This window comes from Leptosomus discolor, chromosome 2, assembly GCF_034619465.1.
Source record: "Leptosomus discolor isolate bLepDis1 chromosome 2, bLepDis1.hap2, whole genome shotgun sequence".
Taxonomy (NCBI): Eukaryota; Metazoa; Chordata; class Aves; order Leptosomiformes; family Leptosomidae; genus Leptosomus; species Leptosomus discolor.
In genome coordinates, this window is record NC_141392.1 from 76376699 (window position 1) to 76665056 (window position 288358).

The window sequence follows — 288358 nt, forward strand, 5'->3', positions numbered from 1 at the left end:
TCCCGGATGACATCCTGGTCTCCAAATTGGAATGTCATGGATTTGATGGATGGATCACTCAGTGGATAAGAAATTGGCTGGAAGGTCACACTCAGAGAGTTGCGATCAATGGCTCGATGTCCGAGTGGAGACCAGTGACAAGTGGGGTTCCTCAGGGATCAGTACTGGGACTGGTACTATTTGTTGGCAACATGGACAGTGGCATTGAGTGCACCCTCAGCAAGTTTGCTGATGACACCAAGGTGTGCGGTGAGGTCGACAAGCTGGAGGGAGGTGAGGCCATCCAGAGGGATCTGGACAGGCTGGTGAGGTGAACCTGTGTGAACGTCATGAAGTTCAACAAGGCCAAGTGCAAGGTCCTGCACCTGGGTCAAGGTAATCCCAAGCACAGAGACAGGCTGGGCGATGAGTGGATCGAGAGCAGCCCTGGGGAGAAGGACTTGGGGGTGTTGGTGGATGAAAAACTGACTATGAGCCAGCAATGTGCACTCGCAGCCCCGAAAGCCAGTCGCATCCTGGGCTGCATGAAAAGAAGTGTGGCCAGAAGGTCAAGGGAGGGGATTCTGCCCCTCTACTCTGCCCTCGTGATACCCCACCTGGAGTGCTGTGTCCAGCTCTGGAGCCCCCAACACAAGAAGGACGTGGACCTATTGGAGTGTGTCTAGAGGAGGGCCACAAAAATAATCAGAGGGCTGGAGCACCTCTCCTATGAGGACAAGATGAGAGAGTTGGGCTTGTTCAGCCTGGAGAAGAGAAGGTTCCGGGGAGACCTTATAGCGGCCTCCCAGTGCTTATAGGGGGTCCACAAGAAGTCTGGGGAGGGACTTTTTACAAGGGCCTGCAGTGACAGGATGAGGGGTAATGGTTGGAAGCTGGGAGAGGACGGGTTTAGACTAGATACAAGGAAGATGTTCTTCACCCTGAGGCTGGTGAGACACTGGCACAGGTTGCTTGAGGAAGTTGTGGATGCTCCATCCCTGGCAGTGTTCAAGGCCAGGTTGGATGGAGCCTTGAGCAACCTGGTCTAGCGGGAGGTGTCCTTGCCATGGCAGGGGGGTTGAACTAGATGATCTTTGAGGTCCCTTCCAACCCAACCCATTCTGTGACAATAAGTATCAATCTGAAGAGGGTCACAGAACAGGGCTTAACCTGTTGGACTGGCATCAAAGAACTATCTGCTCAGGAATGACGGAGTCCTAATCTGATTTTTGTGCTTCCTGATTCCACGAGAAAAGAACCCAAAGTCATTATTCCCCAGGTGTACATCTTGGTACTGTATTTCAATGTAAACTTCAAACAGACTGAAACAAACTACATATATTTTAGAGGAAAACGAACACATTTCTCACAAATATTTTGTTTGTCCATATAGTTTAATGTTAAAAATGATCATTAGGACTCAAGAGTAAAAGAGAGCACCATGTTAGTCTTCAGAGGCAACACAACCCATTCTTTTGTGTTTATACTTATTTTACACACTTTTCCCTCAGCTTCTGAAAGGGAAACAGATGCATCTATTCAGAACTTCTAACATGGTTAAGGACTGAACCTTATCATGAGAACAGAATGAAGTAGGTTGATGCAGAGGCAGCATCTCTGGAGTCCCTTTGTAGAACTAAACTTGTTAGATGGGTGATGAGTGTATTTTCTTTTTAAATTAACCCCTCACATGCATTAAGCAGCAGATCTATTCAGACTGTTGAAAGTTTATCATTCAGGCAGTGTTAAGCTGGGAGTCTTAGTTTGTGAGCTGTTTTTTTTTTTTTTTTTAAACAAACCTAGTAAACAGTTGACTTTAGCACCCTGAAGTATGCTTAGCAGCTCCTAAGAGTACACTGGCGGTAGATCATACAAGCTATCATATGCTTAAACCCCTGTAAGCACCTAGGCGAAACAAGCACCAGTTATATATACTAAAAGATTCAGGGGGACACCCCGATGGGACTGTCATGGCACACATTTAGAGAGACACTGAAAAGCCTGGCATTATATTAGAGAATGGACCGAGAGTCATTCATCTCTCAAAAAACTCGTAAAAAACAAAGCCCTTTAATCCTCTTTTTCTAAGGAGCATTTGAATTGCTGAAGTGTGAACATATTTTCAGTTCCTGTATTTTGCAACAACGTAAGATGTTAAAAAAGAAAACATCATCTCTTGCCTTATCTGTGGTTAAGTGGTACACTTTCAAGGGCAACTTTTATGAATTACCAGTATCTATGAACAATAAAAGTATAAGGATGGTGATAGTCTGGAAAACATTCTTTGCACTAGTTTAAGTGCAGTAAGAAAAGCACACATTTGCCTCATTAGGATAAGGACTCCAGCTCTACATTTTTCCAAAGCAAGCATTTATTCCTTCAAATTATTTTTCATACTGGACAAAAGAATTCAGTACAGTTGTTTTTTTTTTTTTTCAGAGCAAAAATTGTTGACAGTTGCAATGAAGTGTTCCCTAAAGTAACATTTAATTCCTGCATCTCCTAAAATACATCCATTTTTCTCAAAATAATATTAATCCATTAACAAAAGAGAATGGACACCAAAATGTTTTGGCTGCTTGAGGCACCACGTTCTCTGACTGCATACAAGTCACTCCCTGAAACACAAAAACTTCTACCACAAGAAACTTCTATCTTTTCCCTTTACCCGTTGCATCTTTTCTTACACTGAATTACTGACGAAAGTGCAACTCACTGCATAAAATATTCAAACACATGCAGAATATGTTTGCAGCATGCAGCCAAGAATCCGCAGTAGCTGCCTACAAGTGATGTACTACAAACCCAAAGATGTTCTCTACACCTAGTACATAGCTGACATCCCTAAAACAGTTATTCAGTTATTCCAGAAAATTCTGAAATACGGTCTGTACAAGCTTGCAGAGGAACACGGTTTGTCAAGGATGCTGCTGATACCGTCAGTATTCTTCAAGGCAAAGGGCTAGAAAGCAATGTTGGGAATTTTAGCTTGTAATTGCAAACAATGGGCTTTTTTTTTTCCCTTTTTTTTTTTTTTTTTTTTAATTTGAGAAATGTTTTAATCACAAGCCCAAATTAAACAACCTATTTCAGATAGCTGCTGCCTCTCCACTTCTTACGTAGCACTGGGCACGATGTTCAGTCTTGCATAACCCAACTACTGCTTCCTCTTGCATGACCACCTCAGCTGATCCAGCCTCTATACATCACTTACCGATACTCATTTCTTGGGAGGCTGTGGGCTTGAACCTGAAAGCATCTCACAGGAGCACAGCGATGGAAAGAGTATGCTGCAAAAAGGATAATGCCTGTCATACAGAAAAATGACAGGATGGTTTTGCGCCCTCTAAGAGTCCAAACTCAGCAAAGTGGAGAGCATTGCTTCATTTACAGACACAGTCAGTAAGTGGTTCACCTCAGATTCCTACTAGAAGCCCACGATAATTAGTCACAGGCTTTTTTCACCCTGCATGTGACACAGATTCTGTAGCTACTAGCACCAGTGAGATTAGTTTTGACACAAATTAGGGTTACAAACTTTATTACTCTTGATGCAAATTTTGATTTTGACATAAGCCACGCATTTTTCACTTTTGCTTTAGAAAGCGGCAAATTACAAGCAGTCATTTTGCTAAATTTAGCACTCAGTTTGCTAAAAATCTCAAGAAACATCAGAAAACATTCTGCTATAAAAAAGACTGTTGTCATGGACAAAGAGGAAGAAAACTATTATCTTCTCATTCTTATGTACAAATCAATTCAGCTTTATTAGCAAACACAAGAATGTAAGAAACTAATATAAAAACCTAAAGATGCAATACTTTCTTTGCCATAAACTGCTACATCCTCTTCAGTGATTGTAGATACTCTGATTATTCACTTAGTCCCTTAAGATACACTTTCTCTTTCAGCTGAAGAGCAGATATCAATTCACTTTTTTCCTGTAAAGCACAATACTGTAAATGGGTGGTAGTAATGAATAATAAATAGAAATCTTAGATAATAAATTTATTACTGCAAAATAACAAAACTAGATTTCCTTTCTAAAATTATTTTTCTGACCTATCAGTACAGTAGACTTGGCAGTAGAATCCAGCTTGTGTTTACATGTATCTGTTTCGAATGTACTCTCTGTACATGAGGAAGTCCTCTCTTCCCAGAGGCTGCATGTTTCCTCTTCCAGCCTGAATGTGCGCATGAAAAATCTCTATTGATTTCCTATCAGCTCTTGGAGGCTGGACTTCATAAATATTGTCTTGAGAAAAGGAGGAGATGGGTATTCTGGAAAAAAACAAACATGCAGAATATTTGAACTTCAGGTAAAAATTTTCCACAGAGGGAAATGAGTATGTCTTTTCCTTGAAATATATATATGAGAGTCAATGAAAGGGCAACTGCCCACTAGATAATTCATTTACCTAGATTTTTATCAGTACTTGCAGACCTGATAAGACCCAGCTTTCCAAGTAGGGTAATTAGGCAAGCTGTCACTAATCACATTACAGAATACTTTCTCACTTCCCTCCACTCTGTCCTCATTTCTTCAACCTTAGAGCTGCTGCAGTCAGGAAGTACCCAAGCTGAAACAGATCTGTGCCGTGCATTATAGCAGGTAATAGAAAAACTTTATTGAGCTATCCACTTAGTAGCAATTATAACAAGCAAGTCATTATACTCTGAACCAGCATATGGAAAGGATTATCAGATAAGAAATTTCCATCTAATTATCAAGAAACAGACATCTTATTACCAGCAACAGCACACTGTACATTGGGACTGCTGATATTTTATGAAAATATTGTTTAAAATAGATTCATATAATAAATACTGTCTTTGAATCCTAATGTTTAAACCTACTCATGAGAAATTCATGAAGTTTGAAAGTTTACAAGAACCTGAGTTTGTCAGACCTTTTCTAAGCACTATTGTCAATCAGACTCACTCATAAGGTAGAAGCTGGTCTTTTAACCGTAACTCTTGAAAACTGCATAGCCAGCAGGTCAAGAAAAGTGGTTGTTTTCCTCTATTCAGGGCTTGAGAGACTGTATCTGGAGCACTGTGCCCACTTTTGGGCTCTTCAGTACAAGACAGACAATACAATATTTGGATGAGTCCAGCAAATGTCACCAAGATGATCAGAGAGCTGGAGCACACGGCATTCAAAGAGAGACGGCAAGCGCTGGGTTTGTCCAGCCTGGAGAAGGGAAGCTAAAGGGGACCTTACTGCTATCTGCAGCTACTTAATGGGAGGGTGTCTGTGTGGAGCCAGACTCTTCTTGGAGTGTGTGATGAAAAGACAAATTTCAAAAAGGGAATGCAAATTGCAACATGGGATATATAGATACAAGGGAACTTTTTTCCGCTGTGAGGGTGGTCAATCACTGTTGTTGCTCAGAGAGGCTGTGGAACCTCCCTCCCTAAGGATATTCAACAATCAAGTGTATGTAGCCTTGAGTAACCTCATCTAATTTGGTCCTCCTCTGAGCAGGGGGCTGGATCATACGACCTCCAGGGTCCTTTCCAGTTTTTAATAGGCTACGGTTGTATGCCAAACCCTTGAGTAGCAATGTGTTCTCCACAACCAACTGCAACGTAGCAATTAAACTATTTATACTCAATACATAATAAATGAATAAACACTAAAAGTATCTGTGTAGTAAGTCATTTCCATTTTGAAGCACTTCAAAGTTATTGTGAAAGCTGTATTCATAAACACACAGCATGTACATTTCCCAGCAATATTTTAGTAATTTATTTATAAAATAGTCCCAGAGTTGAACAGTACAGATGTTTTGCCTGTGTGATAGCAGTTTGGATTCCACAACAGAACCTTCAATGACTAACACGTTGCCGTCTGAAAGTAACCCTTGCACTAACTTTTCCTTCTGCCAATACTATTTGATTTAGAGGAAATCAGTTTGAAATTAACTCCAAGAATAGAAAACTTGACAGAACTATGATTATCTAGAACAGTGGATGCAATGCACATATAAATGCTAAACAGGAGAAATAAATCAGATTCAGATATTAGCATTGTTGCCGTATTCCACAGAAGCCACAGTCATGACTCACTATCTGGGTGCTCTTCAAGACACAAGAAGTTATTTTTATGTGTGTAATCTCCTCTTTTACAGGGAAAAAACAAGGAAGAACTGGAACACTCAAATGATGGCAGAGCCCTTCTATAAATGAAATGCAGTAATAAACTTCTAGTTGGCGTTATGAGCACAAGCTAATGTTTGACACTGTTTCTAAACCTGGATCTCTATTAAAACTGCCAAAAAACTTGCTCCCTTGTTTTGCAGCCTTTTATTTTCATAAAACATGTTGGACTTCGGATGTTTCATCACATGACGGTTCATTAATCTTACAAAATGACCACAATGTGTCATGTAGTATAGTATGCCTAATATTCCAGTACAACTGGAATATGGTATAAAAAATAAAAAGGTTTCCATATTAAAGTAGTATTTTTCAATTTCATATTTAAATTTGTATTTTTCCATTTTACATAGCAATGCATTCAGTTGATTATACTTTGACTGCAATGACAGAATTACTTATACAGGTATACTATTGAATTTGAGAGAATAAAATCACTGGTCACCCACAGCGTTTGGCTGCATACTTAAAACCAAGTTACATTTCACCAGGATGTAGAAAGAATTTGCTAGGTTATGTCATAGAAACATTTGTCCATTCTAGAACTGGAGAAAAAAAGTAAAGCTGAAGAGTTTACAAAAAGTGAAGCCTTACTGCCTATAATGTATTTTTATTTCTCCTTGTTTTAGATTGTATTACAACTCCTATTTAGGCTTCTTAGTCTTAGAATTCTGTGGCACTACAGTGGAACGTAACCAAATACTAAATATATTTTATTTATGCCTGTATGATCAGGATAAAACTACCAAAATGCTTGCCATTTTTATGCTTTTCTTGAACAACACAAAACTCTTATTTCAGAAGAGCTGAAGTTTTTCTGAAGAGTCCAACCTCTGCTATTACATTCTCACTAAATCAGTGTTTTATTTTAGTTTTTGTTGGTAAACTGTATGAATAATCTATGGGAATTCTATCATTCTTAACCTTTTTCTATTTTTTTCCTCAACAGCATGATAGTTTCTTCTCATTATCACTTCTTCTAGTTTATTATAAAACATTAAGGAGGATGTTTTCAGAACTGGTACCAAACATTAGTCTATCTAACCTTATATCTAGATGCTTTACAAGTAGATTGCTTTTCAAATCACCCATAGCTTCCGCAGATACTCATTTATCTAGTTTAAAGCATTTGAGCTGAGACTCTAGCAATGGTATTTGACACTAGCATACTGTACTAACTTACCAATGTCACTATCTAACACCAAAAGATGTCACTTACTCAAATATATCTGAACTGTCTAGTCCACTAGCAAGTGAACAATTAAGTAAAAGAATAAAACAAAGCCATAACACTAATTTGATCCCTCCTCTGTTTATTGATCTTTTTCTAAAGACATGACATTTCTGAAGCACTAATGAGTCAAAAGTAATTTCCTTAGGTACAGTGGCAAAGCGTATTTCGAGTATTTAGTAACTAAATCTCAATTTTCCACCTACTTGCTTCAACATGATAAAAATATATTGAAAGAACTGCATGTTCATGCATGCCAATTTTGATTAATAACCCTGTATTAAGTTGTAACTGTTTGTAGAGGGCTTGTATTATCCAGTCATTTAATTAAAGTCATTTCTCTAACACTTTCACGTAAAAATCTAATCTACTTAATAAGTTTAATATCTTACAATAGAGTCATGAAGGAGTACATTATTTATGACGTGTCTATCAGATCTCCCTAGAGAAGTGTAGCTCTATGGCCTCCCAATGAAAATTACATAGATAGGAACACAACCACCATGTCATGAAGGACAGCATCTTGACATGCAAAGTGCAATTATTTTCCTCCCACTTATGAGCAGGCTTCAGGGTGTTACGGTTTCACCAAGAGTAGCATTGTCTCCGCAGTAAAAGAAGACACAGCTAAAATCTTCAGTTACAGTGAGGATGTTCCATACTTGGAAGGAAAAGTGCACAGTGACGTGCTTAGTTCTCAGAAATACAGCAGTCACCAGAAAGCCACCACAATTCTTTCAATGTTGATTAGTTCTCCTCAAGTCTCTAACATATCTGAAGAAGGAGACAAAATGTCCTCTGGTGCCTTGTTTGAATCCTAAGCAAATATATCTGACCTACTAAACTCTGGCAAATCCAGAGGGTTTGTTTGTTTTTCCCCATAAATGGTATCCCTTTAAATTGCTTGCTATGCTCTTGAGTGAGCCTTGAGCAGAATTTTCCTTCCTTAGACACCAACATCTCCACACAACAAAGTTTCAGTCACATTCTTTGTGAGTGGAGAGGACTGAAAACCAGGAAGCCTTCTCTGTCCAATAATACTGCAACTTGCATCTCACAGAACCAACCAGCAGCAAAACTTCAACTGCATCCGGGTCCCACAACAATCACCTGAAACTCCAACAGCCTGTACAATTTTAAAGGTTAGAGAAAGAAGAGACTCTCTTTACACAGGTATACATCTAAATGAGCATTTTACAATCCAAATTAGAAGCAGCTTCTCTACAGTGCAGACAGAAGGAACATGAGAGACAGTCAGAACATCTGATACAGAAAGGTGATCTCTGAGGAAAGATAAATGTTTTAAGTAGGGATGATTTACACTGACCACAAACTAATTCAAAATTTAAAGATTGAACATGCAAAGGAACCTAGAGGTAGTACAGGGCAAAACAAAACAAGTATCAAAAGAACTCACTAATCAAAAAAGATTAAAAAAAAGAGGAATATTGTGTTTCTTTTTGGAAAGGAAAAGCTTAGGCTTACTTTTTCAAATACGATTGAGAAACTGATTAATAGAAATTTATCACTTCACAGAGAAGACAGAGGGATAGGTTGAAGAGGCGTCCTGGGAATTTTCATTAAAAGGTATAAAAGGAGATTGGCTAAAGTGGCATATAGTTTAGTACTTTCTGTTTTTTGCTAGAGACTGTTAATACTGCAAAACAATGTAGAAATAACTAGATTTACTGTCACATTTCCCAGGAGTTTGTTACAATCACGTTTTTCGAGGATATGATTTCAATGCTGCTGACATTAGGATCAAAAGGAGACTTCACAGGCAAAAGTGAGAGACACAAGCCCACTAACCCCAAAATAAAACAAAAACATAAGCTTCAAAGCCACAGAATTTCTGAAGCATTGTAAGAGTGATCACGGCACTAAAAGATACAATAGTTCTTTATTTAGAATCCGGAAAAAGGCAAAATTAGTAACAGAACAGAATGTATTTTGATATATTAAAAAAAAAAAAAGGATCCAAGACCAGTTCTAAAACTCTAAATGTTTGGGTTTTTTCTAGTCTTGTGAGACTACTGCATTATCTTTTTAATACATGACATACAGAAATGCTAAACCAGGTGGACAGCAGACACAGACAAACTAAATTTTTTATGTGTGTTGCAGTAACAACAAGGTCCCTGTCAAGTGAGAATCGTACTGAACTATGGTTTTATAGCTCAAAAGATTTATTCAGGTTAAAAAAAAGCCCTTGGGTTTTGAAAAACGATGGCTAAATTTCATCACAACTCACGTATCATTCTGAAGGTGTACATGCCACTGTTGCAGGCTTTTCTTTACATCAACAGATGTTAGGAGATTTGATGTGTAGATTTTTTTATTCAGTATTCAATGTAGAAAGGAAGGAAATATGGAGGGCCCAGAGATCAAGTGTGAATATTCAGGTATTAAAATGTTTTGTTGTTGTTGGCTGGTTTGTTTGTTTGTTTTTAATTTGAAACAGACAACAATAAATGAAAATTATGATCTAAATCAGTATGAGGCAGATAAATGCTAATGTTAAAATAATATTCAGCATCTCAGTTGACAACTCTACCAAAAATGCTACGCACATGAGCTTTTTAATCTGAACAGCTCAGAAATCGATATTGACAGAACAGATGAATGGGAAAAAAAGATAGTTCTTCCTACATAGATGGGGATGTGAATGACAAGGAGCTCAATCCATTTTACCCAGATCCCTGGAAAAAGCTCATGCTCTGCTCTCTGATTTGTCATAAGGGTGTCATAACAGACAACTGAGCTAATCTAATGCATTGCCACCAGCTACATAAGAAAGTTCTGCCTGTGTTTGACCCTGTGGCTCTGTCTCTTCTGTGCTGGCCCTTGTGATAACTGGGACCTTCACTGGTCTAAATAATCTCATTAGTCTACCAGGGAACTATTCGCTTTTTCTTCTGAATCAGTTTGCTGCAGACGGATGAGCTGAACTGATTTACGGAGCACTGTAACAAGTAGCAAAGCTTGCACAAGTAACTGAAAAAGTGCATGATAAGGAAGGAGGGAAAGAGCAGGACCACCCCCTTTTGGTGGCAATGAGCTGTTAGAATTGGCTCAGCTATTTTGTTAACTTCTATCAAATCCAGTCATGCTGTGACTTAAATCATAATACCAAACCATTTCACCTGTCAAACTTCAGTAGAGAATTTAATAAACCATCACAACATGGACTTACCTATTTCCTTCAGTCCCCAGCCAGTTCTTTTCTGGAGAGCCCCACAACTCTAATCATACTATAGCTTTACCCCAGACCCTTCCCTGTAGTATTCTTTTTGGGAGGTGTGACTAAAAATGAACAGAGCATTCAAGCCCAAAATGACAAAATTATTCCTTTTATGTGGTGTTGATTCCTGATACTCTTTTGTCTTTTCTAGCCAACATGAAGTACCAAGTACTTTCAGGGAAAATGCCCACAGTGACTTTAAAACCACTTCCCCGAAATATAAAGTGAAGATACTCTCAACAGCAGTCAGCTTAGTCAAGCCATTTTGCAAGAGAAGCACATAGACAGTGCTAAAGCCATTCACAATCCCAATGAAGGGCAATCTTTCATCTTCAGATAGAAGACAAAATCCATGTAATTTATAAACAGCCTGACCAGTAAATTTCAAGAGAATTCTCACAGGCAATAAATGCTCGATAATCACAGAAGTGCTTTGTTTAAAATAATGAGAGTCAGAAAGAGGAAAGACTCAAATTAAGTGAGGAAGACTACTCCTTAAAGCTATTCTTAGAATATTCAGAATAGTGGATATATGTGAACCAAAAGAATAAGAGAAATTAAAGGTATTGTAACATATCTACATTGGATCAGTTAATCCGAAGTGGTTAATTATCCTCATCTCTCCTCTGAATCAAGAGCTAATAGTGAGCTTCACACTTCTATTTTATTTAGAGGTATACAGAGGTTTAGGTATTAAATGCTTCTTAATATACAGTGTTAAAGAATATGAGATCCAGTACGGGACATCTCAAAATAAAACCAATCCAAATAATCAGCAAACAAGAAAGAATTTCATCCATCATAAAGGCAAAGAGTTTTTAGTTAAGGAGGGAAGTAAGGTAGATGACTCCCAACTTAACACAGATATTTACATCTCCAAGGAGTGGAAGCAGCGCTTGTTTTAATTAAGAGGCATAGCTATCCTATTCCCAAGAAAAGGAAGAAATAAAACGAGTTGTAGGTAAAACCAGTAGATAATTCATATCCTCTGGGAGATTTCAAAGGGGAGACTAAGGATTAAAAAAACACTTCGCTGAAGACTAGACGCTGCTCTGACAAAAGGTTATCTAGCAAGAAGATGCTCTTTTGAAGTGCAGAAGATGTTTTTTTCTTAAAAAAACAAACAAAAACAACCCTAACTGCCACCTTATCAGGAGAAGACAGCAATGTATCTTGATTTAAGCTTAGTATAAAAAAGACAACTGAATATAAACAATTTCTTCACCTATAATTTCAATGAATATTCATAACAATTCCCTATTTTTTGAATAAATGCTTTAATTGAAGTTTATCTAACTTTCTGATGTGAAGCAACATATTGGGATGCATATTTAAAGCAGAAACCATGCAAAAAAGCACTGTACTGTGAAACTATCAACACGCTTGAGAATGCAAGATAATTTGTAATTTTCAAAGTTGCTTGTTGACTAATTATGAATGACTTTTGATTCACTGTTTCCACAGCAGTATAAGGAAACTATTTAGATATTTTGCACGGGTTTAATGTAAAAAAATAAATATACTTAACACTCTAAACATCCTTTATTCATTTACTTCTGTCTTTCAACATAAGAAACCCCCAAAGAACTCCTGGAATGTGAATACCCAGGAGCTGACAAGTTCAATACCAATCTTTTCTTTAGTGCAGTTATAAAGCAGTGATGCCATGTTTAAAAATATAAAGCTATTTTTTATCTAATCCTCCAAAAAATAGACCTTATACTAACAAAGTCATATGGAAGTACTGAATAACAAGAGAATTGCTCTAAGCTGAGGTAACAGCTTTCAGAAGTAACCAGGGTTGTAAAACCCTTCATTAACATTATAAAATGTACTGCTCTATTTTTACCCTTATATTTTGAAATGGTATTATAGATTAAAAATACTGTAGTAGAGCATTTAATTAACAAAAGTGGAAAATACAGAGTGCTTTTATCTTTGTGAGAAAATAATGTATATAATGTGCATATACACAGAATCAAAAAGTAAAAATGCCCATTTACTACTTTTATATAGTTAGCTGCTAACTTGTAGATAGTTGCTACTCAGTTTGACTCACATTTGATCAATACTTGGATGACAAGCAGAATCTAGGTAGTCCTGATTTAAAAAAAAAGATTAAAAAAAGTTACACATTTAATGTCAAGGGAACTTTCGAAAATATGGACACTATACGATGTATCTCTGAAGACACGGTATGTTTTTCAAATATATAAGAAGAACATAGCCCTGGACCATGCTGCAGTTACCACTCACTGGAGTGTTCTCCAGCTTGAGCATCGTCAGTGCCCCACAAAACCAAGCAGGAGAGTAGATACCTATGGATGAATTAAAGCTGGTGCACAAGCATTGGTGCTATACTGCACAGGCCACAATGGGCACTGGCACAGCACTCTTCTCCAGAAGTGCTGCAGTGAACCAAAACACTCAATTCCCTCTTTGGGAGGGAATCAAATTTCTCATACTCCTAGATGTAAGAAGTACATCTGGAAAGTGATTGAGAGCGTATTTTTCTACAGTGTTATTTATACCACACTGCAATGAGTCCTAAGGAACTAGGAAGAGGTGCACTGTGTCAGCTGACGGTAGTTATAATACAGAGTCATACGCATACATACATGGTAATAGATTGTGCTAAAATTAGTCCAGCTCTGTTTAGCTCTAATTAAAATTCTACCCATTTTTTCCCTTCATGGAACTGCTATAAACAAAAAGGAACTTCAATATCCTTCTACATTCTCCACTCCTCTTCAGCATTATTTCACTGCATCACTGTAGTCCCTGTTCAAGTATCCGTTTTTTGCATCTATACTTACAGTTTCTAAATTTAAGCCAGAAGCTTCTCTTCAGTATTTCCACAATACATATTTGAGTTCATAAATATCACTGAAGTGACATTGTAAAAATAAGAAGTATTTCTTTTTGTATTGGCTTTATGTATTTGATAAAAATGGCCACAAGGTTTAAGGTTGTGAGGTTGTTTTTTTTAAGATCGAAAAAGGATATTAAAAAGATTTTCTTGAATAGTGTGGAAATGACAGCAACTAACCTAAGCCTAAATTATGTCTCACTGCCGATGAGAAACCAAAGTTTTAGATTTAGTACTTCATTTTACTATGAAAAGGACTGGGGTTTAATTGCATTTGTATCTAGAAAGAACTACTGGAGAATCAAATTTGCCAGGTCTTTTTCAATTTAAAATGCACCTAACATCAAATTAATACAAGTTACCATAATATTTCAATTTCTCCAAGTACTCCTTGAGAAACAAGGAAATACACAGTCCAAGAAGTGCAAGATATGCCTCAGCTGCTATTACTGAAAAACCTCTCTTGACCTAATCTTGAGTGTAGTATGTTCATGCTATTTCAGCTAGCATGAACAGTTAGTATTCTTCAACGAAATTCCTGATTCAGAGCAGCAATTCAAACTCAGTTTGAGAAAGCTTCCCTGTTTCAGAATTTAACACCACCTTTCAAGAATGGCTAGAATTTATGACTTTTCTTGAAAGAACAATCTGTCACCGTCCAAACAGTATTTAAACGCTTTTAAAAAGTTGCAGAACAAAAGCTGAAGAAAATTTTTAAGCTGTATAAAGATATACTTTCACACACACAAAAAAATTACCGACTGTAAGGTACTCTGTCTCCTCTCAGATCTGCAGAGAAGAGTATGTTTGGTAGAGCTGGCAGAGAAAGATGATCTACATGGCTTCAGGAGGAGGAGTGACAGGTGGCACAGATTTGTGTGCTCTATGACTTTGACACTTCCACTATTTGGAAACACATGGAAATTACACTTGGGAAAAGAGAAAAATGAACATCTGACTACCCAAAACGCACCAGAATCATGTGTATTGACTCTCTTTAACATGTTCATTTTACAGCAGTATAGCACAGGGAATAATTTACTCTACTTTAAGGGGGCAAGAAAGGAAAGATTATCTCCTACACTGTCAAACATGCTGGGAGATTTTGCAGTTACACAAAAGGAATTGCCTTCATTCATAGCAAAAATATTCCTATTATTATAAAATAATTTCTTAATAACCATTTCCCTTCAAAACATTCAGAGTTGTTCCTTAATTTTTAAAAACAGTTTTACAGTTTGCCAACCTAACTTGCTATTTTAATACCCATCAGATACATGTTATTATACAACTACAGGCACATTCACCTACAAAGGGTAAGCTTATTAATGATGAACAATGCACAGCGGCATCATCACTTTAAGTGCATATAATACCAAATGACTAAGCACTGATATTAGGCAGCATTGTCTCATAGACAATATTAAATCTGTCTCATGTTATCCTGCTCCCTCAGCCCCACTCTCTATTCCTACTCGGTAAGTGCTATGTTCAAGGCTCCCTCCCTTCATCAGCACAGAGGGAATGGACTAGAGACAGTGCAGGAAACAAAGCTGAGGCTTTGTAAATCAATGGATTGCAGTAAAGGTCTGCAGTTCTATGGAGTGTCTGTGCTTTGGGTAAGAGAACATGTACCCCAGAGATAAAAGTAATTAAACCCTGTCTTGGTGAAACTTTAAGCTGCCTACAGTACTGGAAGATGTCAATTGAGAAGTTAGGAGTTTTTATCATCTAAATTCCAATACGTGCTTCAATAACAGCATATCTGGATAATATTATGACCCTTTTTTATTCTACTATGAAGAAAAGATTTAAATGATCTGGCCTATCACTCGAGGCTATTCTTGTACAGCAATAATCCATAATCACAAACAGTCAAATTCCTTATTTCAGTATAAATTATACATGTGCACCTATTGTAATTTTAATGTTAGAGTTATTTCTCATAGCAATGGAAAGTTACTCTATTCACAACAGAATACACAGAAGTTATTCCACACGTCAGATATCCCTGGAGACCAATCCTCCTACCATCCCACCACAAACGGCTTTGTTGAATATGGCTCCCATACTGATCTTTCAGGACTAAAGTATTCAAGTGTTTCACTGACAGAAAGCACTCAGAGCTCGATCTTCTCTTACAGCCTACCATCAACTACTTACCTGGTTTGAATAAGATGCAAAACGTATCTACTGTAACAAATGAACTGTTTAAAAAAATTTGCCTCATCAGCTCCAAGTATCACTGGCAAATGCATAGAATAAGTACATAACAAAGCTGACAACCAAAACAACCCAAGAAGATACTTCTGAGGAAAATACAGGAGATTAATTGTTAAAATAACATCTATGCAAGACTGAAGATGCTCTTTTCTTCAGTTAAAACACTGCATACCGGTTAAAGCTAGTATAGATGCTCTGACTTCAGTGACACAGATGGACATCAAGTGCACAAAACAAAGCAGGAGTCAATTCCTGCTTTACCCTACTCTCTCCAGCACCTGGCCACTCACCAGAAAAAAAAAGTATAAAAATATCCCATTTGACCTTGCAAGACTCCTCAAATGTCCGCCAAACAAATACAGGGCACTCATAGTTTTCTCAGAACAAATAAATTCAGGTAACTGCACACTGAAGACTGAGTTGCAACTTTGAATGTTTTTTAATGAAGAATATGCAGGTCAACCCATCCCTTTCAAATGACCTCTTTCAAAAGCAATCACAGCAAGAAGAAATTGCCTTTTAAACTCAGCAGCTTCAGCACTTTGTGTTGTGATAACTCTTGACTGCTAAGAATTTTGAACGCAAAAATCTTGGCACTGCAAAAACAAACAAACAAAAACCAAACCAAACCAAATCAAACCATGCCCCCCCCCCCAAACCCTAACCAAAAACCAACTACCCCCCCCCCCAACCAAAAAAACAAACCACAAAAAACAATGCACCTTTTTTTTTTTTTTACATTACAAGGGAGAAGTAGGAACCCAATTCTATGCAGTGAACCCCCTTAGGCAATAAAAGCAACAGAAATATGACTCTCAGAACAATTTAACATCAAATTTATCTGATGATTTTTCAGGTCTAATGACAAAAGCAAAAAGAAACAGGCTAATGGGAAAAAGAAAAAGAGTACTTACAAATTTATAACCCTATCCAAGTGATGCTTTGAGCAAAATTGCTGGCTGCTCTTGTCTTGTTTATGCTGACTCTGTCCCAGCTGAACAAACCTGAGAAAAGCAGTAGACAGGAGAATAAATCAAAGAAAATAAAAGAACTATCCCCCAAAATTCAGCAAATGAAAGAAAATGACACCAAAAAATGAGTCTTTAGGTCATGTTATGCAAGTCACTGATCAAGAACTACTTCTCTGGTAAAAAAGAGAAATTCTTAAAACTTTGCAGGGGGTGCATGTGAGAACTCAGCAGCTTCTTTTAGCTTGAAAAAGATTTGCCTATGAATTGGTGCAACCTAGTATGTCATGGGATAGGAAGAGGCCTCTGCTCCTATGAAACAGGCAGCCCACAACAGTCAACTTCCTATGTCTTTTTCAAAGCAATCCCTCAGGTGAACCCTATGGGAAAAGCCTACAGAAGAGACAGAAAGTGTCTCAAGTTTCAGATTTAAGTCAATCCTCAGCCAAATTCAATCCAGTTTATTCAGTTGAAATGCTATTAGCCCAGCTCACTTATTTACAAGCAGAATCTTTTGGGAGAATTCCCCCATCACCAAATACTTGCTGGAAGACACTGAAGATGGAAAATAACATTACAGCTTTTTTTCTTGGCAATGAATTGGAGCTAAATTTTAAAAAAAAGTTATTCACTAATCTCATTCACTCCGTGTAAGGGGAGAAGTCAGAGGGTTTCAAATATATGTATATGTAGTTATCTTGCACTTGAACTCAATTTTTCACTCTCCAACACTTCTGTGCTACTGAAAACAGAAGCAAATGTTAGTTGTGATTTAATGCTTTAATCTTCTGAGGTGGAGGGTTTCTCTTAATAGTTAGCTTCCATTTAGCTTAAAAATAGTCTTATTGATCTATTTCAGAAACAATTACTATGTTTAACAATTAACAGCCCAAAAGAAATTCCATGGAAAAGTGTGCAGAAGACAAAGGAACAATACATTCCTAAACAACTTCTTGTGGCTTTTCTTTCTGCTCCATTCAGATTCTATGCTGTAGAAACAAAAGACTCAGAAACATGCGACATCACTTTGGATGTTGAAGGAATAAATACTTACATTTCTAAGTAAGAGACTTGTAAGTGTAAATAAAGATAATTAAGATCATCTAGCCCAGGGGCTTGCTATTGAAACAAACTTTAAAAAAAATCCCAATAAAAGCAAACTAAAGGTGTAAGTATTTTTATTAATTGCTTCAAATTATCCAATAATCTGAAACAAACAAGGCCTAAATGAACACAAGCAGGTTACCAGACATCAAAAAGACATCATGCACAGTTATCCGCAGTATAAATCCTCAAATTATTTGAGGGACCTCCTGCCCCTTTCAGTCTCAACCAATCTGTGCTTCTCTGATTTCTATTTTGATGAGAATTAACACAAGTTATCCTAGCCATCAATTCATATGGGCTGAACAGAGTCAAATCACTTTTAATTTGCATTTGCATATAGACTTAATATAGAACAGTTGACGTAAAGTAACTTAATCTGATGTACTTCAAATCTGAGAGTCCATGATGCTGATAAAGAAAAAAATACCTAACATGTCCAGCGGTGTCAAGTCGAGCCAGGATCTTACATCTCCATTTCCCGTATAACAATAATAGAAGAAGACTTGAAGTGAGAACTGTAACCACACTGTGAAATAAATTGCTGCTACTCTCAAATGATGTACATTGTAATAAAGGATGTCAGTAAAATCTATACTTTCCACATAAATCAGCACACCAGACCATAAATAGCACTAGTCTTGTTAGCCAAAAGAGGTAAGAAATTTGTAATAGTTATATTTTTAAAACCTGCATTGCTTGAGGCAAATGAAATAAATGCAAGCTTTCTTTTGGAGTTTACAATGCTACTGTAACAACAGACTGAATGTCAGTCCAGCCTGAAAAATGATAAAATGGGAAGTAGCTGCAATTCTAAATGTTACCACAGAGCTGTTCATCTGCATAAAGTGACTTGTAGTAGACACCAGCTCACACCAGGCCATTTGCAGAGCAACAATAACTACCTGGTATATCAAAGGGTAATTGTCAAATTTGCATCCATTTTCTAGAGGTTACAATAAAGAGCCAAAGTTAGAGGCACAGGTGAAGTTAAAAATTTCAGAGGTAATGAGAAACATCCTCCTCAACCCCATTCAAGTGTACTATCTTGAAATTACACAGCGTGAAGGAAATAGGTAGAAACGGGAATTTCAAAGAACCAAATAGTGCAAGAGAAGTAGCTACCCCTACAGAAAAATTAACAGAAAAAGGCTTTTAAATAAAAAGAAGAAAAAAATGCTTTGAGAGGATTAATGAACTAAGCCAGGATGAACCATCACATACCACCAAGTGAGAAGATATCATAGGGAATTAAAACTTCCCTCACAAGTTGAAAAGGTTTCAAATATAACAAGGTAATCACTGCTATTACACACTAGAAAAACAAACGCACCCGAGCCCACTTCAATGCATGCCTCACAAGTATTCACATCAACATACACACAGTGTTTTCCTGAGATGATGTGTAGTTTTCTTACACCCCTTTTCTCAAACTCCATTAATTGCACATTCTAAGCAGGTGTTTAAAACATTGGTTTATTAAGCAAATGCAATTGACTTGCACTCCTGGTGTCTTGCATAAGCAATCATTCTCTTGGCAACAGCATTATAAGCCTTTAGGAACTAAAAGGATCTTCAATTTGGATCTAAAATTCTCCAACTGATCTCTAGCACTGAATTACCATTATTCTGACTAGTTTTAAAAGAAAAACATTTCAGTTCAGGAAAGAATCTCCTCCACCAGGGAATTGAATAAGTAACTTTTTGGTTCAGTTCTAGTTCATCTATAACTGAAATCATTCTAATTCCGTTTTGGTTTGAGTTAAAAAACTTTCAAAATGTGCAAATTAATTTCTGATTTAAGAATAAAAGAAGATTTGAACCAGTTTCTTTTCATCTTCAGTGTTATTCTGTGATACTGAGGAGAGAATCTGAGAACAGCAGCATAAGTACACACTTTTTTCACAACACAGCCAGCGCTCACATTAAGCCAGCAGTGCCCAGCTCCTGAGGAGAGCCTGCAGGTTCTGTGCAGCATGCTGCCTCCCTTTGTAGCAGTTTACCCCGAAGTGCAGGAACTGAGTGGGAACTTGCTGGACCACCTAAGGAGCTGTATTTTGTCTCGCACTATGCTGTATCTTACTCATTTCCTGTAGGTACGGTTTGTATTCACAAAATCATTTCTTAAGAACAAGTGGCAGTGTGATGCTGCTCAAAATGCAGTGTGTAAGAGCACATTATTACACACACTAGGTTAGTGCTGTGCATATATATACACACACGTAAACCCACACACCACATATATTTGCATGTCATTATTTCATGACACTCCAATAATGGCAAGGGCCAAAGTGACTTCTCCCTCTCCTGAAACTTACAGTGCAAACATCTGTCACTTAGATATCCAGGCTTCTACAGTGTGAGTTACTCTGATCGCTTTTCTCAACTTTTCTCCTCACGCTCTATACCAGATTTAGTAACGGTCTCAAGGTTTCCTTGAACATAAAAAGTCATACAACTATTTAAATTCGAGTAAAAGGTAACAGTTAACACATATCTCTATGAATAAGACATTATGTTAAAAAAAGACTTGACTTCTTCAATGTTTTGCATGCATTTTTACGGAAAAGGCTATTTCACTTACGACTGATTTGACTTAGTGTAATACAGCATTTGAAAAATGCAAAAATTACAGACTACATAGCTTAGAACCATGGAACCACTACTAGTATGGAATTTGCTTACTAATTTCTAGGACTACATTAAGTGACAGGTATTTCTGTTGAAGCATCTTTCCTTTGATTTAAATTCCAAATTTTGCATTCAGAGACATCTGAATAACTTTCACTGAAATCAGAGTCGGAACAGACATCTGAAAACAGTTTGATTTCAAAACCAGAATAGTACTTATATCCAAATATCTCTAGAATTTATAATTTAAATTAAGTTTATTCGAAGGCAGCACTTTGACAAACTGTATTTAAAAAGCTCAAATTATCTTTTACTGATTACCACTGGAAATTTATCTCACCTAGTGTATATTGTGAGATCATCTTCTGAAGGAACATCTGAAAGATTGACTCCATACACATCTTTTGTTGATTGCACTACAGTCTGGAACATAAGAAGAAAGATTCAGACTGAGGATACCATAACAACATCCAAACAAAAGTTCGCTTTCAAGCAAGGAATTCTTTCTAAACTGGAAAAGAATCTCAAGAGTGCAGGGAAAACCAAACAAGTTTCTCATACACATAGCAATTTTAGCTTGTGCATGTTTTTTTTCTTAAAATAAAAAACATTTATTAAAAATATTATTCAAGACATTTGTTCAACAAGTAAAGGAAATGATTGCTGAAAAATAACATCAGATAAAACCACATTAGGAGAATAAATTGTATTTATAGGACATATAATGATGTAGGTATTAAATTCTGGTCTGTGTCGAAACTTAATATAGATCATATTAATTCAGAACATGCTCCCACATTGGCTTTCACATTTCCTGCTGTCAATTCTGAAATAATTACAAACTTCAGGTTGAACAAAACTATTTTTATTTTGTATGTTACACAATCACGTCAGTCAACTATAACAAGGAGCCAATGCACACGCAATACTTCACTATGTCTAACGATTGAGTGTTTAGCTGAGGGGGTTCACTGCCAAGACACATGTGACTGCAAGTCAGTCAACTCCAAAAATAGTTTTCTTTTAGTTCTTAAAGATTCAAAGTCAAAGAAGAACTTTGGAAAGCTATGTCCTGACCAGAAGTACAAAAGCATTTTATTATTAACTTCCCTGAGATGTGAATAGAAAGGAACTAGCTGTTTGGGTTCCCCCTGCCCCCTGTAACGATACGATTTTTCTCTACAATTGATGACGTAAAAAATTCAAATCCCTGAGCAAACATCCAATCATTATGGAATAACCACATTCACTCAAGAATGCACCTAAAAATATAAGCTCACAAATATCAACCCTTTTACACACAAAAATACCCCACACTACTGTTCACCCAAACTTCCAGCATTTTTGAACAATACTGTACACAACCCGCTTTCACAAATAAGAAAACAGAAAAGTGCAGACTGACACTGCAGTGGAGTGCTAGTAAGTTGTCAGTTTAGCTAACAGAGACATAAAGCGCAGTATTTGTAACCTTAGGCTTTTAAGTGTGTTCTTCATTACAGTTTCTTTTTTTAAGGTAAGCTTAACTTGAGAAAAAAAAAAGATTCCGAAACATTTCTGTGGCTTACCAGTTCTAGAAAATACACGCCTATTTAATCAGCTAGGTAGATTATCACCTTTTCCAGTCATAGCTGATTTGTTTCTTGTTACATTATTCAGTTTAGCCATCAAGTTTTGAAACCCTCCATTACAGGTCTTCTTTTTAAATTTTTAACTACATGTGTAGACACAACAAATAATTGCCATTGCCAGAAAAAGAATTCCAAAACATTTTTTTAAAGGCCTATATTTGATGATATGCTTAGCCTGGTAATGGAAAAACAACACTTCACAAGCTTAACTGAAGATCAGCTGCTGAACCTGTTAAAATCTAATGTCTAACACAGTCTTTAACATTACTAATTTTTATGTTTGGTTTCTGAACAGAAAGTTTCTGTAAACATCCTGCCCTCACAAATAACATACCTAAGAGAAGCTTTGGAAGAGAACAAATGAATTTACAATGGCAGGCAGACATTAATGATAACCCAAGTTAATTGCTAATGTAGCAATTCAGCATAACTGAATAGGAAATCCTTTTTCAGCACTGCAACTTCAATAAGCAATGACACAAATTAACAATGCAAATGACAACTAAAATTCATGCATGAAAAGGTGCTAATAAAATGGAAAATATTTCTTCACGTGCATTACTAAAAGAATCAGAATAGCTCACCCAATTGTAAGCCATTAAAATTCAGTACTAACTTAGATCATATTTTGTATTTACATGCATCTTTCATTTAAGCATCTTAAAAATCTAAAAATGATATCTTAGGTCTGAGTGTTGAAGAATGTTCAATACACAGATGGAAAAACTGATGTAAGGTAACTTGTGCAAAGGTAAGAATTAATTATAATGTTTCAGGTTGGATTTCTGTTGTTAAAAAAACACCTAGAAACAATCTGACCTGCTTGAAAACAGGTACTCTATTATTCAGAGATAATGGAAAATTTTCAGAAAAAATATCTTGCATAAACAGAAATAAATGCACTTGTATTGGCACAACAATTAATCAAAATTGTCCAAAATTAATACCACACTAATTCATAGTTATTTTATTGAAAATGCTTCAATAAGGTTAGGAAGAAGACAGTGTTGTACAGAAGGCTGAAAACCCATTATTTGAGAATACACAACCCTAGGCTAAAGACTGATTGGAATGAAAATTTGAATTTTTGTAGGAAAAAAAGGCAGTTTTATTCTCTGTTGCCTATCAGGCATTACATTTTATAATAACTAATGTCATAAATACTGAAGTTTTCTCAAAAATGATAATGTGTACAACAGTATAACCATTTAAATTATCTGTGACTTAAAAAAAAACAAACAACAACCCCCCCCCCAAAACAAACCCCCCAAAACAACATAAGTATTTTCCAAATTTATACAGTCTCCACTAGCATATTCTTTTGCTAAGACATTTTCAGTGGTACCCAAAATGGCTATCTACAAGAATTTGAAGAAATGATACATGAATTAATAAAATAGAGATTTCCGTAATATTTCATACAAATTAATATTTTCATTCAATTAGCACCCAAGGGATTCCAACAGAATTAGAGTTATGATAGCAAAACAAGATCAATAGCCCACAACTGAGAATACACATTCTTTTCATACGATTGTGCATATACGATTTCACTATTTTTATGCCATTATCTTCAGCCTTAGTAGAAGTAATAGCATAGAACCAATGTGACATTATCATGCATTTTTTGAGTTAGTTTAATTTCTTTTTTTTTCTTCTCTTTTTTTCTTTTTTTTTTTTTTAAAAATTTCAGACCATACAGTTATGAAAACAGCAATTAAAATATCTTCACATAAATCAGGCTGAAATTCAGCCAGATTGAACATTAATTTACAGTTATATCCACCTGAACAAGTGGCATCATTCAAAAGGAATAGATTTGTAATGGAAAGAGGTGGTGCTCAGGACCTCAGATCCATACTACATGTCTTTCAGGGGCTTTGGTCCAGATTAGCTCCCATGGACTGAAGTTGATGAGGTAGGTAGATCAGGTACATTCCTGGAGAAGTTTATTTTCATCCAAAAAGGAATCCCATTTGCACGCTCCAAGACCACCTCATGATGTGAGCCGAAGTATGGTAAGGGACAATGATCACAAGTGCACTACTGCCCTGAACTAACATACTAACATAGATATATTTTATGATTTATGTAAGGGACTACACCTGACCTCAGTATCTTTCAAATGCCATAGGTTTCTAATAGTAATTTTCATTTTTTTGAAAAACGTTATTTTCCCCATGTTTCACTATTACACAACAAGAATAATAGTGAAGTTTTATAAGTAGTTGTGCTAATATCTACACAAAGAAATTACCTGGAGACCTTTTTCACCTAATTTCTCAGTGCTTTACTTCTGACTGTTCTGTAACATTTACCCTTTTGTTTAAGGAATGTGAATTTGAAGTCCATGATTAACCTTCTTCCCTGCCACAGTAATTTCTTACCTCCGTGATTTTTGTATTGTCTCCTGTATCAGTCACCTTTACTGGAGTTGAACGTTGAGAAACAGCACCTTCATCTTCTTTGTCTGTCCCAGAATCATCTTCAGAACTACTTGATACTGCTTCCTCGCTTGGGGGTGGAGGAGCACTAGCAGCCGTTTTACGCTGCAGCACAGTTTCTTCTCTATTACTTTTGTTCCTATTATGAAAGGCAGTGTGTATTTATTAAATCAGCAAGATATTAACAACAAGTATTCAAAGTTCCTAATTTTAGTTACAATCTTACTGGAGAAAATGAATTCTATCCTCTGGAACAACTTGCTGCTCATCTTTTGAAACCCCCAATTGATTTACTTTTCTTCAATCTCTTCTTATTCCACAGCATTTAAGAGAGCTCAAAAGATTATGTCAGCTTTTCTCCACCAATGCTCTGATTCTTTACTTAAATCCCTCTCTCAGACTGAATGAATAAAAAGGAATAAATATTCATTGAGACATAACATTTTTGGTTTTGATCTGAAAAAAGGTGTCTCTCACTTTGCGATTAACAACATTATCCACTCCACTAGGTTTCTTATCTTGGGCCCAAAAACCTAAATCATAATGTCGCTTTTTTCCTTCCTTTTCCATACCTCTCCCCTCAATTTAGTTTTTTTATTCAGTAACATTTCTTCATGCAGCATGTATTTCTTACTCTAGAAATTCTAGTCAATATAAAGAGGTTGCCTTCTTTGTAAGAACTCTTCTAGATACAGCATCTATATTTTAGTAGGCTAACACTGAGTTTAACCGTACAAGCTCTGAAAGGTATATGTCACTGTACACATCAGAAATTGTACCACCCTTTCATCTGCTACATCCTTTCCTACTGGCCATAGAAGGGTACTTGGTTGCACATCCCTTTCAGACACTGTCACAATCTTTCAGGGACTCTGGTGGAAGAGAGACTGGAAGGCAGGTAATGAATATGTTTCCCTTTCTGGAAAAAGGGAAGCAACACCTCTTCTGTGCTGAGGTGACTGTCCATATATACACAGACATTGTGTGTGACTTACCCTAAAGGAAGAGCACAGCATGCTAAGAGGCTTTGAAAACAGCATGCAGTTTGGTGCAAATGCTATTTTGAGTTGCAGCTCTGGTGTTCTCATCAGCCAGGGCACAGAGGTCACCACTATCACTTGAGGTCTAGCAAAGCACACCATGACTGTCACAGAGTTCTGCCTTTTGCAGTCAAACTCATATAGCAGTGTAGTGAACTAGCTAAACTTTATATGCTTTAGAAACACATATAAATGAATAGGAGAGTCCTCGCAAAGGTTCTTGATCTGAGAGCGTATCCCACCCCCAAGGACATTAATATATAAGAAGAATTCTTACACCTAGAAAAAATGCCTTTGGGGAAAAAAACACCACAGGTAAGTTTTAATTTCTGACTCAGCAAAACCTGACTCAGACTGAAATTTAGAGAAAGTTATGAAGACATACCACACTCTTTTCAGAGAAGATTAAGGTTATCTTCCCTACTTTTCTAAATGAGGTGAAGGTCATAAGAAAAGCAGCCCCTTCTGAAAGCTGAAGAATGAAGCAAGTAGCCAAACACTGGTGATATCCCCACCCACCCCAACACATACTCAGAAGGTGGCCAAGATCTAATTGTCCAAGGGATCAGAACACTTACAGATGAAAACAGATCACCAAATCCTCCAGCAATGTCACAGTAGATCAAAAGATGATGAGGAATGCGCAAGGCAAAGAAACCACCTCTACCAAGGGCTAAATATGGTAAGGCGGAAGATTGAAGCCACCTTTTACCCTGCTACGCAGAAATCCATGGGAACCCTTATGAGCAATACCCACGGGGTCCTGGAATGTGGCTTTGATCCAGCTGATTCTTTATCTTGTAAAAACCCCTAAAAATTACAGCAGAGAGCCTAAGCAATGTATAATGGTCAAGTACTTAAGTACTTAATAGAATATCTGGAGAGAAATTAATTAGTCCAAAATCTGACATCATACTAAAGTGGAAGAATAAAGCTTATCCTCAAAAGTACCCGTAAACTCACAATTCCTAGCAGAGGTCAATTGTATAATGGTTGAACAGTCTTTCTGCTTATTCCCAGGGAACATCAGTAGCATGAAATCAGGCTCTAGTAGCGATAAGCATAGTTTACCTCACAATTTATTGACAATGAGTCCCTCAGGGTCAAGGCATAATGGACGTTATTTATGAGACAGTGAAATTCTGTAGATTTTAACAGAACGGCAAGCTTTCAAAAGAACTTAACAATGTTGTGAAAGCACATGTTTTGTCATTACTGACAAAAGGTTTCCTTAATACGAGGTATCAAAGACAGAATGAACTGTTTCAGGAAGAGTCCTCATAGCCCTTGTGTGAAACAGCGTATTCACCCAACAGTGGAATAAATTAATAAAGCAAGCCCAGGATGCAAAAGCAGCTAAATGAAACATACATTTGTCCCAATAACTGTTGCTGAATTTTATCTATATATATTTTTACTAACATTTTTATCAAAAACTATGCTGAAATTAGCATTTATTGCTGTTTGAGTATAAGTTCTATTTATTTAAAATTTATACTTTTTTAAAAAAAAGACTAGAATAATATATGCATCTCTAATAGAGAATAGAGTTGCAACTAGTATGAAGAGATGATAAAATTTTAACAACTTCTGTATCTTTATTCTTGATAAAATTTTCTCATGGGTTTCACTTAAAGGAGTACAAGAAAATAGAAAAGATTAAAAAAGTCTGAATAAAGAATTCCCAGTGTCAAATAAAAGTCTCAAATTAGATATGATTTTCAAAGTGTAAAATTCTACAGTGTAACACCAATGATTTGTTTTTGTACTTCCCATGTAACAAAGAATATGCTACACACACACATGGGTTTACATATTTGCATTGCAATTTCACTACTATTAAACCAGAACAAAATCTCATATTTCACACTTACCCCAACACCGATTTTCCAGTTTCATCAGGTTTACGAACAGTAAATGGACTTGGATCAATCCCCACATTCTTAGGCATAAAATCTCTGGCAAAATAGAAAGGAAAAACTGTTCATTAGCGAAGTTCAACACATAGAAATTTTAAATTGTCTGGAAGAACTACCTCTACTATTGACCTATGAATTTTAAAAAAAATCATTATAAAAGAAATACCAAGTTCTAACTTCATCATTACAAGTTAAAGACATGTAAACATAGAAACCCTAGGTATTTAAAAAGCTTTCGATTGCATTATTTAGTCCATGAAGCAGCTGCAAACATCACCACTTGCCAAGGAGGCTAGAGCAATGTGCTCCATTCCTGTGATGAAGCAGCCCTGTAACTCGGCCACAATGTTTTCAAAATGCTGCCAACACTCAAATTGGGTCAAAAAGCTACATGGACCATAATCTGCCTGGAAGTCTCTAGTCAAAGCGTGAGTGAGATTATGCTTAGAATATCCAGCTGATTGCTGCCAACAAACAACACTATCTGGCCAGCTGTGAGAACCTGATGAACTGAAGAAAACAATTGTAAAATGAAAGTAGAACAACTAGAAAACAATTGCTTTGAAGGTAGCCTCTGCGATCTGAGTCCACAGAGAAAAGCTCTTTTTGCAGCCTTCAAGCGCCCTGACGTTTGGCACCCAATAAAGGAAAATAATTGGAAATTTAAGTGCTATCTTAACAGATTTTTTTTAAAGCAGCATTTCCATTTCCGTATTGTTATTCAGTTTCTAGAAGATTGCTAAATTTGAAGCTTAAAAAAACAACAACCAAACAGCCCACAAAACCTATCGTGTTACACAAATTTAAGCAAATAAATCAAATGTACATTTAATTCACACCAAATCAACTTCCAGTTACAGATTTATAGGCACAAAATATCCCAATATACCGTGTGGAATTGGTCATTGCCAAGCAGAAGGTCTCATCAAAACTGCTCAACTCATATGGCCGAAAAAATTCATTGTGGATATCAATTTCCTCCTCATACTTGTGGAACTTCTTCACTGTCAACTTGCGTCTGTTTTCAGCACATGCCACTGGGGAAAAGAAAAACAACAAACCTTTTTTACTAACAATTACTGACTCGGCAAAAATCTAAACAAGCAGTAACCTGCTTACCTAGCCACCCTACTGAGCATTTTTCTACAGCCATATTCCCTCTAAGACAAGAAAATATGACATTAAGACGATGCACAGCACATCTTTAGCGAATATGCATTAGCAACCACCATAATTTGATTACCCTTCATGACAACAATTCCTACTCCAGAGAAATAAGACACGCTAGCTATACACTGTCATCTGCAACGGGACTGTAACCACCAGTGTAGATTATAAATATATGTTAATAGGCAAGGGAAAAAAAATAAAATTATGTGTGCCCTGGCACATACACATGTAGAGGTCAAGTTTTACTCAATTAGGTATCTCTTGCATCCTGCAGCTGAAAAATCATAGCTCATGCTGGGTGAAAAAAAAATAATATTTTTTTAACAATCATTATGGAAGCTTTTTTCTTTCAGATTTGGGATCTAAAACAGTTAAAAAGCATTTGTGATTAAAACTTCTTTCTCAAGATAGTCTGTAAGTAAGGAGCAAATATAGTTCCTACCTTCATCAAAAGGAAGAGGTAAATGCTTTAGCACACCTGTGGTCCACCAGTATGTATAGCTGTGCAGGAAAAACAGACACGAAATTGATACAGAAGATTTGATCTTGTATCCGGCCTAAATGTTTGCACAAAACAGTTACCCAACCATACAGTGTCACTTTAGTAAAAATTTCTGTGTAATTCAGATGTGGAAGAAAGCAAAGAATTATCCTTGGATGGAGGATTTCAGCCAGTCCCTATCCTATTACTTTGCTCTGAGGCCATGAAATTTAAACACATGAAGCTCAATACAGGTATGGAGGGAGGAGTAGCTTAGCACCATTAAACAAAATACATTCCAGGTGCTTATCTCTACAATACTGAAAATTAAGGTCTTAGTACATATAGAAGGCATTTATCTGTTTCTCTTGTTCTGGTCTTTTTTTTTTTTAAAAAAAAAAAAAAAAAAAAGCATCATCCCTCATCCCACCCACCACTTCTTAGTCAGAACCTAAAATTTAGGAAAAGGGTATGAAGAAATGAAGGTCAATGACAATAAAATCAGAAGATTGTCAAAGCAGCTGACTTCTACACATAGAAATACATTTTGATGTGACAGCTGTCCTAAGCATGAGAAGGGTATGTTGGCATAGCTAACAGCAAAACCCAGGCCCTGCTGGTAGCTTATTCAGGATTTCTGAAAAACAATAAAGGAAGTCAAGCAACATTCATAAAATCAAGCATGGTTTATCTGTCATTCATGTTTACATATTTTTATTTTCTCTTCTCAAATATACTTCAATTTCTTCTCTAAATTATTCTGATAGTTTCTTCTATTTCATTACTTGGGCTGAAAAGACATTTATCTTTGTTGATTTTTATTTAAATATCTGTGTATTCACAGTACTGTAAGGGCTGTATATCAGAGTATTAATGTGGTTATCTCCTACTCATGTCAATGTAGCCATCTGGAGCAGAAACAATGGATCTATTCCCATGCCCAGAGATAACACTTGATAGTGAGACCTAGCAAACAGTGCAGAACAGGCAGGGCACCACACTTCAATTCCAAGAGCTGTGTATGTCCTACACAGAAAGGAATGAGTTATGCCTGACAGTCCTGTCTCTTCTTGAAGTACTGTATCAGGTCATGCTAGCAAGCCATTTTCTCCAGTGCCTTCAGAAACTATGCAGACAGACCCAGTTTTGCTGCTTGCATAAATGATGAGTAACGTGGCAACAGAAAGTCTCCTTTTCCATAGTCACTGTGCTTTCATGTGAATCACAAATTATATAAAAGTAATATATGAAACTCATTATGAAATCTCTTCTTTCTGATGGAGAGGCAAATACAACATAGGAAAAGCACAGATAATCAAAAGAAGTTTCAATGACAGGAAATATCATCTTCCTCCTCTTCCTATATCCTTGATTTCAGTATAAGCTTCATTATTTCCTTTACTGCTGTGCCCAAGGAATCCAAAAGAGGCACTGTACAGAGAGGCAGGAAGAAGTTATACAAAGAACTTGTCCAATAGTTTGGTAGAAACAAAAAACTACTTGGAAGACCTTTTTTCACCTAACTACTTATTACATGGAGGTGTCGTTTTGTTCACATGAGAAAACATCTTGGATGTATATTATATGTGCCCAGAAGAAATTCTGGGCAAAATTAAAGGTAAAACTAATTAACAAGCAAATGAAGAACATTAACTTTTTTTTTTTTTTTAAATATTCCACCTCATTTGAGAACAGTATCTGTGACAAATAATTTTTGTTTAACAGAGTAACAGATGAAAGGGAGACTAGGACATCCGTATATTTGTGATGCATTAGCTGAATTCATTGTTGGTATACAATAATGTTCAGAACCAGTAGGCAATAAAATTAATATTGCATGTTTCATGCGTGCCTGAAATAGCACTTGGTTGTACAGCTGACATGAGCTAGCATCAAGAGAATCTTCAGCAAACAGAAAAGGATTAACATTTTAAAAACAGTCATGTCACATGCCAGCTGCCACAATGGGTTAATGGAATAAGCAGCCAACAAGGATTGAACACACTGTTTAAACACTCACAGTTTTCCCCAGACGAAACCCTAAATGCAGACATTCAGATCTACCATTTGCGATACAGAGCTTTAAGACTCACAGAATGAACAAAGATACTAACAGTGACATTCCTAAAAGATGTGATTTAGTTAACGAGTCTAGTACTGTCTTTGTACTTGTATAATTATATTGTAGATGGGTCTCTGGATGAGGGAGCAGCTTGTGGGAGTTACACAGCCAAGGCAGGAACCCAGGATGTTTTCCTGGCCCAGCGCCACTTTGGTATTAACAGCTTGGAGAACAACTGGCTCAAAATGCACTTTTGGTTTTACTGTGCCACCCTATCACCAGGCTTTCAGAGGACTGTGGGAGTAGCAGATTCTAATTACAACTGGTTTTATGGTCCTGAGAGCCAACTGGTTTTCTCGGATAAGTTTATCCTGAAGAATGGAGCTGGCAACTGGCTGGCACAACAGATTAGAAAACGCAGACCCAAGGACAGGTTACAAAGTACAAAATCCTAATATGAATTTATTTTATTTTATTTTACACATAGTTTTCATAATCCTTAACATAATCATTCCACATTGCGAAGCACTCTAAAATTACTTTAAAATTTTTATGCTTTAGCTCTATTACTTCTGTATATTACTGTGGAACTACAATGGAATGCAAATGAAGAAAACGGTCTTCAAAATAGGCTAGACCTGGCTGAAAGAAAGGCAGAAATTCATGGGCTTCTTGGTATGCACAGCTGCAGACTAAGTGCATTACACACAAAAAAAATCAAACAAATGTTATCCTCATCACCTAATCTCAAATCCAACAATGATTAATAAATCTGACCATCAAAAACACACCTGTATACTGCTTAATGAGACAGTGGTAACTACTTCAGTAAAACAGTAAAGCATTTCACACTGCAGGACAGAATTTCATATGAAATGAAACTTCTTTTTTCAGTACAACAGGAAAATAACATTCTAAAGCAAATCCTTCGAAATACCAACATTCAACATTTTGGGTAATCTCTTGAAGATTTTTTTTCAAAGTTTTTGTAAAAACTTAAAAAACAGTAAGCAAGTTTTTGACAGGCTGAGAGAATTATTTAACATGTATTTTAAAAATTTATTAGAGCAATATCAAACAAAAAAACAGAGCAGCAAAATACCTTCGCCTGGTCTGTGACAGACTGAGGGTGTTCTTGTGATGCAAATAAAAATCAGTGGGAAGCTCCCAGAGATGAGGTTTTCCTTCTGTAGGCTTGAATACTCCCAGAAAAAGATTGATAGAATCTTGTCTGTCTGCATCTGTTAGACAAGAGGTACATTCAACACCAGCAACATTGCAGATCTCAGTCCCATTCAGACATTTACTTGTTTGTTATGTTCCCTCCTCACAGACAGTGTGCATGTCCTACAACTTCTACGGGGACCTCTGGGCTTCAACCAGCCTAATGAAACTTCACCTAGACCTGACCTCCTGCCACACCACAGTGCACGTGGGACTGGTACCAGCACTCCCTCTTTCCTTGGCTTCTCTCACAGGAGCCAAGACAGGAGCGCTGCTTAGAGGCTTTGCAGAAGTAAGACCTCATGCTGCAGCTCCGTCTCCCACCTCTACATATATGTGTATGCATGAAGTATGTGCATGTATTTATGCATATTTCAGGGAACCTGACACGTCATGATGAATTTACCGCAGTCTAAATAACAGAATAATGATTTAATGAAATGAAACAGTAGCCATACAATACACAGTTTTCCCACATAACACACAAATTCTGAATTCTTCGAGTTTTTCTAGCCAAAACACTGTCAGTAAAATGACTAATCTTCACAAACACCTTTTAATAACTTGGACTTCTTTTCCTGTTGGTTTAAATCATCAATTTCTCTTGCCATATTCTAAGTTTTGCCAAACTAAATGAGGCAAGTGCTAGAATCCAGTAGTTACACGCCACTGTAGATGAAGCATGACAAGAAACACTGTTCACTCACATCTTTAAAATCTCTCTTGCTACCTAGCTGGAGATAGGATGATTTACAACAGATATGAAGAAAAGCTGGACTGGAATGAGGGTGTGGGGATGGTGAACTGTGACAAAGACAGCTTTGCAAGCAGAGTCATAGGGGCAAAGGAAGGCTTACATGCAAAGGATCTTCAGATATGGGAGAATATGTAGAGAACGGAGCTCTGTGTGTGCCCTGAGGAATTAGCATATGGAAAGCTCTCATCACCACTTGTCTGCACTTCAGTAATCATCAGACAAGCAATAGTTCAGACCAGTTCAATAGATAGTGTAACTCCTTCAGTTCTCTCCACATTTCAGCAAGAGTATTATGAGAGCTGAGTGTCCCTTGAGCAATCACACTGCACCAAAAAGACAAACTGAAGTCTCAGTATACCAGAAAGCAGTTAAATAGGTAGAATCCACCAAGTGGTGGTATGACAGCAAGGACAAAGTTGGTTCCTGGCCACCACCCAAGTTTTAGTCAATAGCTCCTTCTCCCCAGAATTCAAACGTCTCTTCTCTCTGTGCAACATATAGTATTTTTCACAAGGAGTTAAGACACACAAGCAGCTGACAAATGAAGCACTATGTAGAAATTTGGTGACAATAGGATTATAGAAAAGTATTGTATTTTACAGAAGTGTGCATATGTGGAGGTCAATATTTGGAAGTGGGATCTTCAGTATACAGTCACATGGCGTAGCAGCACAAGGCACCAGGAAAAGGAAAAGAAAGGGGAAACCTCTTGATGTTGCTTGGCTCCCCTTCCCTATCAGATGGGCTTTTGATCTGGAATCCAGCTTTTTCCTTCCTTTTCTGTCCACCCATACTCCCTTCAGATACTTTTACTGTCCCTTCAGAGCACTCTTCCAAAATTATACTTATTTTACCTTCTTTCTCACTCCTCACCTTCCCAATTTTCTTAAGAGGATCAACTTATAAACATTAACTCTTCTACACAGTAATACTCAAAAGCATATGTAGGTCCTTATGGTTTGCAGGCAATACTGTTTCTGCAAAATAGTGTCACAGTTTAACCAAGACATACGGAGAGAATAAGGAAGGCCAGGAACAGCGCAAGAAAGCTAAACAAAACTCAGTAAAAAGGTCTGGAAAAAAATAAACAAAAAAAACCCCTTGTTCAGGATACTGAGAATTAAAAAGAAAGGAAAAGTTACAAGCAGTACATGTATTCTTTCTTTGCAATAAATTATTTAGTTAGTGGTTTAAAGAAAGGGCTGAACAAAACACAAGCAAGCTCTCTACATTTAAATATAGAAACTGGAGGAGTCCTAATGACAAAATTAATTTAACATGAGCGAATAGGTGGTAATTTCTGAAAGCTAAATGAAAAGATGAGCCTCCTTTGTCATTTACCATTATTTTACCTGCCAGGAACAGAAGGTATACTGAAATTGTTAAATAAATAATCGCACAACAAATAAGGTAATTCAGTTAACAAACTATGTCACTACTTACATGACAGATGCTAAAATGAAAAAAAAAAAAAACTAAATGAAATTTGTTCTGTGAACAGCTTGAATTTAAACTCATACCAACTGAATTAACCAATTCATTGTCTGAAATGGTCTATAGCAGCAGTTCATTAAAGCATTCTTACCTTTCTTCCATAGCAAAAAAAAGACTGCTGTTAAATGCTTCATTGCAAAAGGACTCAAACTCTCTTTTGCATTTATTGTTTCAGCTGTGCAGTTGTGCTTATACAGGACATTTATCAGAAAATGTCTTTCTACTGTCTTACTTCTCAACTCTTAACTTAAAAGTAGGTAAAAACGCATAACATTAAAGATTCTTTATGCATTAGTCTTTGAGCAGGCACAAACATACATGTGACAGGGGAAGCAGATAGTTAACTTTAAAGGTGACAATCCTCCCCCCGCCTTACTTTAAGGGTTGAACAATTTTATGATTTAATTTTGAACAAAAATAATGAAAGCTTTTGTCTTTCTTTGAATCACTGTGCAGAGAAAACAAGATATTGAGCTTTTCAGATCAATTTTCTTGTCTAGTTAGAAAAATATCTCTTTTCAAAAATAAATAAATAAGAATGTCTCAATGCACTGTGGAGCACAGACAAAAGAGCAAACAGGTTTTCTCCCTTTATTGTTAGCACCGAATGTTATAATTATGTACAAGCAAGCAGAAAGATTGCACTGATTTTTGAAAAGATACTGCAATGTACGTGTATACTACCACATTTTTAAGACCATTTGCGAAAACAGTAACTGAAGGGGCCATTTAATTGAATTAGCCTAAAATAATCTACTGCTCTCAATCTGTTTGCAACTGCACTACATGACAAATCACTAAATCATGAGAGATTCAACATAACTGGGACTGTAACGTCCCATGACTAAAAGGTTACAGTAATTAAGTTTACCTTCATACAACACTATAAGGTAGTTTACTATGTTCAGTCCTGTTTGTGGATAAATAGATTATTCCAGATTCCAGAAGCTTATTACGCATGTTGCAACTCTGACACTGAAGCCTGCAATGTCCCATTACTTTCTAAAAGGCATAAAAGCTCGAAGAATATAATTTGGAATACTATTTCCTAATTTCTCTGACAATCATAAATGAAAGAAAAATGTTAGAATTCAACTAATCGGAATGCCTGCCAGAAAGGGTGTTGAAGGAACATCTAGTTCTTAGCTGGATGATGTTCTTTTACTGGTACAACTCATCTGCTTGCAACCAGAGTACTTCAAATAGTTGACTTCCCAAACTACACTGCATCCTCTACTTTGTTCAAATGCTAGAATTAAAAACATGCATGAAAAAAAAGTCAGAATTTTTGCCTAAATCTGTAAGATCTTTTCAAGTTACCATAAAATTAATTGTCCCATATTTTTAAAAGGAAACCTTGGTTTTCTTCTAGGCTTTATAGAAAAGCTAAGCCACATATCATGAACTAGGGTGAAACTGTATTTGAAGTTACCTTTCTCACAAGTCCAAGTTATCTACTGGATTAGTATCTCCAGGCAAGTCACTTATCTGATACCTGTCTGCTGTACAATTTAATTAGTAGTGATTATCCTAAGGGCTTTGAGGTCAAGAGATGAAACCATTTTTCTTAAAAGTGTGAATTATTTTTAGAATCACGTATTTTTTTTACAATAGACAAACAGAACAAGTGAGGCTAAGTGATTTATTTAGGAGGCGCTATTAGCAGGCCACTTGTAACCTTGTTCTGAGTCTCATATACCGTACAACTTCAGGCAAATCAGTAATTTTTCTGAGTCTGTTTACTACTGGTACATAAAATTCATAAGCATGAAAAAAAAAAAGTTTCTCAGATCAGAAACACAAGGAAACGCTGGCTCATGAACTGGCTAGCCCTCAGATTTTTCTTTGTATTTTGAAGGACATGTGATGGATAGTAACAATAGTAAGTGCAGTACAGCAAATCAGAATCTTGTTCTACAAGTGCTAGTGCTTCCTTTATTTCTGCTTTCTGGGAAAACTTCAAGAATAAAGTGATTTCTCTGAATGTGTCACATTAAGAGGCTTCCAGATGCCACCTGAACAGGCAGTGTTGGGCACTGAACCTTTAAATCTCACTGAAATGAATCTTTTAAAATTTCATACCAAAAATGCCATAAATACAACATTGAATGCTGTGTTTCAACAATGCCATCTTCGAACACAAGGAATGCATAAAGCACCAAAAATATTTGGCTCAAATGGGATCAAATACCAAAACCGTAAGTAAACTGGGGAAAGTGTGCAGCACCTTTATGAAAGTTCCATTCTTCATATTGACTTCAGTAGACTAACATCTTTTTGTGTAGTTGGCTACAAGTTCACCCAGGTGACAAGAGGGACTTCTTTTCATTCTGTGTTCTTTCTTCTTTTTGTAACATTTTTTTCAGGACAAATTCTTTTATTACTAAAGCACATGCATATCGTGACTATCCTTGCAAGCAGACCACAAACCAAACCTGTATTTAGAACTTTGCTCAAGATTCCATCTAACTATTTAAGTGGTTGGCATAAAAATGGAGTCATACCTTATTGCCAAGAGATCATATCACTGAAATAAACATGCTCTCCATTTCTCATTTAATTTGGGCAAATATACACAAATTACATGAATTACATTCAGAAACAGTACTTTAAATGCTGTGCTCTCGCGTTTTGTTACACACACAGAATTGCCACCAAAGAAACCCGAGATTACTGAAGTATTTCTAGGCAGTACCCAACTTACTGTTCTAAAGCTCACATAATTTCTAAACAATTGCAGTCTACTAGGAAAAAAAAAAAAGCTACTTCCTTCCCTGGCTATGCAGCTTTTGTGAAAAAGAGTAACAGAGAAATGACACAGTATTTAGAACACTGCAGCACTCAATGTTTGTCCTCCTGACATGTTTTAGACTGCTTTTTTTGAAGTCCCCAGAAACATCACAAGAAATACCCCACCTGAAGCCTTCTACTTGTGTTTAGATTTAGATTTATCATTTATTGAAGCCATTCTCTCCACCATTTTTACAGCTCTAACAGCTACCTGCTTCCCTGTTGATCTACAAACGTCACTGGCAGTTTCAGTGCTACGTGTGTACATTTTCTAAATACTTCTCACATCAGTTCAATAACCTTTATCAAGTAAGGATGGATGCTACAACATGCATTTGCACAGGATATAAATACTTCATCAAATCAGAAAATCCATTTGATATCTAGCAGATTTTACTGAATTATTTGGAAATTTTAGTACAGAGGATCTGTCATAAGATCATAGTCTGAATTAAAACATCACAAATAAGAGGTTTTTTAAATAATGGCTTAAAAGAAAACACTTAAAATTAAAATTTACCTGAGAAAGCATTGCTATAATATCTTGAGAGTGTTTGCATAATATCTTTGGAATGCTGAGTCCATGGAGCTATCTTTCTATAGGTTTTTACTCTGTGGACAAGCTGAGAACCTCCGTATTGCAGAGAAAGTGTATCTCCATGGTCTTCATATAATTCTTCAAATAATCTGAAGGAAAAGCAAAATGTGTCACCTATCAAACTGCTGAAAAGAGCTTTTGAAGAGAAAAGATAATAAAGTATTGTAATAATAAAGTCTTTCTGTTTAACAAGCAATACATTTTCTTCTAACAGTTTACAAAAACAAGTATTTCATTAAAACATACTAATAACTTAAAACCACTGAAATTTAAAGTGTCTCTATTCTTTATTCAGACAAATATGTGGAAGTTTTATTCAGATATAATAATTACTAAGATGGATTAGACTGTAAGATTTTCACTAATTTATAATATTTCAGAATGCATTCACACTACAGCATGTGCACTTCTGTAGATTCAGGGAGATTAACACACCCTACTGGTCTGCAGGGAGAAAACAAACCATACACCTTCACAAACTAAGGTATTTTAAATACACTAAATGGGACAGAACAAGTCAATATCTCAAGGCTATGTTTTCTGTAAAGTCCACTGGGAATGAAGTTAGCATAACTTTCTAAAAATCTCCCTAGTTACCATAATGATGGCACAAAGGTACAAACCGAATAAACATGACTTGTAAGAAATCTGAATGGCAGTCAGATACCACTTGATGGAGCTGGAAAAACACAATGTATGAAGGTGGCAGAAAGAGTTGGCTGCTAAGACGAACAAGGAGAGCTGGCTAAAAGCAACACAGTCCTCTGGTGTCAAGAAGTTGACTGCAGACTCCAAATTGAGAGCAGTCAAATAGCAAAAATTATCAAGAAGCTCCCCGTCAATGACAAAATCAAGACAAAAGACTCAGAAAACAAGGCTATCCTAAGGAGATGACACCCAGTCTACAAGATAACAGATTGAACAATGCTTCTCAGAAATGGAGACTATTGCCTTGCTTGAGCAAGACAATGACAAGGATGACATCTCGGTAAAAGAGGCTGAAAGTTTAGTTAAGAGGCAAAAAAATCAAAACAGAACAACACCAACCACCAAACCTGTGGAATCATATTTCACATCAGTTTAGCAAGACACAGTAACTCAGGCATCTGCATGTGATACACTGTAGTATCTGAGAAGATGAAAGTTCTTAAATCAAAAGGAGGGCAGAAACAAACAAAACAACAGCAACCCCCCCCAACAAACAACGAAACAAAACAAACAAAAGCAAACAACAAAAGCATTCCCTTCAGAAAGTTTCCAACAAAGGGAAGTACTGCATAAGTAATCCAGTAACCATCTGACTGAAGTCCTCCTCAAAAGGTTCTGCATGAAGAACACTTACCTGAGCATCAAATCAATTTCTGTAAAAACATAATACCTGTCCAGCAAATCTTCCGCCCAAGACCAATTAGGAGGAAACATCTGGTTATTAACTTATTAAAAAAACCCAAACAACAAAACAACCAACAAAAGAAACAAACCAAAACCCATTTGCTTCCTCACAAATTGCTCAGAGCTCGTGATATCATGTATGAGAAACTCCTGTGTGTTTCTTCGGGTATGGTGGGTTGGGTTGGTTTGGTTTGGTTTTGGGGGGTTTATTGTTTTTTTATACAAGGAGAAAGACAGCAATGCTGGTCAACTAAAAGCTAAAAAACTGATCGAAGGCAAAACCAGCAGGTAGAAGGATGATACCTCTCAAAAATTTCCCAGTCAGACATTGGGGATTGATGTACAGAGTTGCAATGACCTTGCAATAAAGGTTCACAGAAAGCAGATTTAACTTTAAATTCATTAAGGACGTTGATCCATTTGATTTGGAAAGGACTTGTAGAATTAAATTACCCTTCCACAGCCTCAAAATATTAAGCCTGCAGTCCAACAAAGACTAGTCTTCCTAAGAGATGAAAGTTAACTACATATGATAAAATAAGCTGCTAAGGTACACTTTGTCTAGGAAACTTGCTAGGTAGGACAAAAATTACACTGAAGGAATCACTAAGAAATATAGCTTGCAGAAATGGCCCTCTGCAACAAAGTTATTAAGAAGATTAATAACACAAAATTGGACTGTTCAAGATGCATCATTTCTTTATCCTTCAGGATGGCCAACTGAAATAAAATGCTGACTTGAGAAATGCAGTTCAACAGAAGTTCTGGATTGTAGCCAGCGAGTGAGACCATATGAGAAAAATCAGAATTATAGGGACAGTCAAAGAGTGTGATGAAAAAATGTTAGTTTTTCAGACACATTAGCTAAATTAAGGAAGACAGACTGCTACAGGTTACCCCCTTCGGCCAGTTAGAAGAGTGTAAATGAAGAGGCAGAGTGCACAGAAAGCAGATACTTGATGTCAGACAACACAGGGAACAAGAATGCAGGAGGCCAAAGTGAAAGACTGCACAACAGAGACAGTGTAGCACATGCCTGTTGCACTATGAAGCAGGATTTTTTAATTATTCTGAGCACAGTAATTCAGATACAAGTCTTAACAGATGACAAAATCGGTTTCAGACAGGCATACATCTAGTGCAATAGAGAAGAAAAAAAATAAGTCAAATGTGGCCTTTTGTAACTTTTTATGCCAGACTAACAGCTACATTTTAGAGAGATAATGAGAAATAAGGTGTCAGGAAAATCAGAGACAAAGCAACTACTAGAATCTTAAAAGATGACGGTAAGAGATGGAAATTTGGGTGGCTGGGGCAGAGAGCAAACAGCAGGGAGAGAAGACAGACAGGAAACCTGGGATTATTGCAGCAGGAGCAACAGAGGAAATTCGGGCTCCCAAAATAGGGGCAGGAAGGGGGGAAGGTAGTGAAGCCTAAGGAAAGATAGTAAAACGCAGCCTGAGCTGAAGTGGTAGCTGTAGAGGATACCACAGAGAGTGAGTAAGAGACCTGTCCACCTCCTGATCCCCGCTAGTTAGAATCCAAGAGTCCCGAGGAAGTCAGCCTGTGGATGCTCTCCCTGGCCATCAGGCAGGGGCCAGGAGCCACCGCTTGCACAGTGAGCCACCGCTTGCACAGCGAGCCAAAGTGCTGCAAGTGAGGTTGTTTCTGTGGCACATATCAGCTCCTGGCACCAGGCAAGTGCTGGAAGACCAAGTACTTTGTCTTTTCTGAAATAAGAGTTACGCCTCCATTTCTAAAACTATCAAACCACTAATCAAAACCAGCAATGAAGCCATAAGTTTCACAGTCATGACAACAGCTTTAAGGAACAAAACCACATCACCACAAGGACTCTTACATTAAATCCTGAAGCATATTCACAAGTTAAGTAGCTTAGTTCCCCCTGACCCCCAAAGCATTTCAATTTAAATCCTAGGTTTTCTTAAATGATTTGAGGATGCTTGAATAAATATCTTTGACAGTTAATCTGAGAGAACAACTTTGCTGAAAACATTTCTTCAATAAATCAAAAAGCACAAAATTTTGTCAAAAGGAAAAGCAGGAAACAGCAAGGTAAGATGTTCTTCTATACAAATATCAGTTTGGCATTCTCCATAAAAGCATGTACTTATTTCAGTTTTCATTTTTTGTCAGCATTTTGCCTCAAACAAGTGAAGTAGAAGACCAGGGTGGGGTTTTCCTACATTTATTTTAAACGAAAACTCATAGCTCTAAGTTTAGGCATATAAAGAGAATTAAGTCAAGCTGTTATCTTGTAAGAAGCCTGATTAACTACTTTTTCAGAAGAGCAAATTTTCAGTGTGACTGGATTTTCTCAAAGAGATTTCAAGTACGGAAGATTAAACTTGGATGAATAAACATTATTAAATCATTCCAATAGAAAGAATTGCACTTCTCTTCTACCTAGACATAATTTTCCTAAATCTCTTGACCTAAAATTAAAAAATAAAGCCATGACACACTTTATTAATGTATCTTACCTAACAGCATCCGTATCAAATTGTAGATTTGGTTTATCAATCAATCCCAATGAATACAGTTGGTACGCCAAAGCACATTTCCCCACCATAAATTGGGCTGTGTTAGTGCGATCTAAACAGTCCACACAATTGGTTCGGAGAACTCCAGTCTGGTAAAGCAATCCAAATAAGAGATTTTTCTTAATTAACAAATTACAACACTCATGATTATTACTTTTTTCCTACTATCCCATACTTGTCAAATCTCAAATTACGTCAGCTCATGAAAATTTGAGGAAAGATATTTCTAAAAAATGTTAAAAATCAATTCATCTCTAGCAAGATACATCAGACTGCTGTAATGCCTTCTTCCTAAATATTCTTGCTTCTATCATCACACAAACTGCATGTCTTCTTCAACTCACAAACAGCCCTAAAGATTTACCTTAAAAAGAAAAGCTATGTTGTTTCAGTGAAGTTCTAATTTTCAAGTATGCTGTAACTACTGCAAAAAATAAAGCACACTTCTAACTTGCTGTGGTTCTGCTGTGATGGTGCTTATATTTTTAGCTTTCTGTATCTGGAGCAACACACTTCAACATTTTGTTGAAGGTCAAAGTCATGTACATATTCTTTTATGCTGCTTGCACCACCATTCTTCAATTCCATGATGCACACGAAGTTATTTTATAATATGAACAGCTGCAAAAAACGTATTTTAATATAACAGCATGGGGGATTCTTCTGCTCAAATCTATATGGCTACATCCAAGCTAGTCAACTACACTTTTATTGCCTTAATAAAGAAGCACTTTTTGGGTGTGACTCACAAGAAACCTATTCCGAGATGAAATGTGATCCAAATGCTTACATGTATGCCAATGGTGACTACCTCAAACAATTAAAGTTGAAAGACAGATAAAACAGTCATTTCCCTAATTCAGGTAAACTTGTAAGACTTACATTAAAAAAATCTAACTTTTACTGCACTGGTAACACTACAGACTAAGTAGTAATGGAAAGTAGTTTAAAGTATGAGCATTTCTCAGACTACCTCCAGAAAAAACACAATTTCAATGGCATGAGGTTTTGCAGCACCACACGATAACTTTAAGCCCTATTTCCCAATTGGATTTCTGGGATGGACAGCAATAGTGCTGTTTACTATAAGTATTAATTTAAGAGCACTCTGTGAATGACCAATCAGGTATTTAAGTGAAATGGCTCACTGGTGCTTTGGGAGTGCTGATCTACACCACTATAACTATAAATTAATAAAGTATATTTCAGTACCTGCAAGCGACCAGTGGAAACAACATAACCTCCCAGTTCATTCCACCTGAAAAAGAAACAAAACAGATTGACTTACAAATAATTTAAAAAAAATAACACATCATGCCATGTATTGATCTGCTCAGTGAAAAAGGGTGACAATTAAAAACCTGCCACAAAGCAAAACTGATATCCCTGAATACCAGAAAGCAGTGAAAGCTCTATGAAGCAAGAAGACATTATAATTAAACCACATTTAAAAAAAAAATAAAAATCTAGCCTTAAAGTAGAAACATTCCAAAGCCATACAAAATATTGCCTTTGCTACCCATAAAAGAGTATGAGCAACACAAGTGTTGCTAGATTGGGTCTTGAGTGCCCAAAAATTGAAGTAGGTACAATGCCAACAACTGGAAGGCAGAGGCAGAACATACACTGTAGCAGAAGCTGGTTGATTTAAGTCTCCCCTTCATACTGATTCTAGGCATACATGCTGGATACACACATACATACATATTCTCCAGGTCTTGCAATTCTGTACAGGCCTTAACTGTACCCCAGCACCAGAAATTGATGACATTTTGAGGAGGAAGAGCAGTTATACCTGGTGTAAGTAACCCATGACATGTAAGTAACCCAAAACTGAATATTTTCAAGTTAGTAGGATTACTTAGCCTGACCAGAGCACTGCTATGGCAAGCCTATATATCACATTTGAGACTTGCCAGAGTACCTCTACAGAACACGGCATCCCATGGGTGTATCGATCTTGTTCCTGCTAGTTTACAGTCGCCATGTTTGCTGCACTGCATGGCAGAGAAAAGCTCTAGGAAAGCCTATGAAAGTTTTAGCTCAGACTGTTTCTAAATGAAGATAGGGTAAAAAGGCAAGGATGCCTTTCATGCAAAATATGAATGCCCATTTGGGTAGTGATGAATTAGATCCCTAACATGAAAACTTGAATCAAAAAATTCTGGAACTTCTAATGTGGAAGTTATTTTACTTCTGGGTTTTCAGGGGCTTGAGACAATTCAAATGATTAAATCACTGTACTTCTGCAGAAGTCTAAGCAAACAGTTCCTATTTTTAAAAAAAGTATTAAATTTTGTATGTATGAATACCATAAAATCCATTGGAAAACACCGGACTCAGTAACATCTAGATGATAGTTATCTTACTAGTATGCCTCAAAAGCAGCCACTTATTAAATTCCAAATGTTGTTTCATTTGTTAAAACTTACACCCAAATTTACGATTCCTTTGGTTAAGGTGAAAAAAAAACCAAAACACCCCACTTTATATAAACACACATGGCACAGATTACAAATTACAAATAATGGTTTGAAGTAAGAACTCGTTATAAATAGAATAGCAGCAACGTAATTGCACTCTTTCAGTGTATAGTATTTCTTAGCATGTGCCTCCAACTGCAATCCTTTTAGTTATAACTTAATAACAAATTATATTTTTTCATATTAATTTAAGCCCTAAACCAAGAAATAATATAATAGACATAAAAATTCCAAACAGCTCTCCAAGGAATAGATGTTATTCATTACACATCAATTAAATTATACGTACTTTTCATCTGGCCGCAAGATACTGCAGTAGGAATCAGGTCGATTTACAAAAAATCCAGTCTTCTTTACTACACTTTCTGCAATCACATTCAGTCTATCAAGGACATTGCAAAGTTTGCTGAGGAAAGGAAAAAAAATATACAGTCAAGATACATGAATACTAAAAAAAAAATATATATTTCACAGCTTGGAAAGTCTTTTAATAACAAAATTTTTTTAAAGGAAGACTCACATCACAGCTTTATTTATCCAACAGTAATTATGTCTATAGTTTCCTTAGATTTTACAGACTTGGGAAACAACCACTGACCATATCTGAGCAATTTTGTTTACTTTTTAATACAACATATTGCATAAACTAGAAGTGGAAGACCTTTGTAAAATTTCCCTTTGTAGAGAATTTTAAAGTTTTCATGCCTTGCTCCACTTTGGTAAGAAACCACAGAAAACATTAAAAATCCTTGAAAAAGCTGAGATTTTATTCTGTCCATAGATCTTACTAAAATTCTCCCATCATTCCTAAGTTACATTCAACTCAAAAGTGAAACACTTGGTAGCATAGAGTTATTTGTATTGTGGCTAAGAGCACTAGTACAAAGAAAGATATTTTCTACCTTTTTGTGTATTTGGCCATATCCCAGGGTATATATATAATCGCATGCTCTGGGGGTAAAAACTGGTTGAGATATGTCACAGCAGCAACAAGTTCTTCACTAAGAATCCTTTCATGCTTCCTTTTTTCACGTTCCTTTAGCAAAAAGAAAAGGAAGTTAACATGACAGTTTTCATTAGCAGATGTATGTAACCCATATCCATACACATATACATGTATGTATAAACAACAGAAATTAAAAGTGGAAGCTGTAACAACAGCGGGCAGCTCTTCATAACTAGTACAATTAGGCTGAGAAGAGAAGACACAGAAAAATCTAAACATTCTGGGTTTTTAACAATCGACGTGTATTAGTAGTAAAAGTCACCCATCTCAACTGTGCGTAATCACTGGCTGAAAAATGGAACTCTATAAAAGCCAAGAAGGGCACACAGAAACAAAAGTGGCAATACAGACAAAGACAAAAGAGAAGGAAAAAGACAGGCAGAAAGGAAAGTATCGCATTCAATTCCAGGGTAAAAAAAGGATCCAGGCAAATTCTTCTTCATTATTGACGGGGGATGGGGAACAACAGCTCCCAGCTCCCACCTCCCAGCTTTGCAATAATTTTAAAAAGTTAGAATTATGTTGCTGTTCTCTGACTATACCACATGTTTTGGCACTCTATATATTAGTATGGCTTTCCTCTCAACTTCATCCAAGCTTAAACCTATACTGAACCCATGTTACAGAAACTGATTGAAATATGTAATAGTCCCAAATAGCAAACCCAAAGGAAGCCTAATACATTCATTACTAGTTAACAAGTTTGCAAGATAGACATACATAGGAGGACAGATTCATATTTCATCAACATTTAAGTAATAAATAAATAATAAAAGTACTGGAGATAGAAGTGCTTAGCATTTGTGTAAAAGCAACAGCAACATCCAAAAAAAGGTGTTCAGATGTGGAGGCTTCCACACCTCGCTTTTCCTCCCGCCCCCAAGTGGTACATAAAGTAATAAAGGAACATGAACTTTAGCATCTTAACATTGAGCATCTACAGAGAGGGAAAGAAAGAGATGCATTTTCAGCCACTGTACCAAAAGCCCTGTGAATAAAAGCATATGCTGATTCACATGTCACAGTCATGTGAGCCTAGACTCACACTATAACAGTGGCTTTTGAAAGCTATGGCTGCAAGAGATAAATCATTTTCTTGTCAACAAATGCTGTCCTAAGTCGATTGCACAGACTCTTGGACCGTCTTAAAAGCACTCCTACACAGCAAAGCTTCTAGAAATAGCAAACAGGTTAACTAGTTGCCATTTATTACAACTTAAGAGTCTTAAAAGACTTCTTTTTGTATTTTCCCTATATTTTTTAATATTAGGAATGGATCCTACACGCACATGAAATATCCTTTTTTCTAATGAATACAATTCTACAACATGATGCATTACATTATTTTTTCTTAAAGGCTAAAAAGAAATAAGATATGATTCAAGCAAAACAAATCAATATATCAAACTCAAATGTGGAAACAGACACCACCAGAGAAAATGGCCGGATCAGAACAGAAAAACCAAAACAATCCCCAACTCAAATACAAGACGTAATAACCAAAATTACACTGCCACCCAGAATCCAGGCTTTGTACCACAGCCTCTCACACAGCAGTGAATTGAATTACTGCAGCAATCATGAAGCTCCCCCCATTAGTCCAGCCCTTCTGCCAGTGGCACTGCCCATTTACTAGCATCAGACGCTTCAGTTTTCTCTCCTGCTCATAATTCCATGGCTCTACCAGATGGAGCAAACAACAGAAGATAAGTCCTTATCATAATATTTCAAATAACTCAGTCATCTGTGTTAAGAAGCCTACAAACCTCACTTTGCATGGAACCATACTATTTTAGTATTTTTTTAGTGCTAAATTAAATTTAGCTGTAAATTTATTTGGACTTACTCACATCTAAGGGGTAACAGCAGAAACCTGAAAACAACAGTGAAAGGTTACTGTAAAAAATCTATAAACATAGGAAACTTTCTTTTTTGAAGGGCGGTAGTGGAAGCAGTTAAGAGTGTTCTATACTGTACTGTGTAGGATGAGATTTATGAAGTAAATATTCTATTTATAAGCGAATATTAGTTCAGAATACAACCAAAATTACAAGAGATTCTAAGAAATAAGCATAATATTAAAAATTAGAAAACATATAAACATATTCAAAATATTGTACCTTCACCAGATTCAAAATAATAATGGGAGAGCCGAACCTCTGAAGCATTTGGTCAAAGTGAAGAGCAGCAACATGTGCAAAAGGATCTGCTTGGTCCACTGCAACAAAAAGATATATTCAGGATGATATTAAGCAAGCTGTAGTCACTTAAATAATTTTCCTTTAAAAGTACTCCTCACAAAATTCATGCTAATTCTCTGATAGTAATGATACAATTACATACTGTACCCTCTTTTCATGCATAAGCAGTTAAAAAAAGAAAAAGTTCCCTTTTCCAAATTGGAAGCGACCTCTTAACCAAAACTGTAATGAGATGCTTACAAAGAGCAATTATTCTGGCCCCATTAAACTTAGTCCAGACGAAAATTTCCACCATTTTCAGTAAGTTCAAAACTTTATCCATAATACTAAGATAAATGTAGCTAACTTTGTACACAAAATAAGCCCAAAGAAAGCTGAAAACGTCAAACAGAAGATTTTTGTGTTCCATTTCTGAACATGAAGTCTAAGATAGAAGGGTTTTTTCTATTCAATTTCATCAAATGCAGATTTTTAGATGGTTGAATGTTCGTATGCCATGCTGTTTATTACAAAGTACATTGATTTACCTTCCCAAAGAACAAATGCATAAGACAGTTCATTCATTTTTGCAAATTGAGTTTTCACTCAGTCTCTCAGGTCTTCCTTTAGGATACAGTGCTAACCATAACCTGTCACAGAGAATAATTTGTACATACATGTTATGGGTGGCTTAGGCATCATAGTCGAAATATCTTGAGACCAGTACAGAGGGACAGATCCTCGAACCTGAACGTAGGAAGAATAACTCCCTGCAGAAAATGACATAACTGAAGCATCATAAAGTATTTGTTCAGTTTCCACTTCATTAGCAACATCTCCCTAAAACAAACAGAAATACACATATGATGTAGACATGACAGTTCAGAGCTGCATGCATTATAGAGAACAGATCAATACAGAGTACAATTAAACAGTAGGACACCAAATCACAGTAGTGAGAACACCACTGAAGGTTAAATTCATTTGTCCCTAAATGTGTATTATCAGATTTTTATTTTCTTTACGCTATGTGGGAAATAACATTATCTCTAAGTGTAAAGAAAAGAATTGTTGGTTAAGACTTATTATTTTAAGAAGAGCTTTATTATCTCAATTAAAAATGTAATGATATCTCTGATAACATTATCTAATAGCATAATTTACAGCCAAGACCCTAACAACTCTCTAAAACATTTCCATTCTACCGTCAGACAAGCTCAAGCTTTCATATTGTTGAGCAGAAGGGAAGCCCTAAAATCCCATTTAATTTACCTCACAGTTTGCTCCTCGTTTCAGAAAACGTGTTCCAGCAAATTTGCTTGATCTTCTGGCTATCAGAGTGACATATACAGGATGACCGTATATTAACAGTTCTTGAAAGAGAAGTTAAGGTTTTCATGTCACATGCAATTTTTTGTTCACTTACTTCATGCAAACAAAAATAAATTCTGAAAAAGGTGTATGAAACCAAAACATCTGATTTACTAAAAGCTCCTTAACAGTGATGAGTATAACCTCCAAATTTCTTTTACAGTTGGGAGAGAGCATTGCCCTTTACAACCATCGTTTTTAAGAACTTCAAAAAGGGAATCTAGATTACAATACATCAACCACTTCACACAACATGCAGAGGAGAAGTATTTCTATTTTATTAAGTGACAACGGAGGTGAAATAGACACAAGATTCACCTCGGGCTGCAAATACTGTTTTTTTGAATACTGGGATTAAAGCCTGGGAGCTTCTATTTTCAGATCAGCTATATCAGTCACCCTCCAATTATTTGTCTGGAAAAGTAGGTAGGTTTGCAACTACTGAAAGCCAGAGGCAAACAGCTACAGATGCGGTGGTGGCTTTCTTTTAGGCTTTTTATTTTTTATTAAGACCTGAAAAAAGATAAAATCAGATGTCTAGCATGACTATCACTACTTCCTTAGCATAAGGGAGGCACAAGAAAGAGGGCAGAAGACATTTGCTCATGAAATACCTACAGCAAAGACTATTGTCACTCACTAGGCAGCTGCAGGCGTAATGCTGGTGGTCAGATCCATAACTACTACTTTGATTAAGTAAGATCACAGATTAAATAGCGGTATATACAAACAGATCTAGCTTCCTGTGTGGGGACTAAGCCAATGATCAGCAGCCTTACAATCGTAAAAAGCAAAATTAAATTTTGCAAAGACACCACTAACTTTAACTTCATAATTGTATTTCCTTCTCCAGATATTTTGTTGATACGCTTTTAAACTAAACGTGGTAGAGTTGATGATTAGACTAGAGTGTCTCTGTAATAATCCAAATTCTTATCAACTAAGATGTTGAGACGGCATTTCTTTGGAATGTGATACGCATTTGGACTTTTTCTCCTCCTATTACAATGTACATAGACCCACCTACACATTTTAAGTAATATATAGCCAGGTAAAAAAAAAGATTTTCAGATGTTCTAATGTTTACTTAACTCTCTTCACACAGTAGGCCTGAAGTTCTGTCATCATCTTCAACAGAGTAAATACAAGAATTTCTGCAAACTGCAGTTACCAAAAAATGTTTTAAAGATTAGTAAAAGAATGTTTCTATGTCAGCAATTCAGTTCTGTTTAGCTTTTCTCCCTTTCCTCAAGTGTCTATGAAAAAATACAGCTGAGCCTTAAAATCCTCTCAAGTTCTAAACTAAAACCCATGCTCACAAGCAGTGCCTCACTGTGAATGAAGTCTACCTGTGTCAGGGCCCTGTTACAAGAACATAACCGTATTTCTTATTTAGCATAAAACCTAGAAAAATACAAAAATAAAAGCCAACCATTCTAAATTTGAGAAGTATTTACATGACGAAGAAATAACACAATGTATTTCACATGTACAAATTTTTTTAAAAAAATCAATAAACCACCATTTGTTACAACCGTAAAAGGATACTTGATTGCCCACAGAATCCGTGAATAATATACAGCAGCCAGTCACGATGAACAGTATTTTTCACTGCCTCCAAGAGCTTGCCATTCCACACATACTTTTCATAAGGCTTACTGCAAATCCCAAAGACACCTACGAAGTTGTTACAATGAAAAATGCATTAGCAATTAAGAAACAAGCTTACCTGCACTGGTCTGTTTTAAAATCCACGTCATTGGGCCTTTATTTTGATTTCCCCTTGACTGCAACTCAGCATGGCATTTACTTGCATCCTTGAAGTTTGCCAGACACAGGTAACTTCAGGCACACGCTGAAGTTCAGCATTTAGGAGGATTTAGAATTTTTCAGTGGTTGCCAATCATTGTAGTATTTGAGGGCCTTCACGCCAAAGTTTCTGATACTTCCAGTACTGAAAAGAGATCTCTGCATGGTAGCAGCAAAGGATCTGATAATAAGGGAAACATATCAAGTTGTGAATTCCAGTTAAGGCAAAAATACTCTTATAGGAGGACTTTATAAGCTTCTAAACTCTGGGTCAGCTCTGGAGTTACCTATTACACTCTGGAAGATCATACACAGCCCTGGCCCCCTTTAAGAAAACCATGTCAATCCCATTCTCACATAATATAGAGTGGTTTTCCTAATTTATACTGGCACCAAGAAATGCAGCTATTGGAGACCTGCAAATTAGAATTCAGTTTCTGATATATTTGAAACCTGAGCCTTTTTCGGTTTCAAAAATCAGGAGCAAGATGACAACTGGCACTAAAAGGTGGTGAAGGGAATTGAATGAGTCTGAATCTTAAAGAGAACGAATAGTACAAGAACTCCATTATCTACATTTTTTGTGTAGTTTTTTCAAATGAAGTTTCTGGCAGAATGAGTTACATCGTAGCACTATGTATGTCAGTTATAGCAGCCAAATGTTCTGCTGGGGGAAAAAGATGAGTCCTCCTAACAGACTGAACGTGAAAATGCAGCTGTTGAACAAACTGTTCCTACCTAGTCACCCAACTTACCATAAGCCCAGGGAAAAGTGATGTAAGCATTTTGGTGAAGGAGTATATACATTGAGCAGAAATCAGCCACAAGCGCTTGGTCATCAATCTGTGCTCCTCATTTCTAGCAACGGTATTTTGGTGAGAATTTGTTCTTGAATGACAGGTGGCTATTTCTTACAACATACTCTATCATACGAACAGGTATGTTACTAATATCTACTGGAAATGCAGCTGTGTGTGCTATCAGTATACTGTTGATGGGGTCAAGGTTATGGCATCTTTTTCTCCCAATGTTTTCACAAAGACATAGAAGAGATGATGCCACTGAATAAATTCCTGAGAGGTTTTGCAGATGAGGAATTACTGCTCCTTCCACTCTTCATGGTTATTTCTGCCATTGTAGTATTTGACAACCCACTCCTCATATTCTGATGTATATCACCATGTTAGCAAAATCTTTTTCTTGGAGGGGAGGGGAATTGCTTTTCTTTAAAAGGAAATACATTATTTGATTATCTTTCAATTTTTCCATCAGATTTAGGGCATACTGTATACAGCATTACTTTTAGACTTTAAAGTGACAGTATGATAGATGTTTGCAACTATTTAAATAGTAAATTCCAGTATCAAAGATGATTAGTTACTTACCTAACTTTCATTATCATTCTTTTGAGTTACAGTCAGTGTAGGTCTATTTTGTGATGAAAGGGTGTCAAAAACAAAAGTGTGGACAAACAGTGTCCAAGTTTGTCTTGCCTAAATTTGGGTCAGGGGTTGTTTCAGGCATTTCTGTGTTTCAACTATGTGCTTGTCAGACCTTCAGAGTACCTTTGGGAGGCACAGAAAGCAGGACCAATAAATTCCTTCTTCAGTGCCTCAGAAGATTCATTTCGGGTTAGAAGAGATGGAAGACGAGTCATGCAATTCACACTATCTCAAAGAACCCAAGTTACTTTAGGACAAGTGGGATTTTTGTATCATATTCCTCTGTGTATTATATTTTCTGTGCAACAGGAGTTACACAGTGGGTGACTACAAATAAGGGTGGTGATGTAGAGAGGCTGTTGATCCTCTTTATAACCAATACAAACGCAGATCCAGATGTTGCATCTAAGCTGGCTTCCACATCAAGTTCATAGTGTTAAGCAAAATAGTAGCAGACTTCCTCTATCCTATTGTTTTGCTTATCAGCGATGTATTTAAAAGGCGTGGTATTCTATTACTACCTAAGGTGGCTAGTTCAATCTCCACAGCTGTTTGAGACCACTTTTATAGCAATGTATTCATTAGAAATCAAAGGTAGCACTGTTATTTCTGATATTTCACAATTAAACAGGGAAAAAAGTGGTGTCACATATACAATACCAAAAAGTAAAAAAAAAATAAAATTAACAAGCTATTTTTTAACAAGCATTCAGATAATTAGCACAAGTCACAGGGCAATAAAACAGAAAAAACATCAACTTCAACAGAATGAAATCCAGTATTAAGAATTTCAGAGGAAATTTTTTTTTGGTGGGGGTGCGTGTGTGTGTGCATGAAGGGAAAGGGAAAGAACGTAGTTTTACTGCCTGGCTGGTCATCTTTACACTTTTATGAATATGGCAGATCCAAATTGAAGGCTGTAGTTTTCAACTGAAATCAGTAATTTTTCTTAGTCTTCCTGATAGTGCTTACTACATCAAGTTGATACTAACTTCATAGAATTCTGTCATCAATATTTTCCAATGTGAAACAAAGTAACATTTATCAGTACTTAATCAGCTATTGCTTCCCACTCTCTTTGTAATTCATTCCTATTGGGAGTCTTACAAGTCCGTTCAATAATCAGTTGCTGAAAACCATCAGCATGCTCAATTATCTCCCTAAGTTGCAATGTAAATTAACAAAACAATGACTAATCACCTCTAGAAATTGCATTGTTCAAATTCAAATGTCTGTAATTGGCACTTTACGTAATCTTTTATTAACTCATGACTGTTATGAGACTACTGATCAATACAGAAGACTCAAATGTTTCTCAAAAGTAAACTTAAGTGGAACATATTCTAAGTGTACACATGACCAACAATATCAGTTTAATTAGTAACATTTGCTTACCGCTTCCACCCTGTGTTGAAAGTCCTTCATCTTCAAATATATCAAAACTCTCTTGTCGGCTCTGGGTTGTTTCAGTTTTTAATGTCTCAAGTGGCATTCTCAGGACAGTAAGATTATACTGAAGGGAGTGAGATAGATCATAGCTGTAACTGATAGATAGTTAACATGTATTAATAATTGTAGATGCACAGTACTTTTCTAAAAGCCCTTACTCTCCATCTGTACTTATATTTAACACAGTATTATTTTAACCATTAAGAAAAAAAAATATTTTTAAACACAATACAGATTCTTATTCTATAAAGGCAAATGACAGAAATTATTTCCAAAAGAAATTTTACAAACATGGAAACTGTTTACAGTACTATAGTTGAAATTGTATTTATATTCTTCTTATAACTGAAAACTGAATATGCCTTTTGAACAAAGCATATCAACAAACTTAATTCGCTATGTCCCAAGAAGCAGCTCTGAAGATCAAAAATAGCTTTTCCACCAGAAATATATATAGACATAGACAACCTCATTTTTCTGAGATTTAAGTATTACTCTCTAACTACTACCTGAACTCAAAACAGCCAAAAATTTGGCCACAAAAACTGTGTCTGTCCTCAAATTTGTGATTGCAGCACAGATGCATCTTAAGACAGTTGCTGCTGAATAAACAAAAGGTTTGGGTTTTTTTATTAGTTCCATAATCGTAACAAATTCTGCATCTCATGTCTTATACTGACAACACTCTACATTAATTGCTGCATTTTATAAGCCACTAGGATTCATTTCTCCAAGGAGAAACTGAATTTACACAACACATGAATCAGAAATACACACAGATTTCCACTTTAGCCTAAGACAGCATCAGTGATTACTGGCCTTCCTGTAAGTTCTAGATACTCATTAACGATAAAAAAAATAATAATTATTTAAACATTGGACATTTAGATTTATCATTAATGATAACAAAGTCTAACCCAATGTATTCACCACATTTCCATAATGATGACCTGGCATGATTAGCCCTTAGGGGAATAATAATAATAATAATAATAATAATAATAATAATAATAATAATAATAATAATAATGTCTGTTACATGCTCAGTTCGCATATAACAGAACCTTTAAACAGTATTCCAGTAAAAGACTTGTTCAGGCTATTCCTCCATTTTCCCCTTAGACCATACGTTTTCTTATAATTAGCTTCTAATTCATTTAATGATTTACAGAAAACCATGCAGAAAAATATGCTACAATTTCAGCCAAGAACAATTTAAATTAAGCTTATAAATGTGTTTATCAGAGTTGTGTAAGAACCTTCTCTTTTCCCCTCTATGCACAACCACAGAAACAGTATACATTCATCACCTTCCAAGCGGGGGGCTGGGGGGGGGGGAAACAAAAAAAGTATGTATAAAAGTTGTATAATGTTAAGGCTGGGAGACAAAGCATGGAAGAAAAACTCAGGCTTTATACTGTGAAAAAGCCTTCCACGCAAAACCACAACACAGACATGAAACTTCGGTAGGTTTTGTCTTCACAAATACAGTGGTGACAAAAAGCCTTTATTTTCCAAGAGGGAGTATCTTCTAGACTGACAAACTTTTTGGTATTTGCAAAAGGATTTTTTCGTTTAGTTTTTTTAAGTCAAAGTCTTTTAACTACTACTGCCCAGTTTACTGCCCTATTTCCCCTGTTTTTCTGCTGTCCCAAAAATCTCATGTATAATAGTAGCTGGGACACGGAAACTTATCTTAGGTATGGGATTTATGAAACAATAAGCAAGAGAATTGGTAACGCCTAGAAGGCCCTATGAAAGATGTACCCTATGCAGGGTACATCTTTGACAAGGACCTATTTCTCTGTCTTTGTTTCTGAATCAAGACAAAGATTTATTTCTGGAAAATGAGATCAAGGAAGCAAAACTGATAGGACAAACAAACCCCCTGAAATATAATACTTTTCCAAAGAGAGAACTTCTGCATAATCTGGCAAGGCTGAACAGTCAGTGGAAACAGTAATTTCAGTGTCTACCTTCTACCATGCCACTAACATTTCTATAGTTTTTAACTTCATTGAGACTACATTCCTAATCAATTTGCTGAAGGAGAAAGCAGGTTCAAAAGACACAGATGAAAATGAACAAGCAGTGTGATCATGTGTCTTATTTTCTCAGAATACAAACCTGAAGCTCTTAAGTATCAAAATCCAAAAGCAGAATCTTACAGCAAGTACACAATTTTTTTAAAGGAATCAGTAACTAATACCTACCTAAAATAGAAGTTGCTAGAAAGGTCCACATTTTGAAAGATTCTCAAATACCTAGCAAAACAATTCAAGTTAAAGGAAAAATTATTAGTTTAACCAGACAGACCCCAAGAAGTCAGTCAGAAGATCTCAGAAATTAAACTCCATATAAATATTGACTCTTGCCATATGCTCCCTTCCTACCTTATCGTAATTGTTTTGATAGGTAATTCCACTAGAATGTCAGCATCTGGATTAAATAAACCAAATAGCTTTTTTTTTTCATAATCCAGTGTCCGCTCATGTGCATACTCTGTTTCTTTAGGCAGCTGTAGATAAAGTTATGGTTTTATTTTCCACATGTGTGGGTCAAATTCTCTAGGATTTATGCAAGCAAACTCCCAACAATACTGCACAAGAATTAAAGATTTTTCAGTTATTCTCAAATAAATGAACAAGAAAATAAATATCTACTTCAACCCATCATACCCTCGTAAATTTTCAGAAGAAACCATAACACTGTCTATGAATGATAAACTGGCTAACACCATGAATATATAGGTTAGATAATATGGTCTTCTGCATTCTAAGAGGGGAGACTAAGGTATGACTGATTGTAAACGTCAAGTGAAAACTTTTTTCACAGTTACCATTGGCTTGATTTATTACCTGACATCAGTTTATCATAGTCTATCACTTTTTGACTATTCACACTTAGTACAAACTACAAAGCAGCTTATTGATACTATTTGCCTGGTATATCATAGAATTAGAGTTATCCCACCCTGACAAAAACACCATCAGGATGTAGTTGTACATTTCGTACAAAGTTCCCTGCTGATTAAAGACTCAAATTTCTTTCTTCAGAAAAAAATCACAGAAAGGAAAAAAAGAAGCTGAACTTACCAGCAGGTCAGTTTATCACCCTTTACAACAGCAACATTCACAAGTTTCTGACACCACACAATCATTAAATAATCTACTTGGCACATTTTGAGGGCACAAAAGATCTCTTCAGGTGATATTAAAACAGTGCTAGAACTACTAAGAAAAGAACAGTACCCCAAACAACATAAATCAGTATTAGCATCACTTTGCCCTTCTAAGAACAATGTTTATATCGGATGCTTCCTGGTGCACATCTGCTAGGATGTAGCTTTGACATGTAGGCAACATGGAGATCTGGACAAAAATCTCTGAAAGACTGTAACAGTTGTACTTACTCTGTACGTTAGAGGCCACAGAACATGTGGCCCATTCTCCATTCTTTCACACTAATTTATCAACTAAGATAAAATGGCTTGAATAACATACTAACAGAAGGAAATCCACAACTGAAATTTCTGGTTGCAGTTCACCATTGCTTAGAAAATATTCCAAAAGTACATACTGTTTACCACCATTACTTACCTGGCTTCATCGGGATGAGTGACTCTTACAGAGTCATTTGGAATGTAGATCATATTTGTATCTTCTATTTTATATATTGCATGACCTCCAATATCTGCCATTTTTCTTCTTTTTGTTATTAACACAATGTAGTAGCCTTCTAAAAACCTGACAAAACCTGTTAAAACAGCATCAAAATGCTGTTAGTTGGATGTTTGCATTGATTTGATCAAACATATTCAGAAAAACAGTATCATAATTGTTTCAAGACTTCATAGAATTTTTGTTATTTCTTCATGTTATATGTATAATGTGCATATATACACACATACAAAAAAAAATATATATATATAGACACAGTCTTACAATTCACCCCCAGCAAGTGTTAATCAATGAAATACATAATTTTTACTTTTTTTTTTCCCTTCTACTGTGTGTATTTTTCATATTAGGTAGCAGAGTTAAGACAGACTCACAGAATGGTAGGGGTTGGAAGGGACCTCTGGAGATCATCCGGTCCAACTCCCCTGTCAAAGCAGGTTAGCCTAGAGCAGGTCAGAACAGGAACACGTCCAGGCGGGTTTTGAACATCTCCAGAGAAGGAGACTTGACAACTTCCCCTGTTCCAGTGCAAGCAAACTCCCAACAAGCTCTGCCACCCTCAGAGTAAAGATTTTCCTCACGTTCAGGCGGAACTTCCCGTGCTCCACCTTGTGCCTGCTGCCTCTTGTCCTGTCACTGGGCACCACTGAGAAGAGCCTGGCTCCATCCTCTTGACTTCCACCCTTTAGATATTTATAAGCATTGGCAAGGTCCCCTCTCAGTCTTCTCTTCTCAGGCTAAAGAACCCCAGGTCTCTCAGCCCTTCCTCGTAGGAGAGATGCTCCAGCCCCCTCATCATCCTCGTAGCCCTCTGCTGGACTCTCTCCAGTAGCTCCCTGTCCCTCTAGAACTGGGAGTCCCAGAACTGGACACAGCACTCCAGGTGTGGCCTCACCAGGGCAGAGTAGAGTGGGAGGATGACCTCCCTCAACTTGCTGGCCACATTCTTCTTAATGCAACCCAGGATGCTGTCGGCCTTCTTGGCCACAAGGACACATTGCTGGCTCGTGGTCATCCCGTTACCCACCAAAACTCCCAGGTCCCTCTCTGCAGAGCTACTCTCAAGCAGGTCAACCCCCAGCCTGTGCTGGTGTATGGGGTTATTCCTCCCCAGGTGCAGGACTCTACACTTGCCCCTGTTAAACCTCATCTGGTTACTCTCTGCCCAGCTCTCCAGCCTGTCCAGATCTCACTGAATGTCCTCATGGGTAAGCTTAGGAAGTGTGGGATAGACGAGTGGACAGCGAGGCGGATTGAGAACTGGCTGAAGGACAGAGCTCAGAGGGTTGTGATCAGTGGTGCCAAGTCCAGCTGGAGGCCTGTAACTAGCGTTGTTCCCCAGCGGTCAGTATTAGAGCCTGTCCTATTCAATATATTCTTCAATGACCTAGATGAAAAGACAGAGTGTACCCTCAGCAAATTTGCTGATGATACGAAGCTGGGAGGAGTGGCAGATAAAGAGTAAGTTGGTGTCTACTTAAGATACTTGTATTTGCTTTTTATAAGACTCTCAATTGTTCAGAGCGAGGCATACCCTATTTACTTCAGAGACCAAACCTTTAATCTTCCAGGGCAGGGAGGAACCCCAATCGCCAATTGTCTTTTCAGGTTTATGTATTATCTACTGGGGAGGGGCACAGAACAGCAAAAGTGGTTGAGGGTACCACAACACCTTTGTGCTCTCTCCTTAATGGCAGGGAATTAAAATCCCTGTCTACAGCAGCATCTCCCCCAGATTAGCCATTCAGAGCATCAGGGATAATCCTTTCTTTCTATTTCTTCTCTCAGATACTATCACTTGGCCCTGCTGAAGTCCAGAGGGCTAAGGAGGTAGAACAGGCAGTGTCTGGCTTTATTGCCTATAAAAAGAAGGGTTCTGAAGCCTCCACCCTCTTCCCTAACACCACAGGGCATAGCCATGCTCCTTCACTGAGTTGCTTCTTTGGAGGTCTCTATTACATATCGTTAGGAAAATGCGTAACAAACCCTCAATACAATACAAATGTATAAAAAAAAATTTTAAATAGAAATATGTAACCATCCCTGAATCCAAATTTGTTTCTAATACAGTACAAGTACTGATACAGCAGTACTAAGTTTTAATAAGTGATAAATCACATGAATTAGCTGTTAGAGGTAGCTGCTTTGATGGGTTGCTACTACTAAAGAGCCTGAAACTCAGTCACTGCTGCACTGTCAACAAATATATTAATTAGGGGGAAAAAAAAACCCTCACAATTCACATTGTTACTTGTATTTATACTCAGTTCTTTTAGCTTTGCATTATAAATTAAAGAAGGATGAGCAAAGCACACATTTTCCTCCCTGTCACTGCTGGAGGCTGCAACGTGATCGAATGAACTGCAGTCTTTCCTTCTGCCTTATTAGCCCCCCTTGGAAAAATGCTCTCACCTGCCCAAGGACAGGAGATCCTGCTGACAACAAGAAACAAAGTCTTCCGTTTGAAGCAGCCAGACTATTGAATATCAGTTGTTAAATAGCAGTCAGAGTTCTTCCTGTATTCTCCAGGTACCAAAAGCACTTACATGAACAGCCTCTATCCTTCAAATTTCACCAAATGTTATACCAAAGTCTGATAAGGAACCCAGCCTTTCCCCTTGGCTTGGTTCTCTCCATTTAAAAGTGATTTCTACTTTTATACACTATACAGTGAGCCAGAACTTAGCCTGTCAGAACCCCTATTCTGAGGTGCACTGTCTGAATGCACTGTCTCTTGTTAACAAAGTAACCAGAGAATAGAATAAAGCCGTCCTTTCCAATTCTACAAAAAATAGCCCTTTCTTCCTGGCCTGAGCCAGGAGGCAGAAATAAATGACCATTGCATTCCCCCAGATAATATGTTCATACAAATATGATTAGACAGGATCAAGATGGAAGACATCTAAAGCACATACTTTAAAAGTGCAAGATAATCTGAAGATCACTAAGAAAGCACGTTACTGCTAAAAAAAAGAAGTGTCTAGAAATAGTACACCATATCTTCTGATAACCAATACATTTGTCCAGCGACAGAACATTTTCATGCAACATTCTAATTGAACACAACCATTTTCCAACTGAATATTATTATTACACATTTAGATAGTGAGCACTAATAGCTTTTGCAAAAAAAGTCGATGCAGCAAGACTGTTAGAAGCTTCTTTAGGTTTACCCATATTATTAATACTCTTAAATTCATAAGGAACATAAACCTCATCTGAGGAATTTCTGAAAGGTGGATCCATTGATAAGTTCCAAAATGCTTCATCAGCAAAACAAATATAGAAGAAAGTTTGCTTAATCTGCCACTTTATATTAGAATACCAGTAATATTTTCTTACGTTTTGGTTGTTTTGCAACATCAGAAGCATCTTTTAAAGTAATCGCATTCTTCACCTTCTCTGCAGCTTTGCATTTAGATGACCAGGTGTATATTGATGCAAATAAAGCACAAAGTATTTTTGGGGGCTGTCAGAGCACACATTAACATTTACATCACCCATCAATATACTGACCTTGATGTCTGACAATAGGGAGGAAAGTAGTGACTTTCAGACTAAGTTAGAAGCTATTAAATTCTTGAAGCAATTCTCTGGGATTATGGACAGCTGATCAGCATTTAAAAATTCCATTCACATACTAGTTGGTTATACTTGTTCAAACATGAAAAAAAATTTAAATACGTCACTGCAAAAAGTTAATCAAAAATAAAATTAAGTCATCTTTCTGAATAGTGTGTGATGAAGAAATAAAACCTAATAAAGGATGTCAACTTCTGTTCTCCTTTAAAACAGCATTCTGTGAGCTCTGGAATTCAGGAGGCCAAGTTTCACGTGATTTGTATCCTACAATCATCTGAGTTTGGCTATTTCCTAGATCTCTCTCTTAGTAACGAAGAAGAGACTAGTTACAGTGCAACTCTCACCCCTGTACTGGCCATCTGTTTCCACAAAATACATAGGAACATATTTATCTTTAAAAATTAAATTTCTCAATCCTCTTCAGTTTAAAAAAAAAAAAATCAAGGGGAGACAGAAAGATACACAGCAAGCCTCGCTTCCTTAAGAAATAAAAGATTTTATAAAACCAAACAAAACACTCAAAACACTTACCTACTACACCAAAAGCAGAGACAGCTCGAGATAACCCAGAAGAGCCCTTTTGCCCAATCTTTGTTCTGTTTCCCAGGTCTAAACGGCCAAGAAGTTCCCTCACCTCTTGTTGTGTATATACATGCTTTAAAATAAAAAGTCATTTAAATTACTGCTTTAGTAGTTAAAGTTATTTCATGCCAGAGAATAGCAGAATTTACTGAATATACAATAAACCAAACACCTGCTCTACCATCCTCTGTCTCCTGTTTCAGTCCTGCCAACAAGTTTCTTATGCACAAAATTCACCATTCACTGCAATAGAAATCGTCATGGTCATATGTGAATTCAAACATTTCTAAATCTTAAGTCTTAAGATTTTAAACCATAAACTTCCTGGAAAGGAATCAAGTCTTATTCTATCATGTACATTAAAAATCTTGTTGCTGCTCTATTTATTATCAGAAACACTAAAAATTTGGCTAGATAGTAATTAAATGTATTTTGCACTTTGAACAGCATAACTGAACATAAGAAAACCATTGGGAGCATATACGTAAGAAACTGAAAAACCTGAGGAAATGTCATTAAAGTGAACATGCTGTCTGGAGATCTTGTGGCCACTCCCATACTGTAACTAGTCATTTTCATGCTAATATTGTATGCATCTGACATACAAGGAGAGGCTGAGAGAGTTGGGATTGATCAGCTTGCAGAAGAGAAAGCTCAGAGGGGATCTTATTAAATTGTATAAATACCTGGTAGAAGGAAGTGAAGAAGTCTGAGGCAGACTCTTCTCAGTAGTATCCAGTCAAAGGACAAGAGGCAATGGGCACAAATTGAAATACGGGAAATTCCATTTGAACACAAGAAAAAGCTTTTTTACGGCGAGGATGGTTGAACACTTAATCAGCAGTGACTTGGCATGGCCCTGAGCAATCTGCTAAATTTTACAATCTAGTTGTAAAACAACAATCTAGTTGACACTGGTCTGAGCATGAGGGTAGGACTGGACAATCTCCAGAGACGCCCTCCAACCTCAGTTGTTACATGACTCTATGATTCTGTAACATATCTTTGTTGAAACAAATTAAATTCAGCTCAATATAGACAGTATTATTTGGAATAACTGAAAAACACCTAAATAGAGAGGCACTCACCTTATCATCAATTATAACCAAATCCTTTGGTTCAGTGCGATCTATTTTCAAAACGCGGTATTTGGTTTCTGCAGGATTACTTCCAACGAGAAAATACCGCTACAGTAAAAAAAAAAAAAAATTAGCTCATACAAGATAAAGCAACCAAAGCCCGCTGTAACATAAGACATCAACAATGCCATTCATATAGTTTCTAGACTACAGCATTTCAATTAACACAAAATATGTAATATTCCATATGGACTGTTTATAAACTGGCTTAGACATAAGTACCTTAGGTACGTACATTTGTATACAATGAACCTTTACGACTTAAAAGACCTCATTCTCTCTACTGTACAAGTATGAAAAAGAATTTTTAAATTGAAGAAGTGTGAAAACCTGTTTAGAGAGGAAAAAACGTAACTTTACACCAGGTACTCTCCAACTATGCCCTGCCCCAGCCATTACTGTCTTTGCATTTGCTTTGTAAAATTTAGCAGAAGCTTATGCACACTTATTTGTAACTTTTCATGATCTAAAACCACTGTTGCTGTATTGTAGTCCATTGCTATTCCTGCCAGCTAGTCTTTCTAGTCCATACTAAACACAGAAAAATTGTAAGTACTTCAGTACTGCATGTTTTCTTCATTTTTTATTTATATTTGCTACGACAGACTTCTTGCAATACTCAAGTTTAATTTGACCAGCCATGCTGGTTAAAAACTACTTTTTTAAAGAAGATGAGCTTTATTTCTCATTTAAAATACGAAAGAAAGACCACAGATAAATATATAATGTGCCCATTTCTTATTTAAGGGAATCAAACTATAAATTAATTTTTACATTTAGAAGAATTAACAGTAAACACAGGTTGCAGGACTGACTTGCTATAGGCAGCTCTCATTTTACTAATTCATTTAATCAGTGTGGTGCTACCACACAGCAAGGTGTAACTCACTAATAATGCTCAGCCTGGTAGGAAAGCATGGCAAATTCATGTGGATCTATGCAGTCAGCTCTTAACTTTAAAAGTCACATGGATTTAAGATGTGGGAGAGGAAATCAATAACAACATTCACAATAACCTCAGAATTTCATACTTTATACCAATTAAATGTTAAGAAACATATTTACTGTCAAAGTATTTAAGGTGAAAGAAGAACTCAAAGCCTTCTTCAGCTTCCTTGAAATCACAAAAGCATCTAGACAGTCAGTAAGCTCTAAAAAAGAAAATACTGGAGAGCTATAAAAGGAAACACCACCAACCCCTGGCTCTGCCTTGTACGCTTACTGAGTGGCAAGTTTTACTCTTAAATGACAGTAAAGAAGGCCCTTCAAAGTCAAATGCCATCACAGCACTCCCTCTCTGAAGCTTCTGTGGCAGCACTTCGACACAGGAAACCATTTCCTACTGGTTTTTTAGCAGCTATGTACTGCTGTGCACGGCCCAGGCTCCCCAGCCTGCTCCCCCTCAGAGCACCCCCCGCAGGACATCCCTTAGTGCCAAGATCCGCGCTTCCCAGGAGGGAAATCGTAACAACAAGGAGTGGGGCGGATCCCCACTAGGTGGCAGTAAATGGCACAAAGGTGGAGGATGGAGCTCTTCCACTGGGATCACCACCCAGCAAGAAACACCAAACCATCAAAACATACACTTGCTTAGACCGTGCTGTCATACCACCTTTTTCTTCATGAGGTAGAAGGTGAATGGGCAGAGGGGAATATCATATTCATTAGTAATACACAGATGATAAGTTACTTTGCATTTTGAGAGTGCTGCTTCTCTATTTGTACAAAATTGTTAATTAAAGCTAAACAATTTTAAGTAGTCCATAATACTGCAATACAGCTCAGTGATCTCCCCCCATGTCCAGCTCATCAAATGAGTGTAATGTCTTCTCAAAGTGACACCTATGGTTACCAATAAATCATCTTAAATAAAAACAGAACAGTACAACTAACTTTAAGATCCTTGTCCAAATAGCAGTTTGGACCAAAGACAACAATTGGAACATGATGTATGACACACAGGGAGAGAGAGGAAAAGAGCAATGGATGGATATAGAGTTGCAAATGCTATTACTAAGGAAGTTCAGCTGGATACTTCTCCATTTCCATTTTAACAGACCGATAAAACATAAGGAAGCGCTATGAGGAATGCATCACTCGCATCACCTTGGCAGCTGCTATAGTGAGCTATGCACAGCTACAGTGCCAGCTGTAAGTGCTGCTGCGGCTTAGAACAGCAGCAGAGTTAGATTAGATGAGAAGTAATTGTGTCTGCAGACCACAGTAGCAACCACCATAATGACTGGTACTTAACAAGCTCTCTTTTAAGTCCTTTAAGGACTAATTTAGGGGGGTTGTTTTATGTTAGAAAGCTAGGCTGTGTAATGTATTAAGGAAGGTCAGTTGAGAACAGTGCCAAAACCCAGCGTCGATGGACTTAAAGAAGCCACCTTCTTAGAAAGCCAGGCAATGGGAAATCTCTATTTAGCAAATGGAAATCTTACCCACTGCATGTTAGAGGGCATTTTTGCGGAAGTAATAAAGAAGGAAACATCCATAAAAACTTTTGAATTTGGACTAGTCCTCAAAACTAGGTACCCAAAATTAGACTTCCACTTGGGAAGTTTTCAGGACTGGCTAACAACCAACAACTCCAGAATTACTTGAAAAACAGCATGATATGCCAGCTCATATTCAACCTTCAAGATTTGAAATGAAAACAAAGATGATATTAAAACTAACACTGCAAAAATTACACATAAAAAAAGACATTTTGGCATTAGCTGCTTCTGCTACCTAATTTATGCATCTAATGAATAAAGAAGTCTGCCTTAGTGGATGATATGGAGCACAAATAAAACCGTATCAGTGACATGTACTGCAATTAAATTTGCCATCACACAAATACTAGGAAAGAATAAAGAAAAATACCAAATCAACACAACACTGAGCATGTATTATCAAATAAATTAATTTCTGAGGTCGTAACAGAATTGTAAAATTAATCAAGGCTAAAATGCACTGTACTGTTTACAACTATTTTGATTAACATAAATCATTACAGTAAAAGAAATGAGAATCCACAAGTAAGCTACACAAACCTTTCTGCGAGTTTCTATCCTTATTCTCTTATTCTATTTCTTACTAAGTTGAACTGAATGAATTGAAGCATTTTCCAAACATCTTAAACAGTTCCACTCCACAGCAAAGTCACTGCATTTAGATAAATGGACAACCTTGACCCACAAAATACTTTCTCACAGAACTGTACACAAGGAGAAACTGTGCAGACTTCCTCATCCTACTCTGCCAAAGTCTTTCAACCATCACCTGAGATGAAACATGCTGTTTTCAGTTTTAGTCTGCCCTTGGTCTTTGCTGAAACTTCCTAATAAGTGCACTTTACCAACCATGGCATTGCACCATGTAGCTATGAGATCTGGACTGAAGCTTAATTTGCTGCACAATCATCACTAAGCAACCACAACATAGGAATAATCATTAGTCACTTCAACCTGGGACTGAGTTTTAATCAAAGCAATCTAATTGAAAGGCTTTACACCCTCTTTTATCAGTCTTTTGATTCAGCCAAACCAATAAAAATAGCTATTTCTAAAAAAAAGTCTAAACAAAATAAAAAACTTCTTACTGCAACTTGTTGTTTATAATGGCAGGATAATAGTCCTGATATCAAACATTCTGCCCAGAACTATTTATTTTTCTCTTTAAGAAGATTACTTCTTAGAACTCCTGGTCTAAAACTACGATTTGCTTCTTTATATAGATTAATTATCATTAAGAAATGTTAGCACTGTAAAGAACTTACTTCACTCATCACTTAAAAAGCAACACACAGCTTAATCAGCAGGGAAAAAAAAGTGAAAATACACTAAAAGTTACTTGAAAAACACAGCAGTGCACTAATACAGCCGGTTTTTAAATCTGCAAATAGCATAAAGAAATCACTTAAGAACTTAACACAAAATACTGGCAAAAGATACTCGTTGAGCCCATGTATATGTCTAAAAACACAAAGCCCTAAGGAAGTGTGGTGGGTTACTACTGGCCGGCTGCCAGACCCCCACCCAGCCACGCTCTCACATCCCCTCCTCCTCAACAGGATAGGGGGAGAACATTAAGACGAAAAAGGTGATGGGTCAAGGTAAGGACAGTGAGACTGCATCACAAGCAAACCAGACCTGACTCGGGGAAAATGAATGTAATTTATTGACAATTAAAACAGGTTCTGACAGTGAGAAACACAGATAAATTAAAACACCTTTCCCCCCCACCCTCCCTTCTTCCCAGGCGCAGCTTCACTCCCCACTCCTCTACCTTCCTCCTGCCCTGAGCAGCACAAGGGGGTGGGAAATGGGAGGGCTGCAGTCAGTTCATAACAGTTCCTCTCTGCTGCTCCTTCCACCTGACTCTTTTCCCTGCTCCGGCGTGGGTCCTCTCCACAGGCTGCAGCTCCTTCAGGAAATATCCCCCTGCTCCAGCGTGGTCATCCCCAGGGGCTGCAGGGGAATCTCCGCTCTGATGCCTGGAGTACCTCCTTCTTCAGTGACTTTGGTGTCTGCATGGCCGTTTCTCGCACCTTTTTCCTCACTCCTCTCTCTCACAGCTGCCACATAGCACTTTTTACTCTCTCAAATACATTATTACAGAGGTGCTGCTATCGTGGCTGTGGGGCTCAGCAGTGCCCTGCGGTGGGTTGGTGGGAGCCAGCTGAACCTGGCCGTGTCCAGCACAGCGCAGCCCTGGCCTCTCCTCACATAGACTGCCCCGCAGCTCCCCAGCACCTGAGCACCTGCACCCAATATGGGAAAGTATTCATGTACTAGTCATGGTTTCTGTCAGACTTAAGAAACACATCAGCTTGCCAGAATAGAAACCTTCATGTGAACACTGACTTTGGACCAGCACGCTGCTAGCTCTCTAATTTATGCAGTGCAATGGCAGATGTCACCTGCCATCAAACCTCCACCCTCCTTCACAACAGGCATAACGCTACGCAAGAAAAAGCCTCTTCCTCAAATTTTTGTGGTAGTTTTAATACGCACTGAACTTGATTGTACATCAGGAATCTTCAAGGCATAAACAAGATACTAAATAGGGTTAAAATATGTACAGGTTCAGCCTTTTTTCTCCACTACACCAATGAAGGGGAGAAAAATCATTACACCTAGATGTAAGGTACAGCAAAACTCAACTATGTTCTTTCTTTCTATGGAAACCTACAGCAATTCAAGGAGTATCTATCTTTCATCTCTTCTAGAAACTGGCTGAATGACACAAAGAAAGGAAGAGATGATAAGGGGCAAAGAGAGGTACCTGAAAATAGCAAAAATTCAGTTGGCATGCTGTCTGCTTCCTGTAATTTGTTGAAATTCTTCAAAAAAAAAGCTCTTTCAAGACGAGAAATTTTAAGAATGCACCCTGCCAAGCACCACTGTCAGGGCACACAGGAATGGCTACCCACTCTGCATCCTACTGCCAAAGCATTTGGCAATTCCTTTTTGTCTCAGGGCAACCAAAGCTTTTTTGTCCCAAACAAGACTTTGATCTTGCTACTCCACTGAGGGGTTCCTCAAGATTCTCCCTTCTAATTTTCAGCTAAATCTATTAATCATCAATCTATACATCTTTTAGCCAAATACTTCTCCCCTTCTTTAGCATCTATTCTGCTGGAATGCTTTCAGAAACATATGTAACTGGATGCCTCTTCAGCACTCACTTCAATAGACTAAAGAAATCTTGCTGTCCCTTTCCTCCTCCCAAGACATTTCTAGCATCTATGTTACCTCACTGGACCTGTTCCTGGTTAAATTCTTGTTTCTTAAATGAATATGGACAGAAAGTGTATACAATATACCACACAAGGTCTCATTATAGAGACATATATTTCTCATTAATGACCATACCATGGAAGACCACACCTGCCTTTTTCAGAGTTGTACTTCATGAGCAGCTCAATCTCCCACCCCTTCTTCAGATAAAACACTCGGATCCTCCTCCTCCCCCTCTACCGCTTCTGAGCTGATAAACTTTCAACAAACTTTCATTGGTGTGTAATCTATCCTAAGGTGCATGAAGTTTCATAGTATACCATTCTATTTCAAATTATTTCTTTTACCTACTCCTGGGGTTCATCATCATTTCTTGCTATCTTGTGCTCTGATTATCCTAATTATTTGCAATATTTCAAAACTCTAATCAGAGCTTACCCACATTTTGGGCTAATAACATTACTGAAAATTCTGAAGTATATCAGTCCTAAAACTGTTACTTGAAAAAAATGAACTCTGTGAGGATTCCTCCTCTACACTATCTTCTCTACTAACCTCCCTCCTTCCATTAGCAAAGCTGGAGATTTTCTTTGTGGCACTGCACCTCCATAGAGGATTTGGTTTAAATACATAAGGCCATCTAATTTTTAGATGAAGATGTGCAAAACAACCAGATGAATCTGATAGCATCTTTGTAAGTCTAGAGTGAGTTCTATGTCATTCACCTCGATTTTCAATTACTTTCCTACAGAAAATTATATGCCAGACTTCAGAATGTATTAAATATTCCATTTGTCATGTTCCAGTCACAGCACCACCCTTGACTTGAACAACTTGAAAATATTTACAGTCATTCCACCGTTCATTATACCTATGTCTTCAACTTTGCACGTTCAATATATTTAATTTTATTTCTACCCCAACACTTGATTGTTCCCTTTTTCATAACCTCATTCTTGTTACTCATTTTATCTTCACCCCTCGTTCAGTACATTCATATTCATAAAGTAAATTCTTACTTTAAACAAGGAAAAATGCTCATTTAGTTTTAGGGCCATAACAAACTCTATTTTCAAAATAAAAACAGCCACAGAAAATAGCTATTTTTCTTCATCTTCCCGTCACCTTTAAATACATCAATTGCTGAGCATTCATCCACAAACCCCTCATCACCATTCCATCCAGACAAGTGGATTCACAACAAAACCTAATCTATAAAAGTATCTCTCTCCTGTTGATCTAGTGACTATATGATGACACCCAGGACAACACAGGACAAAAGAAATAAACCATATGTCACCAAAACAACTTAGGCAGACATTTGAAGGCACACCATGCAGTGTGGTGCTACTACTTTTGAACTTTGGTTTTTTTCTGCCTGAATAGCGTATACCCTTTGAAACTTGTGGTGTTCTCGTCACTGCTATTCCACCAAGTGTCTGACATACTCATAAATGGTCTCAGATCCCACATACACCAGCTGATTAAGTTTCTCTATTTTATTGCCAATGTATCTGTTAGTATATCAAGACATTTAAGACAGAAACAGTGCTTTCCTGAGTTCCACAAAACTCCTTGTGTCCGAACTCCATCCACTGCTCTGTTACATCACGGCCATTCCTGGAACACCATTAAAGAGTGAATACAACAGTCAGCTGAGGGGGGCTGTCTTCTGCTAACGAAACCACTCCAGGCAGACCAAATTTCAAGCCACCTCTAGCTATAAAATTATGATAGCTAATGGTTGCCCAGTAGATCGTCCACTATTTTGAACATTTTAAAATGTGTCAGATAACCATCTATATAAATCAGTGCACTTCATAATTCAGTAAAAATTCTGTAGCTTTTCCTCTGAAATCATCTTAGCTTTTCCTGTGAAATCATCTTCTACATTAAAGTTTCTCCAACTGGACCACAGTCTAACTTCAGCATTAAATAAGCAAACCTTGTTTTTGTTAATATAAAAATGTTCAAATTATTTTTAGAAGAAATGAAATTAAAAAAAAAAAAAACCACAACAGAAAAACCACATAGTTTTCCCTGGGGAAAAGGGCAGAAAAATCTACAGGTAATTATGCTAGTCACATTGCCTAATAAGCTTGTGCAAGTCACTTGGATACTGTGGAGATGCAGACTGTAGAAGAACCTGATTAGAATAAAATAATATCAATTAAGCCTTGTAATACCCTGAAAGATAGGCAAGTGATACGCCTTTATAGAAAAGGCATAAATTGACTTGTTCAATGTCACACTGCTGCAGGGGAATGATAATTTCCAATGAACTAACCTACAGCTTTCAGGTGGGTTTCATTGGGGGATACGCAAAAGTTCCATCTTCTCTGAAGAGAGGAAAATTATCTTTTGTTTCTTATTAGTCATATTGCTGAAATATCTTTACTGCCCTCTGGTGTGCATTTCAGCAGTAAATACATGCATAAAATGAAAGATAATTGGCATTGATCTGAATACAACTGTTTTGGTTCGTTTTTCTGACTACTTCTAAAGAAGCATTCAGCTTCCCAGGACAAACAGGAAATACAGTTCACATCTCCATGGTATTTATTGACCCAAAGCATCAGTTTAGAAGATAGGTCTCAGCAATTACCCTAAATATAAACATTAATAGAATTTTGCTCTCTGTTGCTTCAATTGACACTGAGAAGTCAGTTCTCCTCACCTCTAAAGCTGTTTCTTGTTTGACTCCAACAACACTACCAAAGCCTTTCCCGTTTGACTTAAATAATGCTACCGTATTCTTAACTCAAAAAAAAAAAACCACCAAAACCCAAAAAAACCCCTCCCTAAACCATTTCCACTTTTACCACTTTCTCATCCATGTCATCTCTTCCTGCTTTTAACACAGAGGGGTTTTACAGCTATAAGCAGTATGATCTGTGTAAACTCCACTGTTTCTCCCACTGCTGACAACTTAAGTCACCCCTTCCTTTCCCACTCGAGGTCTCCACATGGAAGCTTAGGATACAGTTTCACGGTACCCTATACCTGACATAACTCCAGGTCCCACATGCTTACATAGTCACTAGCAAGCGTATGGCCTTAGGGAATTCAGAAGAGCAAGCTGAAGCAGGAGAAAGCTATTCAATTTTATGCCTGGGTGATGCTTCCGCCATATCAGTGACTAACTGTCACAGCTGGCGACTGCATGATCATGAAATTTTATGCAAAGGAGGCTGCATAAGGGATACCTCGGGGAGAAGAAGTGGGAACTTTTGTCAGCAGCCCAACGTGACACTGAATCATCTGTAACAGCACATTTCCCTCTATAATTCTCCGTGACCTGATCAAGTCTGAAGTCCAGTTTTGGGTTCCCCAGTACAAGACAAACATTGACATACCAAAGCGAGGCCAGCAGAGAGCTACAAAGATAATCAGGAGGACAGAGCAGATGATGGACTGGGAGAGACTGAGAGAACTGAGTTTGTTCAGCCTTCGGAGAGCTTTGGTAGGATCTCACTGCTGCCTAGAACTATCTAAGGAGAAGGTGTAGATAAGCCAGAGCCAAACTTTTCCATGGGGTGAAGAGTGAATGGACAAGACACAATGGATACAAGTTGAAACATGCAAAATTCCAACTTAATATAAGCAATTTTTCCCCCTTTTATTTTTTTTAAACCATGAGGATGGTCAAGCACTAGAACATGTTGTCTGCAGTGGCTGTAAAATCTACATATTGGGATGTATTCAAGACTCAGCTGCACACAGCCCTGAGGACCATGCTCTTGTTGAAGCTGCTTTGAGCAGTGGGCTGGACTAGATGATCTCCAGAATTCCCTTCTAACCTACATTACTCTGTGAGTTTATTAAGTGCATCCATCCTTTTCAAAAATTACACCAAAATGATTCCTACAGCATTTTTCCTTTTGAAAAAATGGACCAGAATTTGAATATCAAAACTCAAAGTGCTGCAATTTGCATTTTTTTTATTTTTTAAGTAAGAACATAACCACATTCAGGGAAAATACTCCAGTTTCATGACCCACAAGAAGTGACAAGAAACAGCTTTGTGACACCATTACTCAGCTGAGACGTTTCAAGTGGCACATGTTGATCCTCAAATCACTGCCTCTCATGGCTGATCAAAACCATCTTGCCTCCTGGAGCGATCAGGACTGCTGGATCTGCCTCTTACTGAACTCTGAACACAGCAGAGCAGCAGCAAACCCACCTGTCCGGGCAGATGCCGCCAGCTACCACTAGCCAGATGTAAAAGGCTGTGGTGGTTTCTGAACGACCAGGATCAACTTAAAAGGCCCAGAGAATTGTAGCCAGCTGACAGGATCCTAAAGTGTAATGTTGTCCCTGTACACAGCACGTTGTCTCTCAGCAGCTGAGCCTTATAGCACAGAGAGAAGTGAGCCAGATATCCACATGGGCCAGTCACAAAAAGGCAAATCTCAGCTATCTGAAAAGCAGCATGAGTTGTGAGCCAAGAACAACTAAATTCAGTAATCCAGGACCTGATGGAGGAACCGTATTTCCCCATTGCTTTCCTCCCATATAGCAATAATTTAGCTGAAAATAAAACAAGCAGTGTTTTCCAGCAACTCTGAGAAAGATGGGCAGCCGTCAAAATTCCTTTAGACACAGAAAAAGAAAGTGACATTCTGGAAAGCAACGTAATTTTTTTGCATTTACTGGTACCAATAATTCTGCATGCTTCAATCTTCCTCCTCTGTTTCACAGGCTGTTTAATGGGGAATTAGCACAAAAGCACAAACCTACTTCTGACAGAACCAAAGCTGGAAGTCAAATTCTTCTTTATATTGGTACCATTCACGCAGGCCAGACTGCATTATTCCCTTTTCAGCCTCCACATGCCATTTTGGTTAAGTTTTCCAGAGGCTACACTACTTTAAGTGTATAAACTATTTTTCTATTATCGCTACAGGTAAATTCTGAACTTAGAACTAGAGCTAACTGTCTAGAGACTTGCGTACGCTAACAGCACTTAAGTCAGAAAACAAGAATATTAAACCTTTTTTGTGTTATTTGTATGTGTTGCATGTGTGACGAAAACCGAAACCACAACCAAGAAGAGAAGAGAAGGGTAAGGAGCAAGTTTTTGACGAGCTGCAGGCCAGCCCAGGCAGCAGCCCCGGACAGGGCCAAGCCACCCCGGGGGGGGGGGGGGGGGGGGGGGGGGAGCAGGGCCACCCTCCGGCTCTGCCCCACGCGCGGTGCGGCCGCCCCCAGCGCAGGGGCCGTCAGGCGGGGCTCCTCCCCGCTCCCCGGCGGCGGCGGCGGCGGGGCAGACGCTACTTACAGCCCTGGTCTCGTACAGCACCAGCTTCTGCACTGAGCTGATCATGGGGACGGCGGCGGCGGCCGCCGGCATGGCGGCCGCGCAGGGCTGAGGCCTTGCCCCGGCCCCGTAGCACGGCGGGGGCAGGGGTAGGAGGGGCAGGGGTGCCGCCCGCCAGCAGCCGAGGGAAAAACCGAGCTCCTGCCGGAGGCGGGGGACGCGGCGAGGCTGCGGACCGGCCACCAGCCCCGACCGCCCACTGCCGGGACGGGTGGAAGCCGGAAGTGCCGGCACGCCACCGCGCAGGCGCGGCCACAGGCGGGCGAGAGAGCGCCTGCGCTGCCGCCGGCGGGGACCCTCGGCGACGGGGCTCCCGGCGCGGCGGGGGCGGGTCAGGCGGGGCGGCGACCCGTAACGAGCGGGTCTCGCCCGCCCGGTCAGCACCAGGAACAGCTCCGAGGCCCTGCCGCCCGCCGGGGCCCCAGCGGCGCCTCCCTGGGCAGGCTGGGGGGGTCTCCGCCTCCGTCCTCCTTCCGAGGGGGCGGGGCGAAGGGGAAGGGGGCGGTGCTGTTCGGTTGCCCCCGTTACCGAAGTACACAAGCGGGTGGCCGCGGGTTGGGCGCGGCGGCCGTTGCCCCCTCCCCCTGCCCTTCGCTCAGCGTAAGTGACCCCCTCCCCGCTCCCGCCCCATCCCTGAGGGGCGCTGACCGCGGGGATCGGCTTTGCGGGGCCTGTCAGGGGCGTGCGGGAGGGGCGGGGGGTAGCCAGGGCCCGGCAGGCCTTTAGTCGGGGGGGGGGGGGGTCCGCTTAATTCTTTGGCTTGGTTCGGGTGGTTGTTGGAATTAGGAAATTGCCCCTTAATTGTGAAGGTTTGGGAAGGAGTGAAACCGCCGGAAACGTCAGGTGAAGTTCAGCCGGTGAGTTTCCGTGAGAGAAATGGAGAGTTGGTTTGTATATGGCGGGTTTTTTGATATTAAAATACTGTCACTGTCATTCAGAAGGCCTTACTCTGAAAAGAGTCAGAACATTTCAGTTTGATGTTTCAAAACAAACTTTTTCAGATTTTCATCCTGAAGTAGAATTTTTTTAATTTAAAAATGACTGGGATGGGTGGAGGGTTGAGATTTGAGTGGCCTTCTAAAGAAAGCGAGGTTTTGCTTTGCCTTCTTCGAACATGCTTCATCAAGCTCCTCACGTTTTTGGACTCCCATTTGTTTGAAGAGCCCACCCAAATTTTGCTCCAGCTTACCTTCTAATTAGAAGCTTGGTTTTTTACTTTGTTCACAATTTTACTTTGTTGCACAGCACTGGATGTGTGATCTCCTGGAAAAGCTGGGGTTTATGGGAGGATTACAGATCAGATCATGAACTGTGATTGAATTCTGCAAAGCCTTATTCATGTACCTAGCTGTTTGACACAGCGAGTGGTTCCATGGACCGTCATGGGGCTCTTCTCTGTCTGAAGCTCACAAGCGAAGGTCTTTGCAGGGCCATGGTCATTTTCAGGGACCAGAGAGAAGTTACAACTATGTGGTAATCGGACCAGGAAGGAAAAGGCAATGAAAGAACTACAAAGAGCAACAGGCAGTTTGGAATTTGGGAAGAAATCATTATCAACCACCATATAGTTGCAGCTGGGGATCCTGGGTGGCTCCAACAATACCTTATTTTTCAGAAGCAGCTCTTCTCTTAGTAATGGGTGCATTGTGTATGTTCTCTAAATGCTTTTTCTTTTTATAATAGCTTTTGTTACAAAGCAATTCGCCTTGTATCACATTATTATTCAGTTCCATTTTACATGTATGTAAGCTGCTGTATTTTATAACAAGCTTTTATTTTCTCCCACTCTTAGATAATACATGGCTTCACAAGAGGAAAAGCAAGTTCAGCCCTTTGCAGACATCTTCAATGAAGACGAAGCCGAAAAATCCTTTCTGTTGTCCAAGCCCACTTGCTTAATAATCCTTGGAAAGCCAGTAAGATGTCTGACAGAAGGTTTTTCTTCAGATATTCTGCTAACAATTTTACTTCTCCTTTCTAAACAGTAGTTTTGTGACACTGCTAAAAAGATCAAAACCCTACTTTTTTTTATCTTTTCCACTTTACAAATCCTACAGAGTGTGGTAAAGATTCTGCTCTCATTTAATGAGGCCAATTTTTGGCCTGAGTGACCAGTCAATTACAATTAAAAGTGTTATTACTGTACTTAAAAGTCACATATTGCTCAAAAAGTTTTTGTCTCTTTTCACATTGACAGCTGGATTATGTTATTTCAGTATTCTAACTTTTAAAAAACTTGACATTTAGACATAGATTAAAGACATAAATAGGCATAAAAGAACCTTCAGGTTAATGTACTGACTTACAGACATGCAATGAGATATTAAGTATTTTAACTGTAATATTAAAACTTTGATGTAATTATATGGCATATATTTGGGAATAACTGAAATCCACCAAGGTGTCCTGATAAGGAGATTTGTATTATATTTTAGCTATAATTCAAGGTCTCTCTTTTTCTTGAATGATGTGACCTCCTTTACTTAGAAAATTTGATGTTTTGTAATCCTAGACTTCCCAGATTTCTTTTTCCCACATGTAGGACACTCTATGGGTGGTTTTACATTAGTGCTTTAGTTTGCTGAAGGGGTTCTTTTTTGGTGCAAGGTTGTCTTATGTCTATACTGAATCTGGTATGCACTGAAACTCACCACTGGTGCCCTGAAAGCTACTTTCCTCTTGAACATTGTAGTTGCCCATGAAAGGTACCTTCAGAGCACCCAGCTTCCAGTGTGGACACAAGGTCCTCTAGCAGCTTGCCCTCTGTATTTGTGTGTGATTCCATTAGGTACCACAACAGAGCCTGAAATGACCCTCTGGAAATCTGCTTTGCATTGCCTAGCACGTAGAGAGATAAATGGTGTGCACCTAGAACGGGCAATCAACCCAAACTTCAACGCCAGTTGACCCACCAAATCAAGCCCCAGTCCCTCTCTGCACCACCCCACACACTAATGTAGAGCCGCCCTATGCGGTGCAGCGTGCCGGCACACAGTCACGTGACGGTGGCAGATTATATCATGGGGAACGGCCATAGCGCTAAGATGTGGCTACATTTCCTTTCTTCGAAGACTTCCAGCAGGCTGGAAGGCTCCCAGCCCCTGGTGTTTGCACAGGTCTGCATCCTTTCGCCCTCCTTGGCTCCAGTTGCTGGGTAATGCTTGGCTGCAAATCTTTACGTCTGACCAAACTGAGAAAGGAGGCAGGGATGGTGTTCCGCAGGTGGGTGAGATGTGAACATCACAGTGAGACTGTATAAGGTGATACCAAACAAGTGTGCCTTATGGTCACCACGAGACTTGAAAGAGTGCATTCAGCTCCATAGAAAACTACAGTGGACTGGCTCACCTGGTTTTAACAAATGTCAGATTTCTAACTTTACACAAAAAAGGCAACTTTACATTTTTATAGATGAAACCAGCATAAAATACTCATTGAAAGACAATGCAAAAAACATGTAAGAAATTGATATTCTTATCTGAAATCATTGCCTTCAGTAGCTACTTGATATTAATACAAATTTTAACAAAGGGTTGAAAATGCACAGGCCTGGCAAGAAGATAAGGAATTAAATATTCTATTTTTATAATAATAACTTTTATTTATATGGCTGACATGTAGAGCATCTATCTTACTTAAGATATATCTTTTAAGTTAAAAACATAGTGCCAGTAAAGCAAAACCAAATACATATAATCCCATCACACCTGCAAGATGTAACATATGAGTAGGCTGGAGTGTTTGCTGATATGCAGTTAACTGGGAATGCGATTTATTTCTGTTCTATTACTATTTTTTATCACCAAATGTATCTAGAGCAAACAGGCTGTCGAAAAAGTCTTCTTGTACGCCCTTGAAAAAAGGGCATAATCCTAAGGGTGGAAGATGGTGACTTTTGCAAAATCCCATTCAAGTAGCTGTGCTCTTAGAGGCCTCATTACTCTTGGTTATGTTGGTTCCTCAGGATTCATGTAAGTGATAAAATAAACATTTTGTCAGTATCTAAACCAGATTTGTGGACCAACAAGGTCAATTTTTACGTGTTTGTGGTTTTTGTCAAAGAATAGTATCCCTATGTATCTTACTCAGAAATGGCTGAACAGGTTTGCATCATCATTTCCTTTGAGACTGCAGATAATAAATTTCAGTCCTAAAGAGTTTCTCATAGGAATTTATGTGCAAATCATAGCTGAGTTTTAGATAGAGTTACTCAGAAACAAAGTCAGCATAATTGCTTTGTAGATAATTAACTGCAAAGGGCAGTAACAGTATCTTAGTATGATGCTAGGCAGTGTAAAACAGAGGATGGTGTTTAAAAGAGTGATTGAAAGTGTGTGTTTGCCCAGTGCATAACTCAGAGGGCCTAATCCTGGTGCTAGCTTTTAAGTGTTTTTATTGTATGAAAATATATTCTTTAGTGTGTAATATGTTTGGGGTTTTTATCCTTCTGCCCGTTTTTCTTCTAAATGTGTATTTTTCATTTTCAGGGTTCTGGAAAGAAAACATTAGCTAGAAAACTAGCACAAATATGGAAATGCATTTTTGTAGAAGGTAAACATACATTATATTTGGAACACTGCATTGGCTTCATAGTATCTTTTGATTTTCAATATCCTAGCTGTTCCCTGTAGTTCAAAATGGTGCGTTTCTGATTGCAGTAAAGACTAATGATAAGGACCAAGTAGCCATTTTACCAGAAATGAAATTGCTGAAAAATGGCCTTTTAGTTATAGAGAGGCTTAGAAAATAACTTTTTTTTTCCTTATTTTTTCAGAAGGGGATATAGATAACACATAATGATCAAATTCTATTCCCAGTCCTGTAAGGTGATTCATGTGACTGTTCTTCACACAGAGGCAACTCATTCAACTCCAGTGAGCACAGAGATTTTCCAATACAAACCATGAAAAAATAGCAGGACCTTTCCTTTCTATTTGTGCAGTGCCTAATACAAGGCAGGATATACTCCAGGAAACAGAAGTGTAGATTTGAATCAGTATAAGTAATAATGGAAGGAATGGGAGCTGGCACTTTCAAATTTCTAAAATAAAAATATGTGATGGCTTATTTCAGAAAGAAGGTCTAGTTAATTTCTCCCACCATGCATTTACCAGAATACAAGATATCATCTCATTTTTCCAATTTTTTAAGATCTGTAGAGTAAAACCTGTTGCTTATAACATTATCTTATTCCCTATCAACATATCACTAGAGATTTTTTTTTTTCATTTCAAGGCATCTCAGCAATACAGTAGGTTCCCACAAAAATAAGTCTCTGGCAGTTTTGTTTTGTACTCATTTTGTCAGCAATAATTACAAAAAAAATTTAAATCTGTAATTTTTTTTTAAGCCCTGGTAATATTTTTGTATCTGTGACATTATAATTCACATTAAGTTTTATGAAAAAAGAAAACTTTTCCAGCAGATTTCTCCTACCAGTATGAAGACTAATATCTTTTTAAGTAGAAGAAAAGAAAGCACATAATAACTACAAAGCAATTTCGTGACTGCCTCTTTGGGGACACAAAATTATAAATCTGATTTTATGGAATATATGTGTACAGTTGTTCTGATTATGAACTAACTCTTTATATATTGATTTTCATTACATTTTTTCTTTTAAATGTGTCACCCGGTATTTTTTATTGTTCTAATAAAAGCCTTCTAGTGAACAGTGTAACACTTCATATTCCTGTGACTATGTTGAGTTATTTATCAAATGAAGTATCTTTATCTTATTTTGAAGATTTGGAATTATAATATGGTAAAATTCAGTTTTAATAAAGTGCTTTTTTGACTTATGTAAATACAGATTTTTTTTAATTCATAAGATTGTCTAATGAAAAATTAATACCTGGTCCAAAACATAGATCAGACTAAAATTGGAAGGGGCCTTAGGAATATACTTAAGCCAGTCCACATTGTTTGAATGTATTTAAACCATTACTGACAAATGTCTATCAAATTTGTATTTAAAAATCTCTAGGCAGTCTCTCTCTGCAACACAGTCTTTGCCATTAGAAGGTTTTTCGTAATGACTGATGCAAATCTCACTAATTGCATTTTTATGCCTTATTTCTAGCAGACTCAGGGAATTATTCTTTTCTTCTTTTGTTCATATTTCTTTTAATCTTCTTTTGTCTAGTGTACCCACACATGTGTACTCATGTATATCCCTTCAACTTTTGCTAATAAGTTTTTTTTTCATCTTCCACATCAAAAAAGAAAGAAAGAAAGAAATTCAACATACAGAAACATGAATAATTTAGCTCAGAAATGACATCCAGAGGTCATTGAGTGGAACCTTCCACTCAAAGCAGGGTCAACTAGAGAAGGTTGCTCAGGGCTGTGTCCGACTGAGTCTGGAATATCTCCAAGGACAGAGGCTCCACCACCTCTATGGGCAAGACTCACCAGTGTTTGACCACCTTCATGATGAAAAATTGTTTCCTAATTACTGCATTGGAATTTCTCACGTTCCTACTTGTGTCTGTTACTTCCTGTCCTGTCTGAATTCTGTGAAGGCAGTGCTTCTGTCTGTGCCTTCCCAGTAAGTAGTTTTAGACAGCAATAGGAGGTGTCCTGTTTTCTCCAGGCTGAACAAGGTCAGTTCTTTTGGCCTCTCCTAGTACATTCAACACTTCTAATCTTGGTACCCTTCACTGGACTCGCTCCAGTGTACCAGTATCTGTCCTGCACTGTGTTATTTACTTTAAAAAAAAATCCAAAATAGAGAATTATTAAACAGGAAAAGTGTTTACGGTCTTTTTAATTCGACAAAATACTTTCTATCCATTTATCCAATGCATAGGTCAATACTCATAAATAAAACAGGGCCAGGGTACACATACAGTGCTGATTTTCAGTTGTGTGTATTGCTTGTTAGTAGATTCCCTGTCTCAGTTTTGGCCCATGGCAAATACTGCTCTCCCAAACACCCATTCATAGTGTGAAAGATAGTATCACAACAGTCCTCATTACTAGTAGGAATAGTTTGAAAACAGCCACTATGTTTTGGGAAGAAAGATTTTATCTGTATAGGCATGAGCCACCTGGCTTCAGGACCTTTCCCTGACCTGGTTTATTAGTAATATAGATGTAGCCTCAAGGATCATTCTTCAAAATTTTCATTAAGTGTCTGCTTATTTCAACGGTATAGAAGTATGAAAGACTTCAGGATCATTCTGCTAGATGTCACTGTCCACAGAGACAGAGGGCAGGTCTCTGAATTTGATGGGTGTCAAATTTAGTATTTATTTAATTTTAGGTAATTAGACTATATAAGGAGTAGGTTTTTAAGGGCTTTTCTAAAGCAGATGGTTTTGTGTGTCTAAACAATTCTTTTTCTAAAGCTTGCTTTTAAAATTTGGGAAGTGTTTGAGCTCAAATACTCATCTCTGGATTACACAGCAGTAAGGCTAATTTGATATAAATCAGCAGTTAAAATAATCCTGCAAGGCTGCTGTTGTGCATTTGTCTGTAGTATCTATAGGGTTACATTGTGGAGAAAAACATCTATCCAGACATTGCCAGAAGGCACCATGTTCTGGATGGAAAAAATATAATAATGGCCTTAAATATAATGACTGTACATTCAAAGATAGCCTGGTTGCTTGGAGCACACATACATACTCCTATGTGTGTATGTGTGTATGTATCTGCATGTACATGTCTGTATATAAAATATTTTTTATTAATCGTTTTAATTTTATTCTGTCTGATGTGCTTCATCAGCTTTGGAAGTGATTCAGATGAATATTCATGAAGAAACAGAATATGGGCTTAAGGTAAAGGTCTAATCTTCTAGTAAGTTATGTCACATTCTTGACACATACATATTATATAAAACTGTGTTTTGCATTTTACCTTAGTGTCAAGAATTGCTTTTTAAAGGTCAAAGTATTTCTGAAGAACTGGTTACGGAAATGATTCTGAAAAAGATTGAGTCACCAGAAGTTGCTCATTTTGGTAAGTATATTTATAACCTAAACTTAGAATGAGCTAGCTATAGTTTTGACACACTTTGCATGCATTACTGCTTAAAATTAATTTCTGTTGTGTTAGATGGTATCACTTTTTCCTGTGCTCCTCAGGCTGTGGAATATCCATAAACTGAGAGTGTATTTAGTGATTAAATTACCATTATGGGAGACCAGAAAGTGTCATACCAGTCCTATGTTGTGTTAATTCTGAGAAAATTAATTTGCACGAATTTTAAGTGTTGGTATGACTCTCATTTGACAATATTATCTGCTTAGAAAAGTTTTAGGATTTAAAATACAGATTTCTTTTGCTTCTTTCTTCACTTCTATAACAACAACAACAACAACAACAACAAAACCAGCAAAAATATTTTAAACATTTAAAATATTGAAAAAGAAGGAAAACAGATTATTGAAAATGCAAAGTATTACGATTTTATTTTTTCTTACAACATTGTTTATTCCCTTTGCATTTTGTCACTGTGAGTAAGTTAGATGAGACTAGTATTGGTAGTGGTAATAATTCTTCTTTTTGAGGAAAGATTATGTTAATTAAGGCTGTTAAGATTAGTGATGCAGATCTTGCTAGAGTCTACACCTGCTTTCCTGAAAAGAAAATGAATAAACTAAGTATAAAGAAAGTAAAAGAAAATGTAGTTTCTTTTTCTGGTGCTGACTTCCATTTGAAATTTCCATTATAGGAGAGAGAGAAAGGTATAGTGCCAAGAAAATGTTAAGTTTCTACTGCTCTGAAAACTAACATGCTTCTGTAAGATTTCAGTTGGAATGGGTTTTGTTCCTTCTCTACCCCAAGACTCAACAGTTTTGCAAAAGATGTGGCCTTACCTGGTGAAACCAGGCTTTTAAAAGGTTAGACAAAAGACAGAGAAATAAAGAAGAAATTAAAAAAAAGGAGGTGATGAGGAAACAAAAATGTGAGTGAAGAAGTAGCAGCAGAAATGCCAGTCTTTTAATCTATGTCAGGACTTTAATAAAAGTCTGAAGAGATGCCTGTGCCATCTGAGTTCCCCACTTTGAGTCAGTCTGATGATGAGTGTCTAAGATGTGTGTATTGCAGAGGACCACAGAGATCCTAGAGGCTGTAAACATAACTATAAAGTTGATAAAAGTTTGGTTCTTGTAGCCATTTTCTGTATTACAGATGCCCCAAAGCAGAAAGGAATAGAATAACCTACATACTCACTATTTTTCCTACCAACTAGAACTCATCTCCAAAACTAATTTTTGTGAAGTATTTTCTAGTTCTAATAACTTTTTGTATAGCAACTATTATCTTAATATAATGCTTTGGAAAGCTTAAGTAGGCTTTCAGCAGGAACTAATCAGTCAATTTGCTATTAATTATTCATGAAAGATTTTAGAAACAGAGTTGTATGAGAGGCTGACTTTTTAATTTTAAATTTTTTTATTAATATTGTAAAATACAAGTTTCTAAGCAGTACACACAATAAGGAATTATTTTCAGTTATATTCTCCTTACTTAAATAATGAACATATTACATTGGAGACTGATCACAGAATCATAGAATCACAGGATGGTAGGAGTTGGAAGGGACCTCTGGAGATCATCTGGTCCAACTCCCCCGCCAAAGCAGGTTAACCTAGAGCATGTGGTACTTTTGAATATCTCTGACATCAGAGATATTCAAAAGTGCTAAAGCAAATGATAATATTTTAAAATTGTAAGTCACTAATATCAGATTTTTTTTTTTTTTGCTTCTGAAGGAGGTCAGATATGAAGCTTCTAAGCTATTTCTTGAAATAAACAATGTCTCTTTTTAAAATAACATTAGCACTGGAAAGTAACAAGCGTACTTGTATTTTAGGGTATTATAGGTAAGAAAATACAGAATTGTAACCTCTATGTAGCTGATATGCTTGCTAATCTTTTTTTTTAAAATAGAACAAGAAAACAACTAGAAGTTCATATCATGTTAACCTAAATAATATTTGCAAAGGAAAAATCTGTGTCATTATCACAGGGAAAACTGCTCAATTAGCATGATTTATATCAAATCAGGACCAAAGTTGTTTATTGATTCATTAATGGCAAGTAATTAACTGACAATCAGTGAACTAGTGACGAGTGAAGAGGTTCAGTTTCAGCCACACAACAGACAAGCCACAGCACTAGGTCCTTGCCAAATCTTAACACTTACAAGTTTCTGAACACCCTCCTAAAACTAATTCCAAAGAGTATACACGAACTTTGACTCTCTCAAAGATGGGTGGAAGTTACGAGCCCACATTCCCTTTTCTGAGAACGCACGTTCACCCATTTAAGCACACTTTCTGCTGGAGATGTGGGTGCTCTAGCTGTGTCTGTGTGTGCCATTTCCTCCAGTCTACTAAGCCACACACCAGTGAGAAGGCTCCCCATGAGCTCACATACATGCACTCGAGGTGTGTTTAACCCTGTTCTGTCAGTCCAGTAGTTGAAATGCTGGTTACTCACAGCCTCCAACAGGGAGGCCTAGACAGCAGGTTGTAGTGCTGGCACATCAAACCTGGTTAGGCTGCTGGTCTTTTACCTTGCTCTTACTCTATGGTCTCTTCACCTAGTCACAAATTTTAAGGCTTCTTTTCAAGATGAGTCCTTCCCTCCTCAAAACTTTCTTGGTAATCCCCTGGTTGCTGTTTGATCTGGTTGATTGTTGCCTTAGGTAAACTTCATCATTGTTAGTCTCCCCTCAACCTTATCGGTTTGGGGGCAAACACCTTCTCAGAGAAGAAGCAGTATGGGATAATCTTTTCCCATGTTACACTCCCATTCCTTTCACATCAGCTGCTGCTATCTAGGATGTGTTCACAAGCAGAGGCTGTGCAGACTCCCCACATCTCACTACCAGTTAGAGTTCTCTGAAGGTATCAACTGACAATCCAGAATTTTCATTTCCTAGAGGAATGACTACACATTATGCTCTGTCTTGCTTATCCTCTTGTATAAATTTTGCATCTATGGATAGTAGCTCCCCAAAGAATGAAGAGTCTTCAGTCCTAATACCTCTTGCAAAGACTGCTGCTATGTTTTTGTGGTGCATAGACTTGCATTTAAATATTATCACATAAAATTCAAAGCATTTGGAGCATGCACCATATTCCCTCTAAGGGAATATTCTCATTATTAGGCTAAAAAAATCCACCTGATTCTTGTTTAGTCTTTCATTCTGGCCTCATGAATATTGAGTTTCTTGCTATACAGTAGTTCTTACTGCACTGCATGCAGCCATTAGTAGTTACAGTACTCTCCTAGGAACCTGAAGCCATGAGTTCAATTGTGGGGCTGAGCACTCTAATGCTAGGAAAAAGGTATTCGTATCACCATGCTTGTCATACACAGTCAGTGTCTGTTTGCCAAAGAGGACTCAGCATTGTGAATCCTGAGGGAACGGATGCTTACCAAGTTAGGTGCCTCAGCGTGCATTCTGTGTGCATAATGCCTCTTTTTGAGAAGGTGTAACATCCGGGAGCACTACGTATCCCAGAGAGTTGTTCAGGCTCCATTTATTGTCCATAGAAGCGAAGACCTTTGAAGGCTGTATAAAAAGCCTACACTCCTAGTTTAAATGCTGTTATCATAGTGTGTCTGCTTTTTGCAATGCCTTATACAAAGTCTTTTAGTGGCAAAAATGGTCACTAAAATCTTGTTACTTTTTAGGCGCTATGGTGTCTGAGGTAGGCACATGAAACAGGTGGTCTGAGTATGATCTTTCATGTCTTTTATTTCCTAACTGAGTTAGCAAACTTTGAGAGTCCTACATCAAGTTGAAAACAATACACTTTTTTGTTTGTATTTCATCTGAAGTCGACAAGGGTGCACAATATTTTTAATAGTGTTGTGTCATGTACATGGTTTTAAACTGTTCCACTAAATAGATGCATTATTTAAAGGAGATGAGTAGAACTAGTCCTGTATTTGACATACTTTCAAAAAGATATATTTAATAAAATGTATTCGGCAGGTTATGTTCTCAGTGGATTTCCTTCTCTCTCAGAGGAATACATGACTGTTTCACAGCAAATAGAAAAAATAAAGAATCTAAAATTAAAACCAGATTTCCTGATTAACATTAAGGTAATGTCATCTACAGTAACTTGCTAGTAATTTTCCTAATTATTAGTAGACTTATATGCTGCATAAGTCAAAAGATCATATTTTCCCCTGTGCATTTGAGTGTAGTATTTATTTAGGAATAAGAAATTGTTCTCTTTTATATTAGAATGGAATTACACTAGTTTGTTTCCTTGTAAGCATTGCTCCTGTAAAATAATGAACATTTCCTAAAACTTCAGTAGCAGTTACAGTCTTTTCACCTCTACCAATTAAAAGATACAGGTTTTCAAGAAAAGAAAACTTCGGATATCATGATTATTTCAGGATTTTGGATACATGTACATGTGCCATTCATGTATTTCAGGAAGAAACTTTTTACATACGGAATTTAGAAAGCAAATTGTAATATTTTTATATTCACTAATTGTGAAACTGCCTCTTAGTCATTATTAATTAATCTCATTTACAAATCTCAATTTCTTCATGAGTAGTAACGTGACATGCCAGATAACTTTACAAAAGTGACCCGGATATAACCAGAGAAACACAAATCATTGTTAGTGTAGGATTAAGAGGACTTTCTCAATGTAATAACACTAGAAAGAAAACAGAATTATTAACTCCATGTAGTTACATCATCTTCCCCTCTGGAAAGAAGACTGAGACTAATGCTTATTAAAAATCCTTGCCCCAAAGTCAAATGAGTAATTTTGCCTTTTATTTCAGTGGGTTGAAGCTGTTTTCACAGATATGTCAGAATTGTAAACATTTCCATTATATGAAAAAGAAAGGAAGAAGGAATATTCTAGATAACTCTGGGAATAATTAAATACTGTTATTAGCAGACCGGTTTAGAGAAATTTTGTCTCTCCAAGAAAAAGGGCAGAAAATGCACATTTGAAAAAAGAACCATATCTGATAAAATTTCTCCTTCCCTATTTCAGAATATGCTATGTCTTATAGCAGTCATGTCAGCTGTATGACTCACCATAGAAATACAGAAATATCCTGAAGTATTGTAATACTTCAAAGGATACCTCAGGAATTGAGTGTAGTGGGCCTATTGCTAGCAATGCGATCTCAAAAGCTCTGTATTTTCTGTAGAAATCAATTCTCCATTTGTGTAACAACTTGACCTTAACAACTACAATATTTTCTTGTTGTCTCAGGTTTTTCATACATGTTTGAAGGGTAGGTGTTAGTGATTTAGAAAGGAGGAGTGATTGTTTATTTTTTGTTGTGCCCCACCTGCAATTCAACAGTAGAATTTTAAGATACCCATCTTAAGACCTATTGGAGATCTGGGGACTCCAATTGCGTATTCATGCAAGTACAGTTTAGGACAGGTCAGATAGAAGCTTTGTTAACTATGATCATAGCGAGCAAACGTTCAGACAGCACGTCCCCCTCTGCTCTCCTGTTCTCTGCTAAGTGATTGCGGAGACCCAACCAGCTTTTTGTTTCAGAAAAAAAAAGAAAGAGGAGAGGAAAACCAATCCTTTCAGTGTTAACAAAGTCAGGTATCCATCCCTGGAATGGATGGACTCCTTAAGTAGCTTGTTAACAGCCACAAATCTGAGAAAGAATCAAATAGTACACAATGTGTAGAAAGCAGGCTCTTGGTGGGGCCTGTAGGAGTGGCACAATCAGTATTACCTTAGCTCAGAACTGGGGAGGTGGAAAGAGTCATAGACTGTTAGCTTGTAGTTGAAAAGAATATTTTATTTAGGGTAAATGTTTTACTTTTAGGATATTTAATCTTAGGATAAACTTCTTAGGCAGACCTCTCAAATCTTAAATATTAATAATTTTACCACCACAGACCATATCCAGATTTATCTGTATTTAATGTTAAACTAAGTTGGCTACACTCTTGATATGGAATGTAAAATGCTGATGGGGAAAAACTATGAAAGTGTTTCAGTCTTTAATGTTTGCTGCTATTGAAAATTTTGTGTTTACTCAGAATGTTATTGGAGAAGAAGTTTTTGAATCCAAATGTTTGCCAAACAGGCTCCTACCCCCCATTCTGCAGTTTCAGGAAAAATAGTATTATTATAGCAGTACAATAAGCACATGATTTGCCTTTAATTATTCCTTGCTAGTGTTCAGATTATGACTTATGCCAAAGAATATCAGGACAAAGGCAACATCCTGATTCAGGGAAGGTATATCAGAGGAACCAGTGGGATCCTAACGTTATTGAAAAGCACAAGAAAGAGAAAGATCAGCATGAAGAAGAGAATGAAGAACAAGATGAAGAGCAGGAAGAAGAGGTAAATATTGCCAATTTCTAAACAGTGCAAAGTATTGTAACGTACTCTAGACAAAGCAGAACAAATTCTGATATTCTAAAATATCACTATACTACACTATGAATTAATTTTGCTCAACTTTAATCTTAGTTCAGTTTCTGTTTGGCTTTAAGAGATGTGTGATAATACTTAATTGGTAGGTTTAAATGACAGCAAATGGTGATTATTGTGTAGCTTAACCTGGATTCAGTCTCTAACTCAGAAGTCACTGAAGTGTTTCTTGCCATAAGTTAAAAGGGTGTATCAGGAGAATGGTGACTCTATTGTCTGTTTCTTGGTCTAAGCAAATAAAAGGTTTCTTAATTTTTGGTTGTTGTAGCAAGTTTTGCTAGTATTTGCAGGATACTAGCTTGTTTTCTGGTTTTGGTGTTAAACTACTACAAATGGATTTTCTTTTTTTTTCCATAAAGATAATAATTTTTAATTCAGGTTGAATTGTTCTGGTTTATAATGTTGACCAGAGGCTTATCGATGCAAGTTCTAGGCCCATTCCTCTCAATTTGCAAAATTACACTTCATCAGGATCGGATCACAGTGAGCAATCACTGGACTCAATACTTATTGCAATACTCTGGAAAGCTACTTTATTTACCTTTGAGTAAAGACAAAAATTGTTTTAGTATGTTATTTTACTTCTGTGTCTTGAAATAGTTAACTTTCCATTCTGCAGACTGCAGAAGAACTGTCAGAATTTTTGCATCACTTAGTGCAAAGGCCTGAAGATATTCTTGAAAATGCGGAGGAAAGAGTTGGAACGTATAAGGATATAATGCTTCATCCTTTAGAAGTAAGAAAAAGCAAAATAATGATGATTGTGCATAACAAAAGATTTTTTTTTTAATATCTTGCACAGTTGGGGTTTTTTTTTTTAGTTTGAGATTTGTTGTATGGAGGTGGGCACAAGGCATGCTACAATGTATCCTCAAGTTCTGAAATTCATACTGAAATCAATGGCAAAAAGTTGTCATCTGTAGGTGTTGTTTCTACACTGGAGTCAAGATAAAGTAATCCACTTTGAGTTTTTAAAATTAAACCATACCTGCCACCACTGACGCTTCCTAAATCTAGGAAGTGAAGTATTTGAAGTGCCCAGTGTGTTACCACAATTACCAGAGTCCATTCTAGCACGCAATCCCCAAAATCTGCTGTTTGCATCCATTGTCTTCCTCACCTGCTGCATTGCTTGCAGATTCATATACACAATAATTAGGCCATCAGTTTGCGTTATTACCTGTTTCATTTCTGCAGCTGTGACATGGGGTTTTTTTCTTTCCGTGTTGTGTTAAGGGAAGTTGGATTTACCATTTATCTTTTTTTTTTTTTTTAATCCAAAAAACCACAAAATGTCCAAAGCAGGAATTTTTTCCCTTTCCCTTCCCTTCCCTTCCCTTCCCTTCCCTTCCCTTCCCTTCCCTTCCCTTCCCTTCCCTTCCCTTCCCTTCCCTTCCCTTCCCTTCCCTTCCCTTCCCTTCCCTTCCCTTCCCTTCCCTTCCCTTCCCTTCCCTTCCCTTCCCTTCCCTTCCCTTCCCTTCCCTTCCCTTCCCTTCCCTTCCCTTCCCTTCCCTTCCCTTCCCTTCCCTTCCCTTCCCTTCCCTTCCCTTCCCTTCCCTTCCCTTCCCTTCCCTTCCCTTCCCTTCCCTTCCCTTCCCTTCCCTTCCCTTCCCTTCCCTTCCCTTCCCTTCCCTTCCCTTCCCTTCCCTTCCCTTCCCTTCCCTTCCCTTCCCTTCCCTTCCCTTCCCTTCCCTTCCCTTCCCTTCCCTTCCCTTCCCTTCCCTTCCCTTCCCTTCCCTTCCCTTCCCTTCCCTTCCCTTCCCTTCCCTTCCCTTCCCTTCCCTTCCCTTCCCTTCCCTTCCCTTCCCTCCCCTCCCCTCCCCTCCCCTCCCCTCCCCTCCCCTCCCCTCCCCTCTGCCCTCTCCTCGTACAAACCACTAAAAACCCCTCATGTTTGCTGCACACTTGACTTTACTGTTTATTTATGCCCTTCAATTTCCCTATGGATTAGATACAGCTACAGATAAAATCATATAAAACTTTATATAACTTTATAACACACTTGTTATTGCTGTGAAGGGGAAAGCAAAAAATGTGGTATCTTTAATCATTATGTAATCTCACGTGGATTTCTCATAAGCAAACTAATGGAAAGTTGTTTAGATTAAATTACTTTGGGATGAACACCAAACTTTAGCACTTTCAACATGTTGCACTAGTTGGTAGGTCTTACTTAGGCGTCACTAATGATGGATGTGTTAGTGAGCATACTTAGTGGTCCACTAGTACATTAAAAGAACATAGGGGTCTATCATTGGCCCACGTAGAGGTCGAGATGATTAAATTGAAATAAAAGCTTATAAGGTGTGCAGTTTGCACTGAACTGGGATAGGTAGAAAGAACTTTGATTTAGGATGAAATTGAGTAGAAAGAAGTGTGAAATACTATAGTTAAGGAGGAAACTTAATGAACAACTACAGCATGTGAAATAACGGGCTAGACTCAGTACTGCAGACAATCTGCAATCTGTGGGGTTTTAGTTAGTCATAATCTGAGTCAATAAATGTGATGCTGTTGTACAAAAGCAAATATTATGGATGTACTAATAAGACATATAAAATAAACACAGACTGTTATCTGCTCTGTAGAAGAATATTAGAAAGTAATTAGTTATTATATATTTCTAGCAAAGGTAGGACAAATAATTTAATTTGTAGTATAGAAGACTTAGACTAGATGCAAGGAAATGAACTCTGACCATAAGTGTAGTGAAGAACTGGAATAGACTACCTACAAAGTTGTAAAGTCACCTTCACTAGGCTTTTTCAGGGCTGGGGTTAGACCAGCATCTGTCGGGAACAGAATGAGTGTTCCCAGTCCTCAGATAGAGACATTACCAATGGACATGGGATGTCTATTTTAGTCTAATATCTTACTTACTAATGGGAAGATGGAAAATAAGAAAAATCAAATATACTGTTCAAATTTTACAGAAATTTTCAGGATCAAAACATTGGTCTTGTGGGTGGTATTTCCAAGAAATCTGTTAATTGACATTGTCACCATTTTCCAGCAGAGAATTAAGGTTGTTAGATAGTTAGAAGTTGAATTCATACACCAAACATTACAGTATCTTGATTCTTTGTAGCTCTCTTGCATTTGGGCTAGGACATCTAATCTGTTTTCTGAACCCATTGTAACTCCAGTTTTGGAATTCTCTCTGTGTTTATCAATCACCAAATACAAGTTTCTCTCCAGAAGGTTTTATAAGTCATCAGTAGAATGAATCTTGGTTTTGCTGAAGTCCACAGGAGTCCAGCCTTTGATATGTATAAGAACTGAATGAGCTTCAATGTCATTAACTGTTTAACTATACTCAATTGATGAGTATGCCTTTGTTCTTAAACAGGACTTGATGGCTGAACAGGATTGTCAATATCTTATTGAAGTGGACGGAAATCAGCAACCAGATGATCTCTTTGTAGTAAGCTACACACCAACTTAGTTAACCTCCACAAGAAAATAATTTCTCGATTTTATGGATTGTTTTCTTTATTAAGGTGTTGGCAAAATTTTAAGTTGTATGTAAAATTCATTTAATTACTATTAGAAAACATGACCCTTGAAATGCTTGCTTTTGTTTCTCTATTAAAAGAATTATAAGATTCACTGCAGCACCCCCTGGCTTACATATATGTTACATGAGAATATTTTCAGGCAGGCTACAAACTCTTTCGTATTGCATCCGTCTGGTTTTGGTGCTTTATTTTGTGTATTAGTGTAAAATATCATTATTGACATGAGAAATTAAAACATTTTCAGTATGATATATTTACAGAACTGGCTTATTTTGTGCTGGTGTCTAAAATAATGACAGAATTTTTATGAGCTTTGATACTGTTTTACAGTGTAATGGAAGACACTTCATTCTTTTAACAATTCTGCTGAGTGCTTATGTCTAGATTTTTAGCTCGTAACATAGCAACTCATTCTCCCCGTTAAAAACCGAGTGGTAAAATTTGAAGATAAATAATCTTATCCACTGCCTCAGAAATAAGAGTTGCTTCAAATCAGAACCTAAAGTACAGGGTTGAAAATGAAGTGAGAGATTGCCTTTGACAATGTAGGAAGTGAGCTGCTCCTACGGTTTCCCCTCTGGTGTTTGAAACAAATTGAATCAATTATAATTCTGTAAGTATTACTTCAGTTTATGCTTAACTTTACTACCAAGAGCAGTCCTGTGGGAAAAAACCACTAATTTTGCAGAGTTGGAACATAAGATTTCCTCATTTATGATCTGTTTGTGAACATTACAACAGAAAATTTATAGTAAAGGCAATCAAGTTGTGTAATGATTTCAACCATTTTACCTATAAGTAAGGCAAAGACTATTATGAAACTAGTCCAAACATGACAAAATTTGCTTTTTCATTTCAAGAACACTTGCATTCAAGCAAGATGACATTCAGGAGATACTTCAATTAAATTTAATATCATCTGATTCTCATTGGCAGACAGGTGGTTTAAGTATCTTTTTAAATAAATTGCCCAAAGTTGCATTACTTCCAAGTGTGCATAATCTGAGCTCCTGAAGAGACGTTCCTCCTTTTCAGATTGCAGCTTATTTGAATACTTTCCACTGCTTTGTGGGAAAGAATCCTTCACAGCCTGTTCCTTTAGAAGGCTTGGGATTCACAGCATAATGAGTTATAAAGGCTGTGATTCAGCATTTTGCACTGCTTGTATCTACCAAATAGCTTGTTAAAACTATGTCAATAATTAGTATGACTCCAAGCTAGAAATTGGGTCTTGGTGTGTATGTAGCCGTTCTATAAATAATAAGTTACAATGTTAAAAATACTTTGGGGGTCCTTTCAGATCACAAAAGCGGTTTTGTCTGGTGCTAAATAGTTTTCTCTTTAGTCAGTGGTAGTTCGACTTCAGTCTCTGGGTGTTCGAAGTGGAGCTCCTATAACTAGACTTCAAAGTCAGCAAGAAGAAATGCTGGAGGGACTGGAAAAGGTAAGTGTGCTTTTCTAAAATGTGATTGACTGTAAAAATTATAAAAATATTTTTTATTTTCTGCTGTAAGCTTATATTATAACATCGTTGTTTCACAGCAACTAGTTTGTTTTACCATGGAAAACAGGCATTTTTTGAGCCTTGATTTTCCAGAAATGTCAATTTAAGATAATTCTGGGACTGAAATCCATTTAAAAGAATATGAAAAGAAAAAAGCCTGTCAAAAAAAAAAAATTAGGTGATTATAATAAAATTTTGAACATAATTTTTGTTTTAGCTATAGAATAAGAATTGATTCCTTCCAAGAAAATAAAGAAACTTTAGCCAAAGGATAACAATCTCAGCAGCTGACTCTTAGCTCAGTCTTCTTTCCTGAATGAGAAACAGCATGCTAATACAAATTTAGCAACATCCTGCATAGCTGAAATCACATCTTTCCTGTAATTAATTAGAACACGGCAAGTTAATGTTGAATTTTTCTGAATCATGACAACTATAATTTGTGTTCCTTCCAAATAAAACTGAAAAACCCAAGTCTGCATAAATGTCTTCACCTATATTCACTTTCAGTCATCTTTGCTATTTCTTAAACAAAACTTTGAATCTATGAATTGTACTGTAACTGAGAGACCCTGGTATACATTTTCAGAGCAACACCCCTCCTGTCACTCTTCTGTTTTCTCGGTCCCAGACAAATTCAGAATGAAGGACTTTCTGTGTCAGAGATCATCTATATTTATTATTTAGTTTAGTTATTTGTGTTAGTCTGCATGTAAGCATTTAGCATCCGCAGTATTTGAGGCAAGGAGTTCTGCAGCTTAACTGGACATTATACACAGAATTGCTTCCCTTTGTGTTGTACCTGCTGCCTTTTAGCTCAGTGTCCTCTAGTTGTTCATACGCAAAAGTCAGTAAATGTATCTGCACTCTAATAACTCATGATTTCAGACTTCTGTCCCGTTCTTATGTAGCTGAAGAGTTCCAGTCTACTTAATCCTATTTCATCGAATCATAGAATGCATTGGGTTGGAAGGCACCTCTAAAGGCCATCTAGTCCAACCCCCCTACAATAAGCAGGGACATCTCTAACGAGGTCAGGTTGCTCAGAGCCCATCAAGCCTGACCTTGAATGTCTCCAGGGATGGAGCTTCCACTGCCTCCCTGGGCAACCTGCTCCAGTGATCCACCTCCCTCATATTAAAGAAATTTTTCCTAATGTCCAGCCTCAATCTACCCTTTTCTAGCTTAAAACCATTACCCCTCATCCAATCACTGCAAACCCTTGTGAACAGTTCTTCCCCTGCTTTCTTATAGGCCCCTTTCAGGTGTTGGATTGTCTCTATAAGTTCCCCCCAGAGCCTTCTCTTCTCCAGGCTGAACAACCCCAACTCTCTCAGCCTGTCTTCATAGGAGAGGTGCTCCAGCCCTCTCATCGTTTTCGTGGCCCTCCTCTGGACACGCTCCAACAGGTCCATGTCCTTCTTGTGTTGGGGGCTCCAGAGCTGGACACAGCACTCCAGGTGAGGTCTCACCAAGGCAGAGTAGAGGGGTAGAATCACCTCTCTCGACCTGCTGGCCACACTTCTTTTGATGCAGCCCAGGATGCAGTTGGCCTTCTGGGCTGCAGTTGCACATTGGTGGCTCATGTCCAGCTTCTCATCCACCACTACCCCCAAGTCTTTTTCCCCCGGTCTGCTCTCTAGCATGTCTTCTCCCAGCCTGCATTGATACTGGCAGTTGCCCTGGCCCAGGTACAGGACCCTGCACTTGGCCTTATTGAACCTCATGATGCTCACCTGAGCCCACCTCTCCAGCCTGTCCAGGTCCCTCTGGATGGCCTCCCATCCCTCTGGCATATTGACTGCACCACCCAGCTTGGTGTCATCAGCAAACTTGCTGAGGGTGCACTCAATGCCACCGTCAATATCATTAATGGTCCCAGTACAGACCCCTGAGCGACACCACTTGTCACTGTTTTCCATCTAGACTTTGAGCCATTGACCACTACTGTCTGGATGCGACCATCCAGCGAATTCCCTAGCCACTGAACAGTCCACCCATCGAACCCGTATCTCTCCAGCTGAGAGAGAAGGATGTTGTGGGGGACCGTATCAAAGGCCTTGCAGAAGCCCAGATAGATGACATCCGTAGCTCTTCCCTTGTCCACTGATGCAGTCACTCCATTGTAGAAAGCCACTAGGTTGGTCAGGCAGGACTTACCCCTAGCAAAGCTATGCTGACTGTCTTGAATCACCTCCCTGTCCTCCATGTGCCTTAGCATATCTTCTAGGAGGATCTGTTCCATGATCTTCCCAGGCACAGAGGTGAGACTGACAGGTAGGTAGTTCACAGGGTCCTCCTTTCTGCCCTTCTTAAAAATGGGCATGACTTTTCAAATATCATGGAGAGTGGCTTGGCAACTGCATCACCCAATTCCCTCTTCTTACATTAAAATCTTTTTGTGTGATTGATCAGCCATATTACTTTTTTCTGAAACTTTTCCAATTTTACTGCGTACTTTTTGAGGTTATGGTAGCAGAATGCACATAGCAGTAAAGATGAGGGCAGGATTTATATAGTAAAAAAATAAACCTTTATCTTCTATTCTCTCTTTGATAAGCCTTCCTAATATTCAGGTTGGTTTTCTGACTGCTCTTAGTTGTTGACCAAATTTTTTCATGGAAGTATGTATTATAATTCCAAGATCTGTTCCTGAGTAGTGACAGTCAATGAATCAAACTCATCATTTTCTGTGTAAAACTGCTAATTTAATGCCTGGTTTCCTAGATTCTGAAGGTCCTTCTGAAGTTCTTCACAGACAGAACTTGTCTGTACTATTCTGAATTATTTAGTCACCATAAACTTTAGGATTCACTCACTATTCACCTTCTGTAAAATGTCTGTTAAACTTACTCCTATCATGTGATATTTCTTCATGCTAAAAAAGATATTTTGGCCTTGCTATTCCCCCTCAAAGGCTGTGGTCCTTTCTTCATCCCCTTTAGAAGAAATCTTGTCCACTTTCTGTTGTCTTTGGCTGATTTGTACTTCTTTATTGTTTTAAGCTTCTGAAAATAATAAATGAAGCCTACAGGAACTATTTTAAGTACTAATTTCATTAAATAAAATTGAAAAACTAAATATTTTCTCCTTAAAATTGTCCTACAATTCTTAAATATGATTTTTTTTTAATTTTCTGAAAAGTACGATATGGTTTTCTTTTTAGGGTTGCTTATTTTCTAATAAAATACTTCAAAAAAGGCTGAGAACAAGGTATATGTATCTTCAGACAAAAATTACACATGCTGTTATTGCTGTTTTAATGAACAGGATGAACTTTTCCGGGTTCTGTCATCTTACAAACTAATAGCGCCCAGGTATCGATGGCGTAGAAGCAGGTGGGGGCAAGCATGTCCTGTGGCTCTAAAGGAAGGTGATATTGTAATGGGAAACCCAGACTTGGCTGTCAGGTTAGTGGAATTTGACAATTTCTATTCTTATTTCTATTTTATACAATAATTTTCTATACCTATTACCTCTCTTCTGTTTTAAGTTTTCTAGGTAAAATGTACGTACTGTCATCCCCAGAGGCACTGAAAACATTTATGTTAAATCCACGGCCTTACCTATTACCACCCATGCCACTTCCTCCTTGTAAAGTACTAGTATTTGGTCCTCCATTTTCTGGAAGAACAACTATTTGTAACCTAATTGCACACAAATATAAAGGAAAGGTAGGTTTATAAATGTCTTATGTAACAAGGGTATCAGCTGAGGCTTGGGAATCGGTTAAGCACATTCTTATTCCTGTTGTGTAATTAACATACACATTGCAAACGTATGGATTACAGAGGAAAAATAGTAATTTAGTGAAATTCATTTATATAAATGTAGCTGAATTTCAAAAACATTTTTATTTACCCTCTATGTAAGACAAATATTTATGTGTCAGTTATTTGTCTTAGCATACTACAAATAACTTACTTGTATCTAAGATAATTAAATGTAAATGCAAATTGGAAATAATTTTTTCCACAAAAAAAAACCCTGGCACTTGAATTATATGTAAATTTTTCTGAAATTTGCAGAGGTTGTCCAAATTCATTTTATTGTATAGAGGTTGGATCAGATGCTATAATTCTCTTCTGTGATTTTTTTTTTTTTCCAAATAATTTCACTAGGTTCTTGATATGGCCAAACTCATTCAACCCCATATGGAAGAACTGAGAGAAGAAAACATTGAGCAAGTGCGAATGGATACAGTGGAAAAGGCTATAACGGCAGTGAAAAATAGGTTGGAATTAGAAAAACGGTCAAGAGAATCAGGTGAATGAGGTTTTCCGTGGTCTTTGAAGCTATTTTATTTGCTTTAGGTTATTTAACTGAAGCAATTGCTGTCACGTTGACTTATAGAATGTTACATAAGTTGTTATGGTTGTGCATTAAATATGAACTAAAAGAACATGCAGTGAAAGGAAGATGAGTCAAATTCAGTATTTTTGATATTATATAGAAATCTTCTGAAGTTGAGGGCCACAAAAATGTAAGAAAGTTTTCTGAGCTCTTTTTGAAAGAAGAAGTTGGTTCTGACTGATACTGGTTGGAAACCTCCTATTTGAATGACTTTCTGACAAGTTAAATCTCTGCAAAATTGAAATTTTCTTCAAGAAAGGAGCTTGTCAGTTAGGCTGACGTGAACCACAATCTACAGATTTTCCATTTTTGAGGAAGCAGCCTTCAAAATATGCTGTCTCAGATGGCACATTCACAAGACTCTCCAGTTCTGGTCACATTTAGACTTCTTAAGCTGCCTGGGTTTTCTCAGCTTGATGAATTCAGAAAATATTTTGAGAAGGTGAAAATAGCATGGGGTTTAATATCTTTTAAACAAAATTTGGATTTTATTTTTGCAGGAAATTTAGCAGGTTTTTTTTCCAAAATATTTCTTTTGAAATGAAAATTTTCCATTGAATTAGAATTGCCTTTTCCAGTTAGCTCTAGTTATGGTTCAAATGGACAATCAGGCCATTTTGCCTTATTCAACTAAGCAAGGAAGCACTGTATTTGACTTACTCAATGGATTATAACCTAATTAATAACACTGGAGATCTCAAGCAATTTTATTGCAACAGAACTACAAACATATGAAGGATGTAAATTGTCATAGAAAGTAAGACAGCTTCAGAATGGGAAATTAAATATTTTTGAAAGCTGGAATCTAGATCTAGAGGTAACTATCCCAGAAAATATTTTCTATTCCTAATGAAATCATTTAGTTAATTGCCTAGTAAATTCTGCCTTTTGAGAGAATTGCAGAGAATCACTAAAAATTATGCAAGAGACATATATCAGTTTAATTAGTTAAATGGCCCCCTGGCTGTCCTGAATGTTCCCAAGTCCAGTTCAGCGATAGAGGGTGAGGCTATGAAACTGCACTGAAGTCCGCAGTGGTTCCGTCTGCTGTCAGAGTATTTCAGGAGATTGCAGCAGTTGGTGCTAAGGACTCAATATCCATGTCATGCCCAGAGGGCTTTCAGACTAGCTGTATTGTGAACTCATGGGATGAACACTTAATGGTTTCAGCTTAGTAAATACGCATCTGGAAAGAATCAATTACTTTGCATGTTCCGAGACTGCTTTGCCGTGTGCACCAAAGCATGGGAAGGATCAGGAGATTCACTTAGAACATACTCTTCTGATTCAAACTAAAAAAGGTAACATAGACACACTCAGAAGGTCCCAGGCTATTAATGTGCTCAGATGTCATCCAACTCAAACAGAACCATATTGTTCTGCTTGGGGGGGAAACAGGGGAGAGTATCAAATCTGTTGAACTGAAGAAGAGTTCAGGACTTGTGTATTTTTAAACTCTTTTCTGGCTTTTGTCATATTTCTGATCTCTTTTAAGGGAAGAAATAGGCATATAAAAGCTGGTAATGCTTACTGAGAGGCATTTGTGTCTCAGAGGCTGATGGGTACTAGTCTTGCCTTCACTAGGGCTGGAAAAGTGCTTGTGATTCCTAGGAGGTGTACTGGAGATTGCACAGATCGGGAGACTGCAGATGAAGAGAAGGCTGACATGTAGCTGATTTAGTCAGATGGATTTTGTGGTGAAGTATTTGTATAAAAGGGTTTTCTACTGATCTAGTTTTCTATGAATTTAATACAATTTCATAACTATAGGAGACCTGCAAGAACATAGTAGTGTCAAAGAAGCAGGTGACTCTGAGGAACCCACTAAAACCAGAGATGGAATAAACTTGGAAGAGGGGACTACTATAAAATCTGCCATCATCCAAAAAAGTAAAAAGTAAATCTTCGCTATTTTAAGCATGTCGTTCCATGCCTGCAGTGTCTTGCAAATTAAAAAGTGAAAGATTGATTTTTTTTTTCTCACCCTTGTAGGACTATTTTAAATTTTTTCCTGCTGATACTGTAGTTTTGAGAAACATAAATTGAAATGGTTCATTTTGAAAGATACTAACCCATTAATACCACGTTAGTGTACAAGGGAAAAAACCTCCCACTGACCTTTGTAGGAGCTAAGCATGTATTTTTATGAAATAGTTAGTATTTTCACTTACATATCTTTTTATAGCATACGATTGTTTCAGAATTTTTTGATAGATAAAGAGAATAGGTATTAATTCACACACAAACAAAAAAATAAGTGAAGAAAGGATCTGAATTCAGAAGTACTAGTTTTTGCCACTTGAATATGAGAAACTTAAAATATGCTAGGTTTTAAATAACCTGTTGAAATATACTTAAACAAATGAAATATGTTTGTAAGACTGCCATGGTTTACAACTAGTAGTATTTTTTTCGTACAGAACAGACTGATATTTCATCTCAACCAAAAAAGATAGATCACAGAATCACAGAGTGTTAGGGGTTGGAAGGTACCTCAAAAGATCATCTAGTCCAACCACCCCTGCCAGAGCAGGACCACCTAGAGCAGGTCACACAGGAACGCGTCCAGGTGGGTTTTGAGTGTCTTCAGAGAAGGAGACCCCACAACCTCTCTGGGCAGCCTGTTCCAGTGCTCTGTCACCCTCACAGTGAAAAAGTTTTTCCTTATGTTAATATGGAACCTCCTATGCTCCTAGATTAATCCTAGATTATTAGGTAATCCAATTAATGGACATTAATGAAATATATTTATAAGGATCTAAAATGGAAATTAAATAAATGTGGATTCTGAGGTAGTTTTTACAAATTTGTCTTTTTAATGAAAAATATTTGTTCCTTCAATTATATTCTTCCTTTTATGACATTCTATGCCAGCAAAAGATACTAAAGAAAGCACTAAAGAAAGATCTATTTCTTGAACTGGAGAAGTAGAACATAGTATCTTTAGCTATCATAACTGTAAAGTCTGTTTGGTTTTGGTCTGGGTTGGGTTGAGATTTTTTGCAGAACGGGAAACACTTTGTCCCTTCCCCAGGGAGCTTGTAACTTGGCAAAAATAAACTGATAATGTGTAAATTTGTGCATACAACAAGTATCAACACAATCAGTGAAAAATCTTGGCAGATTTACAGAAATTAATATGGCATTTTTTCCGAATTATACACTTCACATAGTAGATATTGCACTTGCTTAAAACAATTCTTCACCAGATTTATAAAATTAGTATGTAAATGGTGAATAACTCTGAGTGTTCCTTAAAAATTTTTTAAACAATTATAGTCTGTTCTGTCAGCAATTAATGACAAAGTATGGATCCAATTTGAACTTTTTGTGCATCTTAGGAAATGCAGGCTTCTTGATTGTTGACAATATGCTGTCTTGTTCTATGATTTGTATTGATTTTTCAATTAATCTGGTCAACCTTTTGATTTAGGAATCAGAAATCAAATCAAAGGAAATTCTCAGATGCTGCAGGTGCCTAATTGTTCTAGTACACAAATGTCATACCATTCATATTGAAACAACATTTCACTTAGTGGTGGAACATACTGTACAGTTAGAAAGGATTTTTTTCGTAATGAGAGAGCAAACCAAGATCTTAAAACTTATCTTTATGAAATACCCTCTAGAACTGCATTCAGAAGAACTGGTATTTGATTCTTTCTCAGTATGACGGTGTAATATTGCTTAATATGACTGCTGCACTGTAATTATGAAGTGGCTGGATTTAATTGCTTAGCAGTTACTCCTGACCAGAGGAAATAAGTATTTCAGAATGTTGTGAAGCACTTTAAAAAATCTGTATTGTTAGGAATGTCAGAGGTAACTGCTGACCACCCAGAAGTTCAAGCGATGGTAGAAGAAGCCATAAAAAGTGCATCAGTCTCTGAAGTTATACTGTCACCTGAAATATATGCTGAAGTACTGGAGAGAGCTATTGCAGAGGTAAAACTACAAGTACTACATAGCAAAGAACATTTTTTTAAGAGCGACCTGTAACAGTTTATACATTATCGATATATGTTCTTAGTTTTTCCATTTGAAAGATCAGTTTAGTTTATATCACATAGTCTGAAAGCTTACATAGGATTGAGCAGAGACTGAGCAAGATCATGAAAGACAAATCTATTGAGAACTAATATATATATGTATATGTACAAATTTTTTCTGTCTTGCAAAGTACCTGGGCTACAAATTGTTAAATGCTGGGAGAATTATCTGAGGGAAGTATCACTGTATGCTTTCCCTATTCTTATACTTTTAGTCACTATTAAAGAGCTCAACACCAGATAGAAGTGTTTGAAAACAATTGTATATGAAGGTTTAACCAAGAATCTTGAATTGTGTCTAATTTGTTCACTGGTTTGTAAGTATTGAAACTTTATAGGCAACCTTAAAAAATCACTGGCACATTAATCTCTTTTTGTTTAAAATGTTTTTATTTTGTGCAGACATGTAAAGTTATAAGTGTCTTACTTTCTATTGACCTGAAATGACAATAGGGAAAAGACATAACATTTATAAAATCATTTTGTATTGTGCAGTCTTTTTGAATAGCTCGCAGACTATCTTAGTTTTTTATGTTACTGAACCTGACATTTTATAACAGCTTATGATGAAGAACAAAGACAGGTTTCCTGGTGCTCCACAAAAAGGAGGATGGGTGGTGGATAACTACCCTCTGTCAGTAGATCACTGGTCAGCTTTATCAGAAAAAGGACTTTTGCCTGACACTGTTGTCTGTCTGAAGAATACAGAACAAGATGGTTAGTAAATGTCCATTAATGAAACTTAATCTTTTCTTTTTCTGTGTTAATGTCTGTACATAAAGCACACTTATAAGAAAAACTAGTAGTTATGTCCCATTTATAAGTTTTCAGTGTTCTAGAGAAGGAAGAATCCAGTGAATCAAAAAGGATACTCCAAATTCCTTACGACTTGGATTAAGGGAATTGCACACAGCTGAAAACAAAAATGCTTTACAAAAGCAGTAAAGAAAATTCATCCTATTTATAATCCTATTTATGATTTCCTGCTATTTGCAATCAGCAGTAAATACCACTGGACTATTGCAGTTTCAAACTTCTGTATTCTGCATCTGGCTGGCCACTAGCTTGCAATGTGGCGCTCAGTCCATTTTCCCTGCCTGCCTTTTGGTTTCCCCACTTGCAAAATCAGGTTATAGATATGAACTTTCTCTGCTTGAGAGAAAAGGAGAGGAAAATACCTGTATGCAGATGTATCCTGTTCCCCATCCTGGGGTCAAAAAAAGTTGAGCAACTTCTTATCCAGATTGTCCCGCTTATTACCCTTGAATTCAGAGGAAGGGATTTTTACTTTATTGTTTCAAGCACCAAAGATTTCAAGCTACACCATTGGTAGCAGGCATGAAAAACTGAACAGATTCTTACACTGTTAAAAGTTTTGCCTACAAAATCATTTCTTAAGGGATTATGCCTGCTTGAGTCACACCACACCACAAGTCTCATTGCCCTGTGGCGATGTTTGATCATTACCTGTTCAACCCAGTCCATTATCAAAAGGCCTTTCAGGAGTAGAAACTTCAAGAAAGCTCAGTATCTGGCTGATACTAGAATCAGTCCAGAGAGCTTTTCAAAGCCTTGTCCCTGAATATAAAAATCAACCTGAGCAAATCAACGTTACACAGTTTACTCAGAACAGATTTCTTACTAAAAAAAAAAAAGGCTTTTCAGAAGCATGTAATCTTATCAGCTACTCGTCCTCGCAACTCAGTGAGGGTACCTAAACTAGTTATTCACATAGCTTTCTGAAATTTTGTAACAACTTAAACATCGTAACTATAAGTCTTCCCATGTGGCTGGAGATGGTATACAGACTAAATACAGGCTGAACATTTCTATGAGAAAGTTCTAGATCCATTGTTTGTGAGAAAATTGTATTTTCCTATCATTCAAGAAGACCTCATCTTAGATACTTCCTGAAAGAACTGAAGGACAAATCGCATTTCCATGCTTCATCTTTGCTTCCCAGATATTTGAAGCACTTGAAATGTTCATAAACCTAGCTTCTGTGACACAGTGCATCGCCCTTTCTTACAACCACAAAAAGTACCTTATTCATGTAGTTGGCATACAGTAATGTAGTGTTAATACAGTGTACTAAATAACAAACAGCAGGAGTCAAGCTCTAGCCTTTTCTGCAGGGAGAGGACTGAGGTGGGAGAGATGCTTTCAGAATTACGTTAACTTTCTCTTCACTTCTCAGAAATTAACTAGTTAGTGAATTAATTGGATAAAAGAAAAGGTTGTCTCATTGTCCCTGAAAGGCTTTATTCTAGATCAGACACTTTGGGAATAGATAATTCTTCAGGGGAATCATGCTGAAAACTGGTTAATAGTAACTGCCCCATTTTTTTCCTTTAGTAAGGGAAGAACTTGAGAGTCCACAGCAGAGGCTTTCAAATGAAGAGTTCTCAGGGCTTTCAAATGATGTGTTTCCTTCCTGCAATGTACACTTTTCTGCCATTCCCACTAGTTCTCAAAAACTAGCTCTCAATTACTTGTTATAATCTGAACAATTTATTTTATACTCTTGGTAGCCATCTCATCTGTGCAATCACCTTCTGTTTCCCTAGTCTGATAGATGGCAGATTCTTTAAAGAATAAGTGTAAGCCTTTTATAGAAGTTAGAGAGTTCGTTCATGAAATTTAAATTTAATGGTACCTTTATTTGAACTAACACTACAGTCTTTATATCACATAGCAAAAAAGACTGCTTTCTTAATTACAACCCATTTGTCCCGATGTATAAGTAGATTTCAGCCTTGGAAGGAAAGCCCCCACTCCCATTTTTAATGTATTTGAGATGATAATGAGTCTATACCCTAATTTTATGCCTGGAGTTGTATCAGGCTTTCGAATGAATCAATGACAACTTATTTCTCTTCAAAGTTTCACTTACTGGTGGAAGGAAATGAATTAACATGCTTTAAATGATAAACCACATATTTTTACATAAAACTTGAAACAAGTCATGTGTAAATTGAATACAATTCATACTATTTGTTGCCTATCATAATAAATTGAAGTGAAATATAATACTGGCATAGAGATTTTCTTAACAGACTTCCAGTTGCATTAAAACAGGACATTGCAGAACGTTGTCCTTTCAGCCAGAATCAGGTGAGCTACCTACAAACCTGCTCCATGAGCAAGCTAGCTTATTTCTGGCTAATACCAGTAGCACATATTCTCAGGTCAGCCGCTTCGGACTTTGGTAATTTATTATCCATTATTCTAAAGGCCTGCAGGTCACTTACTCAATTTGATCAAGTAATACTGAAATCCTTCATCAAATGAAACAATATTGAATCCTTTCTCGTGTACCCAAGGAAGAAAGAATGGTTAGTTATAGTACAATAAATTTGATTCTTCTGGATGTTCTGCATGTGATAATTTTGCAGTTAAAGCTGCTTCACTTCTGTTCAATGAAATTTGGATTCCAAATAGTGAAGTAAATTACTGTTCTTTGGCATTGATGCTTTTCATAATACTGTGAGAAAACACAAAAATGGGTAAGTGCATGCCTGGGCCACCAGGCAAAGCCACTGACACCTCTCACAACTTTTTTGCAGAAGAATACCGAGACAGAATTATCTAAAGATGAGTTTGCCAACTACGTTTTAAAAAGATTCCCTTCACTCACCCTTCCTTTTTCGAAAATACATTTAATTGAAAGTATTGGTTTAAAATATATTTATTCACACAAAATAATCATCTGCTTCAAATCAACAAAGTTCCTAACGGTTAAGTAATATGTTTCTCGCAGTTCAAATTTAGATAAAAGTACATTTTATGTTAGTTGATGACAATTACCACATGCGACATGGGAGAAATAAATGTGAGGAAAGTGAGGTGAAAGAGACAAGATCATAGTGTCTGCTTTAGGGTTTGGCTAAAAGTGTAGCTTTTTGCTTGTGGGTATGGTTCCTTGAATTTAGCTATTTTGTTTCATTTTGGGCAATTGCATTAACTCTATTTGATTCCCACTAATTTCTGTCACTTAAATAATAATGTAGTTGTGGAGTTTACATTTTCACAGTGTTTTGAGTCATTACTTTGTAAACTATTCCCTGAACTAGTCTAAACTGCTGTACTCCACGGATGGAAATGGATTTCAGCCACACAGCCATGTATCATAAACCTATTTACCAAAGTAAGTAAGTCAGCAGAGTTCCTAGTAGGAACAGCATATTATTCATTTTTGTCAGCCAGCTGTAGTAGTATAGGTATGTAATTCTTCATATTTTTATTTCAGTGTTTACCATTTGTTTCTTCATACACATACAAACAAAATAAATGCCAGAGTAATGCATGATATATGGAAATATAAGATAAATCCTTTCAGTGCTGCCTCCCCTTATAGCCTTCATCATAACCTTCCCATATCCCAGACTCAATTTATTAGGTGCTTGAAATTGAAGGCAGAGCTCTAAAACCTTAGAAAGCAACAGGGTAATAACGTTTCAGTGGAATATATGCCTTTTCTTGGCTTTAAAAAGAAGTAGGGAAGTTGTCTATAATTTGTTAAATAACTTCCCTAACTCAAATGACTTTATTTTTATACAGATACATAAAACTCATTACTGTTGTGTAATTGTGCTGCAGGAGTCTGTATACTACGCAGAACATACTCAGCAAATAGGGATGAAATTAATTCTAAGATTTTGAAAAGACTAACAGATGAAGCATTAGAAAAGAAAGAAGAAGAAGTAAGGTAAAATATTCATAGTATCTGAATGTATAAAGTAAGCACAAGAAAATTCTAGTCTTACTTTGTGTCAAAGGTATCAGTGCATTTATGAACACAAATGTACTAAAACAGTACGCTAAGACTGGTTGTGATGTGTAGAAAATAATCCTGTATGTGTTAACTTTGAGGAATATCTGATTTAGATCAGTAAATATGGGGCAGAAGATTTTCTCGCTAAATGCATTTTCATTAGCTTTTCATTAGTCCAGCCTTTTGATGCGACGAGGCAATAATATTTTAGATGATAAAACATACTTTATTTTATTTTGTACGACTCAAATTATGTTTCAGTTCCCAATGGTATATTTCCACATCTTTACTTTACATTTCATCTACCTGCAACATGATTCAGTAGTATTTATATAAGTCTTAAGACGAATAATATTTTACTTACAGAAGAGAAATGCAAGAAATGCTGACATCAGAGGAAGATCAATCTCGAGAGGCTGCTGAGGACAAAGGTAAAAGTGTGTATCATTTGACTTCTGTTTTATCTAATTATGTGTTTTCAAATCATTTAGCAATTTGTTTTTTATGCAGATTTTACAGTTTTGATTTCCTTTTTACTTTCAGCATCTGGAAAAATTACTTTATATTACTGTCTTTGCTTCCTTCACTGATTCAGGCACTCATTTCTTTGTGTCATTCTTAATGGATCTTACAGAATAGAGATGTGTATTAAATCAGCCAGTACAGTTATGGTTTTCAATAAATCCGAAGATCAGGACTCTCTATCTCTTCTAGTAACTTTTCTAAGTGGGTTATTAACTGCATTGGAACTTACTACTCATCAAAAAATCTGTATCCCCTCACAAATTAGAAAACATTGTTAAAACTTAGCCAGTAGCTAATAAGAAAATCACAAAACTCTCTGATTTTCTGTTCTTCCTCCAAGAAGCTCAGCCTGAAGCAATTAAAGGGGTAAGGAAATTATTTCAGGAGTGGCCCTCTTAACATATATTATGAATTGCTGAATCCAGTAGCCCACTAGAGGTGAGGCTGCTGCAGCTCCATGTCCCCAGGACCATGCAGTAATGAGTCTGAGCATGTGTTCCCGTTTCCCCTTTCATCCTCTTCTTACTCTATTTCCCACGCTTGTTCCTCCCCAATCCACTTTGATCCATCCTTCTCCTTGCCTTTGGTCCTTCTCAGAAATGCCTCATAATATTATGTGTCTCTCTCAATCCCAAACTGCTTTTGCTGGCATCCCCTAATGAATCTCATACCCTGTAGGCATTAATCCCCCTCAGCCAGGGACAGCCTTTCTGGTTGACTCATCTCAACAGATCTCACACCCAGACAATGCCTTCATGATCCTGAGGGGAGCCAAGTCAAGGTTATGTTTGTTCTGATTAGGTTATTGGGGTTCCCCCACCTGTCACTGTTTCTCCCCTCCTTTGTGCTTATGGAAATGAGCCTTTAATAACATAACCGAACAACATAAAAAATAATGGAATTGCATGTATTACATGAGGTTTCCCCTTTAATAACGATATTAATAAAACATTTTGGGTAAAGACTTTACTTGGCTTCTTTCTGTATTGACAGAACCACATATTATTTTTGTTTAGCCACTCTTTATTTCCCGTAAAGATCCTACTTTTGTATCAGAATTGTGCTATACTTTGTTTCCAGCAATTAAAATATAACTGTCCTAGGCAGGAGTGAATAATCTGTGAGATTTTGGGGGCAGGCCAGCTGTCACAAATAGGCTGTTTTTTTCACCTCAGACAATTCTGTCAGTTGAGTCGAGGTTTAGAATTAATTCCAGTTAGTTTCAACGTTTTTGAACGTCAACAGTCAAAAATGTTTCAGGATTGTACTTTCCTTTTTGCCTTCTTTAATCGCTGCCTGCTTTCTTAGAAGAATGTTGCTGTCTGACTGGGATCTGCTGTCAAGATGCAGTACCGTGCATGAGTATCTGTCTCTACATTAAGAACTAGGTCGGGGACTTCAGAGTATTTTCCTCCTCTGCTATGGGATCTCAAGATTTCTCCATCATACCCTAATTTATCACCCAAGACCTGGAGCTGAAATTAAAAATTGAAGCACATGAATTACCACTATTTTTTAATTCTCAGCAGTGGGAGCCTAGACTTCCTTTCAAACATAACATACCGGTTTCTCTAGAAAAAACGTTATGGCCAAGCTTAAGTTCTGTATTGTCATATGCCTCACATATGCTTTCTTTCATTATCCAGTCTGGCGTTCATTTTACCTATATATAACAAGGCCTAAGTCATAAAGGTAGTATAAGATAGACTGAATATGTTAACATGCTTTTAATTTTTAATTAGGTAACATTCCACCTACTCTCTGAAAAAAATATTCTGGCTTTGTAGAGTTCTTTAAATTATATATAAACATTAAAAAAATTCTACATTATAACTTCTTATAGTTTCTAGTAAAACACATAGCTCTTCTCCAAAGTGAAGGAGTTCTAAAGTATTAAATATAAAGGGTTCTACACAGATACTCTATTATCTCTGTCTCAAAGTTCATCTTAGTTTTGAATATCTAACTCATTTTGATCTGACTACATCAAAACAACAATTATTAATGATAGCAGTAATAATGTCATATACACACTTGTGCTCTTAATACGTGATAAGCCCTTGTTCAGAGAAAATCATGTTTTCCTACACCTACATTTGATTTTAATAATCAAATACTGACTCACCAAAACACTTCAGTCATGCTGCTCTTAGCCTGACATCTGTTTTATTTCACGTGTAGTGCCATCAGCACATGGACTGCAGCTTTTCTCCCACGTGACATGTCTTTACAAAAATATAAATGAATGGTATGTTCACAGTTTTGGGGTTTCTTTTAAATGGTAGTTATGATATAAAAATGAAAACTCAGAAAAATACTCCAGAGCCCCAATCATGCTCTTTCAATGTCTCAATTTTCATATCATAAGGGAATGGTTCAAAGCTGCACCAGGGGAGGTTTAGACTGGAAGTTAAGAAGCATTTCCTCACTGAGAGGGCGGTCAAATGCTGGAAGAGGCTTCCTAGAGAGGTGGTTGATGCCCCAAGCCTGTCAGTGTTTAAGAGGCATTTGGACAACGCCCTTAACAACATGCTTTAAGTTTGGTCAGCCCTGAATTGGTCAGGCAGTTGGGCCAGATGATCATTGTAGGTCCTGTCCAACTGAAATAGTCTATTCTATTCTGTTCTGTTCTGTTCTATTCTATTCTATATAAACATAGAAATGTGCATTTCAATAATTGTGATTTTTGTAACCTCAGTGGGACATTGAAGTAACTGGGATTGCTTCAGGACTGAACATACTCAAATTTGTAATATCATTTGTGTTTAAAAGGAAAAAATGGTTCCAGTAATGAGCAAGGTACTTACACATGTCTTAAGGAGAGTGAAAGTAAATGGAGAAGGAGACTTTGGCTAAATTTAACAAATGTATTTAAGTGAGTTAGGATGCTGAAAATGTCTGTTGAAGGTATACAAAACAATTTATGTGGTAGCTCTTGCTTGTAGTGTGTAGCTGAAAATTATAGCCCCACATCTTTTTTCATGTCCCTTGACACAATTATTTTCAGCTTAAATAATTTTCAGGAATTTCTTACTCTATTTAAACATTTTTGCAGCAGCTTTGCATGAGTATGGATTTATACTAACACACAGCTGTATGACTTCATAAGAATATATTTCAGGCAATGTAGAAGAGTTATACAGCTTCAGGTAGATCTGTGGGTTCATTCTAATCTTCCTGAAGTAAAACTTGACATATTTCTTTCCTGCCATGTTTCAGGAATAAAATATCCCACTTATCCACTGGAGCAAAGAGTTGCCATGGTTTAAGGCTTAATTTTCTGTACTTTAGTTGTCAGTCTTGCTTTTCTGCCAGACATTACCTCCTTCTCACAGCAAACTCAACCAGAGCACACGTATGCCTATGCCTCAGTAGCTCAGCAGATAAGGGTGGTGTGTTGGTACAACCCCATCTTCACTGATGTCTCTTCTGCTACTTTTGCTTTTTGGGCAGAAGCTCTTGCAAGAAATAAATGGGTAGCTGGAGCTGGTGATTCCAGCCGTTGCCTCCCATGGTTGGTCCTTCACAGCAGTTAATACCAATATTTGCTACAAACTCTTTAATATTGATATCACCCCCTTGCTCAGATGGTGGAGGGTTGAATCACTACCCATCTCTTTAGCTTTTATTTTATGTTCCTGCTTTTTTATTGTTATCATCGTGTTGGATGTTATTTTAAACAACAACAAAAATTAAATATAATAATAATAATTAAACCTGTACATGTTAGGACATTTTCTCTTTAGTCTTTCAAGAGAAATGCTTTTTGGAATCAATTGTAATTATAACATTTACCAGGCAGTTGCTGTGTGCTCAGTCCTACAGCCTCTAAATATAGTTCCTTTGTTTTTCTTGGCTGGCTTGCGTCCTGATTTGTTTTTTTTCTGCCTCTAACTGGAGGCTTTTCAGTGAGAGAGTTTGAACAAGGACAGTTTATTAATCTGTAGACAAGGGATAGCAAATTATTTGTACCACAAACTTCAAAAAAGCTGTAGGTTATTAACTTCACAGTTTGTTCAGTCTGAGCAAAGTTGCATGAGCTTCAAAACCACTTTCTGCCCTCCTTCATAAGCCAGATATGATAATTACATTCTAATACCTGTAATCACAGCATTTTAGGCAGAGAAATTTCAAAATTTGAAATAGAAAGATTGTGAACAACTTTCTCAATTAGATCCCAAATATTTTCAGTTCTTAAATTCTTTTAGTCTCACATTCAGAGAAATAAAGGTTAAGGGATATTGGTTTAGTACAGCTATGCATTCCTTTGCAGAAAAAAAAAAGAACAAAAGCCTGTGATTAGAGCTATCAGCCTCTCTCAAGTCTCTTGTCACTTTCTGAATATCTGTAAGAAAAAGAACATCTTCTTAATTTAATTTGTTTAATGTCTGTCCATCTGTCTTCCTTGACCCTACCCAGCACCAGTCTTGTAAATGAAATCTCTTAAGTATTTAGCCACACTGTAAAAATTTAGACGTGCTAAGCTTCTGTGCCACAGCTCTCTCCATTGAAGTCTCTGGAACTGTCTGTGATTTGCGTGTTGACAGCCTTAATAAAGCGTCTTCCATTTTGCACATACTTTTCTGCATGTTGTTTTCCTCTTTGTGTATATTATGGACTCTTGATTTATTTATTACAGAGCATCAAAACTCATTTTGCTTGACTGCATTCCTGTATATATCAAAAGGGAATAAAGAACTAGATGAAGTGAAGAATTTTCTCAATTTGACACATGCTAAAGGTTGTGGGTTTTTGTCTGCTAACCGTATATGAAGAAAATGCTTGTTTACAAGATAAAGTTCCTTGATGCTGCATAAATGAGAAATTCAATGTTTCCAACCTTTCTTTCCATTATATTTGTGGTTTCTTTCCCCAAAAAAGAGAAATGTACATGAAAACAAATGCCATAATTCCAGATTTTAAGATGCATTCTTATTTAATATGATTTGAGTTTTGGGTAGTCATAACTTGGGATGTACTGGTGGCGTTTCATTTCTCTAACAATGGCCTAAGGAGATAAGCTTGTAGGAAGAAGTAATATTCTCTATTGACCAACTGATACAGTTGGAAAAATTACACCAGCCTTCAGGAGCACAAGACCTTCTTCAAGTCAGAGGCACTTCTGCCCAATAGGAGGTGTTCTGTAGAACACCAAGTGTGCTCTTTTGCAAGGTCTTGTTTTTGAGCATAGGTTAAACACATAGATTATAATGAATGAAAAATATTCTTACGTAAAAGCACTGAATTAAAGAAAGTGCTTCTCCACTTTATTCACCGTCATGTGGCATCTGATAGATGGTTTACCTTTCCCCACAGATCAGATAGTCAGTGGTCAGTGTGCAATACTTGAGTATTAAACAACCTCCTTTTTTGCAGGTGATCAAATGTAAGTTTTGCAGTGTGATCCAAAAATATCTCTATTTCTATAGTGCTTCCATCATGCCTCCATCATGGGTTTGTTGAAGTTGCTAATGATTCTATTTGTGCCCACAGAATTTGGGGACAATGATGAGCAGCTTCCACCTGAAACTGAACAAATGCCCCAGAAACAGTCCAGTGACTCTGCAGGTTATAAAGAAGAATCTACAGGTTGGCCTTGTGGCATATATAATATCTCTTTCTTGCTAGTATCAAGATTTGTATGCCTTCCTTTTCTGCAAGCTTTTACTATATTTGAAAATTGACTGTAAATATCATTCCTTACCTTAACTTTTTTCTTTTAAAGAAGTTTATAATGGAATAGTCAGGTTCAAGTTATTCAAACACAAATGCAATTAAAGGCATGTTGTTATTTGATGTTAAAAATAATGCACTAAGTATTTGCACTTTGGAAAACAACAAAATCCCAGTATTGCCTCTACTGCCTAAATACCAAATTAATAAACGTGTACAGAGAACTACAGAAGTAACAAATATAGTGAGCATTGCTGAAATTGCTGGTTGACGTAACTAACCTCTTGTATTCAGAAATCCATGAGCACTCTTTAAACAATGAAGTCATAAGAGAGGGAAATCAGAGGAAGAAAAACTTTAGAAACTCACTCTCATGGATTGTGACACACCCCCACCAAAAAAAGGCAGAAGAAAATACCAGGAAAAAATGGGGGAAAAAAACCCCAACAAACTAGGAAATAATCACATTGCAATATTCACAAACACCTACATGAGATTTTAACAAACCCTGATTCTACAGACCATTTAAAAATTAATATTGTATCCATTAATCAGAAATTACTAGTCAGTTCCCTGTGGCAAGGGATCTTGGGAAAAATAGGAATGGATTTTAACTTTGGATGTGAATGAACAAAATATATCCTGTACTTTCCTTAGTCATCCATTGTCCTGTTAACAGCTTGCTAGATTTCACGCAGAGTCATGTTTTCTTCTGTTTGATATAAGGTAAAATTCTGCAGCATGTGGAACTCCATAGAACCATAAGCTAAAGAAAAGATACACAAAATACTATAGCAGCCTTTTCTCAAAAAATGCTTTGAAGGCAACTTATCTTTAATGGACACAGCCTGCTTTAGTTTTTAAAATATACTAGAAGTTTTAGAATATGTTAAAGTTCAAAAGAGGAATAAATCCAACATAAATTGTTTTATTTTATTTTAAATAGCAAGTTGTTAAATATACACATTTTTATGCATTAGAAAGAATCATCTTAATCTGTAAACCAAACTGCTTTTTTTTTCCAAACAGCATAAATCAATACACACAATATAAGTTTATCTACTAAGTACATTTCACTGTAATATGCTGAACGTTATTTGTCAGTATATATTTATAAGTAAGTAATGAAAAGTCTATATAAACAAACTACATTGTCTGTTTCAAAAAGACAGATGAAAATATGCTCATAATGAAATATGTATCAGTTCTGAGTAACGGAAGCGTCACTTTTATCCTACATTTTGCCTTTCTGTTTATTTTGATAGTCAAACTCTAATGAAGAAGACAGGCTGGCTTCTGCTGTCTCTGTCTCAGCTTTGGCAGGAAAGAAGGATTTTTTCATCCTTTTTGTTGCTGAATATGGACTAAGGGCAGAACAAGTAATACCTAATACTAGCAGAACACTGGAGAAAAAGATATTAAAGCCTTTCCTTCCCCAGCAACTCACTTGGAGAACATGGGAGCAGAAAGCCTTTGAGGGTTGCTTGTCTCTATGGTAACTATATTCAGTAAAGGCAAAGAAGACAGAGCAAAAGAATATGAGAGATTGCCATATAGGCATTCCCTGTGAAAGCTCCAGATTTAGGGCGGGGGGGGATTGTTTCCTATCACCTCTGTGATAAGGAAAAGAAATTAAGAGCAGCACTGTTAGACAGACTGCCACCTCCTCTGAAGGAAATGTGTTTGCATTTTTAGATCCATTTATTTTTAAACCATTACTGTCTTTTTAAGTAGTTTTCTTGACTATGTTTCTTATTTCTTTAAAAAAAATCTTCTCACCATAAATCACCTCTGCAGACAGAATGGTATTATAACTTAATCTAATGGCAAAGGTACCGCTGCCTTACTTAAAAATATTTTCAATATTTTTTGTCCCTGAGACCCAGTTTGAAACAAACCAAATGCCAGAGAGGCAACATTTTTGTCATAATAAGGTTAATACCTGAACCAAAACCAAATAATATTTGGGTTGTCCAATTTTTGGGTAGTCCCTTTTCCCTAGGAATGTAATCCTTCTTTCTTTTATTACCTCTCCCCTCTTCCCAGGGGAAAGTTTCTTCAGTTCACTCAGGCCTGTGTAATCTATTTAAAAGCTCCACAAGTATGTAATAATCACTGTTGGATAAGTTTCTTTAAGTAAGAAAACTCTCAAACACAGGTAATCAGATAGAATTATGTGCCTAGAGTAGAGAATCAAAGCTGGAACGCATGCTGGTCCATCATTTGCTAAGTAGAGCCTATCAGGAGAGGTGTAACATGAATTGTAAGTGTTTTTGAGATTAAGGTTCATATGGGAAGCACTCTATTAAATAGAGTGGATTTGTTACCATGTTCAATGTTCTGTCTCAGAACATTGTCAAATATTCATTTAAATCCATTATTCTGCCTGTTTGTTTCCAAAGTTTCAGGACCTACTCAGAACTGAGAGGTTTTTAAAGGGCAGAACTATAAAAGATTATCTATTGAAGGCTAGATCCAGCCAGCACGCATTACCATCATACTTACTGCTTTGAATAGAGCCATGGTTCGTAAGGCAGCGCATGTGATTTCTACTGTGAATGTGCCAGGGATAACACGTGCAAAAAGCAGATAGTGTAACCTAGTTATTAATTTTGTTAAAATTTGTGTTCCTAATGGAATCATCATGACATAATGCATTAGAGCTGCCCAAATTTAAGCGGGTTTTACCTGGCTACATCTCTGTCTCATTTGCAATACATCACTGCAGAATGCAACGCAATTAATTGTACCATTTACACAACATCTTTTAATGTACATGAAAAGGAAGGTATTTTCATGTTCCTTTTTAGACTCACAGCAAGAGACAGAAATGTCGTTGCAGGGGATAATTAATGTAATGAAGTATACGGAATGAATGTGTAGTTTAGTAAAACGCAAATGTCTTAAACATTTTCAAGAAAAAAAAAATTTCTAATTCAAAATCAGACTATTTGAAATCTCAAAGGTGTTTTTGCTTCATGATATGCCCTTTTTCACTTTTGGTTTATGTTTAGACTAATAATCATTCAGACAGAAGGAAGGTTAGCCACTGAGGTGTCAGTCTAATAGTTGTGTTGTTTGAAGCTATTAAAAAAAAGGAGGTGAAATGCATTAAGTATTCTTTGTTATAAAAGATCACAAAAATAGTTGCCAAAAAGCTTATTTGTTAACCTGTTATTTAGTAGTGTCTCAATTACAATAAAGTTTTCAGTTCATCTTGGGGACAGCATGTCAGGATGCTGTGGGGGCCTGAGAAACAGGGAGCTGGGAGCAGAAGGTGGTAACCCTGGCCATCAGGACAGGGTCCAGCAGCCAGAGGCGGTCCCACCACCCCAGCCAGGAGCAGGGCAGCTCCAGCCCTGGGCACTGGGCACCTCCCTGGCGACAGCGACGAGCTGCGACCGGGCTGGGATGTCAGCCATGGCCGAGCAGGGCTGTGGGCAGCTGGAGACCAGCCCTGCTGCAGCATTGCTGAGGCAGAGGCTGCCAGCCCCGGGGGGGCGCCGACAGGGGGTCATGGGCTGTGGGCAGGTGGGGGGAGCCCCAGAAGCCTGGGCAGGGACGGCCAAGCCCGGAGATGCCCTCAGGTCCCTGAGCCAGCGTATGAGTTGCCGTAGAGCGCCTGATTTATTTCAAATCTCAGTTTATCATATATACAGTAGAGGTAAATGAGGGTATTGAAAGAATAAAAGTTGCAGCCTCAAAAGTTGAAGAATAAAATTCTTAAAGGCCCCTAGGTATCTAGACATTTTCTATACTTCTAGAGGCCTACACATTAAGACCCAGGCCCATAAGGAGATGTAGACATTGCAGTGACCAAAACTGCCATACTAAGTGTCTGGCCTTATATGTGGAATTAAGGATTGTAGAACTAGGCACAACAAGTAGCAAACTAGCAAGGGGTCAGCCTTAGTGAGTCATGAAGGAATGTCAAAAGGAGGCATGTATTTGAAACCCTGCATCTTTTTAAATTTGGCTGATGACAAAAGAACAGAAGTCACTAAATCTAGCTCTTTGGCAATTAACTTTCTAGAGTCAGGGCACTGGCTTGCTTTCTTCTAGAAGACATCTAGACCTTTGATATAATAGCTTCATGGGTAGCTTAGCGATCCAAGTCAGAAAAAATTGTTAGATGTGTTCCTTGTCCTGCAGGCACTCACATATCCCAGCTGCTATTGACACTTCCACACGATGCTTTAGTTGGTAGCATATGAGACAAAAGTTAGGCAGCACCTCTACACTGCCCACCATGTTTAGTCCTGTTTCCTGCTGAATCTTACTGGTATCTAATCACTGAAATCCTGCTACATTGTACTTAGTAACAGCATTTGGTGATCTGGCTTTATTTTGGAAAATTAAATGTGGCATTTCTGGATTTCTTCAACAATCCACAAGGGAAGATTGAGAGGCATTCAGTTCTGGGAGGAAATACTAGTTTTTTAAAGAAGAAAATTGTAACAGGGCAATATAACTCTTAATGAAAGAGAAAAATTGTTTGGATTTTTCAGGTTGGGGCAAACACAAAACGAATGTTACAGTGCTGCAATTTCACATAGTGAGCGTTGGCCTGCTTAATGCCAGGGAGTAAACATAAAACACTGGTTTTTTAATGTTTCTGGGTTTTGTATTTTTAAGAAAATGGTCAAAGCTTTTAACATGTAGGGCATTATGTAAGTCTTTCATTCTTAGTAATACCTCTCCTTTTTACGTGTAGGAAGTTACATAAGGAAAAATTGTCATAATGGTCCTTTTTTGTAAAAACCAGTACAGGTTCATTGGAATAGACTGAAAGTGTTGTTGCTTGTGTCAAAATCTGTTCCTGCTCTTTCAAACTCAAAACAAGACAGAAACAAAAACAGGAGGGGAAAATAATAGCAAAGCAGAAAACCACTCCATCCACTGGAGCTGGAGTTCAAGCTCTTTCTTGCAGCTTCGTTTCTGGCAAGACACAAACACAGCATACACTGTAAGTCCTGCCATCTTATAGTAATATCAGACCATTTGAGTCATTGCTCTTAAATGTTTTTCTGTCTGTTAGCTGAAGGCACTGACTATTAAACAGAACATAAAAGAAAAATGCTAAGAAAAAGATGAAAATCAGGGTTGAAAATTGTATGAGTGCAGGGAATGGGGATAGCAGCAACACCACCACATTACTGCTACTGGAGACTGTTCATGATTTAGTAAGGACAAGGTGGTGATGGTGTCATCTAGGCACCTCTGTATGTTCTTCTAGCTGAGATGGAACTTTGTCTCAGGACTTTCAGGGCCTAACAATGTCTAAATGGATATTAATTGCAGCCCTGGGAACCAATGAGTAGCTCTCTCTCTGTTAATGTGTCAATATCAACTTTTTAATTTGATGTCTGCTGTCCCTATCAAGTTTTTAGTTCTGTCTGGCTTTTTCAGCAAAATGGATGGCAGTGCAAGCAGCTATCCTTTTGTTATTTTGCTCATCAAGTATGTCAACGCATTTGCTATGGTTTCGTCATGTTTACCATAAGTAGTACCTGTGAATTTCTTACTTATATTAATGCATTCTTTCAATCTCTAACCTTTGTTTACTTTTCATGAGACAGTGTTAGGAGACAGGCTTGGACTTCTCTGATCTTAAACAATTGACACTACAAGTCTCTGCACAATGTTTCTTAAGAGATTAAAGTCTTTTCTTTCCCTTACTCATTAAACAAGTTATTGTATGCAGGCATGGCTTCATCAAAGCCAAAATTTTTCTGAGAGTTTGTCAGTCCAAGTATCCACAGAGGGAAGACATGATGTAATTTTTTTTAAAAAAATCATTTATTTATTCATTCAGATTTGTATTACTATTATTTTCATCATTTATACACTCCTTGTCCTAGAGTGTATTGACTGGGAGATGGGATTTACATCCACAGTCCTTTTCCTTGTATAACTATGGGTGACTTCTAGCCTCCATAGAAATGGGTTACACATTTGCATCTCATTGTTGGCACTTAGAATTACTCCACACATACATACATCTCTGTTGCTTCATAGCACCAGTATTTGGGTTCTATAGGTAATAGGTATAGCATGCCTTTGTCTGCAAAAAGTAAGTGTGTTCTTAGGATCCCTATAAGCATATCCCTGCGAAAGTGCAGAGGGAACAGCACACAAAGTCATGCTCCAGCCATGGTAAACCTAGGCTGCTGCTGCTTGCAGGGGCTTTGCCGATAGTGTAGGAGAAGCTGTTCCTAAGAATCCTGTGAATAACAGAGTGATTTCAAGTACGATGCAACTCCACTGTTTTTTGGGAGGACCTTCAGCCTTCTATACCTGCAGGTTCTCCCTACAGTCAGTAGAATATGTAGAGGTGGTATCCATTTCTTCCAGTAATTTTAGCATGCTGAACCATTTCACTGGGAAGAGCCAAAATGTCTCAACAGATTAACTTATGTTGGGAATACTTAGTATTTGAAAACAACTTTTAAGACAGAAGTACAAATAGATGTTTCAAGTATTATTTTGTTTGAAGTTTTAAAAGTTATTATCAATGAGGAGAAAAGTAACTTTTCTTTGACATTGGCACCAATTATTTTACGAAATTCAGTGTATTTTTAATGGATATATAGTGCATATTTTATGCCATTATCTGCTGTAAACTTTAATTTTTGATTACACATGCATGACCAAATTGTCTCTGAGTACGTAACAGACAACCTCTTCATTAATTTCTGTACATTTATAGCAATGCACAATTGGAAAGATGCATTCATAAGTCTTAAAAGGCCTGATTTAGTGGTTAAATCACATAAATGAGGTTTGAAAGTCAGAAGAAATTAATTTCCTCTTTCAATTCTGTTGCAGACTTGGTTGTGAAATGGAAGTAATCCAGTTCTCTGAACAAATGGATCTAAATTTCAAGCTGTTTCACACCCACAGTTTCTGTTTCATGTAACTAGCAAAAGCGTGTTCAGCATCTCTGCAAAGATTAAACATTAGGTGTCCAGGAATCGAGACATTTCCATTACAGATCATTTTTAAAAGGTGGATCATAATCTCTGTGTACCTGTCTTGCCTCATTTGTTAGTTATGGTTAGAGGTATTGGTTGTAATTTGTTTAAGAACTCTTATGTTGCATGGTTTAGTGTTTTAGCTCACTGCTTTGCCTTTATCGATTTAGGATTTCAGTCTTCAATACCATCCCTCGTATCCTTGATATTTACACTGAAGTGGACTTCTCTGTTTAGTCCCTTCTTTTTCCTTTTTCCCCTAAATCTTCTATTTTCTCTGCAATTTTGCCATGCTGATCTGTATGTATCTGTGTGGCTTTGTTTGAGTAAATGAAGATTTAATTCATTAACATCTGTACAGTAAGATCTTATGCTGACGAGGGAAAACACCAAGTAGTGTGCATTATATTTCTGTTCACGTAAAGAGAACATGATCCACTTGGAAAAGAACAGATACCTGACATGCCACCTGAACACTCCACAACAGCTTCAGTAACTGAACCTGAACGAGGTCAGAACATGAAGTTGCTTCTTTGCAATGTATTCTAGTTTTCCTACTCTCTATTTCTTCCTCTATTGGCATGTTCCACATGAGGCACGACCATATGGATAGCCTGTCAGAAACGGTTCATCATTAAATCATACTTCTTAAATTAATATATATTCCTTGTATTTCTTTGCAGAAAGAAATTTGTTTGCTGATTTACGTGCTGATTTAAAAAAACACATGCAAATTCAGTGAAGTAATTTGACCTTGTTTATTTTCCTGGAGAAGCATCACTGTATACGATATCAACAGAATGAATTTGGCATTTTCAAAATGTCTTTGTAAACTAGTAATATAATAATTCATAATTGGGGGGGAAGCAGGATTTTAAAAAAATGCCACCGTATTTGAGGAAAACTTTAAAAACCCTAAAGCATAATGGTAATTTTTAAATGCAAAACTTTTTAGAGGAGCATTGCCTTCTATATACTATTTGATTTTTCAGAAATCATGCTACCTGAGTTCGCAGAGGATGATTTTCCAGATATACCAGAAATGGAAATAATCAAAAGGAAGATTGACCTTTTCATGTATGACTGGCAAACAGTGGAGTCAGAAATCAAGCAGTCATCTCTAGTTCAGGTTGTTGTTTTAGAGATTGCTGAGCAAACTCCAGAAAGTCTGCTTAATCAAACTGTGCTGGTTATGGAAAGTAAGTAATACTGTTTATGTGATTTATACTTAACCTACCAAGAGGGATTTGGGAGACCTTGCATGATGAATATATTGGGAGTGGGGATTGTTAGGTTATACTCAGTTTTGTATTACTCACGTGAAGTGGGAACAGGACATGCTGTGTCCTGTGGGTGAGCTGAAAAGCACGCTAGCAGCCTTTAAGACATAGGAAGAGTGGGGAAAACATATATTTGAAAAATATATATATGGCTCTACAAATATGTACATAATAGCTCCCCAAACATTCTGACAGAGCATTTCCCCAGTTATTTGCTTTCTCTGTTCATGTCAGGATACTGGTTTGAGAAATGGACAGAAAACAAAGTTCACTAATGTCCAATATTCACTGAAGTGAATGAGACTTTCAGGGTGTGTAATAATCTAATCTACCCACCTGCACAGATTGTGTTTCAAGACTGGATTTTTACAGTATTGAGGCTTTTTTTTTGACAAATTACCTTTCTTCACTTGTGTGCTCAAAATTACCTTTCTTCACTTGTGTGCTCAAATCTCTAACAATTTTGAGTACTGGATAAATAATACTACATTTTTCCTGTCATTACTACAATGCAAGTGTTTTATTAACCAAAATATCTATTGTGCTAGTTTTATAATAAAAGAAAATTTGTCAGAGGATTTTCCCCAATGAACAATAGGAAAAAAACTGTTGCAAACAGTTGCAACAGTAACAGGTTTGTATAATACTTTTGTAGTACAAGTTCCCATTGAAAATGCCAATTTACTTCAATGAAAAAATGACCAGTAGAATTACCATTTTTGGAGGAAGTAATATATTAATTGCTACATGCAGGGAGAACATTTTGTTCTATGAGTAGGAGAAATGCAATATACAGTTGGCATGATTTGCTTTCACACATGTGCTTGCTTTTATAGACAAAGATAATATATTCTGGTGTAGCCAAATGAAAAATACTGAAATAGAAAAAAAAATTAATCTTTTCAGAACCTTTTAAATATCATGGTTGGGAATTATCTGCTGAAGACTTAGATGAGGAAGCAGAAGATCTGGCTGCTGAAGGGGAAGATGAAGAAGAATTTGAAGAAGAGGAAAATGAAGATGAAGTAAGCATGCTGGCTTTGTCTATGCTTTTATTTTAACTCGTTTATTTTCCATTTGAACATAACCCCAGACAAGTCAGACTTTGCACCTGATTTTCTATGATCCAGTTTCAGCCTTCTTACAGAATAAATGTCAGCATATGCTTCAAGAACACTTTCATTGTATTCCTATGTTCTGGCTGCTGGTAGTTTTACTCCAGTGAGACGCATCACTACCCCATGCTAACAGAGAGAATGAATGTACCTAGTTTTGCCAGATGGTAAAGAGGGGTTTTATTAAAGAAACAAATGTGAACATTGATTTCTGTCAACTAACAATGACTCTGTGAGCCATCATATAAACATCAGAAGATGCAGAGTCCTAATGTGCAATCCTCTGTTTCATCTCAGCTATTAATAATTTTCAGACATCCACTTTAATGAAATTAAAGGTCTAGCTTTGCCTTTCTTTTATTTTCATACTATATTGGAAGACTCCCATCCCCAAATTTAACAGTACAGGATATCCATATACTGTACTGGAGCAGTATTGAACAGATTTTTTAGAAATTAATTTTATTGGATAAGTAATCTGACTTCACAATACCAGCTTTATTGCCTTTTCTGAAGAGGTCTGCTTCTGCACATTTAGAAGCAACTGAAAGTGAGTTTCAAAAACACAGCAGGAAAATATTTTAGCATAGATACTTCTAGCCTAATTTTGGTCTTCAACTACTAACTATGATATTACCTTTTCAAATTTAAAATGCTAATTCTTTTCTCAATAATTCTCTCACTACATTGGGCAGTTTGTTTTCTGACTCGGAACCTAAAAAGTGTGTGTTTTCATAGACCTATATTCAGCTTACAAACTGTCTTGAGAATAACATTCTCATTCAATGCTCAGTTGATGTATTTGACATTACTTAAGCTGAGCTACTTGATCTACTTAATCTAAGTGAAAAACTGAATTCAAGCTGGTTTTGAAAATTTTCATATTTTCAGGATGAAGAAACAACTAAGGAAAAGAAAAGGCACATGGGAGACACAAAACACTTTTGCCCAGTCAGTCTGAAAGAAAACTTTGTTCTTTACCCAGGACTCTATGAACATGCAGCTAAATATCAAGAAAAGATTTATTACTTCTCAACTTCTGAGTACAGAGATAAATTTTTGAAGAACCCTGAGGAGTATGTGGCTCACAATGAACCAATACAAGTGAGAATCTTCAAAATTGTTGCACAAAATAACAGATTAAAATCACTACTTTCCATTCCCATTTATAGTTGTTTATTATTTCTGATGTTTTTCTAGGTAACAATAAATATATCAGGCAAGCCCTTGAAACAAATAAAACACATTGCTTCCCTAGTAACTTTTTAGTGTACAATTAAATTAACACATTGAATTAATGATGCAAATAAAGCAGAAAAGAGAGAAGCATTATAAAGGCTTACAATAATCACAGGATGTGATTAACAAATACCACATATTGGGTTTTTTTTACTATCTTTAAGTCTTTTTTTTTTTTAAGTGGAAGAAGGGTAAAAGAAGGGAAGATTTATCAGAATTGTCTAATGAAGTTTCATTTTTACCTACTGGCACCAACTGCCATAGCATATTTGTTCAGTATTTCCAGAGAGCAGGCAGGCTGTTTGGAACAGCAGTAGAAAGCCTGGAAAAACTAAAATGCAAAATTGTGTGACTGTTTTTGATGCAATTTTTATAATGATATTTTGGAAGTGAAAAACAGTAGGGGGTGCACTGTAGACTCCAAATTGTTACAAATTATTCCATTTTTTTCCTATAGGCTCCTCCATTACGGGTGTGCTTACTTGGGACTCATGGAGCAGGTAAAACTACTTGTGCACGACAGATAGCAGACAAATTAGGCATTTTCCATATTCAGTTTGAGGAATATCTACAGGAATTGATCTTACCCAAAACTAAAGAGAAAGTTGGGCCCCATTTTGGTGAAGAACCTGAAGAAGATGACAGTAAAATGCCAATTCTATCGCAGAAACTGGAAGACTTCTCTCAGACCATGACTAAAACCGAGACTGAAAAAAGCAAACAGGTAATAATCTAATCTTTTTTATGTCCATACACAAAATAACCATTTTCAGACCAGAATAGGAATTTCCTATAAATTCTAGCTTGATGAAAATCACATACGTTAAATTATTTACTTGGATGAAATTTGGAAATAATAGTTATTGACAATGCTTTTTTATGAATGTCACAAACATTCTTCAAAACATTTCCAAGAATTATGTATAGGTTGTTTTATAAATAGTAGAGATAGATTCTAAATGGGGCAAAGGAAGACAAACAGAAAATAAAAAAGAAGGTCAGAATAATAACGGGAAGGTATGGTTTCCTTCAAATATTTACAATACAGAGGTTCAGTCTGGTGCATGTGCTCCAGTTGCACAGGAGTTTAGGAATGTTCATCAACAGTGCTCTCTGCACTCTCTTGGGGCAAAAGAACAGAATGCCTCTACGAGCCCTTCAGTTTGATCATTCCTTGTCAAAAAATCTGAAATATTTCAGTGTTCATAACAGGGTAAGCTAGTATTTTTTTACTACAGTAGGTTTTGTAATCTGGATTGTAGTGTTGTTTTTGCCTATTGGCAGCAGAGTTTCAAACCACGGGAAAAAATTAGGTAGCATAAAACATGCCTTGTAGTTGAAAAACTGTTTCAAATAGCTGGATATATCATGAATAATTAATGATGTTAGTTTTCAGAATATTAGTTCTTTTTCTTAATCAGGTTGAATATTGGTTCGAAATTGTTATAAATACACATTCTAAAATGCATCTCTTACAGGGTGTAATTTCCCTGAACAATAAACATCTACATAAATGTTTATCAGAAGAGAGTGATTTCTTTTATTAGACAGTGATATATTGGGAAAAACAGATGAGGTTTCAAAGCAAATTAATTCTTCTTTAGACAGCAGTGGATATGATAAAAGCCTTTATTTTGTGGAGAAGTCTCAACACACGTACACAGCATATAAATCTTTCAAAAAATGTACAGCACAAAGAAATTGAAAATCTACCTCCTAGACAACACAAATAAAGGTTTATCCAACTCTCAAAGCTTCAGGAGGAAATAGGTTTCTGCATCACATTCTAAAAGCCATTTTTTTGTGTTCCTGATACCTGCCATGTTCCTTCAAGTTACTAGTCATCAAAGACCTTCAAAGACTTCCTACTACAGGATCTAAGGAAGCTTGCAGGAGAGGAAGCAGGCTAAAGAAGAGGCATACAGAAGCAACATGCAGGCACAGTATTAGGAAGATTAGCACTCAATGGAAGTGGAAACTAGTACGGGATCTGAAGGGCAGCAAGAATTTCTACAGGAACAGCAGCAGTAAAAGGAAGACCTAGAAAATACGAGTCTGCCACTGCGTGGGGCAGGTCACCTTTTGATAAAAGCTGCTGAAGAGGCTGAGATGCTCAATGCCTTCTTTGCCGTGGGCTTTACAAGTACAGTCTAGTCTGTGGCCTTCTAGGTCTCTGTGTCTAATAGGAAAGTGTGGGTAAAGAGTAGTACTACACACAGCAGAATAGGATCAAATTTGGGATCCTTTATGTAATCTGGACATATACAAGTCAACGGGGTGCATTCACAGGTGCCAAGGAAACTGCCAAAGGTGCATTCAAGGCCACTCTATTATAATCTTGAAAAGCAGGGGAAGTCCCTGATAACTGGAAGGTAGTGTTCCTGATGAAATAGTACAAGAGCAGGTAATGTTGGAAGCAAATGCTTCAACACAGATGGAATACAGATTGAAATCATGGAAGTCAGAACAAAAATTCAGTTCAATCTAAGAGGAGGTTCTTTTGGCAAGTCACTTTTCAACTTGGTCATCACAGCCAAAAATAAGGCAAGTGTTCCTGGCACAGATGGTTATGGCTGGCTCTCACTCAGATTTACTTTTTTGGCATCAATGTATGTCTTACACAAAGGCACTTCTGTTAGTATTTTTTCCTCATCATCTTTGTATCTGCTGGTAAACAGTCTTCTTTACATTGGGATTTTTTTCTTACACTTGTTGTAAAGCGCTTTATCTGATGGCATGACCAAAGCACAGCTGATGCAACTGCAGTTCAGTTTAGAAATCCATTCATTGGCCCATGCACAAAGCTCTAGACAATAACGTTATGGACTCCTTAAGGATTTCTCTGAGTATGACTACCACCAGACTGTTCGACTACCCTGTTTTCCACTACCTCTCCAAAATAATTTCATTTAATGTCATTTCTATCATTCTCTTTCTCTTGGTGCAAGACACTAGGAGTGTATCTATCAAAGCTTAAGGTAAATGTCAGCTATAATATTCGAAGCAAAAAGAAATGCATTCTCAGCCATATCAATCTCACAGTGTTACATATTCTGCAAAAACAGTTTTTCATAAGAACTTAACAGCTAGATTTGGTATTTGAGTGCTCTGCATTTGACTAGACATTGATACTGCTACTGCTTTGTAGAACAATGCTATCTTTCTGATTTCTGGTCATGTGCCTATACCCAGTAACCTTACATATCTTTCTTTGACATCTTTCTTCAGATTACATCGAAAGATAAAAGTCACTTTTAAAAAGTAAAAAAACATTCTGATGTAGAACAGATAGTCTTCCAGCTTGAGAACCTGTGTAACTAAATGGAAAACTTGTAGGCAATTAGGAGAAACTGAGCATTTCAGTTTCTGTTCCTCTGAATTGAGCATATATTTGTGCTTGGTTTTAGGTTTCATTAAAAGTAATACAGAAGCAATTGTCCCAACTCTAGGGAAGTACCTAATCCCAAGCACGTGGAAAATATCCCAAAATGTGTAATGTAGTACAATGAAATGTGACAAATGATTTTACTTTTTTTCTGCTGGTTTAAATCAAATGAAGTCAATACCTTACTTTTAGTCAAAAAATGATAAATGTGTCAGGTAGATCTTTCTTTCTGGTTTGTTTTTTTAATTCCTTTTTTTGTGGATTTTCATTATATAAAGGAAGTGGAGTTAACTGATGAGGAAGAAGCAATCAAAGCAAATCTAATGGATAATGAGGCTCTGCCTCCAGAAGTCCTTGATAACATTGTTCTTGACTGGTGGAGGAAAGAGCCATTCCGGTAACTGTAATGAGATTCTCTCTTTCTTTAGTTAATCTTAGGAAGTATATCACCCATTGGGTCCACAATTACAAATAACTATTGCAGAGATTATTTCAATGCTCTTGCACTTCTCATGAATCATGACCTACCTCTCAGTCTTGGTTTTATTGCTCTGTTTTGATTGGTATTTTGACAGTAACATAATGTCTCATGTGCTCTACACAGGACTGGACAGAAGTACTTAGTGCACTTGAATTGGATTAAATCTCCTGAATAGTTAGGTAGTTTTTGTGGGTTTACAGGATAGATATGTAAATAAGCTTTTTATGTTTTCGTGTAATTAATAAACATGGAGAGCTGGAATCCAGCTGTAACTGTTGGTTTCCATACATTGTAAATATTGTGTGGAAAGCAAAGGCAAAGTATCAACGATCTCCAAAACAACACAGAATCAGGTTATCTTGTACATTCATCACAATCTGCACTCCAGTGATATATCCACCACAGACTTCCTTTCATGTCAGAAAGTACATCCATAACACTGTGATAAATGTGGATTATTGGTGCATAAATAAATAAGATCATCAACTCCTAGAAAGCAGACTGGCTTTTTAGGATGTAATTTCAGCAGGGAAAATCCCTTTTTCCATGTCCTATCTATTCCATTCATTTCTGTCCAGATCAATATCCTCCCCCCCCAACTTTTTCCCACAGCATCCAGGACCACCTGTTCTTCCACCCACTCCCACTCCTTGTAGCTTCTTTGGTTTTCTGCACCTTTACAAGGTATCCTATTAAGGTCTAAAGTAATAAAGAGAAGTATTAACTACTTATTAACGCAGCATTCATCTTTATGGAACTACTCATCTAATTTGAGATTATAAGAGCTCCAACAGGCCATAGAGATTTCCAGACATAATCTGACCTGTTTTTAATGTCTTCAGGAAGAGAGATGTAGTGCATGCTGAGTGGCAAAATTCTCATCCTATACTAGAGAAGAAATTGTCAGGCGACAAGCTTCCTGTGGCAGATCTTACTAAAATAATGTTTGTGGCACCTTCTATTTTTTTGAGAGCAGTGGCTAAGAAGTGCTGGTTTTAGAGTCACACAAGCAATACTGAGGCCAGAATTAATTTTGTTTATTTTAAAGTTATTTTAAAATAATTTATCTCTGCACATTAAAACCTCAGAAGAAATACCTTTGTTAGTACACCAAATAAAATACATAGCAAAGTATCAGGTTTACACTGACAAAGATAATACCTGAAAATATTTTTTTAAGTTTACTCTTAACATATACATTTAGTAAGGGTGTTTAAATATTTTTTTTCTTCAAATTAATTGCATTTTCATTGTGTTGCACTTTAAACAACATTGTGTAATGATAAACATCTTATATTCCAATTAGGTCCACAGGATTTATACTGGATGGTTTCCCTCGTACTTTAGATGAAGCCCAGTATTTGTCAGAACGAGGACTCTGTCCTGATGTTGTGGTTTATATTCAAGTAGAAGAAAGTGACGTTCTTAACCGTCTTTTTCCTCCACGTCTGAAAATATGGAAAGAAAGACAGTATAAAAAAATGGAAAATAAAAAGAAACTGAAAGACCTGAAAGCAAAAATAAGGGTAAGTTAAAAAGACTTACCTGTCTACTTTTCTTTAATTTCAGCAGCACAGGTCTGAACCCATATTCCAAAACTCCCAAAGCAGTGAAGAGCACACAGAGAAACAGATATGCGAGCCAGGAGACACAGCTCCACACATTCACAGCATTCCTAGATGTACCACAGGAACCAGAAAGTATCCAGGGCTCCTTTCCTCCTCTGTGCAATTAATCTGTGCAGGAGTTTAGATACCTCGCAGCCCAAGAAAAGTGTCTGACAGAATGCCAGACTTCTGGACAAAAGGCAATTAGATGGAGAGAGTGAATACAGCCATAAAAAGTCAAATGCATAGCTGAAGCATGGTATTGCTGTTGCATCCCAGATTCCCTGAGCACAGGCTGTTGCGTCAATCTGTATCCCCCGTAGGCTGACTTCACAGGTACTGTATGGGGTGTGTGCGCCTGTGTTTCCGACTATGACACTCTGCACAGAAATGTAACGGCACTAAGCCACATTCTCAGCGCTGTTGCAGCTGCACAGTCTCCCATTTGAACAAAGCTATGCCTGCTACTGAACAGGTTACATGTTACTTGAAGTAACCTGAAACCTCTGTGCAGACATTTACAATCAGCACATGCAACGTATTCAAGGTTCCTAACTTTCTAAAAAAGTAAGGTAAAGCACTTCACAGTACTTTAAAGTACTAAAAGATACTTCACAGTACTCTAAAGTACTATCAGAAAAGGTCTGAGCATAAGTTACTACAGAGCAGCTGACACACAGGAAGTTGCTACAACACAATTTGGGACAAGGCTCATACAATACCAGTAAGTTTTCTGCACTGCTTGTGCCAGAGGTTGGCTCTGAGAATGCATATAATCTAGGAAAGTTAAAGTATTTTTTCAATTTAGCCCTGATGAAAGTTGGAAGTCTTGATGGAAAAGGTGCGTTCTAGTGACCAGCCTACATTGCTGTGCTAAGCTCACCCTGGAAGTAGTTACTCTGATACTTCAAGTGGCAAATACCTGTGCTATGGATCCCAGGGTCCAAACTTAAATGAACAGTGTAGGCACCAGTATGGCTCCTGATGACAAAGGAAAAGAACCGGTTCCTATCTAAAACACATACACGAAATAGTGATACAAATTGATAAAGGCATTAAGAAGTAAGGAAAGATGAGAATCAGGATTTCCTGAGTAACAGTAATTTGATATTTTTGCTTATGTGTATTGCAATATAGTTTTTAGTTACACATTGAGTATTTTTCCATAGCATCCAGTTGGTGAGCAAGTCAGATGGTGCTGTGAGAACACAGCATTGTTGGGTGTACTGTTACCCCTCTTTTGTCACTAAAGCTGGAGGACATACAAAGAGTCTGGGAAAAGCAGACAGACCAGTTGAACACCACCCTAGAGTTTCCTTCTTCACTGAAATAAGCTGGCAACAGAATACTGAGAGCAATGAGTACACCCGCACTGCCATGTCGTTCAGGAACACTGGAGTTTAGTCGCAAGAGTAAATTAGTCTGTGCAGAGTTTCTTGCTGCTCTGCCTAGAATGCCCTGGTATGCAGGCCATCTCACTTGGAGTTAACATGGATTTCTAAAATTGCACTATTGCCTGCACGTTGACATACTCAGTTTTTCTGATCCCACTTCAGGTGACAGCATTACAGTGTGCAAGAACAGGACTTATAGGTTGAATCCCCATCAACCCCACTGGCCTTACGTAGAATGCTTCTGCATACTACTTCTGAGTTAGGATTTAGACATTGGGTATTTGGCATGTATCCACTGAGTATAAGGGGGACTATGTTTCAAGTGCTTATAACCTGGTCAAAATTGGGCAGTTTTAAACAGGCATAAGGAATAGCACACATTTAATATTATGCTCAGTCATGCCTTTGCTAAATGGCAGAAGCCACCTATAAGTTTAGAAACTCTGTAGCTTACCAATAAAAATACTATAATATTTTCAGTGTGAGCAGAATCACAGTCTTTTTTTTCCTCCCCTAATCTCAATCTCAGAAGTTGCCAAGTTAGTTTTACTAGAATTTACTTACGTGTTCACGTAGTAGAGAGGTATATCTAGTCTGCAAAATTCCAAGCTGCACAGATAATATTTTTTTAACATTAGAAGCAACTAGAAACAGAGCTTTAAGGTGGAAAGAACAACCTTAAATCTAAGTCACATTACCAATACTCAAGGGGAGAGCTTTTATTAGCAAATGTAATTGTCTTTATTACAACCTTTTTTCACTAACAGGATGAGAGGATTGCTAGAAGAAGGGAAGAGCTTTTAGCAGAACGAAAACAAAAGAAACAGGAGGTAAGAAAACAAGCTAATAAAAAATATTTTAAATATTTTGCATCCTTATGTTAGAAATTTCTAGAGCTTTTAGTCACAGAGTTTTCAGGGCAGTGTAGAATAGTAAAGATGTGATAGACTATCAGAAACTTCTGCTTTCAAAACTAATTTGACATGATGATTAAATTGTTTTAGAAACTATTGACTCATGAACGTTAAAAACAATTTAAAAAGAATTCTCAATATGTGCTCCAATAAAACACAAATGTGTTTTATGTATCTAATCTGCAAGCGTAAGAGTAGCCCCACTAATTGCAGTTAGGCATGTGTTTTAAGTACCCTGTCAAATCCATGGTTAATCCAGAATAGGACTGTACCAGGATTTCTGCCCAAAATTTGTAAATGTGGTAACGTACTACTTGACTGCTCATGAAATTCTGTCAACTACACTTTCAGCTAAGACACTTGTTTATCACAAAGTCCTGCCAAACTACAATACCAGGTATGAAAAAAAATACCCCTCTTACCAAAACTGCAGTGTAGCACTTCAGTTTTTTAAGCACTCTTGGAACTGGTACAATGCTTCACTGTTTGCACTATGCAATACCTCTGTATTTTCTTCTGAAATACGATTCTAGAATTTACTAGGTATTTGCTTATGATAAAGGATACCCCAAAATGAGGTTTTGTTGAATTAATGATTTTTCTGATTAAAAAAAGAGACAAGAATATCAAATACTCTTTCAAACCATCTGTATCATAGCCATGAAAAACCAAAATATTTTATCTTTATAGGCTTTAGCAAATAAGGAGCATTATGAAGCCACTGAGGAGGAAGATGAGAATGAAAATGAAGCTGTTGAAGCTATACTTGAAGAAGAGTTTTTAGAAGAAGAAGAAGAAGAGGCTGAAGGAGAACAGGAGATTGATGCTGTTGAGCGCATACAAAATGAAATTGCAGAAAAGTTTGGTTCAGAAATAGACAGTTTACAAGGTGTACAGGTACCAAGTCCACTGCTTATTTCATTAAATTATATGATGATGCAAGATGCATGATGCAAGAAGAGTTTTCGCGTTTATTTTAGCTGTCAAATTCAAAAGTTACAGTGCTTACACAATCATGCTGCTGTACTCATGATCTGAATATGTGAGCAAGATGAAGGCTGTAGTGAGAAAGTATATACTTTAAAAAATATATAATTTAGAAGACTAATATTGTGATTTAAAAACAAAGGAAACTTTTAGGTAGACCTACCTGGTCTTGAGGTCCTTATCTCCTTTTTGACAGGTCAGTTGATGCAGGCAACTGAACTAGACTCATAAATATATGAACAGATTTTCAAAATAATTTTTAAGGCAAAATTCTTATTAGAAAACTCTCATTTTTTTCATACAGTTCTTAGTAATGTAATTTTCTTGAAATCAGTGCAATTACCTATGGTGAGGTAACCTCATCCAACTTTAGATACCTGCAGTGTTAATGCCCACATCTAAGGCAGTAAGTAGATTGGTGCCATTTGTTTACTACAAAGTATCTTACTTCAGGAGGAAACTAATCATGATTTAGAAGAAACTCTATCCGCTGACCAGAGAGCAAATTTACAGAAGCAGATAGCCAAGGCATGGGTTTGCAAAATTAATCCAATTTTTACCAACACCATAAGTGTGACTCATTCAAGATTCACTTTATTTTAATAGTGAATGAATTAAAACCTGGATTAAATGTCAGGTGAATCAAGAATAAGCTACTAACATTCTTTGCACTACAGGAAAACATAAACCGTGTGGAAAAGATTAATGTTTCATGCTCAGAGATTCACTTTTCCATTAAGTCTGGAAGAAGGTGAATTGAAAGTACATTCAACTTTCAAAAGTGACCATAAAATGCCATAATTTTATTGAACTATTCAATGCATATAATCATGTATCCCAATGATAATCACAAAAATAATTTTAGGGGTTCTGAATAAAGCTTGTTGCTAATTTCACTTTGCTGAGTATAAACTGAATTTGCAAAACAGAATTGGAAAGAATTTAGGATAAGGCCCATGAGAAACAATAAACAAGAAATCCTGGTTAACACATAATCACAGAATCACAGAATGTTAGGGGTTGGAAGGGGCCTTGAAAGATCATCTAGTCCAACCCCCCTGCCAGACCAGGACCACCTAGAGAAGATAAGCCTTAGCTCTTTGGGTGAACAATAAAACGTTTCAAGTTAAAGTGAGTGGAATACTATAGTTCTTGGAGTATTTTCCTCTCTGTCATTTGGGAGCATATCGTTTGTTGTATCAGTAAACTGATAAAAAAAAATGATCAGAAAAGGAACAAGCAATTAAGAGAGTCAGCAACTTCTGTTTCTCAAGAAGTACATCAATCTCAGGGACAAGAGAGGTGACTAGTGTTTTAGAATTTGTTATTATATTGAGTTCTGCTTATGACAATAAGGGGAAAGATCCAAGACTGTGGATCTATGTAGATATTATATATAAGTTGAGGAATTACACAGTAGTATCATAGAACAGAATTACATATTGGGACTAGATACTACTAATATCCCCTCATAACAACTTACTCAGTATTTTTCCCATTTTTTTACCATATTGTTTTAATTCCAAGAACATTTATGCCTTTATAAATAACTTTAAATAATTTACTATTTCTGATTATTTATTCAAGACTCTTCTTTATTATTCACTGATTCCTCTTTGACATTATGGAATCTTGGTCTTTTATGGAAAACTAAATGGTGACAGTGAAACACAGCAGCACTTGTAAAAGCCTTAGGTTGCTAGAAAAAACTCTGCAGAAAATGGATTGGTCTCATATTTTACTGGAATAAGCTGGGGAATAATAAGTCACGAGAGAGCAGTAATATTTTCAGAAAGTAACTAAATAAGCCATCCTAAATTGTTTGGAATAGGGAAAGAAAAATCTTTGATTTTTTTTTTTTTAAAGATACTTCTCAAGCTTTAGCTTTATCATAGTAGATTCCTCAAAGTTAACTGTCACATTGTCCTTTTGGTTTTTTTAATAGTGTGATACTTAATATAGGCTGGATAATTTAAATTTCAATGGGCATGAAGACCAATTCTCATCTCGAATCAAATTTTGCTGAGAACATGCTCAAGAAATCCTTGATAGTTTACAGAAAATCTTGCTGTCAGTAATTATTAAAAATCTGATCATGTTTATGTATCTAATATTTCATTATGTTTTCATTAACCAGGAAGAACTTGAAAAATTGTTAATACCACAAATAGAGATCCATGGAGGACGGAAGCCTCACATCGTATGCTACCAAATATATAGCAAGCTGAATTCTCTAATGGAAAATCGTGGAAGCATTTTTGAAAAATGTTACCCAATAAGTTTGGCACTTGCACATAAGATGCTAGTTTTCTCATATAAATTTCAAAGTTCTTTTGGTCAGTGGGATCCTGTCAAGGTAATGTTCTTAAATAGCTGAACAATATTTTCCAGAAGTAATACTTTTAAAAAATGTATTTCACATAAAGAAATACTGTAACACTAGCAACTACCAGAAATATTTAATGAAAGCTACATTACTGAATCAAAACTACACCACTGAATATATACAAATTACAGCAAGCGTTGATAATAAAAGGTGTTAGTCTTCTCAGTGTTGCAGCTGAGAGGCATTTAGTAAAATCTGTTACATTAGCATTAGTGACACAATTAAAGGTGCCACCAAATCAGAAAGAAATGCCTAATTCTTAATGATCCACAAAACATGGGACAACAGAGAAGGTCTTAAAGCCTTCCAGAAGCCGTGAAAAAAAATGGAAGGATTTGGGGTTTGAATTTGTAAGAAGCCGCACAGGTGGCCACTAACCCCAGCAGTGGCAAAAAAGTAAATGAACAAAAGTTAAATGTATGTTATTCATCACCAATAGCTCTTTGTTATCAAAATTTACAAATTTTGAAGAGCAACAAATCCAATTCCGTAGTATTTTACTAGAGATCTGGAAAGTTGCGGTCAGAAAGTCCTCATGCCTATCCCCAAAAGTGGTCTGACATAGTTTTATGGGTAGCAAGTGAAATGTTAGTGGGTAAATTTTTGGTTTTAATGCTAGAAATAAAAGCAAGTTGGACTGTGAGTAAATCAGAAATAAAAAGGAGGATTGATTAAAAACAATCCAATGAACAAGATATAGAGAACAGGAAGTTCCTGAAGGAAACATATTTTGGCCTTCATTTTACTATGTTAATTAATCAAGTAACTTTTATTCTCTTTTGCATAGTCATCATGTGGGGTCTTCACCTGTTCCAGATTACATTTACCTTTCTTTAACCTTGGCAATCAGAATTGTAGACAGATCGGCTGTTATTATGGCTTTATTTAATCAGACTACTTACGTAAAATGCTTTAGCATCAGAACTGCCTTTTCCATGGCTGCATCAAATTGGCACCTAATAATCTAGGGACAAATTGCTAGAGGTAGATATTTCTTCTCTTCTGTCGTTTCCAATTACTGAACCCTAGTTTATATATGAAATTCTTATTAGACCCTACATGCTAGACCTTGCACTTCGTTCTGTTAGATTTCACTACATTTTTGTCATTCCATTTCTCCAATTCATTCATTCATGCTGTAGAGTGTTTTTTTTACCAACCAAAGAGTACAATTCAGTTAAAAGAAAGAAGTCATAGAAAGCTATTAGATAAAATCAGAGTGGTGTGGTGACAATGGAAATGTGGGTGCTGACAATAAAGAAAGGGAAATAGGAACATTTTAAGGGTATTTTAGGATATAATGGAAATGATGAAATTGATTAAGGAATGGAGGGTTTTTTGTAGAAAGGCAGATAGAGTATATGCCAATTACTTTTAGATTAAATGGGGGAGGAAGTAGTTATGCAACTGATTAGATAAGCAGAGAATAAAAATTATGAGCTGAGAGCAGATATACAGTAGAACAGACTCCTGCCATCTTATAACCTGAGGCCAAGCACCCTGAAATGACTTGATGCAGGAATAGGAACTGAAGAATCAGAGAAGGGTCTGGCAAGGTAATGTCGCACAGTAGAACAGTCTCATCTCTTACTGTAACACCCAGATCATTTTATCTATATATCTACTGACTCCTTCAAAGAATACTAATGTATTTGTGAGGTATGATTTCCCTCTACAAGAAGCTGAGTTGGCTCTTCCACATTATTTCATATGCATGCCTGTAACTACTGCTTTTTTCCATAATATATTTCAATTTGCTCAATACAGGGTCAGATTTACCGGACTATGTTTGCCAGGATCCATCCTGGAGGCCTCTTCAAAAAACGGTCACTTTCTCCACTTTCCTTTTTTTGTGAAAGGAAGGCCAGCGTAAGCAACAGGTTACACATTAGTCAGTAACAATTTCACTTCTGAGTCCCTTTAGAACTGCGAGGTGAATGCCACCTGGTCTGGGCAATTTTTCTACAGATGACAACAGTTACTTCTAAAACATCTTTTATTGATGCTTTAGGGCAGTTCTTCCAAGAAGGGCTGCAACAGACACATGACTAAGTTCTTCCACAGTGAGCAGGGGTGCAAGGAATTAATTTAGAATTTCTGCAATGACCATTTCTGCATTAGTGCTCCTCTTACATCTCAGTGATCCACCAACACTACAGACCTTCTAGTGGGCTGTCTGAAGTGTTTGAAAAGATTTCATCAGCAGCGTATATATTTTACCAAAAGCTTTTTTGACTTGCCTTGTTGTGGTTTTACACTTCACCACAATATAAGTATCGATATTCTTTTCTGTTCTCTCCATTTGTACGTGACTTCTGCTGACTACAGTATCTTCTACTGTCAGGCAGGTTAGTGGTTTTAATTCATAGAGGAATAAAATTATTCTCTTTATTCTTTGAAAATCAAAAAAACCCCAATTGTGTTATACCTGCTCTGACTACACGCTCTTGACAGACAGAAAGTGTTACGGTACCACCTACTGGAAACAGTGAATATTCTTTCTCTCTTAAATGTTTACTTCATCTTTTTGTACAAGAATTGCATATGTATGGAAGTTGCTCAGACTCGGACAATATATTATGTCCATGTGTATGCATTTCAGAATGCTTTGATGGTTTATTTCATACAGTTGCTACTCCTCTACCTGCCTATAAAGCCACTTCTGTAGGATGAAGGGGGAGGAGGCTTTGCCAAAGCTAATCAACTGCTTCTTCACATTTTATATATGCTACAGCTAAGTGAAGGAGATGTAATCAAGCCACAACAAAGCCGTGAAAACACAGTCTTTCCTGTAATCCATCGACAATATATTTATTTCTTTTCAAGTAAAGAAAATAAAGAAAAATTTATGAAAAATCCCATCAAATATATTCGTCAGCCAAAACCTAAACCAGCTGTGGCAGTTAAGATAGCAATCGTGGGACCTCCAAAATCTGGAAAGACCACAGGTAGGAGCCAGTATTATCTATAAAGCAAAACCTTATCTAATGACTGAAGCTGTATCTGTCATTACTGTTATTAAAAAATCATAAACCATTAATATTGTTGGTCTTACTGCTTTTCTTTCTGGGCATAGAATAGTTTAGGTGCATTTTCTAGTGTCTCATTTTACAGTCAGATATTTATGCATTGTCCATCTGAATTTTACATCACCTTCTTTGGAAGTTAGTGACGTGGACTGGCACTTAGAAAATCTGGACTTACACTATTTATACCCCTTGTAGTATTTCTGATTATTTTCTAACTGTTTCTTATTTCTTTCAGTCAAAATGATCTAATGTAAAATGAAGGAATATTCCTAGGATCAAGGTCCAGAACTCAAAACTCCACATTCCCTAGTCTGTTTCCAAACAAGATTTCCATCTTTCTTCCCTCTTCTTCCTCTATGACTCTTTCAATTAACAGGTCTCTGCCTTTAACTGCAAAAGAGGAAATTCAACTTACACCACAGCTTAATGATTAGAATAGGGTGTTAGAAAAAGAAGAGATGGGTTCAAACTATATCGTATAAGCGGAAGCATATTTTCTAAGGTATTTTGTAATAATATTGACTATTGCTGCTGAGGTTTGTGCTGAATTGAATGCTGTTAGTGCATTGGGCATGCTCTGCACATATACAAAGGTTTGGGAAGGGCCCAAGCAGGGTTAAGGACCCGCTTACCGAGATTATGCATTGGAAATGACCCAGGGAATGAGCTGAGCAGTTAACTTCTAAGACTAAGGACATACTTTAAGAGGCTGCTAGGTTGTGATGTTGCTTATATAAAAGTCATTTTGTTGAAATCACAATGTTTTGCAGTTGCCAAGAAATTTGCCAGTGTATATGGGTTACTGCGCCTGAGTATGGGAGCTGCCATACGGCTAGTGTTAGATAATCAGCCAGAGAGTGAGTTGGCTCTTACGTTGAAGCGGCATCTTCACAAAGGACGGACCGTACCTGATGGATTGGCCATCCAGGCTCTAGATGTGGCTCTGATGCATCCTGTGTGTCATACCACCGGGTAAGAGTCTTTCTTTGAGTTCAGGGGTTTTTTCAAGATGTGCCAGTCCCTTCATAGGCAGTGATTCCCATGTTATCACTGTAAAACAATTTCACTAAAACACATCAGTGGTTTATGCATTAAAAAAATAACCCACACAAAATGAGGTTCTTTACATTACTCTGGGAAACCAGACTGAAGCATAATTTTCTGCAATTTTCAAGTAAGTATATTCCAGTATATCCAAGTAATATGCTTTATGAAAGTTTTTTTGACTTTTATGAAAGTTTTATTGACTTTTTTCAGTCAATAAGCCAATACTTTTTATTATCCTTTGAGAACTATTTTCTCTCTCTTATACCAACTCCAGTACCAACTTGGACACATCTGATTCTCTTTGGTCATGCAGACTGGTTCAGTACTCAAGGGTTTTTTTCTGGTTTTGTTAACTGAGGTTATTAAGGAGGAACTGAAAGCAGTGAGTCTTTCCACCTCATTCATATGTGATCCTGATTTCCTAGGCTCTTCCTCCACCACTGAAACACCTTCTAAACTAGGCAGACTTAAAAAGCTTCATGATCATGATTTCATGACATTTAACTCCTCTCCCCAAAAAAGGAGAATTGTTACAGAGAAAGGCAGTTCTGGAATAATCTCTGAAAATTATTTGATCTTGAGATCAAAATTCTTTCAACTTTTCTTTCATGTTAAATACTGGAATATTGTTTCAGTATACTTTTTGCCAGCATTGCCCAATATGTGAAAAGCATTTCTTCATCAATATGATTAAAAAAACTTTAAGTACTGTAGGTAATTTTACTTTTCACTTTGAAAACTACTCCTCACAGTCCATATGGAGATTTCCCATAGTTAAAATTATGCTTCTGAATTACTGATGTGTCAGAATTTTAGAGTCCACATTTCTTACAAGTCTGAGCCATCCACTTATGTTTCTACACATTTTGCCCTTTGTGTATTTCCTTTACTCTTTACTATTTCTTACTCTATCTAGTTGATTTTTTTTTTTAATTCGACTGCAAATTCTTAGGGCAGCGATAACTTCATGGCATAGGTGTAGACTTTTGTCTCTGTTGAGAATGTACTAGGAATACACATAGTCTTAATGGTTAATTAGAAAAAGACTTCTTAGGAACACTGTCTTTCTGCTTCTGTTTGTATGCAGAGTTGTAATTGACGGATATCCTGTAACAAGAAAACAAGTAAACCTCTTGGAATCAGCTAGGATAATTCCAATGAAAATCTTTGAATTGGAAATCGACACAAAGGAAGTGTTCAGAAGAGCACTGCTGGACAAGGAAAACATGAATAGGTAGTGATGCTCCCTGATAGCAATATTTTTATCTGCACGGTTTTGTCATTTCTCTGTTTATGTGTCTCAGTGCTATACCCAGAGAGGCTGTATCTAAGCTGGTGCATAACCCAGCTGTCTCTGAACTCCACATATGAAAAGACATGGGCACCAGTCCCTCTAGATTCTAATGCTTTGATTTCCATAGACCAGAAACGGAGACATAAGGCATTTGCAGCATGCTCTGGGCAGATTGCATGACTGAGGTCACAGATGTGCAATGCTGTGCACTCACTGCTTAGTTAAATTGGTTTTAATGAAACCATACATCGGAAATGTTACTAGTTCACTCTGCTGCTGAAGTGTATTATTCATCAATTCAATTATTATCATCGTAAGGAAAATTGATACTTCATCTAATAAGTTCTCTTTTAAGTCTTAATTGGAGCTCTTTTAAAAAGATAGAAATAATGCATATTTTCATAATGTATACAATTCATGAGTTACTAATCTAAACCTTTCAATTCAGCTTGCTCCCTTATTTGTTTTTCTAAGGGGATAAATATTCTGTTTAAAGAGCTGTTGGTTGTTTTCTGAGGAAGACCAGTAAGTAGTTTATGAACAGAGGATTGAAAAGAACAGAACATTCACCTTAAAATTAAATTGTATAAGAACCTGGTTCTCATTAGAGGAAGTGTTTCTAAGAAGTTCCAGATAGCTTAGAGCATCATTGCATGTCTCTTTCATTTTGTCTCTTTCTTTTTATCAAGTAATCAGTACAATGCTTAATTGTTTACTGAAAGTCTAAAGACAATTTGCATTGCAAAAAATTAAATTAATGCTGTCTTTTTGAAAGTATTTACTTTAAACTTTTCATTTTAAATACCAAACTAATTACATTTCGTAGGCTTAAATACAAATCAAATGTGCAATATCAGATATTTCTCTAAGGTACAACTTACAGAGAAATTAATCCTATTAAAACAGAAGTTTATCTTTTTTTTTGGCATCATTTAAATTAAGAACCATAATAGGAAATGCTTCTATGTTCTAGTCAAAATATCTCTTTTGGTCTTGCATAATATTTTTAAAGGTCAGATGGATTATTTTCATTTTCGTATATGTAAATGTGACAGACCGTTTTCAGAATATATCCAAGGATTATGGCTACTTCTCGATGTCAAACAACAGCATAATCCAAATGAAGCCTGTTTTTCAATAAACAATTGACTTCCATTTTAAAAGTCTCATAGCATTTTGTCTAGGGTACCGTTTAATGGTGTATTGGTAGCGTGTGTCAGTTAACATGCGCTGATACATTTCAAATCCTTTACAAAATTATTGAGTTGTATTTGGGACATAAATAGCAAAAGATTTGTTCTTTGTTTCTGACCATAACTGTCTGATCAGCAGTATGCTGCTTGTCATCTGTAACTGCTAATGCTCTTGATAAGAAAGTTGTATTTCTCAAATATGTTCCACAGTGTCAAATAAGCAGAATTTTGTGAAAAGGACTTAAAGTGAACACTAGAATTTACACCTGAAATTCAATGAAATGATCTAATTTTCAGACTTAAATCAGTGTTATTTTTCATCGTCTTTAGACCTCCCTACCCTGAACATGACAGCTCACAGATTCTAGCTATTAAAAATTCCTGCTACAAACAGCACATTGATGCAATTAGAACTTACTATACGAAGGAGCATCAGAACTGGTGTGTGATTGATGGCTCTCAGAGCAAGTGGTGGATCTGGAACAAAGTACTGCAGGAAGTTCAAGTGGTTGTTAAAGAAATCCAGATATACCTGGAAAGAATAAGAGAAGGTAAAAGAAAAACAAAGTTTCTCAGAATAATACTCATTTCTTTAAGAAACTGCAATATATTGAGTGCATTTCAACTCCAACTTGCTTTGGATGAGGCTAATTCTTGAGCACATACATACCCTCAAATTCTTCGATCTCATCTGCAGAGATCTTGAAAAGATCTCGTGAAGAGAACAAAGACAAACCCAACTACATGACAGTCTGAGGCCACCCTCCAAAGAACAGGGTAACAGGATACAGCTGAAAGAAGTCAGAGGTCTCATGGGCCAGGGCAGATTCCTTGACATTTTGTCAGTGGAGGAAGAGGGAAGAGGAGGAAAATGTTAATTCTAAGTTCAGAATTAAGGTTAAATATGCCATCTGAGTTAATTTCTGTGCTGTGGCAGGAAAACCACTTTAGTCTAAAATTACACAGTTCCCACTTGAATTTTTATGTGTCAGCATTGGTCAGCATTAAATATGCCCTTTAAACATGCCTGTACAGTTTAACTAGAATTCCTCTGAAGGGCAGACAGACTTCCTTATCTTATATCCACCTTTTGGTTTTAACTTTCACAGCTCTGTGGCTGCACCCTTCTTAAAACTTGCAGTCATAAGCAAAAAAAAAAATTTTAATTCATTTAACTTTTTCACACTGGCCTTGAAAAGCACAATTTTAAAGTAGTTTGGGTTTTATATGACATTTTATTCAAGATTTTAAATATATTTCATCCAGATAGACTGTAGCATTTGCAAGACATGGATGAATAAAGGAGAGGCTTCCATCAAACTTTGTACTGTTTTCCACCAATGTAAAGAGATAAAATAATAGCTGAAAAGTTCCTTAGCAACACAGAGGATTAAAACGATAACTCATAAATAAAACTGTCCCAGGGAAAACAGATTAATAAGTTAAGCATGCAGAGTATCCCACGTTATTAGTAAGTATTATATTTCTTAAGTGCTAGAAAAATGTTATTAAAATTAATTGGTAAAATGGGTTGCAACTTCACTTTAATATCGATCTATACCATTTTCACACGATGAATTACAGTATCTTCTGGACTGTAACACTTCTGATTAGAAATGTTTGATGTTTCTATGTCTTTCATTAATATAACATTATCATTGATTGCTTTTATTAACAGGAAAAGCAGCCGGCATTGCTGATTTATGTATCACTCCCGAAGAGCTGCAGTATCGGCTGGGGGAGTTCGGACAGCATTGTCCCGTCAGCCTTGCAGAAAAGGGAGAATGGGTTGACTGCTCTGTAACGCCGTCATTGCAGTTCGCTGCAGAGTTTCGAGGACACTATTACAAAATGGCTTCACAGGAAGAACTGGATGTAAGTGTCAAAAAGCAGGTCAGAAGGGGATTACGGGAACATTGTTGCTTAGATTCTTTGATTCCACACAAAAACAAGCGATATGTAATCTGAATTAGACTAATCAGTTGTTAAGTGTTCAAGCTTTTGTTCTGTATACCTCTGCTATCAAGCGTCTAGGCAGACAAAATGCGGCAGAGTCCATTCAAACTAAAGCTTCTCTTCCAAACTGTCAAACATTCATTTGAAAACGTTTCCTCCTTTCTCCAACCGTTTTGGGGAGACTGGGGGTAGAGAGTGGCTAATGACAGCAATGGATAGTGATGGATGATGGGTGGAGAGTGATGACTTCAACTGAGAGTGGGCTGGAAAAGAAATTACTTACCCAAGAGCAGCAGCAGCGCCAACACACCCAGAGAGGCGTTGTAGAAGAAACGAGTATCTAAACTGTGCGAGACAGTCCTCTGGAGTTTGAGTAACAGTCTTACAGTGCTTCCTTCATGACACAAACATTTAATTTCTTTTTCTACAGAAATTCTTGAGCAGACCAGAGGTTTATGTGCCACCACTGGCACCTCACCCTCTCCCACCACCAGATATGCTACCAAGGAAACTGACTGGGGCAGAAGTGAACGCCTTATTCCCTCTAAGTGCTGAAATGCAGGGATACTGTCCAGTCACTTACCTAGATGGAAAACTGAGGTACATCACTGCAGTTTTCACTACCTGGGTTACAGACTATGTGTCCTACGTTAACAGATTGGTGAGGAAGTACTTTCAAAGCACTTTTTAACAGTGTTCAGGGTTTGGATAGGAAAAGCAATTACCATTCTCTATATTGTGCCTGTGGCTCTGGAAATCCATGTAAAATCACCTTCTGAAACTCATATGGCTACAGGTTCTACAAGGATCTGTGTTGGCTTGCTGGCTTTTGTGATGAAGACTGCTCGGGTATAGTTTGTGTTTACCATAAGCCTTCAGTAGTTCAAATGAATCCCACAAAACCTTAGTAGATGCAAAACTAGCTATTATGATTTTTATAAGCGTGCTCCACCATAAAGTCACACTGATTTCAAACTGAAAGAGGGAAGATTTACATTAGATATGAGGAAGAAGTCCTTCACTATGAAGGCGGTGAGACACTGGCACAGGTTGCCCAGAGAAGCTATGGCTGCCCCCTCCCGGGCAGTGTTCAAGGCCAGGCTGGATGGGGCTTGGAGCAACCTGGTCTGGTGGAAGGTGACCCTGCCCATGGCAGGGGGGATTGGAGCTAGGTGGTCTTTAGAGGCCCCCTCCAACCCAAACCATCCTGTGATTCTGTGATTCCTCAGTGTGCAGGAATTTGTCATCAAGGCAGAACTGCAACAGTAAATTCTATGCTTTCCCTTCTTAATCTCCTGAACAACTATGATTGGCATTTTAACTAGAGAAGCTCTGAAGAAGCACTATAAAAGCCCCTTAATAAGCTGATTTAGAGGCAGAGACTCACTCAGATTTTGAGCCTTGTAACTGTCAGTCACGTAGTGGAAACTTGGACTACAGTTTTTGTAGTTCCTATGCTTGCTAAATTACCAGAAGCCTCCCTGTAGCTTATGAATTTACACCACACAAATGATGTTTTACATTTCTGGTGAATTAATAGTCTTTCTTGCTCTGTCTCTTCAGATACGAAGCTTTAGTGCCTGGCAACATCGAGTATGCAGCAAAATACCGAGAAAAGGTATATATTTTTGAAAGTGAAGAAAAACTTCTGAAGTTTATGAGGTGAATACACTAACTGCATTTTAATCTTTAATCATGTCATGGTTTATACATCTTAAAAGTGCTTACTTCTTACCTGGTTAGGTTACCAGAAAAATACTGGAATCTGAAGCTTCCACGTAAGCTCCCTCCAATAAAGGAGCCAATACTGCTCACTGCGCTTCCTTTGGCTGGATACCTCGAACAGGCCAGTTTTTGCTTTTCTATTTTAAAACATGATTTTACAACATATAGTACAGCCCACACAGTTTATTTCATTTTTAATGCAATATGAGTCTTACAGGATTATATTAAATTGAAAGTGGTGTACTTACAATAGAGAGGAATTTTTTTATAAGCTTTAAAATAATAGATATTTGCAGCTTGAATGGAAAAAACACAAGACCATCAGAGGGGAATAATAAGCTGCAATATTATATGATGGATTTTCTGACCCTTTTGTTTCTCATATCTTGTAAGATTACATTTTGCTTTGATTTTTAACATCAGGATAGGCACAAGCCTGTCTGGGATCATTTAAGAATAGTTGCTTACATTTTGAGACATGAATATGAAATTAAAAATGGTTCATGGTCACTTCCCTCCCTATTTTATACTATACCAACTTAGATATCATCCTATATTGTTAGATTTGCATGACAACAGGATCAAGCTTTGAATATATTTTTGTTCTAGATTTCTGTAATGGTTCTTCCAAAGCTGTTTTCTTTCTTTAGGGAGTAGCAACTTCTCTGATAAAAGCTCTGAATGAAGTAGGCTGCTTAAAGCCAAAGTTCCCATTCCTCAGTGTAAAAAAAACTGCTCTGCTGTTTGTCGCCTGCCATTTAAAAGGTAACGTATAAAACAATGTGCTATAAAAATAATGAACTATATTATATTATTCTTGGAAGTGTGTTAAGGACCAGGGAGGAAAATAGGGTTACCAGGATGGGTAGACAGGTAAGTGATCTCTCATAAATCACTAGACTTGAATGACATTTTATCACCAACAACCTAATGGCCTTTAAAACATTTCTAACATGCATTGTTGGGGTTTTTACACAGAAAGTAAAATGTTATCATCTAGGTGGTACTAAATTTTAAACTAGTCATAGACAACCTTTATTGTCTTAAAAATTGACTAAAATTACTGTAATAAAAGGCTGCTGAAATAGTACTCGAGGAATGGTTAGAGTACCTGAATGGTTGCCTTTTTCCAACTGTATCAGGTGGTCAAATAAAGCTTACTAACCAACCCTGCCTTGCAGATAACCTGAAGACAACTTTCTGATTGTACACATCTCCAACACCACATCAGCTAAATAGGTAAATGAAAGGTCTAATTGTATGGAAATCGGCTTAAGTGCACACAGAACAGCCGTCATTTTCAAAAAAAGCCCTTCTCTGGCAGGGGCTCAGTATGGATACACTAAGTTACACAGTATGGAAGAACAGATATCCATGCAGATTTAATTAGATTTTAAAGTTTTTAGCACAGAGAAATGAAATGTTGTTTATCGCTCTGGTTATTTGTCAAGTTATCTGGGCAGACCCGAATACTAACGTGATTCAGAGGATCGCCACGTTGATGATTTTTAACTTCGTTATTTAATTGGCAAAATACGGCATAGGGCAGAGAGGTGAGAAAGGAACTAAAGAACACCATCTTCACTGCGACGGTCTTGGGTGGCATTTCCTTCCTCCTCTGAACGTTCAGGCAGCTCATGATTTTTTGTGGGCTTTTAGGTCATAGAACAGTTGTGCCAAAGACGCGGCGGCCCAGCGCCAGCCAGGCCGCGCCTGGGCTGTCCCCGCACGGCGCCATTTCAGGGTGCGTGCCGCCTTACCCAAATCTGTCGGCACCCAGAATACCACCAGCCCCGCGCGGCCGGGGAATGGGAAGCTGATGGCGGCTGAAGTGTTTGTTGCTTCTTTGTTTACAAAAGCCTCGGTCTTCCCCAGTGTCGTTACCCTTCTGGAGCTGGGGACCTCTGAGCCACCCCACCTGGTGCGTTGCTTTGGCAGTTTGACCCACACCAAGGCCGAAAACGTCAGGCGTCGCCTCGATCGCTTGAAATGTCCGCACGGTAATTCCCCCGCGCTGGCAGGGGGCGCTAACCCACCGCTTCTCCTCTTGCAGCCCACAACCCCCGGAGCTCGGGCCCGGCGCGGCAGGCGTACCGGCGGCAGCTGGCGCGCTTCGTGGAGCACTGCCAGCTCGTCCCCTACCTGGGGGCGGCCATGGCCGGGCCCTACCGGGAGCCGCGGCGCAGGCCCCCGGGCTTTGACGGCAGGCTGCGAGCTTTCCTCGCCCTCAGAGGCGCCGGCCCCGGCCTGCTGTAGCGCGGCCGCGTGTGCCTGCCCACCCCCCCCCCCGCGTAGTTCCGCTGATGTAACGCAAGGAGCGTCGCCATCCACCGCCTGCGCTGACGGAACGCGGCCGGTGAACAACGTCACGCTTCCTAGGGCCAGTTTCTTAACCACGAAATCTTAAAATTAAAATCTCTTGTTTTACGTAACGCCTCGTTTAATCCTTATTACTGCAGCCACGCGGCGGGGCGGTGCGCCTCGCCGGTGCACGCGCAGAAGGAGGGCGGGGCCGGGCGGGGCGGGGCTGGGCAGGCGGCTCTCGCTGCGTCCGGGGCCCACCGCGGTGTGCGCGGCGCCGTACGTCAGGACGCAAGGCGCGCGGGTGCGCCCGGGCCGGAAGTGCGTTGGGGGTTGCGCAGAGGGGGCCTGGCGGCGGAGCGGTGAGTGCCGGGCGCCGCCGGGAGACACACCCCCCCCCCCCCCCCCCTACAACACCCAGGCGCCGCCGGGGCTCCGGGGAGGGCGGCAGCTGGGCTGGGGGTTTGCGCTCCCTGCCAGCACCGCGGGGTTGGGCCGCGGGCGCCGCTCCCTCCCCCGGCACTGCCTCGGCCCGCCGGGGGGGGCGGCCGGAACCTGCGGGAGCGGGTTGCGGAGCTCGGGGATTAAATGGTGCGGGGGTGGCGGTGCCGGCAGTCTCCTCTGGGCTGGGCTCGGCTCGGTTCCGCTCCCGGCCGCGGGTGCTGTGGCCTCCCCCCCGATCCGCAGTGCGGCGTGCTCCGCGGGCCGAGCGGGGCCTGCCGTCGGTGGCCGTGCTCCGTTAGGCGGGGTGAGCCCCCCAGAGCGCCCGGGCGGCTGGGGGTGCCCGACCACGCCGCTGGCGGTGCGGGTGCCTTACGGACGTGCCCCTACAGGCAGCCCTGCCCTAGAGTTCCTAGGGGTTTTTAGGTAGGCTTGCTGGTTTGGGTTTTGCCGTCAAATTACTAATGATGTCACCTCGTGATTGAATACCAAAGTCCTTCATGTGATCAAAACACCTGTGACCCTGTCCGGACACACGTGGGTGCGGGGGGGCGCCCGCAGGCGGAGCTGGCAGCGGCTCCTCGGGAGCTCCGTGGTGCGCTGTAGGGCAGAGTTGGGTCAGACCTGCGGCCCTGCCTTAGGGTGCTCCAGCGACATGGGCGACATCGGGCATCGCCCCCAGACAGAGCAGTCTGGCTCTGGCAAGAACTGTTTGGCAGCTGAATGGGCCTTAAAAACTCACTTGTTGACCACCTCGGTAGCATTTAGGTATCGTCTGTATGTAGCACGTGGTGTTTCTCCCAGCATTCGTGCAGGCAATGGGAACTGTTGCGCTCACCAAATATAAAAATGTATTTGCATTTAATGTGACAGTTTTGCAATTTAGGATGGCAGGTAGCTGATCTGTTTCACCTTCAGCTCAGCTGATCCTCTTGAAATGTTCACGTCTCTTCCGTAGTAGTAGTTGGTGGATTCTTCTGAAATGGCTGGTTTGTTTTTTTTGCTTGTTTTTAATTTTTGCATATTTACAATAGAAGCATCTTAGCAAGCCAAACTGATGGTTAATGGTCAACCCTATTTTAGACACAGCTCTTTAAAAAGCTGTTGGTTTTCTGCTTTTATTGCCTACCTCCATAGGCTGAAGCTTAGCAGGTAATTGTTCTGAAAGTGAAATTTCCAGGATAGAAGTGGGTAAAAGAAGTCATGGAGTCCTGCCACACTGATGCTGGTGAAGCTTTGTCATTGATTACAGGATTTTGTAGCCTTGTCCTTGAACAATCTCAAATGTGGCATCTGCAGTTGACTTTTTTTTTTTTTCGTTATTTGTTTCCACTTAGGAGCTGTGAACAAAGAGTTCTTTTTGCCCGGTTGTTTTAGTTGTGAAAGGAGTTTTCAGAAGGGGTAGCCAATTTTTTTTAGACACTATACAGTTCACAGTACATTAGAGATAAACAAGTGAAATAATAGAATAAACTATCTGTAGCCATTTCTTAAGATCTAAAAACACTTTTTGAAGAAAATCTGTCAGCATTAGTGCTGAATTTTTGAAAGAAAGTTCAGAGGCTTCAGAATTGCTTCAGAAACTGTTGAACTCTGACTGGTAAAGCAAATGATATTTGGTGTCTTATAATGCAGACTTCTAAAATATTTCATTATTAAAGCTGTTCTGTTCTTGTAGGCACCTCCTTTCATCTTCACAATAAAAATGGCAGAAACGACACCTGATGCCTCTGAGAAACTGGTCGTCATCCACTCCAAAGCTCACAAAGATACCATTCTAGCTAATTTTGAAGAACAAAGGAAAAAGGATTTTCTTTGTGACATTACTCTAATAGTGGAAAATGTGCAATTCAGAGCCCATAAAGCTTTGCTTGCTGCCAGCAGCGAATACTTCTCAATGATGTTTGTAGATGAGGGTGAAATAGGGCAGTCAATTTACGTGTTGGAGGGAATGGTTGCAGACACCTTTGGAGCGCTGCTGGAGTTCATCTACACTGGTTGCCTCCGTGCCAGTGAAAAAAGCACGGAACAAATTCTGGCTACTGCACAGCTGCTGAAAGTGACTGACTTGGTGTGGGCCTGTACGGACTATCAGGCCAGCCGTAGCCCAGGTGGTGCGGTGCCAGCTCCGGCTCACAGCGGAGCCTCTGTAGCCATTGTCGCAAGCGACAAGAAAAATGAAGATCCACCAAAGCGAAAACGAGGGCGACCGAGGAAAGTCAGGAATGTCCAAGAAGAAAAATCAGGAGCAAATTTTGCCGAAGATGTGCAGCTGAGAGAGAACAACTCCATGCAAAATAAGCAAAATTTTATGAAAACAGACGTTGCAGCTGAAGAAATGGTTGCCGGCGAACAGGCTGCAGTGAGGAAAGATGCAGAAGAAAATGAACCTGCTTGTGGGTCAGAAGCTGCTGTCGATCTGTCAGCTGAGAAAGATGAGAATTATGATCCCAAATCTGAAGGAGTGCAGAGCACTCAGAGCCGTTACAGCAAACGTAGAATAAGGAGATCAATTAAACTGAAAGATTATAAACTTATCGGTGATGAGGATGAGAAAGGACTGGCAAAGAGAACCGACGGAAAAAGAAAACGTGCAGGTTCTGAAGCTCGCTGTAAAGACTGTGGCAAAGTATTTAAATATAATCACTTCTTAGCTATTCATCAGCGAAGCCATACAGGTAGGCGTTAAGGGACTGCTGCTTTTGGGTTAGGGCTTAGTGACTTGTTGCTAGATGCGAGCTAGTTGTTGAAACGTGGGCTGTTGTCTACAGCAAGAGCTGTCCAAACTAGCATGCTGATCTAAGTTATGGTGGGCCGCCTGTGTGCGCTGGTTTATTCTTGTCAGCAGATCTCATAGCCTGTATGTCTTACTTTGATTGCAGTTCAGTTAATCATTTCTCTGTTTAAACACTTGAGTTATGTAGCAATACTTAAGGAATTATTTTACTGCTGTGTGGAGCTTGTCTCTTTAATTCTTGCCACTACACAAAAGCCATTTTTAGTAGCTGCTACATTGCAATGCATTTCACTACCAGCTTAGAATATCTAGTGAGAAATAATGCATCTCTGCTTAAAAATGTCATTTTTTTGCTTCTAGGGGAGCGCCCTTTTAAATGCAGTGAGTGTGGCAAAGGCTTTTCCCAGAAGCATTCTCTTCAAGTCCACGAGCGGATGCACACTGGAGAGCGGCCGTACAGGTGCACCATCTGCAGTAAGGCTCTGACAACAAAGCATTCCCTTCTGGAGCATATGAGCCTACATACAGGTAAATATTTCAAGGCAAATGTAATCTCTCTCCCTTAAGAATTTGGTTTTCTAAAAAAAGGTATTTCTGCTCACTCTCGTGTGTGCTGGTTTATTTATTTATTTATTTATTTCCTTACGCTTGCTTTTGATGTGGCTTATGTTTTAATAAGTCATTTTCTCTCCAGGGCAGAAGGCTTTTACGTGCGACCAGTGTGGGAAGTACTTCAGCCAAAAAAGACAGCTCAAGAGCCACTATCGAGTACACACAGGTATGGCAAGTTTGGGTCAAAGAGCTGGCTTACGGTCTGTGCTGGTTTGTCCTCCTAAAGATGGGCTAAGGCTGAAAATTCTTCTTCAGTGATGTATTTGGTCTCTGCTTCCCTGACGTGCAGAGCAATCTGCCAGCAGTGCTACCTGGCAATGTGCCCTTTTGGCCAAGAAGGCCAACGGCATCCTGGGTTGCATTCAGAAGAGTGTGGCCAGCAGGTTGAGGGAGGTCATCCTCCTCCTCTACTCTGCCCTGGTGAGGACACATCTGGAGTGCTGTGTCCAGTTCTGGGCCCCCCAGTTCAAGAGGGACAGGGAGCTACTGGAGAGAGTCCAGCAGAGGGCTACGAGGATGATGAGGGGGCTGGAGCCTGTCTCCTATGAGGAAGGGCTGAGAGACCTGGGGCTCTTTAGCCTGGAGAAGACTGAGAGGGGACCTTGTCAATGCTTATAAATATCTAAAGGATGGAAGTCAAGAGGATGGGGCCAGGCTCTTCTCAGTGGTGCCCAGCAACAAGACAAGGGGCAACAGGCACAAACTGGAGCACAGGAAGTTCTGTCTGAACATGAGAAAAAACTTCTTTACGTTGAGGGTGACAGAGCACTGGAACAGGCTGCCCAGGGAGGTTGTGAAGTCTCCTTCTCTGAAGACATTCAAATCCTGCCTGGATGCAGTCCTGTCGAACTGCTGTAGGTGATCCTGCTTTAGCAGGGGGGTTGGACCAGATGATCTCCAGAGGTCTCTTCCAACCCCTACCAGTCTGTGATTCTGTGATGTGTGGTATCTTGATGTAACAATGAATAAGGTGAAAAAGGCAAAGTGGTGTATAATAAATGGAATGTTTAGAAAAATAGTTAATTGAGAAGGGCTCTTATGATGATTAAAAATTAGTTACGCTGTATTTGACGTAAAACTTGATTGTTTTAGCCCTGTTGTCTGTGCTATGTAGGAGCTAGGCGTTGTGTAAAAATGGTGTCCGCTGCCTGTTATGCAAAATTGCCTTGTGGTTTCCTGCTACTTTGGACTAGTAATGTCAAACAAGCTTTAAGAAGTGTCCTCCTCTCTTCTGGAGCAGGATGGAGGTTAAGCTACACACAGAGGAAGTGGTGGGAAAAGTCAGAATTTTCAAAGCTTCAAGAGAAGGTGTGTTTGGGGGAGGGAGCAGGTGTCAGTCTCCTCTTTGCCCATGATAGTATTAATTGTCACACTCTTATTTCTCTATTTAAGATAGGGAGGAGGCAGTGAATCGCCTTTTGTTTAATCTCTGTATTATATCAAAGTGGTTATTTTACAGGAAAATGCTTTAACAAAGATCACTGAAGAGGTACAGGGGATCACTTATGCACTGACACTTTTTTTATTATTGTGGCAAGGCCATTCACTGCCGGAATGTAACCAGTGTCGTCACAAATTCATGGATGCAGCTCAGTTAAAGAAACATCTAAGAACGCATACAGGTAACATTGTCCGTCGTGAGTTGTAGTTTTGGTTTGTTTGTTTTTTTTTTCTTAAAGTAACACGGGCAAAACAGCGTTAGGCAAATGACACTTGTCTCCGTGGGGTGAACTTCTGCTCTCCTTGTACATAGTGATGCCTGTATTGCTGACGAAGAGATTTGACAGTTGGAATACAGGAGCACAAAAAAGCTTGTACTACAACAGCGCAGAAGCGGCACCTGTTATAGGAAGAGCTGGATTTTTTTTTTTTCCCATTCTTATAAAGCCTGCTGCAGCAAATGCCAGTTAACTCTCCTGCGATAAAATCCTGGACTGGGAACTCAGTTTATCAGGAGAGCTGCAGCCAGCATAGGTGGGGCTTGAAGTGAGCGAAAAGTAGGAGAAAGTGTATGTCCGAAATGATTTGGGCTCCCCTGTCTGTGAGGGATGGGTGCTTACAAAAAGTGCTGGTGACCAGAAAAACAACTATTTCCATTTACCTTTTTATTGCACTGTAATAAATCAGATGTTGGCAGGAGATGGGCTGGGAGGGATGATTTAATGCAAGTGCATCAGAGGGGTTTTTTTAAGAGATATAGAGGGCAAGGTGATACTTGAGTGGCTGGATAACAGATAAAAATGTTGATCTACCGTCTTATGAGAACAAAGGATAAGCTTCTTAAAATAGTTTTCTTTGAAGGGTAAGCTCATAACATGACGTATGAATGTTTTTTCTTTTAAAATAGCTATAAACAGTGGCAATTGTTTCTTCCGAAAATCAAATTATTCTTAAGCATGTTGCCTGCAGTTGTAATAAAATATGTATGAGATTGAGTATCATATCTCATTCATTTCCTTTCTCAGTGAAAGTAACGCAGCTTTAAATTCCCTGGGATATGATGAGGTCGGAACTTGTTCTTTTGTGAGTTTTTGGTGTATCCAGAATAGCGTTATTGTGTGATACTTGCAAATACTCCATCTTCTGTGGAGGAGAACATAGTGTTTGTTGACACACGCACACAACAGTTTTGTGTCTGGAGCTGATACAGCTCTATAAATGTGGTGGGAGATGAGTTTGGGGGTGGGAAATAAGAAGAGGAAGCATACTAGCAAGGCAAGTTGCAAAAACAGGTGACCTAAGATGAATTCTAGCAGAAACTGGCTTGCAATGTATTTTGCTTCCAGAAAAGACAGGCCAGATACCAGTATTAACGCTGCAGATATAACAATCGATCTGTCCCATCTCAAAAGCAAGGAGTTTGCAGGACAGGTGTTAACACTGATATGACTGTTCTGCTTTGGCAGCGGTTTTGTAACAGCGGCCCATAAGAATCCAGTCTACTTAGGAGGTTCTTCCTGGTTTCACCGGGAGGCTGGGACTAGATGACTAGAGGCCCCTTCTGACGACTGTTTCTTGTTCTCTCATCCTTTACCCCTGCCCTCCAAAGCCATATGAAAGCTGATAAGTGTTGCAGTTCTGTGCTAGATGTGAAGCTTCCTTGGAAACTGGCTGCTGCCCCATCCCCGGTTTCAGTGTGCTTTGATGGTGTGAATTACCACAGCAGTGATCCAGATTCTCACGTCTAGTGTCTTAAGGAAGCTCAGTGCAACAAGAATATGGTCTGGTGTGAATTAGGATTCGCTTTGGTTGGGTAGTATCTATTTCTTGTGAACCCTTTTGTGATTTAATTTGGCTCCTCTGCTTCTACTCAATTAGACACAAGAATTACAAATGCAGTTAAAAAACCCCAAAAACCAAAACCAACCAACCAAACAAAAAACTCACAAAAAAACCCCACAGAAAACAAAACACAATTTATTCAACCTACCATAATTTAGTTTTTCTCCGACTGGTGTTCCCAGAATATCAAAGGCCTAGGATGATGGAGCCTTATAGGAAGCCAGACAACTTGTTACAATAATGGGTGCACTTTTCAGTTTGGAAATACAGGCTTAGTCACGTGCAGGGTGCTGCACGTGAGCCCACCCTGCACGTGAGCCCGGCATTAATGCCTACTAGTTCAGGGTCAGCCTTTTTCAAACTTCTCTGTTCCCTGTGGAACACCCGCGTCTGTATCACAGGTACATTTTTTTTTGTTGCTCTGAGGGTTTGGATCACCTCAGTCCTTATCTTCAAAGGGGAGAAACTCCAGAGATGCGCGTTTAAAATACTATACCCTCGTTTAACTAGTGAGTTCATGCAGTTTCAGGTATCTGCCCTGACCCATGGCAGAAGCGTGAGGATTTGACAGTACACATTTGATACTATGTATGGTAAAATATTAAAAGTCTTTATATATTGATGGGAAGTGCTATATCAAAAGTGATGTCAAATTTCTTTTTGATAGGTGAGAAGCCCTTCACTTGTGAAATTTGTGGCAAATCGTTTACAGCTAAAAGTTCTCTTCAGACTCACATTAGAATTCACAGGTAGTGTGTCTAATTTTCCTTACATTCTTTAAAAATGTAACTTCTAATCTGATCCCTACACATAGTTCTTGTTCAATTATAGAGTGGTCAGGGCTTGTTTGCATTTTGGATGGATGGTTAAATAATGTTTTTGGCTTAATCTATTTAAAGAAATAATTAGTAGTGGAAAATACTGCACTGTTAAATACTAGTGTGCTAAGACGTAAGATTCTTCTTTGGTATGTTGTATCTGTTTAATGACAATGTACTTACTGCTGTATTATTTATGTGAAAATTTTACTGTGAATTTTTGTTTGACAGCAGAACAGTAGCCATGGTGTGATGAGGTTATTGGAGCATTGTCCCTGTAGTCTTATCATATCTCTTTAAGATAGCATTAGTTATCTTTTACCCGTGCCAGTGTGATGTATCGCATAAAGGCACATCAGATTTTAAATCACTGGAGAACTGTTGTGGGCCTCATGTAAAAGAAAATGTTCCCAGTAAAATTTCTCATCCCTTTGAATCAGGCAGCAGGTTAGGGTTTTGGCCTGTTCTTTTTGTTTTAAAGCCCAAACTGTTAATATAACGTTCTTAAAATGGTCAGTGCTTACACTTGTGCGAAGGAAGTTGTTGCATTCTCGTCAAGGTCTAGCAGCATGGAGTTCGTACCTCTCTGGTATTATGGTAGGATGGCAGTTACCTTGTCTCTGTAGCTCTTGAGTATATACCTATGAAAGTGTTGTACAGTTTGTGAAGTTAAACAGAAATAATTAGGAAGTCAAATAGAGAATGTTTTTACTGTCACTGGTCTCCAGTCCTTATGATTTAGCAAAACAAAGCAATAATTTAAGTTTTATATTCTGTAATAAGTTGCTGAAAGCAGCACTGCCAAAGTGGGCGTTTTAATGAGATCAAATACCTTCTTTTGCAGAGGAGAAAAGCCATATTCTTGCGGTATTTGTGGAAAATCCTTTTCTGATTCCAGTGCTAAGAGAAGACACTGTATCTTACACACGGGCAAAAAGCCTTTCTCCTGCCAGGAATGTAGTTTGCAGTTTGCTCGTCTGGACAACCTGAAGTCTCATTTGAAAATTCATAGCAAGGAAAAGCAGCTTCAGGAAGCCAGCGCTGCCCCAAGCACCAACACTAATTCAGAAGTGAGAAACATTCTTCAGCTGCAGCAGTATCGACTTGCCACCTCTGGAGGGCAGGAAATTCAGCTGCTGGTTACAGATGCGGTACATAATATAAACTTCATGCCTAGTCATAATCAGGGCATTAGCATTGTTACTGCAGAAAGTGCCCCAGAGATGACACCAGGGCAGGCTGCTAACCTCACGCTGCTTGCTCAGCCGCCGCAGCACTTGCAAAACTTGTTGCTTTCAGCTCAGCAGGAGCAAGCGGAGCAAATCCAAAGTATCAATATGATTGCAAACCAAATACAGACTGCCCAGCCTGAACAAATGCATGTCATCACTCTTTCCAAGGAAGCGCTGGAACATCTCCATGCCCATCAAGGACAAAATGAAGAAATCCACTTAGCAGGATCTTCACATCCAGCTCAGCCCATGCAGCTGACTCAGGGATCAAGTCAACAGTCTCGCTCTAGCCAAGATGCGGTTCCTTCCCATCAGATCAGTGAAGAACAGAGTCAAAGTGTACATGTTTCTGAATCCTGTCAGCAGCCTCTGGCAGTAAATGAGTCATCTCACGAGCATCCTATTCAGGGACAGGCCTTCTGAAATGCTTATTTGCCATCAGAGGGCTAGGCTATAGCACACTTCTCATCCAAGCAGCGATGACACGTATCGCTCCTTGTTTTCTGCAGTATAATCCATCTGGAGATGCGTTTCTTAGTGATTTTGATGGGTGACTTTAAGTTTTCTTAACCTAATTTATTTTAGACTTTTTTTTATTTTTCCAGATTGGTGTTTCTCTACCACTTAGTCCATACCTCACAAGCGATTAATGTGGTTTTGTGTGCCTCGTACACATCCATGCCTACTGAGGAGATATTTGGCCCCTCACTTGCATTTCTGCGTGACTCTCCAGTGTACCCTGCTGGTAGAAGAACAGTGTTTAAGACGCCTGCTGATCAGAAAGTACGACTTCTCTGATGAAGTCAATGTTACCTGAACTGCTGTCAAGCTTGAGATAACGAGTACTTTTTGCAAAGCTAACACTGTATGTCTTACGTTTAATGAGCTTTCTCTCTGCAGGTTTTCTGCATGGTTATTCCCTGAAGTGCATTTTGATTTATTAACTACCAGATTTGTTTGGGTTGGGTTAAAATTCTTGCAGCCTTTGACGGGCCCTGGATCACCCCTTCTGTTTACTGTATGCTGTGCGAGTTTTGCTCCTCAGAAATGCTTAAGCCATTGCACTTGGATAGTGGCAGTGAGATGTGGTTACACTGGACAACTGAAAAGCCCAAATCCTGCTCTGTTAAGTTCTGCCACTCGCTCTCTGTGTGACTGTGGGCCGCGTAGTTGACCTCTGTGCCTTATTTCATCATCTAGTAAGTGGGGATAGCGTTCACAGGCTCTGCCAAGCACTTTGAAGAGCTCTTGATGTTGAAGGCACTGTCTGTTGAAGTGCAAAATTCTCCCCCTGACAGGATTCAGTCTAAGTTTAGGAGGCAGTGTGTATTTAAAGCGTTATATTTTGTACTTTGGAGAGCAGAATGTAATGTTACTTTCAATATATGTTAAAGCTGGTAATTGTTTTTGTGGGGACTTAAACAATGAATAGAATTGCTTCAGAGCATAATGAGCTATATAAATGGGGCATATCGCGTCGAAGTTGTACAGCTATTTTCGCTGACTAGATTAGATGTGTACTGATTGTTTTCAATGACTGACTGACTGCTAACAAAAAAGATCTGATGTCTTAATAAAAAGCCATGCCAGAATACATGCTTTGCATTTTCAAGTTCGGCTACTGGTGACATCGCACATCGTGTGCTAGTGCGTTAAAATCCAGATGCCGCTGGTACTTAAAGCAATGCGCTCAATCGTCACTTCAGTTTTAAAATGTCTTACTTGTGATTTACTTTGAGGTCTTAGGTTTTAACAAATGAAAAAAGTAAAACTTAAGGTGACTTTAAAAACAAAAGATCTTAGTACGTGCTTGGCTTATATGACAGCCCAGAGAGACCCAATGGCATAAAAGCCCAGTGCGTAGGATGACAGAATAATTTAAGGTGGAAGGGACTTCCAGAGGCCATCTGGTCCGTCACCTTCCTCAAAGCAGTTGTGCCTGGATCACGTCGCTGTTGTCTGGTTGAGTTTTGAACACTTCCGGGGTGGACATCCACAGCCTCTCTAGGCCACCAGTTCCAGTGTTTGACCATATTCTCAGTGAAAAAAATGTTTCCTGTATTTAATTAGAATTTCCCATGTTCCAGTTTGTGTCCACTGCCTCTCGTCCTACCACTTCACCTCCAAGGAGTGTCTTCTCTACACCGTCCCATTAGGTAGCTGAAGACAGGAGTAAGGTCCTCCCAAGGCCTTTTGCTCCTAAGGCCTGAACAAACCCAGCTCTCTCGGCCTTTTCCATCATGTCCTCCAGCTCTTTAATCACCTTGGTGGAGTTCTGCTGCCCTCAGTCCAGTATGGCAATGTCTGGCTTGTTCTGGGAGCCCAAATTCTGGATGACTCACTCAGGCCCAGACAACTTGGCCAGCTCCTGACCGCATGCTGCAGGAGTTTGGGTAAGTAGCTCCATTTTTTTCAAAGTGCTAAATCAGTTTTTATATAAATGGATCATGAAGAGTGGGAATACATTAATGCAAAACAAAAAACCCCAAACCATCCCCCCCCAAAACTCTTATCTAGGCTTTTCACCTTTTCATTTCTCTCAGAATGGAGAAATAAAATTTCTATATTTCCTGTCACCAAAGAGAACTTCAGTTGTACCTCACAAGCTTGAGGTCTTGATACTGTAAGAACATGAAAAAATACAGTAAAGTGTGTTACAACATCCACAAAAATCTTATTGATTAATTGTATAAATTTAAGTTTACAGTAAATATTCTGGTGTTGTCATCCTAACAGCTTTTGATTTAATCTAAAATACTGTACTGTGCAGCCATAATACTGTCTGGTCGTAAGTTTACAGGAGCTTGCACGGAGTTCCTTCTCTGCCACATATATTTGTGAATCCTGAAATGCTTAAAGGCTGGTTACAAGCTAAATTCTAAGACTACCAGTAATGTAACTGCACTTGAGCAGCTCGTGGTTTTTTGTACCACAAATGTTGCTTTTTTGACACCATTTGCTTCCTTGCTAGTGAATTTCAATTAAAGATTAAAATAAGTCCCTCTTCTGTGTGTGCATTTTTAAGGCTGCAAACGACGCCTAGGATTGCTTTGAATTTGAAAGGAACCCCCTTCTGCTTTGCTTTTTAGTCCAGCTGCCACTAAGAACTACTTAGCAAAAATATGCATCCCTTCAAAACTGCATTTCAAAGCAGCTCTCAATTTCTTTACTCCTTAGCCAGTAAACATCTTAACTTCTCATTTTCTCACATAGACTAATCTTAGCAAATCCATCTCACTGCTTACTATGTTAAAATGAGATTAGGATTTTAGACATAAATGCAAGACAGTAAGATGACTACAGAAAGATCCATTTTTGTGAGCAATTGACACTATTGTCTGTTTCTTCTACTCCATTTCTAAGTTATCCAGTGTAATTGAACTCTAACAGGACTTTACTATTCTTTTTCCCAATGCAAGTTTATGAAATTTTGTCTTTTTCTGAAGATTTTGGCTGGTTCTCCAGGTGAAAGTTGAAACAAATCCCAGAGAGGCAGAGCAAACACACTGTTGAGCGTGTATTTGACTGTTGTGTGCGTGCTTACTCTGCTTCCGAGTTACAGTCATGGATTAGCTGTAAGTAGCATTTCTTGACCTCTACACTCTGAAGTTCAAGAGTTTGCTGTTCTGTGTGTGAAAGGTGAGGTGCTGGCAGTGTGGATTAGACCAGCAGGCCTTCCAGTCCAGCATTTTGGTTTTGATAGATGAATATTGAGTTATTTCATATGAGCTGCAAAAGTAAGTTATCCTGCCAGTAGGCGAAGCTTCACCCCAGCATGTGTTACTTTGCAAGGTTGGTTTGCCTTCTTTTTCTTTTTTTTTTTTTTTTTTTTAAATACTTGTTTTATGCTCTTTCTGCTCAGAGGGACTAAAAAAGCACTACTTGGAGGTTTGGAGCAATACCTCCTAGTGTCTAAGTGGAAGAAGAGATGACTGCTTCACCATGAACTTTCGAACGGACTGCTTGCGTTAGGGGTGTTAAGCCTGGCGTCGATCTTCTCAGTCATTCAGTAAAGTTTTGCATCTCTATTTGTAAAACGCTTGTTTTACTGTCTTAGCTGGTTAGTCATCGTGATCAAGTTCGTGGTTGCTCTTTGCTAAAACCTATCCTAGTGTGCTGGGATTTATTTATTTATTTTGTCTTTTCCCACTTCACCTTAAATGAAACCCAGTAGGGGATTCGTTCCTAGTGATTGACCCAATGCCCATGTGAGCATAGCAGCCTGGTGTGTTTTCTGTCTCCCCACGTCTTCCGTCTCTGCAGCAGACTTTGGATGACTGTGTAAGTGTTCACATATGGGAGAAGCTGAGTCCAACTTGGGAGTGGCTGGCAGGAGACAGGTTTGCACAGCAGGTGTGCCCCGGAGTATGGGCAGCAGTCAAGGGTGCTTCCTGGATAGGCTTATTTTCCCAGGGTTGGAAGTCCATCTGTGCAGGCTTTTTCCTAATCCTACTGCTACTGCAGGTTCTCTTTGAGAGTGGAGAAGGCACTGGCAATGCTGTATTTGCCATAGCTATGGTTTCAGGATCTCTCTTACCTGTTCATTAGAGGCATTAAAGAGTCTGCTGTTTGCAGACCTGCAGTCCTGTGAGCTACAACAGTCCTGTATGCTCCATCCCTTTTCAGATCCTGCATAAAACATGGTGAACAATGAATCGTTTTCTACAAGAGGGACTGCTCTTTGTCTCTGGCTCAAGCAATTCTTTGAATGGAAAAAACATCCAGGCATATTCTAGGTGAACCAGCATCTCACTGTAGTATGCATACTGCTCATTTCTGGCTAATATTTTAATCCTACCTGACAGAATTTGTCTTTGGAAAAGCAGGATGCAGAAGTTTGCTTTCGTTAGCAGCTCCCTACCCTGTCCTGCCTAAGACCTGCAACTGTATCCCACTGTCTGTGCCTTTCTGAAGGGTGCTGATTCTTAGGTGTTCATGGGTCTTCCCTTCAAACCACTGGATCCTCCTTGCCTTCAAAGGTAGCATGCCTTGTGGCTATTACAGCAGTCACCTGAAGAAGTTCAGGTGGTTGTGGACAGCTCTTATCCCTTTGGCTTTGCTTTGGATTTCTTGATGAAGTGATGTTGGTTTCTGCCTTCCACCTGGAAGACTAAACTTATAGAGGTCTTCCTTCTTTCTGGAGCTGAATCTGTCCTTTGTTCCCTGGCAGTAGGGAGACCTTTTTTGAAGTCTCCTGCGTTGTTTGCTTCGCCTGCTGGGCGATCCAACAGCTGTGTTTTCCCTGCATAGCATCTCTTGGAAAGGACTTGTGGCAGCCCAAGGGCCTGGTGTGAAACAGCGGCGGCGGCCCTCCCACTAGTCATGACAGCACGCTGTTGTGGTTCAGCAGCTTCAGCAGATAAGCTGTGCCATGTTTCCTCTCCAGGTATTTGCTGTGAAGTTATCTGGCATTTGTGTCTTCAACAAGCATGGTATTATTTCAGCAGGGTGATGCTGTAGTCATTTGATTTGCCCTTTGCTAGAATGTCGCTGGGTGACCCCTAGCAGCTCTCCTGCCAGAGGTTAGTTTGTTGTGGTTTGTGGTTTTTTTTTTTAATTAATCCAATCTGCCTTTCTGTTCTCTTTCTCAGTCTGTTTCAGATGCTGTGTTGAACTGAAAAGGCCTGAAATGGCCGAGGCCATGGCAGGTGGAGAGGTTTGGAAGGAGGAAACCCTCTGACAATCCCGCAGAAGCAAAACTCTCAGGTCTCGTGTCAGGGCGCGTGTACGTATTTCAAAGGGCTTTATGTTTCCAAGAACATTAGCTGCCTGGCCTTTGAAAGGGTTTCAGTATCACTGTTTAAACACGCTGTACAACTTCTTGAACTTTCCATACTTTTCTTCGTGGTAATTGTCGGTCTCTCCAGACCAAATGCAGCACGGCACAGCTGCCGTGGCTGGCAGAGCACAGCAGTACTGGCAAACTCCTGTCTAACTCTTTAACACCAGCAAAACATTTATGGTCATCTATGATATATGAATAAACTTGCAGAACAACATCGTATTGTCATAAACAGGTAGGAGAAAGAGGCTGAAATGAATAATAATAATCCAGTTTAAGATTTTGATACATATGATTTTGATAATTTGCAACCTGTTGAGTAGGTTTTCATGTACCTGAATTGTACATGTAATGAACCTGATGTGAAAAGAAGAGAAGAAATAAAAGCCAGAATGGATAGAGACAACAAGTAATTGGTGGCTCTTGGCTTGATCTTTTTTTTTTTTTTTTTAAAGAAGCCCATCATAAATTTGCAGCAAACAGTCCTGTACGGCTAGTGATATTACTAGCTTGTTGGCTAATAATATTAAGCTTGTTTGGCTAACTGTTGCTTTTCTTCTTGACTTTGACTATTAGTTGACTATTAGCAGCACGTTTGTAGTGAATTCTCTCTCTTGCCCACAATGACAGTAAGAATTTCCATGCCTAGGAATTATCAGAAAAAAAAACAACCCTTTTTTTTTTAAAAAAAAAAAAAAAGAATAACAGAAACCAGTCATACATATTAAATTTCCAGCATTACCAGCATTAAATTTCAGGAACAGAACTCGTATGTAAATTTAAGCACATTTATGAAATACACATATCTTGTTTGTTGAAAATAACAAGCAGAGGATTGCTCTGGTTTTAGTAGTTACATTTTATAGTACAAAAAGGAGGAAAGAGAAGTTTTAAAAGGCCAAATAAACTTCAGTTGTATTAATCTGTATCAAGCTAAGAATACAAATGTGGAGAAAAATATGTAGTGAAGATAATATTTTCTGAAGTGTTACTGATTTTATATTTGACTCTGGGTATGTTGCTTGTCTTCTTGACTTCACATAAGGCTGCTATAGACTTTTTTTTTTTTCCGGCTGTAGCAGAAGCCATATGGTCTGGCTACTAAAATTAGGTTCTGCTCGTCACAACCTGCAGAGGCTCCGGCAGTCATTGTGCCGGCCCTCGGGAGGAGGAAGGAAAGGGCTTTCCTTTGCATCGCTCGCTCACAGCCTACAAAACGCGGCTGCCGTTTCACACGCTGCTTGCTGCGGGTAGCTGCCAGCACGCCTCGGCTTGTCTGCTGCCACCCAGTACCTCTGTGTAAATTAAAACTGCCTTGTCTACCATGGGATTTTAATATGTCCCATTGTCCAAACTGTTTCATCTCCCTCCGTTTTCTGCATTTTTTCAGCAGGACAGCACCGTAAAGTGATAGCATCTTGTGCATGGGCCTTTCAGGCAAGGGGGCAGCTGTGCTTCAGAATCTGATCTTCTTCACAGTCTTTGATACTGTGAGGATGGAGCTCTGCAAGTCCAACATGGCTGCAAATCCCAACAAAGCAGTTACAGGAGTGTTGCCCTCACGAATCTCTGCAAGAAAACATCACTGAGCCATGCAGCGACCGGAGAAACTTCAGGGCTACATGGGGGAGCCCTTCTGCAGCCTGTGATTTCTTTCTCAGTCTGAATTTTGCAGGCAGGGGTAGTTCAGAAACACGTAGCTGACAGGCTGTAGGCTTTTTAGTTCCGACCCTGGGGTTAGGTACAAATTTATCACTTCATAAAGCCATTTGGATATACAACTGGGAAAAAAAAAGTGCACATTGTTATTCATATGAGAAATTAATTTTTTTTTAATTGTAGTTAACATAGGTTTGTTCTGCAGAACGTATTTTCCTCATGAAAATCACAACTGTCTCTGCAATAGGATTTTGATGTGTCAAAAGTAATTTTTTTTTCTGGGGATGTGACGATTGTTCTGTTGCTCTACGATGTCATGAAAAGTCGTGCAAATTTTTGACAGGATGCACGATTCACTTTTGTCACTTCTAACACTGCTGCCTCCTAAAATTCACTTTGCTCAGAGACTAAAACCAGCCTGACCCAGCCACGCTGACAGAAGCCCGTGCTGAACCTACAGCTGTCCCACAAAACCGCTTCTGCACGTGCTGCGTCGGCCGAAAGGGTGCAAAGCTGCCACGGCGGCACAAACACAAAGCTTTGCTGTGGGAGCCGCGACCCCTCTGGAACCGCTCCGTCCGTGCCCCGTACCGCTCTGCCCAGGCTGCCGGTGGGAATGATGTCTCAGCAGCGCCCAGTGAATACGGCTGTGGGTGGGAGTTTCCGCATCAAAAGGAGATGCACGCTTTACACAGCATGTCATTAAGCTGTAAATCTCATTGCCACGGGATTTTGTGTATGCTGGATTTTTAAATTTGTCTGAAAAGCAAAGAAATTCACATGAAAAAGAGCCACCAAGGGGAATTAAACACAAAGATACCAGGAAATCCTTGAGCAGAGGCTGGGAGAGTAATAGGGAAGCACTGCCCTCATGTTTGCTTATTCTTACTGCTTTTTGCTGGGCAGCTGCTATTAGCCACCATTACCAACAGGATCTTTATTCTTTCTTTTAAATGATCCTGTACTGACAGCATCTGTCATGAGGTCTGAACAGAGCTGCCTTCAGTCCCCTGCTCTGCCACACACTTTCTGCGTAACCTCATTTTCCTTCCTTCAGGGGAAAACAGAAATCGGAGCGTTTACCGTGCTCCGACAGGGTTGAAACCCGCTCATGTTAAGCTTGGGAAATGTTTGGAAATGCGGGGGGGGGGGGGGGGGGGGGGGCGGGTTTTGGTGTCTAGCGTTGCCATGGAGCCGGGCTTTGTTGATGAACTCGGACTCGTGGTGGCCAGGACGCCATGGGCCTGCAACAGGTGATGGTGGTGGGACTGCTCCAGGACCCAGCTTTCCACGTGGCCAAGTGCGCAGCAGAGGTAACCCTCGGGTTTCAACCCCGGCACTGGGTTGGGAGCAGCGGGGAGTGGTGCAGGCTGGACATAAATAAGCAGAGGAATGCCTGCGCCTGGTAGTGACCCTTAGGAAGAAAATACTCCGAATTTTAAGTTTCTGCTCTTCTTCAGCGCTGCCAGGCGCTGGCACCTAGGGTTTATAGGCTCCTGGCTCAGCGCTGCTCAGGGCTGGGGGTCTCCGTTGCAGCATCCTCGCCTCCTTGTTCCTGCACGTCCAAGACATTTTACAGCTGTGCACACTGCGTAAGATGTCACGCGTATCACAGCTCTGCCTGACTTGCTCGGCAGCTTATGACAAGTCCCTTAATGCAGTTCTGTCGGTGCAGATGAGAAAGCAAAAAGCTGCAAAGCTCACGGGGTTTCGCAGACTTTTCATGAGAAGCTCAGCCGTGCGGCAGCAGCACAGCACGCAGCGGGGTGCACGACGCTGACCTTTATGCCCTCCCTGCCTGTAAGAGTTCATCTGCCAGGCTTGTTCCCCAGCATTATTTACAGCTGACAAAGCTCTGCCGTCTATCAGCAGCCCTAAGCACAAGCCAAGCTGATAGCTGCAGGGGGGAGTGCGCCTCTTGGCTTTTTTCCTTTTTTTTTTTTAAGCAACGGGGACCATGAGCTGAACAGAAAGTCACTTCCTTGCCTTATTCTTTTTAAGGCCAGCTCAGCTGGCTTCAAGCCACAGCTTGTGGCATTTGTGCCCCACAGCCCACGTGAAGATGAGGCTAACTTGACGGACAGGAATGTCCCATAGCTAAATAGCGTTGTGCTCCTGAGGCAATGGTACAAGTAACAGGGACTGGAAATCTTCACCTTGCAGCCTTCTCTGAGCCACTTGCTTGCCCCAAGGCCCTGGGCCCAGTCTCCTGGGACAGCAGAGCACTGTGACTCCCCATGCACGTACGAATGTGTGCAAAAAATGCAGTTGATGATGCTCAGCAACATCTTTGAATATCTCACCGCTTACATCCATCTCACATGGGGAGGAGGGGTGAGGGGAGCACCAGTGTAATTCAATAACATCTGTGAAGCAGCCCTTCATAGAAAAACAAGACATCCGCAAATAGGGATTTAAAGCAATTCCTGTGTACTTCTGCAAGTGTCAGGAATTACGCCAGAGGCATGGGGGGTGCAAAGCAATAACTGGATTAGAACGTGGTTTAGGTTATAGCTCATCAGGGAAATACAAGCTGTGATAGGATAGGGTGTGGGAGGGTATTAAACCACTTGTAAGCAAATTTTTTTTCCTTACCTTGAAAATACAGGCTCTGAAGCTGAAGTTTCCAAGAAAGTTTGCAGATCCTGTAATACAGCCTTTAGTAGAATTTGCATGGCATGAATATTTACAGGAGAAAAAGAAGGTAACTCTTGCGTCCTCAGGTTGTTTCGGACACGAGTCCTCTCCCCAGGGCTGCAGCCTCTCCCAGCTTGGTGCCATCCACAGATTTAGGAAGTCAGCCTCTCCACCCCAATTTATTTAACGTTCTCAAGGCAGGATGGGGCTCTCCAAGCGCTTTTTCTGTTCGGTCTGAGCTGCCCCCAAAGTGACACCCAGATGACTCTTGTCATGATAATGTCCCGTAGCAGCAGAATCCAGATCTTTAGGGCATGTAAATGTGTGCAATATCAGCACACCTCACCAAAAGCTGCTGCCCAATCCCTTCCAGTTAGTGGGATTTGTGGTTTTACAAGAAAGGCGTAAAAATACCACAGGCCACCTTACCTGTGGTGGATATTACCGATTGCTTCTTCGCTAACTGTGTAAATAATCCCTTGAGGCTTTGTTTTCCCTCTGAAATGCAGGAACTGAGAGGTGAGGTATGGGCGTATGCCTCCTCGGTGATGTGCTTCATTGATGGCCAGCTGCTGGGGGACGAGAAGGAGCTGCTCAAGTGGTCTCACCGTGAGTGGGACTATCGTGACTTCAAGCCTGAGGCACTTTATCAAGGGATTGCTGAGGATTTCTATGCCAAATATCTGAAAACCAGCCAGGCAAGTAGCACTGTTTTACACAAAGAGCACAAGGTCTGTAAGTGGCTGGAAAGGTTGTTGGATGAAAGGGCAGGTACCACGAGGAGGAAGGACAGTGAGCACAGCAGTGGCAGTGGTTCGGTTTTCTCCCCTGCGACGGCAGGGCCGGAGCTGGGGCTGGAGAGGCTGATGGGGAGCATCCCCTGCTGAGGATGGCAGAGCCTCCACACCTGTTGGCAGCCAGGAAGGGGCAAGCAGTAGCCCAGATGCCCGACAATCTGACGAAAGCACGTGATTCTTGAGTTCCAAAAGCCCAACAGCCAGACCTCTCCCTACCCAGCCAGGATGCCCTGAAATGCTGTGGTGTCATGAGGTGTGACGCTGCCAGCACCGGCATGGTGTTGAGAGCAGAGAAAAACAAAATGTCATCCCCAAATGAATACCACAGAAGATGAAGTATCAAGCACATGAAGATTTGAGGCTGGCTGGGAAATGCAAGCAATGCCCATTTTAGCGGGATGGCCAATATTCCTGCAGATTCATTTATTCCTGCCTGTATTGTAGGGGCTACAACAGGCATGTAAATAAATGCAAGATGAAGAAGCAAGCCCTGTCCGGTAGTTTGGTTTTAACACCCTGTTAGGATTTCTTCTGCCCAGAACAAAGTGAAGCATCCTCTACTTTTTTGTTTACTTAAACAAAATAGTAGGAATGATGTTGTGCACTGACGATCCCGCGGAGATTTTCTGAGACCATTCGCGCCAGGGAGCTGGACCCTGGCCTGCGTTAGGAAGTGAGTGCAGCATGGAGCGGGCCTTTCCCTCACTGCATTTGTTTTTCTGCCTTGAGCAGCACGTGTTTGTGTACCTGGAGATAGCCATTGAGGAACAGCCCATCGGGACGCTGCTGTTTGAGGTACGTTACAGAGGAGAAAAGCAAAAGCGAGGAACAAGCACACCCAGCGTGGTGCCTTCACCTGCTGAAGGAGAGGGGGACAGTGGATGCCAGCTAGGAATTTCACATGTGTTTTCCTCTTCTCACTTTTGCAGCTCTTTTCGGACGTGTGTCCCAGGACCTGTGAGAATTTCCGCGCCTTGTGCGCCGGAGGAGCGAAGTCTCCCCGTGACGGCCGAGAGCTCACCTACAAAAATTCCCTTTTTCATCGCATCGTGCAAAACGGGTGGATCCAAGGAGGAGGTGCGTTTCCAGGTGCCCTGAGTAAATCCGAGTTACCGCAGAAGTGGGGGTGGGATAATCTGTATGAATAACAGCCTTCATCCGCAGAGACGTAGCTGAACTGCATGACAAAGCTAATCTCTGCAGGACAAGCTCTTAATTAATATATATGTGTGTGTATATATATATATATATAAACCACAAAACATTTTTTCTTTTAGCCATCTCACTTTCTAAACATAGGATAATTTGTTCATTCGATTATCCAAGACCTTTCCAAAAGAATTTAGGAAACGAATTAAAAGCATTAAGTCTTTTCCATTAAGTTCTCCGGTGAGTAATTAGGAAACAATTGGAAACATGAAAACGCTAAGACTATCCATAGGAAAACATACTCCTTGTTTTATGGAGAGATTAATTTAGAGCCCTTCCAAACATGCTGGTGAGTTGTTTGAATGCCAGCGCTATACCTGGAGTTTGGCACTGACAAGAAAGGCACCACAAATGATGGGTCACACAGCCTGCCTGACATCCCCAGGGAAGTATAGTTAGGTGTATTGGAAAGCATTTCCTTCATTACTCCCTTTTGGGCTATCGTCCATCTTACCTATCTCTATTTCCTACCTGTGCTTGCCTTGCCTGCTCCAAATGTGAGTGCTTAAATCCATTTATGTTTATACTTTGAAGATAAACCTCCTACTTCCCATGAATAGATATAGACTTCCAGTGCAGGTATCTCTGTAGTCCATAAAAGCAATCTAAAATTACAAGCTTGCTACTGTAAAGGACTAACCACAACCTGAATGGTGTAAGACAATGCCTAAATAAAGTAGCAAAACGAGACTTCTTTAAAAAAAAAAAAAAAGTTAAAAAAAAAGATTAATCAGGCTTCTTTAGTGCCTCACCCATCAGAAATCTGGTTCAGATTTCTCCCTAATCTCTTTTCTTAGACAATCTCTTAGATTTTCTTAGACAGGTTAGTGGTCTTAACTCACCATAATACCATGGCTGCATTTTCATCCTTCCTTCTTCTAAGCCTACTCCCTCCAACAGACGTCCTTCTCCAGGAAACCCCTTCCTTGGCTGGGTGCTGGCCACCGCAGGAGCTCTCCCAGGAGGGGAGATGCCGTATTCTCACTTGAGATACTGCCATCAGAGGGGCAGCAATTAAATGCATGAAATAGTTCTCCAAAGAGAGACCTTCTCTTCGGATGGAAGCAGAGCTCTTCCCAAAGGCCTGTTAAAATTTCAATAGTAAAACAGAAAGACGGGTGCAGTTGTTCCCCAGGCTTACATGCAACCCACGTCTCTGACCCCGGCTGAGCTGCTCCCTGACAACCCCCCAATAATGCCTGTGATAAACCTGGTCTCTGATGGTTCCTTTTATCTACCCTGCAGACATCGTAACTGGAAAGGGAGGTGGAGGAGAGTCAATTTATGGTCCCACCTTTGAAGGTATGTTTCCCCAGCAATCTTAAGGCGCAAATGGCAAATTTCTGCAAAAATCAAGTTGTTGATCTGATTTTATTCACAGAATAGCCTGGGAATTTCCTTTCATCTCCCTACAGCAAAAGGGTTTGCTTTTCAGTCAGAATTATTATCTGCTTGTATTTGCACGACCAGACTGCTTTAGTGAGGACATTTTTTGATCTGAAGGCTCAGCTCCACCAGCCCCTTCTCCCTGCCTAAAGAAGGGCTGATGGTCATCTGCTGCCTACTTCAAACTGCCAATACCCACCTTTGTGGACAGGACCTTAGAAATGCAGAAGTGTATTAGCTACAGGCCTCCAGACACCATTTGTTTAAATGCATTTACAGTAATGGAAGTAAGTCGGCTTCGACTCTAGATTTCCTGGACCTCAGGCAGCTTTTCAGGCTTGGGCACACCGCAGGCATCGCTGCCAGCAGCCACGTGACTCTGTGGATGTAAGGGGAGTTACTTCTGAGTCTCACACAAAACCATGAAAGCTGAGAAATGACAAACAGAGCTAAGTTTAACAAAAAATGTTCCCCCATACTGGTATAAAGCAAGAAAATGCAAAGAAAAAAGAACATTATAACTTGCAATATTTAAGAAAAACAACCCATATAATTGACATAGACGTTTGGGATCTTCTGTTTAGATTAAATGCTACCCATAAAGTCATTTTATGACAGTTAAAGCACTTTTGAAACTGATTTATGCTTCCTTATATAAAAGCTTTCCCACTGCCAATGGCGCAAATGAGGTGACATTTGAGCAGGCTGGGCAGCAGCCAACGGTGAGATCAGAAACGCCAAGAGTAGCTGAAAACTTTCTTTCCCAAGACACTGAAGAGCCGGCTCATGAAGAGAAGCCTCTCTCGCCTCAAGGCCCCGGGATAGATGGAGCAAAACCCGGCCGGAGGCAGGTGGCTAGCCCGCTCTGCCCGGCTGAGCTGCAGTGCTGGTGGGCACGAAAGCTGCTGGAAGTGGAAGCCCGGGGTGTGGGATTTAAGGCAGTAAATGCTACAGGCTGCCTAGAGCGGGCAGGAAGGGGCAGAATTCACTTATTTGACGCTGGAGCTCCTGAAAGAGCAGCAAGCCTGGACACTCAGGACATGCACCTCTCAGAAAGAACATAAGCTGGTATTGGAAAAAAATAGGATTGGCTGTTAAATTGTTTGCAAAGTGGATGTCACCAAGGGTTTAATAGTTTGTGAATCCTCTTTTCCAGCAATGCTACCCAAAGGATTTTGCTAGCTTGCATCTCGCAACCTCCACACTCTCTGTTTGGGTAGAGATTGTCCATGGAGGAAAATGAGTTTAGGCGTGCGTAGGCACCTCTGCGTACAGGAGAGCTATGGCCCCGCTCACGCTGCCTGGGCTGTGGCACGAAGCCCCAGATCAGCGTGCAGCTCCCAGCTCCATCCTCCTCCTCCAGGCAGAGCTTGTGCTTTACCCGGGAAAGAAGCTGCCATGTCATGTAGGAAGGTGACAATGCATCAAAAATCACTTAAGTCATTTTAAGGTGGATTTAATTTGGAATCTGTCAACCTTGAAAGCGTCCCTGGAAGAGTTTTATTACCCATATTGTACATACTCCACGTGTTGATGTATTAAAGGAGAGGATTGCTAATTCTTCCCCTCCTCCTTTTTAATTAAAAGTTGCTTTTCATCCTTGAGAAAGATGTTCCCTTTGGTATGCCTTTCTATTCTAAGGCTTAGATTGCTTTCCCAGTGCTTCCTGCAAAACTATTTTACACTGAGGGCAGAGGACAAATATCTTCGATATCTGAAAAGGGTGAGAGATGCCTCTGTCAGCCGGTAATGTTCTGGGAGACTCTGCGCTTGGCATGCATCCGGGCACTGCAACGCTTGCTGAAATTAATGGGACGCAACCACATTTTACTGGAATGAGCTGAAAGGACTGAGGTAATTACAGAGAATCGCTCGGACTGGAGCGTCATGTCATAGGACAAAGCATCCTCCTCCAAAATTAGTCTGCTGAAGTCATTTTGCAAACCACAAGGCAGCAGTCAGGGAGTAACTGTTCAGTTAAAATTTAATTACCATTTTATGAACCAGTTTCTAAGAAGGGCACTCAAACAGGGTAAAAAGCATTTTTTAAAAAATCAGAGAACAGTAAAATCTAAATATTTTTACAGTTTCCTTCAAGTTCATTGAGAGCTCAGTGGGGCTCTTGACTGCTCAGTGCGATCAGGTCACAGACCGGTGACGGAGGAGGTCAGGATCAGAGGACTCCCTGCTCTCCACCTTGTAGCCAGGCTCCCCTCCATGGAGGGGAAGGAATCAATCCTTGCCATCATCCCCCAAACCCAAGAATGCCTAATGCTTATCCTTCCCCAGACATCCCTCAAGAGCCGTTTCTTCTCTCCCTCACCAGTCCTTCCTCAGCCAGCACAGAGGATCCTCTTCACCTCCTTGCAGCTCTCGCTCCCATCGCCTGTCTCCTCGCCTTGAAACAAAGCTTCCCTTCCGGAAGCACCACGGCCTCCTTAACTAAATGTCTACTCTCCATTTATTCAGCTCTGTCATTTCATTTGGCTAAAGTCTCCTGCTCGCTCCAGAGAGAGGTATTGCAGACCGACAACGGGGAGCCAGAGGCATCGCTGCCGTGGATCTAATGTTCAGAAATACCTAAAGTGCTTTTTCATGGATATTTTTCATTAGCTTTTTTTTACAGGCTTAAGCACTAGGCAGTAGTGGGAAGCTCTTTCTTGAAGAGACATTGATTCAAACCAGACTTGGCTCGCATGAGACTCAATGACTTTTGGGTGCAAAGGAAATGGGAAAGGGAGAGTGGGGAAGAAGGGAAGGGCAGCTTGCAGGAGCTGGCAAAAGGGAGCTGTATGGTGAGTAGCAGCAAAGGGAGCAACACAACCGCAGCCTTTCATCCCTGAACTCTTTCCCTAGATGAATGCTTCTCCATCCGACACAAGGGAAGAGGGGTCCTCGGGATGGCCAACAAGGGACGCCACAGCAACGCCTCGCAGTTCTACATCATCCTCCAGCCAGCTCCCTACCTGGACAAAAAATACGTGGCTTTCGGGTAGGTACGCACAAGCTGGCTGCCGCTGCCGCTGTGCTGCGCGGGATGTCGCCCTGACGCCGCAGGACATTGCTGCCCGGGAGGAAGTGGCCATGAAATACCTACAGCAGCTGCAAAGCAGATGCCTCTGGCCAGGGGGTGGATGGATGTTAGATTTGAATTGCCTAATGACACCCATTCCTCCCTTTCTCTGCCCTGGCCTGGCTTGCTTGAGCTGGAAAACCCTAATGCAAAGCTGCCGGGGCCTCTCCAGCATGAAGGCTACAAATCCATGCCTGCACAGCTCGGTGCCAGCCAAAGGTGGGCCCTGATGGACATGCGGGTGTTGAGCAAAGCCTCCGGGCTCTGCTCTGCCCTCATGAGCTGAAATAAATTATTTTAGTGAATGCATGCTGGGAGTTTGTTCTCAGTAGGTTAATGTACAGGGCTGGCCCTGTTAAAATTTTTAGATTTTCAGGAATGTAGTAAGGAAGTTTATTACTCTGAGCAGTTTGCTTGATGTAAAAGAGCAAAATATGTATATATTACCACAGAGAGAGAAATTCACACTGCAGATTCTATGTAACCACCTCATGGAGAAAGCCAGCACTTTTAAACCAAGGAAAAGGCACAACTGACTAACCTACAGAGAACAAACCAAAGGCAATTGCTGGCTAGATGCATTTATAACCAGTGGCATTCACCTCAAGTTTCTGCCTTGACACTGGCTCTGTGTAATCTGAAATATGCAGGATCCACGATCTTATAGCCAGGCTCTCTTAAATCCAAGTGGGATTTTAACCCTGAGGGAGCAAAAAGCAGCCACAGCATATGATGAGGTCAGCTGGGCACTTTCCAGCTCTGCTCTGCTCTGCTCGGTCCTTCTGATGTCCCCACTTGGGCAAGGGCTGCCTGCAGTGTCCTCCACGCTTGGTACCACTGTGCAGGATGGGTTGGGATGGGATGGGATACAGTATGAAGCTTTCTGGAGCACTGCTGGCATCCATGACTGTGATGGTGCCAGCAGGAGGCACAGCTCATGCTCCCACAACATGGGAGGCAGGACAGCCTGAAAATCATAAAGACTGCAAAATGTTGCACTGTTTTCAGGATTCAGATTGGCACGGTGAAGGAAATTTCTCAGGGAGTCACTTCTAATACTGTCACTTCTTGACAGCATGGCTCTTGACTTCTTCTCAGAAGTAATGGCCATTGGTAGCTGGGGCACACAGTACATCACGTATTTCTTTAAATAAATGTAGCTGCATAAAGCCATATTATTTTCACCTCTCCTAAAATGCCAACTTAATCAAAGACTAACCAAAAACTGATGGCATTTGCAACTCCATTGTGAAGAGCAACTTTGTAAAGAGCAGAGTGGATGCAGCCTGTCGTAGGAAAATGGTGCCTGGGTTTGTTACGGCCCCATGCAAGCCGGAGGCTGCAGAGCAGGCTCCGGATGGAGACAGATCATGTGTGCACTTTCTCCCTCCTGTAGGCAACTGATCGAGGGCACAGAGGTCCTCCAGAGACTGGAAGCTGTACCTACACATAATGAAAGGCCTACAGTAGCCTGCAAGATTATTACGTGTGGGACCTTCGAGCCGTGATTGCCAGCTGGTTTTCCTGCCTGGCGCAAGGTAGAGCACTGTTTTCTGCTCAGCTTCTTACAGACCTTGATGGCTTTCACTTAAGGCAAAGTAAAAGCACTTCTTGCACATGTGAATGGCTTGGAAACATCCTTTTGGCTTAAACAAAAATGTTCATAAGCTGTTAAAAAGCACTTTTACAGGAGTATAGAAAAAGACTTGTGAACATATCTCAATGCCAGTCTACAGTTTATGGGAAACGGTGTTAATACGGTTATATAGTGACAAGCACATATGACTAAAGCACGGGTGGACAGACGGATACACACCTATAGGGATAAAGCTAAAGTTCCTGGCTAAATTCTGCCTCTACCACAACCTCCACAGCACAATTGCCCTGACAGGTTTGTTCCATATAGCTCAGACACCATATGTAGGCTGCCTGTGGTCACCCAGACATCTCAGAGGAAAGGAGGAAAAAATACATTTGCAGGACTGCGGCCTCTCTGAATGCCATACATTTGATCCTGCACTGACTACTATAAACTGAAAGTAACACCCTTGAAATCAGGTTGGGCCGCATCATGCTAACACCAGGAAATGCTAGAGCAGGCGTACGCTTTAAGTAATCGTTTTTGGCAGATGGTCTCACATAACAAGAACGTGACTATTGCCACTAAAACAGAGAAAAATACTGTTTATAAATTTACTGCAAAACAGGAAATTTTAAGGTTATGCGGGGATGCAAATATATAATACACAAGGATTGTTAGTGTCAGTGATTTCTTGCATGCAAGGTCTCTCTGATGGCTTCAGCAGAGGATGGCAGGTAAGCATTAAAAGAAGAGAAGGTCTGTGGAGGATCAAAATGCAGCCTGGAAAGAGAGGCCATAACCAAGTTCACTGGAAGTTCAGAGGAAAGAGCATTCATTCGTCGGGCTTGGACACAGATACAAGGCTAAACCAGCCCTGCTGTGTCAGTGTACAGCGCTCTCGCCGCTATTTCCAGCGCTGCGAAGAGCACTCTGGGCTGAGCGACCTTTGCTCCTCGGCTCGCCATACAGGCTGCTAAACCCCACAAACCAGTGCCAGGGTAAGACGGGAAAGGCTGAATTACAGAAGCATTATGAGAGACCTAATTTTGTCCAAGCTTAAGCCCATGGATTTCATGAAAAGTAACAGTCTTAAGTTTATTTGCTAAATGGGAATGAATTTAATAAATCAGCAAATGTTTAACTGAATGTCTGAAGAGAGCACAGACCTAGAGTGATCTCCACATGCTCTGAATGAGTATAGAGGTCGGCTTAATTTTATCAAGGGGATTTAGGTTTTTCTTTACTTACAGTACAAAACAAAAGGATTCTTTAACCTAAAGTACCTTTATATGTCTGTAGCTAGCTAAGGAGCTTTTAACACATTTTATCCTTCTACTTTCTAAAGCATTCTGCAATCTACACATAGACTACTATATAGGAACTAAGTCTTCTGTTGGAACATTTCAAACCAATTAAACTGCCTAGGGAGAAATTACTTTCACTTCATAGTTCTGGGTCAAAGATGAAAATACAGTGTTGTATTTTTTTCATAAAATAACACATTTCCTGACAAATTACTTTTCATAAGTAATAGAGACGATTCCTATGAAAGGATACAGCTTCCAGACTCAGTATTGGGGTGGAGGTTAGTGGCTCTTATGTTTTGCAAGGATTTTAAATTATATTAAAATGTTTAAAGATAAAAGTCACAAAAGTAATTTTAGCTCTGCAGGTTATAGAGGACAATGCTAACAGACCAATTAATTGATTTTTTTATTTGCTGTTGGCTTGGTCACCCATAGCAGGTCTGCTCTGTAGCATGGCTGCACCCTGGTGTCCCCAGTGTTCCCAAGAGGGACCGAGCCAGAGCATAGCATGTGCTTCGAGTCCAAACGACCTGATCTGAGCAGCAGTCAGAGCCCAGAAACTCATGCTCTGGCAACGGGCAGTGTTCAGGATCCCTCAGGGCATGCAAATGCCTGATCATGTCAAGTATCAGGAAGCTGATCCTGTGCCAGAAGTCACAGACCTCGTAACAAGTATGACGGCTGGATGTATGACATACAGGGTGTCGTACACTCGGGATCTAGGAGAGCCGCACAGGGTGACTGGGCAGGGGACGACTGCTTGAAGTTATACCACATGGAAAACGTTGTAACGAGGAGAGCACAACCAGGAAGTATTTTGAATTTTGAGCACAATGATCCTTCAGGCAACCCACAATTACTGTATTTGCGTTGGTCACGACAAGGCACTCTGACAGAAAAAATGTGGTACAATTTCTCATCCAGTATTAAAGAGGTCACCTAAAAGAGTGTGTTTCAACCCTGGGTCCCCAGTGCCAGCAAGCTGGACATTACTAGGGATCCCAGGGCAACGAACAATGAAACAGAAAAGGAAAAATCATCTTAACCTCAATCCAAAATGACGTTTTGTGCCATACTTTCTGCCGTAACTTAAAACTCTGATCAAGTCACTAGGAATGCATTGCCTCCTCTGAGAGAGCCAGACCAAAGAAGTGGTGTGTGCAAGCATCCAGAGGATGCGCAAGTTCCAGAGGCAAGCCACGGGGTCTCCAAAAAGCCAGGAAATTCAGGGGCGGTCTGCAGACGGGGAGGTGATGACTTCCATTGCCAACTGCTGGTTTTGGAGAAGTTCCCTTCCCCAGCAACCATATACAAAAACTCCCTTCTATAAAGGGCAGATGGCAGCAACCTGCGTCCTGAGAAAACTATTATCTTACCAGATTACACAATAGTTTGTTTTTGTAATGTGTCGCTGCTGTAAGAAAAATGGGTATCTTTCAATTTTTGCTTTATTAGAGTTTTATGCTGAGCTTCTTACTCCAGCCTTTAGAAACTGCTCTATATGAAAAGTGATGAAAGAAGCCTTCAGACTACACACAAAGTGATTTTCTTCATACAGACACATGTGTTAAAACCGCAAGGACAGTGTGCTAATAAACCATGGACAGTGGGTACCAGTTGTTAGCCCTTACTAATTCAAGCACTGATCAGACAAAGTTGGAGGATGAGGTCATTGACTACAACGTAGGTTACCTAACCTGAGGTCAGCGGGCTTCTGAATCTGACCCAGGAGGGCTGCTAAGGCCAAAAGAAATTGCTAGTGTGGCTCCTCAGCTCCGTCAGTCCTCCACACTGATCTGGGGAAGCCTTGGGATTTCTGAGGTCTATGTTCATTTCAATTGTATCAGGTGGGCCTTCGACAACACATTTCATCTTCCTACAGACCAGCCTCATCTTCCTTTTTAGACTGTCATGGCTATAGCTCTCTGCTTATTTTGTAATAACTAATAAATACTTATTGCTTGGGATACACTTAACTAAACCACCATTGAGCCCCCAGCCGTAAGTCACAGACAAAAGAGCTCCTGACACCAATTCCAGGGAGAAAAAAGGTGCTCCAAAGGACTGATTTTGAAAGAACTTTACTGAAAATATCAACTATGCAGCATAGCAAATGGGTCAGAATGACGTGATACAGCTATTGCATGAAGCAAATGGGTAAGTGGAATGATTCTACAAACTTAATAGAAAGAATCTTGATACTGTAATTCTGATAAGGTTTAGGATGTTAAGAAGCAGCTCAACACAGCTCAATCGTGCCCATACCTCAGATGCTGTGAGGAAAGAAGCACTGGTCTGGGTCATCGGGGCACAGCAAGAGCCGGAGGTCAGGCCAATGGGACCCAAGGCCGGGCATTGGCAGGACTGCAACACCCGTGGGGCTGCAGCTCAGGTGGGGGCCAGATGCAAGAGCCTCAGCCTAAAATCACTTTCCAAGAAAAAGCTGGGGAGCTCCTGCTGAGGTTCTTTCTCTTGAAAAGCTCCCAGGCTGGCCAAGGCATCTCTTATCAGCCAGCCAGCCTTGAGCACACAGCTGAACTCCTAGGAGCAGGGGGTATGCTCCTGCCCTCACACAGGCCAGAGCCCACTGCTGTACTACACCATCACCAACAGAAAAACGCGTCTTACAAATATGGTAAATGGATGTGCTGTTAAAGGAAGACTGTCTGAACATTAGCCTTGTTTTTCTTTGGTTACATGAACAAGCCCGACCTCGTTCTGCGGTTGGTCCCAGCTGCACAGGTGAAAAGTTTATTCCTTCCGCTCCGTCTCGCCTCTACCTGTTGCCTTCCATTCTTCTTCTCAAGGCATCTCTCTTTGGCTTGCCTTAGGCTAAAAGCATTGGCCTGTACTACTACCTCTAAAAGAACTAAGAAAAAACTTTTAATGTTATTACATCCTCAGTACCACTCTGCATATATGTTTTTACCTGTTCCTTATGTTAAAAGCAGCCTTTCCACCCCACCTGGTAGGGCTGAGCGAGCGCCTGTCCCACAGCATGCGTGAGGGGGCACCAGACACAGCTCCACCTTGCTTGCCTCAGGCGGATGCCAGTGTCCTCACCCAGAATTTCTGCTGGGGACAGACACTCGGGCACCTTAAATGCACACTTAGATGTCACACACCACGGCACACACAACCCCGTACGTGCCTTGGGGCTGCATCCAGCCCCGATCAGACACACCTCTGCAGCGCGATTTACCACCATACCTGTCTCGCAACACAATGATTAACTAAGGTTACGAAGCTCTCAGCACAGGAATCAATGCGTTAATTCTGACTGATGACAAAGACAGTGAATGGCACCAGAATCCAATAATGCATCATTATGTAACGGCACGAAATACCCCGAAACCTCTTTGGATGGTGAATTTTCCTTGTTAAAATACCCACTGGGTATTTACAGTTCACATACACCTCTCTTTCCATGCAGGTGAAATAACATTTTGGAAATGAGAACAAATGTTTACAAATTGAACCTAAATGTTTCCTTCAGTTTATCTGCTACATTTTTTTTCATTTATTGCTACCACCCCAAACTGCAGTACGCTCTTCTGAAACCTTTTCAAAAGCCACGTTATCACATCTTGCCAAGCACCAATTGATACAACTTGATCTGCTGCGAATCCTGGGCATTTACTACATTTAAAATGTGCTTCCCCCCAAAAACGGACATCTGCGGACCCTTAGGTTTTACCCATTTTTGCCAAGGACTTTACATAAATTTCCAGTAATGCAGTGCTTGGAATTCGTTATAGATTCAAAACAGAGGTAAATGCCTTACTTACCACTAAGTATATAACAGTGCAATGAAAAATGACTACAGTGATGAATGTGATATTTTAAATCCAACAACAACAACCCAGGCTGCTATGATCCTGCTGACTGCATGCTACAACAAAGTCCCAAGATGCTGACTTTAAGAAAAAACAGACAAACCACATTTATCATTCAGTTGGATTCCCACCAGCCCCCAAGATTACATGACAGACATGTTTTCACTCGCTTGTGGAGACGTGCTGTAGCTATATTTCTTGCCCTGCTGGTAATCTTACTTCTGTTTTATTTTATACTTCATTTTCTCCCAGTTTTTCCATATATATACACACTAATCCAAGTTTCATCTTTTACCAATCACATTTAACATATGTCCCATTTGTTTTCCTTCTCAAAAAGGAGATTTTTTAGTACGTAGTCCTCATGAAATGCAGTTGCAGCAACTATGACACTTCATGTGTCCAGCACATCAACTGAACTGCCACTGCATCCCTCATAAAACACTATGATTGCTGCTGAAGATATATTTAATATCATAACCCACAAGAACTGCAAAAAGGAAAACCTTAGTTCAAATAATGCCACGTGTCTAGTGAAATCACGAGATCCTGTGAATCAAGGCCTGATCCCAGTAGGAGACCCTTGTCCCAGAAGGACATAAAAATCTCTGCAGGCATGGCCAGGAGGGATGAGTGGAAGCCATAGGAAACTCCCATATTCAATGCTCACTGCAGTTTCACTTACGTTGCAATATCTATTTATGCTGCTCCTCAATTTATCTTACATGGTGCTTTCTCAAAGTTAGAACAGAAACATAGTATTTTAATAATGACCATGAAAATTATTTCTTCTCATTAAAAAGCCAGCAACTTTAATCATACTGCAGGAATAACTGAACCATTTAACACTCCAGTAAAAAGTACAGGCAGAATGGAATACAACTAAATTGAGTGTGTGACTTCAGTCACCTTATCAGTTTTCAGAACTAAATGCATATGTCACTGACATTTACATTGAACAAACCATGTTTGGTCACTTCACTGCAGCTGCTATGAGGTTCCTGTTCATATCGCAAAATTGATTCTCTGCTGTTTTCTTTGCAGTCCTTTTTCTATATTCTCACTTTAAGATGACTTTGCAGGAAGGCAAAGCATTAGCCATCCTGCCCACTAGCAGAAGCACCACATGTGATGGTACAGAAGCTTGTCAGAAAGCTCTGTGCCCAATTTATGTATTACCAACAGTTCTCCAGACCTTTCCGGAGCTCACACAGTAATCATGATAGGTAGCTTACCTTAAAGTCTCTGAATTTGTATTGCTCTCTTGGCAAAAAAACACCTTCAGGAAAGAAAGTAAAATGGAAGATTAAGCTAGGGTTTTATTTGGTAGTTTCCTCTTTACTGCCCAAGTCCAGCTCACACTTAGGAGAAATCGGGGAGAATTTTCCTGACTGTAATTCTTTCATCTGTCCTTTCGTTATGATGGCACCTTTCTCAAATCAGGTCCACACTAAAATTTGCTTTATAGCTCTAGCTTGGCTCTCCTTGATTACAAGCAGGCATGAATGTTTGTCTTGGTTTCCCAACAGTTGCCTGCGCTGGCATTGCACAAAACGTTGAGGTATATTTACACAAATAATTATTTGCAGAGTCCACTGTTGATGATATACGCGGGCTCAAGCTGCCTTAAGGAAAAACAAAGGACAGAGAGAAAGAGACAGGGAATCTGATAGGCAGAGGGGGAACTGTGCCCAGTGGTCAGGAGGGAATCATAGAATCATTCAGGTTGGAAAAGATCTTTGAGGTCATCAAGTCCAACAGCAAACCTAACACTGCCAAGTCCAGCACAAGAAGCGATGAGATGACCGAACATCCTTCTCCAGGTGCTGTCTATGGGGCAGCTGGAGGTGACGGTAGCAAAGACAAGGGTTACAGTTTTTACCATGCTTCCCTTCCAGTAACACAGCCACTACAGGACCTCCCCAAACTCCCACTGTTGTTCCCACCCACGATGGCACCATCACGGACTGGAGCTCAGTTGCACAACTTGCAAGTGTTTCATGCCGACCGTTGAGCTTCTTGTGGGATTATTACTGAGTAACATGTATATAAACTGCTACCGTGGACTATTTGCTAAGTTCTTTCAGGGCAGAAAAAGGGGGTGGGGGGTGGGGCGAACCTCACCCCAACGGCAATCGGTCTGCGAGGGAAACCCACCGCAGAAAAACCGCACGGGCGCTGGCCGGTGCCCGAGGTGCCGTGAGAGCCGGGTAACAAGGCCGGGGCAGCCCCGCCTCAGCAGCTTCAGGGGAAGCCATAGCAGCTCAGGCGACAAACTGCAGGCCTGCGAGCCACGGTCGGACTACCGAGCGGCGAGCAGCTGGCCCCCGGCACCCCCCACGTCAGGGGAGGCCGCGCCTGGGCGACAGGGGACACGGCAAACCGCTCCGCCATGAATGACCGCTGCGCCCTCCCGCCCCTCCAGACAGCTCCAGCCGCGCCTGCGCGGTGAGGAGGGGACGGAGGCCCGCCGCGCCCCGTCCCCGCCCTCCGCCTCGCCCCCAGCCAATGAACAGTCGCCACTCAGCGGACGCAGCATGGGGGCGGGGAGGAGATCCGGCAGCGCGTGACGCGCGGGAAAAGATTCCCCGCCCCCCCCGCCCCCCCCCCGCGGTGGCGGAGTCACGTGGGAAAGCGGCGCCGCGCTACAGTGGGGACCGTACCATTATCCACCGAATGGAGGGGGGGGGCAGGGCCGGACGGAACCACACCACCACCACCCCCCGTCGCTCCGCCCGGCCCTCGCGTGACGCCGGGAGGGCGGGGCGGGACGGGACGGTGTCGCTCAGAGGGTGCGCGGAGGCAGCGGGAGAGGAGCGGAGCGAAGCGGCCAGCGCCGACGGGCGGGAGCCGCGCAGCCCTTCGCTTCGTCCATCGTCCGCCATGGGCCGGATACCCGCCCTCCCTCTCGCCGCCCTCTGCCTGGCCTGCCTCTGCGGGCTGCCCGCGGGGGCCGCGCAGGGCCGCTGGGCGCGCGAAGCCGCGACCGTTGGTGAGTACCTCGCGACTCCCCCCCCCCCTCCTCCCCCCCCCCGCCCCGCTCCTCCGCGACAGTTGCTGACGGGGCAGCCCCTCCCGCGCTCCGCCCGTTACTCGGCGTTTGGGGGGGGCGGGCGGGGGGGGGCACAGCGGTACCGGGGACCCGGCGGGGGAACCGCCCTGCGGTGCCTCGCAGCTCGGCCGCTGCCTCCCTCAGCGCCGTGGCCGCAGCCCGCTGAGCTGTTGCCCCGCTTCTCTCTGGCTCCGTCTTCTCTCGCTGTGGGGTGTTCTGGGGTGCGTCCGGCGTGAAATCCCTTCGCGCGGTTTGGCGCCGCTTCCAGCACCCCCTTCGTGTGCAGCGGGTGACTAGTAGCGGGTAGCTCTGTGTCCGGTGAAACGTGCGCCGTGTGTTTGTTTCTTATAAACTTAGAACAGGTCAAATGGCGGGAGTTACTTATGTAAGCGGTTCGTTACCGTGATGCTCGCCTCGTTATTTGTCCTGCTTGTCTAATCTTCCTGGCTCTGCCAGCTGTTTGCTAAAGTGTTTACGTGGCCAAGAACGGCAAAATGTGCCGCGTGCCACGAAAAAAGCCAAGGAAAGAAGTTGTTCTGGAAGTATTTCTAGTGTTCTCTGGCCGCATTGCATAATGGCGGTGGATGCGGCTAAGTGTGAAGCTGCCCAGTGGCCTCTGCTTCAGTCCTCCTGGATTTCCTCTTCAGCCCTGCCGCCGAGGGCGTGATGTAGGCCAGTATCGGGAACCCTGTCGGAACCGGGAACGGCTTGAGGGCTGCTAAGAGTCAGAGGTTAACAACCTCTCCGGTGCAGCGGGAGAGGGCAGTGTTGGTCCTGTGGGACGGACTCCTCTCGGCGTTTCAGATTTCCCCCTCAAGTGGAAGGGGAATATCCGAACTTACACTGTGTAAGAGCCAGTACAACAGGCAGGTTTATCCTAGGAGCAAACGTGAGCTTGCCTACGCTCAAAAGCCGAGTTCGTGGTGCTAGAGTCATTTTTTCAGTGAAGAGCAGGCAGGTATCTGCTGAAGGGGAGAGCTGGGGAGCTTGCTGTTGTCCCATATAAAGACCCTAGGGTAGCCTTTCACAGCAGCAGTAGCATTGGGAGAACATCTGACGCCCTGCCGCTGATTCTGAAGTTAACAGCTCGTTCTTGAAACCTTTCACTGTGATAGAGACGTCTCCTGATCTTTTACTCCTGCAAATCTGTTCCTCCCCCGTGCTAGGCTGAGAAAGCTGTTTTGAAAGTAAACTATAAGTCTTAGTGCACTCGGTGTTAGCTGGCTGCGCTGACTGACCTCCTGTCTCCACAGATGTACTGTGCTAAATTTTCTATGTACCAGTAAGGAGTTTACAAAAGTTCATTTGTTAGAAGTGAGTGTGGTGTGTTCTGTGGTCGTTCTTCGGATGTATGCCCAGAATACAAACTATTTTTTTTTTTTTTGTGAAATCTGTTACCCAGAAACTGTCATATAGCTCTTGAAGTGGTTTGAGTGCCTTATTTCTGAAGGGAGCAGGGCAAGTCTGTTGCATGCCTCACTGATGCAAACCGACAAAGGTTTTTCCTGTGTCCTTAGGTTTCTTGAAAGTGAAGAAATAGCACCAGAATTTCTAGCCTGATTGTACCATAACAATGAGAAAAGCCAGGTGGATTAAGGCTTATTTCAACTTGGGAGAATACTGAAGTTAGCTGATGCATTTGTAGCTGTTGAGATGTAAATTACCATACTGATTGCCAAAGATCTGTGCATGGCAGTGTTCCCTTCACTAGGGAGCAGAGTGGAGAAAGGTCACCCAAAGGTGCCTGGAGTAGGTGGACATGATGTGAAATGTGCTGCAGAGTATGCAGGGTAAGGAGTTGTGGGTTGTATGTGGGTTTTCTGAGTATAATAGCTGTATGAGTAAGCCTTAATTAAAACTAATGCAGTAAAATTGTAGATTGGGAGAAGATCTTATTTCATCCAGATAGTGAATATGTTGTCGTTGTGGTTTTAAGGCAACAATGTTTGGCTGAGATTGATATTAAAAAAAAAGCAGTCAGACCGGTTAGGTTGCTGGCTTCTGCTGTGATCAAAATATTAATAGATCGACTTTCTGGTCTCCTTTATGTGCATTTGTATATGAAGTCCTCTACGTTCTTGTCTTTGTTTCCTATACTGTGGTTGCTTCCTACTGTAGGGTTATTTATAGCTGGCTGTATTGCCTAAAGGGAAAATGTAATCAAAAGGAACAAGCCTCTTACCATCTGGGGTTTCAATGAATTTCTGCAAAATCAATTTGGTGGACTTTGGTAACTTCACTAGAGTAGTATATCTTCTATTACTTGACTTCACTATAGGTTTAGAGGTTGTGTGAGGCAAAGTCTTGGTGTGGGGTCTGGTTTCGAAGTATTGGTGGTGTCTAGAGGGAAATGTATTTGTGTCTGTCTTGTCAAATGCATTCCTAAATTGTAGCTTTCAGTTGTAGTTAGTTCAGTGAGAAGGATTATGCCTTAATCTGGGAGATGTACATACGGGAAGGTACGGATCTAAGAGTTGTTTCTGTGGGTGGTAATTTTGTCCTAATCAATGCATTTCTTTTTTTTTTTTTAGGCATCTGTGAAAACATTTCTAACTGCAGTTCGTGTATTGGTAATGACACACATGTAGCAGGCTGCAAGTGGATCAGATGTGAAAGTAAGGAGGACTACACAGTGCAGATCCTTACTATGCCATGCAGAACCCTAAACCTGACTAGACCTGCTTCATCTATATTAATGTGCATTACACAAATGTTCTGTTTGATAATGTTATGGAGCATTAACTTGTAAGTTGCATCTGTTGTTAAACATTTGCAGTTCTTACGTGGAGACAGCTGAACATGTTCAAAATAATCCCAGATTTTGTAAGGCTTCTGATTTAAATCTGTGCTGTTGATAAGCTAATGTTTTCCAGATGGTTCAGAATGGGTTTTGCACCAACTAGTCACTTGTTTGCTGTTAAGGAGTCATGAGTGGATTCTGACATGCAGGCACATCCCTGTGCTTTGGTCCCTTCGGAGGTTTTGTCATAGACCCAGTGGTCACAACTACTCCTGAACCGAACTGCAATAAGGGAGTCAAGTCAATTAAATAAATTCAGTTAAGAGTGGTTCCTAAAATTAAGAATTGCAGTCCAATGAAGGGAACATGACAGAACCAAAGAAACATTAGCTGGTCTCATTCAGAGCCTTTTTTTCCCATTACAGGAGGGTTGGATGTAACTACATTTAGGTGACCTCTGGTACTCAGGAGGGGATGCAGTTGCTGTTGACAAAGTCCTGCAAAGACAACATAAATAGTCTTCAGGTGGATTATTTGTACTGCTTCTGTGAGGTGGAAGGAGAATAAGAGGAGAGAGTGGCTTGACTGTAATAGTGATTTTGTAGCACTTGGTTGTAGATGACCAAGAAAGGTTATAAATGAAGGCTAAGATGCTTCAGAACTAGTAAAAAGAATTTTGGATGTAACTTGTCCAGTACAAGAGTGTCCTTCAATAAGCTCTTTTTCTGAATTCTGCATGTGTTGTCTGACCAACAGGCACATACTGCAAACCCAAGAGATATGTGTAACTTCTTTCAGGGAGAGGTTGAAACCTCAGTCAAGGGAGAAGGGTGTGCCGGCAGAGAATAAGAAACATGTCTTTAAAAATTTCAAAGTCAAGAATCTGTTTGAAAAGCTGGAACGAATTTTTGCTTGCATGTAGAATTTTAAGACTGATTTTTAATGATGCCGCCGTAGAGATGCGAAATGTTTAACTTGAACTATGCCAAAAATAGTAGAAACACTGTCTAATTTTATAGGCTATGAAGAAAAAAATACCAAGCTATACTGTTACTGCAAAATGGTGCATAGCCATGTGTAAGTATTGCCTAAGTGTTTGAGTGGGAGTGAGTAGCTGTAGTGAAAGAAAATATTAAAACTTTTGTAGTTTCTAATTGTTAATATAATACTGAAGTCCTGCATATTGAAGTGGCTTTAATGTTATCCTGGCTAGAAGGTGGTGTTTTTAGTTTGCCAGTTTATTAGTGTTTAGGAACAGTTATTGAACAGTTTATTAGTATTTAGGAACATTGTCTCAAATCCTTTGAAGTTCTGCTGCTGTAAATATTCTTCTCTCTTCTTTTCTGACAGGAGAGATGTGTGTAAATGAAACAGAAGTAGAATCAAAGTACCACAACTGTACAGCTGAAGAACAGTGTTCTTGTAAGTATTTAGGTAGTCAGCTTTCACATTGTTTAATGTGAAGCAGTTGTGTTTACAACTCCTTCATCTGTTGACCTTTGTTAGTACGCCTTCTACAATTTACATAAGCATGTACAAGTATGTAAATAAGCCCTTTGCTTACAGCTTAAACTTATCATATGTGATACTAAAATACACAGTTTCGTTGTGCATTCAGTTAACTGCTTACTGTTGCTGTTTCGAGAAGCCTGACATGTTTTACTAGACATGTCTCTGGCTACTGCCTTGGTTTCCTAGATTAAAGTGGGTGACATTTCCTGTTAGATATAGCATGTCTGAAGGAACTTGTCAGCATCCTCAAGACAGTAAGCTTCATATTCAACCAAAAAAGTTACACCCGCTAAGTCCATTGCTTGGTCTGAGATGCAGTAAATAGGAAATACTTATGTACCTTCCGGTTTTGTTAACTAACGCAGCTCTTCATGCAGTTCTGAAGTGCAGGGTCTGGGTTGTAGAACTGCGTAAGGTAAATCCTTCATGCTAGGACTGTGCTCCGCTGTGCATCTGCTTCAGTCTTTTTGTTAATTTGTGCTTCCTGTGCAAATCAGATTTTCAGGATATGAATAATTTTGATTAAATCTTGAATTTAACTTTTGTGAAAGACCCAAGTTTTAGTTTTTTTGAAGGCCTACAAGAAATGGAATTCAGAATAGGATTTTCTGGTTTTAAGATCTAGAACAGCAAATAAAAATTCTTAATGCTCTTGTCTAGATGAGTTCAATTCAACAGTGCTGCTAAACAGGCTGGCTCACACCAACAGATGTGAAGCTTCCATGCTCCTATGGGCTATCTTGTGGTTGTGGCAGCTAGTCAGAAATAATTCCACTTGAGTTAGACTTGTGTTGTTTCTAAAACTGTAACAATCACCTTTTAATCGGGAGTGTTAAAAGTAGCATTTTTCACTGCTTTCCAAAGGGAGCATGCTGTTACAATGCCTTGTTCTACATCTAAGAGTAGAATCTCTACAATCTGTTCCTGTTAAACTTGTAGTGACTTTATCATGTTGTTGTGTTTTAGCTTCTGTGTGTTCAAGGAAACTGAATTGTCAGCTTTAGTAGAGGATCTTTGTTGATGTGAGGAACCTATATACCTTATCAGCTCTTACAGTGTTATGGCTCGGCACTACCTTCGGGCATTGACATGGAAAAACACTGAGGTGGCCCTAAACTGACTTCATGCAAGTGGGACCTGAGAGAATGTAGATTCTGATATATCCAGCCTATCTCTGTAGAACAGTTGTCTCTGGTTTCCCACCATGCTGAATTGTTTCAAGAGATAAATAACCACATTTAAATGACCCTGAGCATTCAAGGCTCCTGGGCATAATGGTATTTCAGCAAGAAGCTTGCTGATGTGTCAGTGTATGATTAAGTAGCAGTTTAGATAAGCTGTTTGTGTATGATTAACTCAGTTAATTAAGTTGCAGAAGGCTTCACAGTGGATTTTTTTACAGTACATACTGAAGCACCTACAACCAGCAAGAGCTCTCAGAACAGAAAGCTTTATCTGAACTTTCAGGTTCTTGAGGATGTCTTGATTTTCCCTCAGTACTGCTTCAGCTGTCTAACCACTCTGGTTTCTAGTCAGACTTGATAGGTCAGGTTCAGATGTAGTTGCAGTGAGGTTGGGAAGCGGTACTGAATACCTAGTTTCCTTTTGTGTAAAGCATGCACAGTTTCTGTTTGTACAATAGGACTCCTCTCCCTTGTGTTCGCTTTGAAGAGTTTTGAGCTGCCGGCTGAGCGCTGGCTTGATCGGGCTGCCTGTGACAAGGTTTTTCATGTATTCACTCATGCAACTTTTCCTGTTAGTGTGGTGGATTGAACATTCAACTGCTTTGTAATTTCAAACCAAAACTATAATAGAACTCTGTGTTACATTAATTCCATAAAACTCAGACTGCTGCTGTTCCATTTTGAGGGGGTTGTTGAGTTAAATGCTGTCATTAATCTCTTTAACATAACTCTTTATTCTTTCACAGCTCCTACAGTTGTTCCTCTTCACAATACTACTTCGTCGTCTTCCAATACTACTACACCACCTTCCAATGCTACCACAGCATCTTCCAATACTACCACAGCCAGTTCTGCTACCACAGCTCATACTGCTATAGGTAATATAGTACGACTGAACATAGAATGGCAGTAAACTAGGAACTGGTGAATAAAATGAAGGACAAGGGCTTTTACCAGATCGCAGTATTAGTATGGCTACTGAACATGTGATGTATGGAATACATAAATGGTCCCAAGGTCTGGAAGAAGTAGATTTTATAAAACTCTGACAGAAAATGTTTCTTTCCAGAAAATGCTTCTTTGCAATGTAATTAAGAATTGGCTCAGTGGTAATTGTTTGAATTGGATTAGTCATTTCTACTAATCAAGAGTTCCTACGAGTTTGGTTTTTTTATCCAGTTCTAAAATTTCTGTTCTTACATGTGCTGACATCTCAACAGTGATGTTCTTAAAACCAACAAACAAACAAAATCTTGTGTTTAAAAGCATCTGCTGCCTAAGGGAGCTGGGAGGTAATGAGTTAGTACTTGGTTAGGCTCAGAACAGCCTAATGTACAGTAGGGTGATGTTTAGGTTTGAGTAAAGCTACAAATGTTGGCACTTTGTCCCAGCCACACGGTGGAACACTGGTTAATCTTCAGTAATAGTGATCTTAGGGGGTGGTCAGAGACAGTGTTCTGGCTTGATAATGGAATAGCTTTTAGGAGACAGTCTAACTACAGGTGAGTGTGTGCTTATTCACAGTTAGTGTTTTGGGGCAGGGAGAAAGAGGAAGTGTTGTTATCCTGTAAGTGTTTATCTCCTGTCTAGAGATACTACATTAAGTACCTTTTTAGTACAATAAATACTGATTCTAAGGGCTGTTTAATGAAAGTCAGTTGCCTTGATGCAGATTCTCAGTTATCTTGAAACAGCTGTCTTGAGTCTTGTTCAAATACCAGCAGTTATATTAGGGCTTGAAAGAAAAGTGGTTTTGTCTGAACGAAGAATCCCTGTCTGATCTAAGAACCTTTAAATACTTGGATAATAGTGGTGTGCAAGTTTGGGAAAAAAAAAGTCCTTATTGCAGAAACTTGGCTTGATGCCATGCAGCTGAACATCCAAGTTGTGTGGGGTACAGTCTGAGGTCAAAGCTTATCCTTGTTTAAGCAAAACAAGACAAATCATTTACATAAGAACTTCAGTGCTTGCAAACTTTGCTCTTGAAGTTTATGGTATGCACATACTATCTTCTCTCAAACAGCTAACGTCACCAATGCAACTACACATGCTCCTCTGCCTACAACTGCCAGGACTTCAGCCACCACAACACCCAGTATTCCAGGTAACTGCTACTACTAGCATAATTAAAGCATGAACTACTTAGAAGTTAGTGTTGCTTTAAAAGTGGTATCTTAGACTTACCAATTGACAAAATGAAAATAGTATTGATATATCTGCTGTTGTCATTTCTAACTTTATGGCATGTGTAATTTTGTTAGGGTGGTAGGTGTATGTAGCAAGGTAATGCCCTGAGAAACAGCTAGTTGGTGAGGTATTAAAAGTCAGGAATGTGTTAGTCAAACGAAACCAGCTGGCCACTTTTAATAGTGTGGCTGGAAGTCACTTGTTGAGTCACTTACCCTTGGGAGTGTGTTTTCTTTTTCACTTGCAGCATAATAATGGGATACCTCTAAAAAAAAAAAGTGGCAGTGATGGGAATAAGGGGAACCATTTTATTTCAGCATCAGTCCTGAATATGCTATTTCATGAGAAGCTCTCATGAAGTAAAGCTCTTTAAAACTAGCCATCAGCAGATGGTTGTTACTTTCAGATTCATACATGGTTGTGGCTTCGGTTGATTTCTTTAATCATAACTCCTGGGGTAAAGTACAGTAGATGGAAGATAATTTAGTTAGCATTTAAGCAAAAAAACTGGAGCAAGCAGCAGAGATTGGAAAATGTATTTTGAATGTGAGCATATCAATAATATATGTAAAGGAGGAAAGCTTTCGCTTTTTGAAGTACGAATAAAGTCCATCTGGGACTTGCTCAGTATTGAGGTCCAGAGCAGTTTGGCTATAAATAGCTCTAGCCTTGTACAAACAGTATTTCATCAGAATCTTAGTAACGCTCATCTAAATGCAGCTGCTGACACATCTGTACTTTTGATTAGTTTTTGTTTTCTTATTGGTGTTTGGATGTTTGGAGAAATCTTAGTACAAGGAAGCCAATACTGAAATCTGTAAAACTGTTGTGAGCATTGCACACTCACAAAATCTAATGTGCTGTTTAACAGGTACAAATGCTACTGTGACTCCTGCACCTTCTCCACGCAAATCTACGTTTGATGCTGCGAGTTTCATAGGTGGAATTGTCCTTGTTCTGGGTGTGCAGGCTGTTGTTTTCTTTCTGTACAAATTCTGCAAGTCGAAAGATCGAAACTATCACACACTTTAGGACCTGCCACTTTATAATGGACTAGTAGCCCAACACCTGTAGTTCACTGAACCAAAATATTTTCTGTTGCTCATGGAAGACAGCAGTTCATAATATCCTTTAAATCTCTAAAAGAAGACTTTAAAAGAATATTTTTGCAACATTATACTTGGCGAGAGGTGATATGAATCTCTTCAACAGGATTACTTGCAATATGCTGCATGGGTTCAAATGGCTGTCTTATTTTCCTTTAGTGGCTGCTGCTGTGGGACTTTTTTTTGATATGCCAAATGTAGACATTCAGAGATTCTTATTCCGTGGCAACACTGTCTTGAGTAGACAATCTTACGATGACTTATTGTGAAGGCTAATTTAATCAACATTTGATACAGTATCCCTTCAGTTTTATCAAGATGTGAATTATTGGTGACCGACTTCAGGGAGTGAAATACCATTTATAGTAGCTTATGGCTCTTACAGCGTGCTGCTAGAAAGGTGGACAAAATTATAGAAGTAGATAAGGTCTTGACAAAATAGCATAACCCCTTTTTTTTTTTTACAAGAATAAAGGTTGTCTCATGAAATACTGCATTCCAAACACAAATCCTGTGCCCTTTCCAATTAATGTTGAGGGTGGAGAGGGGAGATTGGGGTAATCCTTCTGAAGGGGAAATGAAGATTAGTGCCTTAAAAGACTAGAAATCGGTAGGCTGCAAAAGTGTCCTGCTTATTTCAAAGATAAATAAAGCTCTTAAGTACTAGCTTTATAGGGGAGAACGGAATATGTGTGGTTGGAGCATTCCGGTTTAAAAACTTTTTTCACTAAACTGTCCCTTATTGACCTTGTTTGAGGGTGAGGAAGCACGGTACAGTAACGTTCAGCTACAAACAGAAGCTTTAAGTTGTTTACCTTTTGTTCTGACCTACAAAGACCAACCATAAAACTAGTGATAAAATTCAGTTCACTCCCTGTTTTAAAAGGCAACAGCTTACATGTGTACTTGAAATACTGGTATTTGGGAAATCCTGAGGTTTTTCTTATTCAAATGATTCTTAAACTCATTGCAATTAATTTCAGGGGTTTGGGGTTTTTTTGTTTGTGTTTGGTTTTGTTTTTGTTTTTTTTTTTAACCTCCCATATGTCTGCTCGCTGAAAGAGCAATTAAGGGTAGTTCAGAGGATCTGCTGATTTCATCCTGATCAGGATTGCTGTAGTCCTGAGGCTGCTAGGGCTATGCCTTTTTTCTTTCCCCTCCCCCTTGCCTGGCAGCAGGTGATGATGCAGTGAACTGGTTAAGGAAATCTGTTTGGCCAAATAGTGGTGGTTTCTTTTTTTCCCTTGGCTGGATCAGCCATGTGATCTGAATATCGAAGGTGCATCTTCTCCAATCTAGACTGACTGCAGCGCCTGTGGAAATAAACACACAGGAAAAATGGAAGAGGAAATAGAGTGGTGGATATAGCAAATAATACATACTTTTGATGATATCCCTTGATCATCAGTTTCAGGATAATCTGTGGTACTGTCTTACTAGCTCTGACTGGAATTTGGCACCTAATACAAAACGATAGCGTTAGTGCAGATAAGTCATGGCAGTGAAACTTCAATATGAAGCAAATTAAGTGCACTTCAGTTGGAAACTTAAAGTGCACAGTGTTGCTTTCTTGTGTTCTTCTAGTTTGAATGGCATTGTTTCTGTTGTGCTGCATAGAAAATGAAAATTGCTACAAAATACAGAAGTTACTCACCAGTACTGTATCTTAGAGTTCATCAGCTTTTGGTTTTCTGAATAAAACTAAGACAATCAGCTCAGGTTTATTAAAACAGCAGAGTGAGCAGCCAGTTTCCAGCAACAGTATGTGTGTGGGTTAGATGGTATATCCTTGGCCTTATTGTGAAATCACTTAATCTATCTTTTCCCTATCTCAGAACTATTTTATTACATTTATTGGTTTAAAAAGATACCCATGAGCTTGTATTCTGTGCTTTGAAGTGAGCGAAATACTCTTCTAGTGTGACAGTTCTCCTTCAGCTCAGCAAAGCAAACTATGCCTAGTATATGATTATTTTCTTTTTGGCCTCGAAGGGCTATCTTTTGGGAAACTTGCAGAAAAGTGCTAGAGAACACTTCATAGCATGGAAGACATTGCTGCAAAAAAAAGTTGTTGTTCTGTAAAATGTGGCTAAAATGCTTATTCATGAGCTATACTGATCCTAATTTAGGTTGCTGGTAAAGCAAACTAAAAGTAATTTTTAAAGTGCCTTAAAGTTGCTTAATCCTTTGCCTCAAATTTTGTTTAAAAGGGTAGAAGGGATACCTTGCCTTAGTTACTAAATTTTTCTTGGTGCCAGCAATTGCTACTTTCCAAGACTTTAGGAAACCCAGGATCTCTGACATGTACAGATGCCAATCTGAAAAACTCAAGCTTGTGTATCAGTTTAGTCGTGTTCTGGAAGGCCTGCACTGTGCACCGCTTGCTCGTTAGCCTTGCCGCAAGGTATAATCCACCGTTTACAGAGTTGTGGCTCGGATTGTTTCCCTTTCAGTTGTTTGGGGGGAGGGAGGCTGGGTTATACATCTTCACCATGTGCTTGGCTGCCTCACTATAGAAAGTAATTACTCCTTTGTGAAATAGCAGCATCAGCTGCTCTGTGCTGTGTACTAGCAAAAAACCTGAAGTAACAACTTGCAGTTTTTCTTGGCCTTGTGTTTTGAAGTGGAAGGTAGCTCATAGGTCTGTAGTTGTATTTGCCCCTAAATCAATCTTAGGCACTGAACTGTAGTGACTCTTCAAGTTATCTGGCTTTTTCTTGAAGCCAACCTGTGCAAACATCGAGCTGTTATCTTACGAATGTTCTCTGCAAGTGTTGCTGTAAAAGTTTGTATTTTGTCTTCAGTGGAAGAAAACTGAAACAGTTGTAATCGCAAAACCAAATTGATAAATAAAATCTGTTGAATGGAATTTTACTTGTCAACTTTCTTTAATGTGAGCAATGCCAGAGGGGACTGTGCCAGCTTTCTGGAGATGAGCCGTGTTCTGTAGGAATTAAGAATCTGTAGGGAAAGAGGGGAGAATGAAAGGTTTGAAGAGTTAAGTGAGCTCTCCTACATACAGTATTAACTTTGCATTTGGTATGTGCAACAATACTGTTTCAAGGTTTAGAATCATCTCCAAAAGAATTCTCATTTAGGTCATGTTTTCCATGTTTGTTTAACCCTATTCTCCCCTGTAAGCCAAAGAACAGCAAGGCATTTGTTAAGTGTTCCACTTGCAACAACCGGTAAAACTTAACGCCTTTCTTCCTAGTAGCAAAGCTTGTAATCCTGGGTGTCGGTCTGTAAGGTGGAAGAGGGGCTGTTAACCCTACATTGTAGCAGCTTTGCACGTTAAGACCTTTGACCTTCATGAAAAGGATACTGCTCTGAGCCTTATTTCTTTCCTGATTGCATGAGAAAGAGGAGGATATTTGCTAAGCAATCCCTGTCGGTATGCTTGAATAAGAGACCAGAGGGTGCGCAGTTCTGTAGTTGCAGACTGGCTAAAATGATAACCAGCTCTGAGGGAAGTAACCTCAGTAGTTTCACATTGTGACCTTGATGCTTTTGGGGGTGGTGAATGATGAAGTGTGACTGTGTCACTAGGTCGTACTGACATAACGCAGTCCCATATTATGGGAAATGGCAAAAACATGAGTAGTGTTTCTGGAAAGGCTGTATGGAAATGGAGGAAACCTAGAGCTTCCTGATGGCACTTAAAGTTGCTGTGCCTTCCAGAAAATCATCCGTTTACTGCACACGGCCAAGGACTGAATTAAGTTTTTGTTACAATGCAGCATTGAAGCCTATGTGCGATTGTTTATCCCTGTAGTACCAGTCTTGTGTTATCGCTGTTCTTTGAAGGTAGTCTTCTGTAGGTAGAGCATTCATTCAAAAATCATCTTTGAGTTTTGCTGTATTAATACTCAAAGTATTTTATCAAGGAGCTGTAATTAGCCTGAGACAGCCCTTTTTACTGCTGCAGTGGCATGTAAGTGCTTCATACTGATGATACTGTTCTAATTCCAAATTGGCGTCTGATTCCTGGGATGTGCTAGAATCACATTTGATGGCTTCCCTAGTGACAGCTGACCTTGGACAGGTACCAGTCACCTTGTCACTCATTTAAGGCATACCTTAAAAATAATTCAACATTATTTGATAACTGATTCCACAATATTCTGAATGTGTTGTAAATTGTTTTGATGTAGCAGCAAGCTTGAATGAAATGGAACTTCTTTCAATACTAGTGAAGGATGTCAGCCTTATTCTAGAAATCCTCTGTCTCTGCATACTGCAGCATTTCTAACAGAAGTTAAGAGTTCCTTTGCTCAATGTTTAATCAATGCAATGCTGTTAAGCATTGCCTGACTTTAATTCTAGGTCTTAGTTGTTTATAAAAAGAGTGCTGAGGTATTTGATTGTTTGTGTTCACAAGCATCCAGGAATGTGGATGGTACTAACAGGCACAAAGGTTAGTATTGTAACTCATCAAAAGCTGCAATACAAATTGACACATCTCTGAAAGACAGCTTCAAGTCCTTTAGTGGCTAGGCAAGCTTTTCTTTCCATGCGAGAGAAATGCTTTATCTGCATTAAAGTTATAGTATATAAAGCTACACTTTTTTTTTTCTCTTCTCTTTTCTTCTGGTTAGTGTAACATTGTGCAAGGAGCTGCCCTTCTTCCCCAGCACATTTGCTCCCTTCCCCCTAGAAAGGGGAAGGTTGGAGACACTAACACTTCTGATGAGTCATCTTTAAACAGGCGCGAAAGGTTCAGAGTACAGGCAGCAACCTCTGGGGCTGAGAGCACTGCATTGGGCAGGATGTGGTATGGGCTTGTAATAGGAAAGCAATTTAAAAACAAAAACCGAACACCAGACCCAATGCTTTTGCTTTAAGAACTCAGCTATGCTTTGTACCACCATGTCCCAAGGTTACCACAATAAAAGGCAGCCTTTTAGTTTTGACTGGTACCCTTGCCTTTCTGTGCTGTGCTGCATTGTCTCTGAGGGGAGGACATGCAGCGCTGCTGCTCAGAAGGAGGATGTGCATCACCCAGTACCTAAAATGGATTAGCAGGTTGACTGGAGCTGGTGTTGAATGCTGCATCCAAATACGTTGAAGTGCATTTATTTGTACAGCACTGGAGTATTACTGCCTCCTTTGATTTGTATATAAATTGTTCTTCTCTTACTTCAAGGTTGCCAGCTCAGTGGCATTTTCTAAAATGTCCTGGACTGGTATACATTTAGGTTTACTTCTGGATGAGCCTTTGTTTCTGTAGCTGCATGAAGACAGAAGCAGGAGGAGACTTTTCATTTAGGTGTGGCAATAGCCTGTCTGACAGTCTCTCCTTCCATCTGCAAGGCACCTGGAAACATCAGTAACATACAGAGTCACCAACCATGGCATGCTACTCAAAAAAAAAAAAAAAAAAACCAAACCAAAAAAACCCAAAAAAACCACAAAACACCACCCCAAAACAAAAACAACTAACAACAACAACAACAAAAAACCACACCAAAAACAAACAAAAAAACCCCCCAAAACCCAACCCCACAAAAACTTTCCTGGACTATTGCTAACTAAATACCTCCCTCCTGCCCCCTTTCCTTAGTCAATTTTTGGAATGTTTGGGACTTTTTTTTTTTTCCTGTTTGCTAGCCATACATACTGGTCATCTTGCTCTTAAAAGATAAATCTTCAAAGGACTTTGACTTACTGTCCAGATGAAACCTGCCTGGGTATGTACACAAATCACAGCTTGCAAGCTAGCAAAGAAGTTACTCATTTTGCAACCATATCAGTTTGTTACCAATGCCACTGTTACTGTCTTTGAGTGTTTCTTCCTGTTCCATTGCTGCTGCTTGGGTCAAAATTCAAAGGATGCTGCTGGTAAGCCCTGTGCAGAGTGGATGCTGAAAGCTTGGTACTCCAGACTCGAGCTGCAGAACCTGGAGTGTTATCAACAACACAGAGTTAAAGCAGAACTCAAGTAAATGCAAAAGCTGTTGCTTCTGACCTCTAAGTAGAATGTTAGGGTGAAAACAAAACAAAAAAATCAGCACAAACTAAGTTGTGAAGTCTCAGCATAGTACGAGTAGAGTAATAGATTGCTTAGTCTGGAAAAAAAAGGGTTCATGGATGTTCTTGACACAAAGTAGAACAAAAACTATTTGCAGATATTTGCAACAACTATTTGCAACTATCTGCAATTTTTGCAGCTTCCTACACCCTTTGCATTCATAGTGGTGAGTGTATCAGCACTCATTCCTCCAGCAGGAGACATGTCAGTGAAGCAGAGAATTCCTGCTGCCTGAGTCTCCTTCATTATATGTGACTGTTTTCCCCACAACTCTGCCTCTCCTGGTCCTGTTGAAATCCAAGATTAAAAGGGATGGGTGGGTGGGTGGGTGTTAATGATCAGTTCCCAGTGACACTAAATTCCTGAGTGAATTCCAGTCTTCATCTTTGTGGATTTCTGAAAAGAAGAGATGGAGCCACTTAATGCCAGCCCTTCAGCCTCTAGAAAAATCCCTGCTGAATCAAATGCTGTGCTCACGATCAGCCATAATATGATTTAACCCTGATTTTTATCTATGTGCAATGTGGTGTTGCTACGCCACTTCTTAACCCTATGGTAACCTTTCCCACTAACATTAGGTAAAAAGGTGAGGGTATTTTTGCTGTGTAGCTGTAATCCTGCACTTGTTGGTTGAGACTGTGTTGTTCCTCAGACAGGACCCAAGATGTTTCAGGCCACATTGGTTAGCTGTTTCTGGCATTATTTTAGGGTGTGGGTGCAAGGGACTCTGGCCTTCTGCTGCAGCAGCAGGAGAGCCGCTGGCAGCTGCCCAGAGTGCACAACTACCCGGTCTGGTCAGACTGCATTTGGTGTCCGTGCATCCTGAAGGAGGGACTTGAGGGGACTGACTACCCGAGCATGACATGAACCCAGAAAGAAGTGCAGCAACTATTTTACAGTACAGAGACAGGACATGGCCTAGTGCATGGGAGAGGGAAGAAGAAGATGATGCAAAGATGGAGGAGAAGGAATGGAGAAAAAACTAGAGGACATGGCTCAGACTGCTAATCTGCAGATTATTCTTACAAGATAGCTGAAGTTTTAGTCTATGTGGGCAATTCCTGGATTTGATATGACCCGTTTCAAAAACATCTCTCTCTCTACAGTCAGAACAGGGCTATTGCAAGTAACAGTCGTCACCCCTGTACAAATAGGTCGGGCCAAATGCTCTAAGTTTGAATTCAGGATAGTGAAGAGTACAACTCAGATTGATGGAAAAGGCAAATCTTTACATGAAGTCTGGATTGCCTTCGGAGAAGTACTAGTATTAATACATAAAAAATAGTGACTTATTACCTGGAAAACGACTTCTTGTACTGTGGGACAACAGCTCTGCAGTCTTCTTTCTACCTTTTTGAAAGGGAAAAAAAAAAGGCCACCCAACCTCACAACATCCATCTATTACAGACATAGGTACAAAAAAAAAAACATCACAAGTAAAAAGGGAGCTACAATACATGACAGACTTTTAACGCATTTCAGACTAGGTGTCTATAGTTTGATGGAGCTGCTATGTTGAGTGTAGAGAAATCCAAGCTCCTCCGTTTTGCCAGCACTGCATCATGTTTTAACAATGGTAACTGCAGGAAAAAAAATAGTAATTCATCTTCTCTCTGTTACAGCTGCTTTCCTTGTGCTCAGTAGCGTCCATGTGACTTACAAGTTGTGCATTAACTTTTCTCCTGAACTTGATTGGTTTAAAGCCAGAGAAGAAACCGAGTATATTTGTGCATTAGTTAAAGATACCTCTCTGTTCTTCATTTCCCCGCATTTTGTTCATGTCTTGTCTTCAGCAGTGTGCTAATGAACACTTCTCAGTTTCTTTTGGGAGGAATAACTAACATTTTCTTGTAGAAGGAAACTATAATTAAATTTTAGTACTTTATATTCTTCACAGCATAGGAATTCACCTTGAAAGATCACTGGAGTTTTTTTCCTCTTGATTTACTAGGAATTTAGGTATCGCCCATCAATGTTTCTGCGTGAGTGTCAGGCTGACAGTAGGATTTTGATACCACAGAGAAAAGCAGCAACTTCAGGCAGGTAGGATTAGAAATCCCCAATCGAGATTTTTAAGCTACATGAATTATGTTAGCATTACGTTAAAAAGTTAACTAACAAACAGCTGAGACGAAAGATTTTTGTTAAAGTTTTAAGTTCCAGGTTAATACAGTTAAGGGCTAGAAAGCACTCACTGCTGGTTTGAGATCCTCTAAAGATACCTGCAATCATAGGCATGTATCTAATTGAATTAGAACGGTAGAGTCTTGTTTGACTGCCCCACGTGATTTGTAAGTAAGCTGTTGCAAGACCAGAGGCACTAATAAAGCCTCATTTCCTACCACTTGGGATGCTTTGTTTCCTAATCGCCTCCGCCCCTAAATGCAGCTCCCTTCATATTTCCCCAGGACATCCTTACGAAGCAAAAGGCAACACAGGTTATGCTTTGAAGTTATTAACTTGGGAGTCAGTGTTTTTTGTGCTGCTCGAGCAGCTGCAGTGTAAGAATGCATACGGCTTTTGAGTTGTCTGACTTTTCCTCGAGATTGTTCTAGATCTTTCTCCTCTACCAAAATGCTTTCATTACAGAGGAGGTCCCCTCTTTCATATTTGGCTTAAGTTGCTACTGCTTCAAGGGTTAAGGAGGGATTCAGAGACATGGACACATAGCTCTTAAGACTTACTTCCCCAAGAAAGCAGATTACAACACACAACCTGTCTTTACCTGCAGTTGCATTCCTCTGGGAAACGGCAGCTTCCAGGTCATAAACTTGACACTGTAATTCATCAACCTGCTGGAAGGCCTCCCATTTTAAACTGCGCTCTTGGGTTAACTGGCCTCTGATCTAAAAGGTGGTAGAAAGATTAATGGCAGCAGCAAAAATTCATCATCTGACAGCTCTGCCTCAAAGCAGGGGCCTAGATTTAAAGGAAGAGATGTTGTTGCCCTGTGCACTCTTATGAATGAGAGGCCATCACTTCTTGCTGGTTGAAATAATCTGTAATTACAGCCTTGCTAAACTGATCCATAATCCCTCTGAATGCAAAATACAGCACAAATAGTGCAAATTGACATTCTCATTGTTTAATAGGAATCTGCATTTCAGCCATTGCTGGAGGAAGATAAAAACAATACAGAGGCCTTTTCTCACTGTTCTCTGCATGTAACCCTCATTAGGCATGTAACCCTGCCTCCATTTTCAGGGCAGAGATATGGGGGAAAACCAGCAGCTCTTCCCTCATCTCTCCCACAGACTCTGTAATTTGCTAAGTAAGTTTAAATACAGAGTTTGTCGGTGTTAATGACCATGTAGGTGCTAGCTGCAGCTGGGACTGTTGAGTGGCAATAAAAGCCTGTGCACTGCGGTTGCCATTTTCCTTTCAGCTCTCCTCAAAAGCTGATCCAGCGGTTGACATCTCTGATCTCTTGAAGGGTTATTTTGTAAACACAGCAAGAGAGTTCAGAGCCCCACTCAAAGACGGACACCAATGAAATCAGGGGTCTCGCATGTCTGTGCCAGCTGCTTTGGCTGGGTAAAAGTCTCTCATATGATTTTGGCTAGAAAATATGCCAAGCAGCCTAAGAAATTATTCCCAGCAGAATGGCATTTGTCATCCTTAATCCAGAAAACAAACAGCCAATGCTTTCACCTTGGTGCTTTAGAAGGTTGAAGACAGAATATACTTTTCTTGGTTTACAGGAAAGGCATTCAGATACATTTACAAAGCTTTTTTCTCTCTAGACCAAGAAAGCAAGGGCAAGGAGACTTCAGTGGCAATTGAGTTGTCAGGTAGTAGATGGATTCATCTAGTTAAAGTCTAATCAAGCGGCTGCCAAACAATATTTTGTTCTGCAGGCTACACTACAAAAGAAGCACTGCACCTTTCACAGCCAAGAGCCCACTCTACCAGCTCTGCTAAACACAGAGATTGTATTTACTTGGCCAAATCAGTTTCTGAACTGAAGCAGTTAAAGCTCTACAGCCCCTTTTACAAGGAGATAATCTTAAAAGTGGATCTGGTTACTCAGTTACACTAAAGCAATGATCAGCAATGCAGTAACAGATTTAAACTCAATACATCAGTTCAGTACAATGGCAACAGTTTAGTGAAAACTAATGCCATTTCTGTGGCCAAACTGCATTAAAGCAGTTTCCTTCCCAATACATTCACTTGATAGTCCAGAATTTGGGAAATGGTGTAATGTTTGTGAAAGAGAGGTAAGGGTAGAGGGTTTATGTTAAATGCAGAGTAGATGAAGAAAAAGGACAGCACCTTGTCACCTCTGCAGCACTGGTGTCAAAAGCCTGCCTGGGAAACGTCACGGGGAAAGCCAGGAAAGCAACAGGCACTGCTGACCCAGGAACATGGTCCCAGAAGGAAGGCAGAGCCCAAGTGAGGCTCCAAAGCTCCCTGCTTAGTCCGGTGACAAGGACGGCGGTTACAGCAGAGGCCTGGGGCGCACTGCTGGGGCACGTCCCACCGGGGGATGTGTGGCTGGCCGAAGCCTCCAGAGCCACTGAGCCCAGCTGCTTGCTGCTTTAGCAGCTACACACCCTGATCCCCCCAGGGGTTCAAGTGTGTTCTGTCTAGCATTGCACACCCATCCCCACTACACCAGCACCTTACACAAACTCTTAGGCAGTTTACCTCTAACATAAGGAGAATAATACTCACTTTCTAGAGCAAAGATAGTGAACCAGGCTCAACAGCAAGGCCCCGAGAAGCATCAGAAACACAGGATGCCACCAATAGGTGGAATGTGACCCTCAGCCCACAGCAGGCAGGGCCCAGCACAGTGCCAAGGCTCATGCTGCAAGACCCTCATCCAGAGCACTTGGAGGGCTATAGGGAAGCTCTGAAGTTCAGACATTTGAAGGGATACACTCAGATGTAGTCAGACAGTATTAAAATTTGAGACATCTCTCCAGAAATGCTACTGTTTTTATTTTTCAAATCTGCATTATGAGTTTACCTGCAGTATTTCTTTTTTAACCTCTTTTTTTTGAAGATAGTATGTCTCAGAAGATTTTTTGGCTTCCTTGGTTGGGCATTTCATTCCCTGATCTTTTTCTTCCATCTCTTTAAGTATCTTCTCTGTTTGCAGATTTCATCGCACTGGGTGCTTGTCTCTTCACTTCTTCTGTCTTCCTTTACGCTATTTCCAACAGCATTGGTTTCTACAACATACAACCATGAGTTCCAAGATTTAGATTGCTTTCTCCCAGTTTCCAAGCACACCTTTTTAGATTTCCTTTTAAACCTTGATAACCAGTCCTCAGATGTCATGCCCAGCTGAGCTGAATGGGGAGAGACGCAATCCCACTTGGCTTGCTACTGATGATAATGAAATGTTGGTAAACAAATCTGAATTACCCTATGATCTTATGAAAGGACCACAGTCAGACCTAAACCCAAACCAAAATCTGGGTTCTGGCAACGGGGAGGGCAAGGGAAGGGTAAGGGGGAGTGGGAACAGAATGCTGTATTTACACCATTGCTTGTTAGAGAGAGAAGCCTCAAAACAACATTTATGTGTAGAACGTGCTCAATTGCAAATAAACAAGAAAGCAGTTGCTTCCAATTTCCTCAGTCTGCTGTAATTTGCTTTCTGCAACAAGCCTCTGGTCTGCATGTGGAACTTGTTTTTAAAACAACGTGTAAACAATGAACAAGAAGGGGAAAATGAGCACAGCTTTTTCAAACATTGCTGTTTATACACAGTTTGTAGACAGAGCTAGTAAGTATGGCTGCATTTTAGAATCTGTACCACAGTTGAATGCAACAGAATTACAAGCCACCCATATCAGGTCAAACTCTCCTGTACAGACAAGGGTTGTGGAATGGAGTCTGCTATTTGTAAATACCATCATCAAGATCTGTACTAAAGAAAAAAAGTAGGGAGAAAGAATCAAAAGCCAAAGAAAAACAAAACCAACAACAAAAGCAGTTGCTAGAAAGATGGTAGGTGCAGTGGGTCTTTCGGAAGTAAATTGGCAGCTTGTCAGTGAACAAAACCAATTTATCAGCCAAAGGCAGCTCCACTCTGGTGAAAAATCTGAAAACAAACTGCTAAAAGCAGTCACAGCCCAAATGTTTTTCACTGGGGACCTCTCTGCTCTCTAAGCCTTACTAAGGCTGGAGTTTCATAGACCAATGAGCTCAGAATGGCGGCGCAATTGAGCCATCAGATGTGACTTTTTAATATCCCATTTACCTTAACTACCCTTGTACTGGAATCACCAAGTTGGTTTGGCTAAACCATGTTCCCCTGAAAGGCATCTGGTCTTGACTTGCAGATACTCAGTAAGACATATTGTCATTTCTGAGGTTAATCACATTTTGAAAACATTGTTTCTGATTTCCCGTTTTCAGTTTGTCTGGCCTCAACTTCTAGTCACCACGTCTTGTTATACCTTTCCCTAAGAACCCTTTAATATCTGCTATTCTTGCCCAACAAAAATAGCTGTAGACTGTAACCGAGTCGCTCTCAGACAGGCTAAACAGATTGGTGCTTTTGAGAGCCCTCTGCTAGAAAGCATTTCCTGCAGCCCTCCAATAATTTTCATAACTCTTCTCCGCACTCTCTCAAATTTTTCTTCATCTTTTTTTAAGTAGTACACTCTGGAACCAGCAGTAGCATTTCAGTGCATCGTACATAGAACTACAAACTCATTTTTAATATAGCTTCACTGTTCTCCTCTTTATAAATAAAAAGATTGCAACATCCATCCTTTCCAGTACATGGCCAGTCATCTGTCTTATGAGCTCTGTCCTGTCCAGGGATGCAGTCACCCTGTTCTGTATGAGTCCTGCTTTTTTCTCATTCTTCATCTACTCAGGCACAGAAATACTTCTCGGAGGGATAACCAAGTTACCAAGCTATCTGTACGATTCTGTGCTCCTGCTCTGCCCACATCGTTATTCACTGAATGTGCCTTATCAAATTCACTAACATTCCTCCCCAAGTATGTCATTGGTAAATTTTATAATCTATATTTTTATACTTATTTCCAAGCCACTGACAAGAGTGTTGAATACTGGTAGTTCTGCTACCAACCCCTGTAGAAATCTGTCAGAAGCCATCTCCATTTAATGAAAATAACACATTTTTGTATGTCAAAAAATCTCGCTCTCAATCCATTTAGCATTTTTATTGATGTTTTGTGATACTAAAATTTAAAATACAAGAGTTATGTGGTGCTAACCCAAGCATTACAAGGCCCTTCCAAATATGTATTACTTCTCTAGCATTATGTTTATCTATCTAACTTGTAATCTTATCAGCAGAATGACATGAAGTTGGTTTGACAAGGCTTGTTTTCCATACACTCCTGTTGCTTGGCATTAAGCATATTGCAAGTGAAGGGTGTGCTTTTCAGTTTCATTTTGAGGAATGGGCCATTTCAGCAGGTATAGCCTTGTGTAGAAGTGAAAGGCAGCTTGCTGTGGCAGTGATATATCCATGAAGGAGTTCAGATGGAAAAAAAAACCCACATGTAATGAATTTATTCTGGATCTAATAACACCATCCCTGAATGTTTCCTTGAAATTTAATGATTGGTTGGAAGACTAATAGCCTTAAGATCTGTAATTTAATTATTTTTTTTATCTGCTGAATAAAATATTAATAGTTTCTTTTCCTCTTCTAAAACATAGATCCAGCACTGTTGATGGCATACATAAGTGTAGTACCTGTAGCTGTCATTTTGGTACATGACTCAACCTTTATCCAAGATGCTACAGTTTTTTTCCTAGTTCTCTCTACCTGCAATGGTGAAAAACACTCAGATGGGCATATTGTTTCAGTGCCATAAAATACACATCCAGCTTAAGTGTATCCTGCAGTTAGTTTTGAATCCATTTCTCTCCTAGAATAACAGTAGCCAAAATCCTCATTAAAGCAAGTGAAATGGAGAGGAGAATTCAGTTTGTTGCACTGATGAATCAGGACCTGTTGAATTCAGATACCTGTTTATGTAGCTGTTTCTTTAGCTTGTCATTGTCTGCTTGAGATTTTGCCAGAGCTTTCCTTAGAGACATGAGCTGCCCCTGAAACAAAGTCACCTCTTGTTCTGCCACCATCTTAGCATTCAGACACTCTGTTTTGTTTTGAAGAGCTTCCTGTAAACAGAAAGTACACAACAGAAACAATGATGAGAGCAGTGATTTTCTCTCTTTTGTATAGTAGAGGGTTTCTTGAAGGGTAAATCTCTCAGAGATTTTTAGTGAAGTGGGACTGAAGAGTTTGCATTTTCTAATAAAGGCTGGACTGTTCTTTTAAGGCAAAATGGGGAACAGGATAGACAAGAGGGGTCCTCTACAGGGGAAAACGTAAGATAATCTTTTGTATGGGTACAACTGCACATCTTTAATTCTATTCAAGTGCTTTTGTGCAAAAAAGCTCAGAGCAATGCAAAACTTGATCTTTCTTATGCATTAGAAAGACCTGTCAATCTAACAATCTGTTTATTCCTTCATTATCTCTAAAGTAAAAATGTGTGTGATGAGCTTGTTTTCCTTCTGGGCAGGGTCTTTTTGTTTGTTTTAAACACAAACATAAATGTGTATGAACATGCACGTTACTATGTTAGGCACAGATTTAGCAGCCCTCTCTCCTTTCCCAGCTAATTCTACTGGAAAAAGCAAGGTCCAGGTTCCTCTGCATTTTAAGTGAAGGACGGTGAAATACAATTTCTTAGATCTTCACATTCATTCCAAAAGTCAGACACAAGAAAACTCTGTCTGAGCAAGATCAGCTAGTTTATAATTTTTAAAAAAGCCAATTTTTCCCTTTTATTTTTCTCAGATTCAAAGTTTTCTTTTAAATCTTGTGAAGATAGCTCTTATTTCTTATTTAAATCCCCAAATTTGCAATAGTTCAATCCATCTTCGGCTGATCTGTTTAATAAAATATTCTAATGATTCAGCATCTCCCTGATATAACTGAGCTAAATGTATGCACACCCAGCTTTATTTGGATTTAAAATTAACAAGCACACAAAACCCATTTTGTTTTCACTCTTTTCAAGTTAACAAATATGATCCATTCTGCCTTTCCTTTGCTCGACACATGCAGCTAATTAACCTATGTTACAATCAATAACCTGTTTGTTCCCTTCTAATCAGCCTCATTTAAAGCAGTGAGGCACTTTTCTTTCCATCCATCTTCACTTTAGTTTAATTTAGTAACTTTTGTGCTTCATCTTGTATTTCTGTAATTAAATTTATAAACATCATGCTGTGTTCTGCTTTGTTTAAGCAGATACCAATTTAAAAAAAAAAAAAAAGGGAACCCTCATCCACCTCCCAAGCCCACAATCTAGTTCATTTTCACTCTATGTCTGCCTGTCTACTTTTTCATACGTTTTGGTCGGTTGTGAAACAGTTGATTTTGATGCAATGTCGTAATTAGTCTTCTGAGTCAACAGCAGAACTAGGAATACTATGGGCTGCTCGTACTTCCTCAATTGCTTCAAGCGAGCATCAGGGATTTGTTTCACGCTCTTCAGATTTGAAGACCACCATTATACCCATAATATAGAAGGGGAAAAGTTTAGAATTTTTACGTAGAATCTGCAGTTACCGTCAGCTCCTATCGGCTCACTGAATAGTAGCCTGCCCAATCTGACCATTAGTTTTGCAGAAAATTAGGCATTAATGACAGATGAAATGGTAGGGAAATATCACCTTCTCAGAATCTCTGAGCTTTGCAGAGATCTGTGCCTTCTGAGTGGTTTTCTTCCAACAGTTCGGAGCCTTTAGGTTACACATCAGCTTGCTTAGCCTGATATTTTCATCCAGCAAGAGCTGCAGCTGTTCCTGCTAAAGACGAGGTTGTTAAGAGTAGACCCACAAAGGTTACTTTCCTCAGGAAGAAACATGTGGTTTGGAAGTAAATACAATTGTAAAAGCATGCAGCTATTTGTATTTCATTTTAGTTTTCAAGTGCTAGAACTTTGCAGTATGAAACACTGCAGCCTTTGGCAATAACTTTCTATTACTGTGTCTCCAGGGAGACAGGAAATGTGAACATTGCCCAGAAACTAGGGAAAAAAAATGGAAGAAATTTAATCTGAAACAGCAAGCAGGTAAAACCCTCCAAAATGAAGCACTAATAATGGTGCTAAACATCGTTATGCCAAATGGAGATTCTGGTTCATTCCATATTCAGTAACCTGTTTCACCCTAATGACAGTGTCCTTAATAAGAACAAAATTAGTGGATTCATGAAAAGTATCGTCATCAGGTTTTCTTCTTCTTTGTTCAAAATAGCAGACTTTCTCTGAAAATCGTTACAGAGGACTGCTGGAGTTCCTGGCCCTCCTGGCAGAGGTGTCTCTGCACAGGAGCTCTACCATTCAGTGTCGGCTCACCTTCTTACCCCTTTTTTCCTGTATTAGTTCTATCTGCAGCTGGGCTTTGGCTTTCCTAATTTCATCACTATGGGTCTGAACTATGATACTCTACCTTTGTTGCCTGTCCATGTTTCCACTACTATCAGTAGCAAAAGGAAGACTAGGGGAAATGTGGGCTTCCTGCTGAATGAGGCAGGTGCCCTGGTGATGGAGGATACAGAGAAGGCAGAGTTACTAAATGCTTTCTTCGCCTCAGTCTTTTACTGCTAAGGCTGATCCTCAGGAATCCCAGACCTTGGAGGGAGGAAGACTGCCCCTTGGTTGAGGAGGATTGGGTTAGGGATCTCTTAGCCAGACTGGACACTCACGAATCCATGGCCCCAATGGGATGCACTCATGAGTGCTGAAAGAGCTGGCAGATGTTATTGCTAAGCTGCTCTCCATCATCTTTGACAGGTCATGGAGGACAGGAGAGGTGCCTGAGGACTGGAGGAAAGCCAATGTCACTCCAGTCTTCGAAAAGGGCAAGAAGGAGGATCTGGGAAACTACAGGCCAGTCAGCCTCACCTCCATCCCTTGAAAGGTGATAGAATAGCTCATTCAGGCGGTTACCTCCAAGCACAGAGAGGAATCTAATGAAGTTGAACAGGGACAAGTGTAGCGTCCTGCACTTGGGGAGGAATAACCCCATACACCAGTACAGGTTGGGGGTCAACCTGCTGGAGAGCAGCTCTGCAGAGAAGGACCTGGGAGTTCTGGTAGACAACAAGTTGACCACGAGCCAGCAATGTGCCCTTGTGGCCAAGAAGGCCAATGGCATCCTGGGTTGCATTCAGAAGAGTGTGGCCAGCAGGTTGAGGGAGGTCATCCTCCTCCTCTACTCTGCCTTGGTGAGGCCACATCTGGAGTACTGTGGCCAGTTCTGGGCTCCCCAGTTCAAGAGGGACAGGGAACTACTGGAGAGAGTCCAGCAGAGGGCTACTAAGGTGATTAAGAGACTGGAGCATCTCTCTTATGAGGGTAGGCTGAGAGACCTGGGGCTCTTTAGCCTGGGGAAAGAAGACTGAGAGGGGACCTTGTCAATGCTTATAAATATCTAAAGGATGGAAGTCAAGAGGATGGGGCCAGGCTCTTCTCAGTGGTGCCCAGCGACAGGACAAGGGGCAATGGGCACAAACTGGAGCACAGGAAGTTCTGCCTCAACATGAGGAAGATCTTCTTTACATTGAGGATGGCAGAGCACTGGAACAGGCTGCTTGGGGAGGTTGTGGAGTCCTCTTCCCTGGAGATATTCAAAATCCGCCTGGATGCAGTCCTGTGCGACCTGCTGTAGGTGAACCTGCTTTAGCAGGGGGGTTGGACTAGATGACCTCCAGAGGTCCCTTCCAACTCCCACCATCCTGTGATTCTGTGACACTTGCAATCTTTCCTTTTGTATTTTAGTCCTTTAAGAAACTCCTTGCTAAGGCAAGCAAGGCCAAGTTCCTGCTAAACTCCCTGGTCTTCTTGCAAAACAGGGTAGTTGGTTTTGAAATCTCTTTAAGTTTTCTTTTTTTTCAACCAGCTTTTCTCAGCACTTTTTCCCTCTTGGCAGTTTCCAAGGGATTCTGCCTAACAATTCCCTAAATAAGTCAGTGTGCTCTCCTGGAGTCCCAAGCCTTAGCTCTCCAGCATAATTTTGCAACCTTTCTCCTGATCGTGAAATTATTTCATAGTGCAGCCTCAGATGACACTCACTACCAATTTTTCCCTGCTTGTGAGCAGCAGAAGTAAGGATTTACCTTGGTTGGCTCCTCTAGCATTTGCTTTCGGGATATTATCACTAATGCTGTCTAGGAACTGCCTAGGCTTTCACAATGCTCTGTTCCCCTTCCACTAGATTTCCAGATGGATAAAACCTCCTTGAATACCAAGGCCTCAAATAAAGAACACTTTTCTTAGCCCTCTGTAGACAGGCCCATCCAATTTATTCTCTTCACCAGGCAGTCTGTAACGGATTCCCCACCACAGTCATTAATCATCACTAATGTTCCTCCTTCTTCTGACATTGACTCATACATAGGCTTTCAGTAGTACATCTCCACATTCGTACACAAGCTCTGTGCAAGGGAATGGACCCCTTACACAGAGTGCAATTCTCGCTCCTCTTCTTCCCTGCTGATCCTTCTTAAAGACCCTGTAACCACTCATGACCATGGTGTGCACCAGCTCACCAAGTTGCCATGACTCTGCTCAAACCACAGCCCTTTGACTGAACATGAGCTCCCCACTCTCCTTGCTCACTGCCTGTGCACTCTGTCCTTTCCGAGTGGGGATGTGGAAGTCTCCCTGCAGGCTTCTCACACACAGACCTCTTCCATTTCCATTGGTTCCTCATTTACTTCTGGGTGTCCCTGTCCCCCAGGTTCATTGGGGGGGTGTTGAAAGCCCTTCTCACTCTATTGGCATTAGTTATATCCTGATTTGCAAGCTTCTCTGCCTGAGAGATCTGCGGGCATATTTGCTTTAGACAGAAGTATTTAGCCATTATCCATTTGATCTCATTTGTATTCATTGACTGACTGCCATAATTTCAGTACAAATTGAACTTTGCTGAGGAGGAATATGTTTGACTGTAAAAGGGACTGATTTGGAAGTTGTAGCCTGGAAATGACTTTCCAGGCTTTAGTTTATAACTCCCAGAACATCAATTTCAGAGCACTTTTTCGAAACATAAAGCTGAATATATTTTTGATTCTAAGTAACCCCGAAGTGGAAAAAAGGATTCTGTCCCCCTTCTTTGGTGTGACCAGCTTGTGTGACAAGAAGATAAAACTCTTGTCAACACATTTATCAGAGTCACCAAAACATCACATTCTCTTCCACCCTCCCCCCCAAAAGTGACAATGACAACACATGACAGGGCTGACATATGATTCAATGTGAGTTCACATTTATACTTCTTCAGATCCAAGTTCAACCTCTCTGATGTTCACCTGTGTAAAAAGCATACTGTTAGTTTCACTCAGATCAGACTGAAAACAGAACCAAATTCAGTTCAAATACATATAGTTATTCTGGGTCTAAGGGCTGGATTTGGCCCAAAATTTCTGCACTTGGAGCATAAACATACAGTCAAAGATGATGGATTCATGACAGCCTGACAAATGAGTAGCCATTAACAGAGTCTAGTAATGGGCCACCTCCATGCTTGTCATCCAACCGATGTCCCTGATAGAATGCAGTAACTTCATCCATCTTCAGCAAGCTTAACCAGGATATTATCCTTGTATTCGTTTACTGACACACATATGTATTTCCTTACCTTAGACAAATGTTCTTTCAAGTCACCATTATTTTTAGTGGAGCCAAATTTTCTCTTCAGATCAATCATATTATCAACTCTTTGTCTTCTCGCTTCACTGATGATTTCAAACACTCGTTGCTCAATGCTAAGGCAATCAACATCCAACTTTCCTTGCAATTACAAACAGAACCCATAAGAGATGAAGTGTGCACATATGGGAAAGCAACATTCGGAAGATTTCAGAAGTCTCTCAGCTACAACCAAGTGGTCTTTCTTCATAATTATTTTCCTGGAATCAATGTATCAGGAAGACAGAGCAATATTCTTCTTGCATCCGGTCACTAAAAGAAGTGGATTTTCAATTGTATCATTCGCAATTGGCAATCCTGGGATGTATGTATTTAATGGAAGTAGCTGCACCATGGTGAAAAAATAGGCTCTCTGGTGAAAACCAGACTCACCTTCAGGATTGCAAAAGAAATCACAATATTCCTCAAGTCACTATTGCCCTGTCCATGGACATTAATGGGCTTGTGGACCATAAATCAAAACCCTGGGGATCTGATGCAGGTAGTATAGTATACCATAATGCACATGGTCACAATCAGGTCAGTTTTTACAGGCTAGGTTGGGGTACCTTATTTTTGTAAGTAATGATATATGTCACCCCAAAGAAATCAGTGGACTACTTGAAAACAAAGGCATTGTTAGAGCGAGCAATACAATCATGCAGTGGACATAAAGTTTCCAAGGAAAATAATGCAGAATTACAAACAAGTATTTTATCCAAAAAGTTCCCTCCTCTGTAACTGAAAAGAGCTTCCATCAGTCTCCGTAATGTGGTACCTGTTCCATCGAGAATACGCCTCCTCTCTTGGAAAAGGTACACTATTTTTCTACCAGACGTTTTTACAAGATGCTTCTAGCAGCCGGAGATAAATGATTCACCCATTCATCCACCTGGCACACTGCAGCAATTTATTCCTTTGAGTGCTACACTTGTCAAATTATACAGTAGCACAAGAAAGACCAATCGAGTACCCCCTCTTGTTCTGCACCTACTTTTAGATGGACACAAGTCACAAATAGGTTCCGCACTAATGATCGTATTCATCCCGTACTTCTTTTCTAATCGTCCCTTTGAGACCAAGATTTTCTTCCTCTAAGTCGGCGAGCTGGGCTCTGAGAGCAGTTATTTCCACAATCATCCCATGGCACAGCCCCACAATCTATCACAGCACAAAAAAGTGAATGAGCAAAGCTAGGGATGAGCAAAAACCATAGCCTAGGAGTAAACGATCCAAAGCTCTGAATATGTTGTGTGATACCTAATTAAGTATGGCAAGAATATCTTCCTAACCAAGTGGCCTGATGAAAATAATCCATTAATGATATGAAGTAATTAAATTTGTATATCTCTCTTGGTTTTAGAAACATTTCTTCCCTGGAAACAGTGGGAAGAATTGTGGCAGTTCACAACCAGTATTTGAAGGGGGCAAATGCATAAGTTTCATATATAACCTTAAAAAGTCTGTTTCTGGTCATCAGGAAAGAAATATCTCCTGCTAAGAGGTATGAGAACTGACAGAAGTAAATGTGTGCAGAGGACAGAGGAGCAGAAGGATTAGGGAGCAGGATTAGGGAATCTGATTTTAAGAGAAGATCCTGTGCGTAGCTCTGCTGCGTTGGTGTGCCTGGCCTCCCATAGCATAATCTCCCCTGCGTCCAGAAAGTCAGAAGAATTGTGATCAGGCTTCATTCAGTAAGCTGTGAGGTAACGCATTTATTGGAGCAAATATGCTGCCTGCTGATAAAGTTGAACATACAGACCATTTAATATATGATAAAAACGATTGTGTGTTCCATTTGTTGATATTTGACAATTAACATACCCTCAGAAAGGGCACGTGGGTTAGCACAAATAGAAACATGCATGATAGAACTTAAAAAGATTTAAACGACAGAATTTAAATTTCACATGGGCAGGTCATTGCTAGGTATAAATATTTTGTCATTTTCATACCACTGAACAGCATTTGCAACTAGATGAAAACAATGGAGGAAAGCTAAAAATCACTCTTAGCATGTTATGTTACTCAGATAAGAAATAGGCACGACTGCAGACTGTAGGCACAGCCAACAGCACAGTCTGCTTTCAAGGTTGCCTGGCACCTCCACATGCCAGATCAAAGTAGTAAATGCTAATAACTTCACTGGATTCTCACTGAAATTTTCTGTGTCAATTTTTTTGTCTTACAGCAAACATTACTGAGAGACTTCTGAAAGTGAGTGTTGGGGAAGAATACATGTATTTTAGCCCTGCTAAAAATTCTTGGGATCCTTATTCAGAGCAGCACTAGTTTTCCTTTGGTTTTGGGTGTCTTTTTTGTAAAATCAGCAAAAAGTTGATCAAATCCTAAGACTTTCTTGGAGGAAGAAAAACAACCCACATGGTTCATGTATGTTCCTTAGGGACTTTTTAATTTTCAAACTATCTGCCGTCCCACTTTGGCTGATCATGACTGAACCTTTCTCCACTGAGCAACTGAGCTTGCTCTTCAGACTTGCAATAGCCTCCGTTGACTGCTTTAGGCTAGCAAGAAGTGGAACTGTGAGCAGGAAGTCTCTTCTGAGGTTGAAGCAGAGCCCAGAGAAGGCAGCTGGCCACCCTGGGCCACTTCCTTCGAGTACAACACAGATGAGACATGATTTGGTGGTGATGGGCTAGCAAAGTGGAGGTGGGGAGAGACTCCACTGCCCACAGGCTCCAGGAAAGTCCTACTGACTCTTCCTGTATCTTCCCACTCAGCTGAAACCTCACACGTGTTTCTCATTTTCTCTCTCACTCCAGCCTTCCCAAAGATATGGACAGGACAGTGAAAACAGGGAAGAAGGGAGGTTGCTGACAAGACACAGTGCAGAAAAGCATATAGGGGCAAAAAACTGGAAAAAGCATGAGAAAGTGAGGCAAGAAACTGATAAGAAGCCCAGAGAAGAGCTGAAATCTTGTAGTCAGTGATGAGGACAGATGAGAAAAGGAGCCCAGGAATGAAATCCAAAATGCAGGTGTTCTAACACTGCTATGCAAACACCTCTGAAACCCAAGCACTCTTATCCCTAGTGTAGGTTTCTGTAGAAGCTGACATGCCTCTGGCAGTGGAGTTTGTGTTGATGGAGCCAAGCCTTCAAGTCAGCTAATAGATTACATGGATATCACACGATTCAACAAGATAGAGTTTCTGATTGTTGGCTGGGTTTAAAAAATTCCACCCACACACACCAGCTATCCTAAAAAACACAGCTGCAGCTGCAAAGTCAAGTACTCAGAACTGAAGGGGAGTTGGTTATGAAGCCATGATGTAGCATACCTGGTACCCACACTGCAGTACAGCCTGTGAGCCTGGCCCACTTCTATTTTCTATCTCTGTCAATGCAGAAGGTTGAATTGCTCTGGGAAAATGCCTTGTGAAGGAAGAGACCCACCAGTTAGGTTACTGGTATATCATCCATTGTGAACATGAACCACAGAACAGCAGGCCTTTGCCTTCAGATTAGCTTTGTTTTACAAGTCCTTCTGGCATGACTTCTGGCACTGAGCACAGAAACAGCAGCCCCAGAGCCCCCCTACCTTTCTTCTCAGAGACTGCCACCATATGACTGCACAGTGGAACTCTGTCCCAAATGAGACACTAAGTGCTATCAATGGATAGACCACCATCACCAACCTGTGTCAGAGCCATGTCGCTTTGCTTGCCACCTTCTTCCACTGCGTGCAGCTCCTGAAGCAGAGCACAAAGATGCACTGTGTCTATGCTTGTGCAGCCCAGCTCCACTTCAACAACTTCCCAGCCTGACAGCTTGACTTTATTTTTTACTTAGCGACTGCCTCCCACCCAGAGAAACCACCTTCCCCTGTTCTCCAAGAGTAGAATCAATGCTCTGTGCATACTTGTCCTTTTTGGTAAAGTAAACGATGCCGCTGCTGGATAATATTTTCATAAAACATGGAGTAGGTCTCAAAGTTGCTGTGCTTTCTAGCCTTGTTGTCACAGCCCAGTGTGGTGAGACAGTGTTGTAAATGGCTTTTTCTAAAAGTATCCTAGGAAAACAAAATAAGAAACCTTGCAGGTGGCCTGAGTCACAAGAGTTGCTACATAAAGCATACATCAAAATGAAACATGGTCACCTTATTGTAAATAAAATGCTCCGCGATATCAAAATGAAGCAAAAATAAAATTACTCGATGTAAACATTTTTGCCCAATCTACAATTTCACTGAAGTAATGGAAAACAGATTTGTGGTTTTTTGACTGGTTCTACCTGTAACTATATAATGGGTTTTTTTCCCATCTGAAGCTAAAACAGAATTTTCAATAGAGAAATTAAATCACCAGCTCAGAAACTGCCTGGACTGCAGTTGGGTCTCAATATCCCCTTCTCTCAAAAAAAAAACAGGTTTTGAGGGGTTTTAAGCAGAAGTGGTCATATTTTCACAAATATTTTCTCTAAATGTCACTGACACCCACCCCCACCCCACCCCCAACATGCTTCCTAACATTGTACTGGACCCCTGATTTAGCAATGGCTTGGGAAGAAGAGTTCCCACTACTGAATCCGTGAATAAAGTCCTGCAATCCTGCATTGCGGTTGCATATAAACCTCCAGCCCTTACTCATCTTCACATTATTACAGCCCTGAGAGCTGAAATAAACCTGTCAGAAGGCAGTAGGGCAACACAAGAGTTTGCTGCCAACGCTGCTATTACAAACCAACATAATCTGAATCTAAGCTCATAAGCTTAAGAAATGTGTTTCTCTTTTAGATCACTGATTGACAAGAGCTTTAAAAAATAAAGCTGTAAACATGATTTAGCTGTTGCTTAGATAGAAATGCAAAACATGTACCTCTGCATCTGAATCTTGGTAGTTTTCCATCAGCCTTTGAATAAAACGTTTCAACTATCTGTGGTTGTACAACTGAGAAATTTTCTTGCATTACCCTGTGTTTCCAGAGCTCTGCAGGAATAGGGGGAGAAAAAACCCAAACCAGAATAAAACCACGCATCAGTCGGTATCACTGTCACAAAATATTGATCCTTCAGTAATCCCTGGGATTTGACACTGGGTACACTTTATAGCTTAGGGTTTCTCAGCTTTCGTAAAATGTTTACAACAAAAAGTAAATGTCATTGCAAACAGATTGTGAAGTCTGTGCTGTGCAGCAATATCAGAGTCATTCTGGTATCAAAGCCAAAATGCAATGTCATTATGGACCAGTTCTGTCAATAATGACCTGGCCTACAATTGTGTATTGGAGTTTTCTCTCGATGTTGAGTAAAGAATAAGGCTTTTGTGTGAAATTGAACATTTATGTGCACTAATTATTGCTGTCTGCAACCACAACCAGTGGCAGTAAGGCACATTTTTATTTCCTTTTATTTCCAGTTTTTCTTTGTTTTACTATTTGTGCCTGTGAATACCCAAATTGCCCACACCCATGCAGTAATTGCACCGAGTAAACACCTAACATACTAAAAAGTCTGGCATTTACATTGCACTGCTAGGCCTAAAATATTAACACTCCAATACGGAGGAGTGGAGAAGTAATTTTCTACCAGTTTGCTTCAGGCTGCCAGAAAAGTCCAGAATAATTAGTGTTCAGCCTTGCTGGCACAGTTGTCTTTGCAATGATTATGGCTAAACATTCACTTCATAAAGAGAACCTGAACTCTTAGATTTATGGAATTTGAATCTGTGGAATAGGCAGGGTAAACAGGTCCATGCAGAAAGGTGTATGGTATCTCGGTACACAATTCTTCATGGCTTCCTGCTAAATGTATTTCTGGAATTTCTCACAATGGGCTCTCCAAAACAGAGGAGAGTTTCCTGAGGGTAAGCTGGGTTTTGGCAGTGATATCTCCCCCACAATTCAGCTGGTCCCTGGCCCCCAAATGGGTGCCCAAGGAAGTGGGAAGCTGAGAACAAACGTGCTCTCCCGTTCAAAAGCAGGACAACTCTTTACTGCCTTTATGCATCAAGGCTACTTTTACCACTCAGGACTGGGGCTCCTGTATCTCTCAGGAAGTGTATTTTAACTCTCCTTACCAGTGGGGAGACTGCTCCCTTGTCTGGCTCTTTCAGATGTCACTAGAGTCACCTCCTGGTTAATTTTCTTCCGCACATCATGGATCATGTGGATTTCTAGGCTTCACAGAAGCTTTTGAAGCTAGAATCAACTTTAACACTTAGCTCTTACTAAATCTCTATACTGCTTATAAAGCAACCTGTCAACTAGCAAAACCTAGCAGACTAAACCACAGCAATTCTCTTCTCATCCTTCTCTAAAATACAGTACTTCAGGTACAGCATCAAGATTAATATCATTTGGGGGTGATAGTATGCCTAGTGCTGCGCCACAAATACTCTGGATAGAGGCATGTTCCCAGGTTGCTTTGAGCTCTCCCAGGACCCACACCTGGCTCCTCCACACAGCAGAGGTGCCATTGCAGAGCCTCATGGGTCACACACATCTGCCAGACTTCCACCCATGACAGCCTCCATGGGGCCCCGCTGGGCTTCACTGGTCAGAAATTGCAGGAAAATGTGATGCTGCGCAGTCCCCTGCAATGCCCCACTAATAATCCTTCCCTTACCTGATGCACTTTTGTTTCTATTTCTGATGCTCCTCGGGGGGGAAGTATATGCTGAGTGCTCGTAATGGGCTCTCCAAACTCCTCCTCTGTGCCCGTTTGTCTGACTATGGCTTTCGTGGCTGGGTACAGGGTATCTGCACTGGAATCACCAAGACATGGGTATTTCACACATTCTTTCTCAAAATTACTGTGTTTGCATTCACTGACCTTGGACCTTAGCTTTCCTTTTTCTTCCCCTGCCCCTGTTCTTAACCCATGCAGAATATGCTTAAATCGCAGCTCACTGCATTAGCCCCACTTGCCCTACAAGCAGAACAGGACAATCTCTTCCTCACTGGTCCTGCCTTATTACGTAGTTCAGTAATTTGTCCAGGTTTATAATAATACAGAACTAAAATGGAGGGGAAGGAACAGGGGGTCAACCAGATAAAGCAGGGAAATCTTGTCACTGGCAAGAACTTGTCTATCACCATCATTCAAATAGACCAAGAAACTCCTCCCCCTGCTCTCCTTCATATCTGATCATGGGTTTGCTAAGTGCTTCAGAGTGTCAAGTGCCAAGGCAGTCACGCACTTTGCTCTTAGAAGCAGAGGAGCCATTAGCAAGGCATATATACCTCCTTACATTTTATTGCTTTAATCACGCTGCCTTTTAAACGCTTGATGGCATGACACAAAGGTTAGCACAGAGCTCAGAGAGGGAAGTAGGGAGCTGTTATCTGCGGAAGGGATGGATGGGGATGTGGAGGAGGGAAACAGCGGGATTTTTGGGTACAGTACATTTGGCAGATTGCCTGATACGACAGAGCTGTTGCAGGTGCCACTACAGAATCTCCTCCTGCTCAAATGCCAGTGTGAGCAAAGCTACGGGCAGGGAGCTCACCTTTCCTCCCAGGAGGCAATAACTGCTAAGTGTGATCTTGGGCATCACCACAAGAAAGCGCTGGGTGTGGAGGGACTGGGAGATGCTGAGGCCGGGGCTCTCCCGCAGCTGCCCAGCCCCGTGGTGGAGGCACAAACCGTCACTCGCTCTGCATGGAGAACTCCTGCCCTGACTCACAGTCCTCCTGCGACCCAGTCCTGTTCTGCCCCAGAGCTGCTGCCCTGGCAGAGTTTATAAACTGGTTAGAGGCAAAGACTGTGGGCCCTCAGCACTGGACCGTGACGCCTGTGATCCGGTGGCAATGCATGGGAAGTCACGCTGGGATACAGATAAATGGAGACCAGAATGGAGCAAACCTGACTTCAGCTGTTTACCCACACACAGATTTTCAGTGACGGATTCAGACTTGTCAATCTAAGAATCCTTGGCCTTGTAGGGACAGACCCACTGAGCATTGCTTCTTCCGTGCTCTGTTGCATGACAGCGATGTTTTCTGGCATCTTCGTGCACTGATTTCACCATTAATGAGTGCCATCTTGCTCTTTCACTTCCTTTCCTGTGGTTTCCGGGGACAAGGCTTTTTTAAAAAGCCATGTTCCACTCTCTGCTTTCAGAAGGGCCTCTCTGATGGAAATCTTCCAGTTTTCTATTCTTGACTGCTCAAAGTTGAGCCAAGTAGAAGGGTTAGGAAGAATTCTGCTACAATTCATCTAATAGGCTTCCAAAATTTCCATTTGTTCAAGTACTGTATTTAACATTGTTATGGATCCTGAAATACAGAAGCGGGTCACACGACTGAGAAGAATGCACTTGGAAAACATCATCAGCAAACAGTCTGAATAGACATTGAAAGAGGGGAAAAAACAAACGTACTGAAGCAAAATGTAGCTCTCAAGCCTTTAGAGAAAAGTGAAAGTACTAGGCTAATTATAAGCAAAAATAAAGAAAGGTCAAAATAAAAAAAAAAAAAGGCAAGTGAAAGAGGGGGACAGGAGGAAAATGGATGGAGAAGGCAAAGACTTTTCTCGGTTTTCACCTTTTCAGTCACTCTGGAATATTCTTGCATCCAAGGCAACTTACCCATATTGCTCACAAAACTCTTTGTAGACAGGAACTGTATCGATAGCCTCAGTCCTCAGCTTGAGCCAGCCCCATTCTGCTTTTAATATCTCTAGTTGCTTCCATAGAATCAGAAAAGATCTCAGCAAGTTGTGATACGACTGGATGATAGTGCCTCAGCAGAAGTTTGCACGTCTCTTTGCTGTTCTGCAACCGGTTAGCACTTGAGTCAACTGCTTGTGCCAAATTCTGCTGGAAGTCACAGGGAAATGTTTCACTTCAAAAAGCTATCACAAACTTTTCACATGGTTTTCATTGCTTAATAGCATCTCATGAAACAGACAGTGAGACAAGACATGCGACAGGCTATTGCGCAATCAGAACTTGCAATGGGGCCTTACACCAGTGTCCTTCAGAGCACAGTACTGGAAAAAAAATGGGCTGTTTTTTGGTTGCAATGGTTCTTGCATACAGAAGAGACAGGGATAAAATTGCACAGAAGTTAAATCCTTTGTTTTATTGCTGCTTTCCTCAAGAGATTCACTTCAACAGCATCACACTCTGCTGTTTCTACTAAAAATACTGTTACAGAAATCAAACTCTTAAGTCAGATTTTGAAGGAAGGAGACCTTAAAATAACTAAACTTGTCCTTTCCACTCATTTTACTTTACAAATTGATCAGTGTATCTGTTTTCCATCACAAACAGTTTGAATCTCTTCCCGTTCCTTGAACCGAATCTTCATGTAGTTTCTGGCAGGCTTTAGGTGCCTGCAGCAACCGTTCCTCACACGCACATCCACAATGCAAGTACTCAGGGAAGTACAGCCTGGAAGTACCTTGCCTCTCCCTGACTAGATTTTGATTTTAGAGAGTGTCCAGGCTGCTCCTTTCTGCTTTGAACTGAGTAGCTCTTGATAAAGAAAGAGCTGGACCTTCAGTGGGGTGTGGGGAGAAGTCAAGACAGTCTTGTTTTCTCCAGAAGTCTAGCAATACCAACAGGCCCTCAAGGGGCATCTATCATGAGGGCTTCTCTCTCTCGAGTACCCAGAATTTATAGGACACAACATTTTTCCCTTTGCTTCTCATCAGATGGCCAGGAGCAGATGAGGTTGTTACAGCATACCTCAGGTCTAGGTCACTTAGGTTCACAGAGATTTCATTGCAACACCTAACAGGAGACCTACATAAAAGCTGTGCAGTCCCAAACAAACTGAGTTGTCAGAAGTACCTGCTTGCTCTTAGCTAGTGAGGCTTGACAGTCAGTGTGATCTTCCACAGCACAGCCGTAGCTGTTCTGCAGTACATCCTTCATTAGAAACTGCATTGCCACCAGCTCCCCATGAGCAACTCTTCGGTCTGCATCACTCAGGCTGCACAGGCACAGCTGGAGAGGAAGGGAGTCTCTGAAGGTCTGCTGTGCAGAGCTTAGCCAGTAACAGCAAATCTCAGATAACTGTCAGCACAGCTTTTTTTGATGTTACAAACAGAAATGAATTTCCAGCTTTTAGCATCACAGTCCTAAAACACATCTGCCCATGCATAAAAATTATTTGAGTCTCTAGTTCTAGCACACTAAGAAAATGATATCATTATCACTAAAATTGCTCTGCTCTGCTTGAAGAAAGATCAAATGTGAAGTAAATGGTAAAATGGGCTTTTGGACAGAAAAGGGGGAGATTTTTTTTGTTCATTTCTGTTCTGTAAAAAACAAAGACATTAGTTTGTTTTGCTCCTGCATTGTAGATTCATCTTGTCTTTATGTCTTTGGACGTAAGCACAAGGCTGCTGTCTCACTGTACCTGCATGTTGTAATATATATTAATTGTGTTGTTGACAGTGACTGGAAACAATCCTCCATCCATTAGGAATGTCCTCCAAGGAAAATGCATGACTGTCTAAAAGAATAGAGATGACCGTTCATAAATAAGAACAACATTCAATTAATTATGAGAGTCCCATCTAGTCTGATCAGGAAAAGGCAACTCGGAGGCCAAGCTGCTATTTGATAGGTGATTCAGTCTGCTCTGACTTTGAAATTAGGCCAGGTATTAGAAAAGAGAAGAGCATCTGTTATCACTCCTTGGGAAAGCAACAGTAATGTTCATTTCAGAATACGTGTCCTATCAAGATGCTGTGCTGCTTCTGCATCCACAGAATAGCTCCCATGTCCTTACCTATCCGTTGTCAATCATTTATTGCTGGTCCTATCTCAGGACATCTTATTCATCAAAGACGCCCAGATTTTGCATGCCAGTACAAATCCTGTTTCTCAGTTATGCTAAGGAGGTCCAATGTGTCATTGTCATCTAAATCAAGGCGGGGGGGGGGGGGGGGGGGGGGGGGCAGAAAATTGTATTTCTACAACTCATTGTTTGGGAAAGGCATTATTAAAGGTGAAACGATAGTATCTGACATTGGATAATTAGCAGGATGGCATTAAAATGAGGAAACATGAAGTTAGAATGAGTATTTAAAACTGCTTATTACCTTCGAACACGCTAATACCACCAGCAAGACTCATCTTTACTTTCCCTAACATGACACCAGCTTATTTTGCCAGTGTCATTCAAGGTGCCTCTTGAGTTCATAGGTATGTAATTTGGCATTATGTAATTCTGTGTGATGCTATAGCTAAGAAAACCACTAGAGCTAAATATCTTGCACACAATCATGACAAACATGTTGGGCAATCAAAACTGCTGCCAGGTGATGACAGAGCTCAGAAGGGTAATTACCCAAAGCAGAAAGTTAATAGAATCACCAATATCTGTCATGAAGAATAATTCCAATTTGGTGACATTGGAGTGATTACATTCCATCTCAAATTTTTGTTTTTCACTTCTGTAGAGAGTGAATGATGGAACTGCTGTCTAGAACTTCTAGTGGTGAATCAAGTTAATAACCTTGTGATCATGGGAATTTTTTAATTGGCTATTAGTGGTTAGGTTCTTTGCACCATGGTAGGGAAGGCATAAGCACACCAGCAAGAAGTGCAGAGGACTTTGCTCTCCAAGGAGCTCGGTGCAAACAGAGGAAGAGTGCCTCTGAGGGTACGTTTTACTCACCCTGCAGCTTTGAGGATCCAGAAACTGTGGGAGCCTTAGCTATGAAGCAAATGCACTCTGAATCATAGAGTTACTCAACAGAGGCAGTGCATGGTATATCCTGTCTGTAACACTCTGGTAGGCTGAAATATTCCCCGAGGACAAAAATGTCTCTCTGTAAAGGAACCAAAACGTTTGTATTAAAAAAGAAGTAAGGTAACTTCCAAATTCTTCAAATGTTGTGTAACACAATCACCTGCACCTCATTATAACCCAACACGGTAGCAACTGATAGGGATAGTGGCAGATATGATGGTTGAAACAAATAGATATAAATGTTAATGAAGTAGATGTACGTGTGAAAGTGTCTCTGCCTGGGGACACTTACACCGAGACGTATGTCTATGCTAATGGAGAGGGATGCTCGAGTAGATAATAAACTGGATAATAACTCAGGAGCTCTACTGCCTTCTATTCCTGATATACTAGGATAATTTCCTATAAAAAGTGGGAGAGCCACTGAAGCTTTTCAAAGTTTTCAAAAGTGCTCGTGAAGCTTGGGAATCTAAATTGTAGGATACTTGGAGTCCAGAGCTAGGTTTAGTAACAACACTCCCCACTGATTTTGAAGAGACCTGGTCTCACACAGCAATGCAGGTGACACCAGAGCCCAGCTAAGCCAGCGGGATGCTGTTCCAACACAGCTGTACAGCACTTCTGGGACCCAGCTGGCTCCTCATGCTCGGATTGCATTGCACTGTGCAATCCCACACATAGAGCTACCTTTTACTACACTCTATGCATCATGCAAATATATTACTCAGTCAAGCTTAGACATGACTTTGTCATTTCATTGCAGCCTCTTTGTCACCCTCAGTTCTCCTGTACCTCACTCCCAAGCTTTTAGAAAAAAAGAGCCTCTGTTCAACTGGTTCTTGCAATATAAGAAGTAATCTGGACTGCAACTCTTTCTGTAGCTGCACATCGTCCTTTGAATGGTAACTCTAAGACAAGGATCTTGTTCTTTTGTTTTTGTCAAACACACACAAGTGCTTTTAAAAAGGACGTGGAGTTGGTATCAGTTGCAGGACTAACACAGGGACAAATAACAGCTTCCAGGATCAAACTTGGCAGAGAAGTTCAAAAGCGATTAAATGTGTCTTAGTGTCACACTGTAAACCCTGGTGTGGAGAAAATGGAAACTTGTTGCACTGGCAATAAGGAACAAGAAAGATGAAGCAACTGATACACTACATTTCTTCTTACTTCCTGTTAACACACAGTTCCTTATCCGAGGAAAACACTTCCCTCACCGATTGCCTTTAGAGTATTTTAATCAGGAAAAAATAGAAATCAAAGCACAAGGTAGTTTTATCTTCTTGTGAGTCTCCAGACATTTAGTCTACAAACACGTACAGTCACAACTCCACTGGATGGCACAAGAGTGGTCATACTGGGTCAGAGCAAAGGTCCATCCAGCTCAGAGTCCTGTCTCCCACAGTGATCAAAAGTGAATTCATGAGAAGGTTACAAAAATCTCCAGAGCAAGCATATACTGATATTTCCCACCAACATTCTCACAGCCTCAAAGAATTTGTAGCTCAGGCATTTCCTCAGCCAGAGGTGATTGCTAAATGTTTAATAATCCTTGGTAGATTTGTCTTCGACAAGCCCGTGCAGTCTCCCTCCGAGTCCTACGAACTTTTACCACCTGCCACATCCTGCAGCAAGAAATCTCACAGCCTAATTACAAGCCACGTGCAAGAACCACCTTTTCTTTTTTTTTGTTCAGAGTTGGCTACCTGTTGTTCACCTGGGATGCACCTTACATCGGAAAAGACCTTGAGCAGACATTCTTTGTTTATCCCCTGCCTTTGATTGACTGTTTTATAGAGCTGTCACACAGCTATACTGCTTGTTCCACCCAGCAAACTTTCATCGTCTGTGTGGCTCCTATGGAAACCTGTCTGAGTTCTCTGTCCTTCCTCAGGTGGGGGCCAGAACTGCGTAGGCTCGTCAGCACAGATTTATTCAGCGGTGTAATAGTGTTCTTATTTTTATTCTCCTAAAGGGAAACAATTTATCAATTTGCCTTTTTTTTTTTTCTACTGAGCTGAAATTTTGACAGAACTACCTGTCATAACTCTGAGATTTCATTACTGCATGGTAATGGTCAAGTCAGAGGCTGTCATTTTATACATTGGGATTGTTTTTTTCCCCCAGGTGTATCATTTTACCGACACACTGAACTCCATCTGCTGTTTTATTTTGCAGTCATTCTGTCTTGTGTGGTCCTTCTCCAGCCAGCCCTTGTCCTTGGTATCCTGGCTATGACAGTATCATGTACACAAGGGACTGCTTCAGCTTCAGTCCCTTTTCAATGTCATTTATGAGCACCTGAACAGCACAGGAGAAAGCTCAAACTCCTGTGGGAAGCCACTGGTAACCTTCCTTATCCATTGCAAAAGTTTCTTATTTACAGCCGCCTTCTTCCTAAATCTCCACAAATTATTTACAAATGTGACCATCTCCTCCCACATTCAGTCGCTGCTCAGACTCCTTAAGAGCCTCTGTTGAGGCTATTAAACCTTTCAGGGAATCCAAACAAAACATATCAACCCCTTCTCCATGGTTGTTAACACCTTCAGAGAGCTCCAGCATGCACTTTCCAAAAGCAGTGTCGACTCTCACGAATACATCATAGTTGTCCATGCGTACACTTCATTACCGTTTCTGCTAGTTTGAACACTATGGATATCAGATTTATCAGCCAGTGATTAGCCAGATCACCCTTACAATCGTTTTTAACAACTGGCAACACATCAGCCACTTCCCGTCCTCGAGTACCAAGGCAGTGTTAAGCAAGAAGCTACACACCATAGCTAGTACTCTGGCTTCGTTTAAAAAAAAAAAAAATCCTTGAGCGCTTTGAAAATTCTTGAACATTGTCTTGGTCTTGGCAGCTTGTTCATCTTCATTTCAGTCTGCTTGTCCCATAACTTTCTGTGGCAACACTTCCACTTGCAGCAGCTCTGCTGATGCATCTCCCATAAAGAAAGGTTTTGGTGTGGGAACCTCCTCAAGTTCTTCCATAGGGAATGCAGAAACAAACAAATCACTTTTTAAAATGTGTGCTATTGACTTACCTTCACTGAACATCCCTGATCACCTATAGGCCCTACAGACTCTCTGCCATGTTTCCTGCTCCTGGTATATTTGAAACAAGTTTTATTATTAGTCTTGAAACCTTCAACAAAATTGTTCCTCAAAATCTTTGCTGAGCTGTCTTGATTGCTTTTACATTTATCTGTCACAGTTTATAGTCCTCTCTCTTTTCCTCATTTGAACGAAATTTCGGCTTTTTGAAGAATGCCTTCTTGCTTTAATAATCTGTTTCATCCTGCTGTTTAGCTGTGCCAGCATTCTCTTACCCTTTCTTAAGTCTTTCTTCACATGTGGTGTGCATTTCTTGCATGCCTCCAGTATGGCCCCAAAGAGTCTCCATGCCATCTGCAAGGATTTAACCTCTCCTAGCTAATCCTTCTAGGGTTTTTTTCAGCATGTATTCTCCTTTTTATGTAGTTTCCCACTTTGAAGCTGAGCTCAGCTATGGCGATGTTTATTTGGCTTTCGCTGTTCCTTCAAGGATGTTTTATGCAAGCACACCATGGCTGCTCTTAGAGAACAGCTCTCTAACTGCAGCATTTTTTTGAACTTGGTCCCACTTGTTACTCAAAGCAAGTCCAGGAGTTGTTTCTCTCCAGGTGGACTCCATGGCCTGCCTGCCCACACAGGCTACACCTACAAATCTAGTCTTGCATCATGCCACCACGTGGCATCTACAGAGAGGAGGAGAGTTGAAATTACTTTTGCACCTCCTGCCATTGTTTTGGTTCTGTCAGGGCTGTTTCGTTGAGTACATCCAAACCACCCTGTGACAATTATTGACAGACAACATATGGGAGGAGAGAGGGGGGAAAAAGGAAGACAGTTACTTTTTAGAAAGACCTGAAAAATATATCTCAGTTGGGTTTCTGTGGTGGGGTAAATGACAACATTTTACAGGAGGGTAAACCTAGATCTCATTATAAGCAGGTAAGTCCTGTACCTGCTTATTAAGCATTCTTTGACAGAGGAAAATATAAAATTGAATGTAGATCCCGCAGCAAAAAGAAAAGATTAACTCATAAGTCTACCTCTGTAGCAGCTACTAACCTCCCTGATTTAGCAAGCTATGAATCACAACACAAAGGTGATATAATGCTCAGATAATAGGACAGCTGTACTCAGACATGGTGCGCTGAAATCCCTCAATGAATCACGCAAGGACTTCACCACTTTTAGTTAGAGGAGAATAGGCACTTTTAGTGAAAGGAAAATTTCTACACTTACAGGCCACATTTCATGATCTTGGAGCAGATACCATGGAGAAATTTAAATTAAACTGTCCAACATTTTTTTTTTTCTTTGTGAACAAAACAAAGCCTCTTTATAAAAAAGGTGCTAGTCCCATCCCTAACAGGCTGTAATTCCTAGTATAGTCAATGCCTGATTGCTGCATCAAATTGCAGAAAGATCACTTCTCTGTGAATGGATAGCAGCTGGGCCACTTCGCTGGGATCCTGTGGATTCTGGAGGCTGTCAATCATCTTCTGTATGTCTTGAAGTTCAGTCCTTGGAGTCCCAAGAACAGTAAGTTTATCAGGTAAGGTGTCAGGAAATGCACGTAAAAATATCTCCATTCTGTAAACTCGTTTTCCCTCCAAGAGTTTTGTACTTCATGACTTTCTTCATTTTTTGTCCCTCTCCTGGGAGGCAGAAGAAGAATGTGCTTACATCTCCTTCAACGCTACAAAACCAGGCTTTAAGAAAAGAGATTGTGGCAGGTGGAGAATGATGAGGATGTAGTAAGGTCAGGGAGGAAAAGACGTAGGAAAGAAAAGTTACAAGCATCTCAAAGGAATGGTTCTTCTATTAGCCTTTCCCATTAAAAAGTCGATTATTATAAAATACCAACAAGGACAGTGGAATATCTTACTGATTATCATATTGAAATTAGATTTGTCAGACAGGAGCAGAATCAGGTCCTAAGATGGCATTTTACTGAGTCCAAAGACCTAAACTAGTTACTACTTGATAAGGAATGATAGGGACAAATTTTCCAACTGTTTTTAATAAAATACTATTGGGGCTCAATTCTGCAAGCTAATGAACATTTTTCTGCTGAGGCTCTAAAGTTTTTTAATTCCCTTTAAGCCCAGGAAAAAACTTCTCAAAGCAATGGGTCTCTACAAGTCATTACCCTTACAAGAGCACTTGCCCTTACTTGGTGTTTATAGGAAAGGTGTGCACAGGGCTTGACTGCCTCTCAAGGCAGAGCCACCGTACAAGTGATTTAACTTGGAAGTTCCTGTTACAGAAACCCAATGTTCTCTCTGTCAGGCTGTAGGGGCTGCCATCATTTAAGGAAGTTAAATGGCCTGATTTTGGGGAGAGGGAAATTACTCCTCAGCAGCAGCAACAAAAAAGATCTCTTGGTCATGAGCAATGGGGTTAAATTGTCTGTACAAAATGTGTTGTATAGACAGCAGAGTACCGAGGACTCCATCATTGTCTGTATCTTCTGTTTTAAAAGTGTGGCAGCTCGGCACACATTAGATGTATCTGAAATTGAAATACATTGCACATAATATTCCTCCTACATCTGGTTATGTGGTTTCTCACTGATCACTGAGCTCAGCCTTCTTGATTATTTCAAAGCTCATTAAACGTGCTAATTTACGTGAGCTTTCTCAGCCATATACAAATGAAGTTACTGATACGCACTTGATGGTACAATGAGCTCACACTACAGAACAGGCAGTGCTTTTTGTTAACGTAAAAAATAAAATAAACCCACTTCAAAATGAAACATTCACAAACACAGTATTAAAATAAAAGCTGTAACAAGTATTTATGATTCACTGGGTCCTTTCTTCCCTTCCAAAATGAAATTTCAAGAAGATAAATTCAGAACTGATAATAAAAATATTACTCACATTAAAAGAAAAATACGTAAGGGATAAAATCTGGAGACATTAAAAGACAAATGTAGTCGCTCTTTTTTTTTCCCAAATAATTCTTGAGGAATTTAATATTTTTACCCAATTGTCATAATCAATTTTTCATTTTTTAAAAGACATCAGGACAGAAGGGAAGCTGTGCAGGTGAAGTTTTTACCCCTGAGTTGCATCTGAGCAGTACCAAATGTACAGATATATAAACATGGGCATTTCTAGGTGACATGAATACAGTCCAACCATGCAGTACACACACCCACAGAGGAGAAGGCATCCATAACGTGCCATGTGGTGGTGGAGTCACTGTCCCTGGAGGTGTTCAAAAAATGTGTAGATGTGGCACTTTTGGACATGGTTTAGTGGGCATGGTGGTATTAGGTCAATGGTTGGACTTGATGATCTTAAAGGTCTATTCCAACCTAATGATTCTACGATTCTATGTTTTGAAACTGCAGCTCACTATACTGTGGGAATAATCCAGGGGCTGAAAAGCCAAATGCCAAGAGCACTTCAGCACTTGGGACAGGATTATCTCATGTGGCTTTAGTTGCCTAAATATCAGGCATCAAGTTTAATTTGGCTCCTGTAATCCTAGCCACCTCTGAAGAGGGTTTCATCCCGCTCACTTTGAACATATTTTAGCTTGGGACAAGCAACTCCTCTGAAGATGTCTTTATAACAGTGTCCAGCAGAGGTATCGAACTGGTGGTTAGGTACATACCTCGCTGCTAATCTCTAAAGAAAAGGTAGGTAAATCCCACTCCTCCGGTACAGTTTAACTTGAACAGGTCAAAGCTATTAGGGAAACTGGTATTATTTCTGCACAAATACATGTTCATGCAGGACAACACACACCTCAGCTGGTTCACCCTTTGCAAAGAGAATCAAGTGACAGATTTACTGGAGGAACCCAAGCCTGCATTTGTAATCTTCTGGTGAAGATAATATCATCATGAGCTGACCAGATGGCTTAACAGACACTTGCTAGAGGCGGAAAAGTAATTTTTGGGCCATATTTTCTGTTCCCTGCTGGAGCAGACCTCTTGAGCCCAGTAGGTACATTGCTTTTTTGTGAGTTTGCAACAGATCTGTGATTCTGTGGGGCTGCTCCAGAAACACAACAGTCTTCCATCTGTAAAATGGAGCAGGAAAAAGAAAAAAGAAGGGTGGAATTTTATCTCGACTTTTATTCTTCAGCTGACATCAATCTCATCTTCATGCTCCTTTTGTCCCTTTATTACCACCAGCATTTCACACTCTTTTGCACCTGGAACCATCTACATTAAGCACACAGTATTTGTTACTTACTAATCCTGTTGGTCCCTCCCCAGTCCAGGGTCAGAGGCTCTGTGTTTAAGGCACAAAAACAGTTTGGGGAATTCCCTAATTGAGCAAAAGCCAGGAGATACGAAACCACTTCATGAAATGCACCAACAATTTCTAGGCTTAAGTGGAGACATCTGAGAGCAGCCTGCAGACAAAAAAAAATGCACAAATAAAAACATTCAGTTGATCATCCCTAAGCAAACACACCAAAGTAGCAAATATTTTCACTTCCTGGGACACAACCACTCCTGGCACCAAATGAGACCTTCCTGGGATGCCATGGGGGCTTCCAGAGCAAGGTCAAGCCCTGGATTTCATTCAGGCTCAGGATTTCGCTCCCAGCTGTCACCATCCCATCCGGTGTCACAGCTTCTGGTTTAGAAACTGCTTCCCCGGGGTCCCTTACAACCGCTTTTTTTCCAGTGTTTTTATCTATCCAAATAGCTAGACACGGCAGGCAGCCTTCCCCTTGCAGTCCTTCTCCCTTGCACTGCACCCTTTCCAGCACCCTCACTGCCAGGGCCAGCCCAGGTACCTCCTTGCTCCTGTCCCCTCTTCTCCTTATTTCAGCAGAAATAAGTCAGAGGACACAAACGTCTCAGCCTGCTGCTTCTGTGTATGTGGGGACAGGGACAATACTTGATAAACTGGTAAGATGGGGAATACTTTCACAAATAGGAAAAGGCAACACAGCATGGCTGGGTTTTGGTTTAATTACTTTTGATCTTTAAACTAAAGGATCCTTACTTTCCTTTTACTTTTGTTTCTGCCTCTAAACCAAGGGGACTGAGCTCTCTCCTTCCTGACAGGCACCCTTCATTAACACCATTCATCAGTGGCACATGCTAGCTGCATCCAGACTAAAACCACTGACGCTTATTTCCCCAGCTCCAGTGACAACCTAAATAAAAAGATCTTCATGGCTTAATGCCTAGAACAAAATCTCTTTTAACATTATCAAATACTGACCTTCTCTGGAAGTGTTTTGAAAATGATCAGTGTTTCAGTAGGGTGAGGCATGAACCACAAGTTAAGGAAGGTACGCCCATCTGGGGACAGCAAAGAGTGTGGTCGAGGATGGAAGGATCTGAGTTACTGCAATAAGTGAGAGGTGTTTAGCATCTTGAGGCTTATTTCTGCCTGTTATTTCCCAGAAAGACATTTTTTTTAAGTTTGATAAAACTGTTACTTGAACATAGCATTTGCCTCTAAGATTTGGACCAAGTGTATTTTAGACATAACGTGATTTAGCTTTGATGTGTAGAATACATCATTTTGGAGGTTTGACCTCCAAAACCTGAAGAATTTGAGAGAAATTTGAAAGAAACTTTCTTAAAGCACCTGGTTTATAAAACAAGGGCATGAGCTGCTGTGCTGCGGGCATGCAGTGTCTCTTCCCCCAGGAATATGCATTTTCTGGCTAGAACAGGAGACAGGCAGGGCAAAGCAGCAGACAGGCATTAAAAATCTGTATCATTATTTTAAAATATGATGTGCAATTACTAGTAGGCAGCCCACTTTTTTTGCCAGAAGATATGAAAATACTACACATTACATGAATAATGTATTTTTGTGTTTTTATATACAACGTGCCATTTCTTGTCTTCACATACATGAAGAAGTAGTACAATATGCAGCTAGTACTTTCTGAAATAAGGGAGATAAATTCAGCTTGGAGATAAAGTTCATCTTTTTCTGAAGTAAGTAGTTTTTCAGGGTTTTTAATCTTTTTTTCCATTTTGTCTGAAAAAAAAAAAAAAAGCAAAGTTGAATGCAAAAAGTAGACCTTTGGTTTTGCTGGGATGGAGTAATGGAAGGTTAAAAACTCTGTGTTGTAAGCACGGAAATTATATTTGGGCTGGGTTTGTTTAACCAGCTGTGCCCTACTAACTTTTGCACAAGAACGATAAGCACAAATTGTGCCTAAGGAAACCAGAGAAGTGACGCTTTTCAGGGTGAGATTAGTGTTCGCACTCTCCATTTCCTCCACTTTACATCACAGCCCGTAAACGATACCAGCAGGGAGAGAGCAAACAGGGTGACCAGGGTTTCTTCCAAAGGAAGAAGCACACACACCGTCCAGATATTCTTCATCTTTACAGATTTCAGTGGACACGGACTGTGGGCAGCCTGTCACAGATGCCTTACTTCCCCACCTCACCACAGGACATTAAGGCTGGCTTCTCTGTAGCTGTGTTTGCAAAGGCCTCCCAACGCTATGCCACTCTGCTATGATGTGGCACCTAACTTCTTCAGAGAGACAATAAGGACAGTCCACTGCATCCAGGTAAGCCCGGGTGCTACCTACCCCAGCAACACATGAACAATTTGCAGTGCCATTTCCCAAGAAACTGATAAAACACAGTCTAATCCCAAATAAAACAGATTTTCTACATTATGTAAAAAACCCTAAAGCCCCCCCCCAAACATCCCAGAGTTGCTATGTCATGCTTACAAGGTGATTAGTACTTTTCAAACATGTATGGCTAAGAGCTATGACCTAGTTTCACATGCCAAATCTAAGTACAAAGAAAAAGGCAGGGGAAAGGAAGGACAGGATGGTACCACTGCACAAAAGCCACAGCTCTACATTTTCCTCTTTCCTCCTGCTTCTGACATTTCCTTTCAAGGCAGCAGTTGTTGCTGGAGTCTTTTACTGTCTTCTGTAAGATAACAATTCTGCTGCACCCAAGTGCTTCTGCCTTTTTCTAAGGGATACTGCTAGGCTTAGGTAAGCCAGCATGGGTCGGCGCAAGGTACATATCCACAGTCTTCCCTTCATACCACTGCAGCTGGACTCTGTATAACATAAAGATAGCAAAATCAGGAATGATAGGGGAGTCAACCAAACAAATAAAGATGTTGATAATACGAGCACCTCCCCTGAGTCCCTGGAGAGAGAAAGAGGCACTTCCAGCATAAAACACATCTCATCCAAAAGCAGGAGTCTGAAACAAGTCACCCCTTTAAAGCACCTATTGATTATCAGGGGAGCCTAGTCAGAGACAGGCACCTAAAGTTAGGTGGCTGTTCTCAAACATTTTCCATTTATATTAATGAATTTTAAGCTTACAGAAATACACACACACACATATATTTGCAGAAAGATTTTCATTGTAACTATTCCCATTCCCTCTGCTCCTCCCTCAGTCTCTTCTTTCCTTTCTTCCATGTTATTTTTTCCTCTTTTTCCTCCCTTCACTCCCCACCTATCTTTTTTCCACCCTGTATTTCCTCCACTGTAATTAGCCACCTTCCCCCCCCCCGTCCACCACATACACTGTTTCTTCCACCCAGCTGCAGGTTATTCTCAGAGGGAGGGACAGGGAAGGCAGGACCTGCTCACCCTGCAAGCGCCTGGCAGCCACAAAGGCAGGCAATGAGATTATTTCAGAAGATAAGAAAGCAATTGAATTAATGTCCTGCTATAACCCCTTAAATGCAGGCAAGATGGAAGCTAAATTCTTGCTTTCATCATAACTAATTGACAGTTGCTGTCTACAAGGTGCTTCTTAGCTTCAGTTAAACAGAAAGTGAAACCTTAATTGGTAATAACTGATAAAGTGGGGACAACGAAAGGGCAGAGGGGTTGAAAGGGCAGGAGCCATTTTTAATTAAAGCCTTTTCTTCAGCTCCCTGCAGCTCCCTTTCCAGCATGAGCACCAGCTTCCATGCCAGCCTGTGCAGGGGCAGGTCCATGCAGGTGTGAAGGGCATGCTGCTGAGGTCCCCATGCTTCCTGCTTGTGGGACACCTTCACATCTGGCTCCCTCCGGTAGGTAAGGCTTTGCTCTTGGTTTCCTTTTTGTATCAAACACAGAAAAGCAGCATGGTAGAGCAAGCGTATGAAAGTGAGTGTGGCTGGGCTGCAAGCTGCTGGAGAGACACAGGCAAGAGTTGAAACACAGGAGGAGAAAAAGCAACCTCAGAAAATTCAGGGCTATTTAAAAAATAAAAGGGCATAATTATGTCCACATGCTTGTTTTCTAGGAGGTTTCATTGTTTTGGATGTTTCACTTTAAAGTTAAAAGGACAATGTTTAACTGCTTATAAGTTAATACACTTACTATTACACTTCTTCAAAATTGTTAATATATAACCCTATAAAGTATTACAGGGTATTGAAATATTTTCTTGCTGTTGAAAAGTTACAGGTCCGAGAGGCACCAGCCAGTATCAGATTAGGGTGCACAATGCTAGGACTTGCTGATCTGAATTTGAATATCCCAACAGAGTCAATGCTCTGCAAGACCTTCTCTGTCACAAGATGGATAATCCTGAAACGCACCATGGCTTTATTCTTCACTCAACATCCCTGTGACACCACAAGTGGGAGGTAGTGCATAGCATGAATGGCAGAAGTATAGGTTCTGCAGCTGAACTCAGCTCCTCTGTGCAAATAAATCATGTTTGATTTAGTCCTTGCTAATAAACTAGGATGACAACCAGATCAGTTGTTATGACAACTCACCATTCTTGGTCCTGACTCTCAAATTAGTTCAGGCCAGAAGATGGCCACTGTGTGACCCACAAACCCCCAGACTGGGAGAACCTGGGGTGGGGGTTAGCTTGAGCATGAAATGCAAGTCTACTAAATATTTTTCTCTAGTGTTACTCTTACCTCTTCTGTTACTGTGTCCAGAGAAGGCTCCTTCTAAAGTTAAGAGTGAATGTGTCATGAATGGCCTGTGTACAACTTTTTATGGTAATATGCAAAACGCTATGGAGCTTAAAAGCTTCTCAGGGCACCTGAGATGGGAGGACAAAATACAATGGCTCGGACAACACCTGATAAAACCAGGTAGATAAAGGAAGAAAAATGGTGCATGCCATGGGCCTGTGATGGGGTTACTTCCCAGCAACTGCTAGCCAGATAAGAGCTTGCCCAAACCTGGTTTAGCTCCCTAAGCCTGCAGCTGGCATGCAGTTAAACAACAGGGAAGGGGTGATGATCACCTTCTCAAGTATCTCGTTAAACCACGTTTTACGATTTGTTGGGCTTGTAACTATACTTCCAACCTTTGGTATCAGAAATAAAGCTTTTGCCTGAACCTTGACAAATATTTTTCTGTGTTTGCTGCTGAGCCTCTCTGTTGCTGGGGAACAAGATGATCAAGAGCAAAACCAGTGTGCTGGGGGACTGCTTTCACATCTAAAACTATCTGCCTGAGGGTGCTAACATAGGGAACCCAGAGACATCCACAGTCAGCAGAAGGGTTCACCTTGCTAGTCACAAGTTTCGAGGGAGATCCTTGTGACATGTCCAAATAAAAGTCCCTTCTGAAAGGAAAAGATGATACAGTGTCATCCTCTAGTCTGTTGTGTGCTCTTCCTCTCCTTTCCTAACTTTCAACAAGTCACAAGTCTGCAACTTATTAACAGGTTTTGTTCAAATCTCAAATAAATAAAATGTAAAAGGTAAAACAACAGTTACTACCTAGGCTTAATCATTAAAGCAGAGGATTTACATCCTGAAAATGAGATTATCCATTTATTTTCCCCTTACAGGTAGTGCTGGGATTAGAAGCAAGCACATTTCCAAAGTTTTCCTTCTCCATATGCCAGCGTTTGCCGTAGACTCTGACTGTGCACATTCTTCATCAATCAAAAATTGCCTGAAGACTGGCAGAACACACTGCTCAGGGCACTTCCAGATTACCATTCCCCTTACAAACACGTATTCACCTTTATTTAGTAATGCCCACTGACTGAGGAATCTGGCCCCCCAGAGCACACTTGCAAACATGATACAAACCTGGGATCAGCTGCAAGGTTTTTATTTAAGTCTCACTCTTTTTTTTTTCCTTGAGATAGTCCAGTTATAAAGTACTTGTCTCTGATGACAGGGAAGTCATCTAAGAGGCTTCTTAGGCTTTTGTAGTACCCAATGAGCTGACCTCTCAGGGTGTGCTGGGACACGCGCTGATTCAGCCTAAAAAGGCATAATTAAAATATGCGGTGTTGTGCAGGGCTTCATCGGCCCAGATAAGCTCTGCACTTGTGGAACCTAATCTCCTTCTATATGGACATCTGTCATCTTCTACAGCAAAATTTACAAGCTATGATTCCTCTGGACTGTGACAACCAGCATGATAAAAATTGTGAAAGTGGTGTTTAAGAACCAAAGTAAATTTTAGATTTAATGCTTTTCATCTTACATATATCTTTACAATGCTTTGGAAATATCTGCAAACTAATACAGCAGCCACTTTGTGGTAGCTGTTGATACTTACATTACAATAAGGAAGCAGAAGCAGGAAGGAGCTGCATGATATGACAAGTTAATTGCAGAACTGTGAATTAGACAGTGTGACCCTGAGTCAGACTGCATCGTCACTGAGCTGTGCTGAAACTCCACTCCAACCTCTGGCTGCAAGCTGCCTCCAGACCCATTAGTCTGGCCTTACCTATACATATGATAAGCTGTAGGTGGGTTAAAGGTAGTCTGTGTCTGCAGCATGACACCAATCTACATCATTTGCAAAACATGGCTTACTGAAACAGCTGCCCTACTTGCAGCTTGCTTCTTGCTGCGCTTTTTCCCAAGGCTGCTCTGCCTCTGCCTCCCTGGGCATGTGAGAAGACAGGCCTGGATGCTGGCCACATGCCAGGTTCTTGCCCAAGTCTTTTGACGGAGCAGATCTGGAACGTAAAGCTCTTAGGTGGCTTCATCACAGGCTGTGCACTCCAGTAGAAAGGTGACACATAGACTAGTCTAGGGTGGTATATTAAGTATGGTCTGTTTCTCAGTGAAAGTAGACTAGAAATAGCCTGTTTCCTTCTTTTTCTTCCCTTCTTTTTTGGCATGTGTGCTCAATTTCATGATATTGTATGGAAGACAAAGGTCCCAGAAACATAAGCTTATCTGGGAATAAAAGCCATAAAATACTGAACATTGGCATAGGAACGTAGGATTAAAATAAAATAAAGTCCAACTCTGTTTGAACCTCTGGTTTCTCCCAAGTTGTCTTACAAACTAGATTAAATTCACAGTATAGTACATCCCACTCATTCTTTCTCTGATCTACTGCACATTATTTCCACTACAATTTATCACTCGTGTCAATGATGTTTATCTGGTATTTCTGCTGAAATACCGAAAAAGTGTTGGTGTTGTGTGCCTCTACTTAGCATCCCATCATCAATCCTTTCTCCTCATAAAGAAACCAAGTGACATATTCGCTGTTATCCAGTGATGTGGTTTGTACTGCCTGTAATGTTATCACACTAAACCACTGAAAATGTTCTTGTCCTCAGCTTTCAAAATGGCTTACAGTTAAATTCATAATATGTAGAAGTCCGTAAGTTCATATTACCCACATGAAAAAGATGCCCTCAGAGCAAGAGTTATGTTTAAAACATGATGTGTTTGTATAGAAATGTCTATACTAGATCTATATTAAACACATACTAGACATATAGTAAACATCTATATCAGATACACTTACTTAGGGCAATATTCAACAATAATGTCTCTCTTGAGTTTCAGAACTTCATCCTATGAGACAACATTTTCTTCTTAGTATCATGTAGGGCTTACATGTACTGTGAACCTAACAAAGCCAAAACACTGCCAACAATATAATTTTAAAATACCCTCCAGATTATGTACAGTATTACAAATATCTAAACTATGGAATTCCACAACTTTAAGGAGACTAAACCTCAAGAAAGATTTCAACCAGTATGCCAGACTAAGTAGATAGTTAAGGCAGTTTTGTAAATAAACTCAGAATTCTTTTATTCAAGTTCTGGTTCATATAATTTCATTCACAAATTCAGTAATATTTCCCCAAAGAGTCTGCAGCTAGCAGTTATTTCCTCATACTCTCATACAGCCTACTGAGCTGGCAAGAAGCTTATGAGTATATGAAACTAAATAATTTAAGCTATTTCAAAAACAGAAGAGCTGTTAAGGGTTTGCATAGGAGTTTGCTTTTTAGTACCTGATAAGTTCTTAAAGGCCTTGCCTAACCCGTAATGTATTCAGCACAAGATACAGAACCACAAGCAGTTTACCAGAGGATCGTTGTTCTCACCTTTATGCAAAAGACAAAATCTTTACCCATCATGGTATCTTTACAATCACTATTTTTTATGACTCTTACATCTTCTTCTAAAATTAACAGAAACAATAAAACCGCTATAAATATTTATTAAAGAGGCCTTCCTCACACAGTATCCATCTCTAGCTAGGACCACTGTTGAACGCTTCATATGTAAAAGCCCAGAACAGTTCTGCACCTGATAGAACTCCAGAATTCACCTCCTTACCTAGGCTGGAAATGGTTTAGGAGCAATGCACATTAGCTTCCACAACCTTTAGTTAGCCATGTGTCTGCTGTTTTCCACGCACCTCTCCGTCATGAGCTGTGCCCATGGGAGACCACGGGGAGACAGCACAGTGGGAGAAGGTTCACTTGAGTCTCCCACAGCTGCCAGTGGAGCTAGGCCACTGTCTGCAGCCCTGTGCCTGGCCTGCACACCCTTGCCACGTCCCAGTCTCTTCCCCTCCACCAGGGTCTCCACACCTGCCACTGGGTTACCTTTCTCCCTAAAGTAACCATAGAGTAAGTACAGCCCTAACTCAAAGCTAACACTTTGCCTGTGTGACAAAAAACAACAGTCCCTTTCGTATACACTGAGGAGCCTCCTGGTGTACTTACAGAGTTTGGCAGCCTACTACCCAGTGCTCCTCCCTTTCAGTGAAAGTGTGCAGCATACTATCTTGGGGGCCCCGTTTCTCCAGCTGAATGGAAACGAAAGCTTCTGGAGGCTTAATGAGGGGGGAAAAACATGGGAGCTGAGAAGAGTCACCTCTCAAAAGGTAAGCTGATAACCTCCTTCTGAACCAACCAAATAACTTTAGATGAGACACAGCTTCTCCATCACTCATTTTACTCATTCCCTATATGTAACAGGTACAAACACACTGGGTCTTATGGATCAGCTATCAGAGATGAGATGAGCTCTGGGAAAAGTCTGCCAGTCTACATATTTTTAATTTCAGTACAAGTGAAATAAATGGTGAAATAAACAGTGACAAATAAAAAGAAATAATGTACCTCCTGATATTGGCATTATGGTAGTGATAGGAACTGTGAAGCTGCCTGGGCTAAGCTGGACATGTTGGATGCCTTTTTATTTGCACCTTCAAACCGCAGGTTGTTCAATGAGCAGAGTTTTCAGTGCTTGACTTCCAGCTGATCAGCACTGAATAATAAAAAAATTGCCCTAACTGTGTCTTGCCAGTACCCTGTTAGTACACGGTACCCCATGTAAAAGCCAGGAAATCAGTCTGAGGAGCTATTAAGTGGGCATACAAGCATGGAGGACAAGTTCTGTTCTACAGGATGAGCAAAGTCATGTTTAATGGCCTTATCCTGGCCCACGTATTATTTGTCATAATTTTGCAATGTTTTAAACTTTAAACTCACTGATGCTTAGAAACTCTTATAGGGTATCTGGATTTCCTCCTTTAATGAACATGTTATCTCCACAGGTTTTGATGTGAAGCCAGAGTCCCATCGACAGGCTATGGCGAGACAACCGTAGCACTCAGACCACCAATTCAGACCAAGAAATGGGGCAGCTGGGAATGTGCCTTTACAACCGAGAGCCCATTGCTACATTTCATCATGGTGGAGGCCCAGGGCAATCTAAAGCAGGTAGTGCTTAGAATTCACACGTGCACCAGACTGACCCCTACCCAGTGGAGGGGGCTTGGCCAGTGTGTAACAAACACCTTTTCATGGCACAGAGTAAACCTGGAGAGCGCCCAGCAGAAAAAGAAGTGGTTGGCATGGTTGCTTGCAGCAGCCGATCCTGTTTCACTCCCAAACACTGAATTTCTTCCACTTGCTGAAATGCTCCAACTTGTTAGACCTACATTTCCTTCCTAAAATATCATGAGTATCAATTCTGTGCTTGCTATCATAAAGAATGGCAGCACTTCCTACTAAATCAGTGCAGATTTGCAATTCTGTATGCTTTCATTTACCCTAGCTTTATGATATAATAATTCACTGGGATCGTTGAAAGTCACAGAAAAAAAGCATTTCTTATTGAGCACAGGCATAATGAACCTGTAGCAGCAGTAGACTCAGAGGCAGTACCCAATTTATAAATCAGACAACATTCTCGACATTCAATCAGCTGCAAATAAAATATGAATATTCCCATTTTCAAATATGTACAAATAATTGTATATCTAGATCACTTATCTGGAAAATCAGTTTGTCTCCCCACAAACACAAAAAACTACACTCACCCCACCACCTATTTAAGTCCCAATGGCTCCTGGTATGAAGGAACCTCAGAAATTTCTGCATATTTGTATAAAAATAATCCTAATTTTCAAGTAGGAACAAGTGGTACTTTTCCAAGTTCTTGAAGTCATATTTCAAAAATGGCACAGGCACTTTGAAGTCCAGGAGAGCTAAAAAAGCACACTAATTTCCCTGTAAATCAAGGAGAGCTATTGTCTTTTGCAGATAGCAGGAAAGGGAAAGACCAAAATGGGGAAAAAAGCGCCACGTTTTGAGAGTCGAGTTCCTTCTCCTAGGTATTAGCTTGGCTTGGGTTAGTGCCAGTTTGCAGTCAGATCTACCAAAGAACACCTTTGCTCTGTCATAGTAGAAAATTGACTTATTGCCCAAAGAACAATTCTTCCTGCTTGGCTGAGCACAGGGAACTTACAACGTGTTAAAAAAACAGTGGTCAGCAACTTCTTCAGAAGTTAATGGGCAGACATGAGCAGTGTCTTCGTTCCTGAGAAATAGTTCAGCCTGTAAACAAAGTCAGTATAGAAAAGTTGGGCGCTGATGTTAGAGATACATGGGAGTTTCCCATTCTGAAGGTCCTAGACCAGTATCAAACAGGCTGGTCTGCATGAGAGCTTATTGCACAGGCTGGTTAAGCTGTGCCCTTCGTGGCACAGCCCACAAGTCTTCGCTATCAATCAACTAGACCACAGTGGTATTGCAGAGCACAGAGCTCCCTTGGCATCATGCAACCAGCTCTGCTTCACATGGGCTGAAGGGGCACACCATGGGCCTTGGCCTGTGTCAAGTGGGTAACCCACGGCACTGGTGTGTCCCTCAGCACAGACGCAGCCTGTGGCATCCTGCAACCATCTTCCTTTCCTATCTAAGGAGATTATACTAGATTTTTTTTCCAGTTTTACATACTGATCTGGAATAACAGATGTATGACATCTTTGTCCCTCCCTCTGTTGGTTGCATTAATTGTCCTCTGTGTGAGAGTTTGATTAGTTAGCTAATACCTACTGACTATAAATCACCAAAAACTGATCCAGAATGGATGCAGCAGCCATTAAATTATTTACAGAAGAGAGGAGACATCTGAAAATGAAAAATACAGTCACTGCCATTCTGTGGGAAAGAAACCATTCACCATTTAGACAGTGAAAGAGCTTCAAATATTTGGAAGATCAGTCTTTTTCAACTGGGGGGTGAAGAGCTATTGCCAGAGTAAGACTACTCATGGTTATCAGCAGAGACACACAACATCAGCGCTTTGTATGGCAGCACAGAGGATTAATTTGGGAAAGAAACCGAGGTTGCTCAGTGCCACTGAGGATTTTAGTGCTGCAGGATCTGGTTAGAAATGGAGACAGGGAATTTCAGACTTCTATGTGAGATGGAATGGAAACCAGCCTCTGGGATTAACTTGACCATGGCCAACTCTGGGAGGCCGCACAACTGGCCATCCATCTGCCAACGCCTGGGTGCCCATCAAGTGGCTGCAGAGTGCAGCAGCTCCCTGGGACATGGCCCATGGGCTGCCAAACATTTAATGAGATCAGTGGCACAAAGCATTCCTGATCAGCAGCAAGCAGGTGTCTCTGACTATGCGATACTAAGCTTTTTTCTGGTGGGCTGTCAGGTTATCAGCTTGTTTGGGCCAATGGATCTCAGCTGCACGGTGCAGAACCGGTATCCTGCTTGTGTTGGGACAGGATGCAAACCATGCAGTGGTCAAACAAGTTTGTTCTGGTGCAGCTGACAGTCTCTGTGATGAGTGCGGGCCCTAGGACCTCCCTTACATTCACCTCCAGTGTAAGGAAAGAAAGTGCATAGGATGCTGCTCTAGAAACAGCAATTCATGCTCAGAAGCTTGCAAGTCACAGCTACATGAGATGGCTTTCCCTCCGCTCCCCACACTGCAGCTCTGAGTGACCCAAAATGAGACAATGGGAAACCACGGTAATGTCCATTTCTCATTCTTAAACTCAGAAAGAAACTGGTGTCACACAGGAAATGTTTTAGCCTCATTCCCTTTGCTGGTTCAACCCATCTCTAGCAACTTTTGAAACCTCTGACTGATTTGAAATACTTTTGACATAAGAACAGAGGTCTCAAAAGTATAAATCTCCTTCCAGTTTTGCAAAATCAACATTCAGCTAGTGAGGAGAACCCCTTGCTCAGGGAAAAGGCAAGGAGAATTTGACCCCTAGCCATTTCACTTGTCTTGCTCAGCTCCCAGGAGGCAGCAGCCAGCTGGGCTCCCAGCAGTCAGCATGTGCACGGCTACGAACCTGCTGCAAAACACAGTGCTTCTTGCCCAGCTAGACAGCAAACAGGGCACTTCCCACACACAGGAATGAGCTGAGGATACTGCCTGATGGCAAGAGACTGAGCATGGGGAGCATTGGGGATGCAAGAGGGGGCTGTGGGGTGGACGGATGAGGTGTCCTAAGGAACATGGAAAGAGATGTCAATATAAGCATAGAGAAGGAAAGACAAGCCCTAAAGAATGTCTATTTGCTTTTGAATTCAAAATTGCATATGAGGTCACTTAGCTCATCACTGTAATGCAGCTGTCTCTGGAAGAGACACAACAGCTCCATAAGAAAGTGCAACATGGAGCCCAACAACAATTTAGCATCTATGAAGCAAGGGCAGCTCCTGAGCACCATATATCAAACACAGGATGAAAAAAAAAAAAAAGGAAAAAGGCCAAATACAAGATGAGGAACAGAAATGGCTTGGTGACCCTGGCAGCTTGCTTTTGAACCAACATTACGGGGTCATGCTGACATGAATGTTTCCCATTGCAAAGAGTTTCAACCATGCTTCTGTTTTCATAAGACAGGACAAATGAAAGCGGCAGGAACTGATCGTTTCACCATCCCAGAAGAATGCATATTTCAAGGTCAGGTTGCAATTGCTAGCCTTGTTGCATACCGTAGGCTATAAGACTTCATCTGTGCCTTTTGAATCCAATTCATCTCCAACCACTTTCAGTCCTCTCTTGAGGTATATTTTTAGCTATGCTTCATCATTTACCCAACTAATAGACTTTAAATAAATCACTGAGGTGACACCATTTATTTTTATGTCACATGCTATAATACACAATCACTGCAGTTCGTGCAGTCATCAGTGATGCTGTTCCAAGGGTTGAGCAGGACTGCCATCCAATTGATTATAAGCAGAATTAACAGATACCCTCTTTGGGCTAAGTCTGACAAAACCCATTACTGCTAGTACAATATGAGGAAGAACATGCTGCTAACCTTAATGTCCAGGATATGGGGAGGCTGGACCAAGTAACAGAAGGAGGATTGCTGAACAGCTGCCAAAAGAGCATTTTTCTGAATGACCTGACAGGCCAGGCTAAGTTGCATGTTCCTTATTCCAGATGGACACAAGAGCTAAGGAGAGGGAAAACACCGTGTTAGGCATTTCCTCTGCCATTTAAAAGACAGGTTACTTTACAGACATTGCTCTCTGTCTTGTAGTACTTCAGCAGCTGAATTTAACAAAAGGAGGATTAAGGGAGAGCATTCTAGTATATTTGTATATGTTGTTATCATCGAAACATGACTAAATGTAGAGATCAAGAAAACATTTCATTCATCTGTATTTAGTGAGTTGTTATTCTCAGCTCTACTCTGTACAGCAGGATGGTGCCAGACAGTGCAGCCAAGTGCAAATAGGCTGGGAAAGGAGTAGATATCAAATAAAACATGTTTGTTTCCCTTGGCAAATTTTTAATTAGATGCCACCCTGCTGCAGAATATGGGTCATGACTGAATTGATGGCAAGAAAGACTTTGCGGAGAGCTTTAAAGAAGAAATCTCCATGGCCTGGCAGTCTGTGATACTGTTTTCATACACTCATACAAAGAGGAAAGGACTAAGTATGCAAAATAGCATTGAAGACTGAGATTGTTTTCTTTCATTACAGAACTCTCTACACCAAATGTTGTTACTGTGTGTGCATACAGTCACACGCAGGCAGCCTGATTTTTTAACAAAGTTCCTTAGACAAAACTCTGCTGACTTAAAGAGTTTCATCCCAGTAAGGATTCCTGGATTAGGCCACATTAACAATCAAATTTTCAGTGCAATTTTATGAAGTTAATTATAAAACAGTAGACTAAATCATATCATCACTCAAAGACAGACAAACTATAGAGAAGTTTATAGTGTCTAATAAACACATGACTGAGGACCTTTCATACTTTAGGAAATAAACAATAATGTAATACATATTTTTTGCTTATTCTGCAAATTAAATCATTCACCTGCATAACACCATCTCTTGTACGGAAACTAAATTTTCCAATATGACTGTTAATTTCTTGGATGCTTAATGGTGAGCTAGATGGAATATATCTGCAATGAAAGCAAAATTATCTGTGAACATGGAGTATAACAGAGAAAGAAGCCAAACTGAGGATGAAAATAGTGATATATTCAGAAATGCTTTTAATTTCTTTCCCCCTTTAACTTTAGAACACTTAATGGAATCGGTCACTCTAGTCCTTAATTTAGTGATCTTAGGATGTTGCTTTATTTTTCAGAAGTAGCTTTGTAAGAAAAGGTATATATCCTGTGATGTTTTGTCGTTGACTTTACAATGACTCTTTAGCTCCTCCTAGATGAGCTTGGTCTAAACAAGTGAAAAATCTGCTCCTTCAGTTTAATCATGTCTTGTTTCAAGTATTCATTCCTAATGTGGGGTATTTTTGTGCTGCTGTACTGTCTTCTGGGCTCTGCCCCAATTCAATTAGTAGCTGAAGTTTCATTCCAGGTTACTTGCCATTGCTAATCTTGTTTGGAATAGCCAAATTTTCACAGCAGGCAAGGATGTGTGCAAGTGAATAGGATGCAAACAAGCGCATGGAACAGCAGGTCGTAAGGGAGCCCTACTGCCCATGTTAGCCGTAGGGAATGACTGACTGGGTGCTCTCCCTGAACCTAGTAAGAGAATTCACAGGTTGTTCCCTTTCTTCCTTCTACACCTTGATCTAAAGTACACACACACAAACTGGTGTATTTATGTATGCGTATACACACACATACTTATCAATGCTTTAAAGAGTAAATCGTGGCAATGGTAAAATCTACTTGTTCCAGTCACTTTCCCCAGAGGAAAAGGGAGGATTATAAATAGCCTTTTCCTTCTGCAGAGGTTGGGTCCAGCAGTCACGGAGTTGAAAAACAAAGATCAAAGATGTCACTTCATGAAGTGCAGTGTAACTCTAGGAGAACAAGCTTTCTTTGTGCTCAGAATTAAGAGTTTATTTACAACAGTTTCTGAGGTCCCATTTTGTTACCTATGGGGTTTGGGGCCATCACTTTCAGGCCAGCCCCATTAAGCATCCCTTGCTTTGAAAGAAAATGCACTTTAGTTCCAAAAATTGCCAGTGCTCCACACAAATTCAGTGTCTCCTCACTTTCACTGCTCAACAGCTTTAAATTAGCATTATTCAATCCCAGGCTCTATACAAAAAGGAAACAAATCATGCAGCATTTTACATTTTATGCCTGAATACTTTTATGTATTTTACATGCTGAACTTTAGGCTTATAGGTGAGCCTAAGAAGACTAAAGGCTTGATCCCATCTAATCTAAAGAGATTACGCCCTGTGAAACATAAAAAAAAAGTTCAGTCTACCTGTCTACACAGCTGCCATCTTCCAGGAGAGATGTAACGAATATTGGTGAGAGGTGATCTGCTTTCTCCCTGTGAGATGCAGATTCGAAGAGCACAGAACTCAGGTACAAATAGAACTCCCCAAAACCTGCTTCCATTACAAAAGCCTTATATAACCTAGACACAAAACCACATGGATGCATTTGAAAAATTAACTTTCTTCCTGCTGTAAGCTGTGTACATCTAGAAACCTACATCCATCAGGTTCATTTCAATGAGATATCTGCATTCAACTTAAAACATTTCTTGGCATCTGAAACAGTATGATGGATATGAAGCAAATAAGTGCCGTTTCCAGATAGCTGACGGTTGCTTAGTATCACCCATTCGATTGACACAGACAGCACTTACAAACAAAGGACAGTAAGTTGCACGTCCACAATGTCATAAGGGAAAAGCAAGGGAAATATTATAAATGTTCCTATTTAGAAAGTACTGCATTTGGCAGAGAGGTGAAGAATATTGTTTTAGTCTAGAAATTGGGAAGAGGACTGACTGCCAGAGATGAAGTTTCAATAGACAAGCAGAGCTCGTACACATTATTATTATTAAAATAGTGACTTCATAACTTAAGAAACATTTATTCTAGAAACTCCCAGTATGACACAACCCCAGTACAACCTTCCCAATATAAGTCCATCAGCAGACAGTAAGCAGACAGTAAACATATGGTCTAGATGCAGCTACTGGCTCAGGAGATCTCTAAAGCACCAAGTGTCAGAAGACAGGCGCTGTCCTGCTTTTGATATTGCCTCCCTACAGATCCATCCCTGCACTCCTTCAGATGCAAGACCACAGAAACACTGATCTGGCCTGTGATGGCTCTTCTCATGTAGTATAAGAAGATGTCAAAAGGAAAGAATTTGACTTTTTGATACAGACTGCAAAGGAATAAGCTTCTCCCTTGCTTCCTCCTAACATCTAAGGCAGGTGTTCTATCAGTCAAGAAAACAGGTCACAGAGAAGTTATGTTGTGAGAATGTGATAAAGACACAAATAGGACTTAGAAGACGAAGCTCTTTGTCCTTTACAATCAGATAGCATTCCTTGCCTGCGAAGTAAGGGAAAGGAAAGGGGAGGAGACAAAATAATATATGTAAGACACCACAAGCATCAATCAGTAATCATATGGAGCACAGCCAAAATCAACTCTAAGGTCATAAAAACAAAAAGAGCTCTGTGTAGTTATAAATGTACTCTCTTAGTTGACCAGTATAGACATATGAATAGCCTGTACAGAAGAGACATCAGCACACAAATCAGCTTATTAATACTGTGCAAAGGGAAAAAATAGCAAAAAAGAGATTAAAAAGGTGATAGTGTCAAATAAAAACAGAGAGAAGCAAAATTCAGACTAAAGCTGCACTGTCTAGCTCTACTATTCTACCAAAGGATGTCGCTTTTCATCAGGTGGTAGAAAACGAATACTGACGAACTGAGGACTGAGGAACACAGAGAAACAACAAGGGCTGTAAGGAACAGTACATACAACATAAATGTGTACTTCTAGATGTGAATGACCTTCCATTCTGGGAATGGACAGACAGGAAAGTAATGTGAATAATTCTGGCAGGTCCCCCCCACAAAGTCTGATAGAAGTTATGCTATGAGGTAGAGGAATCCACAAATGTAGGTACACTCACTTCATTTTACTCTGGATAGCAGAAAAAAAGATCACTAACGTTTCTGGTGTTTCAGTCTGAATCTGTGTCTCTAACAGTTTTATTACAATGAATTGAGAACTTCATCACATCAAAAGAAGATGTAAAAATAGCCCCTCAAAATCTCACATTGAATAAACTGTGTATGTGTATACCGATATTAGAATGGCTTAACCATCTTCTATTAAATGAAAATAATGTTATGCTTAATGACCTTACATATGCATCATGACGTCTTACTTTTTGTCATAACTCCACTGACTTCCCATCCTGGAAAATGACAATTTACTTCTACTTTTCAGGGATTTCTAAGTATGACACCTCAGCTGAGTATGTCCTCTTAGCCCTGTTCCCAAAAGAAACGCAGCCATGTGATGATCCAGTCTGCTCATCTGTCTCTCTGGATAACTTTTAAATCAGTTGGTGAATATTAATGAAACCTGACACAGAGACAGAGCTTTTGAGATACTTGGTTCCTACAGGTTTCATGAAAAAAGGCAATTGGATATTGATTTTTCAGCTAAGTGAAAAGTTGCTAAGGCAATTGGATATTGATTTTTCAGCTAAGTGTAACCTTACCCCTTATTAGTTATCAGAAAATGTGTGTGAATATGTATCTATGTGTATGAGTGAAGGAACATAGAGAGTTATCTCAACCAGTGGAATGAGTTTAACTAGAATCTATATTTTATTAGAAAGCTGAGTATCCAAACAAGAAACACAAATTGCCAAGGCAAGAGACCTTCTTGCTTCATGGAATTGCTTGGGTTGAAGTAAATAAACCTGTTCGTTAGTTTGCCCAAGAAAGTTTCAGATATCAAATTACAGCTGTTCAAGAAGTTCTTATTTTAATGGAAAAGAGTTGTGACAGAAAATTAGGTTTTCCACCAAACTAAGTTGAATGGTCGTGGCTCACACATCTTAAAGATGTCTAGATCTTCAGCTAATGAGAATAAATGCTGCTGACTTTTTGAAACGGACTCTAAATTTTCAAGAAGAAAGATAGAGAAAGGATCAAGACAAAAAAAACCCCCGCGACTGGAATGTCATCTATCCTACACAATCAACTTTGTTATTGCAAGCAATCACATCCCACAAATCTTTTTCACAAATGAATCAAACCCCATCTAAAAACCGCTAGTTTTCTACCCTCTGCCCTTTCCCTTCCAGAACTTTGTCGTCTGATTCTTAGAAATCTCCTTTTAATTTCCAACTTAAATTTATTCACAGTGATTAAATCCATTTGTTCTGCTGCCAAAATTGGCCTTTACCTTAAATAGTTCCTCTCCATTCCCAGTGCTTACCTTCCTGGCATATTTATAGGGGAGAATCTTATCTTCTCTCAGCCTTCATTTTCCTAGGATAAACAAGCCAAGATATTTCATTTGATTTTGTAAAATGTATTCTCTATTTCTCCTCAGCATGCTATTAGATCATCTTTGCTCCCATTCCATTCTGAATTTATCTTGCCTGAACATAAATCTCCAAATTGTACTTAATAATGCAGGAGAGGCCTCACTAGAATCATGTACACAACAATTCTCTCTCTACTGGTTACAAAACTCATTGCCTGATTCACAGTAAGATATAACTGCATTCCCCCTGCCGTGGCTGTGATATGTTGGCAGTTTACAATCATCTCATGGCCAGCTCTACACCCAGTTCTTTCTCCTCCTCTGTTCTTTCCAACTAATAAGCTCAAAGTTCACAGGAGAATTTCCTATTATTATGCATAACCTTAAGCTTTGTGTTGTTGATGCTTATCTCCTTTCTACTACTTAGGTCCTTGGAACCGTGAGTTCTTCCTGTAAGATTTATTTTCCATATCAGCTTATCTGCCAGCAATACAATGTCCTGAATTTAATAACACCCTCTTACGTTTTCTACTGAGATCATTAATAAAAATGTCAAGTAATATGGAGCTGAACAATAGGAATTTCACCAATAACCTGTCCCCAAGCCAGTAGTTCAACACGACCCTTTGTAGTCTCCCCATTAGATCAGTCCTTATCTTCTTTGCCTTCCTGTACAAATTGTCATCTCCTTCAGCGGGCAACTCCCTAAATGCATGCCACTGACTTCCCTTGTGTAGAGATTTCATTATCATTGTAAGGATCAGCACAGCTAGAATAATTTTTATGCTTTTCTACCTCTGGCGGAGAACAAAGCATGTACTTATGTGCCTTTTCTTATATTGCACTGCTCTTTGTAAGAAGGCAGCTCAAATAATGTGTGTCTGTGTAAAACTCTGTAGAAGGCGGCATCTTTGTGTTCATTTGATGAGCGAATTCCTCATGCTCCTCCTCCTTTCAACAAAATTTTGGTATTTCCACTGGGACAGGGCCTGTCCCGTTAAGCTTTGAGGAGCTGCGTGGCCTCTTTCTCAACTTTTTAAACTAATGAACATCTGCAAACCCCATGTAGACTCCATCTCCACATAACAAGCAAACGTATCTCCCACAACACAAATGCAGGCACTCTCCCTCTGTTTTTTCCAAGTATAGTAGGTGGTCTATTTAAAAGAAGTTCCTTTTTCCTTACAAACCACACCTCTCTGAGGTCACCACAGCTAAACCAGCACTACTGACCCACTAACCTGGCTAACTGCACACTCTCTGTTGCCACCCCTATCAGCCGATGGCGGAGCGTGGCAAGCTCCAGAAGCATGGAGAAGGAATCCAGGATAAAGAACTGGTTTTCTCTGCATGACTTTTTTCTTCCTCTGTTCCCACCTCTAATAGTGACAGAGCAATCTCTTGCACCAGCACAGGGTCTTCTATCAGTACCTCAGCAAATAACTGCAAAGAAAGAGGAAAAATAAAAAAGGAAACAGAGAAATCATTTACACACAGATGACAAAGGTCTTTAAATACTTTAGGGGGACTGTTCTCCTTTTTCTGGAAAAAATCATGGCTGGAGTCGCTTGTGACTTGCAACTCATTTGAGGTCAGAATTGTACCCACCCTGACCTAGCCTGATCCCTAAAAATACACTAGTGCTTTGCTACTTGCTTTGAAGGTAAAGAACTAAATCTATAAACCTGGCTCTACCTGATTGACTTAATAGAGTTTATTATATTTATTTTTTATATCTAACATGAGAGATTTGCCTCTTTTATTGTAATAAAAATTCAGAAGGCTTTTGGATGTATATACCTCTCTAAAGCAGGGTCTCTATAACCTGATTCACTTATTACTAGCTGAGGCCATTCTTCCTCTAACGAATGTGCAGTTCTCAGCACAGATGCCACTGTACGTATGATGGTCCCAAAATGAGGACAGCAAACTGATATGGTCAGCTAACTCAGCAGAGCTGGACCCCTTTTTGACTGGGATGGTGGAAGCTTCCAAAAGAGCAGAAACCCCAGGAAAGAAAAAAGATCAAAAGCTGCATCTTGGTAAGTGGAGAGCTGGAAAGAAGACAACGGTTCACGGGCTGTTGTGCTGTGGAAGTGATGGCAGGAACAGCTCCTGGCTCTATGTGCAGCAAAAGATGCTCCTTGTCTCTAGCTGTCACAACCTGTACGACTGCGCCACCCTGCTCATGTCAGACGGGATAGATGTGCCCATTGCTATACCTGAGTGCCTTCACAGTTCACTGGTTATGACCAATGAATCACAGATCATGAGAAAATCTGAACCCAGCCATGCAGTTATAAGTAATAAAAGCCTAGATTTTAACACCTGCCATTCACTACACTTTCACAGCTACACTGGAAAAAAAAAAAAAAAAAAAAAAGGCAAGTTTGAAAAGACAACACCCCAGAGTTAAGTGTCAGAAGTTGTGCGACTTTATTTTATCTCTCTTACCCAGTACTTTACAATATGCTTTTATAATTCTGTGACTCTGGGTGGGTGGGACAGGACAACCCGTCTTTATGTGTTTCTTCAGAGCTGCTACAAGGATAATAGCATCTTCCCTATTTCTAATGAGAACAAGAGAACAGGTAATGAGCTTAGACTGTAGCAAGGCACATCTGTGCTAGACTTTAAGGAGAACTTGATAATGGTGAAGCTGGTGAAGCACTACAACAGACTGCTTGGAAAAAATCTGTATCACAGGATGTGTTTAAAAACAGGACAGCTACTTATCTCATGGGAAGAACGTAAGTATAGCTGATCCTGGCTTGGGATGAGAAAGGAAGATCTCACAGCTTCCCAGGGATCATGGAGTCTTGTAATTTCAGAATTCACTTTTTTTTTTTCATTTCGACATAGCATAACGACCTGTTCCTAGGCTGGCAGCATCTGTACCTCACCCCTGGATAATTTGTCTATTATAAAGTTGAAAGATGTTTATAAAGTCAGATAAGAAATAAAAATTAGGTCTTGTAAAGCCATTCTTAGTGAAGGGATGGAAAACCATGAAAGAATGAGGTCCAGGGTCACAGAAGGAGCAGTCCAGGAAGGACAGCAACATTGATTTTATCATACCAAGTCATAAAAAAACCCATCATTGCGTCAAGATTGCATCATCACACCTGTGCAAAATGAAACCAAATCAAACCTGCTCCAGCAAAGGTAAAATTTTCTAAAATTTAAATGCTTGACTTTTACAACCTTACCGTCTTTCTAAACATTGCCTGCTTGTGTGCCTTTGTCTCATCTGCAGCTTCTGTTGGAGGAAAAGGAATGGGCGAGAAGTAAACACAACAAACCCCCTCCCTTTCCCCCTTAGCAACTGCAGTGTGGTAACTGTAAGATCCGTCACAGATCTCTGCCACTGACTTCTAGGATTTAAAATTAAAAAAAGGAAAGAATCATTTGTGATCTGCTGTGGACAAGAGAGTAGTTGTACATCGCCACTGGATTTTATTGGCAGCAGAGAGATGCTGTGCAAGTAATTCTTAGGTTTTGCTCTATGACAGGGAGGGGAGTATCCTAGGAGGCTGTGGCCTTCTGCCTTTAGTTTGCCTCTATACTTTCTTACCCACCACTGTCTTTACAGTCTCTTCATCTAACCAGCTCTGTCTCCATGCCTCAAACTTTTCAGTTTCATCCCTGCTCCCTTGATTAGCGAGTCCTATTATCACTGCTTTTGGACAGCTTGATCCAATCTCTTTTCCAAACCACTCTCAACCCTCCGTCCCCACCTGAAGTGCCTTCTTGCCCCAGCCCCAATCTGCAGTGCACTTTTTTCCTCATACCTTTTCCTTCCAAAAGGAAGGAACCCACTGGGTCTTAGTCCTAGTCTCTAGCTCCCAGCTTTTCATCTACCTCAATCTTCCTTCCCATGTACTGGCTGCCATCCCACTTACCAAGCCATCTATATTTTCTCCATGCTTCTGTCCATCTGTGCTCCACTATCAGAGCTGCCGTGTCTCCCTTGTGATCTGCTCAGCCAGCTTCCTCCGCTGCCTCTGGTGAAGGCAACGCAGGTGACAGTGCGGGCTAACAGCTCCTCGTACTCACTTTCAGTGCTCAGACCCAAATCAAACATGGATCACTTAGATCAGAGCTATTATTGCAGGGACAGTGGAATGTCCTAATTTGCCTCAGGTTATAGATATACCAGGACACACAGAAACTTCAGAGACTGTCTTCCTACTGAACAAGTTGCAACAGCGTATTTTATTTTAGTCTATGTTGGCCAAACTTGGCAGGAATGCAAGCATAGCATATCACTACCTAATGAGTCTTCCCAAACTTGAACTGTACTGCAAAGCATATCTGTACTACAATCTTGTAGAGAAAACAGATACAATAATTTCTTTTCCAGTTCTTGCTCTCAGCAAAAACTAAGTTGACTAATCAAAGAAAAATAAAAAAATCAACCGGATAGAGACATCCAGAATTGATAATTTCATTCACAATAATTAGCATTTATCAAAATTATAACCAACCAAATACAGAGTTCTACCCCAGGAAATGGTGGACATTACAGTAATAACCGGCTCCACCTATAATAATATTTGCTTTAATGTCCAGTCTTTTTTTTGTGTGTGGACTGTACACACATATGAACGCAAAACCTGGAGACTTACCATGATCTCACATCAGTTTAAGTGTGTGTATTTTCCTTCTCATTAAGCTGATTGTTCCTCCTGTGTACTGGCATGAAATCAAGAGTTCCACCTTTCTGTGTTCATTTACAGAAAAAATCTTGCTTTAAAGGTGGATGAAATGGATCTTCACCAATCATAAGCAAATAATTGAATTAAGAATCACATAGCTAGAATTTAACCACCAAGTGTAAATGAACTAGTAGGTTCACACTCTTGGGCATTCTGCTTTAAAGAGTCATTACTAACATAAAAATGGAACTTACATCTCTTTGAATCTGAGAGCTGTAAAAAGTTTCTGGTTTTTCTATAGTTAGCTGCTCAACTACTAGCTGAAGTACTTGTTTTTCTAGATTACTTGCTTTACTTGCTGTTTTTGGTCTGCAGATGCTGTAGAATTCCTGGTAGATATACTCAAGAGCTTGGAGGATCAAGCACACCAGACCAAGAGAAGGGTGAAACTCCAGCAAATAAATGTTCTTCAAAGTAGGACTTAAAACCAACAAAACCAAAGAAAGAATAAATAGTTCTCAAAAAAGGCTTTTATAAATTGTATATATAAAGAAATCTTGCAATTGCTTAATTTGCAAGAATAAATTGCAATGGCTTTAGTGCATATCTGAAATCCATCACCAAATCTGAAAATAGAAATGAAGACTTAATGAATGTAATTATGTTGGAACACATCTAAGTAGTCTCATTTGCTAATGAAAGCAGAAAATGTTTAAAATTCCCTTTTGTGAGCTGACATGTTTTATTAACCACATTTTCACATCTGTTATGCCTGCCTGTTGAAACTGTCTGCACTTGAAAATAAGCCCTCAGATAACCAACACAAAATCAAAACGTGTGTAGGGGGAGGAATAGGGCCAAGGGCCTTGAGACAGAGGCAGGAAACCAGCAGGGACCAGAGGCAAGGAGCTTTTGGATTCTGGGCGTGTATTAACTGCTAGGTAAACCCCTCGCATAATCCACAGTGCTGCACAGCTGCAGGATGGGGAACATGGGGCAGGTCTGTACGGCAGGTCACGTGTGGATTCTGTGTGTGAAAACACAGCACACACACATCCAGCTGGGCAGTCATGCTAGAAAGAGTAATAGACTATGGCCAAAGAGCAGTGAAAGTTGTAAAGCCATCTCAGGACACTGATGCTGTGAGTCTAAAGTGAGGCTGACCTCAGTACTCACCTTCCTCATTATTGTATAATAGTCTGTACCTATGGGAATATTAATGTCCCAGTGCACTGCAAGATGCAATTATCAAATCCATTGTCATTAAAGGGCAGTGTAAAGGGAGTGGGGGAGGAATCACTTCTGTTCCTTGATTGTTTTTCTGGCTACCTAAATAACATGAGACTAAATAACATGAGACACTCACCTATTGCTTGATTAACCTTAAGACTGTCATTTTTTCAAATAGTCTTATTTTCAGGTGCTGGAACCTGAATTTTTACAATTAATCACATAAACTAGAACAGAAAGAGGTACTCTCCAGAAAAATAAAACTGTGTAATTACTCACCGGCTAGTGTTAAGAGAGATAAGCTGCTTAGTAATTACATTATAAGGAAGTCTAAATTCATCGATGCCACCACTCTGATTTTCCCGCCAAATCTTGTGAACTTATTCACTCTGAGCATCTATCTAATATTCATCAGTAAACACAAGCGACATTAGCCAATAAAATTCACACACAGCTAGAAATCAAGGCAAAACCCAAGAATACTTCATTTAAGCATAAGATGCAAAAATTTCTATTTATATACATATAATTTTCCAAGTCAATTATATATACATCCACTCATGACGAATTATTCCTGCTAAAATTATTTTGAATCCCTCATATTCCTTCAAAACAAAATTTGAGCTCCAACGATGCTGACAAGGCTTCATTTTTATTGCTAGCAATATGGTAAAATCCGTGGCAACAACAGCGGAAACAGTAGCCTCTTGTACCAAACCTCAAACTTCCGTTTCTGGACTAAAAGCCAGATGACAAAGGTTGGCTAATTAAACTTCCCAGCTTGCAGTCTTTGAAATCAAAGCTCAGAGAAAGGAAGTGTCTTGTGGCAGAGGAAAGCTGAGGCAGATTTTTAAACCAGAGGAAAAATGTGAGGATTTCAAATATTGTGCTTTAATTTTTAGCACAGGAATTCACAGCTATCTGAAATATATTGTTTTTCAAAGTGCACTTTAAAGTACAAGCTTTGTTTATATTCTTTTTAAAGTCTCTTCTCTCTTACTATAAATAGGACTAGTTCCTTGTCCACTGAATTACAGAACAAATCTACATTATGATTTTATTTATCTTCCACACCTCTGTACTATTGTTTCTACTTGTCTCGAATGGTAGTAGATGTAACTTTAACATGACATACAAAGCTCTACAATCTTTCCAACATTTTCTTTCTGATATTGACAAAATGACAGCTTTCTGCTCTTGAGCTTCAGGCCTTCAATTTACAAAGCATCCATAGACTTCATTGTTAAATTGGTATTGACCCATCTTAACACTGTAAACCCATACAGATGATAATCAAAGCTTCCCATCCTGGATTTCAGCTGCTGCTTCCCCAAGATGGATATACTGTAAATTCAACCTACTTGTTGGTTTACTATGTCCCTCAGCAGTTGGAGGTGAAGTTGTAAACAGATGCATTCATCTTTGTAGGTGCTGACAAAATATTCACACTTGAGATCAAACCGTGGATGTTTACGCATGATGTCAACTATTGCTTGGGACAAAGCAAATCTTTCCTGTGGGTCCAAAGCATGTTGGTAAGCTTCAAAGTAAACATCTAGAAGCTGAAGTGATATTCAGAAGCCCATTTAGAAACCTTCATTCACCCAAATATTCATTCTTTTTTGGGGAGAGCTTTCTGAACACAGAGGTTGCCACCTGTACCAAACCAACAGTCACCCAGTATGGCATCTTGCTTCTAGCACAGGATATTATTGAATGCTTTATCAGAAGGCTGAAGAACAGAACATAGAATAAACAGCCCACAGGAGAGATTTGTTCCAAATCTTGCATAGTTAATATCGGGTTTTTTCTGCTGAAGCATGAAGACTTTTTATTCTACACATTTTTCCTTTAAAAATGTAACAAGGCAATGTACTTACTACTTTAAAAACACCTGCTTCTTTCCACATTTAATCCATTCTCTGTTTCTTTTCCAGCACACACACTGGGTTTGTATCTTTGAAAAACTCCCTTTCCCCCAACCTGAAACCTGCAGACTTGTCCAAGACTCTCCATTATCTCATTTGGCAATGACCATCACAGTTACTTTATATTTTTGGAGAAACTCCAATTAATTGAAGATGTAATTAAAGATGTACAAAGGCACATGCCCTCTTCAGGCTCTACCAAGAATAGCTGTAAAGTTTTATTGAAATAAAAATTTTAATTACAAATACCCCCCCAGCTTAGGACAGAAAAAAAAAATGTGCCAACCATGACAGCACATGAACTCCCAAGGTGACATTGTAGTACTTTTTGGTCAGATGGCAATTAGAGGATTGAAAATATTAATTGGCTTGCTTCTGGACAAACTGGTCATGTAGGTATGAAATGATCTACATCTGGCTATTTTACATTGACACAGAAGTGGAAAAGCATCCATATTACTTTGCATTCTGAGACCAGAAGACTGTGAAGAGAAAGATGCAGAAGGGCTTAAGAGGTAACTCAGTAGCTGAGAACTCAGATTTCAAGGGAAACAGTAAGCTTTCTGATTTAGACCTGCCCAACCTGAACTGTTCTGGAGAAAGCCACAACAGTGCTTGAGAAACAGGCTATAAGCAAGTTTTATTTTGGCTAAGCTAAGCTGTCTTAGCTGCTGGACAAAGGGCTATTGTTTCCTCATTCAGCAAGAACTCTATCCCAGCTGGGAACAAAGCTAGCAAGACCCACTTCCATTTAATTTCAGCTAAAAGCAAAAGACCTCCAGCAAGAACGCATCTGTACATTTAATCCTACCTAGAGAGTTGGGTTGTGAGAGCAGTTTCAGAATATACTCTTTGATGTTTTTGGAAGAGATTAGTGCATTGTTACTGTAGAAGTTTTATTCTTCTCTACTAGGAGCTTTTCTTCCAAAAAGAAAGCAAGTTTCCACATACAGAAGGCCCATGATAAAAATAAAAGGTAGATTCACAGAGGTAGCATGATCACACAGCAATGGAAAACAAAGTCTATGGGGATGAGAGCAGAAACTTAGTGAACTAGGCAATTAAACAGCATTTTATATAGCTCCATCACACAAAGCTCCTCTATGAAAATGGGAGAGTGGCCTTAGGAGATTTCCTAAACTACATACAACTATTTTAGTTTAAAAGGTTTTCTATTTAAAGCCTCTTTGGTGGTACACAGGAGATTCCCTAACACCCTCTAGCATTCCTATTTTGAGAGCTGCCCTGTGTTACTTCATAACTGAGGAAAAAACATTTCAAGTGTGCGAAAGCAACCTCAATTAGTGTCATTTGTCCCTGCTTCTGAAGTGGACTATCTGCTCCTTTCTGCTTCCTGACACAGCATTGTCCTTGGGACCGGTGAGTCCCATGGCAGAAATACACTTCCAAACTCCTCTGGGTCTGTTCCTCTGAACTTGCCTAATCTTTATCCTTCAAGACTGAAGTCTTTGGGCAGAAACTCTCTATGCTTTCATGGCAAAATACAGACACATGACTAGATTCAGAGAGAGGAAGGGGAAAGCCCACAGGATAAGCAGCAGTCCTTGTGAATGGCAAAGCTACAAATCACTTAAAACACATTTTTAGTGTTGGTTTGTTTGTTGGGGTTTTTTTGACTTCATACTAAGTCATGGTATTTTCTGCTCAAATAGACTAACAAAGAAGAAATCAATTAAAATACATACAGAATCATGTATTTATAGAGGTGTTATTAATAAATTGATTATTTTTTATGCTGAAACATACAAAATATATCTCTAGTTCCTTCTGACAAAGAGTAATCCAAATGACAAGTCTAGCCAGCTGCAGACTGAGTCTTTCCTCCATGGGCTTCACAAAGGTGCAATGATTACATTTCTAATGATAGCCATAAAAAGTTTCCTTCACCAGCCCCAGAAAGCAGGAACAGGCAGGACCACAGAAAAAAAATTGCACATTGGACTTCCTGGTGGCCCAGGCTCCTCAGGGATTCTTCCTAGTTTGCATTTGATCCATTCTCTGGCGTGCAAGGAGGGACACAACATTCTCTGCAGTTTCGCTCTGGATATGGCTTCATCCTTCCCAGCTATCCTTCCCAGCTATCCAGCGGTGGCTGACTCCCCCTAAGGCCTTGCAGAGGTGCTTCCAGCCTCTGGCACAGCAGCTACAGAGGCTGCTGTCTGACAACAAGAGTATTTCTGCTCCCTTGTGGCAAAAGTCCCTATATAGGGTCCTTTGGACCCAACTCGCAGCAGCAAGCAGCTCCAACACTCTGCACCCAGCCCAGCCCAGCACCAGGCTCCCAACACATATGAAACCTGTACCACCACCCTGTGGTATCCATGCGTGTACACAACGGGAAGTGCTGCTGAAAGGGAACCTTGAGCAACTTGAAGTCAACTGACTGCAAATCACTGTTTTCAGTCCAAGAAAAGCTTCTGTACCTGGCATTATTTTTCCAAGAGAGCACTTTCACAGATCCAGAGGTCAAGCAGCAGAGCAAATCGATCCACAGTAGCATATGCTCAGCCAAGGATGTTGCTGCCACTGAATTGCTCACAAGTTACACTGCTTAAAAGACAAAAAACCTAAGTAGAAAACAAGCAGATTCCAGTATCAGAGGGATTTCCACATGCCTAGAGTCCCAGGACTTGCGGTAATTCTTTTTATTTATAGCACAGGGTTGTGGTTTTTGCTTGCCAGGGAAGACCAGGCCAGAAAAAGTTTTCAAGTCCCATAAACTTTGGAGGGTTCCAGAGCATTCCACAAGCCAAAGAACAAGCCCACAAGGCATTTGGTTTAAACCTATCTCTTCCATCATCTTTTAACAGGTATACCTTGGGCAGCATATAAAGGGCAGCAGCTGGAGTTCAAAAGAGAGAGAAAACCAGAGAAAGCACAAGAAAACTAGGGGAGGACAAAGAAGAGAAGCTTAATTTTTCACGGCACCAAATCATGTTGGGATTGTCTTCATCACCTCACCTTCACTCTCAGATTAAAGAAAAGTGGCACAGACTACTCAAAGATAAATTTTACAACGAGATACAGCAGGGCAGAGTGCAGACCCAGGAGAGGGCTTTCTTTTCAGATGACTTGCTATCAGAAAAGTCTTTCTTCATAATTTAAAAATTACTGAGAAGGAAGAAAGGAAAAAAAATCACCACAAGTATTTCTATGCTAGCAGCCCATGAGAAATCTTTAAAGAAATCACGCTTTTGGTTTCTTCATTGTGATACTATCTAAATTAGAGCTAATTTTGACAACAAATAATAAATAAGTAGAGTGAACCTGAAATGTTTAGAGCTGCAGAGTTAAGAATGAACCATGGGGTAAACAGAAGAGGCTTCAGCAGCTACACTTCAGCTCCAGACTTTAAACGTGTCCTATTTTTCAAAAGCTGACCAAGAGAGTAATTTGAAGTCCATGATCACTGGAGAAGTCAGCATTAAAAGTGTTTGGGTTCATGGCACACAGAAAGAAACCATGACAAGAATGAGCATAAGGAGCTAGGACAGGCTGTACATGACCAGTCCTCAAGTGTACTGTGTGAGGTGGTAATGAAGTGACTTATAAACACAGGAACTGCTGTGCCAGACTAGCAGAGAACCCTGCCTCATTCAGTAGTCTGCCTCTTGTCATGACAGGATCAATGAATGGTTGAGGTTGGAAGGGACCTCTGGAGATCATCCAGCCCACCCCCCTGCTCCCAAACAGGGTCATGTAGTCTGGGTTGCCCAAGACTATGCCCAGTCAGGTCCACAGATAGACTCCACAACCTCTCTGGGCAACCTGTACCGGTGTTTGACCACCCTCACAGCAAAAATGTGGGGCTTTGCGTTCAGATGGAATTTCACGTGCTTCAGTTTGTGCCCATTGCCTCTGGTCCTGTCAGTGGAGACCACTGAGAAGAGTCTGGCTCCTTCTTCTTCATCCCCTCCCACCATGTATATATACACACTGACTAGATCCCTGCTGAGCCTTCTCCAGGCAGAACACTCCCAGCTCTCTCAGCCTCTCCTCATATGAAAAATGATCCAGAAGAAGGTCCACAATGAGAACCTTCAGGTGACTTCAAAGGAGGTCCTAGAAGGCATTTAAGCATTCACAGGTTTGTAAAGGTTTTTTGTTATCTTAATCCTCAGATATGCCCTGCATTGTCTGTCAGAACATTTAATTTTAAGGAAGCATGTTAAAACATCAAAAAAAAAATTGCTATCAATATAGAAAGTAATTCCAGCCACTTAAGAGATATTTTGTGCAATTCTCTGAATATCATACGAGTTTGTGTCATTTATTCACTGTTTTCTAATGGCCCTGCTCCCCCCACACTTTCTACAGTTACAAGCTTCTTCCTCCTCACTATTCTAGAGGTACAGCTGCTCTTTTTACAAATCTGTAATACAGTCTGTCTCAACTCAGTTCCTACTACAAAAAGAAGCAGGAAAAAAGGAAGTCTGGAACACCAAGTATTTTGCAGATTCTTATTTGCAACGGAGGAAAGTTTAAAAGTGGTGGGAGGTAAAATTAGTTCTGCAGAAAAGCAGTCCAATACATTAATTAGAAGACATTCAGAAACAATTTACACTTTTCTTTTCTGACTCTCTCTGCGTCTTGAAGATATGCTTGCTCATTATATTACTTAAGTACATCAGTAAATGTTCCTACTGTGTTATTTTCCCCTGCAGGATGACTTTGATGTCTCTGACCCTGAACAAGTGCAAAACTGTGACATTAACAACATGTGACAAGGAATTCCACATGTTCAGGTCTTTGCAACACATTCGTCACCTAGATAACTAGGAGGATAAAGAAAGGTCCCAAAAATTCAGTTAGAACTTGGTTCCGCGGAAGTACAGTAACAATTCAAGAAGTCATAGGATTAGCCTACCTCGTAAACAGCAAACCAAATTATCACAGGTGGTTTGGACCTGTAGATATCTTACTTTTATCTTTCTCAATGTACTGGCTGGCCACAAGCAGCAGCTGGTTCTCAAGCTCCTTCAGGTCCTCTAAAGCCACATCATATACTATGTAACCCCCTCGCTGGTCCTGTGTGTGAATACATCCGTCTTCACTAGTGTGAAAGCTGTCATGGTTTTCCACCTCTGCAAACTACATGAACTGAGCACTATGGACCTATGCCGTGAAAAAAGAAACACAGAGATACAGGCGGTCAGTTCTGCAAGGATTGCAATTCTGCATAATAAACATATCTAAGAGTGGACCAGGCCTAGGAACATGGCATTTTGTCTCTAGCAAAGAACAATAAAATAAATTTTGCCAAAATACTATTTTTTACAGGTAACACCTACATTGTGGCCTCATTTATTCTATCATGGAGTAAGACAAACTGTACAAAATTTCTATTGTGCCTAGCTCAGGCATATAAATCCACAAAAAGCTCCAAGAAGGCATCAAAATGAGATTAGCTCTTGAACCAAGGTAGAACATTTTTCCCTTTCCATAATTTAGGTCAAATTTGGCCAAAAGTTACTTAAATCCTGGTAAGAAGTCAACATATTTTTTAAAGCCTTCTTGGGTAAATCACATTTGCAAGATGTGGAGATAAGCCCACACACAAAGACTTCAGCACTAATTAAAAGGAACGCCCACTGACTGATGTCCCAACTTGCTGTGACATCAGCACTTGTTCAATAGAATAGTTTAACAATGACCTTACTTTTCTAAAAAAAAAAATCAGCATCTTTAAAAGAGAATCATCTACCTTGGCAGTGAGTGACTAGTTAGCTTGGTAAGACCCCAAGCAAGAATCTAGTACTGCAGTCAGCAGAAGTGGCGCCAGCCTTCAAAATATTCTGTTTCTTGACTAGGAATGCCACGAAGGGAACTACATACATCTACCTCTAGGTATATAATTACAAAAGTTAATCTCCCGGTGTAAATAAACACTTGGTATAAGGGTATAGCCATAGAAGCCTTTAAAAATCGTTCTTCTTGTAAGAAGCTAGCAGGCAAATACAAGCTCCTCATTTTCCACTGTTTGTTTTTCCTATTTCCTGGTATGTAATGCACCTTTGTTCTCACTTCAGTGCCAAATAATGCACAACGTATTGGGACTTCCTCCTTTCACTGGCTTTCCTAACACTTGCCTTTACAAGACCCCAGTGCTACCCAAACTTTACCTGCTAGCACCTGGATGTCTCAAATTCTATTAAAAGAATGGGTGGAGAAAAGGAAGAGGTATTTACTTTAGTCATGGAAGCCTTAGTCAAATTTAAACATACTGGGAAGAACAGCTTGCCAGCTTCACAGATCTGGATCGGAATTCATTCTTCGCCATAAAGTTAATGAGGCAGCCCTGCAAAATGTACACCTAATGTGAACATAAACTTGGATCAGCCTGGTCAAAGAGATTCCCTTCCTTTTTTCAATATGGTGTTCTGCACTCTTTGTTCTTTCCTTATTCTTCTGAACAGACTATTTGTTTCACTGCTCTTAGTAACAGGATGCAGAATTTGCTAAAGGTTAAATCTAAGACCTCACCACACTAGGTAGAAGGGTTTTTTTTCAGTTGTGTTTTTAAACATTCTTATGGAGAACATTCATTGAAATATCTCTACTTTCAAGTTCCTGAAATATTTTTTTCCAGTGATTCCTGCCCTGTCCCACTCCTAAAAGCTCAGTCAAGACTACTGCATTCTGCAGAAGGGGCACATGACTACAAAACTGGAGAGTTCTTACAAACCAAAACCTAAAAGGAATGAAGACTTTCTCCCTGTCGTGTTTGCTTTGGGAGACATATTTTAAAGAGACTACCCAAGCCTTCGAAGTACTACTTATGCCTATAAATAACATTAATACCCAGTTATACGTCTACCAACAAATCAAGTAATTGGATATTTATGTGCGGGTTTTGCCAACAGATTTTGGCTTTCCTCCTCTAGCTCTGCTCAGATTTACTGGGGCTTAACAAATTCCTTTTGGGTTATAAAGCAACACTCATACGCACCTATGTACATTTTATCTAATTTCTTACAAGCCAAATCGCAAAAGGGGACAGAAAAAAGTTCTAAATTAAAGTAATGCATTGTTTTCAGGGCCTTCTGTCACTGAAACTCATGCCTCTGATGACTTTCATCCCAAGCAGTCTGCTAGGGAGGGTGCAACACTGCCTCAGTTTCTGATATATTGTGTGCTGAGCCATCACACTGGCTCCCAGCTTACAGTCTGAAGGGATTCATAATACAGGTACACCTCCAATTCTGGGCATAGATTAGATGCTAAAAATATTTTTATAACAATGCCATACAATTCAGGTTTATAGCACGTGCCAGGAAGTATGTTAAGATAGGTCTCAATTAGTTTGCCAGTAAAATGGCTCTATTATTGTTTCAGTTGTTTCTTAAGAGAGAGTCTGTACAATATATTAAAAAAAAAAAACCACATTAGAAACTGTTGTTAAGGAAATACTATTGCTCCTGCTTCTAAGTTTGTTGCAAACTAAACTGTAATAGGATTAGTAAATGTTTATCTAGGCTTTAGTTGAAGTTCGAGAGTATATATCCAAATCCATGTGTTAGAGGGGAAAGAGAGACCGTTGTGAAATAACGTCTCTCTCGTGGCTGGGGGCTCTCTGAAGTATTTCACAGCTAATCTGCAAATCAGGCAGTGCTTAGATGGAAGGTCAGGATTGATCTTTGCATCATTTCTGCTACAACAGAAAAAAGGGGAATGAAAATAAATATATATTATGCAGAGTTCAGAAGAGTTCGTGACGCCTGCTTCCTGGAAAACTGACTCCTTCCATTGGAAAACCTAAGTTTTTTTAATTACTTTTTCTGACTTGAAAATTCAAAAATGCTGGATGACCCAGTTCAACATTTTTTTAGTGGAAAATTATGATTTTCTAGTTCCAAGTAGCTTTTCCTTTAGGAATTTTAATTGATTGGATTTGTAAAGGTTAAGTGTGGCCATATTAGAAATAAAACTAAAGATACCTTAAAAATATCAAATCTATGTGTGTGTGTGTCCCACATTTTATTTTCAATGAGGTTTGTATTTTTTATGTTTAGGGACATGCAGGTTTTTTTCTGGTGTTGTTTTTTGTTGTTGTTGTTGTTTCTTTGGATTGTTTATGTTGGTGGGTTTGGGTATTTTTTTGTTTGGGTTTTTTTTTGCAGGGAAGGGGGTTTGAAGTCTTAACATAAGCAACAAATGGGGGCAGGAAGCGTACTCCCTTTTTTGTTCTAGCCATAATTCTTCCATGAAGTGGCTTGTGTGCTTGGTTCTGTGTTTCTACAGCAAAAAAAGGCCCCAAACAAACAGGTTTTCAGTAAATGATCTCAAAATGTTGAAATAACTCCTATTAAAAGACTGTTGCACTTCTTCAGCCTTTCTACATGAGAATTTTGGGTGAATGTCAGGTAGCAGAGCTGCAAAGAAATTCTGTGGCTCAAAAGACAAAATACTTTATCACAGCAAACCACTGTTGTCAGCATGATATGTTGATTCTGTTCAGTGTATTTTACAAAAAAGTTGAGGAAACCAAAGTTTGATAAACCTTAGGAATTTAATTCAATTTATTATTTTTCCAATCTTTGAAGCTAAGTGTACTAATTCTATGACTTCAGCCACATGCCCTCATCCAAGATGAAAAAACAGTAAGTCATAAGCTCTACATAAATCTAAACAATACATTTTAGAAGTCATTAGGAGCTACCTAAACAAGCATTTCCATAAATTGCAAAATGCCTTAGATTTCTCAGGAACATTACTCTGTGCGATAATCCCACACTTACAAAAGTCCTCCTTCAAGCACAGCCAGCGGCACCTGTCTAAGTAAATGTTTATCTGGCAGGCAGTACTGACACTATATTTCTACATGCCTGAAGTTTCTCAGAGGTTTGCTACAGGCTGCTGGTAGATACAGGTATTTAGTCTACTAAGGCGAGACACGTGGTTCTGAGGAACAAGCTGCTCTGAATCCCTCAGATAATTCAGCAATTGATCACGTCATAGCTTGCGTGGAAGAGAGAACTGGATCAGGTACTCCTGTTGAAGTAAGCGTTTTGGAAGACTAAAGGCTGGGTGGTACTTCACCTTGTAGTCAGCTGGCATATAGTGAATATATGGCTGTGACCTCAGGCCACCAAAACCAGCAGTGCCTCCCTTGGCAGCACTGACCCAGAAGGTGTCTTCTGCACTGGGAATTAGGTGACCAGCTTTGAAGGAGGGGCTGGGGGTACTGATGGTCAGGCTTCTCTCCACGGACCTGAAGCAGTTAAGGATCCCCAGGCACACTCACTGAAACAAACCAGAGTGAACACATAGTTCCATTTTCAGTTGGATGACAGCCTCCTTCTTAAAAAAAAGAGAAGTCTTATCTCTGCAGGTTTTATGTTGAATTTGCTTATCTTTAGCTCCTGGAGTCTCAGGTGACGTAAGAAAAGAAGGGACAAGAAGGTTCCTCTCCTCACCACGTGCTCCCTGCGGGCGGTCGCTGTGCCCTCTTCTAACCCTAGCAGCTGCAAGCTATCCATATAACTGTAGCTTTCCTCCAGACAGAAAAAATGTATTACATTTTTGCTACTCAAGGCTATTTCTAAACCTTTCCAAAGTAGATAGTTTTGCTATGTTTGTTGTCTAAAAGAAGGCTGCTGCTGCCTATGGGACTGTTTGTCATGGAAACCTGCAGCATGGAATGATGGAAAAGGATGGCACTGCTGCTTCTGTCAGAGAAACAGTAGGTTGACATAAATTTTCTTCCTTCTTTCAGGTTTTATTAAATATATACACAGCAACAGTTTTTTTACGTTCTTTTATTCTTCTTTCTGAAGGGTGATGGAGGCTTACTGGAGTTGATATTTTCTACATCATCCCCATGGTGAGACACAGCTGTGCTATCACCTTCAGTAGTTATTTCCTAGTTCCAACACATATAGTTAAAAATCAATTTGGTACAGATGCATACGATTCTTATTTGACAGCTTTATGCACAGGCTTTGTCATAACAAAAGGAAAAGAAAAGGAAAGGAAGTGCCATACTGGATCAAATTCATAATTCATCGAGCAGTGAAATTATCATGGCGTATGACTCCACAATATTTGATTGCTTTCCAGTCCTTAGTGGTTTATCCTTATAAAGTCCCTGGGCTGGAAGAAAGAGCTATCCCCATTCCAAAGACAAGACTGCAGCAAGGGTCAGATCGAGGAACTTTTCCAAAGAAATTCAGAAAACCTGTTTCATCAAAACCTCAACCCAGCTATAGTTAGTGACATGTCTGACCTTCTAGTTCATCCTTTTTCCTCCTTCAATAACAACAACAACAAAAGATTTCTGGGCTCCAGCAGTTCATAAGATGAGCATGGGGCAAAATCATAGTGTGGCAACAAAGAAGTAACATCAGACTGGGCTGTAGCAAAGTTTTCCTGTGATGCATACGCAACACCCCCAACACAAGTATATCTTAAATGCTCTAACTAACATTCTGTAAAATTAAATTCAATGCTTTTTTTTTTTTTTCCTCACTCCTTCCCAGCAAACTCAACAGTGTAGTGCAAAGAGCAGCAAGCAGGAAAATAGCTACAGCTGCCTTGTTATCAACTCCATCAAGGCCTTCTCACATGAATCGGGAGTTACTCCACCAGTGAAATTAAATTAGCATTAGTACCAGTGTAAATTAGAAGATCACTATGAGTCACACAGTATTTACTAATTGTGGAATGTTATGGACAGTGATTTACTAGGCATTATCCAATTAACTTCCTCAGACAACCAAGTATATAAGAAAAAATTGTCCTCTTAACCTACTTCTCTACCCCAATTTGTTTTACTACTTCATTTGAACTTGGATGGCATAACTTGGAATTATTTTCAGTGTGTTAAGGGTTTTATAGTATTGATTTTGGCATAGTTTTTTTCTGATTATAGAAAATCCTATTAATGTATCTTCACAAATTGGTGCTTGTCAAATTTCTCCTGCTCAACATGAGACATCCTAACAAATGTACACATAGAAGTGACAGATAAACTCAGGACTGCGTTGGCTGTTCTACGAATTTCCAAGTTGATACGAGTGTATTGCCTCCAAAAATTCCATCAAACCAAACAAATCTAGATAAACTGTCAAACAGTGAATTCTTTACATAGTCCTTGCAACGATAGATTATCTGTTATCTGATTTTCCTATCCTTACCTTATTGCCAAACATATCGTCCTCACTCATCCTGTCCTCATTGACTCAAAAATTTCTTAAATTTTAGGAAAACTAGGTCCTTCAATCTCTATTACTTAAAATAACGTCAGGCCAAATAGAATTGAAAAGTATTTTCCTAAATAAACAGCACTAATGGTACAAATATCACAGTAAGTATATGGACTAAACATGAGAGGAAGCATTTCCACTCAAAATTTCCACTTTAAAAAAATACACAAAATACTGTCTGAAAAATGCCAGTGAAATGAGGGGAAAAAAAATTGATGGCACATCTTTGGGTAGCAGCTGAATTTTTATTTTAAAATCACTAAGACCTGGACAGTGCTGGAGGATCTAATTCTAGCTTTCCAATAACCATCATGACTAGATTGTTTCAAAATTGAGATCAGTCACATCCCTTGCATTGCCCCCAAAGTCCCAACACAGTTGTGGACTCTGCACTTGACAGATGGCAGTGCAATGCTGTTTTCTTTCTTTTTTTTTTTTTTAATTAATCATCATGTAGCTTCCACAAGTCAACCCAATGTTGGGTTTTTTTTTTCCTGAAGTTTTCATTAAGTAATCAAATGTTTCCTGGTCAAAGTCAGCCTGAGGTAGGAAGAACTGTATGTTTTCACATGTGGGAAAACATGTAAAAAATGTGGGCTTATTTTTAAACATGGAGTTGGTATCAGGCTTGGGGCCAATTAATCAGCAGGAAAGAGGGAACAGGGAGAGACTAAATGCTGGCTCTCTCCCTCTATTCCCTCTCCCTGCTCCTGTATTACTTGCTGCCTTGCCTGGTCCTGGCCAAACGCAGGGGTGCAAGACCTTTTCATTAACACTGGGGATGCATCCAGCCCCAGTTGCTGAGACCTTTCCTCTTTAAAAAACAACAGCAGAGCAAGGAGATTGTTCAGTCCTTTCTTAACTTGCCACCAGGGCCCATTGGTGCAGGTGGGCAAGCATGAGCACAGTGAGCCAAACAAAGCATTGGCCTGCAGATACAGGAACTTCTGAGATCTAACAGTCCTGTGCATAATGCTTTTAGACTCGTCAAAGCAGCAGCTGTGAATGACTTCTGAGCCAGAAGGATGATAAAGAAATATGTAATGAAAGCCCATCTTCATCAAAGGGATGCCTTCAGATTCAGGGGATTTGTCACCGAGCTTGCCACATAAGGCATGTCACGGTTACTACAAATTCCCCGGTACCAGACATGCAGGTCTTCTCGTTCACTACCCTGACAATTAGCCCATTTGTGAGGTTGTTTCCTTTCTCCAAAACTTGAAGATCTCTCACAGCTTCTGCTTTCACAGCTACTGAGCCTCGGTGAGGCCATGCCCACAAGTGCCACTTCCTCTTGAGAAGAACTTGCTGACACACCTGCACCTGCACAAAGTAGGCATCCACTGTCAGGTTCACAGGTGCTTAGCTGCTGGATGGTCTCCAGCAACCAAGACATCCTACCATCCTCCCTTCCCTCTCCTTCATACACCCATTCCCTAACACGACACACTCCAGTAAATACTAGGGCACACTTTGTTTCTTGCAGCCACATTCACACTCCAGCTCTGCTACAGGCACGTACGCATATTATTTTTAGGTAGGTGTAATCTTGCACTGTTTGTGCTATGACTGGACCAGTGGCTACACAGCTAGTGAGCCCTGAGGAGGAGAGGGCATCGTGTATGAGGCTTGGGCATGCAACTGTACATTGCAGCTGGGCAGGTACTGCTTAGCAGCAGTAGCACGAGACTGCATTTTGAAAAACGGTAACGCTGGTATAATTATTAATTAAGGATTATTCATCATTTCCCCTTCTAAGTGCCTGGTAGAGCTCAGTGCAAACATCGATCTTCTTCCAGACATGATCACAGCTCTGCTGTCCTGAGGCATGAGAAGTGGTAGAACTTGACTACACAGGATGTGGTTTGAACACTGCTGCCATATGTTCCTGGAGACTCTCCATCACCCTCTCTATGTCCGAGACCTTGTTTCAAACCACATCAAATACAGGTGAAAGATTCACAAGGCAAACAAGTCAGCATGCCACACGCCAGCCCCCACCCCGCAGTGAGTCAGAGTCAATTCAGAGCATCTAGTGAGGGAGCCTCTGCAGCACCGCTTGTTACTCTTCTCCTTTATTTGGGAAAGTTTGGGTTGTCTGCTGCCCCCTCTCCAAGGTGAAAATGTAGAAATGGATTTGCCTGTCACAGCACACGGAGGGAATGCACCAGATAAGAAAGAATACAAAAGCACTTTTTTTCTAACTGGGATTTATGGAGGGGAGAGACTACTGGGTAATCCCCTCTCTCCTTTTCTGCTACACCTCACCCTTAAGAAGATGTACGTGTTTCTTGACCAAAATCAAACCTATCATACTTGGCGAGCAAGCCACTATGGAAAAAACAAGGAGGATGATCTTTTTTTCATTGTCTCAATGAGCTGCAAAGCCATTTTTGCATTTGTTTGTGGTGATGATGGCTGTCTCCCAAGCTTTCCAGAAGAATTCCACGCTGTGGCAAGATTTGAAATAATGGTTTCTCTGTGAAATATCTCGCATGGGAAAAAGGTCTCAAAACAGGGATCATAAAAGAAAGCTTATTTCAGTCCTAAATTAAAAAAAAAAACACAAACCACAAATGGCTAATATTTCTAAGAGTATCATCAAAATCAAATCCATTCAATTGTTTAAAACATTGTAAAGCCAACTTCAGCTGCAAAGTCTGCGCATCCAATTTCTGATTTCCACAATTTAAGAGTACTCTCTCAAATGCTTTGTGAGACCCATAAAAGTAAAATACTGAATCTTAAATGGCAACCGGGGAGACTAAATATCTAAGTACTGCCAAAAACCAGGTTAAGCAAATTAGAAGCAGTACAAAAGTAATTTTTAAAAACCACATGCAATCTTGCATGATTTTTTTTTTAATTGCCCCTTGTATCAGAAGTATGTCATTTGAAGAACATGGTCATGCTTTAGCAATTATTTGCATCAGTAAAATTCTGTTGATATGAATTCTAGCAAAGCATCCATAGGAATTCTAAGGGGATTAAGACCAGGCATTTTACAGGACTCTTCTTTATCTTCTGTTTTGAACAAAGATACTGGAAAGTCAAAACAAATGGAACCTTGCTTACCACAGGAGGAAAAAAATAATAATCAGTAAGGGAGGTGGGGCAGGGGAGCAAGTAGCCTTTACTAAAAATGTAAATTAAATCTAAAACCCTATGGAAATGATTTTTCCATTCATTTTCTAAGCATTTCATTTATCCACTTTCTTACTGGTTGGAGTCAACAACTTCTGATCCATTACTGCTTCTCTACTAAACACTGTTACCATCTGGCGTTTCACTGCCAAGCACTTTTGTTTCCTTACAGTTCTATTTATTTTTAGACTTCTTAGACACTGAAACACAAAATCAGAAATCAGGCAGTGGGAATCTTACCAAAATATCAGATCGGTAACTCTCTAAGACCAGTCTGTCAGGTTTAGGAAGCAAGGCATTCTTTATTACAGCGCTGGGCGCACACGTGAATCATTTCGCGAAGGTGAGCGTGCCTTTTGGTCGCACGGTTACAGCCTTTATAGACCTTTCTCGTTATACATTCATCATCTTCCCCCCAAAAGGCGGTGTTACTCCAATGATTTCCCAGAAATGTTTTACGAAGGTTCCTTCCCACTTGCGCATGCTCTATCAAGCAGAACTAAATGGGTCGGTGCTCTTTTGAGGGTCTCTAGTGCTTGTCCATAGTCTTCCTCACCATGTCCTCTAGTTGAATCTTCCTTCTTGAGTACAACCCAGGGCCCCTTTTCTGATGCAACCTCTTGTTTGTTCTGCAACTGTAACAATCAGTCCTGCAGATGTTTGCTAGGTGTCTCCTTAACATCTGGCATGTGTAGATACCTTAGTCTCCTTGATGTCTCCTTGATGTCTCCTTAATATCTCCGTGATATCTGGAGCTTTGCCTCCTTGATGTCTACCTGATGTGTATAGATAGCTCTGAGGGAGCTCCTGCTGTTCCTGTGTTCCTGCAGTTTCAGTACATTCCTCTTTCATCAGCAAGCAGGCTATGCAGAGTTTCAGGACCCAAAGTTTCACATAGTTTCACAACCCCTAATTCAAATGTTAGCAAAGCCAAAATTCATATAAAATCAGGAAGAGGCTTGGGGCAGGTGAGCAGGGTGGGAAGCTAGGAGCCTCCATGTTCCTTTTCCCCAGCCACAGGGTAGTTTGCTCCAGCACGGCCCTACCGTCCTCCTGTGCTCAGCCCAACAGAAACTGTTTGCAAAGTCTCCCTGTTGCCATTTAACTGAGGTCAGCTTCAGGTGTAGGCAAAGCAAGTAGCTGCCTAAAGAGGATACAGAAGGCTGATGGGATCTTAAGCAATCCTGAGATGGCTGGGCAGCAGAGCAGGCACCATCCCCACGTGCAGTTCATGGCTACAGCACCGAGGGCTTTACCCTGCTGAGCTGGCACTGTCTGCTTCTGCCTGTTTCTGGGTGTTTTGATGTCGCTTTTCTTGCTCTTTTTGACACCCTCTCCCCTATTCAGCCCTGTGCCATCTACAGTACCCATGCAGATGGGAAGCCTCCTCCTACCCTCTCCAGCTAGTACCCCCAAGGAAGGCAGCAAGCCCCACAAGGATCCTAAATCAAGGCTTGCCCACAACTCAAACATGTATACAGCATCATCTTGGGCTCTGTGACAAGCCCACTACCCCCTTTCTAGACAGCAGGGGTTCTTCAAGCCTGAGGACAGAAGTATTTGGATGGGCTGCAGCAGCAGTTTCTGGAGGAGAGAATAGTAAGGGGCTTGGTGGCATTTCAGGGCTGAACTAGCCTCTCATCAGCTGAAGACACAGCTTAGGCTGCTCTAGTGTACGCAACACCACCTGAGTACTAAAAGAAGAAACAGACAGCTCACCAAGGACTTTTCATTTGGCAGGAATATGCTTATTGATAGAAGAGGGCACATAGGGGCATGGCTCCTCCACAGCTTCAGAGAAGCGACTTATTTTCTGGTTCCTCTGTAGAAGTGGGAGCTGACCTACAAAGCGTCCCTATTGTTCATAGTGCTTCAGGCTCACCCGGGGAATGAGAGGCAGTAATCTCATCGTCTGATTGCCTGATCAGTTTTACTGACTGGAATGTTTATACAGATCCAGTCCTATAGTAGCAGTTCAGCACCTTAATTGCATTAGGTTTCACCATCTTTGAGAGGCAGAGAACTCTGGTTATATTAATTCTACAGATGAGGATACCAGACCTGCTCAAATTTCACTTGAAAAATGTCACAAGACCCCAGTACACCTGACCAGCCTATCACACTCTGCAGTTCATCCGTGCATCTGCAGCAGGCCTGAATGATCAGAGCTTACTGGGCATATACAAGTCAGCCCTGCAGGGTACATTCAGTGAATAAGATGCAATTAGGACAAATGAATACTACTATTACCATTTGCAAGACAATGATGTAAGGTGTTAGGGGTGCCTCAGGCAGCACATCGTGGATGCAAAGCAGGCCTGATCTGTGAATACACATTGCTGTTTTTCCAGGGAGGCTGAATGGCGGGCAGCCTAGACAGAGCTGTCCTGCAGGACGTCCTCACAATGGCCTAAAATGGCAACGTATCACCAGAATCAAGAGAACCTGTGAAGCTAGAACCAAAATAGAGTCACTCAGTAACCTCTCCCGGGGGCACATTTTGCCCTAACAAGTTTTAGACTTGTACCTCACTATTGGAGCATCTCTCTTTGTCTTTTGAGCACAGGTCTGAACCTTGGTCACGTTAAAAAAAAAGATGTTCTGAGCAATCCCTTTGATACAAATTCCTGGGCTGATTTTGACCTGACTTAGGTGAACTTCAGAGCTTTTGAATATTTATGCAAGTGTTCAGACTGCCTTTTGAAACCGCTGGACTGAGATAGAGGGAGGAAAAAAAATCTCTATAGCACCTTAGTAACGGGTCTTTAATGAATTCAGGCATATACATGATACATAAACCTGAGGCAACCTTCCTTTAGAGATTTCAATTTCCCCTGAAGTGGACAATAAATAAATAAAAATAACTTTAAATTAGATCACTTTAAGTTATATTACCTCTACAAATTTTGAATGAAGGTCCATCAGCTTATCCACTTTTTTCCACTGTTTCAGTTTTATCAAAAGCTTTTGCTGCCAGGGATCTACTTTAGGCTTAATCTAGTTGACACAAAAGTAACCACAAAACTTATGAATATCGCTGCATGGTTTTGGTATAGGAGGCAATATTTAGTAAAGAAAGTGCAATACATTCACTTTTTATTTTCAACAGAGATGAAAAGGGGCTCTTGCCTATACAGAAATATAGTAGTTTGATAACGCCTGAGTTATTAAAAAAATCATCACTCTATTTGTCAAAAGAAACATTTTAGACTTTAATTGCTGAAATAGATCTTGTTACATCCTGAAGTCTGGTTAGGACTAACACAACCAAAAAAGGAAGGTTCCTCATAATTACCTCTAAAAAAGGGATCCAGTTGGCTCTCTTTTTCAAAGCCCTGGCTGGATCTAGCATGCCCCAGTTCTCTGACCAAGAAACCTCTGCATCATAAACTGGAAATGTTCTCATTGTCTGCTGCTTGCAGAAGACGCTTCAAAATATTTGGACAACCTAAAGCATAAAATGAGATGGTACTGTTATAAATTTCCCAAGCCGGATATTAAACCTTGTAGCAAAAGTAATACTGCATATTATCAGCTGAAAAAAAAAAAACCATAAATGGAGTGATAAAGTGACAAAGGAGACATTCTGGTCCTGTGTTTTCTCTTTTTTCCAGCAGACACAATGAAACTCCCTGCTGTTAACTCTGGAGCCTCCAAAAAGAGACCAGGATTTTCAAAACACTGTCTTTCAGTCAAAGTCAATGGCAAATTTATTGTCACTGGCTTTGGTAGGAATAGCATCAGCCTAGAAGATGTGTTTCGAAAAATCCTGTTCAAAAATTAATGAGTCACTGCCAGCCTACAATGAAGGCAATTTACATCATTGCCTAGTTGTGTAAACACGTCTGCCCGTGCTTATCTCGGGTATTTCGGTGAGTTCAGCTGGACTAGGCAATGTTATGAGAGACTTACAGACCAGTTTACGCAACCAAACCTTTGTCCTTTCCACCTGATCTCACACACGATTTGTGAGGCAAGCCACACATTTAAAAGTAGCATGTTTTTTGTGTTTAATGGTTAGATATCTCTTTTGATCCGCGGACACCTGGTGGAGATTTTCGGTTGGTTTTGCCTTTTGGATGACAGAAAAGATGAAAACCAGAGTTTTCCTGCTGGTAACCCCTGAGTTGCAGCAGCTTGGCAAGGTCCTGGATGATGGTGTGTTACAGCCGACCTCTAGTGGAAGTACCAGAGCTCAGGGAGACACCAAACAAGGGCAGGAAAACTCGAGAAAAACGCACAAAAAGCATGAGTGAGAGCTGCGAGAACAAAGGTATGGATTCAGAGCCATGATGCCGAAAAAAAGAACATCAGCAGTTACTATGGTTTAGTGGGGGCAAACCAGGCCTTTCTGCTGCTTCCTGTCAAGAGCAAAAATGCCCACAATCTTGTTTTTCTGTGACGCAAAGCACTGACTTGTGATAAATGGAACTTCCTTCCACACTTTCAAAGACTTTTTTTTTCTTTTTTTTTCTTTTCTGGAGAAGTACGTTTCAGTTACCAGGGAAAAGAGCTCCATCTCATCAGCTGAGTTCTTGAGATCCTTAAGGTTATAGTCAATACCAAAGTGAGAAAGCAGAAGCTGGAGCTGGGGTTTCAACTCCTCAGTATCAGTGCCGTGCTGGGGCAAAGTGAATCCAGTGTCCTTGTGGCAGGATTCTGCAAAAAGCCATAATCAGACCAGCTGGAGAACATCAACACTTTAAGCAACATGACTGCAAGATGACTGTAAGCAATGCTGCCAGTGCCCTTTGCTTTGTATCTATGCAATGATGTAATTCCCCCTTTTTTGTCCTGAAGCAGAAGTATGTCAGAGAATGGAATGTGATGGCAGCGGGGGGAGAACCCACATTGTGTGGATTTTTGTTATTTTCATTTCTTGTTTAAGAAAGGGCCAGGCCCCGAAAGACTAACAGCTGTTGCAGGTCGGGGAACTTCCACAGTCCTTGGAGGAGTGCTTATCTTCTAGCATGGAAAGGACGCCAGCTAACAAATCCTACTGCCTGAACAGCATCCTGGCTCAGGGGTGTGCAACATTCTTCTCACAAACACCCCTCCCAAATCTTATATGCAACAAGAACTTCAAGTATGTTACTATTTCAGGGTTATCACTCCTTCGGTATCTGATTCTGGCAGGATGCCCCTATCACAAACTTCTGAAACAAGGGTGTACCGGGGATGGCTGAGTTTGGCCTGGTACCAGCGCTGAAGAGCCTGTTAGCAACATAGCATCCATTTTTAGAAGAACTGAAATGTTTTCTTTTCCTTCTTTACCTCCTATCAGGCTTGCTCAAGACTTTGAAGGATATCAGTATTCCTTCATTCCTGAAGAGCCAAAACAACTGTGTTCCTGTAAGTTTTGTCATCTTTTCTTCCATTTTTTCAACTCTTTGACAGGTATATTTATCTGGGGGTTTTGTTGGTTGGTTGGTTGGGTTTTGTCTTAGGCCAAGCCATAACAAACAGCAGTACTTTTTCTGTTACTGCTTTTGCAAAGATTTTTGAAAGTCCAAATAAATGTCAACTGATTCTGCTTTACCCGGTGTTGGTGGGTACTGCTGATAGATGCAAAGATACTAACAGGTAAGTTACAGTTTGCTAAAGTTCAGTGAAACTCTTGGGGTTTGGTGAAACTACATGTAATCTAATTTATTATCTCATTGTTTTAGCAATAAAGGGCCATCTGCATTTCTACTCCATGCTTTGCTTCAGCTTTGTTTTTAATGTCTTGTTTAATCATTCTGTTGTTTCATCTATGAAGCTTAGATCTAGATAGCAGATGAAGCTTATGATGGTAACACGACACTGTTCCTAAAATATTAGATAACTAGATACTGAATACATTATTGATACTGATACTGATAAATTAACAACAAAAAGAGAGCTGAGAAGAATCTCCATCCTCTGTTGGATGTGGAGGGGAGCACTGACACCAAGGATGAGGGAAAGGCTGAGGTACTTAATGCCTTCTTTGTCTCAGTCTTTAATAGGCAGACAAGCAATCTGCCAGGGACCGAGAGCAGAATAAACCCCCTGTAATTCAGGAGAAAGCAGTTAATGATCTGCTTTGCCACCTGGACATCCACAAATCTGTGGGGCTGGATGGGATCCACCTGAGAGTACTGAGGGAGCTGGTGGAGGAGCTGGCCAAACCACTATCCATCATTTATCGGAAGTCCTAGTCAACAGGGGAGGTCCCAGATGACTGGAGGCTTGTCAATGTGATGCCCATCTACAAGAACGGCTGGAAGGAGGATCCAGGGAACTACAGGCCAATCAGCCTGACCTCGGTGCCAGAGAAAGTTATGGAATGGTTCATCTTGAGGGTGCTCACATGGCACGTGCAGGACAACCAGGGGATTGGGCCCAGCCAGCATGGGTTCATAAAGGGCAAGTTCTGATCTCGTTCTATGACCAGGTGACCCACCTAGTCGATGAGGGGAAGGCTGTGGATGTCATCTACCTGGACTTCAGTGAAGCCTTTGACACTGTCTCCCATAGCATTCTCCTAGGAAAGCTGGTGGCTCGTGGCCTAGACAGCTGTACACTCTGTGCTGGGTTAAAAACTGGCTGCATGGCCAAGCACAGAGAGTGGTGGTGAATGGAGTTAAATCCAGCTGGTGGCTGGTCACAAGTCGTGTCCCCCAGGGCTCAGTATTGGGACCGGTCTTGTGTGACATCTTTATCAATGATCTGGATGAGGGGTTCGAGTGCTCCTTCAGTAAGTTTGCAGATGACACCAAGCTGGGCAGGAGTGTTGATCTGCTTGAGGGTAGGAAGGCTCTGCAGAGGGATCTGCACAGGCTAGATCGATGGGCCGAAGCCAACTGTATGAGTTTCAACAAAGCCAAGTGCCAGGTCCTGCACTTGGGTCACCACAACCCCATGCAGCGCTACAGGCTTGGAGATGAGTGACTGGAAAGCTGCCTGGCAGAAAAGGACCTGGGGGTGCTGGTCAACAGCCAGCTGAACATGAGCCAGCAGTGTGCCCAGGTGGCCATGAAGGCCAACAGCATCCTGGCCTGTATCAGAAATAGTGTGGCCAGCAGGAGTGGGGAGGTGATTGTGCCCCTGTACTCGGCACTGGGGAGGCCGCACCTCAAATCCTGCGTCCAGTTTTGGGCCCCTCACTACAAGAAGGACATTGAGGTGCTGGAGCGTGTCCAGAGGAGGGCAACGAAGCTGGTGAAGGGCCTGACAAACAGGTGTTATGAGGAGCAGCTGAGGGAACTGGGGTTGTTTAGTCTGGAGCAGAGGAGGCTGAAGGGAGACCTTATCGCTCTCTACAACTACCTGAAAGGAGGTTGTACTGAGGTAGGGGTTGGTCTCTTCTCCCAAGTAACAAGTGATAGGACAAGAGGAAATGGCCTCAAGTTGTGCCAGGGGAGGATTAGATTGGATAGTAGGAAAAAATTCTTTACCAAAAGAGTGGTCAAACATTGAAACCGGCTGCCCAGGGAAGTGGTGGAGTCACCATCCCTGGAGGTGTTCAAAAAACATGTAGATGTGGCACTTGCAGACATGGTTTAGTGGGCATGGTGGTGTTAGGTCAACAGTTGGACTTGATGATCTGAGAGGTCTATTCCAACCTAATGATTCTATGATTCTATGAAGATCAAAATGAGCTAGAGCACTTCTGACTTGCTTTTTAATACCAATGAGGGTCTACTCCATGGCAAAATGAATGGCTCAGGTGAACTCTATAACATTGTAGGTCTTGCACCCTTCTCTGTACATTATTAGCCCACTGCATCTAAGATCATGGATCATTCTTCCCACTCCTATCTTGCTTATATAAGAGAAATGTGGCCTGTTCAAGGGGCTTTGTTTGGAGAGAAGAGTTTAACCCTCCTCTCCCTGCACCTTAACACTGGTAGCGCTGTACTCCTGGGGCAGTGCTGCTGTTTCTCCCTACCATGGGACCCCGTTGGGCCTAAGGAGTGAAAGAGGGCTGCACCAGCACAGCCAGTTAGACCAGTCAGAGCTTAGTTAGAGCACTAACTAAGGGCTAAAGGCTCCTTATGTGTCCCAGGTAAATCTGCACTTAGTACTGTTTTCAATCGGCTGTCAGTGGTTGGGCAGTGCCACTCCAGGCCAGTGCTGTGCCTTGCCTCCCTGTGCAGACCCACAAGTACATCCCTTGTGGTAGAGGCTTTCAGTGGAGAAAGGAGACAGGAGGACAAGTCACAGCCCATTTTTATTCCTCCACCCTGGCCAGCCCATTTAACTGCAAGAAGGAGGCGTATCACTGCCTAGACCCCAGGAGAGAGGGGTCGTGCTTTTTTCCAGAGACAATCCTGTGAGCTCCTACAGTTTCACACCGTTCCCACCCTGTCTGTAAAAGCATGGGTTAAATCATAGGGTTTAAATACTCTGTAATAAGAATGCTGCCTTGCTTGCTAAGTACCACTCACACGGGTAACTCTACATAAATAACATCGCTCCCTTCCTTCCTTCAAAAGGAAAAAGAACTCGAAAATAACCACAAGGAGATTTTTCTAGGTATACTTCAGTATAAATCTTAAAACAATACCTCTCTTCACAAATAGGTCACCCACAGAAATGTTTTAAATAATAATCTTGCAGAAAGTTGGAAAGGTGAGTTTCAGGGTTTGGCATAATCAGGACAACATCCTGGATTCTCAACCAAGTTGATCCCACAGGTATCCTTCTGAACCACCTGTTTCTGCAGCCCAGATCACAGAAAGGCCAGAGGAGTGGCCTCTGCAGGTTCAGGAGTCCACACTCTGGAATTTCCAGAATACTTGCTGAATTTAAAAGCCACACTCCAAATTTCTCAAGCATAGAAACCAAGGATGGCAACATCTGCAGTTTTGACCTTTCTTAAAGAATATACATCAACAAATGCATTACCTGTAGGACTTGTGGTTTTAAAGGAAAATCGATCATTTCTCACCATTTCTTCTTAAAACTCTTGAACAAGGGAACACATCAATGTTAAAAATATCTGAATTCTTGTCAAAAGCACTTCTTAATTTGTCCCAGTTGTCTTGGATCACATCAGGGTATTTCTCATCAGCCACATTCATTCTGTGAGAAACAGGCAAATGCTGAAGAACATATCTGTTGTTATTCTCAGTCAATTAGAAAGCAAACTGTTCAGTTGCAAATTTAACAATAAAATAAAACACAGAAGAGAAAAAACAACCCACAGTTACCCATTGTGTATAATTCCAGAAGTTTATTCACTGTCAATGACTTGTAACACTCATATAATACAGTCATTAAAGAAACCAGATAAAATAAGGAAGTATTCAGTTCTGTTTTCAAAAGGTGCCACTTCAACAAACACACTCCTCAAGTCTAGAGACTATTCATTGAGATGACTCAGCCACTTGACAGTGTCCTGCTCTATCAAAACTTCATCACAATAATAATACAGAAAAAATGTGTCTCCAAGCTTTCTCCTTCTCATCCTGGATCTCCTCAAATCCAAGCAGCCCAACACTATCTACATTGCACCCAGGAAGCTCATTATTACACTTATCTAAATTAAGCTTTATCATTGTAGTATTTCCTTTCCAGTAAAATCAATCTGCTAGAAAAATTTAGTCATATGTATGCAGTCTAGCTCATTACTTACAAACCTCTAAATTTCTTTTAAATTGAATTTGATCTTCCTTGGTTTCCTTTCTCATCCAAGACTTGAAAGTTTCATAATTATGCTTCACTCTTCGAAAAATGGTCTTACCGGGAGAAAACGGTGAATGCCCTTCCGAGAGTGTAGGTGACACACCAACCACCAGGTGCAAATCATCAGATCTTCCTGTGTCACCATATTCACCAGATTTTTCTTTCCTGTCAGGAAACTCTCCCTTGACAGTTAAAGTCTTGCAGCCCTCTGAACTGCATCATTGTATTCCTCCACGATGTGACTAATTCACTTCTGTTTATGTATATAAAAGAGACACTGTCGTTTTTGCATTTCTGCATTTTCTTCCCTTGTTAGCTATAAGGCCATTGCATTTCCACCGCATAACAAATTCCAGCTTGAAAGTAATCTCAAAGGTTTATTTCCTTCCTAAATGCTTACAAACAGTATTTCCAATCCAATGAGGAAAAGGGAATATCTCTGAGCAGCTAATACTGACTATAAGCAGGCAGTTGAGAGTGAATGTCCAGAGAAAAATTCCAGAGATAAATTACCCTTAATATTAGTGGCTTTTTATTTGGGTGGAAAAAAAGCCATTGCTAGCAATTTCATTTTCATGAACAGCTACTATGCTAGATATATACATGCTAGATCCTAGGTTTTGGTACCTACCAGGATAGAGAGGATAAAGCTGTTCAATAACACTGCTGTGTGTACAAAAGCTCTTCCATCAAAGTATGCGCAAATATTTACTCTGGACTAGCTGAGTAATTCTGTCTGTAAAAACCTTAAATAAAATCAGAAATAACCAGCAAATCACACATTTGTAAAAAACAGCAGCTCAACATTATAGCAAATTTAAGCAGTATATAGATCATCATTAGCATCAGAGAATAACAAACAGCAAAGCAACAGCTAATCAGTCAGCAAAGACCACTGTGCTGTTATCTTTATCCATGAAGAGTACTTCCCTAAGTTCTCCCAGTGGAAGTGTTATTGTGGGAATGAAAAAAAAAGCAGTTAATACAACGAAAATGGCAGAATTCAGCCCACTGGACCTAGAAATGTGAACTCTACTTTAAAAGTGAAAATAAAACGAACCCACAACACAGATGTACTAGAACAGCACAAAAGCATCAGGGAATGAGGAGAACCTTGTCCCAGCCCATCTGACCTGGCTTAGATTCCTGTCCTTTAAAGAAAGAGGAGGAAATTTTCGCATCGTACAAGGAAACTGCAAGCACTAACATTTTCGTACCCGTTTTCAGGAGGGAGTTTCGTACTTGTTTTATTTTCAAATGTGCACAGTGCAGCCTGCTGGGCCAGAGCAAAGCTGAATCTTCGCAGCAAGCGGCAGCCCTACCTGGTGCAGAAGGCAGAGACAAGTTTGATGCTGTATGCTCCCTTCTCCAGAAGCTCTCTAACTCCCTCTGCATGACATCAGCCTGAATAACAAGAGGTTTTGCTTCTGTCACCTGCAAACGAAGCATAGGTCGAATAGATCTCTCTTTCAGGATAATAAAAATCCAGTGGTAAATACAGAAAAATGTTTATGCTTTGAATTTAATTGGGAGTTGTCACACAAACAAACGCTGCAAAGCCAGGTCCACATTATTATTCAATTAAAAGAAAGTTTATGCTGTTTTACTAATGTGCAAACAACATTAGGACCCTTCCCATTCTGTCTTTACAGGCCCAGATTCCAAAAAATATACCACTTTCTCTGATTTTAATTTTCAGTTACTACTTGGTAAAGAGCAAACAGATTTTTTTTTTTAAGCCAGTGTGTGCATTTTAGCTGTCTACCTGTAAGCTTTTCTTCAGTACTACCTCCCTTTCTTTTCTGAAATAAGATACACCCTTTGGAATTGCAACAGAACTGCAGAAAAAAAAAAGTGTTCAAGAGGATGTTACAGACAAGCTGGTATAAACCAAACATTTGTCAGGCCTAACACAACTCAGATGGTGAACAGTAAGCAACTTCAATGGTATGAAAAAAACATATTAAAGCAGCAGAATTTGTTTAATTAGCAGATATTTTTTTTGGCAAACTGTTTTCATCCATCTCTGTTATTTAGTCAAAGCCCTTAATAAGTCCTTCTGGGTGCTTGTCAATCCTATGGACACATATTACAACCCACAACTATGCGGTGGATTTCCTTGACAAGCATCCTTCACAATTCAGTCAACTTCTTTCCTAATATGCCCCTATCACAGGACGAGGGGCTGAGAAAACTTCTGAAGGAGGACTGTTTTTTAATTCTTACGCATCAACATTGAACATTAGGAAAAGGTTCTTCACTGAGAGGGTGGTCAGTCACTGGAATAGGCTCCCCAGGCAAGTGGTCATGGCACTAAGCCTGTCAGAGTTCAAGGACCATCTGGTCCACGCTCCTAGTCATATGGTTTAGTGTTAGGTAGTCCTGTGAGGAGCAGGGACTCAGACTCAATAATTCTTATGGGTCCCATCCAACTTGAGATATCCTATGATTCTACGATATATACACTTACAGGAAGCATACACTACATAATTTTAATGTAACCAAATAAAATGATTGCATGAAAATCAAAAACATAGGTGACAACTGGACCATTTAAAAAAAGGGCTCCTAAGTCTTGTCCAAAGTCAATACACAGGAAACTCCACTGGAACACTTCAGAGCCCTAAAGAGGTAGGACTGGGAGGGGTTTTGTAATCATCTACCATGTCCACTGCTCTAAGGCAAGAAAAAGTAAATTCCATAAAGGTGTTTGTCTGTGTCCTGTTCTTAAAGATGGATGGTCATCACAGATGGTCAGCAACCTCCTAGTCCATATGGCAGTGTTTAACTCACACTACCTTTGGAAAGCCTGAATTTTAATCCATTATTTTCTGTCCTATTCATAAGTGCAAACAGAAGTCTTTACAGTAATCTCCCATGTGTCTGAAGATTTATAATCTAGAGAAAATGGAGTGGAAGCATAAGTTCAGCGCCTTTCCTTTTTGTCTCAAGTGCCTTAGTCAAGTGTTCTTCACCCCTGTTTTCCTCCATGTATTCTCCAGGTGGCCTACAGCTTCCTTGAAGCATAATGCCAAACCTGGGTACACTGTCATAGCTTGCATCTCATTATCACTGAGTAAAGTAAGAGCGGCTGTCTTACATGTAACCATTCTGTTTATGCATCCCACCTTTATGTTTGAAGCTACTTCCTCTTCACTGTAAGAAGGAAATAGATGACATGCTATGATAGGGGAGATTTAAAGTTTTGCTTACGATATACAACATCAAATCAATTTAGTGTATATTTCAACATTCTCTCCCATTTCAACTGTAATTCTGTGGTAGATACACAACGAAAAAGCTGCTACTTCTGGCTCCCACATGTGTTTTCAGGTCTTGAAACTGAACAGTTGTATAGACACATGACTTTTGTATCATGACCAAAAAACCACAAGAAGAGATACAATGCATTGCTATAATCTCACTCTCTCCTTCATTCCCCAGCAAGTTCTTGTTACCTGAATGCCCTACTTGGTATTCCCTGGAGTATCCTGCTGTCTTCTGTCTCTGCCTTCAGCTCTGCCAGCTGTGCTGCTAGTTCTTGTTACAGCTATACTTCCTCCATTTTGCCTATTTCAGTTTGGCTGACCAAAAGACAAAGCAGTCAAGAAGAAGCTCCTTTCTCCAGAGCAAATCACTTGTGAACTCTGGACTTGGAGAACTGTCCATGTAAAAAGCACAAATTCCCATTCCTATATAGACAATATATAATATATAGCAACTTCATTAAAGAATTGTTTATTCAGCATCTCCTTTAACAAGAAGACTTTTCTGTTAATATTGGGAACAGAAATTTTCCCATTTGATTGACAGCCTGAGGAAAAAAGGAGAAAAACTGGTTTGGGTCAAAAATTTTCAAGTAACCTCCTGCATCCCACTAACAAATGACATCTCCTCCCTACTTCACCCAGTTTCTTAAGGATGCTTCAGAAAGTTTAGGTAATTAAGCACTAAATTTGACGTGCTGAATAAAACATTTTGCAAAAGAATTGAAACTTTTTAATATCATTTTTTCCGAAACAAAATACACTGACATTCAAAATCTATTTTCTCCCCATTTCTCTCATCTGAAACCATTATTTGAAGTTGACTAGAATAAAAGGAATGAAAGAATTTGCAAGAAATGCCACTTCTTGACTAATGTACTGTCTGTAGGTAATCCACTAATATCAAATTCACTCAGTTCTAATGGGAACCACTTGCTTTGTGAGAATCTCTAAAGCTGTCTTCCCAACATCTGGAACTACAGTTATTCTATTCGCTTGTCAGTGAGGGACATAATCAATTAGAAAGAAAAAAAAAAGAAAATTGTCTTTTTAAGGGAAGAAGCAAGTCATTGTGGAAAGATTTGGGGTCTCTTTCTTGGGAACAGAGCGGAAGAAGAGGCAAACTAATTTGTAATCAATCACAAAGAAACCATCTGTTTCTGCAGAATCTGTTTCCTCTGGGCACATTTTTTCTTTCATGAGAGACTACTGAAAGATAACAGCTGTTGGTGCAGTCACAGGTTTGACTTAACAAACACAGGAGATGGTCAAGAGGCTGAATACAGCAGTGTAGGATGTAACTTTTGGGGGCTTTTCTTGGTTGACAGTACGCCAAGGTCTTGGGCAAATAGTTGTCTCGTTATAGGGCTGGCCTCACTGACAGTAAGAGTTGCAAATGACAGAAAGGAATTGGAGAATTCAGATCTCTGCACCTGAATTTCACAGCTAAGAGGAGATTCAGGTAAAAAGGAATACAAAGAAACATCAGGGGACAGGATGACTAAAATGAGGAAGCAAGTGTTACCTAAAAAATTGGACTAGAAGATTTTACTGAACCTGGCCAGGGATCTGGGTGAAATCAATGAGAAGCAGCCAGTATATTCATACACTACAAATAGATGCTTAGGTTAGAGTTTGAACTCTAAGACATGAAAGCTGACACTATAAGTATAACATAAACAAGGTAGAGGAGCAAACACACCACGGCAGCAGGATATGAGATGCTCTGGAAAGAATGAATTTATGACAAAGGTGAGGGGATAGTCTGGTATTTCAATGGATTGCATTTATGAATGGCTAGCACAGGGAAAAGGTCAAAGGGAATCTATTTACATTAGATTTACTTACTTTAGGGAATGAAGATAAAGATTTTTACTAGATTAGTACTAAAAAAACTTAAACCTGTCATGCTCTACAAATGTCTTCAGTTACTCATGGAACGTAAATGGTATTTCAGACAGTTTTGGTAAGTGATGAGAATATTAGAGAAGTGATCATAATCTGGGCTGGAGTGGAAGAACAAAAACAGAGTGTATGTGAGGAGTTAAAGTCTAAAAGGGCTAATTTAGAGAAATTAATAAAAGTAATTACAAAACCCAGGCAACTAATACCTCAAGGATTTTAACACTGGAGAAGCTAGAGAATCTTTAAACCAATGGTAAAAAGGTAACTGGAACTTGCCCTCAAAGTAGAAGCAGGGGGTATAGTTTACAGTTTGGAAGTAAGTCATCAAGAGTAGGCATAGAACCAAAACAGGGGAAAACAAAGAGAAAAAAATACTAAAAAAGAGAGGGCTGGGAAGCCTAGAACTAAAGCAAGAAATATCAGCTAAAATAAAAATCGCTAAGGAAAAGAAAGAGTAGGCAGTTCTTCAGCTATGTAAGTAAGAAGGCACCAAGAGAAAAGAAATGATGGCACTATGCAGGCAGTGGAGTTCAGATAAAAATAATTCTGACATGGCTATAAAAATAATGGGAATTACATAGCTCAGCTTTTTGAGAACACGGAAGTTAGGTTAGCAGTGATGTAGTAGGAATATAAAATTACCACTTCTGGGTATAAAGCAAAACTTTTGGCAGAATAGTAAAGTTTCCCATAAATAAATTCAGGTTGCAAAAAGAAATCATCTTGAGTACCAGCAAAATAAAATCCTATAGTAGTCTGTGTCTTCCTGAACCACAGAGCACTGAGCCCCCCCATTTCCTAGTTTCAGATCAGTGACACTACTCATCATGGGGAAGTTATGGCACGCGTGTTCTCAGGACAGGCACCCACCCACAATTAGACCAACGTACAAGAGGCTGACATGAACACAGGAGGAAAAACGGTTGTATGCAGGACAATGCACCGGCTGTCAGCAGCCCAGGACTTACCCAGTACTTCTGGCAATTTTGAAGAGCTAACCCTGATCTCCAGAAATCAGAGCACAGATCAGAATTTACCAGAATTTGAACAGTATAAATATCTTCATTTAAGCTCACCAGTCACCCCAGACTCCTGTTGTAGTCAGTAGAGAGAACCAGGCATTTGGGCTAAGATTCATTTGACCCGTTTTAGCTGTTACCTTAGGGTAACGCTTTCAGAAATGCTTACTACTCTCTGCTGATGGAAGAGAGACCACAGGACCTATACGGGGAGCCCATAGAGGCCTTTAGGTAAGTACCAGAGCTGCAACCCAAGTGACTTTCAGAAGCTTCAACAGGCTGCAGCAGGGGATATGGTAGAGGCAGCCTTGCCCACTCAGTACAGGAAAGCTGAGGAAAACAGAAAATGCTTCATCAGAAATAAGACCGTATGTTTTATTATCCCCACTTGCTTGGTTTTTTTCTTCAATAAAAATCATCATGTGTTGTACAGTATTTGTATTCTGGGAATGTCTTTTAGTCCGCAAAAACATCTGCACTTAGTTACGTTAGCCAGTATCCAAATCCTGGCAAGATCTTGCCTTGATTATTTTGCTGGGAGTGTTTTTGCCAGCTTTTATTCCCAGAACACACTGGATTTACAGCTATGTCCAACCTCCAGCTTTGCTGGTTAGAAGATTGTAACACACATGCTCAAACTGAATGCCTTTTGTACTAGGACAAAGTCTTTCCAGCAGGCTTAAGTAACAAGCCATTAATTTGTGCAAGCATATTTCATTAGCAGCAGGAAAGTGAACTATTGTTGGATACAATTTGCTGGTCTGTATTTTTAATTATACTGTTTGACCTACATCTTTTGTCCAATTTCCTTAATGTCTAGCCATAAAATATGACCCCAGATTCAAATACTAACATAACCTGTTGTGGCAATTTTGCATAAGTCAGCATAAAAAACCCTAGATTTTGAGTAAATAAACCAATTAGTCTACTTTGGGATCACTGTGTGTTTTTTTCTGCTGCCCTGTACAGCTAGATTCAAAACATTCATTAAAAAAAAAAAAAAAGAAATATACAGTTTTCTCTGAGAAGACAAAAAAAACGTGCAGGACACAAATTAAAACAAGGTTCTGTAAAAGAGTAGAGCAAGTGCTTATTAAGCCAAAACATATTTTTCTTGTGAAGAAGCCTGTTATGGCCACTGTGCTTTCTCCAAATGTACGTTTATGGAGTTCCAGGCCAGAACTTTTTTGGAGCATAAGACATGATGCATTCAGATGCAAACAAAACTCACTGCAATCCGCAGCCTAATTGTCACGGAGCTGAACCTCATCACTTGTGCACAAGCTTAACTTCACCACTGCAGTTTCTGCAGAATTATTCATTGCTGCGTATTTCTTTGAAGACTTATTTTATGTGATTGACAATTGCCTCAAACTATGAATATGCTAATAAATAAGTACATAAGCTGATCTCCTACCCTAGCCCCCGCTCCTAAGATACAATCTGAAAACAAATTTTCTGTGTTTCTTCAAGCAAGAAAACTTGCTTGGGATACACTTCCTTTGTATCCAGTTTGACTCTCTCAGCCCATGCTGAAGCGCATCTGCTTTGCTTTAGCGTGCGAAAATACATGCACTAGAGAAATAAAAGCTCCAGAAAA

General features: G+C 39.8%; 6 protein-coding genes across 6 annotated transcripts; 4 read left to right on the top strand and 2 right to left on the bottom strand.

Moving 5' to 3' along the window:
• Positions 1-3539: 3539 nt before the first annotated feature.
• Positions 3540-73782, bottom strand: FIG4 (FIG4 phosphoinositide 5-phosphatase). The gene is made up of 23 exons (XM_086461304.1): positions 73711-73782; positions 62647-62745; positions 61508-61631; positions 57314-57470; positions 55928-55978; positions 53661-53809; positions 50563-50691; positions 48916-49016; positions 48321-48483; positions 47584-47681; positions 45360-45493; positions 44747-44863; positions 43187-43232; positions 41915-42063; positions 37941-38107; positions 32258-32396; positions 29055-29113; positions 28332-28479; positions 27398-27481; positions 24427-24622; positions 20749-20831; positions 16620-16709; positions 3540-4260 (listed from the first exon to the last, which is right to left on the bottom strand). The coding sequence occupies exons 1-23, from the start codon at positions 73780-73782 to the stop codon at positions 4083-4085; spliced, it is 2733 nt and encodes a 910-aa protein (XP_086317430.1). The 3' UTR covers positions 3540-4082.
• Positions 73783-75548: 1766 nt separating this feature from the next.
• Positions 75549-146830, top strand: AK9 (adenylate kinase 9). Its single transcript, XM_086460453.1, has 35 exons — positions 75549-75665; positions 78237-78300; positions 81484-81536; positions 81621-81717; positions 85715-85827; positions 87912-88082; positions 88792-88908; positions 91522-91596; positions 93036-93134; positions 96465-96604; positions 96688-96868; positions 97316-97460; positions 101359-101492; positions 102157-102313; positions 106196-106304; positions 106737-106801; positions 120535-120741; positions 121729-121847; positions 122829-123041; positions 123634-123900; positions 126840-126958; positions 128349-128568; positions 130811-130873; positions 131648-131854; positions 134082-134300; positions 137065-137278; positions 138130-138331; positions 139494-139640; positions 141224-141444; positions 142572-142768; positions 143280-143449; positions 144413-144511; positions 144593-144695; positions 145225-145339; positions 146628-146830. The coding sequence occupies exons 1-35, from the start codon at positions 75549-75551 to the stop codon at positions 146828-146830; spliced, it is 5142 nt and encodes a 1713-aa protein (XP_086316579.1).
• Positions 146831-147217: 387 nt separating this feature from the next.
• Positions 147218-157591, top strand: ZBTB24 (zinc finger and BTB domain containing 24). Its single transcript, XM_086461306.1, has 7 exons — positions 147218-147237; positions 148995-149994; positions 150414-150581; positions 150748-150831; positions 152204-152287; positions 154615-154696; positions 155610-157591. The coding sequence occupies exons 2-7, from the start codon at positions 149022-149024 to the stop codon at positions 156418-156420; spliced, it is 2202 nt and encodes a 733-aa protein (XP_086317432.1). The 5' UTR covers positions 147218-147237; positions 148995-149021; the 3' UTR covers positions 156421-157591.
• Positions 157592-164688: 7097 nt separating this feature from the next.
• On the top strand, positions 164689-174048 carry PPIL6 (peptidylprolyl isomerase like 6). Its single transcript, XM_009956413.2, has 8 exons — positions 164689-164751; positions 166047-166142; positions 166585-166773; positions 167605-167667; positions 167802-167949; positions 169327-169383; positions 172324-172459; positions 173937-174048. The coding sequence occupies exons 1-8, from the start codon at positions 164695-164697 to the stop codon at positions 174046-174048; spliced, it is 858 nt and encodes a 285-aa protein (XP_009954715.2). The 5' UTR covers positions 164689-164694.
• An 8100-nt stretch (positions 174049-182148) lies between these two features.
• On the top strand, positions 182149-193915 carry CD164 (CD164 molecule). The gene is made up of 6 exons (XM_086461307.1): positions 182149-182257; positions 184849-184932; positions 186408-186479; positions 188500-188631; positions 189777-189857; positions 190812-193915. Exons 1-6 carry the CDS (start codon positions 182149-182151, stop codon positions 190970-190972), a joined length of 639 nt encoding a protein of 212 aa, XP_086317433.1. The 3' UTR covers positions 190973-193915.
• An 11109-nt stretch (positions 193916-205024) lies between these two features.
• Positions 205025-225073, bottom strand: LOC147416029 (coiled-coil domain-containing protein 162-like). The gene is given in 11 exon segments (XM_086460454.1): positions 205025-205201; positions 210740-210886; positions 211843-211950; positions 214447-214500; positions 214671-214820; positions 215626-215673; positions 215675-215736; positions 216826-216946; positions 217374-217512; positions 219337-219490; positions 224878-225073. Coding segments are annotated over 11 exon segments (1356 nt in total).
• Positions 225074-288358: the final 63285 nt, after the last annotated feature.

Coding starts and splice junctions, on each gene's coding strand:
- FIG4 (XM_086461304.1), bottom strand. CDS start 73,782: ATGCCGGCGGCCGCCGCCGCCGTCCCCATGATCAGCTCAGTGCAGAAG. Junction 62,746..73,710: donor TGCTGTACGAGACCAGGGCT/GTAAGTAGCGTC, acceptor TTTTTACTGTAG/CGGTATTTTCTCGTTGGAAG. Junction 61,632..62,646: donor TGGTTATAATTGATGATAAG/GTGAGTGCCTCT, acceptor TTTATTTTAAAG/CATGTATATACACAACAAGA.
- CD164 (XM_086461307.1), top strand. CDS start 182,149: ATGGGCCGGATACCCGCCCTCCCTCTCGCCGCCCTCTGCCTGGCCTGC. Junction 182,258..184,848: donor GCGCGAAGCCGCGACCGTTG/GTGAGTACCTCG, acceptor TTTTTTTTTTAG/GCATCTGTGAAAACATTTCT. Junction 186,480..188,499: donor AGCTGAAGAACAGTGTTCTT/GTAAGTATTTAG, acceptor ATTCTTTCACAG/CTCCTACAGTTGTTCCTCTT.
- AK9 (XM_086460453.1), top strand. CDS start 75,549: ATGGCTTCACAAGAGGAAAAGCAAGTTCAGCCCTTTGCAGACATCTTC. Junction 75,666..78,236: donor TAATAATCCTTGGAAAGCCA/GTAAGATGTCTG, acceptor TTTCATTTTCAG/GGTTCTGGAAAGAAAACATT. Junction 88,083..88,791: donor ATGAAGAGCAGGAAGAAGAG/GTAAATATTGCC, acceptor TCCATTCTGCAG/ACTGCAGAAGAACTGTCAGA.
- ZBTB24 (XM_086461306.1), top strand. CDS start 149,022: ATGGCAGAAACGACACCTGATGCCTCTGAGAAACTGGTCGTCATCCAC. Junction 150,832..152,203: donor CCACTATCGAGTACACACAG/GTATGGCAAGTT, acceptor TATTGTGGCAAG/GCCATTCACTGCCGGAATGT. Junction 152,288..154,614: donor ACATCTAAGAACGCATACAG/GTAACATTGTCC, acceptor TCTTTTTGATAG/GTGAGAAGCCCTTCACTTGT.
- PPIL6 (XM_009956413.2), top strand. CDS start 164,695: ATGGTGGTGGGACTGCTCCAGGACCCAGCTTTCCACGTGGCCAAGTGC. Junction 164,752..166,046: donor TGGCCAAGTGCGCAGCAGAG/GTAACCCTCGGG, acceptor TTGAAAATACAG/GCTCTGAAGCTGAAGTTTCC. Junction 167,668..167,801: donor TCGGGACGCTGCTGTTTGAG/GTACGTTACAGA, acceptor TCACTTTTGCAG/CTCTTTTCGGACGTGTGTCC.